At 48.0% G+C, this 272,050-nt stretch overlaps 21 protein-coding genes, 4 long non-coding RNA genes, 3 other non-coding genes and 8 pseudogenes across 84 annotated transcripts; 15 read left to right on the forward strand and 21 right to left on the reverse strand.

Annotated features, from left to right (window-relative positions):
• The first annotated feature begins 2,959 nt into the window (after nt 1–2,959).
• On the forward strand, nt 2,960–17,991 carry ABHD16A (abhydrolase domain containing 16A, phospholipase). 5 transcript variants are annotated; one of them, XM_077904669.1, is made up of 20 exons: nt 2,960–3,166; nt 4,130–4,186; nt 4,937–5,003; nt 5,237–5,323; nt 7,986–8,071; nt 9,886–9,959; nt 10,139–10,300; nt 13,100–13,214; nt 13,299–13,400; nt 14,339–14,402; nt 14,809–14,858; nt 15,231–15,354; nt 16,003–16,107; nt 16,331–16,394; nt 16,656–16,712; nt 16,859–16,921; nt 17,069–17,145; nt 17,240–17,341; nt 17,438–17,484; nt 17,660–17,991. In XM_077904669.1, the coding sequence occupies exons 1-20, from the start codon at nt 3,035–3,037 to the stop codon at nt 17,741–17,743; spliced, it is 1,719 nt and encodes a 572-aa protein (XP_077760795.1). In that variant the 5' UTR covers nt 2,960–3,034; the 3' UTR covers nt 17,744–17,991. The 5 variants fall into 5 exon arrangements, with proteins under 5 accessions (XP_077760795.1, XP_077760796.1, XP_077760797.1 ...); XM_077904670.1 differs by having other exon boundaries at nt 17,243–17,341; XM_077904671.1 differs by having other exon boundaries at nt 2,961–3,166; nt 10,139–10,261.
• A 3,285-nt stretch (nt 17,992–21,276) lies between these two features.
• On the forward strand, nt 21,277–26,099 carry LY6G5C (lymphocyte antigen 6 family member G5C). The gene is made up of 3 exons (XM_077904715.1): nt 21,277–22,275; nt 23,501–23,659; nt 25,563–26,099. The coding sequence occupies exons 1-3, from the start codon at nt 22,149–22,151 to the stop codon at nt 25,727–25,729; spliced, it is 453 nt and encodes a 150-aa protein (XP_077760841.1). The 5' UTR covers nt 21,277–22,148; the 3' UTR covers nt 25,730–26,099.
• Nucleotides 26,100–28,904: 2,805 nt separating this feature from the next.
• LY6G5B (lymphocyte antigen 6 family member G5B) lies at nt 28,905–31,312 on the reverse strand. The gene is made up of 3 exons (XM_077904714.1): nt 30,533–31,312; nt 30,253–30,381; nt 28,905–29,958 (listed from the first exon to the last, which is right to left on the reverse strand). Exons 1-3 carry the CDS (start codon nt 30,654–30,656, stop codon nt 29,558–29,560), a joined length of 654 nt encoding a protein of 217 aa, XP_077760840.1. The 5' UTR covers nt 30,657–31,312; the 3' UTR covers nt 28,905–29,557.
• A 146-nt stretch (nt 31,313–31,458) lies between these two features.
• Nucleotides 31,459–36,508, reverse strand: CSNK2B (casein kinase 2 beta). 3 transcript variants are annotated; one of them, XM_077904707.1, is made up of 8 exons: nt 36,482–36,508; nt 36,275–36,382; nt 34,849–34,931; nt 34,011–34,113; nt 33,339–33,454; nt 32,630–32,705; nt 32,293–32,482; nt 31,459–31,691 (listed from the first exon to the last, which is right to left on the reverse strand). In XM_077904707.1, exons 2-8 carry the CDS (start codon nt 36,321–36,323, stop codon nt 31,601–31,603), a joined length of 708 nt encoding a protein of 235 aa, XP_077760833.1. In that variant the 5' UTR covers nt 36,324–36,382; nt 36,482–36,508; the 3' UTR covers nt 31,459–31,600. The 3 variants fall into 3 exon arrangements, with proteins under 3 accessions (XP_077760833.1, XP_077760834.1, XP_077760835.1); XM_077904708.1 differs by lacking the exons at nt 36,275–36,382; nt 36,482–36,508 and adding an exon at nt 35,525–35,683; XM_077904709.1 differs by lacking the exons at nt 36,275–36,382; nt 36,482–36,508 and adding an exon at nt 35,254–35,400.
• Nucleotides 35,781–39,540, forward strand: GPANK1 (G-patch domain and ankyrin repeats 1). 2 transcript variants are annotated; one of them, XM_077904704.1, is made up of 3 exons: nt 35,781–36,184; nt 37,300–37,924; nt 38,915–39,540. In XM_077904704.1, exons 2-3 carry the CDS (start codon nt 37,314–37,316, stop codon nt 39,357–39,359), a joined length of 1,056 nt encoding a protein of 351 aa, XP_077760830.1. In that variant the 5' UTR covers nt 35,781–36,184; nt 37,300–37,313; the 3' UTR covers nt 39,360–39,540. The 2 variants fall into 2 exon arrangements, with proteins under 2 accessions (XP_077760830.1, XP_077760831.1); XM_077904705.1 differs by lacking the exon at nt 35,781–36,184 and adding an exon at nt 36,194–37,002.
• Nucleotides 39,541–40,942: 1,402 nt separating this feature from the next.
• C7H6orf47 (chromosome 7 C6orf47 homolog) lies at nt 40,943–43,427 on the forward strand. The gene has a single exon (XM_077904706.1). The coding sequence runs from the start codon at nt 41,804–41,806 to the stop codon at nt 42,665–42,667; it is 864 nt and encodes a 287-aa protein (XP_077760832.1). The 5' UTR covers nt 40,943–41,803; the 3' UTR covers nt 42,668–43,427.
• A 124-nt stretch (nt 43,428–43,551) lies between these two features.
• On the reverse strand, nt 43,552–48,461 carry APOM (apolipoprotein M). 4 transcript variants are annotated; one of them, XM_077904713.1, is made up of 6 exons: nt 48,317–48,461; nt 44,892–45,046; nt 44,550–44,623; nt 44,364–44,462; nt 44,094–44,192; nt 43,552–43,698 (listed from the first exon to the last, which is right to left on the reverse strand). In XM_077904713.1, exons 2-6 carry the CDS (start codon nt 44,942–44,944, stop codon nt 43,673–43,675), a joined length of 351 nt encoding a protein of 116 aa, XP_077760839.1. In that variant the 5' UTR covers nt 44,945–45,046; nt 48,317–48,461; the 3' UTR covers nt 43,552–43,672. The 4 variants fall into 4 exon arrangements, with proteins under 4 accessions (XP_077760839.1, XP_077760836.1, XP_077760838.1 ...); XM_077904710.1 differs by lacking the exon at nt 48,317–48,461 and adding an exon at nt 47,096–47,620; XM_077904712.1 differs by lacking the exon at nt 48,317–48,461 and adding an exon at nt 46,890–47,239.
• BAG6 (BAG cochaperone 6) lies at nt 43,909–58,886 on the forward strand. 29 transcript variants are annotated; one of them, XM_077904690.1, is made up of 26 exons: nt 43,909–44,053; nt 48,656–48,782; nt 50,065–50,182; nt 50,311–50,507; nt 50,743–50,796; nt 50,955–51,029; nt 51,575–51,855; nt 52,367–52,496; nt 52,968–53,165; nt 53,355–53,607; nt 53,935–54,012; nt 54,123–54,230; nt 54,351–54,463; nt 54,566–54,653; nt 54,855–55,138; nt 55,555–55,846; nt 56,012–56,181; nt 56,359–56,412; nt 56,529–56,631; nt 56,717–56,841; nt 56,990–57,136; nt 57,237–57,296; nt 57,405–57,560; nt 57,639–57,746; nt 58,270–58,416; nt 58,701–58,886. In XM_077904690.1, exons 2-26 carry the CDS (start codon nt 48,669–48,671, stop codon nt 58,794–58,796), a joined length of 3,549 nt encoding a protein of 1,182 aa, XP_077760816.1. In that variant the 5' UTR covers nt 43,909–44,053; nt 48,656–48,668; the 3' UTR covers nt 58,797–58,886. The 29 variants fall into 29 exon arrangements, with proteins under 29 accessions (XP_077760816.1, XP_077760823.1, XP_077760813.1 ...); XM_077904687.1 differs by lacking the exon at nt 43,909–44,053 and adding an exon at nt 47,748–48,015; XM_077904689.1 differs by lacking the exon at nt 43,909–44,053 and adding an exon at nt 48,032–48,189.
• A 1,270-nt stretch (nt 58,887–60,156) lies between these two features.
• On the reverse strand, nt 60,157–74,944 carry PRRC2A (proline rich coiled-coil 2A). Of its 4 annotated transcripts, none has more exons than XM_077904719.1 (31): nt 74,785–74,944; nt 72,778–72,952; nt 72,105–72,282; nt 71,645–71,744; nt 71,477–71,549; nt 71,024–71,167; nt 70,717–70,868; nt 70,482–70,561; nt 70,191–70,333; nt 69,799–69,889; nt 69,489–69,705; nt 68,584–69,082; nt 67,986–68,176; nt 67,430–67,727; nt 66,781–66,991; nt 64,715–66,577; nt 64,078–64,352; nt 63,743–63,873; nt 63,408–63,537; nt 63,228–63,313; nt 62,834–63,067; nt 62,542–62,682; nt 62,354–62,425; nt 62,069–62,236; nt 61,792–61,874; nt 61,415–61,625; nt 61,221–61,319; nt 60,867–61,079; nt 60,656–60,750; nt 60,466–60,556; nt 60,157–60,347 (listed from the first exon to the last, which is right to left on the reverse strand). In XM_077904719.1, the coding sequence occupies exons 2-31, from the start codon at nt 72,887–72,889 to the stop codon at nt 60,207–60,209; spliced, it is 6,522 nt and encodes a 2,173-aa protein (XP_077760845.1). In that variant the 5' UTR covers nt 72,890–72,952; nt 74,785–74,944; the 3' UTR covers nt 60,157–60,206. The 4 variants fall into 4 exon arrangements, with proteins under 4 accessions (XP_077760845.1, XP_077760844.1, XP_077760843.1 ...); XM_077904718.1 differs by having other exon boundaries at nt 61,221–61,322; XM_077904717.1 differs by having other exon boundaries at nt 62,069–62,248.
• Nucleotides 72,463–72,593, reverse strand: LOC144317936 (small nucleolar RNA SNORA38). The gene has a single exon (XR_013383814.1). It is a non-coding gene; the product is annotated as a small nucleolar RNA SNORA38 (small nucleolar RNA).
• Nucleotides 74,945–79,381: 4,437 nt separating the features above from the next.
• Nucleotides 79,382–81,215, reverse strand: AIF1 (allograft inflammatory factor 1). Its single transcript, XM_077904720.1, has 6 exons — nt 81,058–81,215; nt 80,805–80,866; nt 80,662–80,728; nt 80,251–80,292; nt 79,892–80,054; nt 79,382–79,587 (listed from the first exon to the last, which is right to left on the reverse strand). The coding sequence occupies exons 1-6, from the start codon at nt 81,080–81,082 to the stop codon at nt 79,503–79,505; spliced, it is 444 nt and encodes a 147-aa protein (XP_077760846.1). The 5' UTR covers nt 81,083–81,215; the 3' UTR covers nt 79,382–79,502.
• A 150-nt stretch (nt 81,216–81,365) lies between these two features.
• NCR3 (natural cytotoxicity triggering receptor 3) lies at nt 81,366–98,952 on the forward strand. Of its 6 annotated transcripts, none has more exons than XM_077904723.1 (6): nt 81,366–81,451; nt 90,695–90,790; nt 96,399–96,486; nt 98,139–98,483; nt 98,620–98,727; nt 98,832–98,952. In XM_077904723.1, exons 2-6 carry the CDS (start codon nt 90,773–90,775, stop codon nt 98,876–98,878), a joined length of 606 nt encoding a protein of 201 aa, XP_077760849.1. In that variant the 5' UTR covers nt 81,366–81,451; nt 90,695–90,772; the 3' UTR covers nt 98,879–98,952. The 6 variants fall into 6 exon arrangements, 4 of the variants coding, with proteins under 4 accessions (XP_077760849.1, XP_077760850.1, XP_077760852.1 ...); XM_077904724.1 differs by lacking the exon at nt 81,366–81,451 and adding an exon at nt 84,579–84,729; XM_077904726.1 differs by lacking the exons at nt 81,366–81,451; nt 90,695–90,790 and adding an exon at nt 96,216–96,308.
• Nucleotides 98,953–99,605: 653 nt separating this feature from the next.
• Nucleotides 99,606–101,225, reverse strand: LST1 (leukocyte specific transcript 1). Of its 4 annotated transcripts, none has more exons than XM_077904727.1 (4): nt 100,938–101,090; nt 100,464–100,565; nt 100,278–100,300; nt 99,606–99,819 (listed from the first exon to the last, which is right to left on the reverse strand). In XM_077904727.1, the coding sequence occupies exons 1-4, from the start codon at nt 100,963–100,965 to the stop codon at nt 99,685–99,687; spliced, it is 288 nt and encodes a 95-aa protein (XP_077760853.1). In that variant the 5' UTR covers nt 100,966–101,090; the 3' UTR covers nt 99,606–99,684. The 4 variants fall into 4 exon arrangements, with proteins under 4 accessions (XP_077760853.1, XP_077760855.1, XP_077760856.1 ...); XM_077904729.1 differs by having other exon boundaries at nt 100,956–101,056; XM_077904730.1 differs by lacking the exon at nt 100,278–100,300 and having other exon boundaries at nt 99,606–99,842; nt 100,956–101,225.
• A 1,554-nt stretch (nt 101,226–102,779) lies between these two features.
• Nucleotides 102,780–105,750, reverse strand: LOC144317802 (uncharacterized). Its single transcript, XR_013383755.1, has 3 exons — nt 105,625–105,750; nt 104,833–105,127; nt 102,780–103,231 (listed from the first exon to the last, which is right to left on the reverse strand). It is a non-coding gene; the product is annotated as an uncharacterized LOC144317802 (long non-coding RNA).
• LTB (lymphotoxin beta) lies at nt 104,273–106,409 on the forward strand. Of its 2 annotated transcripts, XM_077904721.1 has the most exons (4): nt 104,293–104,781; nt 105,198–105,249; nt 105,429–105,500; nt 105,883–106,409. In XM_077904721.1, the coding sequence occupies exons 1-4, from the start codon at nt 104,617–104,619 to the stop codon at nt 106,335–106,337; spliced, it is 744 nt and encodes a 247-aa protein (XP_077760847.1). In that variant the 5' UTR covers nt 104,293–104,616; the 3' UTR covers nt 106,338–106,409. The 2 variants fall into 2 exon arrangements, with proteins under 2 accessions (XP_077760848.1, XP_077760847.1); XM_077904722.1 differs by lacking the exons at nt 105,198–105,249; nt 105,883–106,409 and having other exon boundaries at nt 104,273–104,781.
• A 2,285-nt stretch (nt 106,410–108,694) lies between these two features.
• TNF (tumor necrosis factor) lies at nt 108,695–111,440 on the reverse strand. The gene is made up of 4 exons (XM_077902662.1): nt 111,039–111,440; nt 110,448–110,493; nt 110,221–110,268; nt 108,695–109,921 (listed from the first exon to the last, which is right to left on the reverse strand). The coding sequence occupies exons 1-4, from the start codon at nt 111,222–111,224 to the stop codon at nt 109,500–109,502; spliced, it is 702 nt and encodes a 233-aa protein (XP_077758788.1). The 5' UTR covers nt 111,225–111,440; the 3' UTR covers nt 108,695–109,499.
• A 1,290-nt stretch (nt 111,441–112,730) lies between these two features.
• LTA (lymphotoxin alpha) lies at nt 112,731–116,804 on the reverse strand. The gene is made up of 4 exons (XM_077904743.1): nt 114,735–116,804; nt 114,220–114,324; nt 114,029–114,134; nt 112,731–113,785 (listed from the first exon to the last, which is right to left on the reverse strand). Exons 2-4 carry the CDS (start codon nt 114,313–114,315, stop codon nt 113,373–113,375), a joined length of 615 nt encoding a protein of 204 aa, XP_077760869.1. The 5' UTR covers nt 114,316–114,324; nt 114,735–116,804; the 3' UTR covers nt 112,731–113,372.
• Nucleotides 116,805–128,320: 11,516 nt separating this feature from the next.
• NFKBIL1 (NFKB inhibitor like 1) lies at nt 128,321–137,392 on the reverse strand. 3 transcript variants are annotated; one of them, XM_077904735.1, is made up of 4 exons: nt 137,266–137,392; nt 135,920–136,196; nt 129,268–129,489; nt 128,321–129,128 (listed from the first exon to the last, which is right to left on the reverse strand). In XM_077904735.1, exons 2-4 carry the CDS (start codon nt 136,182–136,184, stop codon nt 128,542–128,544), a joined length of 1,074 nt encoding a protein of 357 aa, XP_077760861.1. In that variant the 5' UTR covers nt 136,185–136,196; nt 137,266–137,392; the 3' UTR covers nt 128,321–128,541. The 3 variants fall into 3 exon arrangements, with proteins under 3 accessions (XP_077760861.1, XP_077760860.1, XP_077760862.1); XM_077904734.1 differs by lacking the exon at nt 137,266–137,392 and adding an exon at nt 136,545–136,723; XM_077904736.1 differs by lacking the exon at nt 137,266–137,392 and adding an exon at nt 136,306–136,494.
• On the forward strand, nt 135,980–139,669 carry ATP6V1G2 (ATPase H+ transporting V1 subunit G2). 3 transcript variants are annotated; one of them, XM_077904740.1, is made up of 3 exons: nt 135,980–136,133; nt 137,930–138,030; nt 138,531–139,669. In XM_077904740.1, the coding sequence occupies exons 2-3, from the start codon at nt 137,971–137,973 to the stop codon at nt 138,702–138,704; spliced, it is 234 nt and encodes a 77-aa protein (XP_077760866.1). In that variant the 5' UTR covers nt 135,980–136,133; nt 137,930–137,970; the 3' UTR covers nt 138,705–139,669. The 3 variants fall into 3 exon arrangements, with proteins under 3 accessions (XP_077760866.1, XP_077760868.1, XP_077760867.1); XM_077904742.1 differs by lacking the exon at nt 135,980–136,133 and adding an exon at nt 136,790–137,084; XM_077904741.1 differs by lacking the exon at nt 135,980–136,133 and adding an exon at nt 137,143–137,742.
• On the reverse strand, nt 139,419–142,963 carry LOC144317819 (uncharacterized). The gene is made up of 3 exons (XR_013383763.1): nt 142,307–142,963; nt 140,790–141,981; nt 139,419–140,433 (listed from the first exon to the last, which is right to left on the reverse strand). It is a non-coding gene; the product is annotated as an uncharacterized LOC144317819 (long non-coding RNA).
• On the forward strand, nt 141,308–153,205 carry DDX39B (DExD-box helicase 39B). Of its 2 annotated transcripts, none has more exons than XM_077904732.1 (11): nt 141,308–141,466; nt 142,652–142,995; nt 143,798–143,925; nt 144,222–144,314; nt 147,400–147,583; nt 148,677–148,795; nt 151,093–151,224; nt 151,992–152,101; nt 152,201–152,345; nt 152,483–152,630; nt 152,956–153,205. In XM_077904732.1, exons 2-11 carry the CDS (start codon nt 142,785–142,787, stop codon nt 152,970–152,972), a joined length of 1,287 nt encoding a protein of 428 aa, XP_077760858.1. In that variant the 5' UTR covers nt 141,308–141,466; nt 142,652–142,784; the 3' UTR covers nt 152,973–153,205. The 2 variants fall into 2 exon arrangements, with proteins under 2 accessions (XP_077760858.1, XP_077760859.1); XM_077904733.1 differs by having other exon boundaries at nt 141,319–141,466; nt 142,751–142,995.
• LOC144317927 (small nucleolar RNA SNORD83) lies at nt 142,172–142,246 on the forward strand. The gene has a single exon (XR_013383806.1). It is a non-coding gene; the product is annotated as a small nucleolar RNA SNORD83 (small nucleolar RNA).
• LOC144317928 (small nucleolar RNA SNORD83) lies at nt 147,635–147,711 on the forward strand. Its single transcript, XR_013383807.1, has one exon. It is a non-coding gene; the product is annotated as a small nucleolar RNA SNORD83 (small nucleolar RNA).
• Nucleotides 153,190–154,459, reverse strand: MCCD1 (mitochondrial coiled-coil domain 1). The gene is made up of 2 exons (XM_077904744.1): nt 154,216–154,459; nt 153,190–153,716 (listed from the first exon to the last, which is right to left on the reverse strand). Exons 1-2 carry the CDS (start codon nt 154,378–154,380, stop codon nt 153,531–153,533), a joined length of 351 nt encoding a protein of 116 aa, XP_077760870.1. The 5' UTR covers nt 154,381–154,459; the 3' UTR covers nt 153,190–153,530.
• Nucleotides 154,460–163,676: 9,217 nt separating this feature from the next.
• LOC144317809 (DLA class I histocompatibility antigen, A9/A9 alpha chain-like) lies at nt 163,677–174,374 on the forward strand (annotated as a pseudogene). The gene is made up of 5 exons (XR_013383760.1): nt 163,677–163,790; nt 163,964–164,233; nt 164,505–164,780; nt 171,976–172,209; nt 172,302–174,374. The product of XR_013383760.1 is annotated as a DLA class I histocompatibility antigen, A9/A9 alpha chain-like (transcript).
• A 12,154-nt stretch (nt 174,375–186,528) lies between these two features.
• LOC144317814 (serine/arginine-rich splicing factor 3 pseudogene) lies at nt 186,529–187,950 on the reverse strand (annotated as a pseudogene).
• Nucleotides 187,951–189,060: 1,110 nt separating this feature from the next.
• LOC144317820 (uncharacterized) lies at nt 189,061–198,198 on the reverse strand. Its single transcript, XR_013383764.1, has 3 exons — nt 196,245–198,198; nt 190,600–190,791; nt 189,061–189,244 (listed from the first exon to the last, which is right to left on the reverse strand). It is a non-coding gene; the product is annotated as an uncharacterized LOC144317820 (long non-coding RNA).
• Nucleotides 191,601–192,331, forward strand: LOC144317812 (hsc70-interacting protein pseudogene; annotated as a pseudogene).
• On the forward strand, nt 192,331–192,915 carry LOC144317817 (hsc70-interacting protein pseudogene; annotated as a pseudogene).
• An 842-nt stretch (nt 198,199–199,040) lies between the features above and the next one.
• On the reverse strand, nt 199,041–202,769 carry LOC144317807 (DLA class I histocompatibility antigen, A9/A9 alpha chain-like). The gene is made up of 8 exons (XM_077904738.1): nt 202,612–202,769; nt 202,145–202,414; nt 201,585–201,860; nt 200,659–200,934; nt 200,436–200,540; nt 199,971–200,003; nt 199,789–199,836; nt 199,041–199,661 (listed from the first exon to the last, which is right to left on the reverse strand). Exons 1-8 carry the CDS (start codon nt 202,682–202,684, stop codon nt 199,657–199,659), a joined length of 1,086 nt encoding a protein of 361 aa, XP_077760864.1. The 5' UTR covers nt 202,685–202,769; the 3' UTR covers nt 199,041–199,656.
• Nucleotides 202,770–209,649: 6,880 nt separating this feature from the next.
• Nucleotides 209,650–210,705, reverse strand: LOC144316912 (alpha/beta hydrolase domain-containing protein 17B-like; annotated as a pseudogene).
• A 918-nt stretch (nt 210,706–211,623) lies between these two features.
• LOC144316736 (stress-induced-phosphoprotein 1 pseudogene) lies at nt 211,624–217,500 on the reverse strand (annotated as a pseudogene).
• Nucleotides 217,501–221,209: 3,709 nt separating this feature from the next.
• Nucleotides 221,210–222,745, reverse strand: LOC144316737 (MHC class I polypeptide-related sequence B-like; annotated as a pseudogene).
• Nucleotides 222,746–245,609: 22,864 nt separating this feature from the next.
• LOC144317818 (uncharacterized) lies at nt 245,610–249,098 on the reverse strand. Its single transcript, XR_013383762.1, has 3 exons — nt 248,586–249,098; nt 246,532–248,380; nt 245,610–245,956 (listed from the first exon to the last, which is right to left on the reverse strand). It is a non-coding gene; the product is annotated as an uncharacterized LOC144317818 (long non-coding RNA).
• Nucleotides 249,099–249,108: 10 nt separating this feature from the next.
• On the forward strand, nt 249,109–249,439 carry LOC144317816 (transcription factor BTF3 homolog 4 pseudogene; annotated as a pseudogene).
• A 940-nt stretch (nt 249,440–250,379) lies between these two features.
• On the reverse strand, nt 250,380–253,874 carry LOC144317808 (DLA class I histocompatibility antigen, A9/A9 alpha chain-like). Its single transcript, XM_077904739.1, has 8 exons — nt 253,715–253,874; nt 253,272–253,541; nt 252,726–253,001; nt 251,858–252,133; nt 251,628–251,735; nt 251,163–251,195; nt 250,981–251,028; nt 250,380–250,854 (listed from the first exon to the last, which is right to left on the reverse strand). The coding sequence occupies exons 1-8, from the start codon at nt 253,776–253,778 to the stop codon at nt 250,850–250,852; spliced, it is 1,080 nt and encodes a 359-aa protein (XP_077760865.1). The 5' UTR covers nt 253,779–253,874; the 3' UTR covers nt 250,380–250,849.
• Nucleotides 253,875–272,050: the final 18,176 nt, after the last annotated feature.

Below are 272,050 nucleotides of genomic sequence, written 5' to 3' on the forward strand. Positions count from 1 at the left end.
GTGGCTCAGTGGTTTAGCACCGCCTTCAGCCCAGGGCCTGATCCTGGAGACCCAGGATCGAGTCCCACGTCAGGCTCCCTGCATGGAGCCTGCTTCTCCCTCTGCCTGTGTCTCTGCCTCTGTCTGTCTGTCTGTCTCTGTCTCTCTCTCTCTCTGTGTGTGTCTCTCATGAATAAATAAATAAAATCTTAAAAAAAAAAAAAAAGCTTGCTCAGAAGAGGGCACAGCTATCCACCTATATGCAGTCTGGAAGTATATTCTGTGCTCTCTCCTCCACCCTACAAGAGATGCTAACAAGTGAAGAAGCTGAGTCTTCATGTTGGTCTCCACAGAACCCAGCACAAGACTGCACGCTTTGTCAATACTCCATAAATAATTTAGAATGACTTTTCCTGTGGCTGCCTGGCCCACCAAACCTCTTCTGAGCCCCTGGTGAGTGTGTTGCTACTAAAGGAAAAGGATAAAAGAGGCCTGAAGAACTCACCAAATCCCTTTACTCCAGGCAGGATTCTCAAAGCAGATCTTTATAGAGCTGTGATAGTTTTTAATGTGCTATTTATTTTTAAAGGTTATTTTTTAAAGATTTTATTTATTTATCAATGAGAGACGAGAGAGAGAGAGAGAGAGAGAGAGAGAGAGAGAGAGGCAGAGACACAGGCAGAGGGACTCAAACCTGGGAATCCAGGATCATGCCCTGAGCCAAAGGCAGGTGCTCAACCGCTGAGCCACTAAGGTGTCCTGATTCAGCACTTCTGTACATCACCCAGGGCTCATCATAACAAGTGCCCTCCTTAATTCTCATCACCTTTTTCATCCATGCCCCCCCTACTCTGGTAACCATCAGTTTGTTCTCTGTAATTAAGAGTCTGTTTCTTGATTTCTCTCTCTCTTTTTCCCTTTGCTCATTTGTTTCTTAAATTCCATATATGAGTGAGATCATCTGGTATTTGTCTTTTTCTGGCTGACTTATTTTGCTTAGCATTATACTCTCTAGCTCCATCCATGTCATTGCAAGTGGCAAGATCTCATTCTTTTTAATGGCTGCATAATATTTCATTATGTATATACGTATATATAACATCTTTTAAAAAATATTTTATGTATTTATTCGTGAGAGACACAGAGAGAGAGAGAGAGGCACACACAAGGCAGAGGGAGAAGCAGGTTCCACGCAGGGAGCCTGATGTGGGACTCGATCCTGGGTCTCCAGGATCACGCCCTGGACTGAAGGCAGGTGCTAAACTGCTGAGCCGCCCGGGCTGCCCCCACATCTTTTTTTTTTTTTTTAAGATTTTACCCACAAGCAGGGGTAGCAGCGGGCAGCGGGAGAGGGAGAAGCAGGCTCCCCATGGGGCAGGGAACCGAATGAGATACTCAATCCGCAGACCCTGGGATCATAACATGAGCCAAAGGCAGATGCTTAATGGACTGAGCCACCCAGGTGCCCCATATATCATTTTCTTTCTCCAGTCATCAATCAATGGACACGTGGGCCACTTCCATATCTTGGCTATTGTAAATAATGCTGCTTTAGAGGGGTGCATGTATCTCTTTGAATTCGTGTTTTTTAAAAATTCTAAAAGTTTTTTTAAAAGATTTTATTTATTTATTCATGAGAGACAGACAGAGAGAGAGAGAGGCAGAGTCACAGGCTGAGGGAGAAGCAGGCTCCATGCAGGGAGCCCGACATGGGACTCCATCCCAGGTCTCCAGGATCAGGCCCTGGGCTGACACGACGCTAAACCGCCAAGCCACCTGGGCAGCCCTCTAAATGGTTTTTGATGAAATATTCCATGCATACCAAGGACTGTATCGAATGTAACATAATGAGTAAAAGAAGCAAGAAACAAAGGGCATCATTTGCATGATTCTATTTACATAAAGTACAAAATTAGTCAAATCTAATCTATGAGGTTAGAAACTAAGATAGTGGTTACCCCTTGGCGGGGGAGGTAGTGATTTGGGGAGGGTCTTGTAGATGTGGTATAATGTATTCTTGATCTGGATGCTGATTACATGGATATATTCAAAAGGTGCACTTTTCTGTATATGTGTTTACTGCAATAAGAAGCGAAAGAATTTATATATCATGTAGGTGTAAGGTACAAAGGAAAATAAACCAAACCTGAATATCTATTAAATGTGTTACTGGGATCCTTGATGGCTCAGTGGTTGAGCATCTGCCTTTGGCCCAGGGCATGATCCTGGAGTCCCAGCATTGAGTCCCACGTCGGGCCCTGCATGGAGCCTGCTTCTCCCTCTGCCTGTGTCTCTGCCTCTCTCTCTCTGTGTCTTTCATGAATAAATAAATAAAATCTTTTAAAAAGTATTACCATTTCAAAGATCCTCTATGCTGTGTTACACTATTCTAAATTTGCTCTTCAACTTTCACTTGATCATTAAATTTTCTTTTCAAATGTTATACAGATGCATATGTATCGTGATGGTTGCGTGTAATCAATCTGTGGCTTTATTTTTCCCACTAAACAATACATTTGAGATTTGTCTACGCTTAGGAGCAAGAATTCCTCCTTTTTTTTTCTTTTTTTTTAACCGGTATTTTACACACCCTGATAATACGTAGTCCTCCTATCCATGACTGCGATGTAGCTCTATATTTATTCAAGCCTTTGGTCACCTCTTTCAAAAACTTCTGTAATTTTCTTCATAAAATCGTGCATTTCTTTGGTTAGATGTGTTCCTAGACACCTTTTCTTTGTGTTGCATCTTATCCCTCGTTCCCATTGTCGTTCAAGAGCCTGCCAATATTAAGGGATGGGAAAAAGTGACTTAATCCTGATAATCCCCTACCTCGGCGCGTTCCAAACGCCTCCAACTAATTTCTGACCACGGCTCTACCCGTAGGTCCAACTGCGCGAAATCCGTCTCAAGCAGCGCGGAAAATGTCTCTACAGGGCTCGAGGCGGAGCCGGTACGTGCTGACGTCAAGGGCACGCAATACCTTCGAGGCCGGGGAAGGGCGGGGTCGGAAGGGGGACTTGCTGCTGGGAGAGCAGCGGCGGGAGCGGGGGCCATGGCGAAGCTGCTGAGCTGCGTCCTAGGCCCCCGGCTCTACAAAATCTACCGGGAGAGGGACTCGGAAAGGGCCCCGTCCGGCGTCCCCGAGACTCCAACTTCAGTCACTGCCCCCCCTTCCAGCTCCTGGGTGAGTCGAGTTCTCCCCGGGTCGGAAACATGGTACGGCCCAGTCCCCTTCGCGGCCTCTGCTCCCCGGAAGCGCCCATTATTGGAAATCGGGGGAGCCTGCTTGTCGAGCCAGGTGTCTGCGGAGCGCTCCCTGCGCCTCCTGGGTTAAAGTCACGCCCGCGGATCGCCGGCCTCCTCTGTCGCTCTTCGCCACCGCTTTCCGGTTCCCACTAGCGCTCCTCGCCTTTCCCTCTCGCGGCCCCCACCCCGTCTGTCGTGGTTCGTGCTACTCCCAATTGCCTGAGCCCCGGAAGGGACCCTGCGCCAATTCCAGAGCTGGGTGATTTCTTCTGACTCGGTGCCTTCCCCAGTTCCGTTTTATCTGCCTTCCACACTGTCCGTGAAGTTAGATGGCTTCGACAAGTCACGTACGCGCGGCCTCCCACCCCGCCGCCCAGCCAGCCTTGGAGACCCCAGGGTGGTCACATTAGGGAAAGCTGGGGTGGTGGGCGGCTGTGTCCCTGTAGGCGCTCTGCCTTTTCACGGGTAGTCTCAAGCTGTTTATTGCGCCCCGGGACGGCCCGCCCTCTGCCACATTCTCTTCCTTAATCACCCTGTTATTTCTGATCTTATTTCCCTCTTAAAGTTGTCATTGTGTCTTTCCTTTCTTCTCTCACTCCTCTCCCCGTTTGCACCTGCCCACGGCCCATTTGAAACTGGGTTGTGAAAAAGGAACACAAATCCTTCGGTGAGGCTTTCAATTTTGCTCCCAAGTCCGGCCTCCTATGTTTTCATGGTCTGGGGTAGGAAATCAGGCTTGGAGGAGGGGTTAGTAAGAGGGATTTCTTTGGGAGCCAGGAATGTCGCAGGAGGGACAGCTTCAGAGGCTAGAACCAGAGGACACAACGTCAGGGCTTTCAAAAGGGAAGGCGAAGGACTGGTCAGTGGACATGGTCCTTGACTCCGCCATCTGTTTTGGCAGGATACGTACTATCAACCCCGTGCCTTGGAGAAGCATGCTGACAGCATCCTGGCACTGGTATGTCTGCCCTCGCATCTGGGACTACTGTGTCTTTTCCCACCCAGTTGCCCTCGGAACTTTCTCCTCCCTAGCATGGGAGAAGGCAGCGCCCCTGGGGTGGGGAATGCTCCAGCCTCTGCTGCCAACCTCTCCAACCACATGGACCCACTCTCAAGCACCCATACTTGGCACTCCACCTTGGTGTGTGCACTGCTTTCTCTGGGGCAGCCTGAGCCCTGAGGAGAATGCGTTTCCCCTTGGGACCATCTGCAAGTGCTGAGTCCTGTGGTCCCCAGTGACCTGTCCTCCCTGGCTACAGGCAACTAACCTCCTTGGCTGCAAAGACAGCTGTTTTCTCTGGCAGGGTTCCTATGGTGACGTTTGTGCATCTCTTGGAGACCAGGCCAGGCGCTGTGCTGAGCAGGGCTGATTGGAAAGGTTTGATTGACTTGAGTAGAAAAAGAAACTGGCCTTTAAAAGCGATGAGATTATGTCTGGAGATAAGAGGAAGAAAACAGAACCTGTACCTAATTTCCCCAGCCTCCTTTCTGCTCTGATACATTGCCTTTCAACAGATATTAAGCACCTACTGTGTCATCCACAGAATAGGTACTTGATGTGATTGATCTCCCTCAGGTCCTCCACTTTGCTCAGAGCCTAGGCCTGGAAATGGCAGACTTGTGTGTGGGTGCGTGTGTATACATGTGTGCACATATGTGCATGTGTGTGCATGTGTACTGATTGCTTGTCCCTGTCTCTCTGCTGCAGGCTTCAGTCTTCTGGTCCATCTCTTATTACTCCTCTCCCTTCGCCTTCTTCTACTTATACAGGAAAGGTCAGTGTGGCTTCAAAGGTGGTGGGCAGGTTGTTGGCAGATGAGCCAACCTCTCCAAAGAGGAAAGGGGACCTACGGACATGGCTTGGCTTTCCTCTTCCATCAGGCGTCTTCTTCCTCCAAGGGCATGGATGTCCCAAAGAGAGAATATGGGGCGGAAATTGGGCCTGACCTGGGAAGAGATGCCAAGGGGCAGTGGGGAAATTTCTCACATAATGCCTCTCCCCTCCCAGGTTACTTGAGCTTGTCCAAAGTGGTGCCATTTTCTCACTATGCGGGGACATTGCTACTACTCTTGGCAGGCGTGGCCTGTCTCCGAGGTAGGTCCAGAGGGAGCCTGGCTTGGATCTATATTTCCCGGGGTAAATATTTATTAAGTAATTTTGCAAATATATGGTTTGGGCCCTGAAAGGGAATAATTGGGAATGGTGAAGACGTGATCTTTTCCTTAAAGGGCTTGGTTGTAAGTATGAAAAAAACACTCATTGGCAGAAAACTGCTGTTATCTGAAGAAGATGCATATACCCTACAATAATTCCATACATGTCCATGTAGATGTTTGTCATAATCTGAAACTGGAAACAAGTCCATGGCCACAAATAGGATGGATATGTTAGAGGTCTAGTTGTGCAACACAACACAACACAGCATGCAAGTGAGCGAATTTAAACTACACTCAGCAGCAAGAGCGGGTCTCACAACTGTAAGGTTGAATGCAAGGAGCAGACTTCCAGAAACCGTATGTGGTTTGTTCCCACTCACGTAAAGTTCACAAGGGATGCATATGTCGGTAGCAGAATACAGGCGTGACTATCTTGAAAGTCAGGGGAGTGATAACCTGGGAGAGGGACGGTCGGGGCTGTGTGGGGGGACGTGACCATGTTCGCTTCCTTGACTTGCGTGATGGTCACATGAATGTTTGCTTTGTATCTTTTAAACTGTGTTGCAGGTGTGTATGTTATAGCTCATGATTTAAAAATGAAGAGATGGTTCAAATCATTGCCCCTTGGCGAGTGCACGTGACAAAAACTGGGCGAGGGGATGCCTGTCTAGAGGGTGGGCGGGTGGGTGGGTGGTGGCAGTGGTCAGGGGTGCGGACCTTCTGCCTGCGGTGTTCTGCCTCCTGATCCCCCATGCTCTGGGCTCCCCCCTCAGCGAGGCCTTCCCTGAGTGCCCGGTCTAAAAGTAGCTCCCACTCCTCAGTTTTGCCTTACTTTTTTTTTTGTTTAAGATTTTTACTTATTTATTCATACAGAGAGAGAGAGGCAGAGACACAGGCAGAGGGAGAAGCAGGCTGCACGCAAAGAGCCTGATGTAGGACTCTATCCCAGAACTGAGGGATCATAGCCTGAGCCAAAAGCAGATGCTCAACCACTAAGCCACTCAGGCGTCCCAGTTTTGCCTTACTTTTAAATTTTATTTATTTTTAGTTTGGGTACAGAAATTAAATACAGTATCATAAAGAACTGAAATGCTTGTGTTCTGTGATATTGCTTCAAATACCTTTTATCAATAAAATACTGAAGCATTGCATTCAGAGTTGACATTCCCATTGGAATCTTCCCCAGTCCCGTGTTCCTCTTTTCCCAGAACTAACCAGTGCCACTTGGCGTAGTTTCTTTCCTGGTTCCATATTTGTATACTCTTATGAAAGATATGCCTCATCTTACCAAATCTAAGCTGTTATGAATTGTAAAATGCATTCCGATTTCAGTTTTCAAATGTAAATAAAATAGACATTTTAGAATCTATGAAGTATGGGAAGTATAAATAATATATCACCTTTTCTTTGTGAGTTTTACATTTTTGGCACAAACGGCATCATTCCACACAATTCATTTTGCTCGTTGCTTTGTTCGCAGTACTGTCTGGGGTCTCTACTCCTGATGATAGATACTAGCCTTCTAGTTCATTCTGGTTTTATTTTCTTTATAGCACTTACCCCTCCCTGAAAAGTTCTTGTGTACTTGCTTCTTCTCTTTCTCCAGCCCCACCCCACCCCGGGCCAAAGTACCAGCTCTCAGGGCTGGAGCCTGTGTGTCTCATTTCCTACTGTCTTCGTGTCAGAATGGTGCCTGGCATGTGAGTGATACCTATCAGATCAGTGGAAGCAGAGAAGTCAGGGCTTGAGACTCCTTTGCAGTGAAGAGGGAGCAGATGTGATTTCCGGAAGGGTAGCTCTCCGAGAAGTAAAAGGGAGGTTGGGGGGGTGGGGGGGAGAAGTCTGGGACTCGGAAGGTGGCAAAGATGGACCCAGGAAGCAGAGGAGGATGGAGTCTGGAGGGAGAGGAAGAGTGCTGAGAGGCACCGTAGGAAGAGTGGGGATGGAGGAAGGGGCTCAGTGTCAGTGAGGAAGTGATTCTGGGGCAAGAGGGGGAGCCAGGGAGCCAGATGGCCGGGAGTTAGACCATACAGAAAAGAGCTGGGAAGCGAGCAGCAGAGAATGCTGGCAGGGAAACCCATGTTCACCAGGGTGAATAGTAAGGTTGCATGACGCTTGTAGTAAGACCTGGAAAGTGAACATTCTGGAGGGTGGGAAGTCAATCGCCTATCAAGAAACCAACTGAAGAGGGATGCCTGGGTGCCTCAGTGGTTGGGCACCTGCCTTCCCCTCGGGTCATGATCCCTGGATCTGGGATCCAGTCCCCACATCGGGGTCCCTATGGGAAGCCTGCTTCTCCCTCTCCCTATGTCTCTGCCTCTTTCAGTCTGTCTCTCATGAATAAATAAATAAATCTTAAAAAAAAAAAAAAAAACAACTGAAGAAGCTGGATAGGAGAAGTATGAAGCCAGTTGCTAGATATGGAGGAAGGGGGTCAGCCCGACTCTCCTGTTTCCCCAGATCCTGGGCCATCTGTTCCTTTTCCTCCTGCTTCTCTTTCCAGGGCCTTTTCCTTGCCCATCTCCAACCCTCTTCCTGAAACCCACTCAGCTTGCTCTTCCCACTTTTCCTAACACTGTTTCCTGTCCTCTTTCTACCAGGTATTGGCCGCTGGACCAACCCCCAGTACCGGCAGTTCATCACTATCTTGGAGGCAACACATAGGAACCAGTCTGCAGAAAACAAGGTGAGCGTTTCCAGGAAAGGTGCCAGACAGGTACCCTGGTAGCAGCTTCCTCAGCTGCCTCCCCAGAGCACCGGGCACCAGCTTCTGCCCTGGGGGAGGCAGTGTGTTTTGCCATCCAACACCCTGGCTTTTTGCTTGCATATTGCTATGTCCCTCCTCCTCTGTGTGAGGAAACCATCTACCCAAGGAATCTTCCTCCCCACCACTTCTAACAGAATATTTCACAGTGTTTTAGAAGGGGGTCTTCTCTCCGAGCAGCTCAGTTCTGTAAATGTTGTTTATTTTGGCCGTGTGCATTGCACACCATGCTAGTTTTGTTCAGGGATGGGACAAGATGGACAGGTATGTCCACTCTTGTGCCTGGAAGCACAATGTGGTGCCAAGAGGGAGAAAAGCCAGGGCACAGTGTCCTTGGAGTTGTGCCAGCTCAGCTGGTGCTGGACTGTGATTGTCTTTCAGAAGGGGCTTTAGGCCCAGTTGGGCTCCCGTGCGGAGCCTGCTTCTCCCTCTGCCCGTGTCTCTGCCTCTCTCTCTCTCTCTGTCTCTCTCTGTGTCTCTCATGAATAAATAAAATCCTTAAGAAAAAAAGAAGGGGCTTTAGGGCCCTATATAGCTCTTTCCTGTTAACAAAGGGGTTCCTGGGATCAGAGATCTGTGACCGCCATCATCATGTTACTGGCTGCTCTGGCCGCATTTGCAGAGCTATGCGATGATGCTCTACCACCATCTGAGGCATATTTTTTTTAAGATTTTATTTATTCCTGAGACACACAGAGAGAGGCAGAGACACCCGCAGAGGGAGAAGCAGGCTCCCTGCAGGGAGCCTCATGAGGGACTAAGTCCCCTACCGGGCAGGGCAGGGGTATCCTACCGAAGGCAGCCGCAGCCGCTCAACCACTGAGCCCCCCAGGGACCCCCCCTCTGAGGCATTTTGCATATGCCCTTCCCAGTCTTCACAACAATTGCATGAGGTGGTATTATTGTACCTCTGAGGAAACAGACAAAGGAAGATTAAGTGAGGAACAGAGCAAAGGAAGTGGCTGGGTCTGGATCTGAGTCAGGGTCTGAGCAGAAGCTGCCTGAAATGTGCTTTTCTTCATTTTGTCTTGTTTTGCCATTTACATTTTTGTACAGTGTTTCTATTGTTCTCTCTTAGTCAAGTTATTTTTGAAAATGTCAAAAAATTTCTGTGACGGAAAATAAAAAACAGTTCTCAAGATAGAGTGCCAGGTGCTTCGAGGGTGAGGGAGGGAGTACAGCAGAGAAGACACAGCTCCCGCCACCCTCACAAAGCATGTGGATGGGCTCGGTGGGGTGACTGGAGGCATAGATGGTCTGGCTGCAGAAGTTGAGGGAAGGAAGGTGGCCATAAGGATGGAACAGTGAGAGAGGGCCTCATTCAAGAGGTGGGCCCAATGCGAAGGAGCCACTGTAGGCATGACTTCCCTCCATCCATCTCACTCAGCCCTCCAGGACAGCATTGTATCAGGGACCCAGTAGGGGAGGGGGGCATGAACAGCCAACAGACCCCCACTTCCTCCCTCAGAAGCACCAGTACCTACAGCCATCCCTTTTGGGAGTGGGTCAGTTTTATATTTTGGGAAAGCAAGGAGTGTTCTGGAAGCAGCTGGATAGCTGATAAAGGCATCCTCTCTTGGCTGATTTTTTTCTTCACTCTGAGAAGGGAGTATGGGGGTGTTGACCTCTCCTTGTCTCCCCATGACGTGTGGGGGCCAGTCCCATGGCTGATTAGGGTGGGTAGGTGGCCTGCCCCAACTTTTCAGTTCCTCTTTACCTCTCCTTGCCCACCACAGAGGCAGCTCGCCAACTACAACTTTGACTTTAAGAGCTGGCCGGTCGACTTCCACTGGAAAGAGCCCAGCAGCCGGTGAGGTCCCAGTTCTCTCATTCCATCCCTGCTCTGTCCTGTCCCCATCTTGGGCCCCAGGGGCTGCTCTCCAGCACCATCTCCTTGTTCCTAGACAGCATCCTCCCCCCTCTCCTGCAGACCTCTGCTGTTCAGCTTGCTGCTCCTGACTGTCCTCCCCTGCATCTTTCCATCCTCAGGAAGGAGTCTCGAGGGGGCCCTTCTTACCAAGGTGTGGCCCTGCTCCGCTCAGAGCCCCTGCACCGGGGGACAGCAGACACCCTCCTCAACCGGGTCAAGAAGCTGCCTTGTCAGATCACCAGGTGGGAAGCAACAGGGAAGAGAGGCCAGCTGGGATGGAGGTGATTCGGAGTGAGGATTCCAGGACAGGGTGCTCCCTTGCAAGATAGGGCCTTGTGCTGCGTAGTTTGTATTATTTGTGGTAGTTTTTTTTTCTTTCCAAAGATTTTATTTATTTATTCATGAGAGACATAGAGGCAGAGGGAGGAGTAGGCTCCCTGTAGGGAGCCTGATATGGACACTTGAACCCAGGACCCCAGGATCACGACCTGAGCCAAAGGCAGATGCTCAACCACTGAGCTACCCAGGTGCTCATATTTGTGGTTGTTTTTAATCTAGATTTATAGGTGAAGAAAAGAGGCCCAGAGAGCTCCAGAGTCTCATAGACAGTGAATGAAAGACTGGGATGTTCACACAATTCTATCTGACACAAAAGTTCTTTCATGTTACTACTCTTTTTGTTTTTGTTTTTTTTAATTTATTTATTAAGCAAGCTCTGCACGAAACATAGGCCTTGAGCTCACGGCCCCAAGAGCAGGAGTCACATCTTCTACAAACTGGGCCAGCCAGGTCCCCACAGAAGCTCTGTTAACCAGGCTGGGAGGGAAGAATGAGGTTGGAGGTGTGGTGGAGACACATAGCCTTAGCTGGAGCAGGGTCTGGTGGCAGCTATCCCTGTCTTGGCCCCTCTGCTCCTAGGCTATCCTACCTTAGCGACCTGCAATCTCTGTGTCCATGATTAACCCACTTCATAGGATTGGCGAGATTAAGTGTAGTAACATCTTCACAAAGCCTTCTACCTTGCCTGGGTGCCTGAGAGCATATGGCAAAGCCCAAGTAAATCATAGTTGTGGACACGGATGGTGTTGGAAGTAGCAGCAGTAATCATCCATATCTTTTTTTTTTTATTTTTTTTTTAATCTTTTTTTTTTAATTTTTATTTATTTATGATAGTCACAGAGAGAGAAAGAGAGAGGCAGAGACATAGGCAGAGGGAGAAGCAGGCTCCATGCACCGGAAGCCCGATGTGGGATTCGATCCCGGGTCTCCAGGATCGCGCCCTGGGCCAAAGGCAGGCGCCAAACCACTGCGCCACCCAGGGATCCCCAATCATCCATATCTTACCGTGGTGCAGATGTCGTGGGAATTTTCTGTTGCTGTGGCCTGGGACGCAGTTTCTGGAATACCGAAGAAAGGGGAGGGCTTAGTGGTCGGTGTCTACAGTATGCTGATTGGTCAGAGGGGCAAGCCAGATTTGCAGTTTTGAGAGGATGCTGAATGGGGTAGTACAGTGTTTTTCTGTGAACAAATCCTACTTCAAGATTAACTGGAAATGGTCTTTCAGGAACAGCACCTACCACAGCTTATCTGTCTAGATTAGTGCATTGGTTCAGTAAATATTTATTAAGCCCCTACTCTGCATTAGGCTCTAGCCACCAGCTACATGGCAGATAAAAGGCATATTGCAGTGAACAGAACAGCCAGGTCTCTGCTTGGTGGAGTGTGCAATCTAGTTTGGTGTCTTTCAAACTGTGGATCTTGGGGCACCTGGGTGGCTCAGTTGGTTGAGTGTCCAACTCTTTTTTTTTTTTTAAGATTTTATTTATTTATTCATGATAGAGAGAGAGGCAGAAACACAGGCAGATGGAGAAGCAGGCCCAAAGTCGGACTCGATCCCGGGTCTCCAGGATCACGCCCTGGGCCAAAGGCAGGTGCTGAACCGCTGAGCCACCCAGGGATCCCCAAGTGTCCAACTCTTGACCTCGGCTCAGGTCACGATCTCAGGGTCATGGGATGGGCCCCACCTTGGGGTCTGTGCTCACGAGGAGTCTGCTTCACTATGCCTCTGTCTCTTCCCCAGTTCATGCACACACACACATTCTCTCTCTCTCTCAATCTCTCTGCCCCCCTTCCTCCCCCTCTTGCTCTCTCTCTCCTCCCCTCCACTTTCCCTCTCTCAAATCTCAAAACAGAAAGCAAATTATGGATCTTGACCCACTCATGAATCTTGAAATCAATTGAATAAATTATAGCTGTTGTTTATTTAAGTATTATTTACTTGGGGACTTTTAATAAGTTGCATTTGTTTAAGATTTATTTATTTATTTGAAAGAAAAAGATTTATTTATTTATTTGAGAGAGAGAGTGAATGAGCAGGTGCTCATGCGGGTACACCAGGGAAAGGTCTGGGGGAGGAACAGGGAGGAGAGAGAATCTTTTTTTTTTTTTTTTTAAGATTTTATTTATTCATGAGAGACACAGAAAGAGAAAGGCAGAGACCCAGGCAGAGGGAGAAGGAGAAGCAGGCTCCCTGCGGGGAGCCCCACGTGGAACTCAATCCCCGGACCCCAGGATCACACCTTGAGCCGAAGGCAGATGCTTAACCTCTGAGCCACCCAGGCATCCTGAGGAGAGAGAATCTTAAGCAGACTCCATGCTGAGCCTGCAGCCCCATGCAGGGATCCCAGGACTGGAGCTGAAACCAACAGTTCAGACGCTTAACTGACTGTGCTCCCGAGGTGTCCCTAAGTTGTATTTATACATTAAGAGAATCATAGTTAATAACTTTGCTTTTACTTTTACGTAGAAAATATTATTTCCTGAAATTTTCAGTATTATATGTACAAATGCGTGTACTGGGCCACAGTATAAAATGTGCATCTTAGAAAGGCTGTAGTAAAAAAAAAAAGTTGGGAAAACACCAGTCTGGTCCATACAGCATTTTGTTAAGTCTTCTAAAAAGAAAACAAAAATGTGAAGGTCAAGGGTGCATCAGGCCCCAGAACCTCTGGGTGCAAGGGCTGGGGTGGTCCCTGGGCCCCCCTGAGGTCAAGGGTTTGTTAACCTTGAGTTCCCCACAGCTACTTGGTGGCACACACCTTGGGGCGCCGGATGCTGTATCCCGGCTCAGTGTACCTGCTCCAGAAGGCCCTCATGCCTGTGCTGCTGCAGGGCCAGGCCCGGCTGGTGGAAGAGGTGAGGCGCCCCTGCCCTTGCGCCCCGATGCTCCTCCCCCCACCAGGGATGTGACTTCCCACTCCTCACATCTCCCTCACTTAGTGTAATGGGCGCCGGGCGAAGCTGCTGGCCTGCGATGGCAACGAGATTGACACCATGTTTGTGGACCGGCGGGAGACATCAGAGCCCCAGGGACAGAAGCTGGTGAGTGGGAGCCAGGAATTCACAGGTCGGGGAGAGGGAAGCAGTGGAGGCTCTGGGGATCCCAGTCCTCCAGCAACCCCAAAGAAGGACAGCTGGAGAAAAGCCCATCTCCTGGCCCCACCCTCAAGACCTCTTGGTGTCAGAAAACCCTGCCATAGCAAAATGGAGGAAGCAAGAGGTAACATACAAGGACCAAAAAACAATCTTGTGACAGTCACCACGTAGCATTTATCACATAGAAGGCATATATTTAATCCTCACCACAACCCTGTAGAATAGGTACTATTTTTATGTCAGCCCATTTTACAGATATTAAAACTGAGGCCCAGAATCGTTTTCCCAGATGACACAGTAAATGAGAGCTGGGATTTGAACCTGGGCAGCCTGGTCTCCAAAGCAGCCTGCCTCCAGGAAGCAGCCCTGGAAGGAGCACTGAGCCAGCAGTCTAGGGAGCTGGCTTCTGGTCTTGGCTCTACCCAACTGCTGTGAGAGTCCATGCAAGCCACCCTATCTCTGGGCTTGGGGTACCATAGAATTAGTGTTTATCTGACTGTATAAGTCTGGAGCCCAGAGATGGAAAGCAGTTGGCGTACCACACAGAAGAAACACTCATGGGCAAAGATAGAGCCAAAAACTAGAAAGGAAAAAAGTATCCCTAACCCCATTTCTGAAAGCGAGCCCCCACTGGTCTTCCAAGGAGAAGTGGACACTGTGCTGGGTGGTCGACCAACTTCCCCCTCCTCTGAGGGCTCAGTTTGCTAAGCATTTGCATCCACTTTGCTTCTCTCTGATGAACCTTGTGAAAAGAGAAATTTCCATTCTCCTTAAAGAGAACAGGCCCATTCCTCTACCCTACAAAGCTCCTACCTCTAGCCACATGGGGGATTTTCTGGCCCAGCTTGGCTCCTCCCCAGCCCTCCTCCTGCCTCCCTCCATAGGTGATCTGCTGTGAGGGGAACGCGGGCTTCTATGAGGTGGGCTGCATTTCTACGCCTCTGGAAGGTAGGCCTGGGCTCAGCTCTCTTGTCCTGCCCTTTGGAATGGAAAGCCTCTACCTTCCCACACTGACATAACCTCCCTGGGCCTGATCGCCTTGTCTGTGTGAAGTTTAAACCTCACATTTGGGGGAGAGTGTACTCCCCATTTGCTTTGCTAACCTTACATCCCTCCCCTTGGGCTGTGTCCCTAACATGTTGGCCTTCATTCTGTCCCCACTACACAGTCACGTATCTCTCCCTTCTGCTGCCTCAGAACCTCTGGTGTCCTCGCCTCATTCTGGGAAGGCTTGGGGTTATTCGCCTCTGAGTTTGGGTTGTTTAGAGCTCCAGTGTTCTGTTGCTCTTTCCCCCTGGGCTGGAGTAGGGGAGGTGTGGGTCATGAGGTCCTAGCTCCTCCCCCACTGTTGCAGCTGGATATTCAGTCCTGGGCTGGAACCATCCAGGCTTTGCTGGAAGCACGGTGAGACCCTCTGAAATCCCTTTCTTTTCCTGAATTATGGTGTGTCTCCTCCCTGGTCAGTCACTGGAGTTAGAGAAAGGGGTATATATTTCTGGGGGTCTCCCACTCACCTGTCACCTGGGCGCCAAGGACAGGGACCCAGGTTCCCTCCTCTGGCAGTGGGGAGTTGCAGGCAGGCTGCTTTCTGGAGAGTGCAGCCCCTCCCACCATGCTTTTCTTCTGCACTCCCTGGCTGTTGCAGGGGAGCTAAGAGTCCACACCACAGCAAGCAAGCAACAGGCTTGCAAGAGGGGGGTGGAGGTGGGGGGGGGGGTGTCTGGCCCTCGCCCCCTTTGTGCTGAACCACTCCTGCCTTTGCCCTTCCTCCTGCAGGGGGTGCCATTTCCTCAGAATGAGGCCAATGCCATGGATGTGGTGGTGCAGTTTGCCATCTACCGCCTGGGCTTCCAGCCCCAGGACATCATCATCTATGCCTGGTCCATTGGCGGCTTCACTGGTATTAGCCTACCTCCTAACCACCCCCACAATTTGCGCCACCCCCACCCCACCCCCAGGTGAGGTAGGGAAATGTACTAGGGGCCTGATAGTGGGGTCAAGGCTTAAGGGAAGAGATGATAGAGGTGGGTTATCTATGTGGGTCTAGAAGATGGTATCCTGTTTGTGCATATTTGCATTTCCTTCCACTCTTATGCCCATTATTATTATTATTATTATTTTTTAAGATTTTACTTTGAGAGAGAGAGCAAAGGAGAAGGGGAGAGAGTCCCAGGCAGACTCCCTACTGAGTGCAGAGCCTGACACAGGGCTTGATCTCACCCCCGCCCCTCCCAAGATCATGACCCAAGCTAAAACCAAGAGTCGGATGCCTGACTGAGCCACCCAGGGGCCCCTCCTATGCCCATTATTAAAAGAAGTAAACCAGGGTCCTGGAGGGGGATCAGGGAAGTGAGTCTTTCCCCTGCACATTGTCTCCCATGCACATCCTCTCCAGATAGAGCCCTGGCCAAGTGAAGTGAGAGGTTGAGGGAGACCAGGGGCTCACCTAGTCAGGAGCATGGCGTCAGCCTGCAGGGTCAGTGGGATGAGGGTGGGGCAGTGGACAGGAGGCCAAGGATGTCACCCTTCTTCCCTGTCTTGATCCCAGCCACGTGGGCAGCCATGTCCTACCCAGACATTAGTGCCGTGATCCTGGATGCCTCCTTCGATGACCTGGTGCCCTTGGCCTTGAAGGTCATGCCAGATAGCTGGAGTGAGTGAAGCTCCCAGGCCTGCCTTCCAGGGAAGGGGAGGCGGGGGCTGGAACTGGGAGCTATCTTGACTGGAGATGGATGGGGAGTGGGTCACACCGTTGTTGAGAAGCAGGAGGGCTCCCGTGTCTGGAGCCTTAGTTTTCTCTTTCTGTGGACAGTGGGGACCATTATGTTGGGCAAGGGCTTTGTCTTTGTTATCCCTTCACTTTTATCTCGCTGCAGGGGGCCTGGTGACCAGGACTGTGAGGCAGCATCTCAATCTAAACAACGCAGAACAGCTGTGCAGGTGAGGGCAGGCCTGCCTCTAGCATGAAACACCCTTTCCCGCCTCCCCACTGTACAGGCTCTGCCGGGTGTTCCAGAAGATCCAGTAAGATCAGAGTTTGGGCAGTGCCTATTCTTCAATATTTTCTCTCCCCTGAGTGATGGGCTAGCTCCTGGGCCCCTGCTTAGTAGGGGCTGGGAAGGCAGGGACAAGACAGGCGGGGTGGCCACTTGTCACCTGTCCCCCTCTGAGCACTCCCTCCCACCACGCTGTCCTCTGAAGGTACCAGGGCCCTGTGCTGCTGATCCGAAGAACCAAGGATGAGATCATCACTACCACGTGAGTGCCTAGGAGCCTCTGCCCTCCTGGATCCCAGACAGAGCTAGGAAGTTGCCCCACCCACCTCTGCCCGCCAGAAACCCAGGTATCCAAACCCTTCCTCCCCAACCTCCAGCCCTTCCAGTGCATATTCCTCCCACCCCCAGGGTTCCGGAGGACATCATGTCCAACCGAGGCAACGACCTCCTGCTGAAGCTCCTGCAGTATCGGTGAGCCAGGGTGTGTGTGTACATATGTGTGCTGACACCAGCACCGCCTTGCGGCAGGGGGTGGGGAGTTAGAGGGTTAGGGATGAGGAGTGAAGAGAACTGAAGAGAACGGGGTCCTGACCTCCCGCCCCGGTGCTCCCCCTGTAGGTATCCCTGTGTGATGGCAGAGGAGGGTCTTCGAGTGGTGAGGCAGTGGCTGGAGGCCTCCTCACAGCTGGAGGAAGGTGCGAGTAGGATGCGGTGAGGCCTTTGGGTGGGGCCCTGGCAAGGCCAGGTGGCTGACAAGTGCCTCTTCCCTCCCTGCCCCCACTCCCCCAGCAGCCTCGATTTTCAGCCGTTGGGAGGTGGAGGAGGACTGGTGCCTGTCCGTCCTCCGCTCCTACCAGGCAGAGCGTGGGCCTGACTTTCCCTGGAGTGTGGGTAAGGAGGGCCTGGGGCAGGATAGGGTTTTGGGGAGGGGCCGGGGGGGCCCAATACCCAGATGTGCAGCCCATGTGTGAGCACCCCCCTCTGCAGGGGAAGACATGAACGCAGATGGACGACAGCAGCTGGCCTTGTTTCTGGTGAGCAGGAAGGGGGTGCTGGGATGGCCAGGGGGCACCTGTGGGGCTTGAGGACAGCGTTGGAAGTGGCAGCTCGTAGAGAACATGTGGTGGTTTCACGGGGGCGATTGGTGGCTGCTGCTCACTGCATGTTCTACGCACCCTCCCCCGTCCCCATCCTGCGCTCTTTCTTCAGGCTCAGAAGCATCTGCACAACTTCGAGGCCACACATTGCACCCCGCTCCCGGCCCAGAACTTCCAGATGCCCTGGCACCTCTAGCGACCACACTGGCACTTGTTTTGAAAGAGTGGGATGGAGGGAGATGTGAGGAAGGATCCTCGTATTTGTGATTCTCTGTGTTCGTGTTGCTGTTTATAGTTTGTGGAAAGGTGGGGACTGTCCCCCTTCTCACTGCCCTCTTGCACGTTTCCCCTCAGCCATCTGGCAGTACCTAACCTTCCCCAATACACATCCTGCATTCAATGAATGGATTATTCCTAATAATTAATAAAAAGGTATTTTTTCTACAGGCTGGTTAATTGTTTGACTTCCCAGATGTCCACAGGAGCCTGGAGCTGGGAGTGGGGACAGCTGAAGCCACAGAAGGCCGTGCTTTGGGCAACCCAACCCCAACCAGCCAATGTAACCCTCCTCATCCTCACTGTTCCCCTAGGCCTGCAGCCCCCAAGCCGATCTGTCTGCACGTGGTGGGTCCCCAGGCCTCCCCGTTTGCTGGTGTGTCTAGTAGTATCACCACGTACAGCCTCCCCAGGCTGCAACACAGTCCTTCCTGTGTAACCCTGCTGCCACCCCTTTGCTTACAACTCCATGGGTTTGTCACTTACACAGTGTCTTCTAGTACCTGGTTTCCCCTACTTGAGAATCTTCTACAGATTTCCAGATTCAACCCCACATGGCTTCACCATCAGTGTCCGCAGGGTTCCTTGCTCAGCTCTTGCTATTCCCTGGGGCGTGGGGGGGTGGTGAAGATCAGCCCACTCCCCACGTCTCATGCAAGCAAACCCTGCACACCTCAGTGTCATCAAACCTCTCTTCACACATCGGTTGCAGTCTAACAACAGGCCCTGCCAGGGACCTGGCACCCCCTGCCTGGTGCCCCACCTGCCTGGGCACCAAGGGCTTATGTTCTTTTTTTTTTTTTTTTTGGGCTTATGTTCTTTCAGAGCCACCCTTCACCTTTCTGGACAGCTGTCAGAAGAAAATCCTTAGGTTGAACCTGAGGAAATCGGTTTCCCCTAATTCTGTCCTATTTCCAATCCTTGGATTTCATGGAACAGAATGGGCCCCACTTCCACCCATCTGTATGTTGCCTGGCCACCTTCCCCTTTGAAAACCCCTTTTCTAGATGAAACTCCCCCACATATGTGCCCCTTGGTCTACCAGGGTTTGAACAGGCTTAACATGGGCCACTAATAATGCTCTGATGTCCTAGATGGCCTCTGGCTAACTTGAGTGTCTCCTGGAACCCCAGGGCATGAGGCTTCTCTGCAGTCTCTGGGGCAGAGGCTGTCTGCCCACACCAGCTCAGCAGCTCCTTAGGCAGGGGCATTCCAAGTCTTCACTGGAAGAGTGATCGGAGACTTGTCAGGTGATACGATACCTGGTACTTGGGGTTAAAAGAGGAGGTGGCCACAGCTCCAGAATGCTCTACCTTTAGCAAATACTGGAGAGTTGATACTGGCACTGCATTCCTCTGTCCCTGTCCTTGGTGTGAACAGGGTGCAAAGTGTGGAGCATGAAGCTGTAGGACCAGCTGCATGGTTCTGAACCTCACCCTCCCTGATCCACCAGAACACTTAGTTATTCCCTTGGAAAACAAGTCTGTTCAGTTAACCACCTCCTTGAATGCAAATAGGGGGCACCCGGACCCACCTTCCACACCCTGGAGACAAAGGACTCTCCCTGACCAGGCTACTAGGGACTCTGGACTCTGTTGACCTGCCTCTACCACCACTCCCCCCACCCCCCTTCTTCCTGCACATACTATAAAGAACAGTGGATAGCATGAGGAACCCTTGGATATTGGAAGTTGGTGAGGAGAGGGGAGGTTTAACATTTGAATCCTGGACCCCCCTCCACCCATGGGCCTCAGTCTACCTCCTTAAATTACGCCCCACCTGATAAATCTCACATCGGGTGTTTGTTTTCAGAACACCCATCAGAGTGGGACCAGCTGCCTGTCCACTCCTCACCCTATACAGATTTCGGAAAAGAACAGCTGAGATGCAGACCGCACATCTGCTGGGGCTTTGGACCTTGCCTTACAGGGGAGGGATAAGGAAGGCCCAGACGGCCAGGCGTCCCCGAGGAGCTGGGCACACTGGAAGGGGGGGGGGGGGGGGGCTGGGACAAAGAAGAATTAGCGGGAAACCTGGGAAATGGTGGGCCCCGCGCTGGGCTGTCCCCCATCCCTCCCCGTCTCCCAGGCCCAGGCTCGCCCCGGGAGCTGCGGGAGCGGGCTCTGGACTCGGCGTCAGGGCCGAGGATTTGCTCCGCCCCCGCCCCCGCCCCCGCCCCCGCCCCCGCCGGCTGGCTCGAGGGAGGCCGGGCACCTCTGCCCCGTCCGCCCGCTCAACGGGCCATCCCAACTCCCTCGGGAACCGAGTCCGTCCTTTTTTCATTCATTTGCGTTCGGGCTAAAGATCGCTCCTCCAGCCGCTCCCGCCCCTGCTGTCCCGCCGCGGCCCGACCTCGGCCTTCGGTCCTCAGGCCCCACCTCCCTCGCTCGGCCCCTCGGGCCCCGCCGGCGTCCCCACGCGGCCACAGCAGCGCCCCGCCTCCGCACCCCGGGAAGCCGCCTCCGCAAGGGTCACGAGGCCACCGAGGCCACCGAGGCCACCGACACACGGGGCTCTGCGCGCGGAGCCGGGGGAACAGCACGGAACAGGCCGGAGCGGCGCGGACGGCCCTGAGGCCACGCGCTGCCGGAGGACACGGCTCCGGCCCCCCCCCGGCCGCCGAACACCAGCCGCGTGTTCCTCCGGCTCCGCGCTCGGCCTCGGGTCTCTAACTCCTCAGGGTGACTCCGTGGGCGCGCAGCTCACTTATCCCTAACTCCCGAGAGCTGGGACCTTCAGCGGCGATTGTGTTCCAGAAAGGGGTTCCGAGGACTCTGTGAAACTCCCTCCTGGCTGCCCTGGGCCCCTTCGCTCCAAGAGGAGCCGGCGCGGATTCTCCTCTACCAGTCGTTCAGTCCGCATTTAGGCTGCTGCCAGGCGCTCCTCCCCGTCTTCATTACTCTTGAGTTTCCAGCAATACCATTTTCTCACTTCGTACATCCCAAGGCTCCTGGAAGCGCAGTGGTGTGCTTTCCTTCCGTGTTTCTTCTTTGCCGAGCGTCTTCCTTGGCGCGAGTCTCCGTCCATCTCTTCCCATCGTCCCCATCAGGTCCCCGAGGCCGGTGGGCTCTGGGCTGGTCCGGGACTGTAAGGAGGCAGCGCTCCCTCCCGCAGGGCCGCAGGGCCGCAGCCCGAAGCCCCAGACTGGCAACGGGAGCAGGCGGTTCGCTCCTGTACTCCCAGCTCTTCCCAGAGCTCTGCACCCCTTAACGTGCAAACCCCGAGTCTCCGAGACACTGACCTGGAGCGGCCGGCGGTGAACCGGCAGGTGGAGGAGCCCGGCCGGCTGCGCCCCCGCCTGCGCTCGCTCCCGCCGGGCGGGCTCCGTAGCGCCGCAGCGCCGCCTTCCGAGGGAGCCGCGGAGTTCTGGGCGCCCGTCGGGGGTGCACGCCTGGGTCCGACGCCGGCCGGTGCTTCCCAGGGTTTCTTCCCAGCCACCCGGCGGGGACCGCAGCTTGGCCTGGGGGCCGCCCCCGCATCCTCCCGGGGGCCCCGAGTGCAGTCAAGCTCGGAGGGCGAGCGCTCGGCGCCGGGCCTGTGGGCGCGGAGATGAGAGCCACTGAGCTGCAGTGAGCTTCGGCGGAGCGGAGTGGGGCGGGCAGGAGAGAGGTGCGGGCTCCCCGGCGCCCACAGGCCCCTGGACGGAAGAGGTCGCTGGGCACCGGGGTGGCCTCGCTTTGGGATTTCTGACTGTCCCACGTTCTCCCCATCTTGGAAATGGTACCACCAATCACCTCCTTGTGCAAGCCTATCCCCGACCTTCCCTCTTTCTATTTTCAGTCTAACTCCAAATCTGTCCAGTCTTCCTTCTAAGGATGCCGGAGTCCTTCATTTCTGGGGGGGCCCTGCCTCCCTTCCGCCAGACCAGGCTGCCGTCTTGTGACTGGACCCTGCAATAGCTTCCTAGCCGGTTTCCCCGGCCTCCGCAGTCTTGGACCAACAGAACAATGATCTTGCCACTCCTTTGGTCAGTGCGTTGGACGCCCCAGGAGCTCCCTTTCCCCCGTTATTCTTTGTTGTCTTCCCCACTAGACTGCTCTGCGAGGGCAGGGATCTTGTGCAATGTTGTATCCCAACACCTGATACAGTGATTCGATACACTTCTGTAGGATGAATATGAAAGTTTCCCTCCCATTCCCCTCTTGCCAGAGTTCTGTTCCCAAGCCAGGATGTTAGGCCTTAGAGTGGCCGTGGGTGAGGACACTCTGTCCCTCTGGCTATTTTGGCACTGATTTCCACCCCAAATGGGTGTTACCTGTTTCCTTCCTCTTGACCAATTTCTCTTCCACTAATATAAGCCCCCAACTGAAGGCTGTTAGGCAGTCATGCATTTTACCGCAGGCCTTGAAGGTAGCCGGAGTATGGGCGCGGAGTATGGGTGCCTTCCCAGCACCTCTCAAGCCCTGTACGTGATCCTCTTAATAGTGCTGGTCAGGATGAGCTTGGTGTTTGGTAAGTGGCTGTAAAGACCTCCTGGTCGGCTGGATAGAGAAACCCACAGACACCAGGTGTCTGGGTACATCTGCCCAGGATGGTCAGGTAAACCCAGGCAGGAGGAGAGGTGGGATGGATGGGCTTGGTGGGATAATGCCTAGGGACTGGTGATGGGCTGATGTTCACTCTGAGGGAGATTTCTTGGTATCACTCCAGGGCTGTCTCAATAGCAGTGACCTGGAGATACTGAAGGAACCCCATTCAAATGTGGGGCAGTGCAGAATAGGGAGGGTTCCGGGAACATGCTAAATGACAGAACCAGGATGGGATCCACAGAGTAGAACAAGCCTCAATCGAGCCTGATAATCTCTTGTTCACTTGGCTGAAAAACAGGACTTATGTAGAAACAGGATTCAAAGTGTTTGTTCTCTATCTGCCTCGCACCAAGTGCTCCGCTGGGCCTGGGGATTCAGTAACATGTGGTCTGGGCCTGGAACCAGAGAAGAGGGAGGTGTACAGACATGTGGTTGGGGAGGGCCTTGGTAGACAAAGTTTAATAGGAATCTTTCCAGTGATAAGACCACCAAAGAAAGAATGTGGCGGTAGGTTGCTTGAAGTCTGCTGTTGGCACAAAGCATGGATTCCTCCTGTCCTGTGATGATGCGATCTTGTTTTCACTTCTGAACATTACAGATTAAGAAAGCATATTCAGAAGCAAGTCCATAGGAGTGGGGGGTCCCAGAGGAAGAACCAATCCTCACAGAACTTCCCAAAGCTGGAATGAGCTGCCCCTGCCTAACCTGTGAATGTAAAAGCTTACAGGGTGCTGGGCACACTTTAGTACCTCAAATATATTGAATGAGTGAATGAATTTTTTATTGAGTTCTTTATTAGCCCAGAATGGAGATTTTAACAAGGACTAAAGTCTCTGGTAGAGGATTAAGCCAGATTTTTTTTTTTTAAGATTTATTTATTCACAAGAGACACACAGACACTGAGGCAGAGACACAGGCAGAGGGAGAAGCAGACTCCATGCAGGGAGCCCGATGTGGGACTCGATTCCAGGATCACGCCCTGAGCCAGAGGCAGACATTCAACGCTGAGCCACCCTGGCATCCCAAGCTGGATACTTTTAAAGAATTGGTGGTTTTATGGTTTTCTGAGATGGGAAGATAGAGGGAACAGTGGGGCGATGAGCCTGGAAACTAAGTGGGTTTGGAGTCAGTGTTTCTCTGTGTTCTAGGTAATTTTGATCCTGAATTCCCTCATCCAGTTCAGTTCCCCAAATACCTGCGCTGCTATCGATGCCTCTTGGAGACCAAGGAGTTGGGATGCCTTCTGGGATCTGACATCTGCCTCGCCCCGCCTGGCAGCAGCTGCATGACTCTCCTCATAAAGAACAGTGAGCTGCTTGCCTTTGGCTCAGTCCATTACCAAATTGCATCTCGGCTGCACCTCACCTTGGGGGTCCTGCAACCCCTAGACTCTGTTCCATCATTGTTTCTCTTTCCTTACCTTCAGAGCCACTCACTCTCTGTCTCTGCTTCCAACCTCTTGTTCCTTCAGCCTGCAACCGACTGGCTTCTGCCTTCCTGACAGCACGGAGCCTTGGTGGGGGACCCTTGTGATCACCAGGTCCCCCAGTCTGTCCTCAGGCTGCCTTCTCCCTGCCTGTCAGCCACCGTTGCTACAGACATCTCTGCCTCGTCCACGGCTTTTTCCCAATCTCTTTCACTGGGTCTCGCCTTATTCTCCTTGACCCTTCAGGGTTCATGTTCGCCAGAGTCTGGGCCTTAGCTATCTTGCTGCTCGCTCTCCCCACAGGATTTGCTCTGCTTCCTCCTGAATTTGAATGTTAGGCCAAACTGTCATGTCGAATGGCCTCTGGACAGCTCCATTTCATTTTTTTCTTTTTCTTTTTTAAGATTTATTTATTTATGATAGACAGAGAGAGAGAGGCAGAGACACAGGCAGAGGGAGGAGCAGGCTCCATGCAGGGAGCCTGATGCGGGACTTGATCCCGGGACTCCAGGATTGTGCCCTGGGCCAAAGGCAGGTGCCAAACTGCTGAGCCACCCAGGGATCCCCCCCGCCCCCCCATTTCATTTTCAACTTGCTGAAAATTTACTACATTTCCCTGTTCCTCATGCCTGCTCTTTTTTTTTTTAATGATTTTATTTATTTATTCATGAAAGACACACACACAGAGAGAAAGAGGCAGAGACACATGCAGAAGGAGAAGCAGGCTCCATGCAGGGAGCCCGACATGGGACTCGATCCCAGGTCTCCAGGATCATACCCTGGGCTGAAGGCGGCACTAAACTGCTGAGCCACCTGGGCTGCCCCCCCATGCCTGTTCTTCCACACAATCCCTCCTTTTTTCTTTTGTTCATTTTTTTTTTTTTTTAAGTTGGCTCAACGCTAACTGCAGCTTAACTCCCAACCTCTAGATCAAGAAGTCACATGCTCTAAGACTGAGCCAGCTGGGCACCCCTCCCTTACCCTTTTTAACAACCACAAAACATGTATTATATGCGAGCACTGTTCTAAGCACTTACAGCCCTCTGAGATAGGAATTGTTATTATCCCCATTTTACAGATGAGGAAACGGAAGCACAAAAGGTCAGTTACCTTGGCCAAGTCTCTTAAAAGCTGAGTCACAATGTGTGGTGATCCCAGAGATGGTGCTCTCTTTCACTGCATGAAATTGCCTTCAAATCAAAACTCAAATCTTTTTATTATACTTTAAAAAAAGATTTTATGTATTTATTTTATGTATTTATTTATTAGAGAGAGAGAGAGAGGCAGAGACACAGGAAGAGGGAGAAGCTGGCTCCATGCAGGGAGCCTGACATGGGACTGGATCCCAGGTCTCCAGGATCACGTTCTGGGCTGCAGGCGGCGCCAAACCGCTGAGTCACCCAGGCTGCCCCTTCTCTTACTTTTGATCCATAAAATGATGACAAACACCATTTCTTTGCAATCTGACCACTGATAAATACATCTCCCAACTTAGATGGTCCTGAAGTGCTGGTTCTCCCTCAGCAAAACCCTGCTCAGCCCCCTCCAACCATCCAACCATTGAATGGCTCTTTCCCACCGACCTTCCACGGAATCCATTGCTGGTGACTCCCGGGCATTCCCTGCCCCCTCCCAGTTTCAGGAATCTGCCTTTTGGGGGTCCAGGGAAGGGTGTGGGAGCAGTGATGGTAAGTCCATGTGGAGTGAGGGGAAGGAGGGGTTTGAGGCTGTGCCCGGGAACTGGGACATCAGTTATCACTGGATGCTGCCATCCTTCCCCACAGGCAGCAGCGGTTCTGACATCATGGTGAGTGACTGCCGCCACAAGGAGCAGATGAGTGATTGTTCATATACCCGCTCTTCTCCAGTGTTTGGCTTCTGGATATTTTCTCGATGCTGCCTCCGGGAGTTCTGCAATAACCCTCAGAACAGAGTCTTCTACATTCCTTAGAATTTCTGCAAAGACTTTTGGAATAAAATCCTGCCAGTTGCCATCCATCTTCTTGATTTCCAGTTGGCTGGCACAGCCAGGACAACTTCCAATCCTTTTTACCAGCCCTCCCTGCCTCTCTCAAGTTACTGGCCCCCAGCCCTGTCTCTTAGTTGACACCCCTCAAGCTCCCCGACTCCCACTCTGCCCCTCCCCCAGGCTCCCTCTCCAGAAGTCTGAGTTTTCAAGTCCTCACGGTCTGACAGCTTTTGTCCTCTTCTCCCACCTCTCAGCTGCTTCTTTGCCCGGCTTTGCCCCATCTCCCACCACAAGCCAGTCTCGCCTCAAGTCCCCAGGTGTTCCTCCCAAATAAATTGGTGTACAAACTCTATGGCTTGTCTCTCTTCTGGTAGGGGTGGAGGCTGAGGTCCTGCCTGACTGCCCCACTGTGGCAGCAGGTAAAGGGCTCCTGCTCTGCTGAGCTCTGCTCCTGCCTGGTCTCCACATCTTGGATTCAGTTCTAGGCACAAAACAGTGAAAAGGAACTGGAAGCTCCACACCGCAGTAAAGGCAAAAAGGGCAGTGGGGTGAAACCCAGAGCTGTGTGAGGATTGGAGGGGAGGTCCACAGGAGGAAAACAGGGATGCTGGTGGGAGCGGAGCTGAGAGGCATGGGCCCAGGCAGAGGGTAGGGGAGGCATTCTGTGGAAGTCGCTAAGTCTAGTGGAGCCCAGGCCTGATCCTGGGCTCAGCTTCCCACTTCAACGGTGTGAGAAATTACTGCAGAATTTTGGGCCTTGGGCTCCTCAGCCTGAGACTGTCCTCTAGTTTGACTTGCTAGAGTTGTGTAAACCCAGACTTCTTTCTACACTGAGGTCAGAGGTGATGAGGAAAGGTGCACCCAGGTTTTTGTACCTCCAACTTCTTCCTGACCTTTCAAATTATATTGGCACTTCCTGCCAGAGCACAGGCCATTAAGGAGCCATGAAGCTCTGTTAACATATGTACAGAATGTTGTGTAAGTGTATGCTGTAGGATGCCATTTGTATCAAATGCCAACCAAATTCCTCTAAGCAGCTATTACTCAGGACAACAGCAACCAGGCTGAATTGGGAGAAGTGCCTGGGAAGACAGGATGCACAAGGAAGCTCTGGGTGGTGATAAAGGCCTTTATACTGACGAGGACTGGTAACACAGCTATGTGGTTTACAAAAACTCAAGTTATAGTATGTGGAAGCTTCTGTACGTTTTGCCAAAAAGGTTTAAAGATCGGCCACAGGGTCACCTTGCCTGGCTCAGTTGGCAGAGCACATCACTCTTGATCTTGGGGTCGTGAGTTTGAGCTCCATGTTGGGGATAGAGATTACTTTAAAAAGTAGGGATCCCTGGGTGGCGCAGCGGTTTGGCGCCTGCCTTTGGCCCAGGGCGCGATCCTGGAGACCCGGGATCGAATCCCACGTCGGGCTCCCAGTGCATGGAGCCTGCTTCTCCCTCTGCCTGTGTCTCTGCCTCCCTCTCTCTCTCTCACTGTGTGCCTATCATAAAAAAAAATAGTAGTAGTAATAATAAATATGTACATATACAAATGCCACAATCCATATGTACCTTTTCCCCCAAGGCACGTATCTATTTTGGAGGCTCTAATTTTCACTTGTACACACACTACATGCATTCTTTCAATCCTGAGGTACTATCCCTCCTTGACAGGTGACCAAAGTGAGGCAGAAACCAACTTGCCCAAGTGTCAGAGGAGCTGGGATTAGGCCTCCCAACCACAAAGCTGCATTACTTTTCATAAAAAGCACATCCCCAGCACTGAGTTAGAGATTCAGAATGGCAGGCACCTGGCTGCCCACAGCAGTGTGTTTACCAGCTGTATGGAAAAACTTATGAATATTCATTATTGCTTTCTGTATGCTTGTGCTTTTTTTTTTAAGATTTACTTATTTATTTATTCGTAGAGACAGAGAGAGAGAGAGAGAGAGAGAGAGAGAGAGAGAGAGGGGCAGAGACATATGCAGAGGGAGAAGCAGGCTCCATGCAGGAAGCCTGACGTGGGACTCGATCCCGGGTTTCCAGGATCACGCCCTGAGCTGCAGGCGGTGCTAAACCGCTGCACCACCGGGGCTGCCCGTTTGTGCTTTTTCCAAAAATAAAATATTAAAATGAAAGATCTAACCACTGCAGCTCCATCTGTGTATCACCGAACAACGTCCACCCTAACTCCTTACTGAGGGGTTCTGGGTGCCAGGATCCTAAAAAGAACAGCAGGCAAGAAGCCAGGTCCCTCAGTACCAGGTAACTCAGATACCTGGGCTGTTTGCTCTGCTCCTGAATTTTCCTGATTTAAAAGCATTTTTCCTCCTCTCTTAGATAGAAAAGCCATCTAAGGGGTTTAACTTTCTAGGTTTTGTAGGGCAAATTTGTTTTCGTTTTTGATTGAAGATTTTATTTTGAAGCAATCTCTACACCCAATGTGGGGCTTGAACTTAAAACTCCAAGATCGGCAGCCCTGGTGGATCAGCGGTTTAGCCCCGCCTTCAGCCCAGGGTGTGATCCTGGAGACCCAGGATCGAGTCCCATGGGCTTCCTACCTGGAGCCTGCTTCTCCCTCTGCCTCTCTCTGTGTCTCTCATGAATAAATAAATAAAATCTTTAAAAGAAAACAAAACAGGGATCCCTGGGTGGCGCAGCGGTTTGGCGCCTGCCTTTGGCCCAGGGCACGATCCTGGAGACCCAGGATCGAACCCCACATCGGGCTCCTGGTGCATGGAGCCTGCTTCTCCCTCTGCCTGTGTCTCTGCCTCTCTCTCCCTCTCTCTGTGTGACTATCATAAATAAATAAAAATTAAAAAAAAAAATTAAAAAAAAAAAAAAAAAAAAAGGAAAACAAAACAAAACAAAAAAAAACCCATCCAAAATCAAGAGTCACATGTTCTATTGACTGAACCAGCCAGGCAGCCCTGTGGGGTAAGTCAAAGGCTGAGAGAAGTCATAATCCTCATAGCTGAACAGACCTCTAGCTAAGTGGAAGGTGGGATGGATATAGGCTCTTTGGGAGCAAGCCATGAGGAAGCCACAAAGGCCAAGTGGAGTGGGTCAGGCTGTAGACGGTTTGATCCCCATGCCCAATCAACTTGAACTGGTCTATACTTGCCCATACCTGAGCCTGACCCCATAAACAGTGTGACACAGACTTAGCCCAGTCCATTTATTGTGGAGTTTGTGGAGAACAAGCAGGAGATGTGGAGCAGAGCAGGGGGGACCCTCTCCTCTCCCCTGGCATCTATGGAAGCGGGTTTCAGGACTCAGTGATGCGGAGTGGGACTGAGACCACGGACTGCAACGAGAGGAGAGAAGCAGGTGACCAGGGCAAGGTGACCAGAGAAGCAGGTGGGAGTAGACACAGTGAGGCAGGGACACCACAGTGCCTAGTAAGGAAACGTGCACATTAGTCTACCCTTCTTACTGCAAGTTCAGTCTGGGTCTCAAGGTAGGCGTAGAATGTGATCTACAAACAGATCTGAACAGAGGCAGCAGGGGACCAGATTGGCAGAGGACTGGGAAGATGAGGGGCATGGCTGACTCTGGTGACCAGAAGGGGACCAGGAAGCCACTGTGCCTTCCCCAGGCCAGCCTGGGCAGACTCTGAACTCATTATTTTCTAGGAGGTGCAGCATCCCAGTTTCTAGGAAGAAAATGACACTAAAGCCAGAGACACTGAAAATACAGGGGAATGGAGACCAGAGAAATCACAGAGCAGAGAAAGTAGGTGTTCTAGGACAGCACAGGGAGCTGTGGTGTTAGGGGAGAGATGCTGTAATGGAGTGAAATCCACAAGGCTCAGGCATCAGGGCTTAGTCCAGGGAAGAACCAAAAGTCCCGAACTGTTGAGAAACAAATATATGTGACGCAGGTCAGCAATGGATAAGCTCAGATTCAGGGGCAGGGTGGCCAGGTTACCCAGGCATTCAGGCTCCCCCCCAGCATGGAAGCTGCGGAGGGGAAGCGAGAGGTTCAGGGCCCGGTAGAACCACTGGATCTGGGACTCAGAGAGGGGCAGGCCCCAGGTCCCAGCAGGGGGGTCAAGAGGGGAGCTGTGGAGCTGGGGGCTGGACCAGGAGTTGCAGTAATCATACTGGCAGCACTGGGCCTGGTACCAGTACTCCGGGAAGTAGGTATTGCGTTTTTCTTGGCAGCGGTAGGAATTATACTGTCCACAGCCTCGGATGAAGAAACGAATCTTGGTATCTGGAGAAGAGGGAACAGCTAATAACCCCCACTGTCTCCCACAGTCCCCAAACCTGATATACTCACCCTAGACTCTCCCAATCCCTCACCAAGACCTGACTTCCATCCCAGACTCCTTCAGAAGGGGTCAGAAAAACTGGCTTAGTGGAACCCCCAAAACCCCAGACTCCTCCTTCCGGGATCCTGCTGTCCTATTCCTGTACCACAGGCCCTAAGCAGCCCTCATTTAGGAGAGGAAAGGAGACTGGGCCATGGGCTATCCCACCAGCAGCCCCTTCCTGGGGCTTGACTTACCATAATAGATGGTGATCACCATGCACGGTGACGTGCTGCTGATGGTACACTTCTCTGACCCTGAAATGCACCCTGTAGAAGGGTCTTCTAAGAGGCAGAGGTGGCAGGTCCGGACTTCAGGACCAGGAGCTGCAGCAGCAGAAGACAGGAGGGACGGGAGTGTTGGCTCATTCCAAGTTCTCTGCCTTGCAGGCAACCCGTGAACCAGGGCTACAACCCCACCCCTCTCAGACTCTCAGGACTGTCACCCTTCTCTCCTTGCCCCTGGGCCCCCACTTACCTTTTCCCACTGCGAAGCCCACCATGACCAGCACACCTACAAGCATATGGGCTTTCATGATGGAATTCTGGGGAGAAGGGCAGTCCCTGAGGGGTATTCTGAAACCCCACCTTCCTGTGACCATGCTCCTTGATCCTGAGCTGCAGAGTGGTTTTGATAGACAGTTTGAGCAGGAGCTGCTGCAGGGGCAGAGCTATATTCCTTGACTGGGGGAGGAAGTTATTAACTTGGCTGGAGGACAGTGCGTCCTCACCCACAAGCGTCGGGTTCCTGAACGTGGGAACAGTGGCCCAGACAAAGGACACTTGGGCCTTTATCCAGCTATTGTTGTCCCTCATGTCCTGAAAATATCTATTCACACACCTCAAGGGTCCATGGATCAGCTTCTACCTCTGGTATCACCTGCTGTTCTCCCCATTCAATAAAACCAGTCCCTACAGTGCTGGGAAAACCTGGCCAGGTACCTAGGATCTCCATTCTTCAGAGATGGGCATGTCTTAGCTCCCCCAGCAGGGGGCGAACAGACACCACCCAGCAGCAATTCTGAACCTCATTCTCTCTCCACCCCTTAGAGTTCTGTTTGCCAGAACCAGGGCCCTGTAAAATAAAAACTGGAAGATTTTTGTTGTTGACTATACTCCTTACAGTACAAATATACAGCCATAGGTGGCCAAAAAAGAACAAATAGGTCTCTAGTTTTTGAAATCTGATCTTCCCCTGGGTCTTTTCCTTGTGCCTTGCACATCTCCACATCTGATACTAGAAATTCTGCTCTACTGCTAAGAATATCACCCAAATCCAGTGGGCACAAATCTGAATCTGTGCTGGTTTTCACGTTGAGGGTGGGCTGGGCCATGAGGGTCCCTGGAATGAAGCACAGCAGTACCCTCCCGTCCCCCAACCCCAAGCACCAGCAGACCAGCTCATGGCCTTTTCTTCCACTTTATTTCATATTCCCACCACAATAATGACTCCTTTAATTTAAACTAAAAACCATAGAGGGTTCCTGAAAGGGTGGCAGCAAAGGATCGGAGATGTCAAAGACTGAGGGACAGGTAGGGTGGGGAATCAGCGAATCGTCTTGACTGGGCTCTTGAAGTTGCTGGCGGCTTGGAGCTGCAGCTGGTAGGCCATTGGATGGATCTTGAAACCGTAGAGCCTGGGAAGGGGTAGAGGTCAGAGAGGCAGCAAGGTGAGCCCTACCCTGGCCTTGTCAGCAGCCTGTATTTCCACCTCCCCACCTCAGCTTCTCCATGAGTCTGCTCAGTGATTAAGGACAGTGGCTCCCAAACATCTTCCCTCTAGAATACTAGGAAATGTACCTTCAACAACCATTAAAACTCAAATTCTAGCCTACTTTAAACACACATACATACATGCATGTAATCGCATCTATGTGTGTGCGCATATTCATACTTGTTTCAATATGATACCAAACTGCACTTTTAAACTACTTTCTCCTGGCAAAAGGTTGAGCACCCAAGATGATGACAAGAACAGTTATCATTTGAATGGTGACTTCAAGTGCCAATATGATTCGAAGCACCACACTACTTAAATGTGCCCTGTCAGTCAAGTACTGTCATCACCCCCATTTCATGGATAAGGGAACTGAGGCACAGGCAGGCAAACACCTTCCCCAAGGTTACTCGCTCTGGGAGAAGCAAACCTCAAGAAAGGACCATGCCCTGTCCTCCCTTCTCTCTGGGGAATCCCAAACCTTTCCTTTGACCCTGGGTAACTCTATCCCTGCTCCCCACCTGGGCACAAACTGGTTCGCGGGCCGCTTGGGCCGGTACTCGGGGTGCACCATGAAGAGCATGTGAGGGAAACCGGTGCCGAAGTAGGCGCCATCCGTGTGATGGTGCCTCGATGACTTGGGTGTGTACACGTCCATGCACTTGGGGCAGTAGAGCTTCACCATGGCCTCACCTGGGATGTCCGAAAGGCCTGGGAGACAGCTAGACTCAGCAGGCCAGGCACCCCCGAGCCTGCCCCACCACCCTCCCAGACTCAGGCTCAGACTTGCTGAGCCCCATTTCCTTCCCAGAGGACTGGCCATTTCATGAGGCCTCCTTTCCCTTCTCCAACACTCACCGATGGGAAGCATTGGCTGGTTCTCACAGTACACACGGGGACAGTAGCCAAAGTCTCCCTGCTGGTACTTTTCCAACTGAGGTGAATAAAATGAAAGGGGCCGGTGGGTAGGTATGAAAAGAAGAGGCAATCCCCTCCTCAGTCCAACCCACATTGCTCTGTCCTCCACTCCTGCCTCCTTCCGTCCAGATGCCCATTTTAAGCTGGCCAGATGGGCCCTCCTACTCCCCTGCTTCCTTTTCTCCAGGTAGGCAAGTTACAGACCATCAGAGCCATTTGCTGTTTGTTCCCTGAGGAAGAGGCAGACTGCAAAAAATTCCTGTCCAAGGTCACGTCTCCCTCCCTGAAAATACCTCAGTCAGCACAACCCCAATTAGGATTTAATCCCCAGGCCCAGGTTCTGGGGTTCTTCCCCCTCCTTTTTTTTTTCTTAAAGATTTTATTTATTCACGAGAGACAGAAAGAGAGACAGACACAGGCAAGAGAAGAGGCAGGTTCCCTGCGGGGAGCCCAATGCGGGACTCAATCCCAGGACCCCAGGATCACAACCTGAGCCGAAGGCAGACGCTCAGCCTCTGAGCCACCCAGGCGCCCTCTTCCCCTCTTCTTAGCTATAATCTGTGACAAGTTTGAAAACGTGACTCCTTGCTGCAAGAACCTGTTTCCCTTACTACCTCAGAGGAGTCAAGTGGGAGCAGAGAGGCCTCACCATCTGGGCGATGCCACGGTTGGTGAGGATATAGCGGGCGTGGATCAATCCATAAAGCATCTCGGCTGCCTGCTCAATCAGGTCGCTCTGGTTGGGGTTGTCTTCCAGCTCTTCATCTGAAACATGGCCGCAGCCAATTGCAATCACTTGTCTTACAGCTTTCTTAGGTGCCCCATCCACCTCCAGGGGCTGCTGGCTACTCATCTTTGCGCCACCCATCACCTGGGCATTTGACCCAGAAACCTGGGCCTCTGGCCCTTCCACCCACCCACCCAAGGCAGCTCTGCCTTCTCTCTATACCTCTTCAGCCTTTACTCTCTTCTCTCCCTCCTAACTCTCTCAACACATAAATGAAAAAGATCAACATAGAAGCTGGAACTCTAGACTGAAAGGTGCAAGGCAAGACAGGTAAGCAGGAAATGAGATCCATGAGGAAACTAACATTAAGGGAGAGAGCCAAGTTACAGGATCAGAGTGTAGAATGAGGCTGTCACAAATCCAGGCAAAAGTCAGATGAGAGAGCAAAATAAAGTACAGAACTTAGGACAAAGGCAATCAGAGAACCAAAAGGAAATTTAGAAATTCAAGAAGCAGATCAACAGGAATTTGGGAGAAAAAAGAAAAACCACACACACACACACACACACAAAGATAACCCCGAGGATGCCTCACCAGGCTCCAGGTCCAAGATCATGTCTAGAGCTTGTCGATAGTGAGGCACCTGCTCATTGAGTCCAGTGAGATTGAATTTATCCTGGATGTAGTCTTCATCCACCTGTCAGGATGTGGAAGTCAAGAAGAAACCCATAGCAGAATCCTCAGCTTTGATCTGGGCACATTGCTCTAATTGGTGCCTTGTTTCCAACACAACTGCTTCTGTTTTCCCTAATTCCCCACACCAACTCAGCAGAAATCCTTGAGTCTCTCTCCCCAGTTCACATACACTGCCTTCCCATAAAAACTCTGGCTTTTCTTTCCTAAGGATAAGCAGCTACAACAATCTCTTCCTTAACGAGACACTCCTTTTAAAATCCCTGTTCCTATTCTTGATCCCATCTCTACAGACCAGTTTTGTCCTCTCCTTACCGGCAGCTAGAACTCTAAGAAAAGCAGCGACTAAACAGCTTGGGTCCTGTGGGCAGTTATAATCCATTATATCATTAGCACAAAACTTTGCCTGTTACAAAACATTTTGATAAACGGCATTTTAATCCTAATAGGCTCCCAAATTAAGCACTACTAGTACAAGCCTAGCAATAATAATAAGAATAACAGTAGTAGTAGTAGTAGTAATAAAGTTGACTTTTCCAATATTACACCACTGGACAGTAACAGGCTTGGGATGGGCAAGTCTTGCCACTTCACAAATTAGTGAGGGGAGTTACTGAAGGGACTCTTCCTTGACAGGAAAAAGTTTCTATGACAGCCTGTAAGAGAAGTAGAAGCTAAATATGTGGAAAAACATACAGCCAAACTTTGTGCGGACATAGCTGGGAGATTGAGAACTCACTTCACAAAAGAATTCATTGCCACGGAGCCCACAGAACCAGGATATCCAAGACACCTCCTCTGAGCTGCTCATCTTCACGTCAGCTGGGAAAAAAAAAAAAAAAGAGGGTAAACAAAGGCCAAGCTCCCCCACCCTGTCTCTGGTACCTTCCCTCCTCCCCACACTCTGCTCCCCGACCATGGAAGAATTTGGAGCCCCCTTTTCTTAAAGGATCCTAGACCCTGGCGCACCTGCCTCCAATTCCTCTTATTCACTAGAGGCTCTTTGGAGTCCCACCACTTCTGAAGAACCGACAGGTCTAGGCTCACCCGTCCTACCCACACCCCTAACAATCCCGAAAACCAGCACCCTCTCCTCTTTACGTCAAGTCCCTCCCTCGCAGGGCTCTCGGCTCGAGACCCCTACCCCGCAGGTCTCCGCATGTCCCCGACACCTTTCCCAAGGGTTCCGAAGTTTATCCTTTCCAAGCAAAAGCCAGGACCCTTTCCCCTCACGACCTGGAGGTGGCCCTGGGTCCCTCTCACAGGAGTCCCCACACCCCGCCTCTCAGGCCAACCCTCCCTCCCCCGGTGCCGGACCGGGTCACTTCCTTCCCCACCCCCACACCAACGCGCGGAGACCCCATGTGCCGCGCCTAAGGACGGAAGACTCGATGCGGCAACGACCTCAGACTCACCGGCTGGGCGGGGACCGGGACCGGGACCGGGGTGGGGGAGGGGAGTTGCTGCTTCCAAAGAACCGCGACGGCTACAGCGCAGGCCGCGGACCCGACCGCGGCAGGCGAAGTAGCGAGGGGGGGGGGCGGGGGGCGGTGTGTGTGGAAATTGGGGAGGGTGGGGAGAGGGCAACGCGCAAGCGCCAAGGGTCGGGCGCCGCAGTGAACGCCGGGAAATGGAGTCCCAGGTAAAGAGAAACTGGCGAAGCGAAGAACAGGCGAACTACGAATCCCAGGATGACCCACGAACGACCCTGGCGTCGCGAGGCCCAGGAACAAGACGCTCGGGGGTGGGGAGCAGCGGGATACCACCGGAAGCGGAAGCGCAGTACCCCGTTCTGGGCCAGGGAGTATGGGAAATAGAGTCGTAGGGTCGCGCAACTGAGGGGCCGGGAGGGGGCGGGGAAGGAACGGGGCTGGAGGGCTGGATTCCTGCAACTCCCCTCACACAGCGAGGCTCTGCCCCAGGTGTTTGCCGGCAGCCCAGGGTGCTGACCTCGTCCCCGACTACCCCACCGGGTCCTTGTTGCCTGCGGAGCCTCTCGCCAGAGTCAGGCCCGCCACTGGAGGCCCCACCCGGGCCGGTGCTTCACCCCGGGGTCTAGTCTCCTCAGGCGGGAGGTGAGGCCGGGCTCCTTGCTTGCGGGACGTGGGAAGAGTGGGCTGGGCTGAGGTGAGCGGTGTGAGAATTGGGACGGCCTGTGCGCTAACCTGAAGTGGCGCCAGCCATTCTGCTGCTCGTCCCCTTGCACTTTTCCATCTCCTCTCAGAGCTTGAATGGGGCCTTCTGCTGCGGGCACTAAGTGTGACCTTCGAACCCTGCTCAGAATAATGGTGAGGGGTGGCGTGACGTTATTTCACTTCATGGCTTCGGGGCATTCCACAGGTTTCCTCCCGCCTTCTCAGAGCCCTCCTTAACTCGGTGGTTTCGCAGGTCCAAAAACTGCGCTCGGAGTGGGGGGCCACGTTCCGGGAGGCGAAGGGCATTGTGGGGCGTTATGTAGAAGTAGGACCCCAACCGACAGAGCCTCTGTCCTCGCGCTGCCTGGGCACGTGGCATCCTGGAGGGTCCCACCGTGCGAAGGCTCAGCCTGGCGCTTCGCACACGCCCGCACCCTCAAGTTCTGCTTTGTGGTGGTTGATTTTTTTTTCAGTCACACATGTGTGTCTGGGTCGTGTGGCTATTGGACTGGCAGCACCTTTGCTTAGATAAAATTTTTGTGGTACAGAGACCCTGTGGGGTCTCCACAGAGACTGGAGTTTCTCCCCCAAATCTTCTTCTTGCATCCGGAGAAGGTTAAAAGTCTGTTTTTGTTTGGAAAGACCCTACCCTGACATAGGATCAAGGAAGATTTAAAGGGCTAGGCTGATTGTTTTCTTAACTGCACGTCTTACCTGGTGATCAAGTAGTTTGAGAGAGAAGCTGTTTTTACTTATTGGTGAGGATAGGGATGGGCCTCTGGGCAATTCTCATTAAATCTTTGTTAAGTTAACCTTTACGAGGGATATGGGCTGTTATTGTATGGCTCCCTGTTTTTCCACATGACCTATGGTCCTTAGGCCCTGTAGGGTCCTAGGTTGTGGGGTCACTTAGAGTATAAGACGGGTTTTTGACTTGGAAAAGGCTACTTTTCCTCATCCCAGCAGATCTGTGGAGGTGGTTCTGGTCAGTGCAGAGCCACCAAGGGATTGGCTTGCTTGTCTCATACGCCCTTTAATTAGTCTCATTGTCTCAGTTCTCCCAAAAGCCATGTCCAGGCCCTCCCTCATCACCTTCACCCCGGCCACCAACCCCAGTGACCTCTGGAAAGATGGGCAGCAGCAGTCACAGCCTGAAGAGCTGGAGCCCACCCTGAATGGGGCTGCAGCCCGGGCTTTCTATGAGGCCCTGATTGCAGAAGAGAGCAGCATCCCTGCATCCCAGAGATCTCAGCCTGAACCTGACAGGAAAAGAAAGAGGAAGAAGAGAAGAATGATGGGGGAAGCTGCTGTAGGAGCCTCAGCAGGACATGGACAAAGGAGATCCCTTGAGGCAGAGGACAAGATGACCCATTGGATACTGAGGGCAGCCCAGGAGGGTGACCTAGCAGAACTAAGAAGGCTCTTGGATCCCCACGAGGCAGGGGGAGCGGGGGGCAATATCAATGCTCGGGATGCCTTCTGGTGGACCCCCCTGATGTGTGCTGCTCGAGCAGGCCAGGGGGCTGCTGTGCGCTATCTCCTGGGCCGTGGAGCTGCCTGGGTGGGTGTCTGTGAGCTGGGTGGCAAGGATGCTGCTCAGCTGGCTGAAGAAGCGGGTTTTCCTGAGGTGGCGCGCATGGTCCGAGAGAGCCACGGAGAGACGAGGAATCCAGAGAACCGGTGAGAGGAAGCCTTAACCCATGCCCATCTTTCAGTGTGTTCTGCCCTTCCTAGTCCCTCCATGCCAGAGGCTCCGGAACAGACTCAAAGATTCTCTCCCTGATCCCCAGTGTAGGTTGATATGGCAATGGAATCGAGTAGTAGTAAATGTGAGCTCCCTGTTTTTTTTTTGTGTGTGTTTTTTTAAGATTTTTATTTATTTATTCATGAGAGACACAGAGAGAGAGAGAGAGGCAGAGGGAGAAGCAGGCTCCCTGCAGGGAGCCCGATGTGGAACTCATCCAAGGTCTCCAGGATCACACCCTGGGCCAAAGGCAGGCGCTCAACCGCTGAGCCACCCAGGTGTCCCAGCTCCCTGGGTTTAAATTCTGATTCTACTTACTTGGTCAAGCAACCTAATTTTTATGTGCCTCATTTTCCTTATCTGAGAAATGGGGGGTAACAAGAGCACCTATGTTAAAGAATTGTGAGGATTTAATGGGTCAATATATGTAAAGTGTTAGGATGACGGTTTACCATATATATATATAGTTAATATATATATATAGGGGATTAACTATATACATATATATAGGGGATCCCTGGTGGCGCAGGGCGCGATCCTGGAGACCCGGGATCGGATCCCACATCGGGCTCCCGGTGCATGGAGCCTGCTTATGTCTCTGCCTCTCTCTCTCTCTCTTTCTCTCTGTGACTATCATAAAAAAAAAAAAAATTTTTTTAAACTATATATATATATAAATATACATATATAAATATATATATAAATTGTAGTTATTATGCCTTGCCCAAGATCTTGTGAAGCCTGGTTGCTATTTCTTCTAGCTGTTCCCCTCTGGGTCCCTCATTGCTAAGTGGGTTGGAAGGCAATTTCTTTCTTAGCAGAAAGGCTAGAAGGACTTCCCACCTTGCCACCCCGCTCTGCCTGCCTCCCTCTCCACTCCCTCCACTCTTCCCCTGCCCTCATCTCTTTCTCTTTTTCCCCTACAGGTCCCAATCCCCTTCCTTCCAGTACTGCGAGACCTGCAATGCTCACTTCCAAGACTCTAATCATTGGACATCCACTGCTCACCTGCTGTCACTGCCTCGTGATCTCAGGTCCCCCAACCTGCCCCTTGGGGTGCCCGCCTCCAGCCCAGGCTTTAAGCTGCTGCTGAGGGGAGGCTGGGAGCCTGGAATGGGGCTGGGACCCCGGGGTGAGGGCCGCACCAACCCCATCCCCACTGTCCTCAAGAGGGACCAGGAAGGATTAGGCTACAGATCGGTGCCCCAACCCCGAGTCACACACTTCCTGGCCCGAGATACTCGGGCCATAGCTGGGAGGGAGAGAGCCCCTCGGGTGACCACACTGAGCTGGAGAGAGGAGAGAAGGCAGGAGGAGAAAGACAGGGCCTGGGAGTGGGATCTGAGGACATACATGAACCTTGAGTTCTGACCTTGGTAAGGTCTGATCCTGATCTATTGCTGAAGTCTGAACTTGGACCTAGGCACTTTAGCTTTTACTTCTGGGGGTCTGTCCAGGTTCCAAACACTCAGATTGTAGTCAGTGGGCTCTGCCTTTGGGAGAGAGAAGCTGAGAGCTGAAAAATAAATCAAATTTCTTCTTTTGTGTTTTATTCACTTTTCTGGAAGCTATTGTGGGAAAGGCCAAACAAGTCTGGGGGCCACATGCAAATCCTACCTGAGCCAGAAGGGGTAGCCCTTTCTGGTGGCAGGATAGGGTCACCTACCTGCCCGTCTGGTTCACTTCCAGGTGCTAGCCCCAGCCTGGAATGCCCCCAGCTATTCTTTCAATCCCCTGAACCAGGAATTGCCCAAGCTCTATGCCAGGCTTGCCTGCACCAGTAAGTGTCCCCTGACCACTCCAGTCAATTCAATCACTGTTTTATTTTTTCAAGTACTGACTTTTTTTTTTATTTTTAAAGGATTGTATTTATTCGTGAGAGATGCAGAGAGAGGGAGAAGCAGGCTCCCTGCAGGGAGCCGGATATAGGACTCCATCCTGCGCCCGCCCCCCCCCTCCCCTCCCCCGTCATGCCCTGAGCCAAAGGTAGATGCTCAACCACTGAGCCACCCAGGTGTCCTTTTGATTACTGATTTTTGTTTTAATTTATTTATTTATGGTAGTCACAGAGAGAGAGAGAGAGAGAGAGAGGCAGAGACACAGGCAGAGGGAGAAGCAGGCTCCATGCACCGGGAGCCCGACGTGGGATTCGATCCCGGTCTCCAGGATCGCGCCCTGGGCCAAACGCAGGCGCCAAACCGCTGCACCACCCAGGGATCCCCTGATTACTGATTTTAAACAAGTTCAGATACTATGTGCTAAGAGGTGTGAGACATAGTCCCAAACTTCTAATTGCTCACAGCTGGGGGAGGCAGCTACGTGATCAAATACACAATGCATAGTGAGGGGAAGCTTGGGCAAGCTCTGAGGTGATGAGAGTAGGCAGGGTCTTGCAGGAAGAGGCCAATGGGCTGGGAGGGCCTAGGAATTCTCCAGCCTCAATGGTGTTAGCTGAACTAGAGCCAGAACTCTGGCCTCCCAAATGTAACCTTTAAATCAAGGTTCACTTTATTACCTGAAACTCCAGAGGTAGGAAGCACATTATTTGTCTACACTTGTCTCCTCCGCCCTCCTGCTGCTCATACCAGGTTCCTGGCTGAAGGAGAGCTTAACTGTTGTCCGACTGACCCCGGGAAGTAGAATCGGCCTGGAGGGGTCAGGAAGATCAACACGGGTACCGGAGAAGCAGCTTGCTTTTCCGGAAAAGCCTTTCATGAAGTCATGGCCATGAAAAGCTGGCGTTAGGGGGGGCGGGGGGGAGGCAGGGAAGAACCAAGGGTCAGGGAAACACTGGCGGCCCAGGGACCCTCGGGCAGTGAAAACTCACTGCCAGGTTTCCCCCCTTGCCCGGGCCCGGCCAAATCTCAGCGGGCACCCTGCAGAGTGGCGCGTACAAACGCGCGGGGGCGCGGGGGGGGGGGGGGGGTGGATCCGCAGGGCCCGCCCCGCGAGCTGCAGGCTCCGCCCCCGTCTGTCCCTCCAGCCCTGGTGCAGCTGCTTCCGGGCTCTGCGGCTCCAGGCGGCCTAGGGAGGCCGCGGCCCGGGAGGGGTCGCAGTGCACAGTGCCCGGACGCCTAGGTACCCCGGCAGGCCCGCGCTTGGCCTCGCGACGACGACTTCCCGAGACACCTCTGGCCTGACCTTGTGGAGGCTGCGTCTCAGCTGCCGGTCGGGCCGCTGTGTAGGATTCATAACCCTCTGAATCAAGGGAAGAACGCTGCTGGCTGGAGTTTGCTCAACACCTCTCTCCTAACCCCCAATAGGAGATTGATTGCCTGTTGTTGAGCTCCCTTAGGTCAGCAGTTCAGGACTCTCCAGATTGGGATTACCTGAGACCCAGGGCCACCTGCCTTCCTTCCTTCCCTCTTGGATGGAGTACCGCCTCCCCAGTTTCTGGGGCACCTTGGGGCGTGGCCTTGGTGAGTGAAACTTGGGGTGCTGCCTGCAGGAAAGGAAACCCAGAAACCCAGGGAGAACACCGTGGGGGTAACCCAGGCCTTGTCAGGTCCTGGGATTCTTGTCCTGCATCTTGGGTGTGGGGTGGTAGTGGTGGTGGTGAACGAATTTGGATGTGCCTCTCTTCTTTACCTCAAAATTGAAAAGGAAACAAGCCGCTTTCCACACTTGAGGCTGCACAGCATCCCGAGAAGTGGAGAGCCACTTCTGAGTTCAGAGTAGAACTCACAAAACAGATAACAGTTCTTCTGAGCTGGAACAGACTGGCTTCAGAGGAGACACTCAGGCCCCAAACCTGAAAATCTAAGCGGTGCCAGGAAGCAGCCCCAGAATCTAGGGACTCACTACACATCCCAACCATGTTCCTGCGACGCCTCAGTGGTTGGCTACCTCGCCCCTGGGGCCACCGGAAACCAACGAAGCCTGACCTGCCTACCCCAGAACTCAGACGAATGGATAGCTCCTCTGAGAATTCAGGGAGTGACTGGGATAGTGCCCCAGAAACCATGGGAGATGTGGGGCCTCCCAAGACCAAGGACACAGGGGCACGGAGGAGCTCTGGGGCTGCTCCAGAACCAAGCAGAGAGTACCGAGATGAGCAACTGGGGAGCAACAGAATGGATTCCTTCAAGTGGAACAAGACTGCTTCTAACACTCAAGAGTCTGGGAGACTGGAGACTGGAGGGACCATTCCCAAACTGGGCTGGGATCCTGTGGACTCAAGTGGCACCAGACTTGGAGTGTCCCCTGAAGAGGTACTGAGCCCCCCTGTGCCTGAAGCCCCAGTGGAGAAGCCAGGGCAGCGTCAGAAGCTGCTGGGCTGGCTGCAGGGGGATCCAGGTGGAAGAACAGGGGCTCCCTTGCAGTACCTGGGGAGCCCAGAGGAGAGTCTGCAGATATCAACCAACCTGACTCTGCATCTGTTGGAGCTGCTTGCCTCAGCCCTGCTGGGGCTGTGCTCACGCCCTCTGAGAGCAGCTTTGGACGCGTTGGGCCTGCGTGGACCGCTGGGCCTCTGGCTGCATGGGCTACTATCCTTCCTAGCTGCCCTGCATGGGCTCCATGCTGTGTTGAGCCTACTTACTGCTCACCCTCTGCACTTTGCCTGCCTCTTTGGTCTCCTACAGGCCCTGGTGCTGGCAGTCAGCCTCCGGGAGCCCAGTGGGGAGGAGGAAGCCACTGACTTGGAGGATGAGAAGTTGGAGAGGGAGGGTAAGGAATAGAGGAGACCCAGGAGAGGGGTTATGCCTGCAGGATAGGGTGTGACCTAGTGACCCAACCCTGAGTGGGGTGGGAGAAAGAGTAGGTGTAGGAGAGTGGGGGCCATGACCCAGATGTAAGCATAGGGACCTCAGGAATGGGGAAGAAACCCCAGAGTATGAGGGCATGGCCTTCCTTCACACACAGGAGAGTAGAGCTATTTAGGGCATCTGTTTATGTACAATGGGGATATGGCCCTTGAATTCACCAGCTGTTGTTACTTCTTGCTTTTACATTTCTCCCATTTCGTTTATTCTTTCCACCTTTACTTTTTAAAAGAAAAAAAAAAAAGCATAGTGATGAAAAATAAAGACTAAAGAGTCATCGTTACCTTTCAAAACTACCCAGAGGTGGAGACCAGAAGCAGGACAGAAAGGCTTCTGACTAGGGTAAGAGGGTGGTTGGAGACCCAAGGGATCCCTTGGATCCTAGGATCTAAGCCATGTAGGGAAGAATGGGACTGAGGCAGGTGGGTTAAGGGGTGTGGATAGGGGCCTACAGTGATTAGGAGCCTGCAGGAAGGATCTGGATCTTCCCAGGAGCCAGGGGGAGTGGGTATGGTGCAGGTCATATAGGCAGGAGGACTGATTCAGAGGGGTTGGCAGTTCAGACAGGCAGTATGGGGAAGAACTGGAGCTTGGAGTTCCCACTCTGGGACTAGGTGTTTGCACAGTCAGCAATAAATGTGTCACATCAAATCCTAAATATACCACTACAAAGAGAGTTACCACCACTCAGTGTCATTTCCTGACGCCGTCCAGCAGGGGGTTTAGGTAGTAGAAAGTGCAAGGAAGTACTGAGATAGAGGTGGGGAAGACTGATGTCTGGAGACAAACCCGAAATGAGATGAGGACTGAAAAATCATCTTTATTACTCTTGAAAGGGAGTTGGGAGTCTCCAGCTTCTCCTTCCCCCAGCACAACTGTAGCTCTCACCATATCCATTTGGGGCACAGATGAAGCCACAGGTCAGTTACTGGACAGCTCACAGGCCTCTGGTGGGAGGAGGGAGAAAAGAAGAGAATGGAAAGGAAGGAACTCCAGGGAAAAAAGCAAGGTTGGTGATGGTGGGGTAGAGGAGAATGCATTTCTGCTCTTCCCCACATCAAAGAAGGGGTCTCTGAGGTCTTTTTCCCTGTGTCTGACCCCCCCCCCCCTCCTTTTATCCACCACAAACTCAGGAACCTCTCTTTTGAGTAGCCCAGAGCCCAGCCTGGCTCCCTCAGGTGACATCACAGCCTATGACACAAATGGAGGTGTCAGCACAGCCACTCTAATAATGTCAGCCTTTGGCCTGCCCTCCAGTGACATCACTTGAGTCCCTTTCATCCAGCACCTGCAGAAGACTTGGTGAGTCCTAGTCCTCTTCTGTGGGACTTTACCCCCTTACCTTGATCCCTGGGAGTCCGTAAGAAGGCCTTAAAGTCCAGGCAGGAGGTCAGGGACTGGAACTCCTCCACGCATGTCTCATGAGGGTGTGGTGAGCGATCTGGAAGAGCAGGGCAGGGCCAGGCCCATCAAAGTCCCAGCTTCTCAGCACTGCCCTGGTGAGGGGAAGCACCCAGTCCTTCCTGGGATGATTTCATAAGGCTCAGAGTGAGAGGCTCTTCCGCCCTCCTGTGTTTCTCTCCAACCCTTCCTGTCTGGCATCCCCACTCACTATAGAGGAGGAAGCGCTGGTAACCGTGGCCTGACTCTTTCAGCATGATTCCACCGGGGCATGAGCTAGAGAAGAGCATGGTCCTCATGTCAGGGCGGCCTGTTGGGGGGGGAAGTGTGAGGACAGAGATGCAAAACCAAGCAAGCCCAGGGGACATGGGGAGAGTGAAGGCCGGAGTACACCAACCTTCAGTTCTGAGATCTGTGCTCCCCTCAGTCAAGTGGTAGATCCATTTCCGGGGCACACAGTGTCCATTTTTCCTACAGAAGCGGTGGCAAAGACAAAAGACAGTGACCTCCCAGCCACACAGTACCAGCCTCTATTTATCCCATCTTATTTCTCTCTGAAGTTTCAAACTACCAAGGGATGGTTGGGTAGGCTCATCTCTTTTCAGAGGGAAACTAACAGAATTGTTGAACTTAGTGGGCCAAAAACAGTGGATATCCCAAAGAGCCTAGCTCTTGGTGGGTGGGTGCTCATATTTTGGGCAGAGACTGCACCTCCTGGTGCCCCTGCCTCATCACTCACATGCGGATGGTAGCACGAAGCTGGAGCTGCATGGGGGCAGAGCCTGTAGCCATGCTGAAGACAATGTTGTCTACAGGGTCAAAAGTCACCAACTCCTCCTTGGTGGGAGCTGCCCCTGCGATGAAGTACCACCTGCCCAGGTGTGGCTCTGGGAACTGCAGAGAATGAGGGGATCAGAAGAGGGTGGGTCCCCACCACAGGGCCCATTCAACCTCTTCATCTTTACTCTTAAGACAGCAAGACTTAGAGGAGTGGCGTGGCAGCTGCTTTGTTCTGACTAGGGGTGGGTTATGACATGGAGTCATTAAGCAATTTTTCCTTTTTAGCCCTCTCAATCAACCTGAGTAACCACCCAGCCCCCAATTCTACCGTGTTTCCACATTGATGGCCACAGTACTGTTTTTTTTTTTTTTTTTTTCCACTTGTTCTTGCATTCATTATCACGATACTCACAGCCTTTCTCCCTTTCGTTCCCAGCATGGCTTCTGGTCATCCAAGGCCACCCACTCAAGTCCCTCAGAGCTCCCACCATCAGCTTTCCCCATTCTCAGTCCATACCTCTTTCCCATCCACTCCCTGAGTTGTCAGTTGACTGTACTCAGGGCACTGGTAGATGGAGTTAAGGAGAATACCAAAGAGATAGAGCAGAGCTGCCCATACTTGGTGGAACATCTTCAGGTAGCAGGGAGCTGGTGCTCTTCGTGAAGTGGCTGGTGCCTTAACTGCTCTCCCCCCACCCCCTTGTTACTTAGTCCACTCTGCTTCCAGCCCCCTTGCCTTGACCCTTGACCCTTTCACCTGCTAATGAGTAACTTCAACCTTGTTTTCCAACCCAATCATAGATTACTTACAGTGTTCAGGCCTTCCTCCCCCTCTTCTAAATGCCATCACTCCATAATACACCCTGGCATGTCCAGAGTCTCTTATGAATTAATGGGAGCTGAGCCCTCCAGGTAGAAGCCTGTGGCCCTTCAACCTGTATCCGAGCTGGATATCTGCTCAGTTGTATAGCACTGAAAAGAGGCAGACTGATTCTTTCATTGATTCACTTAGCAGACTGTTGTGAGGCCCAGCTGTGTGCCAGCTAAGCCCCTAGGGACATAAAAATGAATGACAGTCCCTGGCCTTGAGAGCAGTAAAAAGAAAAATAGCTGAGTAAACAAAACAAATCATTGCAGTACACAGCCTGGTAAGTTCTTTAAAACAGGTATGAACCAGGTGCTGGGGCCTAGTGGATGGGAGGCCTTCTTTCTGAAGTAATTGGGGAAACAGTATGTACACCCCTGAGAAAAGTTCACTCAATGTTTATCATTAGAAGAGAATACATGATGTAAGGGTTAGAAGATATTGGTTATTAGGCAGAGTGGGTGCAAACCCTAACTCCACTATGTATTAGATCTTAGATCTTGCAGTTTTATTAATCTCAGTGCCTTTTTTTTTCCATTTTCATTTCATTGATGACCAAATCGTCAATCTCACAGGATTAAACGAGATTATGCACATAAAGCCCTTGGCAAGGGCCTGCCTGTTGTTAAATCCGAAGGAAGTATTTGCTATAATTAATGTTTGTAAAGGCACTTAGTTTCTGGTGGGCTCCAGGTTCTCAAATAGCAAGAAAATAGTTGTCAAGAAGCAGTCATTTGATAGTGCCAAGGGGGTGGGGCAGTTAATGCAATGAAAGATGGGGCTTCCTAATAGATTATGTATAAACCACAGACTGCCAATTTGTTCTGAGTGGTAGGGTTTGTTATGGGATTGTGATTTAGTTAAAAGAAAATTTGGGTAACGGGTATATGAGGGCTCATTATAACATCTGGGAGTAATGTTTGCCATTTCTTTTTTTTTTTTTTTTTTTAATGTTTACCATTTCTTATAGTAAGAAGCAAATATATATAAAATACAGTAGTTTATTGGGGCAGTAAAGTAGACGTGCTTGACCCGGGGGCTGGTAGGCCGGGGTTTGTCGGTTCTGCCTTAGTTTTGCCTAAGTGTACTCACCTATAAAATGGATGTAATGACCATCTCCGGTATTGAAAGGCTTTTAAACAGGACAGTACGCAAAGCCCTGAGTATATTCCTGTTACAAACCAAGTGCTCGCTAAACAATTATTTATTAGGGCTCTTATGAATCAGTACTGGGAATCGAGTAGGAACGACAGGCCCCACAAAGGCCGTGGGCCCGGAAGGGAGGCAGGCAGGCCTACCCGAGGCCGAGGTTGGGGGCTCAGGCGGTGAGCACTGCCCAGTCCGCCGGGGGACCCCGGCCTGCGGAAGCCCTCCGGTGGCCCCTTCAGTGCTCCAGGGCCGGAATCCTGTGTTTCGGCCCAGTCCAACTCCACTCCCTTCCAATTCCCAAACTCGGAGGCGCCCTTTCTGAGGAGACTCCTGTGAAGCAGTGAATCCGTAGTTGCTCCACAACATGGCGTGTCCACCGGCCGCACGCTGCCACCGAGGAACATGGCGCCCGCGTCCAGCCAAACGCCCACCACGCAGCGCCGAGGTCGGCCGCAACCACGCGGCGGCACGCCCCGGCTGCTCGCGAACCACCTCCAACTGCCTAGAGAAAGGAGGACTTCCGGAGGCGCCGAAGACAGAATTTTAGGAGGCCAGCGCAGTGCCGCCTCAAATTCTCGGCCGGCCAAGACTTTAACAGAGATTCACGAGGCATAATCCCCAGTCGCCAAACCGCTAGAGGCACACAACTGTCCCAAGCCTCTTGAAACATAGTCTCTCACCTGGTAATTATTTTCAGGCATTTAAAGTAGCCACCTCAACCACCTACAGCTCAAGCCCGTACACAGACAAGAACAGCGTTAGCGGGGGGTTGGGCGGTGCCTAAAGGTGTACGCATGCGTAGTGCGACGCGCGCAGGCGCAGTACGGCCCCCCGGGCGACGGTGGCGGTGGCTCCTCGGGGTGTTCGGCTCCCTCCCATCCAGGCCGGCCCCGGCCCGTCTGGCCCCAAGGAACTCACTGTTTGGGGCCGCGAACTTCCTCATCGTTCCCAACAAAAGTAAAACTTCGGGACCTGGGGGGAGCCGGAAGTACCGCCTTGCGATCCCCAAATACTATCGGGGAAACGGAAGTGACCATCGGTGGCAAGTTGGGGGAGACCGGAAGTGACGGTACCGTGGGGAAGTCGGGGGCGGAGCCCGGGGTGGTGGTGTGGGTTGCGGTGGGGTTTGTGCGTGTGTGTGGTGTGTGTTGATTGCGCCGCTCTCCTGGAGCATCGAGGGAAGGCGGAAGAGGGGGGCAGTCAGCTAGCCAATCTGGCCCCCCGTGCGTGTCCGTCATTTCGGGTCTGTCGTGATTTAGGCGGGTTCGGTGGGCGTGGCGTGGCGCGCGTGCGCGAAACCACTGTCTCCGCAAAATCTGGCGCGACTCCCCCCTCCCCCCGCTCGCGTGTGCTCCCGGGGGTTTGCCGACCTTTGGGGCCTTTGTCGTATCGCGACTGGTGATGACACGAGTCTCCTGCTTCCTACTTTGCCGGCTTCCCAGCCTGACTGGCCCTCCCTTACTGTGATTGGCATTGCGGAGCCCCTCCCACCTGCCCGTCCTCCAGCTCCCTGTGCCGTCGATCTCCTGCCCTTTGTGTTTCTCTCCTGGTGCCTCGGAATCAGAAGGGGAATGGGGGCGGGTGTGAGTGTGTAGGCTCGTGCGGGAAAAACTCTTCAGATATTAGGGCGGAGACTCAAGCCGGTGAGGCTTCCGGGTATATAAAATCAGCTCTGGGCGACAGGAGGCTTCCCTCCCTCTATTCTTTAGAGATCTATCTGCGATGGAGCCCACTGATAGTACCAGTACCACTTCCAGTATGGAGGAGCCTGACAGCCTGGAGGTGCTGGTGAAGACCTTGGACTCTCAGACTCGGACATTTATTGTGGGGGCCCAGGTGAGACCCCAGTACTTTTGGAAGACACCCATTAACTCTTTCTGTTGTAGGTCTGTTATCCTGAGAGAACCGAATTTCTTTGGTCCTTAAATCTTACTTCATTGGTTCCTTTGTTCACGTTCTAGATAGGACGTTTTCTGGTGTTTGTTGTTGAGGGAGAAGGTATGGATTCTGTCGAATGAGGCAGATTTTGTTCTGCCTTTTCCCACCTTGAAAGAATTCAGTGCAGAGGAAAATACGGAGGGAGAAATACGTATGCCAGCATCATGAGTGAACCCCAGCCCAAGAGGACAGACATGGCTCCTGCCTTTGGGAAGGGAAACAGAACAGAGATCCAAAACTCAAGTCTTAAAAATTGGTCAGGTCTGTTTTATGTCCTTTTTTTTTTTTAATTTTTATTTATGTATGATAGTCACACAGAGAGAGAGAGAGAGAGGCAGAGACATAGGCAGAGGGAGAAGCAGGCTCCATGCACCGGGAGCCCGACGTGGGATTCGATCCCGGGTCTCCAGGATCGCGCCCTGGGCCAAAGGCAGGCGCCAAACCGCTGCGCCACCCAGGGATCCCTGTTTTATGTCTTTAAAGGCTAGAAGTCAGAGCCTATAATGCAGGTAGAACTCTAACACACTGCTGAGCGGAATCACTAGTGTGTGTGGCATAATTTGAATCTTTTGTTTTTAGCGCCACAGACATGGCTGTTATGCCATTAATTCCTGTGATATTTTGAGACAAAATCATGAGGGGTTGTTCCGTATCTTTTAAAACATATAGAAAAAATCATATAGGTCCTTGTGATTAGATGTATGTAAACTGGTGCTTCCCAAGAATCACTACTACAGTTAGGAAAGTGTTTGCTCTTTTCTTTCTGCTCTGTTGAACCTTCCTTTCTTGATTTTCTACTCCCGCTTCCTTATCATTGCATTTGTCTTTGAGATTGCAGAGTTGTAGCATTTTGTGTTTGGGGAGGGGTCATTGGTATCTGTAGACACATTCTTTTGGGAGCGGGGAGAGAAGGATATGTCACTCAGTATTTCTGTTTCTCAGCCACATATTTTTCTCTGGGCACATAATCTGAACTTTGTTAATGTTTATTGTCTTTTTTGACAGGTGTTAAAATGTCTTAGTTTGGGGCTTTGCATAATAATTACCTCACAGTCAAGACAAATGGGTAGCGGTTTTATGGTTGAGTGGTTTTTACCCCTCACTCCCAAAAGTCACTTGTTCCCCTTCCGTACTTCTCTCCTCCAATCGCTGCTAGTTTTTTGTCTCTTTTTCCTTGTAGATGAATGTAAAGGAGTTTAAAGAGCACATTGCTGCCTCTGTTAGTATTCCCTCTGAGAAACAACGGCTCATTTATCAGGGACGAGTTCTGCAGGATGATAAGAAGCTCCAGGAATACAGTAAGAGTTTGGGGGAGGCAGTTCAGAGGTTGTTGAGGCAGCTGTCTAGAGAGATGAATTGAGGCATTGGGCTTACCTGATTATATAATGCTTTGGTGTGTGTGTGTGTGTGTGTGTTTTTCCTGCAGATGTTGGGGGAAAGGTTATTCACCTGGTGGAACGGGCTCCTCCTCAGACTCCGCTCCCTTCTGGGGCATCTTCTGGGATAGGATCTGCCTCAGCCACCCATGGTGGAGGACCCCCGCCTGGTACTCGGGGGCCTGGGGCCTCTGTTCATGACCGGAATGCCAACAGCTATGTCATGGTTGGAACCTTTAACCTTCCTGTAAGCTTGTGTTCCACATAGTACAGTTTTTGTGGGGAGGGGTGGTTTGGTTGTGGTAATAGCAGAGAGCTCATAAGAAAGGTGTCTTGGTCTTTAGATTGGGTTTCCAGGGTCCTGCGGTCTGATACGGCCTCAGTCTTTGAGAAAAAGGGTGGGGCTCCAGAGAATGAGTTGGAGGTGTGGGGGCCTTAGTATTTGGCTTCTCCCAGAGCAACTTCCCTTACCCTTTTCCCAGAGTGACGGCTCTGCTGTGGATGTTCACATCAACATGGAACAGGCCCCGATTCAGGTATCACGGGCCTGGGAGGGTCAGGGAAGGGGATCTGGGAGAAGGAGGCCATGAGATGGGATGGACCTGGTGAGGAGCCCACTCGGCCCTGGTTCAGTGGGTGGTAGAGTGCATGGCTTCATCTCAGACGTACCCTGATTGTACTTCTTTTACCGTAGAGTGAGCCCCGAGTACGGCTGGTGATGGCTCAACACATGATCAGGGATATACAAACCTTACTATCCCGGATGGAGGTCAGTGGGCAAGGCTGGCTAGGGTCTGTCCGTTTCTTCATTCTTTCTTAATGGTTTTGTGTCCACCTGGTGGCGAAGGCATGACTGGCCATATCAGCTGGATTCTTCCTGCCTAATCTGGTCTCTTCTCTTCAGTCTTCACTCTTTGGGGTGAAAAAGTATCTTTGTTGGGCTATCTTGTTCCTGCCAATCCTCTGGGTGCCTGGTATCTGGGAAGTTTATTTCACATTGGTCAGATAACTCTCATGGCATCTTTTCTCAATTATAGTTTCTTAATTAGCATATTTGAGCTGAGATGGCCCAATTCCATTCGTTTGTGTTGTGATTGTAGCTTGTGACATTTTTTACTCTTCTTGTGGAAGCTTAGGGAACCATAATTCTTCTATTTTGTTAGTAACCCTTAAGCATTACAGCTTTTTATTATGTGTCTTGTTAAAAGTTTTGCATGGTTGCTAGGGAGTCAGACCAGTGCAAAGCCCTGCCTTCAGGGAGCCTAGTTAGAGTTCCTTCTCCACTCGTTCTGTGTTGACCTGAGTAATCTGCAGCAGTCTCCTCTTCCTCTGGTATCCCGAATCTCTCCACTTCAGTGTCGAGGGGGACCCCAAGCACAGCATAGTCAGCCGCCCCCCCAGACACCAGCTGTGGCCTCGGAGCCGGTAGCCTTGAGCTCTCAAACATCAGAAGCAGTTGAGAGTGAAGTGCCTCCTCGGGAGCCTATGGAGGCAGAAGAAGTGGAGGAGCGTGCCTCAGCCCAGAGCCCGGAACTCACCCCTTCTGGCCCAGCCCCAGTGGGCCCAGCACCTGCCCCAGAGACAAATGCACCCAAGTGAGAACCAGAGGGACCCTCTGGGAGAGTGGTTGGGAGTCCTAAGTGAAGTGTGAGAACCAGGAAGGGGATGATAGGAGAAGAGAATTGCTGGGCAGTCTTACCTCTGGGGTTAGCATGGCAGGGCAGAGAGAGTTCCGGACCAGCTGAATGAGGTTGGGGCTGGCAGTTGAGCCAGAAGCTCTTCTCTCGGCTGAGGAAATACAGATGCTGTTTCCTGAGCCCAATCAAGGTTCTCTCCCCTGAGTTCACATAGATTATGTTCCTTTCTGAGAGTTAAGTTTCTTGCCATCGTAGGGATGGGATTGTGCGGCAAGAAAGACAGACGCAATTATTTTTCTTCTTGTCTTCCCGTGGGTGCAGGTGAAGGATAGGTGTTCTGCTAGTGCTAGAAGGGATGGGGCCAGAGGTCTGGGAGGCTGCAGGGGGACAGGGCAGGTGTAGTCTGTCAGCTTGGAGGTTGGGGATCTAAGGAAGGCCTCGGCTCACTGCCTCTTGGGGTTGCCCACAGTCATCCTTCCCCTGCGGAGTATGTCGAAGTGCTTCAGGAGCTACAGCGGCTTGAGAGCCGCCTTCAGCCCTTCTTGCAGCGCTACTACGAGGTTCTGGGTACTGCTGCCACCACGGACTACAACAATAACGTGAGTGCCACCCACCCCCTCACCCCCAGTTGTGTCCCACATGGAACAGGCAGAAATACATCTAACCCTTTCTTCCAAAAAAATACTGTCTGCAACAAAACAGTTCTATAGACTTGTGAGTAAATGACGTGTTCTTTTGTATAGGGAAGGTGATGATCTTTGCGTAAATCTACTGTTTCTGTCTCTTGATTCCTTGATTCAATTACTCAGGAAGCTTAGGTAGAGTGAGGGAGATTAGTAGATGATGCTGTACTGATTTTCTGTAAGGCCTGTTGTAATAGGGAACTTTCTGCGTATTCGATATAGAAGTTATTTGCCGAGACCGGTCTACCTGGAACCTTCCAAGGCTATAGCTGAAGGTATAGAGATAGAGAGTATGGGGCTTTTCAAGGGTGTTACCTGCTTTTGTCGTCAAAGTTTATTGCAACCTAATATGTCTTGCTTTCTTGTCCTCGGCCCTGGGGGTTACAGCAGGAGGGCCGAGAAGAGGACCAGCGCTTGATCAACTTAGTGGGGGAGAGCCTGCGGCTGCTGGGTAACACTTTCGTGGCGCTGTCTGACCTGCGCTGCAATCTGGCCTGTGCGCCCCCACGACACCTGCATGTGGTCCGGCCCATGTCTCACTACACTACCCCCATGGTGCTTCAGCAAGCAGCCATTCCCATCCAGGTGGGTCCAGGGAGCCTTGGAGGGATGGCGCATGACCCAGAGTAGCTGTCAGGCTTGAATTGAGAAGGGGTAGAGACCTCGGAAACACAAAGTGGTGGAGAACGGGGAGACTGCAGCAGTATACCTCGGGATGCTCTGGGTTAAGCTCTTGTTTTACTTATTTCTGACTTCTGTATCTGTCTCTTCCAGATCAATGTGGGAACCACTGTGACCATGACGGGGAATGGGACTCGGCCCCCCCCAACTGCCAATGCGGAGGCAGCTCCCCCTGGTCCTGGGCAGGCCTCGTCCCTGGCTCCCACTTCTACCACTGTCGAGTCTTCAACCGAGGGGGCTCCCCCGCCAGGGCCAGCTCCCCCCCCAACCACCAGTCACCCGAGGGTCATCCGAATTTCCCACCAGAGCGTGGAACCCGTGGTCATGATGCACATGAATATCCAAGGTGAATGAGGGTTGGTTGTCGGTAGAGAAGAGCAGCACGATGTGGGAGGTGGGTTGGCACAGAGATGTGAGAGAGCGAGGGTGGGGATGGAGCAGAGGAACCAGGACAGAAGCTTGAGTGCACATGTGCTGGGAAGGGCAGGAGGGACTGCTTGTCCCTGCAGGTTTGTTTGCGTGGCGAAGGGAGTGCTTCCTCCCTTCTAGGTGGAGGGAAAAGCGGGCTTTCTCATGGGGACGGTAGGGGCCAGCAGGATGCTGGTCACAGGAGGATGTGGTTAAGCCTTGGTGCCACCTGCCTCAGGGCCACTCTCTCTGTCTCCCTGCTCAGATTCCGGCACACAGCCTGGTGGAGTTCCGAGTGCTCCCACTGGCCCCCTAGGACCCCCTGGTCATGGCCAGACCCTGGGTAAGAGTGAGGGTATCAGAGCAGGCAAGCTCTGGGTAGAGAAGGGGTAGGGCCGACTGGGTGGGTTGAAGGGGGTCCAGGTTCAAGGTTACATCAGACCCGCCCCCCAGGCTCCACCCTCATCCAGCTGCCCTCCCTGCCCCCTGAGTTCATGCACGCCGTCGCCCACCAGATCACTCATCAGGCCATGGTGGCAGCTGTTGCCTCCGCGGCCGCAGGTAATAACCCGGAAGGGGAAGCTTGGGAGGTGGGGCACGGTCCATGGTGGCGGGTGCTGTCGGCTAGCAGGCCAGGGCCCGGCCCTCAGCCCTCTTCGGTCTCCCCTCTGCCACCCACAGGACAACAGGTGCCAGGCTTCCCTACGGCTCCGACCCGGGTGGTGATTGCCCGGCCCACCCCTCCACAGGCTCGGCCTTCCCATCCTGGGGGGCCCCCCGTCTCGGGTACTCTAGTGAGTAAGGATGGAGGAGCTCTCGTTGGGGGGAGTCTGGGGAAAGAATCCTCGTGGGGAATGGGCAGGGCAGGACTGAAAGCTGTTTCTGTCTCCCTCCAGCAGGGCTCCGGGCTAGGTACCAATGCTTCTCTGGCCCAGATGGTGAGCGGCCTTGTGGGGCAGCTCCTGATGCAGCCTGTTCTGGTGGGTGAGTCCTTGTTCTTGCCCGTCTCAACCTGAAGGGATGTCCACCACCCTGGAGGCCGGTGCTCCTCAGTCTCCTGACGAGCGCTTCCCAGTTTTCTCCACAGATCCTTTTTCCTTGCCTTCCTGTTGACAAGACCAGGATGAGATGCTGTGGTGTCTCGTTTCTCTACAGAGTTCAACTTTTCTCTTTTGGTCTCTCCAGCTCAGGGGACCCCAGGAATGGCTCCACCTCCAGCCCCTGCCACTGCTTCAGCTAGTGCCGGCACTACCAACACCGCTACCACAGCTGGCCCTGCTCCCGGGGGGCCTGCCCAGCCTCCTCCCCCTCAGCCCTCGGCCGCCGACCTGCAGTTCTCTCAGCTCCTGGGGAACTTGCTGGGGCCAGCAGGGCCTGGGGCCGGCGGGCCTGGCATGGCTTCTCCCACCATCACCGTGGCCATGCCCGGCGTCCCCGCCTTTCTACAGGGCATGACTGACTTTCTGCAGGTGAGTTGCTGGCTTGCTCTTTGGCTCCCCCCCACACCTGCTGGTCCAGCCAGGTGCTGGTGCCTTGTTTCTGTGATGTTGCTGCTGGGCTACGGTCCCTGGTGGCCTGTCGATGGGAGGGAGCCCTGGGACCTCATTGATTCCAATTCCCCACCTATCCCCATTTGGGAGAAGCAGCAGCTGAGGCTATGAGGACATAGTACTTGGCATTGCTGTTTTGTAACCTAATGCGTTCAGGGGGAGAGGGGCTGGAGCCCCACCTAAGTCTGCTGCTATGTCACCACATGTGTTCATTCTGCTCCAGGGAGGAAAGACCACAGTGGGGCTCTCCTGTTGGGCTTCTCTCAGCCTGTGCCTTTCTGGTGTCTCGTCCCCGTTTTCACCTTGTCTTCTGTTGTGTGTTCTCTGTTTGCCAGGCAGCACAGACAGCCCCTCCACCCCCGCCGCCGCCGCCGCCCCCGCCCCCAGCACCGGAGCAGCAGACTGTGCCCCCACCAGGGTCCCCTTCTGGTGGCACAGGGAGTCCTGGAGGCCTGGGTCTTGAGAGCCTTTCACCGGAGTTTTTTACATCTGTGGTGCAGGGTGTGCTGAACTCCCTGCTGGGCTCCCTGGGGGCGCGGGCCGGCAGCAGTGAGAGCATCGCTGCTTTCATCCAGCGCCTCAGCGGATCCAGTAACATCTTCGAGCCTGGGGCAGATGGGGCCCTCGGTGAGCCATCGAGGGTGCCTTGGTCTTCTCCAGGGAGGGGAGGGGAGGGGAGGTTGATGACCTTTGTCAAGGAGTGTTGCTGGAGCTGGATGAGGTCGATGGGTTGGTGGTGCACAGGCAGGGCAGGGGGTAAAGGCCACTGCTGACTTCAGCCCCTGTCCCTAGGATTCTTCGGGGCCCTGCTTTCTCTTTTGTGCCAGAACTTTTCCATGGTAGACGTGGTGATGCTTCTTCACGGCCATTTCCAGCCACTGCAGCGGCTCCAGCCCCAGCTGCGGTCCTTTTTCCACCAGCACTACCTGGGTGGCCAAGAGCCCACACCCGGTAACATACGGGTAAATGAAGGCCGGGGGCCGCCGCATGCTCCTCTTCAGCTTCTCTTTCTTGACTCCACTCTGTCACCTAAAGTGCCGATCGCTCCAGCCTGAGCCCTGCACTTACTGGAGGTGGAGGGGAGGGCATGTCTCACAGGCCAGGGTGGGGGATCTGAACTCCTGCTGTTTTGCCCTTAGACGGCGACCCACACATTGATCACGGGGCTGGAAGAATACGTGCGGGAGAGTTTCGTGAGTTCCTCATCTCCCGGGGGGCCGGGGTAGCTGCTGTTCCTCCCACCGCCTCGGAGCGAATGTAGTCTTCCAGGCTCCCTGATTTGGGGGTCTCCGTGTGTCTTGGTTTTCAGTCTTTGGTGCAGGTTCAGCCTGGTGTGGACATCATCCGGACCAACCTGGAGTTTCTCCAGGAGCAGTTCAACAGCATTGCTGCTCATGTGCTGCACTGCACAGGTGAGGGCGGCCAGGCGCACAGGGCTGGGGGTGCGAGGCGCGGGGTGCCAGCTGCCAGCATCCCCACCTCTTATCTTGTCCACAGATAGTGGATTTGGGGCCCGTTTGTTGGAGTTGTGTAACCAGGGCCTGTTTGAGTGCCTGGCCCTCAACCTGCACTGCTTGGGGGGCCAGCAGATGGAACTCGCTGCTGTCATCAATGGCCGGATAGTAAGCACCGCGCAGCCCCCGGGCCTTTGTTCTCTCTGCTGTCCTGCAGTTCTTGTTTTGCCTTCTCCAAATTGCTGTCCTTTACCTTTTGATACTTTTCAAAAGCTGGTTGAAGGTGTTGTGTTCCAAGGCTGCTTTCTGCCCTCAGCGTCGCATGTCTCGTGGGGTGAACCCGTCCCTGGTGAGCTGGCTGACCACTATGATGGGGCTGAGGCTTCAGGTGGTTCTGGAGCACATGCCTGTGGGCCCCGATGCCATCCTCAGATACGTCCGCAGGGTTGGCGACCCACCCCAGGTAAGGGCCTGGATGGGCAGTGTGGTCAGGGGACTTGCAGGGACGGGAGAGGCTTGAGAAGGCCTTTTGTGCTCTTCTGCTTTTTTGTCCAATTTCCTAGCCACTTCCTGAGGAGCCGATGGAAGTTCAGGGATCAGAGAGGACTTCTCCTGAGCCTCAGGTACCAGGGAGAGGTTGAGGGGCCAGATAAGGTGGCGGGGAGGGCTGAGGGTGGAAGGGCTGGAGGCTGGGGATGCTGAAGCCCATGTTTTCCCGCTCCAACTTGCAGCGGGAGAATGCCTCCCCGGCCCCAGGAACAACGGCAGAAGAGGCCATGTCTCGAGGGCCTCCTCCTGCACCTGAGGGCGGCGGCGGCGGCGGCTCCCGTGAAGAGCAGGACGGAGCTGCAGCCGAGACTGAGCCTTGGGCAGCTGCCGTCCCCCCAGTAAGTGTCGGGAGGAGAGCTGGAGCACCAGGGATAGCTGGACGTGGCGCCAGCTCCTCGTCCTCTTTCCCTCCACAGGAGTGGGTCCCGATTATCCAGCAGGACATTCAGAGCCAGCGGAAAGTGAAGCCGCAGCCCCCCTTGAGCGATGCCTACCTCAGTGGTATGCCTGCCAAGAGACGCAAGGTTGGTCTGCCTCTTCCCTGAGGATCTCGATTCATCCAGTTCCCCCCGGGTGGTTAGAATCAGACTAGTTAGAGCTGGAAGGACTTCTTCCTACTTTTGTCCTATCACTTATGGGGTGAGGAAACCTTCCTGGGACTTGATTTGCTCGTGGTGGTTGCGGCACACCCTCACGCTAGCATATGCCAGCAGTGTGGTCGTCCCTCAACAGCCTGACTCCCCTGTGTGGCGAGGGCCTGCTTCCTCACAGGCGGCTTCCTCTCACTGACTAGCCGAGTGCCGATGGCTCCACTTACCCTGTCCTTCTCGTATTGAAGAGTGAGTCCAGGATGCGCAAGTGTCGTGTTTTGGTCAGAGCCAGATAAAATTAGGGAGGTGTTTTTGCCGGCAGAACCACTCGTGAACTAGTTCCCTTCTCTCCACTAGCTTAGAAACTCAGTGGTTGGCTCCTGGAAAGGGTGAGCTGGGTGGTTGGCACTGGATCTGACGTCGATCCTCTTTTCCCTCCCGACCCCCTGTCCCCCAGACGATGCAGGGTGAGGGCCCCCAGCTGCTTCTCTCAGAGGCCGTGAGCCGGGCAGCTAAGGCAGCCGGAGCTCGGCCCCTGACGAGCCCCGAGAGCCTGAGCCGGGACCTGGAGGCACCAGAGGTTCAGGAGAGCTACAGGCAGCAGGTGCCCCCACCTTGAAGCAGAATAGGGATGGTGTAGTGGGAGGGGTCGGGCTAGGGCCTCTCTTTTCTAATTTCTTCAGAGACTAACTGGTCAGTCTGGGGCTACTACGTGATATTTTGAAGTTTTCCCCTAGTGGCATCTGGGAAGGCTCAGTGATGCCGTATTCGGCTTCTGACAGCGTGGCTGGTGGGAAGCGCTAGCTCCTAGGGGATGGCCTCGCGTGCTTGCTGGGATCCTAGGGCCCTGGCCGGTGCCCCTCCAACCTGCTTGTTCTCTCTCTCTAGCTCCGGGCTGATATACAGAAGCGACTGCAGGAAGACCCCAACTACAGCCCCCAGCGCTTCCCTAATGCCCACCGGGCCTTCACTGATGATCCCTAGCTGTTTGCTCTTTGGCCCTCCCTCATCAGGGGACCATTTCCCCCATCTTCCTTCACAGTATTTAAGGAATAAAAGTCAGATTTTCCTGGCTCTTTTGTCTCGGAGTTTTCCTAAGTAATCTAAATACTTGTCTTCTCTAAGTTGTCTAAAATGAGTAATAGTCCCTAGAAACCCAGCTGTGTAAGACCGCTGTCAACCTTGCCGAGTAAGGAGCTGCACGCTACCACATATTCATTGCTCGTGTAGCACAATGCTGACAAGCAGCCCAGCCCAGTGGTTTTCAGAACACACTTTCATGCAAAAGCGTTTTACATGTAAACGAAATGGAGTTCAGAGATGGACAAAAGTGGTTTCAGTGAAAAACGATTTCTAAGCAGCTGCAGACTTCACACACTCTTGGCATGACTTGCAGAGTGACTGGTAGAACTCTGCTGCAGCCACAGCAGCTTTAAAGGCACGTCCTCTCATTTGCAGCTGGAACAAAACCATGAGGAGGCTGCAAATTCTTTGCTGCTCCCTCCTGAGACACACGCCTGCTTGCAGTCCCGTTCCCGTTGGCTAGCTTAGTGCTGGGCTGAGACTGTGTGGCAGAAGCCACACTAAGGCCAGGTCATAGGCTTCACAGTTTCCGCTGGGACCTCTTGGAACACTAACTCGGACGTAGCAGGCCCTGGGACTCTACCACCTTTTTTTTTTTTTTAATATTTTATTTATTCATGAGAGACACAGAGAGAGAGGCAGACACAGGCAAAGGAAGAAGCAGGCTCCATGCCGGGAGCCTGATGCGGGACTCCATCCTGGGACTCCAGGATCACGCCCTGGGCCAAAGGCAGGCACTAAACCACTGAGCCACCCAGGGATCTCCGGGACTCTACCACCTTGCTGGACAAACCAGACACTGGTTGACAACCCAGTGGGATTTTTTCTACCCTTGAGATAAACACAAGAGCCCCAGACACACGACGGTAGACCTGTGGCACCAGCCTAGCCACCAGCTGCAGACTGGTAGCCAGCAGACCTCACTCAATGGCATACGAATCATTCACCAGTGAAGGCCAGCTCTAATTCCCAGCCCGTGAGACTTCAATATACAACAGAACAGATTTGAGACCGCTTGTTAAAACATCATTGGGGGGAGTAAATTCCCTAAAACCTCTCTACAGATCCCTGAGCACTATACTGCCAGAAGAGATCAAAAACCAACCCATCCCCAAAATCATTCCAGAAATTTTTTTTAATCCTTTTATTACTCTTTTTTAACAAACGGCCCCAGGGATAGGGGACCAGGGGAGGGGGGTGGAGGGGAAGCGAGGCCCCAGCCCCACAACCCCTCCCCACCCACCCCATTCCCCCTTATATATTTATAATCTATATACAAGCCCCGGGGGGTGGGGGGCAAGGGGAACTCCCTCAGCGGGATGGGGGCAATCCAGGCTCCTTGTCCCCTCGGGACCCAGGCTCCTCTGCCCGTCGGGAAGGCCCCTCTCGAGAAGGTGGCCCCGTCCGCTCCCAGGGCTTCGGCATCCAGCGCAGGGCATCTGGTGGAGAGGCCTGGGGAACAGGCACATGTGCAAAAATAAGTCCTACTGGGATGCCAGGGATGGAAAGACAGGAATTCAGATGGTAACTCTTGGATTCAGACTTGGGGCCACAGGGGTCTTTCCTTCACCTGCTGGTAGAGGTCGATGCGCTGGGTGCGGAAGACTCCACTGTAGGTAGAAGGCGGGGCCTTGAGACGGGAATTCAGGCCAGAGAAGGACCTAAAGGAGAAGGGTGTCTGAGGCAAGCCTAACCTGCTCCCTGGTCCCCTAAGAAAGCCATATGGATGGGTAATCTGCATCCCCACACCCTCCTCTTGCCTTCCAGATGGGGGAGTACGTGATGATCCAGGTCCTGCAAGGTTGCTGCTCAGTTTCCGATAATCCTGGAAGGGCTTTAGTTCCACTGGGTGCAGCTGAAAGAAAAAAAAATTCATGAGCCTCCTGCCTTTCAACCCAATTGATCCTGAGATACTGAATCCCCACGCCTAGCTCTTGGGAGATCCCTAACACTTCAGTTCCTGTACCTTACCTCTGCTCGCCCCAAGCTAGGGGCAAAAGGTCTCGCAGGTGAAGGCAGCACCCGAGTAGCAGGAGCAGGTGGGGGTCGTACAGCCAGGCTGGGGGGCTGCAGAGCAGGGCCCACAGGTAACAGAGAAAGGGGCGGTGGGGCAGGAGGTGGCGCTGGTGGCAGGGAGCCAAAGTTCACCACAGGCAGCTGTGAGTCCACCATGGGTAGAAGCATCTACAATAAGAAATACAGGTGATGAGGGAGGGGTGTCGAGGGCAGGAAAGAATATCAGAAAACCAAAAATACAATCAGACAAATAAACCAGAGATTGAATAGAGAAACAGAATGAAGGGTGAGTGGCAGGACAAAAGTTACCTGCTGGGCAGGGGCCCCTGAGGGGAGGAAGCCACTTTGGCCACTGGGTTGCAGAGGAGTAGAATAAAAATCCGAAGGGGATGGCAGATCCTGGCGCACCTGCTGGGGACAACAGGGAGCAATGTCAACTGCCCCAAAAGCATCCCCCCGCCACCCCTAACCCCCCAAAAGCCCAGCACCTGCCCATCTCTCACCTGAAGCAAAGGTGGGTCGGGCAAAGGGCTGGGGCAGAAAGCTGGAGAGTACAGGAAGGAAGGTGGAGGGTACAGGATTCCTCCAGCTGGCAACTTCCCCAGCTCTGTTGCTTGCAGTGCAGAGAAATCCAAAAACTGGCCCTTGACAGCTACCCCAGAAAGCAGTGCTGAGGGGGGCGCTGGGCCCGGGGGGAGGTACAGGGGCTGTGATCTGAAGGGAGGCAAAATTTAGGTGCAGAGGAAGGAGTCAGGAAGCCCGAATCACTTACTCCTTTGTTCTGAGCTAAAAGTCTACCAGCTTCTGGTACCCCTGAAACAGGCCTCCCCACTGAAACACAGTTCATTTCCTTCTGAGATCCACAGGCATCCAATCTTACCTGTAAGGGTGAAGAGAGGGTGTCCCAGGACGAAAACCTCCATTGTTGGGATGTAACTGAGAGTCTATGGCTCCTCCCGAGACCTGCGGGAGGGGCAAGGCTGGAATAGCTCCAGTTTTTCTGGTCAAGAAAAGACTGCCCACCCCACCTACTACAGTAAAAGCAAGAAGCAAAACAAAACTATAAATGTTTTACAACTACACAAATTGGAAGATTGGATTTTGAGGGACAGCAGGCAGAAGGGGTTCATGGGATAGGAAGCAGGCAGGTCACTTACCTGGGAAACGGGAGGCCCGGGACTGCTATAGAAGACCTCTGGGTACAAGCGCTGGCCTGAGGAGCTGGGCTCTGGGCCACAGTGCCCAGAGCCCAGGTTCTTGGATTGTGGCTCAGCCGAGGCAGAAGCACTGGGGAGCAGCTCCCAGTCTCGGGATATGGGGATGGCCTGTAAAGAAACCTGGTCAGAAGCAAAGTCAGCTTCCCTGACGTCCATCGAGGTCACACCGAGCCATCATCTCCATAACTGAAGACCTTTCCACCAAGCTCTCATTGTCCCACTCACCTCGGTAACTGATGCTGCTAGCTCCTTCTCTGCTTTTAAACTGTCTCCTACCACTAGGCGCAACTCTGAGTCCTGTGGTAGTGATGCAAAGGAGATCATTCTGTGGTTCAAGATGCATATCCTCCACATCCCACCTCCAATCCTTTCCTCCTCTCCACCCAAGGTGCTCAGATCCTGCCCATGCACACCTTGTCACTGGTGCCAAACTGGACGGGGGGACCAGGTCGATGGGATGGCCGGAGGGAGCCAGTCTCTGGGCCTCGGTCTGTACGTTGCAATCGTTCTGTGCCAATGGGGCCGGGGGGCAGAGGCTGCTCCCGGGGCAGCTCCTGGGTTGGGGAAGTAAAGGAAATTTGGGCAAATGAAGGAATGTCCAGGACACACAAGAACAGGAAGGAGGAGAAAAACATAAGGCCAAATTCAGAGTCTCAAGAATATTCCTCTTTTATCTTTTTTTTTTTTTTTTTTTTTTTTTTTTACCTTTCTGTCCCCATCATGGGGAGCAGGTGGCCGTCTCCTAGGAGGTTCAGAGGGTTCAGAGCCAGGTGGACCCTCACCAGGAACAGCATTCAGGGATGAGGGGCCTCCAGGCCGCTTGGGAGGCCCCTCTGCTGCCCCCTTGAGTCCTCCATCAGGGGAACTTCGCTGGCTGCAGGGACCTGATGACACCTGAGAATCCCCACTCAGGTCCACCCCACTGTCAGACTGACTCATCTGAGAGGAGGGAGAAGGAATCAGTTAAGTCAAGGTGGAAAGCACCCTAATACCTGACTGATGTTTGACAAATAACACAACTACGTGACTGCATAGCCCGGACACCCAGAACAGGTGGAGAAGAATCCCAGCTCTGATACTCCCTCCCATTGTCACTTACTTCTGTTCCAGCCACATCCTCGAAAGGGCTCAGGGGTTCCATCCAGGGTTCCAGGGAGCCAGGCCGGTAACTATTCCGGGTAGTGGCTGGGAAGAGGACCAGACAGAAGTGAGAGACCATCCCGAGGCTGCCCTCTTGGCCCTCTGACAGAGCCCTTCCCCTGCTACCACTCCATCTTACCAGTATGTAAACGGTTCCAGATGTGTGGGGTCAGGGCCTCTGTCCCTGTATCTCTGCACTCTCCCTGAGGGCCTGGGCCCTCAGGCTTGGGGCCCAAGAAACCAGAGCTATGAGAAGGTGGCAAAGATTCCTAAAGGTGAGGAAAGCCAGAAACAAAACATGAATGAGGTGGGGGCCGGGGACTGGAAGAGCCTGGGCCGGAGTGAGGTATGGGGCAGAAAGGGACTAATACTGAGAATCTGGGGTGAGGACACAGAGATGAGAACAGGACAATGGAGAAAAGACAAAAAAGGACTATAGAGCAGTAAAGCACAAGCTCAAGCTTCATCCCTCACCTCCTGCAGCAGCTCTGGTTTTCTGGGAGGCCGCTCCCGTCGTTTTGGGGGGAAGGGATTAACCCCGGCAGAGTCCCGGGGAGTCCCGCTCACCCCCCTCACCATCAGCCCTGGCTCCTCGAAGTGGGGGTCTGGGAAAAAGGCAGTATCTGTCAGCTTCTACTCTGCGCTACCACTGAGCCTAGCCTTTCCTGCTACTTGGCTCCCAATCTTTCCACCCTTGTCCAGTACAGGCACCCAGCGTCAAGGTCCCCTGGCCAGACTCTTCCCCCTCTGCCACCGGATCTTCTTCCCTGGGGATGGAGACATTCCTGCCCTCGGCCCCTCCAGCTTACCTGAACTAACGCTGTTGTTGTTAGCGGCCCTCTCAGGGTCATATCGGGTTGGGGGCCGAGTGGAGGGGCCTTGAGGGGTCTGGGAAGGCCCAGGCTTGGGCCTTGGGTGGCCCACTGGTGCAGCTGCACTCCCCTGGCGGCTGCTGAGTTGGGCCAGAGCCTGTTGGATGCCAGCGGGGTTGCTGTGGATAACTTGGTCCAGGCGGAAGACAGCAGAACTGCTGGAGGGTGGAGGAGGCAGAGGAAGCCCTGGGGGCCGCTCCTCTGGAGGTCGGCTGAAGAAAACGAACAGAACTTTAGCTAGGATATTTCTGGAATTGTTAACTCCTTCCCTACCAGTCAATCTTATAACCCCTTCCTCTTGCCTGTTAAAACCCAGGTGTTCCCAACTACGTCTAATGAAATCCTTGTGCCTGGAGCTATAGGGTGAAAAACAAAGAACAGAAAAGACACGGTTGCTCCTGACTCAATCAACTGCTTTCCAGTTACTTTCCCTAGACACAGGTGTTTGGTGCCCAGCAGCCCCTGTGCCCTCACCCTCACATATCAAACTTCACCGCAATCAACTGAACCTTCCCTTCAGGTTCTCTCCCCTCTTCCACCTTAAAAATAAACTGAACAGCCTGTCCCTACCCACCTCCGGTTCTTGGGAGAGGGCCAGCTCCTCTTATCCCCTCGCCCTGGGCCGGTCCTTCCTCCAGGTCCCCCACCACCTCCTCCACTGCTGCTGCCACCACTGCCAGCTTTGTTGCCTGGGCCCGGGCGCCGGTTCTGCCTCTCCATGCCTGGCCGCTGACTTGAGAAGCTCCGCTTGCTCAAATCCTTGGCTCTCTGGCTCAGATCTCCACGGGACACGGTTGAAATGCCTGGTCCGGTTCCACCTCCGCTGCCCCCAGGAGTTCCCACACCTTTGGGGGTCAGCAGTGCTGGTGGGGGAGCCTCCTTGTCCCCCCGGCGCTCACCGGCAAAGTCGCTGCTCTCTGATGCAGTCTCCCATTCCTCATTAGCTTGATCAGAGTTCTGGTTTGACAGATCAGGAGATTTGGCAGCTGCCCGGCGAGGGGGTGGGGGCACAGACACTGTTGTGTGTGTCTCCTCTGCTCCAGAGCTGGGGGCTGGAAGGGCTAGGGAAGAGGCCTTGCCCTCTGCCCCTCTGGCAGCATTCTCTCGTTCCTGTTTCAGCCTCCGGAACCGAGGCGGTTTGTCCTGCTGCTGAGCCCTCCCATGCCGCCTCCGTCGGGGCCGTTCTCCGTCTTCCACACCCATACCCATGTTGCTGCCTCCACTGCTGCCTCCCCGGGTCACGGGGGACAGACGCCCTGGGATCAGCTTCTCTTTCAAAGGCTCCTTATTTGGTGGCAAAGGAGCTGCTGGAGGCTTCTTGGGAGCCAGGGACTTGGTTGGAGGGCTCCAGCCTGGACAAATGGGTGGAGGGGGCCGCCCTCCCCCTCGCCCCCGGCGTGATGGCACTCCTCTGGGAGTGAAGACGCGCCCACCTCGGGCAGTCGAAAAGCGGGCTGGGGCTGGTGAAGGAGGGGCTCCTGATGGTGGAGGAGCAAGAGAGACTTGGGTGAGCACTCTTTCCTTGGTGGGGGGAGCTTCCTTGTCTGAGGGGGCCAGATCGCTCTCGTGGGTCTCACTGCCCGTTTCTGAACCCCGCTGTCGGCGCCGCTTGGGGATCTCTTCGTACTCTGAACCCTCGCTTCGCGTCTCGCTGGCAGTGCGACCTCGAGGAGGATGGTTCAGTCCCCCTGCTCCACCTCCACGCCCATCATCTCCCCGGAACTCTCGGTAACTGCGGAACTCTCGGCTTCGGGCTCCCCGTCCCCGGCCCCCGTAAGTCCCCCGAAAGCCCCTCCCCCTGGCAAAATACTCGCCTCGGCCCCGGCCCCGACAAGAGGCAGGACCCACTCTTTCATAGGAGTAATCCCTCCGAAGCCTAGGGGCAGGGGAAAGATTCCCACTAGGTGGGGTCTCCTTGGGGACCCCCATCTTCCCCTTTGCCGTCTTGAGGAGCTCTGGCTTTGGAACCTTGGGGCTTTCATCACTCTGCTCCAGGGGCTTGGGAGACAGCTCTTCAGCTTTTGTAGGTGGTAGGGGTTTCTTTATAGGCCCAGCCCGGCGGGGAGGGGCCCCTGGTTCCTCTGGAGGGATCCCACGACGACTGCTGCCTGGGCGAGGGCCCCAGCGGGTCTCAGTGCGGCTCTCTCTGCGAGGTGGGGGGGGGCCTTGGCCTCCAACTCCTCGGGCAGGCTTTCGGCTGGCTTCTGTCCCCATCAGCTGTGGAGTCTCCTCCTTGGGGGTATCCTTTTTGGGTGGTGGAGCCTGTATCTTAGTGGCTTCATCACTGCCTGGGGGCCAGGGGAGTGGACGGGACCCTGGGGGAGTGGGTTCATCCAGAGGGAAGCGAGGGATTGGGGGCCCAGTGGCTCCATTCTCAGGAAAGCCTGGATAACTGGCCAGATAGGGTGGTGGGGGAGGTACTGGAGGGGTCTCACTCCTAAAAAGGGACACGCAAAAAAATGAAAATTAAGTAACTTAGAATGAGAAAAATCAGAACTAGGTAGAGAAAGAGAACACTATTAGTACCCCGACACTCCTCTAATGTTTATTCCTGTCACCTAACCAATAATCCCAAGGTCCTCTTTTCCTAGCCCAAATCCTTTCACTGGCAATGCACCCACTTCCACTGCTCAGACTCACCGCATCCCCTTGTCATCCTCATCGGCAGCCTGGCGCAGTGGGGAGGTAAGCGGGCGGGGGTCAGTGGATGTGGTGGTGAAGACATCTCCTACCCAGGCCAACTTTGGATCCACTGGTGGGGTGCCCCGATCCCGTAAGAGGGGAGGTGCATGACGCTCAAATGGCTCTGAGTTTGAACCCCCACTGTCTGAGCGCTCTCGGGGAACTAAGCCTAAGAAAACAAGACGGACGAGAAAGCTAGCCCTCTTCTATGTGATAGGCCATCCAGCTCAAAAAGCATCTCTCCCCCCATCTACTTCTGTTAGTCACGTCGACGTCTACTCCTCCAGCTCTTACTCCCTGCAAGTCTGGTCCTGACATGCTCCCCTGAAAGTGTTATCTGATACACTCAGCTTCCCTATGAATGAATTGATGATCACTTCTTGGCCTTCTGTCTAAAATCAAGTGTATGAATGAATCAATGAATTGCCCCCCCCCCAATAAATCTGGCCAATGAAAGCCCCCTTTTTCCTTCCTAAGGCCATTCCTGAAACAAAGAGCAATCTCAGCAACATTAAGCACACACCCTCCCTCCTTACCCAGGGGCCCTTCGTCCACAGCAATTTCCTGGGACTGCAGCGTCCCCTACCCACCCCTCAAAGGCCCTTACCAGAGGGATGCACACCAGGAGGGTAGAAGTCCAGAGGGGGCCGGCCCTGGAGGAGCCGGGGATCCACATAAGGAGGTATCATCATCCAGCGGGGATCAAAGTTCATCGGGGGCATGGGTGGGGGCCGGCCCAAAGCACCTGGGTACAGGGCCTTGGGGGGTGGTGGCGGAGCCTGTGGAGCTGGCACAGCCCCCATGGTCACAGGTTGCGGTGGTGATGGTGGTACCGGAGCAGGTGGAGCAGAACCCTGTTGATGCTGCTGCCACTGCTGCTGTTGCTGCTGCTTCAAAAGCTGCTCCTGGGGAAAGACAACAGAGGCCATCAAAACCCTTGCCTCGCCCCTAACAGAAAAAACCAGCCCAGAAACAACGCTAACACACAGACGTAACAAAGATCAGGACTCAAAAAAATAAAAAATAAAAGATCAGGACTAAATAAAAGCCAGGATGACACACTGGAGACAGTAATAGTAGAGGGATTCAAGCTGACACCTTAGAACAGGTACACATGGAGCAGGGAGGGAAATCGCTCTTACCAAGGGAAAAAATGCTCTCACCTGCTGCTGTCGCTGGAACCGTGGTGGCAATGACTTCTGGTATTTGGGGTAGCCCAAGCCCTGGCTGGGGGGCTGTCGGGTGGGACCGACCCCATCACCTTTGGGTTCCACCTTTGGGGCAGGGGTCGTGGCAGGAGAGGGAACCTCTTCTGGTTGTTCAGAACCCTCTTTTGAGGATTGTTGCGGTTCAACTGCATCGACAAAAAGATAATCAGAGTGAACGAGTTTGTGGAGAGACCTGCCACAAAACACCTCCAGGCACTCAACTCTAGAGCACCCTCTCTAAAGATAAGCGCTTACTTCAAGAGCCAATGATGATGGAGTGAACTTCCCAAAAAACCGCCAAAACAGACACTGTCTTCAGTCTCACTCCATGCTAACCTAATGGCAAGTGCTTCAGACCACTACTCATCCAGGAATGCAGATAGTAAAACCTTTCCCACCTTAGATAGATACCCACACGCGCAAAGGGACTCCTTTTCTCTGCCACTGATAATCCAATAAACTGAAACAACTGCCTCCCATCCATACCACCTGCACCCTCAGCCCCAAGAGAAAAGATGTGACACCTGGTAGTACCCTATCCCCATCACCATACCTGGGCTGGCTTCGAAGCTGCCACTGCTGGCGCTACTGGTACTGCCACCACCACTCACCAGGGTGGGAGCTGGAGCCACACCTGGAGTGGGGGTGGACTGGAAAGGGGGGGACTGTGTCGGCTCTTCTGGTTCTTTCTCTGGTGTCGGGGCTGGTGTGGGTGGAGGAGCTGGAGGTGCAGAATTTTCTTTGGGGACTGCAGGTGGCTGAGCTGGGGCAGGAGCAGCAGCAGCAGCAGCAGCAGCAGCAGCAGCAGGTGGGACAGCAGGCTCTGCTTTGAGCCGCTTGTCAGGTGCCCCAAACTTCTCATCAAGTCGCTTGAGCTTTTCAGCGCAGGCTGCCCGGCGCTCCTCCTGCATGCGACGCTCTTCCTCTTCACGCCGGCGCCGGGCCCGCTCCACGGCCAAGGAGATCTCAGATGAAGATTGTTTTCGCCGCTGCCGCCAGGCCTCATCCTCATCTTCAGGTGCTAGGGGCTTGCAAGGAGGGCCCCCCCGATCCTGTCAATGGGCAGACCCGTCAGGGCCAGAGGTATCAGTCATCAAGTTTCTTATCTTTGTCACATACTGATCAACTGTCTCTAGCTGTAGGGGCAGGAACTGGCCTTGGGTTGGTGGCCTTTTTGGGTAGGGACCAACTTGTCCTATTCTTACTTCTTCGCTCCTTTCAGAGACCCAAATACCCAGGCCTCGTTTTTCCTCACTAGCATCCCAGTTTCTTTTAATCCAGAATCCTCTAACACCAAAGAGGCTCCAAACCTTTTCAGAGATGCTCCACTGCTTTACACTTCCTGTAGCCCATTCCTGACCCTCCCTCCAGCTTTCTCAATTACTAGTGCTTCAACTTCTCAGCCGACACTCCTCTCCCACAACTGACCCTTCTCAACCCCTCATTGTAGACACTCACTGGGTAGTCCCCAGGGGGGCCCCAGTTCCCGGCGGGGCCCCGGTGAGGTGGGGGTGGGGGAGGCTTTGGGGCAGGAGGCCCCGGCTCTGTCTCTGGAGGCCGAGAGGTCTCTGCCCAGGCCGTCTTGGGAGGGGGCAGTTCGCTGCCGGGGGAGTTGCCCTTTTTGCCATCTGCTTCAGGGGGCCGTTCCTCACCAGCAGCTGATTGGGACTCCTTGCTGTGAGGAGACCAACAGTGGAATTAAAATCAGTTAGAAACCAGCTCCTTTAAGAGGGTATTACTGCAAGAGAAACTGAGCCCCCTAACTCACTGGCCCTCAGCTCCCTCCTCATCAGAGTCTCGCCCGTCTTCCTCATCGCTGAACTTGAGCTTTTCAGTGTAGTCAACCTCTTCGTGGGCCCCTGTGGGGGGAAAGTGAAAACTGATAACCCAAGCATTCTGTTCTCTAATCTCATAACTTTCGGAACACAGGAAGGGGTCTAATATTACACAGTGCGATGCACTCCCAACACCAAACCCCTCTGAATGAAGCCACAGTGTGGGTCTTCGCGTTCCCATATCTCAGTTCTTTACCAGAACTTGGCTTTCCGCCATGTGTCTGCCCTACCCTTCAGCGTCTCTTTTTCTCCCACACAATCCCCTGTTTACTCATCAGATTTTGCCTTTTGAAACCAAAACGTTTCATCCTTCATATGTACTAACCTGCCCAACCATCATCATTCTCCTGGTCCAACTGGTCAAACTCTTTGAGATTATCCTCTTTGAGAATCGAAGGCCGACCCACAGGCTCTACAAGGCGCATTGGCGGCCCTGAACCCCGAGGACCCCCCACACGGGGGAAACGGCTGTGTGTGAAAAGACAAATGGAGAGAGAGTAAAAGATGGCATGTTATAGAACCACATACAAGACTCAGCCTCTAGGCTAGAAGACCATCTTCCTTCCTAAGAGGCTTCCCTTGTCTCCAACCACAAGCCCAGACCTGGATTACTCACCTGGGCCCATCAGGAGTAGGGTATCTGTAAGGCCCCTGGGGTCCATAGGGCGGAGGAAACGGGAGATATGGGGGATACATCTGCAAAAAGGCCCAACAGTAGCTGCTTAGAGGGACAAATACGCAGCCAGCTCCCTAAACCTGTTATCCTCCCTGTCCCCTTCAAAGGCTAAGTCCTAACTGCTAACTCTCCAGCTTCAAGTGCAACCACTCCAAAATAAGATATGCACACTCACGAAGGGCGGCATCATTCCGCGGTAGGGAGGGAACTGGGGCGGGCCCGAAGGCTGTAGCGCCCCCCGGGGATCATGGCTGTGATGAAGTTTGGAGTCTGGGCCCTCCAGCTCATCAGGGCCACGCCCGCCTCCGTCCCTCCAAGTTGTAGAATCTGTATTTTGAAGAAGACAAAGAAGAACATAGCCAAAAATGATGAGGAACAAGGTGAATAAGCCAACACTTAGCTCTGAGATGGACTAAGGTATTGTTCTGGGCAAAATATAACCACCCACCCCCCAATTCAACTCCCAAATGGCAACCACTCACTTTGGGGGCGGAGGCTTGGTCCGGGCCCAGACAACTGTTCGGCAGACTCCCTTTCCTTGGCAGCCTTGTCCTGGTCGCCAGCCGCCTGCAGGGTCGGAAATTCCTCTCGAGAGAATCGTGACAGTAGGCTTGATGCCCTTCCACCTGTTGGCGTGCAGAACAGCAAACCAAAAAAAAAAATCACATTTACTGAGAAGATACTAAAAAACTGAAGGCTGATCAGTACCAAATCATCAAATTTTTTTCAAACTCATGCACTATTACACTGTGTATTCATTCCCCAAGAAACAAGGTCAGTCCTGGGATACCCTCACCCTCGGCTTACGTGATCCATGAAACTGAACATGAGGACCAAAATTTAGCCAGAGGACTGAAAACACTTTGCTAAAGTGAGTGAACACTCCTGCCTACCACAGTGCACAGAGCAAGCTCCCCAAGCAGCCCTGCACTCACCATCTCCATGTGCTCCATGGGTGACGCTGGCTTGTGCCCAGGACTTTACCCCGCTTGGAACCGAAGGAGTGTTCTGAGGAAGCAGAGAAATAATAAACAGCGATGTGGGTATTGGAACTACAAACCGTTCTAGCCACCAGCCCTTTGATGCCATCCAGTTCCTCATACCTCGGGGGCTGCTGCGGGTCGTTTCTGTTGGTTGGAGGCAGGCGTCTGTGAAGCCGGCAGTGGCTGCGATTCCGGCGGCTGAGCGGTTGAGGCATCGGAACTAAGAGGATAGTAGAACAGAAAGATTATCTGGAACCTGAGATGCCTCCCCTACTTCTCCAATTGGTGGAGGACAGAAAGTAGACCCAAGCCCATGTGTTATTATTCGCAAGCACTTGTGACAAAATACTATAACCTAGTCACCCCACATACAGTGTCATCTGTTTGTTGTTTTCCTTCAACCTGACACAAAGCTAAAAGTGTCATTCCTGAGACCTCTAATGGGAGCCCTCGCATTGCCAAGAAAGGAGCTTCCCTCAGTCTCTGGAGCTTAGGTGGCTGGGCTAGACTAGTCTCCGATCCATCCTGAAGTTCAAAGTTAAAATACTTATCACTCTGGGTCCCCCAGGCCTCTGTCTACCTCTTGGGGTCGGACTGCTCCTGTTTGCTTGCCCATCCTGTTCCGTCTTTCGGCACTAGTGAGACGTTGGGGTCATTGCCTTTGTTCTCAGCTTTCAGGCTTGGAAGGTTGGCTGGGGGTGGCATACGCCGGGCAATGGCAACTTTCCCGAGACTCTGCAGGCCATGGCGAGGGGCAACTGGAGAAAAGATGGGGAGGGTAAAAACACCCCAGGTGGGTGATCTGACAGTTTCCTACCCTAGGCCCCATTTATACCTCAATATCGTTACCAACTTCTCTTAGAAACCACTCCTGCCTCTGTCCTCAGCAATCTCTGAAATTCCAGTGGAAACACTAAGATGCATTACACTTGATACTTCTCTGTTGGATGGTTCATCTTGAGCCTGCAGGGAGCAAGCTGGCCCCAGACTTCTCCAAGTCCACATTTCTTTGCCTCCAATTCTTACATGTCCAAAGACAAGGAACTACAGACATGCCTTTGTAGGAGGGTAACTGGTGTCCATCCAAAGCCCAATGTCCCCTATGGGACCCAAGATAAAGCTGGAAAGTCTTTAGTAATCCTCTAGTCTTCAGATACTTGTACCTCAACCGTTTCCCTTCAAAGAACTTTAAAATGTATGCCCCATTCATGCCCAGCCTTTGGGAATTAGGAACATCTTAGGAGGACCCTCACCAGCAGGTTTCTGGATCTCTAAGGACTTGCCCTTATATGTATCAAACAGGTTGAGCGAGGAATACTTCTTTCCATCCTTCCCCTTGGCAGTCGGCCCCGAGCGATCGGACATTGCGCTGGAAGCTCATTGAGTATGTTGGGTCCTGCAGGCACCTCCCCCAAAACGTGCCGGAGCCTGTGGGCCAGACACAAGGTGTTTCAGTCTCTGCTTCCTTTACTGACTCCAAGAGAAATCCAGATGCTCCTTTTCATTTTCATTACGGGCCCAAATATGTGGCCCTCTGTCTTTTCCTCTAGCCTAATTCAAACTCCCCAGTCCCTTAAAAGCAACTCCCACAGAGCCCAAATGCCATGGTTCCTCTTCCCCCCAGATACCTCTTGCCAAGGAAATCCAAATAAAAAATCCAATATCCTCCTAGTAGTATACACTCTTTTTTGGTGCCAGTCTATAAAAAGTAGCTGCTGCTTCATTATTGCAAGTAATAATCCCTTCTCCCTCCACAAAAAACATTCCAGAGATGTATGATAAAACATGGCAAGTCCCAGTCCCAGAGAAAACCAGAAAGAGGCATAGGAACTCCATCCTGCAAGGAACAGAGCTTTCAATTTCTGACTTATCAGACACCAGCTCCCTAACTGTGCCCTTTCCCAGCAGCCTCACTCCCATCTGGGGAGGTTTGCACGAAGGTATGCCAGGAGTTTAACGATTTTACAAGCTTGCTCAGTCAGACTGGGGGCTAGTGCCAGAAAATTCCTCATGGAATTGGGGCTCTATATACTTCCAAGCTACAGAACCCCAAGTATTTGGAATATTCACTCCATCTTTTCCCACTTGCCCCCATCCCAGCTCTTGGAAAAAAAATCTGGTCTCCAAACGAAATAAACACTGGTGGGCTCTGGCTTACGCTATGCAGATTTGAGAAAAACAATACATTATGGAGCCACCTCAAGCACATTGTAACCATGGGGCCAAAGCCAGAAACTACTTCATTTTCCTACCCTCAGTAAGAATGTCCATCAGCAGTCATTTCTCTCCCCACTATCCCTTCCTCCCTAAGCAGGCCGAACTCTGCATCGTCAGTCGGTTCCTGAGTGACCAGGCATTCATTTATAGGAAGGAATGATGTACAGGAAAGACATGGGAGGTGGTGTTAAATCCAGGCAGGCCCACGATAAAAACTCGGTAAAATCAGGATGAAAACCAAGAACTTTAAAATAGGTAAGATGAAGGAATGGGGGTTGCCGTGTAGGTGCTGAAAGACTCCAATCTTTGGAGATAAATACATGATGGAAAAGGTTAGGAAAATGGTGGAGTAACACTAATAAAAGATGACAACACGAAAGCAGGTGAGAAATCATACACTCAACCAGAAATGGTAAAGAAAAGATACAAAGCAAAGTAAGAAGGCAATGTCAAGAGACCCAAGAAAAAAAGGGGGGTTCAAATAGAGAAGAGAAAGGAAAATAAAAATAGGGAAAATACAAAAGCAGAGAAAGGCTGAAGAACGTAGAAAGCAACGATGTAGGATAAAAGCAGGGTTTTAGGGTGGGAGTGACTCGAGGCGAAGAGGGGCGTCAAGAACGGGGAACCCGAGCACTGGGTGATGGGAGGGTGGCCCAATATGGAGGAAAGGAGACGCTCCGAGGATCGTCGGGCGCGGCCCACCAGAGTGGCGGCGAGGAAGGGGACCCACAGATTGGGGTGAAGAGGCTAACAGTGCAGCTAGGACAGGGGAGCCAGGGGCCCAGGAGAGGGGTCGCCCCATGAACCCGGGAAGGCGGGTGGTTAGGGGCACGCCACGGACTCTGGGTGAGGGGTTGGAGGTGCGGGTACCAAGCTGGGGTATCAGAGGGGGAGGGGCAGGCAGGCCCCGGCAGCAGGAGGACAAAATGGCGGCGGCTAATGGCAGCTTCTCCTCTCCCCCGGCCCGCCGCCGCCGCCGCCGCCGCCACCGCCACCGCTCCCGCGCCGGAAAGGGGGGTTAGCACTCGGCTCCCCAGACTCACCTGGCCGGGTGCGCGGGGGTCGGGGACCGGGGCCTAGGGGCTCCCCGAGGCGGGATGGCGGTGGGGCGGGGGCGGATGGCGGCGGATGGCGCCGGGTTCGGCTCCTCCCGTCTCCCTCGCTCACTCCGCGGCTGGGCTCCGACTAACGGCCCATCCGGGCAACCGCCGCCCCCGGGAGCACCCCCCCCACCTCCCGCCTCCCTCGGCGCATGGCACGCCCCCTGATTTGCATAAAGGGCGGGGCACCATCTTCCCTAGCCTCCTTTACTTCGAGGGCTGTCCTTAGTTTTTTTTTTTTTTTTTTAAAGCAAGGCGTGAGGAGCAGGCACAGGTTATTTGCATAAAAAGGAAGGACTTTCAGGCGCTAGGACGCCGGTTGGCTAAAGAGACAAGCCCCCGGCGTCAGCCGTTAAGAGGCGTAGAGGGGGCGGGAATGCAGTGCCGGTCGTCCCGGCGGTTAGGGCGCAGGATTTGCACGACGAATTGAGGAGGGGAAGGGGCGGGGCATACGTCGTGTGTTCGTGGAAAGATGAGAGCTGAGAGACGTAGGGACGCGGAGAGTGGAGGGAAACGATGCAAGGGTAGTAGAGCTTTCGGCGGAGTAGACGGAGCGAAAGCACCGGGCGGAAGGGATTAGCAGCTGGGGGGCGGAGCTTACGTAACCAAGGAAGAGTCCCAACTCACGCGTCCTTTCGCGAGAAGTGAAAGCACGGAGAGGCGGGACCTTGTAGTTATTAAATCACGTCATGCAAATGAGGTGGCTAGACGGCCAATCCTAGGGCCCAGGGGCGTGGTCGTCGGCCCCCGGCTTGGGAGATCTTCTTTTGCTAGTTCTATTTATTTGCATAATACGTGCAAATCATTTGAACAAAGATAGGATTGGAACGACCTCTTAATCAACAAATCGGTAGCCCATGAATAAGACACATTTAATTTTATAACAGTTTTCCTGAATATATTTGTATATCTGGTACTGCTGGCAGTTCGTATTCTCTTCACAATGGGTTTCATTCTACGAAATGTGCTAGTTCCCTCCTTTGTCTTCTGTTACTGTACCCCAATCAGACCTGCTACCCATTCCGCAGATGGTTCGGCAACTATGTTTCGAAGGCCCCGGAGATACCCGCAATATGTTATGGAAGTAGAGGAACAAAACCAGATCCTGCTTGGAGAGGTTCAGAGATGATTCTAGAAAAACGTGACTCTTACTAAGATATATGAATAACTAGTTAGGATTTACCCAAGTTTGAGGAGACAGTGCACAGCTCAGGCCTAGTGAAGTGGTGATGAGAGGCATGGTTTTAGGGTCCCGTGCCTAGGCTGGTGTGACTAGATTAAGAGACTGCCTGAGAGGAGAAAAATTAACAAGAATCAGATAAAGAATTTTATCTTGAGGCTTATTAAGATAGTTGAGATGACTTCAGTTCTTAAGCATTCAAAATCATTCCCTTTTCCCCTCTCCCTGGTCACCTACCACAGCAAAATTTCTTGCAAGAGTTATCCATAGTCACTGTCACCAATTTCCATCCTGTCATTCATTCTTAAACCAACTCCAGTCAAACCTTCACCCCAATCTTTTACCACTTGTGTGTGGAGGATATCAGTCTCCTGACTTGAAATAGCATTCATGTGGTAATGACTCCCCACATGCATACCTTCACTGCAGACCTCTCTCCCAAACTCCAGACTTGGATACACAGCCATGTACTTGACACCTCCTCTTGGGTACCTAATAGATCATATCAAATTCAGTACGTCCAACACTGAACATTTCATCTCCAGACCTTCAAAACATTTTATTTTTAAAAAAGATTTATTCATGTGAGACAGAGAAAGAGGCAGAGACATAGGTAGAGGGAGAAGCAGGCTCTCCCCAGGGAACCTGATGCAGGACTCGATAGATCCCAGGACCCTGGGATCACAACCTGAGCCAAAGGCAGATGCTCAACCACTGAGCCACCCAGCCATCCTGGCCCTCTGATTTTATTACTCTCCCTACCTCTACCAGGCATATCACATCTTGGAGCCCTTTGATTCTCTTTCCTCCACCAAGTTGACTCTTCCCCCAGAAACCCCCATGCCTCACTCCTTTACCTCCATGAGGTCTTTGTTCAGTGTTGGTCATCTTCTCAGTGAGGCCTACTCTGATTGCTCAAAATTTTAATTTTCCCTGCCCATCCTGTTACCCCTGATCCCCTTTAACCTGCTCTACTTTATCTTCTAATATCATACACATTTTATTTTTTATTTTTTTATCATATACATTTTAAATGATGTTTGTCTGTCCTCCTCCCACACCATTTTCCACAATAGTATGTAAACTTCACAATGGCAAGGATCTTTCTTTTTTGATTTATGATAGTCACACACACACACAGAGACAGAGGCAGAGGCACAGGCAGAGGGAGAAGCAGGCTCCATGTACTGGGAACCCGACGTGGGACTCGATCCCCGGTCTCCAGGATCGCGCCCTGGGCCAAAGGCAGGTGCTAAACCGCTGTGCCACCCAGGGATCCCGGCAAGGGTCTTTGTTTTATTGACCCTCATATCCCAAGCACCTATGCCCAGTAAACGATTTTTAAAGTCTTTTTTATCAAAAGCATATTTTATTGATCGATTGATTGTTGATAAATTGTCACAAACTAAGCAGAGCATGTAGCCGAAAATAGAACCTTAACTAGTAACATGGAAGGCCTCTAGAGGGCCTCTTCCCGTCACTGCCCTCCCTCAAAACTAACTACTATCTTGAATTATAACAACATATATTAGTTTTACCCATTTTTGTACTTTATACAGATGGAATTATATCATAAGGGTCCTCTTGTGTCTATCTTCTTTTGCTCAACATTACACTAAGGAGGTTCATCCACGTTGCTGCATGTCGTTGTAGTTTCTCGTTGCTGTATAATAATGGTCTGATGTATGAATAGAACCTAATGTATTTATGCTGAATGAATGAGTGTTTTAAGCTCCAGGTCCTTTGTATCCTCCTTGGTATCACCAGGGTTGTTGCAAAGATTAAGAGAATTAATACATAGAAGGCATTTAGGATAATACCCAGTATAGAGTGGACTCTCAATAAGTTTAGCTATTGATTTCATTATTTTCAGGTATTTTACCCAACTTGCAGTGATCTTTTCCTCATCTGAAGTCCTATATAGTTACTGTAGCACTTTTTAGGAGGCCAACCTGGCATCACCACTGAGAAGAGCCAACAGTCTGTCCTCAGTATGTGAAACAAGCTGGGCTAATTGGATTATCTCTTTCCAGAATGTCAGGAAATCTGAATAGTATCCAGTGACTGGAGATGGCTAGAGTTAATTCATCTGGACCTGTTGGAGGAAAGGTCCAGGAATAGCTTCACTGAAATTTTAGGAACTCTGAGGTTCCTGCCTTCCCTGAGATTGGCCTTTTAATCCTTTCTGCCATCCAGGGTTTCTTTTTTTTCTTTTCTTTTTTTTTAATTTTTATTTATTTATGATAGTCACAGAGAGAGAGAGGCAGAGACACAGGCAGAGGGAGAAGCAGGCTCCATGCACTGGGAGCCCGACGTGGGATTCGATCCAGGGTCTCCGGGATCGTGCCCTGGGCCAAAGGCAGGCGCCAAACCGCTGCGCCACCCAGGGATCCCATCCAGGGTTTCTGTATCCCCAGTATCTGTTCTCAATATCCTCCAAATACAAGCCCCCTCTCCCTTCATTAGATTCAGTTTCTGCAGCTTGTCCCCTAAAAGGACCTCCATGACTTATTTAACACTTGAATTATCAGGCTTTACTCAATAACATTAGTTCTTTTTTTTTTTTTAATAACATTAGTTCTTTCATCCATCCACCCATCCATCCATTTATTCAAGTTTTAAACATTATTGAGGGCTTATGATATGTCAGTCGGTGGTGTGAGGTCATATCATCCCTATTTTCTGATGAAAGACTCAGAGAGGCTTAGTGATTTGTTAGGTAACAAAGACTAGTGATGGAGAATATTGGTTCAAGATAATCCTTCTTTGGGGTGCCTGGTGGCTCAGTCAATATAGCATATGACTCTTGATCTTGGGGTTGTGAGTTGGAGCCTCACGTTGGGTGTAGAGATTACTTAAAAATAGTAAAATCTTTTTAAAAACAGAGATAAGGGCAGCCCGGGTGGCTCAGCAGTTTAGCGCCACCTTCAGCCCAGGGTATGATCCTAGAAACCCGGGATGGAGTCCCACGTCGGGCTCCCTGCATGGAGCCTGCTTCTCCCTCTGCCTATGTCTCTGTCTCTCAGTCTCTGTGTGTGTGTGTGTGTGTGTGTCTCTTATGAATAAATAAATCTTAAAAAAAAACAAAAACAGAGATGATCCTTGCTCTTCCCCATGGGTCTGGGCAATATTTTTTTTGTCTGTACATGTCCTTTTGTCCCATCTAAATTCCTTGAGATCCAGACTATCATATATCTGGAATCTCCCTTGGAGTACAAAACCATCTACTGTAGTTCACACGTTACAAAATTGTGGATGGATTGCTCATATCGGCAAATCCTTGCTGCTTTTTCGTCAAAGGTGCTTCACTTCTTCCCAAACCCAGGAAAACTATCCCAGCCAAATGGAGACCAAGCTAACTTGATCTGAAGAAGGATAGTTTATTTAATTTAGTGTACCTCCGGCTCACAATTCTGTGTCCTTTTCTATGTGGGAGTCATTAGAAGCCCCATAAATCCCACCACATCTCCCCTACCACAATTCAGGGCAACTCAGAGATATCTTTCTTAGCTGGGGGACCTGCTGGCTTCTCCTGTTCTCTTGCTTTTTCCTCGTACATCAGGATTCTGGTTGAGATAGAAAGAGACAGAGGGATCAGGGGTCAGTCTTCTCGGGATAATAAATCTCAGGCTGCTGTGAAAGTCTGGAAGAGGATAGTGGTCATTATGGTAGGGGGAGGGGGAAGAAGAGCAAGGATGGCAGTGCTGGGGGTGTGTGGAGACCAGAACAACAGATAGGGACAGGAATGTGGAACGGTCCCTCAAAGAAGGAAAGAAATGGACACTGAGTAATGTGTAGGTGAGCCTGGGGATGGGGGAGGGTGGAGGAGAAAACAGGTAAGCATAGTAGAGGTTGAAACTGGACTCTCACATTTTTAGGATGGCAGATTTCTTGCCCAACATCATCTTGAGAAAGTCAGAGTAGCTGAAGGTCTCCCCAGAGCTGCTGGACACCTCCCTGATTAATTTCTTGAGCTCCAGATGGGTCTTGGGGACACCAAGTTTCTCCAGCATTCGCTTCAGGGCCATGATATCTAGAAGTGCAAAAGGAGGGGTGGAAGAAGGGAGTCCCTCTCTCTCTCTCTCTCTCTCTGTCTTTACCCTCACATTTCCATTCTAGTTCCTCTTCTAGGAGCTGGACCCTCTCCCAAACCACCAGGAATGTAGCACTCCAGGGGAGACCTCCCTCTTCCTGGGTCCGCACACTTCCCTGGAACACCCTTTTCTCACCGATATCTCCGTCTCCATTTAGGTCAAACTCCATGTACTTCTCTGGGTGAGGGGAGAAAGCAGATAGGGTAAGTGCTGGCTGGAGGGTCTCAGGCAGGAGCAGGGCAGGGACTTGAGAAAGGGGCTGCTGACCTAGCACTAGGTAGGGGAAGACATGGAAGGGGGAGATAGGGCAGGCAGGGTAAGTGCTGGATGGCTTGAGGGGCCCTATTAAGATACAGGGAACCAGAGAGGGTGCTGAGAGGGGCAGCCCAAGGGAAGAGACTGCAACCAGGAAGGCAGGAGAGGCAGCCTCTCTTTTCCCCACCATACATGTAAACTCTGTCTCTGCTGTCCTTTCTCTGTTCTTGAGGAAATTGTACCCTCCTCACCCCCTACCCCCCATCTCAGCCCCTGCAGTTTTCCCCTCACTCTTGAAGGCTTCCAGTTTGGAGGGCAGATCCTCATCACTGCTATATTTGGGATCATCCAGGAATTGCTGTGGGAGAAAGCAAGAGCCAGGATAGGTCCCCTGGTTCCCTCCCCCCTCTGGCCCCCTTAGATCTTCCTTTTACCTTGTTGATTTCATCCAGTCTGTCTTCCTGCTGGGCCTTCAGGAGCCCGAAGGCTTTTCCTCCTGAGGGGGCACAAAGGTTAATGTTTCCTTACCACCCCCCATTACCCATCCCTCTTCTTAGCCACACACTGGCCCAGGGTAATCACAATTCTGCCCTCCTGGGCTTGCTCACAACCTTCCTGCCCCCGCCCCCCAGGTCTGTCCATCTCCTTGCCCTCATTTTAGGTGCTGCCTCTTCTACTTTTCCCTACCCTGTAAATCCCTGGTTTGGCTCATAGCTCAGCAGATGCTGATGGAGAGGCCGGTAGACAGGTGGATAGAGATCAAGCCAGTGCTCTCCGTCTGCTGGCTTTCCTCTCCCATCAGCCTGCTTTGAGCCCTCCCCCTAAACTTCCCCTTTCTCCTCATTCCCTCCTCCTCCTGTCCTAGGCCTCACTTCCCCCTCAGCTTCTGCTGACAGAGCACCCCAGGAGCAAGCGGCCGGGAGGGGGGCTCTAGGATGGAGATGAGAAAATAGCATTCTCCCTGGTTCCTCTTAAGGAGAGCCCAGTCTGTGCAGGGGAGGAAGAAGCCACTGGAGGTATGGGGGAGGGGTAGTTACTCTCAGGAACAAATAAATGATCTTTGAACAAGTCAGGAGGGCAGGTAAGTCTTAAGGCTTGCATTTTGTTGGATGTCATGAGTCTGGGCACACAGGTTTGGATACACAGCCTAGGAAGGACTGACTGGGATTTTTCTATGCCGTGAAATAGGAGAAAAATCTGAAGTCCACTGGCAGATCTAGGAGGATGGCAAGATGGTATAGGATCAGAAAGGGAGACAAGCTTCATTCCCAGTCTGGGAGCTCCCCAGAGGCACTCGGAAATATGGAAATGTCTAGCACATTAGTTGTATTTGTTTGCTTTAGAGTGTGCAATGTAATCCACTCATCATATATTCCTTGAAATATTTAGTGAAATCTACAGAGCTCAGGAATTAGAGAATTTAAGTAGATTCTTTGGAGGAAATGAAAGTGGTGCTGAGACAGGCAGCATTTGTGGACACAAAAGTGTGTGTGTGTGTGTGTGTGTGTGTGTGTGTGTATAAAGCCAGCCTTAGAGGAGGCAGTGTGTGTGTGTGTATGTGATTCGGTGCCAGTCACCCTGGGTTCAATAGAGTGGGTAAGTAGCCTCTAATAAATGTCTTCCCCACGCATATCATTTTTCCTTTTTTTGTTGCATGGGTAGTACTTCCAGGGGAGGTGAGGATAGCATGTTCCCCTCAAATGTTTGAGACATTTTTGTTCAAACTCCCCACCCAGGAATGCCTGGGTGACTCAGTTCAGTGACTGTCTGACACTTGGTTTCTCAGGCATGTGAGATCCAGTCCTGAGGGGGCTCCCTGCTCAGTGTGGAGTTGGCTTGAGAGTCTCTCTCTCCCTCTTCCTCTGCCCCTCCATTCTCACTCTCTCAAATAAATCATCTTTAAAAATAAAATAAAATAAAAACAAACTCCCCACCCAGAGCTCCACCTACCCTCCCCCAGCATAGATGGAAACACTTTTCCTTTCCCTCTCCCCCCCACCTTACTTCCCCTTCTGCAACTGGGAGTGTTCACTTCTCACTGCCCTCTCCCTGACCCATGCAGGTGGGGGAAGATGCTGGGGTAAACTCTGACTTCTGGACTTCTCTTTACTGTAACTGCTTTGTCCCTTTCAGAGAAAGCTGCAACCCTGCACTCAAGTCTCAATGCCTGGTGAGGAGAATTCATTTCCTTACTCATACATTCATTCATTCAACAAATATTTATCAGATGCGTACTATATGCCACCTCAGTGATCCAAACAAATGTCAATTCTCATCCTCATGGACAATCTAACTGCAGAAGACAGACTATAAACATAAACATATTTAGGCACCTGGCTGGCTCAGTCAGTGGAGCATGTGACTCTTGATCTCGAGGTTGTGAGTTCAAGCCCCAAGTTGGATGTAGAGATTACTTAAAAATGAAAAATTCTTAAAATAATAAACATATTAAAGGTGGCAGGTACCTATACAGAAAAACAAAGTAGGGAAGGGAGGATAGAACGTGCAGTGGTGGACTGCTGGTTTATTCTATTTTAATATTAATATTAATATTATTTTAAAGATTTATTCATGAGAGACCCAGGGAGAGAGAGAGGCAGAGACACAGGCAGAGGGAGAAGCAGGCTCCATACAAGGAGCCCGACATGGGACTCGATCCCAGGTCTCCAGGATCAGGCCCTGGGCTAAAGGTGGTGCTAAACTGCTGAGCTACCCGAGCTGCCCTATTTTTATTATTTTAAATATTTTATTTATTTGAGAAAGAGAGCGAGTGGGAGCATGAGCAGGGGTCGGGGCAGAGGAAGAGGAAGAGGGACAAGCAAACTCCCTGCTGAGCAAGGAGCCTGAGATCATGACCTGAGCCGAAGTTGGATGCTTACCAGACTGAGCACCCAGGTGCCCTGGACTGCAGTTTTAAAGAGGGTGATCAGAGAGACTTCTCTAAGAAAATATTTGAGCAAAAATTTCAAGGAAGGGGTGTCTGGCTGGTTCAGTCAGTGTAGCACATGACTCTTGATCTCGGGGTTGTAAGTTTAAGCCCCATGTTGGGTGTAGAGATTACTTAAAATCTTAAAAAAAACTATTTCAGGGAAGTATGGAAATAAGCCATGTGGCTATATGAGAGAGGAGCATTTCAGGCAGTGGGCACAGCAAGTGCAAAGGTCCTGAGGTGAGAACATGTCTGGCTATCTGGAGTATTTGTGAAGTAGCAGGATGGCCAGTGTAGCTAGAGCCAGGTGTGTGAGGGGAAACAGGCAGGATATGAGGCCAGATTGTATAGGGCGTGATAGGCCTTTGGGAAGGCTCTGGCCTGTATTCGAGGTGAGACTGCCTCCCGGACTCTTCTTTCTATCAAGGATGGTTTGGCAGACTACCATAGTGGGATAGAGCTTAGAGGCTCAGAGAAACTTCCTGAGATAAAGCAATAGCTGCTCTCACACAGGGCAAACGTGAAAAGTAAGAGTATCTAGGAGGGCAAAAGGGTGGAGAACAAAACCCAGCATAAACACAAATGTGGAGAAAGCCTATGAAAAGTAACAGGCAAGACATGGCCCATCCAGACCCAGGGGCCCGCCCCCTGGGTCATAGACAAGGCGGCTCCTAATAGTAAGGGTGAAGGGGATGTAGGACTTCTAGGCCAGCAAATTGCTTCAGGGGTGCATTAGAGGGCAGCTGTGAGGAATCCACTGAGAACATGGAGATAAAAAAAATAGATGGTTTGCTGACAGGCTGCAAAATCTAGATCTGAGCACAGATATGTAGAAGCTCCTTAAAATAGCGGCTCTTGGGATCCCTGGGTGGTGCAGCGGTTTGGCGCCTGCCTTTGGCCCAGGGCGCGATCCTGGAGACCCGGGATCGAATCCCACGTCAGGCTCCCAGTGCATGGAGCCTGCTTCTCCCTCTTCCTGTGTCTTTGTCTCTCTGTTTCTCATGAATAAATAAACAAAATCTTAAAAAAAAACATGGACATAAACAAACAAACAAAAAAAAGACTCCTGGTTGGCTCAGTTGGTAGAGGATGTAACTTGATCTCAGGGTCCTGAGTTTGAGCCCCACGTTGAACATAGAGTTTAAAAAAGAAAAAGAGCAGTTGTTGGGTGGCTTAGTTGGTTAGGCATGGGCCTTCAACTCGGGTCATGATCTCAGGGTCTTGGGATCAAGACCCACTTAGGGCTCTTTGCTCAGCAGGGACTCTGCTTCTCCCTCTCCTTTTGCCCACTTGCTCATGCTCTATCTCTCTCTCTTAAATAATTAAATAAAAATCTTTTTTAAAAAGGAAGAGAAAAAAGAAATGAACAACGATTCTGTTCTTTGAGAAAGAAGATAAAAAGAAGAAAGATATCTTCTATGAGAAAGAAGGTAAAAAAGAGCAACACAAAAATCTTGCCATTTGCAATGACGTGGATGGAATTAGAGGGTATTGTACTAAGAGAAATAAGTCAGAGAAAGATAAATATCATTATTTCACTCATACGTAGCATTTAAGAAACAAAACAGATGAACATAAGGGAAGCAAAAGAAAAATAAAAAAGATAAAAACAGAGACTGAGGCAAACCATGAGAGACTCTTAACTGTAGGAAATGTTGGAGGGGAGGGGAGTGGGGGATGGGGTAATTGAGTGATGGGCATTGAGGAGGGAATGTGATGTAATGAATACTGGGTGTTATATGCACGTGATGAATCACTAAGTTCTACCCCTGACACTAATATTACACTATATGTTAACTAAATTGAATTTAAAATTAAAGAAAAAAAAAAAGAGTGGGGCACCTGGATGGTTCAGCCAGTTAAGTGTCTGGCTTAGGCTCATGGGTTCAGGTCATAATCTCAGGGTTTTGGGATTGAGCCCTGCATCTGGCTTCCTGCTCAGGCAGGAGCCTGCTTCTCCCTCTACCTCTGCCCACCCCCCTCTCTCAGTCTTTGTCAAATAAATAAATAAAATAATAATAATAATAAAGGCAACACAATTTATTGACAGATGACAACTCACCAGAGATACATTGCCAAAAGCTGGTGAAAATTGCAGTCTAAAATTCCATCATAAATTGAAAAGCAACAAAATTTGGTGTAGCTTTTTAGCAGTGAAGGAAGGACACATATCAGAAATGCAAGTAATCAGGGACACCTGGGTGGCTCAGTGGTTGAGTGTCTGCCTTTGGCTCAGGGCGTGATCCTGGAGTCCTGGGATCGGGTCCCATGTCGGGCTCCCTGCATGGAGCCTGCTTCTTTCTCTGCCTGAGTCTCTGCCTCTGTCTGTCTGTCTGTCTGTCTGTCTTTCATAAATAAATAAAATCTTAAAAAAAAAGAAATGCAAATAATCAGAAAACATGGTAGATAACAAGAATGGGAACAGGAAGAAACCAAAAAAAAAAAATACAAAACTATTTCAAAAATGAACACTACATTTCATGGAAAAACATAGACATAATACACATTTGTAATTTTTATTTTTTTATTTCTTAAAGATTTTATTTATTTATGAGAGACACACAGAGACACAGGCAGAGGGAGAAGCAGGCTCCATGCAGGGAACCTGACTTGGGACTCGATCCCGTGTCTCCAGGATCACGCCCTGGGCTGAAGGCAGCGCTAAACCACTGAGCCACCCTGGCTGCCCTACGTTTGTAATTTTTAAAACAATGAATGACTTGTGAACTTTTCTTCCTATTTTTAAAATCTGAGTAGTTACTATCATGAACAAAAGCAACTAAATGCTTTTACTGTATTGATTGAGAGTCCCATGGATTTTTCTCCTAATCTCTTAATGCAATAAATTGTATGAACAGAATTAGGAATTGCATGAACAGTGAATTACTTTCCTAGGATAAAGACTGCTGTTTGGGATGCCTGAGTGCCTCAGTGGTTTAGCGTCTGCCTTCTGCCCAGGGCCTGATCCTGGAGTCCCAGGAACCGAGCCCCACATCGCGCTCCCTGCATAGAGCCTGCTTCTCCCTTTGCCTGTGTCTCTGCCTCTGCTTGGTTAAGTTGTTTTATATTATTTATTCAATTCTGGTTTATGTTTGTTAATCTTTTTATTAAGTTCTTTTTTTGTCTTGCATCTAATTATGAGTGAAATTGTTTTATCATTTTACTTTATCAGATTGCCTTTGCCTGGCTTCCATTAATCTTATGAAATAAATTGAGAAACTTTTCCTGTTTCCTGATCATTAGAATCACTAGAACAATCTTTATATGATTGGAATGATCTGTTTTTCTTTTTATTTTTAAGATTTATTTATTTATTTTGTTTATGATAGACACAGAGAGAGAGGCAGAGACACAGGAGGAGGGAGAAGCAGGCTCCATGCCGGGGGGAGCCCGACGTGGTACTCGATCCAGGGACTTCAGGATCACGCCCTGGGCCAAAGGCAGGCGCAAAAACGGTTAGCCACCCACGGATCCGCCTGATCTGTTTTTTTTGTTTTGTTTTGTTTTGTTTTGTTTTGTTTTTTTAAGATTTTATTTATTTATTCATGAGAGACACACAGAGAGAGAGGCAGAAACGCAGGCAGAGGGAGAATCAGGCTCTACTCAGGGAGCCCGATGTGGGACTGGGTCCTCGGACTCCAGGATCACGCCCTGAGCCAAAGGCAGGAGCTAAACAGCTGAGCCATTCAGGCATCCCTGGAATGATCTGTTTTGAAAATTTCATAACTATCTGGGCTTGGTGATTTTTTTTTAATGGCTTATTTTTTTTCTAAGTTTATTTATTTATTTATTTATTTATGTATTTATTTATTTATTTATTTAACTAGTCTCTACATTCACTGTGGGGCTCAAACTCACAAGTCCTCCTCCCCTTCAGATCAAGAACACACACTCTTCTGACTTAGCTAGCCAGGCACTCCATTGATGATGGCTAAATTTTAAACAATTGATTCAATTTCTTTAATGGTTATAGGTATATCAGGCTTTTAATTTTTTTCTTAAGTCAGTTTGGTCATATGTTTTTCTAGAAAATTATTCATTTCTCAAAATTTACAATGTAAATATTTACTGTTTCTGACATTATATTCCCTTTAAATTATTTATTCGTGTGTGTGTGTGCCCTCTCTCCCTTTCTCCTTTTTTTGTGTAATCAATTTGGTCAGAGATTTTTTTTTTAATTTTTATTTATTTATGATAGTCACACACAGAGAGACAGAGAGGCAGAGACACAGGCAGAGGGAGAAGCAGGCTCCATGCACCGGGAGCCCAACGCGGGACTCGATCCTGGATCCCCAAGATCGCGCCCTGGGCCAAAGGCAGGCGCCAAACCACTGCGCCACCCAGGGATCCCAGAGATTTTTTTAATATTAGTAGTCTTTGTAAATATGTAGAATATTACATATTTTATATATATGTAAAAATGTTTTCTGCTCTATTGTATATTTTTTATGTCCCTAATTTCTAAAAGTATCTTTATTATTTTCTTCAATTTCTTAGGATTATTATGTGCTTTTTTTCTAATTTCTTGAATTATCTGTCCAACTCAAAGATTTTCAAACTGTCTTTTTTTTTTTTTAATGATTTATTTGCTTATTTGAGAGTAAGAGACAGGGCGTGTGCTAGAGCATATGTGCATGGGGAAGGGGCAGAGGAAAGGAGAGAGAATCTCAAGCAGTCTCCCTGCTGAGTGTGGAGCCAGACTTGGGTCTCCATCTCAAGATACCAAGAACATGACCTGAGCGGAAACCAAGACCAGACACCCAACAGACTGAGTCCTCCAGATGCCTCACAAACTTTCTTTCCTAATATACACCTTTATTTTCGTCCATGAGTTGTTGTAGCTCATTCCACAGCTTAGATAGGCAGTATTATCACTGTCTTTCAGTTCAAAATATTTTGAATTCTATTATAATATTTTCTTGAACATTTAAATTACTTAGGGTTTCTAAAGCTTAAAAATACATTAGAAAATACTTTTAAAAAAAGAAAATACTTTTAAAACTTTCTATGCATGTAATAAATATTCTTTGTTATTGCTCTTAAATTGTTATGGCTTTTGGTCAGCAATTGTGTTCTATATGATTTTGATTCTTTTTCTAAATGTCTATGTTGTACCTGAAAAGTGCATATTTTCTAGTTTTTCTAGGATTCTATATATTTCCCTTAGATCAAGCTTGTTTACTATCTGGTTTCATTTTCTTTGTCTTTAGTAATTATTTACCTGTTTGATTTACCAGTTTCTGATGGATGTGAATTAAAGTTTTCCTTTAGGGGCACCTGGGTGGCTCAGCAGTTGAGCATCTGCCTTCAGATCAGGTCGTGATCCCGGGATCCTGGAATTGAGTTCTGCATCAGGACTCCCTGCAGAGAGCCTGTTTCTCCCTCTTCCTGTCCCTGCCTCTCTTTCTGTGTCTCTCATTAATGAATAAATAAAATATTTTAATAAAATAAAGTTTTCTTTTAATAGCGTAGGTTAATTTTCTTTTTTCTTTTCTTTCCTTTTTCTTTCTTTCTTGTTTTTTTTTTTTTTTTTTTTTTTTTTTTGTTTTTTGTTTTTTTTGAATAAAGAACCTGGCACAGAGAATCTGAGGGCATCTGGGAGTGGTCCCAGCCAGCCTGATAGAGTCTGGGAAGGCTTTCCTTGGCTCCCAGAGGAAAAATGCAAGTGCTTTGCCAGCCTTGACTCATTCTCCCACCCAGAAAGAAATGGGGGAGAAAGAGAAATGAGAGATGGGCTGAGGGAAAGAGAGGTGCTGGGAAAATGTAGGGAAAGATGGGGAGGTGGAAAAAGATGTAGAGAGAAATGAGGTAAGAGAGAGGGTTGGAGAGATAGGTGCCTCACAAATAGAAGGTGTTCACCAAATATTTGTTGAATGAAAGAATTAGTGAATAAGCAGATGTACCTGGGGGGACAGAGTAAAGATGTGGAGAGAGACGTGGGTTGTGGATAGAGACATAAGGAAAAAACAAGTGATATGAATAAAGATGTGAGAAGAGAGGCAGCTGGATGGCTCAGTCAGTTGCGTATCTGCCTTCAGCTTAGGTCATGATCCCATGATCCCGGGGTTCTGAGATCAAGTCCCCTATCCAGCTCTCTTCTCAGCAGGAAGGCTGCTTCTCCCTCTCCTCTGCTCACCCGCCCCTCGCTCCCATGCTTGCTCTCTCTTAAATAAATAGATAGATAGATAAATAAATAAATAAATAAATATCTTTTAAAATTTTTGGTGAGAAGAGTCATGTGCAGAGATGTGGGAGATAGGACCAAGAAGGGGAAAGGTGAAGAAAAACATAAAAGAAGAGGTAGATGGAAAGCCTAGCATGTGGAAAGAACTCAATAAAAGCATTGCTGAATAGATAGATGAGCCTCAACACTTGGAACAGAAGGTATGGAATGGATATTGAGAAGAAACCACACTATCCGTCAGAGAAGCAATTGTACTAATTTCATCCTGAGATGACAAGGGCCTTAACTAGCTATGAGAATTAAGAGGTGGGAAGATGCTTGAGTTATTTCAGAGGCAGGGCAGCCCCGGTGGCGCAGCGGTTTAGCGCCGCCTGCAGCCCGGGGTTGATCCTGGAGATCCGGGATCGAGTCCCACGTCGGGCTTCCTACATGGAGCCTGTTTTCTCCTTCTGCCTGTGTCTCTGCCTCTCTCTCGCTCTCTCTGAATAAATAAAACTTTTAAAAAAAGAGAGAGAGAGATTTCAGAGGCAGAATCGACAGGACTTGGAGACTATTTGGATGGGGCAATTGAGGGAGAAGGCAGAAAAATAGAAATCCCAGGTTTTTGCCTTAAGTGATTTAGATGGATTGTATTTCCATTCACTGAGATGAGGAATACCAGGAGGCTGACCCAGTTTGGGTGGACACTGATAATTTTGAAACACCTGTAGAACACTCTGGAGGAGATGTCTAGAGGACAGCTAGGTATTCTGGACTTGGCTCAAGAAAGAGGCCTCAGGGGAAGGTATAGACTGTGATGGAGATATAGATTGGAGACTGGACAGAGAATAAGTGGTGGTTAAAACTGTCTATGACAGGATTGCCTAGGTAAGCCTGGTAGATGCTCAATATTTGTTGAATGAAAGTGGGAGAGAAAGAATACAAAAATCCATCAACAGGGATCCCTGGGTGGCGCAGCGGTTTGGCGCCTGCCTTTGGCCCAGGGCGTGATCCTGGAGACCCGGGATCGAATCCCACGTCGGGCTCCGGGTGCATGGAGCCTGCTTCTCCCTCTGCCTATGTCTCTGCCTCTCTCTCTCTCTCTCTGTGTGACTATCATAAATAAATAAAAATTAAAAAAAAAATCCATCAACAGTGGAATTGTGTGAAAGCACATATACAGGGTATAGGAGTCTGGAGGGACTCAGGCCTAATTGCTTTTATGTTCCTAGGAAAGAGAGGGAAGATTCCAAAGTGAAACAAATTCCATGGTCACATGATCTAAGGTGCAGGCATGTAGAATCAAGGTGATGGCTGGAGTAGACAAGGTAAGCAACTGGGACATTAGTATATTGAAAAATCATTTGTGGGATCCCTGGGTGGCGCAGCGGTTTAGCGCCTGCCTTTGGCCCAGGGCGCGATCCTGGAGACCCAGGATCGAATCCCACGTCGGGCTCCCGGTGCATGGAGCCTGCTTCTCCCTCTGCCTGTGTCTCTGCCTCTCTCTCTCTCACTGTGTGCCTATCATAAATAAATAAAAAATTAAAAAAAAAAATCATTTGTTGGAGTACCTGGGTGGCTCAGTCCATTGAGCATCTGACTCTTGATTTCGACTCAGGTCATGAGTCGTGGAATTGAGCCCCCACTTGGGCTCAACATGGAGTCTTAAGATTCTCTCCCTCTGCCCTTCCCCTCATCTTACACACACTCTCTCTCTAAAAAAAAGAAAAGAAAGGGCAGCCCTGGTGGCTCAGCAGTTTAGCACCTGCCTTCAGCCCAGGGTGTGGTCCTGGAGACCCCGGATCGAATCCCACATCGGGCTCCCTGCGTGGAGCCTGCTTCTCCCTCTGCCTCTCTCTCTGTGTCTCTCATGAATAAATAAATAAAATTTAAAAGAAAAGAAAAGAAAAATCATTTGCAAGACATGTACAAGAATGTTCATAGGTGCCTGGATGGCTCAGTCAGTTAAGCATCTGCCTTCAACTCAGGTCATGATCTCAGGGTCCTGGGATGGAGCCCTGCATGGGGCTCTCTGCTCAGCAGCAAGCCTGCTTCCCTCTCTGCCACTCCCCCTGCTTGTGCTCTCTCCTTCTCTCAAATAAAGAAATAAAATCTTTAAAAAAAAAAGGGAATGTTCATACCACCCATTTGTACATCATCAGGTGAGTGGATAAACTGTAGTACACCCATATTATAGAATACCACTCAGCAAAAAAAAAAAAAAAAAAAAAAAAAGAAAAGAAAAGAAAAAGAGCAAACTACTGATACATGCGAAATAGATGAATCTCACAGACATTATACAAAATGAAAGAAGTCAGATACAGGAGTATATACTATATGATTACACTTACATGAAGTTCAAGAATAGAGGTATAGAGGTATAATATAGGGGTATGAATCTATAGGGGTACAAATCAGTGATTGCTTCTGGGAGAAGAGAGGGATTGACCAAAAAAGAAGCATGGGAGAATTTTCTGGGGTGATGGAAGTGATCTGTTTCTCACTTGCAATGTTGTTTACAGGAGTGCATAGACATTGAACTAGACGCTTAAGGTCTGGGCGCTTAAATTTTTTTTTTAAAGATCTGTGAATTTTACTGCATATATTTATATCTCAGTGTTTAAAACATAATTTACATGGATATTGTCTCCCAGAAAGATGGCAGAGGTTGAAATAGATAGGAAGCTGGGAAGTTAGGTGCCTGCTCTTGATGAATGGGAAGGAGATTAGTCTGTGTCAGCAAGGAGACTGAAGGTGGTGAGGTCTGATGCAGGAGCCTCAGAGAAGCTGTGGTTAGAGGTTAAAAGTAGAACATGGGAGCTGCTAATTCTTTGAAAATGTTTATAAGGACTTGGCTAAAGGAGAAGGCACCCACATCTCAGCACTACTAACACAAGATCACTGTACTGGGATTCCAGAGTTCCTTCTGTGTCTTCATTTCTGTTCCTGCTCTGAACTCTGAGTTGTGTTTATTGGTCCTGACCACCCACAAGGCAGCTCATAGGGAGATGTTTAAAAAGTTAGACCAGATGGGCACCTGGCTGGATCAAAGAGCATGTGACTTGATCTTGGGGTTGTGAGTTCAAGCCCTGTGCTAGGTGTAAAGATTAATTAAAAATAAAATATTTTTTAAAGTAGGTTTAGAAAGAAAGGAGTTAAATTCAAGATGTGTGTGCATCCACTTCACAACTTTATTGGTTGCCTTTCTTCTTGAGTCCCCAGTAAAAGTTTCTTTGAAAAAAGTCCCTCCTTGGGCTAATTAGTGCAACAGTTACCATCCTGCAGGTTAAAGTTCCCTAGAGATCTCAGAGCTATTGAAAAGGACCCCAGGGGCAGCCCAGGTGGCTCAGTGGTTTAGTGCCACCTTCAGCCCAGGACCTGATCCTGGGGCCCTGGGATCGAGTCCCACGTGGGGCACCCTACATGGAGTCTGCGTCTCTCTCTGTCTCTCTCTGTGTCTCTCATGAATAGATAAATAAAATCTTTAAAAAGAAAAGAAAAGAAAAGGGTCCCTGAATCTACACAGTATACTAGGATTTATTCTAGATGGACTTAAAAAAAATCCAAGTACAGGGTTCCTGGGTGGCTCGGTCAGTTATGTGACTGCCTTCAGCTCAGGTCATGATCCCAGGGTCTGGAGATCGAGCCTCATGTCAGGCTCCCTGCTCGGTGGGGAGTCTTTCTTTCTCTCCCCCTGATCTTTCATCCCACTCATGTGCTCTCTCTCAATTAAATAAAATCTTTTTAAAAAACCCAAGTACAATCTTTGGAATCCACATTTTTGGAAATTGGAAATCTTAGGTAGAGACAAGAGGTGGAGAGAGCAGGATACACTTGAGTTCAGACACAGCTGTAACAATGGTCATCCTAGCCCCAAACTGAGGAGGAACTGGGAGCTAACATACACAGAGCATCCCATACAGTGGAGTCTGGACATTGACAAGATATTACTCTCATCGCACAGGTGTGAGTAGTGCAACCAGGACTCCAACTTCGGCTGACTTTACTTCTAAGCCACATTGCCCTAGGACATGGAGCAGTGCCATGTGTGTGTACTGTGAGAGTATGGAAGTTATATCTTTAGGCCAGGTGCCCATCCCAGCCCCACACCCCCATTCTACTGGTGACGATCTCCACTCCCTCCTCAAACTGCAGGCTTCTCATACATAGGTGAGTAGAAGAGACAATGGCCTCTACATTGACTCTTTGGGGGTGGAGATGGGCTGTTGATAGGACGAGAGGGGGCAAGGCAAGGTAACGTACTGGGCGCAAGGAAGCTGGAGTTAAGATCCATCCGAGAAAAACCACCTTTCTGCGTCTCAGAGTGAGAAAAACCACCTCCCCCTGCTCCATGACCACCAGGGGGCAGCCCTTGCCTGACCATGGTAGGTCCATTTCCCACCCTCGGGTTAGAGGCCCAGAAGAGGAATGGCTCTACTCTACAGATGGAGAATGGCTGAGACAGTCCTCCCCAGATGATGAGGCATGTGTGCTTGAGCAGGTGGTTTGAAGAGGTTAAATAATTTATTCAAGATCATATAGCTAGTTTTTTTTTTTTTTTTTTTCATATAGCTAGTTTGTAGAGAAGCTGGTATTTGAACCCAGGTTGATTCCAAGCTAGTATTTTTTTTTTTTTAAGATTTTATTTGAGAGAGAAAGAGAGGGAGAGGAAGAGGGAGAAGCAGACTCCCTGTGGAGCAGAGAGCCCGAGACCAAGACCCTGAGATCATGACCCCAGCCAAAGACAGCCGCTCAACCAACTGAGCCACCAACTGAGCCACCTATGCATTCCCAAGCCAGCATTCTTAACCATGACACTGCTGCTTCTCCAAAAGAAAACTCCAATCACTACAGTGAAGAATAGGAATTGGAGTTTACCGATGTATTGTGAAACAGAGCTAGAAACAGGGACACAAATGATGATGTTTTGGAATATAGGTGAGGTCTGGAACTGATGACCAAGAAATAATTCTTGAGACACTTTTGGTGCAAAATGGTGTTTTTTTTTTAATTTTTTTTATTTAAGATTTTATTTATTCATTCCTGAGAGACACACACAGAGAGAGGCACAGGCACAGGTAGAGGGAGGAGAAGCAGGCTCAAGACAGGGAGCCTGATGTGGCAATCAATCCTGGGACTCCAGGATCACGCCCTGGGCCAAAGGCAGGCGCTAAATGGCTAAGCCACCCAGGGATCCCAAAATGGTGGTTTTATTAAAGCAGGGGGACAGGACCCATGGGCAGGAAGGGCTGCTGCCCCGGCCCATGAGGGGTGGCTGATTATATACCTGGGAGTTGGGAGGGATTTGAGGATAGTGTACTCTCTAAGGAATTTGGAAGCAAGGTTTCCAGGACCTTGAGGGGACCAGCTATTGTTGGGAAAAGGTCACTTATTACCGTCTAATAAAACCTGAGTCATGAGACCCTTCAGATGTGTATGGGTGGGCTATGTGCTTGGGGGATGATTGCCAACATGTATCTTGGGGGATGGAGATAAAGGAACTTTCTAAAGGAATTTTTACCTGTTAAAGTAGACTTGTAGGATCCTGGGGGTCGGGCTAAGATTACCTTTTACCCTTAGCAAAGTATGACCATTGAGGCAGTTGAGTCCATAGAGGAAGGTCCCTCTGCCTGTTTTAAGGACTTGTCAATGTGCTGCCCTGGCCTTGTGCTTTGTCCTCAGCTAGTCCTCTGTTCCCCCATCACAAAGGGAAAAGATGCATTAATATAAAAAGAGCCAAAGAGAACTGCATGGTAAAGGCTGGGCCCATACCTCATCTAGTATTGTGCATATAATCCTCCTCTTCTAGGTGCTGTGCTATCTCATATAGGTGTGTAATACATATACAACAATGTGTGGTGTATTCTTTTTTTTAAAGATTTTATTTATTTATTCATGAGACACACACACACACACACACACACACACACAGAGGCAGAGACACAGGCAGAGGGAGAAGCGGGCTTCCTGCAGGAAGCCCGACATGGGACTCGATCCCAGGACCCCGGGATCATGCCCTGGGCCAAAGGCAGATGCTTAACCAACTGAGCCACCCAGGGGCCCCTGAGGTATATCCTTGTACCAATCCTTGTATAACCTTGGAGTTACGAACTCAAAGGCTTTCCTTTGTGTCTGTAAGAATATTTTTCATGTAATGGGCACTTGGTAGTTTCTCAAGAAATGCTAGCTAAATAGTGAATAAAATAATAGAGTGGGTTTACCAGTGGGTGACAAGTGCTTGCAGAGCACCACAAGTAGAGTAGACCCCAGCAAGGGGTATATTCCTTTAATGGAGATCTGAATATGAATGAATCCAGACCTCTCCATCCTTCGCAATCACCCAGCCAAACCACTCAAGTCAACAGGATCTAAGTAAAACAGGTTGATTGCTATGCAAATGAAGCTTCCAAGCAAAGACCCTAGCAACCGCCTGCCACCATCACCAATCAGCTTGCTTCTCCTAATCCCCTCAATTATAGAATTTCTAGAGCAGCTCTGGGGACGGCCCAGACTAAAGGGAAGGGAACAGATGGGGTGGCCTGGGCACCACTGAACTGAGGCGAGGTGGAAGTATGTTAGCTCTGAGCACAGGAGGGTTTCTGGAAGCTTATTATGGTCTTCTTGAACCTCAGGAGGTAGGGGAACCACATCCTGGTCTCACAGACCCACCCTACTGTGAACAGCGATCTAAGCCCCCCTTTCCCTCAAACACTTAGGCCCTTGACCATGTGTTACTTCCGCCTCTTAGTGACCCAGATACTGTCTTCAGCAGCATCCTCTCTCCTCAGTGAGGCATGCATTTGATGCCTGAGGTCCCAGGCAGTCGAAGTCCTTGATAAGAGATATGTGAGTCCTGTGTATCATAGGAAGCTCCTAACCTCCATCTGGTGACCAAAGGCTTGGCCACAAGCAGTAGGTTGCTCTTTCTCCACCCAGACCTTACTTCTCAGGTCCCCTTTGCCAATTGGAATACCCTCTGACATGACCTGGATGCTGTTGCTCATCTTCATTGTGGTCCATCCAGGTGAGAGAGCTTTCTTCCAGAACCCTGGGAGTGTGTGGGCCTGGGAAAAGGGAGGATGGAAGAGGCTGACATTGAGGCCTGAGGTGGGTGGCTGGGAAAGGAGAATGGGAGTGGGTGGGGTCTTCTGGAAGTCGAAGCAGTGTGGACACCCCCAGTTCACAATTCCCTCCATTTCTCCATGTTGCTACTGGGAGAGTCACACCCCAGTTTCCATCCCAAACATCCTTTCTTCCCAGCCACCATCTTGGTAAGATGAAGTTGAATAACCAGTATAAAGGGCTGGAGGGGAGGAAGAGGTGAATTTTTTTTAAGGGGTCAATTTTAATTCGATGAGCTTAATAAGCCTATTAAGCAAGGCTTATTATCTAGAGTCTAGATGTAATTAGGAGTTTGGAAGACCTAATTAACTCTAAGGGAAGTTTTTTAGTGAAACTGATTTTAATTAACTGAGAGACATTAACTATCAGCCATATCCATGAACTTAGTGTGGACATCAGGCCCACAGCTTTATTATTATTATTATTTTTTAAGATTTTATTTATTTACCCATGAAAGACACACACAGAGAGAAAGGCAGAGACACAGGCAGAGGGAGAAGCAGGCTCCATGCAGGGAGCCTGACGCGGGACTTGATCCTGGGACCCCAGGACTACACCCTGGGCCAAAGACAGATGCTAAACCACTGAGCCACCCAGGGATCCCCACAGCTTTATTATTTTTAAAAGATTTTATGTATTTGAGGGAGAGCAAGCAAGTGGGCAAGCATGAGCAGGGGTAGGGGTAGGGACCGAGGGAGAAGCAGACTCTCTGCTGAGTAGGGACCCTGACACAGGGCTTCATCTCAATTGAGACCCTGGGATCTGACCTGGGCCAAAGGCAGACAGATGCTTAACGGACTGAGCCAACCAGGGGCCCCATCAGACCCATAGCTTTAGCATCAGCTGGGAACCTAGGGCAATTTCTCAGGCCCCCCACCCTAAATCTACTGAGTAAAAAACTCTGGGGGTAGGGCCCAGGAACCTGTGTTAACAGACCCTCCAGGTGATTCCAATAGGCCCTCAAGTTTAAGAACCTCTGAAACAGAAGAATGACAGGTAAAATTCATGAACTAGAGAATCTAATCGGAGATTTTACTAATTGCCTTAATTAATTTGGATGAGTTAAACAGGGATTTCAATCAATTATAGCTGTGTCTTCACCCGAAGACTTTATTAGTTTATGTTCTTTAACAAAAAAGCAAAGTAGCCAGGGTGGTGTACTTATAGAGTATGCCATTGGTATGAAAAGAATACCTGGAGTAATATAGTTAATTATTAGTTAACTAGACAGCCACATTCATTAATGAGCTCCAATTTCAATGTAACAGGTTGAGTTTCAGCAAGATACTACGAGTGAATGTAGTTGGAGAATGATGGGATGGGGTGAGGATGAGAGTTGGTATAGGAAAGGATTTGAGAAACCATTTAATAAGCAGTGTTAAGAAACTAGGCTGGTAGAGAGAAAAGGGTTTTATGAGGTACCAAAGTGCTTGTTCTTCTGGATACTCCGTGGGTGGGGACACAGTCGGGATGTTCTACTGCAAGCTCTATTGTCCTTTCCCACCCTATATTGTAACCGGGGAGGTTTCTCTGGGTCTTCTCTCTGCCTGCCAGGATCCCGTGCTCTCTGGGTGTTCCAGCCCCCTGAGATTCATACCCAGGAGGGCACTGCTGCCTTCTTGCCGTGTTCCTTCAATGCCAGCGAAAGGAAATTGGCCATTGGCTCTGTCACGTGGTACCGGGACAAGGTGGCCCCAGGGAAGGAAGTGAGGAATGGGACCCCCGAGTTCAGGGGCCGCCTGGCCCCTCTTCCCTCTTCCCGTTTCCTCTGTGACCATCAGGCTGAGCTACACATCTGGGACATCCAAGACTGTGATGCTGGAGTCTATGTGTGCAGAGTGGAGGTTCTGGGCCTAGGTGTTGGGACAGGGAATGGGACACTGCTGGTGGTAGAGAAAGGTGAGGTGGGAGGCCCCCCTCTTCCTGGAAGTTGGGAGTGTTTCCCTGAGGCCCTAGCTCTCTGTCCCTCCCTGGGCCTGTGCGTGCTTCTTCCTTAGGGCCCCCTCCTCCCCTTCCTTCTATGGTCCCCATGCAGGATCTCCTTGGCTAGGGGCCAGCACAGTCCTCTTCCTTCGGGCTGGATTCTATGCCTTCAGCTTTATCTGTGTGGCCATGGGCAGCACCATCTATTACCAAGGCAAATGTAAGGAATGGGGCCAGGGCAATGGTGGAAGAGAGCTGGGGGGTGGGGACGGAGACCAGCAAGAGGGCTGCGGTGCCCAGCAACTCCTGTCCTCTCTCCTGCAGGCCACGGTCACCTGGGAACACGCTGCCATTTCTTAGGTGGACTCTGATGAGTGATTCCAGACCCCAGACATCCAACCCTCTTCAAGAGACCCCAATAAATCCTCCTCTGCCCCACCACTAATGCCTTCTTATGAGTCTCCTGTACTTCTTTTTCCATTCTTGATACCCAAATATGCTCCTCCCCGGGGTCCCCCCACTCTTTTTTTTTTTTCCCTAAGGTTTTATTTATTCATGATAGACAGAGAGAGAGAGAGGCAGAGACACAGGCAGAAGGAGAAGCAGGCTCCACGCATGGAGCCCAATGTGGGACTCTATCCTGGAACCCCAGGATCATGCCCTGGGCCAAAGGCAGACGCTCAATGGCTGAGCCACCCAGGCGTCCCAAGGGTCCCCCGACTCTTTACTCTCCCCTCACCAAGCCTGGCCTGGAAAGGTCCAAGGAGCAAGCTTCCCAGCAGCCATACCTGGAGCCCCTTCCCATCACCATCCCAGGGCTCAACACTTCTACCTCTTTGGGGCATGGAGACTGAGTCTCCTGAGGAATGGGGGCATCAGATCTGGTGAGCCCTATGTGTCAACCCCCACTCCATCCAGGCCCATATGTGTACTCTTTCTGGCCTCCAGGAGAGTTTGGGCCCCTCAACACCGTTCTTTGCCCGAGGAATCACTCCTGGACCACCGAATGGGTGGGGAGATAAGTTGCTTAGGTTTTGACGGTGGTGCTGTTTGGTGGGATGGAGTTGAATTGGACTGAGAAGACTGAGACACAGAAGGTGGCGAGATCATGGTGTTTACTGCATGGACCACAGGGTCCTCCTGGGTTCAGGGAGGCGGCTGGGGGAGCTCGGGGGGCTTAGTTTTTGGCGATGCAGGCATATTCAGTGCCGGGGTCCTCCTTGGAGCCTTCCCTGTGGCTGAGGTCGGGTCCCTCACGGCAGGGCACGGGCAGCAGAGATGCGTAGTGGAGCTCTTGCTCTGAGAGCTGGGCCTGGGGCCAGGGACAAGGTGCTGCTGGGAGGTGGTTGGAGGAGCCCCCTGGGCCGGCCCTCCCCGCCTCCCCGCAGGCTGCTGCCCAGCCCAGCCCCCAGCGCCCCCTGCCCCGCCTCAGCCGCCTAAGGCCCCGCTCCCCCCCCCCCCCCCCCCCCCCCCCGCCTCTTCTCCCCGCAGCTCCAGCTCCGTGGCCCTTACTCTCCCTCTCGTTCTCTAGCCCACTCTCTCTCTCTCTCTCTCTCTCTCTCTGGTTCTCTGTCTCTCTGACTCTGTCTCCTCTCTCTTGCCCCCTTTTCCTTTCCCTACACCAGTTCTCTCTTATGTCCCTCTGTCTGCCTCTTCCTCTCCCGCCTCCGCCTCCTTCATGCCCCTGCTTTCCCTCCCCTGTGTCGCCTCGCCTCGCCTCGCGGCCCTCGGCCCGTCCTGCCGCCGTCGCCGCCTCCGGTCCGGACTCACCCAGCTCCTCTCCAGCCTCCTCACTGGAAGAAAAGAAGAAGCTCAGCAGGCCGGCGCCCCCACTCCCGCCCCGGCCCAGAGGGTGTTTCCTCACTTGCACTCTCCGTCTCGGGGCGGGTGGGATGGGATGGGACAGGGACTTCTGTGAAAGGGGGGGGGGCGAATGAGGGTAAAGGTGGGGCTCACCTTTCCGATGAAGCCGACACAGACAGGCGGACAGAATGAGCACAGCCAGGAGCAGGAGCCCCCCCAGCCCCAAGCTCCCGCCATATAGGTAAGGGCATAAACCTGCAGGGAAGGGGAGACCCGTTTGTCCCTCTGGCTTCCCCCATCCTCCTGCTCATCCTCCTGCTCAGCCTTGGGTGTCTCTGCAACCCCCCCAACAGTTTAGAGGCAGAGAAACATGCTGGGATTCTTCAACCTGGATTGGGTTACCTCACCTCTACCAGAGGTGCCCATCTCTCATGGGTTACCTCAGGCCTACGACCTCAGGCCTACGCATGACGACCGCTCACCCCTCGAAGGCTTCCCACTGCCACCCCTGCTGTCCCTGGGTCTCCCCACAGAGGTCCCTTGCCCACCTACTATGTGTAAAAGTACACATACACTGCCTTTTATCCTCTCTCCCCACCACCCTCCCTGGGCAGAGGGTTTCCTTACCCTCTCTCCATTTCTCACAAACTGTCATTAGGTCCAGCACTGAAGACTGACCCGGAGGTCAGGAAATGTAGCCCTGCTCTGCTCAGCTAAGTGGCCTGGGCCACATCACGTGCCTCAAGTTCCTCATGTGTAAGACGTGGGGCCCTTCATTACAACTGTCCCAAGGCTGAGGAGCCCCACTAATGTGCCAACCCTGATCTGGGCACTTTCCATTTGTCACTGCTAATCCCCACAACATAGGTATCAAAAGGTGCCCCTTTTGCCTGATGAGGAACCCAAACTTGAGTCCAGACTCTTAGGAGCAGGTCCAGCCCAGAAATGGCACAAATGGCCTTGAACCCCAGAATCTAGAGCACACCCCCCTTCCTCTGCCCTAGACTGACGAGGTGGTTCCTAGGGGCCTCTCCAGCACTGGGTAGTTCTAGGTTCTGGTGAGGGGCTGATGGAAGAGGAGGAACAGGGTTTCCAGTATATGTGTGGACTAGTGAAAAGTGGGGAGGGTGGTATCCAGTGCTACCTGGCAGCTGGGGCCGCCCCTCAGCCAGAGCCACTGAGGAGAGCAGGGCCCCACTTGGCTGGTGTGGAGAGCCACTTCCCACGGGCAGACCCTGCAAGGGCTGAAGTGTGGCATGGAGGAGCGTGTGGGCCCCATAACTTCCCCTCAGGCACTTCCTGCCCTGCAACCACTGGTTCCTGTTTGAGGGCAAAGAGGGGATTGCTGACTTCATGCCACCAGAGCCAGCTGCACTGACCAGGGTCTGGCAACTAGGACCCTCCTAGGTTCAGGAGGAATTGTGGGGTGTGTGTGTGGACTGTGGAGCAGAAACACAGGTGGAGAGGAGGGCCTGAGATAGACATGAGAGGAAGTGGGAGCAGAAGTAGATTGTATTTAATTCTTTGGGGAGCAGAGACAGAGGCTGGACAGCAGGTGCCTCCAGGGCTCAGGGAACCTCAAAAGCCATACTCTCTTCCCTCATTTTAGCTTCACTGTGGGGTGTGGCTGCCCCCCCCCCATTTTCCCTACCAGGGTGCCTACTCTCTCCCAGCTTATCCAAAGCTGTGGCCTGCGGGTAGAGACTCCAGACTGGCCAGAGCTGTCTGGGTGGAGAGGTGTTGCCACTTCAGACATTCTTGCCCCTCCTCTGGCTTTACCGTCTCCCCCAGTCTGGATACCTCCCTAGCTTTGTCAGGAGAGGAAATTTGGCTTTGAAGGTTGGGGTTATGACATCTTTCCTTTCAGACTCCTAGGACCATAACCAAGCCTATAATCCCCCTCAGCTCCAGCCAGCCTGCTGAGCCTGCTAGTAGTCCATGAGTGTATACCTTCTCTAGGTACCTTTCCTGATTAACTTTCCCTCAATTACTCCTCACACTGCATCCGCTGTGAGCTCATGATCCCAATGTATATGTGTAGACACACCTCCAGGCTCCCACACCAGAATGGGAGCACTGGTAGTTTGGGGGTAACTTGCCTGGTGTTCTGAGGCTGTATCTAGCAGGGCACTTGACTGACTGATTGATGGACAGAGTCAGAGGCAGCCAGACTAGATGCATAGGAGTACCTCAGTACTGCTGAGAGTCTAGGACAGAAAGCTGATGACAAGTTGGGGTTGGAAAAGAAGAGTAGGCAATCTAGGTGGATTTCCTGTAGGAGGCAGCATTCTGATGTTGAGCACAAAAATAAAAGCCGTGATCTGAGAACTTCTGGACAGTAACCTGGATGAAGGCCTGTTAGTGGCACTGAGATAGAGAAGGAGATGGGTGCTGGAGTCCTTAAGGAGGGTGGAGACTAAAAAATAAAATAAAATAAAATAATAAAATAAAATAAAATAAAATAAAATAAAATAAAATAAAAAAAAGGAGGGTGGAGACTGGAGAACTCATGTTGAGGGAGGAGGTAAGGTGCCATCCATGCCTGCGTTCATATGCATGTACATTTCCTCCTTCACATTCAGAAACTTTCTGGCATTTCTTCCCTCTCCCCCCATCCACAGTGTCCTCCGTGTTGGACAGCAGGATAAGATTCAGGGTTTTATTTCCCCACACATTTTATTATTAAGATGTTCAAACAGAACAAAATTGAAATAATTTTACAGTGAACATATCCCTACCACCTATATTCTAAAATTGACAGTTTTCTATATTTGCTTTATCACATACCTATCAATCTATCTCATTTTTATGGATACCTTTCAAAGTTGCAGACATCAGTACACATCTTACCTCTAAACCTTTTACCATGCTTATCAGTGATTCGAATCCAGCTTTTATTTCCTCATTTCTTTTTTGGGGTTCTGAGGAAGTTAAGATTTACATACATTAAAATGTAAAAACTCAGGGTGTGTGTGTGTGTGTGTGTGTGTGTGTGTTTAACTGTCTTGTGGTCAAATCTGTGGAGCCAGACTGCCTGGGTTCAAATCCTGACCCTGCCACTACAGCGTGGCTTTCTATAAGTTCCTTTACCTCTCTGTACCTCAGTTTCTTCGTAGAGTTTTTGTCAGGATTAAAAGAATTACTATATATAAAGTGCATGGATCGGTGGCAAGCACATGCTACGTGCTATTTGTATAACAGCTACATTATTATTACTATTACCTAATTGCAGAGATCTTATTTTTTTTTAATTTTTATTTATTTATGATAGTCACAGAGAGAGAGAGAGAGGCAGAGACACAGGCAGAGGGAGAAGCAGGCTCCATGCACCGGGAGCCCGATGTGGGATTCGATCCCGGGTCTCCAGGATCGCGCCCTGGGCCAAAGGCAGGCACCAAACCGCTGTGCCATCCGGGGATCCCCAGAGATGTTATTAAGAAGGGGACATGATCTGGGACCACCTCCAACTTCCTTGGACCTGGTCTTTCCTCCCTTCAACTCCCACTGCACTGTCTACCATACCATTCATTGCTGCTCTATTTTGCTTCCTCATTCATTCATTTGTCCTTCCTTCATTTATTCATAAACATGGATGGGGCCCACTTTAGACAGTGAAGCTCTTAGGAGTTGGGGCCATGCCCCCATCGCTCTCCTGTCTACACTCTGTGGAGCAAGGGAGGTAATACTCATTTCCATCACTCCTCAGTGAGTCAATAGTCAGTGGGGAGGCTGAGGCCCCTTTCACCTACTATTTCTGTGGATTGGCTTAACTCTGCTTCTCAGCAAGCTCTGGGCGTTAGGGGTAAGTGAGGGGATGGAAGGGGGCATCAATCCAGTGCGAGCATAAGTTCTTCTCAGGGACCCAGATATCCATCCCTCAAGACCTCAGTTTTTGTCCTCCTATTGCAGCGCTTGACCTCAAGGATGTGGATACAGCCCTCCCTCCAGCACCCATCACTGGGGTGTAGAAGAATGCAGACTGCCCTAGAAATGCAGTTGGGTGTTCTCCTCATGCAGCTTTCCTTCCTGCCTTTCTGTAAGCTATCATCTCTCCCCGCTGAGCCAGAAGATCTCTAAGGCCCCCTCCAGCTCTACCCTGCAGGCCTGTCTCTTCACCCCAACTCCTTCCCCAGTTCAGAGAACCTGACATCCAGCTGCCCCACCCCAGCTCTGGGTAAACAGGAAGCTGGGTGAGGGGAGCAGGGGTGTGGGGAAAGTCCCAGCCAGGTGTGTGGGTCTATGGGGAGGGGGTGGCCCCACCCCTTAGGTATGAAAGCCCCCCTGCCCTGGCCCTAGCTCAGTCTCAATGGGGGCACTGTGGCTAGAGGGCTGGGGTAGGAGGCCCCAGGGGAAGGGCTGCCTCCTGCTGGCTGTGGCAGGAGCCACTTCCCTGGTGACCCTGCTGCTGGCTGTGCCTATCACTGTCTTGGCTGTGAGGGCCTTGGTGCCCCAGGAGCCAGGAGGAGGACTGGTGAGTAGATGCAGCCAGCCTTAGAAGGGCTGTATGCTAATGCCCACTTACCTCTCTCGATGCCTGGGGGTCTCTTGTGTCATCCTGCTCAGTTGGCTTGGCTGTGCCTGGTGGGGATGCCTTGTCTGTCTCTTTGCTGGTCCTCCTTCCATGTTCTGTGACGCTATTGTGTCCTGCTAGCTCCAAGCTCCTTCCTGCTTGTGTGGCTATCTCCTCTCCTCTCCCCATCACATCCTCAGCCCTCCATCTCTGACCAAGTCCATATGCCTCACTTGCTGGCGCTCTCAGGGAGATGTGTGCTGGGGATAGGACTGGTGGGAATCCACCTCAGGCCTGGAGCTTGAGTCTGCGATGGGAGGGGTGGGGCTGGCGTCAGCTAAAACTGAACTTTGGGCACTGTGACCCCACCTGCTCAGGTAACCAGGACCGCTGACCCGGGGATGCAGGCCCAGGCCCAGCAGCGATTGGGTAAGAGCAGACCATCTTCCCCTCCCCTGCTCCAGCCTTTCAGGGATGCCCAGGTCCCATGTATCTGCACCCCGATGTACTCTTCCTCTGGAATCCCACCCGGACACCCTGTCCTCTCAGGGGCACCACGCATGGATGACCACCCTGGGCCCCAATAGTGGACTCTTCCCCTCTTCCAGGGTCACAGGAGCTGCCAGAGGAGGAAGCAGAAGCAGATTTCAGTTCCAGGCTCCCCGCCGCCCACCTCATAGGTAAGGACCTCATAGGTGGTCCCAGGGGGCCGGTTCTGCTCGTCACAGTTAGACTCCCTTTGCTCTGCTGTTGCGGGGCTCGGAGTGGGACCTGCATCACCCCCCTGGGCCCTACAGCGCCCACCTTCCTCTCCTCCCGCATCCCAGCCTCTCCCGTCCTGGAGCAGGCAAAACGCGGCTGGGTCTCCGCGCCCCGCCCCGCCCCCGGGGCCCCAGCCCCTGCCCGTCGTCGCCGCGGCGGGGGCGCCCACGCGCTCTCGCGCCGGCCGCTGCCTGCGGGGGCGTAAACGCCCGCGTGCTGTCCCGGGCGCACCCCGACGTCCCCGGCCCGGCCCGCTCCTCCAGGCCGGCCCCGGGCGCCGACAGGCCCGTCTCTCCGCAGGCGCCTGGACCAAGGGGCAGGGCCTCGGCTGGGAGGCGAAGAAAGAGGAGGCGTTTCTGAGGAGCGGGACGCTGTTCTCGGGCGCCGAGGGGCTGGCGCTCCCCCGGGACGGCCTCTACTACCTCTACTGTCACGTCGGCTACCGGGGCCGGGCGCCCCCTGCCGGCCGGGGCCCGCCCGACCCCCCGGTGACGCTGCGCAGCCGCCTGTTCCGCGCGGGGGGCGCCTACGGGCCCGGGTCTCCCGAGCTGCTGCTGGAGGGCGCGGAGACCGTCACCCCGGCCCCCGGCCCGGCCCGGCCGCGCGAGTACGGGCCGCTCTGGTACACGAGCGTGGGCTTCGGCGGCCTGGTACAGCTCCGCAGGGGCGAGCGCGTGTACGTCAACATCAGTCACCCCGATATGGTGGACTACCGCCGGGGGAAGACCTTCTTCGGGGCGGTGATGGTGGGCTGAGGCCGGGGAAGTGTAGGGGCCCGTCTGGAATCTGCTGGCGAGCCCCAAGAGAATAAAGTCCGTAAAGCTCTAGTGCTGCCAAACACAGGTGCCGCGCTGCGCCCGGGTCTTGTCGGGGCGCTACACAGGTGTCCCCACAGGCTCTCTTTTTCTGGTTGCTTGAAACAATTCGTATCCCTTCCTCTGGCCTCTGCCCTCTGAGAAGCCCATCTGCTCGGTTCCCACCCACCTCCTGCCTCTGAATGAACTTGCCCCAGCATTACTAGCCCAGTGGGAAGGGGGAAGAAGGGCATCTCCTCAAACCCCGAAGCATCTCCAAGCACCTTCTTCTCAGAGCCACCTGGTCCTCCCCAGACTCCACAGGGCAGGCTTTTCTCTGGCGTCCCTCTCATCAGAGAGCAGGATGGTGACAGGGGAAGCTTAGCAGCTTCCCCAGAGCAACAGGGCTGGGGGAGAAGGAATGAAGCCCTGAGGGCCTAGCACTTCTTCCCTGCTGCCCAAAGGCCCCTTCAGCCACTACCCAGTCAACTGCCCTCCAAAGAAAAACTTATAGCTCATTGGGTGTGAGGGAGGAGGTGGAAAGATAGGGGCTGGGTAAGCCTGGAGAGGAAAGGGAGGAGGAAACTCTGGGACCACTGGCCCTGTCCAGGGTGAGATGGAAAGTCCTCACCCCTCGTTCACACTTCAGGTCTGCTTTCCATATATCATTGGCAAGTGTGGGGGCCCCAGGGCGAGTAACAGCAGTCCCCTCACCCCATGCACCCCATGACCGACTTTCAGCTCTCGGCTGGAGGAGGCCCTATCTAGGTCACTCCAGTGAGCCATCCCACCCCTGCGTCATACCACACAGTTTTCCCCTTGCTGCCAGAGCTGTCGGGCTTGAATCCAGTGGGGCTCCCACCCTCTGGATCTTCGACTGTCTCCAGAAGAACCAGGAATTCCTTTTTTTATTTTTTAAAGATTTTGTTCATTTATTCATGAGAGAGAGAGAGAGAGAGAGAGAGGGGCAGAGACACAGGTAGAGGGAGAAGCAGGCTCCAGGCAGGGAGCCCAACATGAGTCTCGATCTCGAGTCTCCGGGATCACGCCCTGGGCTGAAGGCGGCGCTAAACCGCTGAGCCACCTGGGCTGCCCAGGAACTAGGAATTCCTGAGGAGAGAGGGCCCTTTTCTCTTTCCAGCCCATCTACCTCATGACCCTCCCCTCATATTCACCAAGAACATCTGTGAGAGCTGCTATGTGAGTCCTTCACCCGTATCCTATTCCTGTTTCTGAATTTTCTTTCGTCTCTTCAATTCCACTCACTGAGAGATGAAAGCAGATAGAAAGTCAGAATTCACTGAGTGGTTACTATGCCAAGTGCTATGCTACGTGCTCAGATGTAGCTTGGGCCTTCTCTTCTTTTGTGGACCCATTTGCGGGATGTGTTTCTGTCTTTGGTGGGTAGATGAGGCAGAGTAACTGGTTCATGTTGTACAGTTAGGGCTGCTGGGGAGCCTAGGATCAGGCGATCTGAATATCTGGAAGTCCTTTGGCTGTGATTCAGATGCCTGAGAATGTGGCCCTTCCCAGACTCTCCTACAGGCAGCAACAGCAGGAAACCTCACCTGAGCATTTCAGGTGCAGGACTTCCCCATTGGAATTCCCAGAGTTGGAAATTCCCACGCCCTGAGGGAGAGGTATTAGGTTCAGGCTTCAGTTTCCTGGGGGAGGGGCCTGTTTGACAGGGCTTTGTTATACGGAGGGTCTCCTGAGCCTCAGTAGTCCTGTGAGTGGGGACCGTGTTCAGGGATCATTTATTTTTTATTTTTTAAAAAATATTTTATTTATTTATTCATGAGAGACATAGAGAGAGACAGAGAGAGGCAGAGACACAGGCAGAGGGAGAAGCAGGCTCCATGCAGGGAGTCCAACACAGAACTCGATCCCAGGTCTCCAGGATCACGCCCTGGGCTGAAGGCAGCACTAAACCGCTGAGCCACCTAGGTGCCTAGGGATCATTTAAAAAATAAAAACAAAAACAAACTCTTCTCTGCATTTTTTATATGGATTCAGGGATTTAAAAAAAATTCTTCATCTATTTGAGAGAGAGAGCGCACACGTGTGAGTGAGCAGAGGGAGAGGCAGAGAGAGAGGAAGAGAAGCGGACTCCCTGCAGAGACATGGGGCTCGATCCCACCAGCCTGAGATCACAACCTGAGCCAAAAATCAGAAGTCAGAGGCTCAACCCACTGGATGAGCCACCTAGGCGCCCCAGGTTCAAGGATCTGAAGGCTTATAGAGAGAGGACTTCAGGGAGTGGCCTCCCACCCCGGAGGAGAGGAAGATTCAGAATTAATTCCAAGAAAGAGACTGTGTTTCTTTTTCAAGCACATTTTATTTCTCGCCACTGACCAGTAGGGCGATTACAGACATAACTCCCCTGGGGAGCAGAGGTTCCACGATGTAGCGACAGTCAGTCACCAAATCAGCATTGTTTAGATAACTCTATCAGATAAATATTTTTGAAAAACATAAGCAAAAGGAGGCACAGAGGCCAGGAGGCCAGGGGGAACAGCCTAGAGTTCAGCTCCGTTTTCACAGAAAACACGTCTGAGCCAAGGCAGCCCCTACGTTCGGTCTTCCAGGACACCCCAACTTCCCAAATAAATACATCCATCAGTAAATAAATAAATAATAAATAAATAATAAATAATCACAAGTGCAAACATAAATAGGAAGAGCTGGCTCCACGTGGGAGTCACTGGGCTTTCCTTCTCAGGAAGAGTCTGGGAACATATGACGAAAGGGAGGTGTGAGATCCACTCATGTCAGATTCTAGTTGAGATCTTCTCAAGGGTTGTTCTGAAGTGTTCTAGCCAGAACTGAAGGTTCCCTGACCCCCACATTCCAAGAATTCCAAGTTGCATTCAGGGATCCAAACCTGAGGTCTCCAGTGAGTGCTGGAAGCCCTGGTTTGAATTCTTGGTGGTGGCCAGTGCTGTGTCATGTCATCGGGGTCTCACATCCCTGGATCTTAGGTTTCTAAGTGTCGTTTAAAGTTCTAAGCTTGAGGCCCAGCCCTGAGCCCTTAATTCTCTTTCTAAGCCTGAAGGGGGTGAGGGGTCAGAGGAAGTGAGTGATCAAAGGGTCGGTTTGGGCAAGAATGGACGTCCTACCCCCTTACAGGGCAATGATTCCAAAGTACACCTGCCCGGACTCGGCAAAGTCCAGATAGTTAGGCAGATTGATCTCAGCGCTGAGTCGATCACCCTTCTCCAGTTGGAAGACCCCTCCCAGGTAGATGGGCTCGTACCAGGGCTTGGCCTCGGTCCCCTCTGGGGTCTCCCTTTGGCAAGGGCTCTTGATGGCAGAGAGTAGGTTGACCTTTGTCTGGTAGGAGACGGCGAAGCGGCTGATGGTGTGGGTGAGGAGCACATGGGTGGAAGGGCACCCTTGGCCCTTGAAGAGGACCTGGGAGTAGATGAGGTACAACCCATCTGACGGCACTATCAGCTGGTTGTCTGTCAGCTCCACGCCGTTGGCCAGGAGGGCATTGGCACGTCGGCTCAGCCACTGGAGCTGCCCCTCAGCTTCGGGGTTTGCTGGAGGGAAGAAGAGAAGGAGAGAGGGGTGAGTCAGTGTGACCCCTGTCAGTTCCACTCTCCACATCCTGGCCCTCGGGTTCTGCCCCCCCCCCCCACATCCGGTTCCTGTCCCCTCTGCCTTCCCACATACCATCTGGCCATGAGATTCTGAGTATCCGCCTCAAGGCCAGTGAGTCCCTCTCATACCACCTCTAAGGTCTGTTTACCCTCAGCCTGGGGTCAGCCCCCAAATCCTATCCCTCAATAGCCGATGTGCTTCCCCATCCCCCACCCAGTTGCATCCGCAGAGCTCTTACCTACAACATGAGCTACTGGCTTGTCACTTGGGGTTCGAGAAGATGATTCTGAGGAGGGAAGAGGAAAGAAAATGGTGAGATCCTTAAGCTTCCTGGAAAAGGTCCCACTACTTTGACCTCCATGCCTCCTCCCCTCAAACAAGTGCCTGAATCTCCCTCCTGCTTCTCTCCCAGGATTCACTCCCACACAAGGTCAGAATGAGGAGAGAGGCTTTGGAGATACTTACTGACTGTCTGGGCAAGAGGGCTGATTAGTTGGAGGCCATTTGGGAGCTGTTGGGGAGAAGAAGGAGGTTTAGCATCAGAGCAAGTCACCCCTATAGGAGAAACAGCTTATGCAGCTCAGACTTTAGTTTTCTCTCCCATCCATCCCTTGTCCATTCATCCATATCACAACACTTTCGCGGAGTGGCTTCCATGAGCCAGACACCTTCATCTTTCCTTATCTCTTTTCTCACATTTTTCCTTATCTCTCTCTCATATTGTCCATATCTTTCTGTCTCACCATCTTTATTCATATCACTTGTTCTGTCCCCATCTCTCTACCCACACCCCACATCTCTCCACACATCTCTCTTTACATATGTCTGTCTGCGTGCTCATTCATTCATCATTCATTCATTCATTCATTCATTCATTCATTCAAGAAGCAATCCATGAGCATCTTCCATGTGCTCCTCGCTCTCCCTCTTCCATCTCTCCCCATATCTCCTTCTGCCTCCCCATCTTTCTCCACATTTTCCTCTCTCAATGGTCCCCACCAGCACCACCACCCTCCCTGGCGGGAGAATGAGCCAAGTCCTCCGTGGGGCACTCACCTCTTCCCTCTGGGGGCCGATCACTCCAAAGTGCAGCAGGCAGAAGAGTGTGGTGGCCCCTGCGACGAGGAGGAAGGAGAAGAGGCTGAGGCAGAAGCACCTTCTGGAGCCCGGGGGGCCCCCCGCCTTCTTGGGGAGCGGCTCCTCGGCCAGCTCCACGTCCCGGATCATGCTTTCAGTGCTCATGGTGTGCTTCTGAGAGGGGCTCAAGTCCAGTGGGGAGACGGTAGAGCCCTGGGGCCTTGTATATTAGAGGGAGAGAATCGCCTGGCTGCTTGTCTGGGGGGGCGTCGTCTGAGAAGTTATTTCCAGGGGCCTCTGGAGTTGCGTGCTCTCTCCCCGCTGGTCCCCTGGTGTCCTCGCTGAGGGAGCTCCTGCTGGCTGGGTGTGCAAACAGCTGCATTTATATACCCGCGGGGCGAGAGGAGGGCGGGGAAAGGCTCTCAATCAAGCAGCGGAAAACTTCCTTGGTGGAGAAACCCATGAGCTCATCTGGAGGAAGCGGTGGGGCCCTACACCTTCGGTCTCGGTTTCTTCTCCATCGTGGGGGCGGGGGTTTGGAAAGTTGGGGACACCCAGGCATCAAGGATACTTCCTACTCGCCCCCCTCGGATTCTGAGGGAGACTTCCTGGGCCAGTCACTGCTGTGTACATTGTGTAGGACCCTGGAGACTGGACCCCAGTTTCCCTCTGCCCCCAATTCCCATTCCCTCCATTTTTTTCCTGAGGTTCAGGTCTGCGGCCTGTTTTCCTCTGATTTCCAGACTGGACTTGGTAGGTATAGAGCCAGAAAGGTGCAAGGGGTGGGGCTTCAGAAAGCTGAGTCCTTGGTGGGGAGAGAGCTTGGAGGGGGAGCTATGCAGGGTCCTGACACGTGTGTTGGGTCCCTGGGGGGGGGGGAAGGGAGCTTGAGAGAAGGGAGCATGAGGCTGGAGATGTGGATGGGATCCCTGATGGGCTGGGGAGGGGCGGTAAATGGCAGGGACCCACCCGGGGCAGCCCCTGTGGGAGCGAAATCAAGCCTGGGAATTCACCCCACGAGGGCAGGCTTCTCCTTTCATTCTGACCGGGAACTGAGCAGTGCTGGTTTCAGTCTTGGCTTCCAAGGGACTCTGAGCCCCGATTTTTGCATGAGCTCTCCTCTGTCAGAGCTCCTGTGTGTGGCCTTGTGTCCCAAAGAACTCCATGCCCCCAGATTTCTGGAGATAGCCCTAGCCGTCAGAGCCCCTCTGTGTGACCGTGACCATGTCTCCTAAAATGTCTCCCATGTTCCCCACCCCCCTAACCTGGGGGTCTCCCATTCCTTAGGGCCCTTGCACAGCCATTCTTCCAGAGGGTCCCTGTGCCCAGCCTTCGGTGTGGTCGCTTCTCCCCAGAGGACTCCTGTAATCCCTTTTCCTCTGAGCCTCCACACTTAGCCGTCTGAGCCCACCGGGCCCTGACCTCCACTCCTGCAGACCTTGGGCTCTTATTTTTCCTTTCTCTTCCCAGCTTATCCTTTAGTTTCCCTGAGCAGTCTGGCTGCCTCACCCCTGTGATCCTGCCACATCCCCCCTCGCCCCCCAAGCTCCTTAGGCCCCTTCATCTCCTTGCAGCTCCACAGTTACTGTCTCTTCTGAGGCCCCTGTCCCCCTTCCATTTCTTTGAGACCAGGAAAATTCTCCCCTCCCAGACAGACAGACATAGACAGCATTTCAGAGAAAAGAGGTTTATTGGGCTTCGTTGAAGGTGCAGATGTCTCCTCATGGGATGTCTAGTCAAGCAGTGGTTGATCTGAAGAGTCCTTTGCTTCCTTCTAGAGCTCCCTGGTGTCTCAGACATGCTTGGTTTCTCTTTCACTGGGTTATCCTTATGCCGATGTTCTCTTGCTCTTCATCTCTTGGGCATATTTCTCTCTCTCTCTCTCTCTCTCTTCTGGTGGACTTCTATTATTTCCTTCCCTCCATTCTCCATAAATAAATAATTTAATTTTTTCCCCTTCATAAATAATCCCCCCTCCCCTGCCTTCTGTTATCCACCCAAGCTCCTCCTGGTGTCTGCCCCCTCCATGTCCATGGCTAGGTCCTCCTTAGACTGGTAGGACAGTTGGAGAACCGGCAGGAATTTCTAGGCAGAACTCGAACTCCTCAGCCTAGCATTGGGGTATGCTGAAGGGAGGTATGGTCCCCTGGAGTGCCTTAGAATTCCTTCTTTGGAAGCTCCAGGTAACTCGAGCAGGGGAGACTTGAGGCTATTGGAAGGGTCAAAAGAGAGGCACGGTGACCCTTGAAGTGGTCAGAATGGAGGCAAAATGGGGAAAAGGTCTTGAAACCAATTTTTTTTTTCTGGATTTTTCTACAGAGCGAAGGCTCCAAAGAAGACACTACTGGGGCTGAGGAGTAGGTGGGAGATGCCATCGGTGTGAGTGGATAGCTGGTCTCCCTGGGTAAGCAGGAACACAGCTCCCTGGTACACAGAGCGCACCCAAGGTCCCTGTGGCCCTGGGCACACAGACTTCTGAGCACTGAGGAGAGGCACATGGAAGGGGTACTGGGAGGAAAAGAGCTGGACCTCATGGGCCAGGTAGAGTGGGGTGGGGGTGGCCTTGGGGAAGCAGCCTTCCCCTGAGAAGACCACCTGGGAGTAGACAAAGTAGAGGCCACTGGTGGGGACCAGGAGGGAATTGTTGCTCAGAGAGAAGCCATGGCGGAGGAAGGCACGATCCGTGTTTGCTCTCCAGCGCAGCGAGTTCTGGATGCTGGGGTCTCCTAGGAGGAGAAAGAGGGAACAGGAGGGGTCAAGAACCTGGGGTGTCAGCAGTCTTAAACCCTGAGGAAGAAGGTACTGGGCTGAGTTCCTGGGGGTGGCTGGGAGGACAGATGGGAGTGGGATACCTCTATGTGGGAGGGTGGGGGAAGTTAGGGGAGAAGTGCACTAGATGCTTGGTCCCTTGAAGGGGGTGTGGGAGGAGAGTTGGGAGCCACATGTCCAGAGCGCCAGGTGCTGTTTACCAATAAGATGAGCAGCAGGTTTGAGGGTGCCTTGTATGAAGTGCTTCTGAGGGTGCTGGTAGGCAGTCCGGGCAGCCGAGGGTGAGATGCCGACACCAGGAAACCCCTAGAGGACAAAAGGGTGGAGGGTGGCTTAAGGCCCAAAGTGTGGCTGGACAACCCCTGCAGCCCCCATTCTCCTGCTGCCTCACCTGGGCCCCAGGCGGCAGTCCCAGCAGCAGCCCCAGGAGGAGGAGGACGGGGGCGCTGCGCACCCTCAGGAGGTAGAGCCTTCCAGGTGGTGTCATGGGGAGAACCTGCAGGGAGAGAGCCGGTGAGTGGTGCGCCGCGCGGTGAGCGTGAGCGGGGCGGGGCTGGGGGGCGGAGGACGGGCCTCCCGCCGGCGGACAGAGCCCGGGAGAGACCGGGCAGCGAGAGAAGGGAACAGGATGCAGTCAGGGAAAGCCCGGCTGAACAAGGGGGGCACAGAAAGAGAAACAGACACGAGAGGGGAACAGAGAGGTATGTGGTAGAAACAGAGAACGTGTGACAGAGACAGAGAAGAAAGTCTGATTGATGAAGCATCAGAGGGAGGGGAACAAACCGACAGTGAACCCACCCAGGCCCAGCCCCAGGCAGGAGGTACTGGGGGGCTGGGGCGCAGGCAGAGGGGCAGAGTGCCCAGCGGGGTCTGCCACCCACGGGGACGACGGGCGGAGAGTCTCACCTGCTAGGCTGGGTGCCTGGGCCGGACGCCTGGGTCCCCTTTATAGAGGAAGCGGCAGTGGCAGCGTGGCAGGCGGGCGGGTTCTAGGCCCCTGGCTGGGCCCGGGGAAGCCCCCAGGGCTTAGAAGATGCTGCCGTTTCAGTCGAAGGCAGGAAAGGCTGAGGCCTAGGACTGAACCACAGGCTGGGGGCTCAGACGACTGAGTTCTGGGAAAGGGAGCAGGTCAGGGGAACCGTGGGCTGGGAGGGCCAGGGAGCGGGGTCAGGCCCAGGAGTTCCAGAGAAGGGACAGTCAATTCGGAGAGGAGGAAGGGAGCAGCTGGGGCGTGGGCTGGAGGCCAGGTTCCTTGAAGAGCCATTATATAGAACACCTCTGCACCATTGATCACAGGCTACTCTCTGTGCCCATTTCCTCCTCGTATACCCCCAGCCTTGTCCCAAATGGTTCAAATCACACTTGTCCCCGTGTGTGTACTTTCCTGGCCGTCTGGCAGGTTTTAGATCAAGAAGTTGCATTATATATCCCTTTGCCTGGGACATTCTGGTTGATGCCTGTTGTCCTGGTGAAAATGTTCATGGATCTCCCTTTTGCTCTCAAAAGTGTCCTGGTTTGGAAGATGAATGTCATGGTTCCCCTACTTAGGGATATTGCCTTGGGCTCACATATGATGAAGTCTCATCTCACTCGTGAAGAATGTCCTTCACCTCACCCCACCTTAGGTGACCTCCATAGATCAGATTTTTTTTTTTTAAGATTTTTATTGATTTATTCATGAGAAACAGAGAAAGAGAGAGAGGCAGAGACACAGGCAGAGGGAGAAGCAGGCTCCCCATGGGGAGCCTGATGCAGGACTCGTCCCCAGGACCCCAGGATCATTATTTGAGCTAAAAGTAGATACTCACCCACTGAGCCACCCAGGTGCCCCAGGTTTTTTTTTTTTTTAAATATTTTATTTATTCATTTATTTAGGTGGGGGAGGTGGGGAGAGTGTGTGAACAGGGTGAGGGGCAGAAGGAGAGGGAGAAACAGAATCCCAACTAAGCAGACTCCCTGCCAAGCGTGGAGCTTGAAGTGGGGCTTGATTCCAAGACCTCAAGATCATGACCGAACTGAAACCAAGAGCTGGATGCTTAACTAGATGAGCCACCCAGGCGCACCCCCCCACTCCAGATCGGATTTATATAACCGCAAACAAACACACACTCTGGGATTAAGGAATGTAGCAACTTCCAAAGTTCTCTACAGGGAGGGAAGGCAGGAGGAGCTTGAGGGTACTGAGCTAGGGTCAACTCTGAAAGACTCGTCTGGAAGCTGCATTTGCAGCACCAGTATAATGTTTAAGATTTCCCCCTTTTGGGATCCCTGAGTGGCGCAGCGGTTTGGCGCCTGCCTTTGGCCCAGGGCGCGATCCTGGAGACCCGGGATCGAATCCCACGTCGGGCTCCCGGTGCATGGAGCCTGCTTCTCCCTCTGCCTCTCTCTCTCTCTCTCTCTCTCTCTCTGTGACTATCATAAAGAAATAAAAATTAAAAAAAAAAAAAAAAGATTTCCCCCTTTTAACTTGGGTACAGTAAGGTACGTATCTGTTAAATTTACAGCCTGATGAGCTTTTCCATCTGTTCATGTAGTCACCACCCAGTTCAACATATTTTTGGGTCTATAAAAGGTTCTCTCATGCTCCCTCCCAGTTGATAACCTCTAAAGATAACCAACCACTTTCTGACCTCTATCACCATAGATTAGTTGTCTCTGCTTTTGAATGTCATATAAATGAAGTCATACAGAATGTACTTGTTGGGTTTGGCTTCTTTCACTCAACATGATGTTTGTGAGATCCATCCATGTGATTTGCATGTTCAGTATGTTGTTTTTGTTGTTGCTTTTCATTATGATGCAGCAATCTATTGTGTGAATATACTCTAACTTATTTGCCCATTTTTCTGTTGAGAGACATTTGGTTTGTTTCTAGTTTTTGGTTACTCTGAAAGATGTCGATATGAACATTCTGATACATGAGCCAGTTTTCACTTAATTTGTATGTAAAAAAAAGCAAGGTTTCTAAATATAATTTAAAAACATTTTTTTTAAATATGATTTTTAAAATATGATTTTTAAAAAAGATTTTATTTATTTATTCATGAGAGACACAGAGAGAGGGGCAGAGACGTAGGCAGAGGGAGAAGCAGGCTCCATGAGGGAGCCCGATGTGGGACTCAATCCCAGGACTGTGGGATCACACCCTGAGCCAAAGGCAGGTGCCCAACTGCTGAGCCACCCAGGCATCCCTCTAAGTATGATTTTATCCATGTTTTAGAAGACTGAGAAAATCACAACTGGCTTTCTCAAGTATCACCATTTTTATTGGTGTTGTTATGCTTTCATCTTGAGGGTTTTATTTATTTTATTTTATTTTTAAAGATTTTATTTACTTATTCATGAGAGACAGAGAGAGGCAGAGACAGGAGAAGCAGGCTCCACACAAGGAGCCCAAATGGGACTCGATCCCAGGACTCTGGGATCACGCATGTCCTGAGCTGAAGGCAGATGCTAAACCTCATCTTTGAGGGTTTTAAATGGCTAAAGCCCCCCCACCCCCACCCCCACCCCCACTATGGCATTGGGCATATTGCTGTTCTCCTCTGGCACAAAGGTTCTGAGTGGTCTTGGTGCCCTGTGGCACACATAAGTAGCATTCAGGGTTTGTATCAGTCATTTCTCCTGCTTTCCTCCCCCTTCTTTTTTTTTTTTTTAAAGATTTTATTTATTTATTCATGATAGACATAGAGAGAGATTGAGGCAGAGACAGGAGAGGGAGAAGCAGGCTCCATACCAGGAGCCCGACGTGGGTCTCAATCCCGAGACTCCAGGATCGCGCCCTGGACTGAAGGCAGGCGCTAAACCGCCGCCGAGCCACCCAGGGATCCCCTTTCCTCCCCCTTCTTGAGGCTCTTTGTCTTTCATGCCTTCCTGGTCCAATAAGAGTATTATTTCTTTTCATTCTCCTTCTACCTCTTTAGCTTTCTCTCTATTTCACAAATGTTTATTGAGCATATTGCACAAGGCATCAAGGTTACAGGTTTGAAAGACGGTCCCCATGACCTCTAGGAGCTCAAAGACCAGTGTGGAAAATAGGAAAGTTACCAGATATTGCAATAAAAAGTGTGATAGTGGGCTTATGGCAGTCCATAGAAAAGCCGTTGAACTTGGCCTGGGGGTGGGTGGGTGTCAGGCATTAACTGTGGAGAGACAGCCTGAGCAGGACATAAGGGAGAGGGAGAGGGAGAATCTTAAGCAGGCTCCACATTCAGTAGAGCCCAACATGGGGCTTGACCTCACGACCCTGAGATCATGACCTGAGCCAAAATCAAGAGTCAGGTGCTTAACCAACTGAGCCACCCAGACACCCCTTCATAAGCACTTTAGTAGCACTTGGTGTTCTACCAAGAAGATCTTGAAAAACTTGATTTGGGTAAACTCAATGGTCTCATTCTTAGGGCTTTCTTCTAGGTCGCCATACATTGCAGGAGAGTTATGAAGCCAAAAGAGGCCTTCTCCCTTGCCATCTAACCTCAAAAAGCCCTCAGTATTTCTCAATCCTTCTTTCTTGATTCCCCATTACAGTCCTGTGGGTTCTCTATCTTAGATGTTCTAAATCTCTGTGCCTGTTACACCTCAACTTTACCTCTTCACTCTCAATTGGTGATGCTGTCATCTATTTCATTGAGCTCTGGCCATCCAAGCTGAATTTCTTCACTTTTTTTTTTCTTTCACTTTATTCACACTTTGGGTACAAATAGAAGGGGTAGAGATGAGGCTTGCGAGGGAAGCTGAGAACACATTCTGAAGGGTTTAAAACCAAGAAAAGTTTTTGTTTCATTCTAACAATGATGGGAAGCCACCAAAATTTTTAAGTGAGAGAGGGTCTCACTTGGTACATCAGAAAAATGAGTCTAGAAGCTGCATGAAGAATGGATTAGTGTACAGGAATTGAGGGGCTGGAGGGAAAAGCAAAATGTGGAGAGCAGTCAGGAAAATTGTGTAATAATCCAGCAAGGAGATAACAAAATGAGGAGGCAGCAGGAGGACAGAAAGGACAAGAGAGTTTCTAGGAAAAATCTACAGGTCTTGGGGGCTGACCAGATGTGATGGAGGAAGAGTGGCCATAGATGTCCCTTTTAATTATCTTGGTCTGGGAGGGGGACTGGCTCAGTCAATTAAACATCAAACTCTTGGTTTCCACTCGGGTTGTGATCTCAGGGTTGTGAGCTGGAGTTCTATGTTGGACTCCATGCTCAATGAGGAGTTTGCTTGAGTTCTCTCACTCCCTCTCTCTCGGCCCCTCCCCTGAGCTCTTGCGTATGCTCTCTCTCTAATAAAGAAATCAATCTTAAAAAAAAAAAATCTTAGTCTGTAACTTGGCTTCTTCTTAATTCTTTTAACCTACTGTCTCTGTCTTTTTTTTTTTTTTATGATAATCACAGAGAGAGAGAGACACACACACACACAGGCAGAGGGAGAAGCAGGCTCCATGCACCGGGAGCCCGACGTGGGATTCGATCCCGGGTCTCCAGGATCGCGCCCTGGGCCAAAGGCAGGCGCCAAACCGCTGCACCACCCAGGGATCCCTAACCTACTGTCTCTTATGTCACTGTTAGTTTCCCTCTTGGTCTCTGCTCCTTTCCTTTCCTCTGTGTGTGTGTCTCTCTCTCTGGGGTTCCTTTTCCTTCCTGTTGTCTCTTTCTGCGTCTCTAATGGTAGGAGCTGATGGACTAAGTGACCTCAGTTATATTAAAATATAAAACAGTGTTGCAATTAATGGTGAGAAACCGAGAAAGGGAGAAACTTAGGTCAGAGAGGAAGACAGGGCATTGAGGAACAAAAAGGGGAAGGCAAGGAGTGATAGGACATGAGAGACAGAGAGGAAGGAAGGGCAAGACTGGGCTGAGGCTCAGTGTCACAGGCGTTTGTGATGTGCTGAAGGACGCTCCTCGAGATGGACCAATCTTGGTTTCAATCTCAGTTTCGGAGGTTGTGTGAAATTTGGTTTCTTTCTTGGGGAGGCCAGCAGTTGGTTTGGGGCTTTCCCTGGGTGGGAGGGGTGATGACTGGAGTCTTGTGCCCCAAACTCAGGGACATACAGTCTTTACAGTTGGCTCTATGGAGAACTAGTGAAATCTCTGAGGCCTTTAAATGAGGTTGAAACTTGAACATTAGCTTCAAACTTGAACTTAGCCTCAAAACCTAAATTGGGATTTAATACTTTGACCCTAACTCAAATTTAACCTCAACCCAAATTGCAACTCAAACTCAACCCTAACCTCAAATCTAAATACATTCCAATAAATAAACCTGAAAATAAACTTATCCTCTAAACTAACCCAACCTTGTTTCCTAGAGCTAATCTTGAAATTAACTCATCCCCACACCTGACCCTATAGTTAAACCTGATTCTTAAAAAAAAAAAAATAAAATAAAATAAACAAATAAATAAATAAATAAACCTGATTCTACAGGTAAGTCCAATCTAAGCCTCAAACCTAAAGTTGGGCTTTCTCTTGTTTTATTCCATTATTCATCCATCCCTCCATTTAAGAATTTCTTTTTGGCCCCATTTTTTTTTTGGCCCCAATTTAAGAAGGTTTTTTGAGTACCTATTATGTGCTGGGCACTGTTCTAGGCAATAGGGATATAGTGGCAAGCAAATCAGACATCCTAGTAAAGCAAAGCATAAAGGAAATACCCTGATGAAGTCAATAAGTAGTGCTATGAGGAAATAATAGAGGACATGTGAGGAGTGGCAGAGAACTACTTTAGACACAGTGGTCAGGAAGTCCTTTCCGAGTAAGTGGCATTTAAGCTAAGACCCAAATGACAGGTAAGAGTGACCAGGTGAAGATTTAGGGGAGAAGCATTCCAGGCAAAGGGAACAGCTACTGCAAAAGCTGGAAGGTAGAAATGAGCAGGGGGTGTTGAAGAACAGAAAGGAAGCTGGTGTGTGGCTGGAGCAGAGAGACAGTGGGAGCGGGGTAGGGGATGGAGTCAGAGAGAGAAGGCAGGAGCCAGATCATGCAGGGACATTCATTTTTTTTTAATTTTTATTTTATTTATTTATGATAGTCATACAGAGAGAGAGAGAGAGAGAGAGAGAGAGGCAGAGACATAGGCAGAGGGAGAAGCAGGCTCCATGCACCGGGAGCCCGATGTGGGATTCAATCCCGGGTCTCCAGGATAGCGCCCTGGGCCAAAGGCAGGTGCCAAACCGCTGCGCCACCCAGGGATCCCCATGCAGGGCCATTCAAAGGTAAATAAATCATGAGAAGCAGGGTGTCAGTGTGTATGTATCCTTGTGTATAAGGGGGAAGAGGGGAAAGAGGACTGGGGAGGAGGTGGAGGATGGAATGGAGTGAGGCAGAGGTGATTGGATTTGTGTTTTTCAAAGATCCTAGGTTTTTTTTTTTTTATCTACGATAGTCACACACACACACACACAGAGAGAGAGGCAGAGACACAGGCTCCATGCACCGGGAACCCGACGTGGGATTCGGTCCCAGGTCTCCAGGATCATGCCCTGGGCCAAAGGCAGGCGCAAAACTGCTGCGCCACCCAGGGATCCCAGATCCTAGGGTTTTAAAAGATCTAGGGTGCCTCATTGGCTCAGTCGGTTAAGCATCTGCCTTCAGCTTAGGTCATGATCCCAGAGTCCTGGGATACAGTCTAGATCTGACTCCCTACTCAGTGGGAAGTTTGCTTCGTCCTCTCCTTCTGTGTCTCCACTGCTCTTGCTCTCTTTCTCTCACTCACACTCTCTCTCAAATAAATAAAATCTTAAAAAAAAAAAAAAGATCCTGTGTCTAGATTGGATTGTAGAAGGAAAAAAATGAAAGCAGGGACACAAGTTAGGAGGCAATGGCAGTGATAGGAAGAGAGAAGATGGTGGCAGACGTGGAAATGGAGAGAAGTAGACAAATGTGGGATATATTTCAGGGGTAGAATTGACAGGACTTGATGTTCAATTTGAGTGGATGTGTGTGGGGATGGAAGATAGGGAGACTGGGACACGGATTCTGATGAAGTGGGTGAACCAAAAGTTTGATTTTGAATATGTTAAGTCTAAATCCATTGGGTAGGGATGCCTGGGTGGCTCAGCAGTTGAGCATCTGCCTTTGGCTTGGGTTGTGATCCTGGAGTCCTGGGGATGGAGTCCCATATCGGGCTCCCTGTATGGAGCCTGCTTCTCTTTCTGCCTGTGTCTCTGCCTCTGTGTGTGTGTCTCTCACGAATAAATAAATGAAATCTTCAAAAAAAAAAAAAAACAACCTTTAAAAAAATCCATTGGGCAGACATCCAAGTAGAGATTTCACTTGCCAGTTGGATAGGAGTCTGGCTTTCAGAGGCAAGGTCAGAGCTAGAGAGACAACATTAGAAGTCATCAGCATGAGGATGGCATTTAAAGCCATGCAACTGGAAGACATATTTTGTCTTGTGCATCCCCCTGAGACCTCCTTCAAGGTATTTATGTTTTGAGACGCCTGGGTGGCTCAGCGGTTGAGCGTCTGCCTTTGGCTCAGGGCATGATCCCCGGGTCCCAGGATGGAGTCCCACATCGAGCTCCCTGCATGGAGCCTGCTTCTCTCTCTGCCTACGTCTCTGCCTTTCTCTGTCCCTGTGTCTTTCATGAATAAATAAATAAAATCTTTTTTAAAAAGGTACTTAATGTTTCTTCCCTCGTAATAAATGCTATGTCCCTTCCATTCTAAATTCCAGAAGCAGCAATCTCCTATCTCCAGAAGCAAAACTCCTCCAGACCTTGTCTTCTCCTGAAGTCTCACTGGGATCTAACCTCTCTGGATTAGACTTCTTACCTGACAGGGACACTTCAGCCAATTTCACAATATTTGATGGAACTCCTCATATATTCAAATTCTCTGTCTCATTTTTGAAAGAGTCTTCCTCTGGCACCACGAAACCTGGATTTACCCTAATGATGCTCCTTTTCTCTTTGGTGAACACTGCTCTTCCTTCCTCCAATCACAAGGTCCTCTGTCCCTACCGGGGCAGAGGAGAGATCACTATTCAGCACCATTAGCAACCTCCTTTTCTCCTCTTGAAGCCCATGCCTTTTGCATTTGCCATTCTCTTACTATCTGTACAGCACAGTCTTCACCATCTTTATCACACCCTTAACAATTTTATACCTAACTCAGCTCTTCTTCATATTTCATCCCTACCAACATCTTTAGAGACATCAAAACCACGCAGAATGAGTCTCACACTGTCCTCTCAGTGCCTTAAAATTTCTCAATTACAACAACTTTATAGCCTCTTTCCCTGCTCCTGTTTAGGCACCCACGAGCAAGGTTGTATTTCAGACCTCAGCATCACCTGGAAGGGCTACATCTTTGAGATCTTGAACTCTGAATTTTCCCTCTCATCATGACCACTCACTTTCATACCCCCTACTCTTCCCCAACAAATTAGTTCCCCATTCTCACCAAGGCTTCCAACTCCTCTTCTTTCCTTGTTTTCCTTGCCCATATGGTTTAATTTGCACTGCATGGTCAAAAATTTCAACTACTTTTACTAGCACTTATTTATGTATTTGGGAGAGAGAGAGAGTGCATGAGCAGGGGAGGGGACAGAGGGAGAAGGAGGGAGAGAATCTTAACCAGGTTTTGCACCTAGGGCAGAGCCCAACGTGGGGCTTGATCTCATGACTCTGAGCCAAAATCAAGAGTCAGGTGCTTAACCAACTGGGCCACCCAGACACCCCTTCATAAGCACTTTAGAAGCACTTGGTGTTCTACCAAGATCTTGAAAAACTTGATTTGGATGAACTCAGTGGTCTTATTCTTGAGGCTTTCTCCAAGGTTGCCACATAGTGCAGGAGAGTCATGTCACCAAAAGAGGCCTTCTGCTAACCCTTGCCATCAGAGAGCTCTCAGTATTTCTCAGTTCAATCCTTCTTTCTTGATTCCCTTTTACATTTCTGCACGCAATGTTCTCTGAGCCTCTTACACCTCAACTTTACCTCTTTCCTCTCGGTTGGTGATGCTGTCATCTCTTTCATTGAGCTTACGGCCATCCAAGCTGACCTCTTCACTTCTTCCCTTTTCCTCTACTTTATATTTCATCTATTTTTAAATTTAAATTTTATTTTTAAAATTTTTTCAGTTATTTGAGAGAGAGCGAGAGAGAGCATGAGCAGGGGGAGGGGCAAAGGGTGAGGGAGAAGGAGAAGCAGACTCTTCTCTGAGCCCGTGCAGGGCTTGATCCCAGGACCCTGGGATCAATGATCTGATCTGAAGGCAGATGCTTAACCAACTGAGCCACCCAGGCACCCCATCTTTCTTTTCTTTTGACTCCAAGACTCTTTCTTCTGTCCAAGGCTGATCCTTTGTACTCTGTAATCCACTTCCTGTGTCTTTACTATATTCTTTCCCCACATTTTCAGTATGTTTCTCTTCATGCATCTTGCTTTCATTTTACAAACATGTTCAGTTTTATTTCTATCTATTTATTTTTAAAGATTTTATTTGCTCATGAGAGACACACACAGAGAGAGGCAGAGACACAGGCAGAGGGAGCAGGCTCCATGCAAGGAGCCTGACATAGGACTTGATCCCCAGAACCTGGGATCAGGCCCTGAGCTGAAGGCAGATGCTTAACCTCTGAGCCACCCAAGAGTCCCCAGTTTTATTTCTTGAAAATAGTTCCCTGGACTCTGTTTTTCTCGCAAATATCCATTCTATCTCTCACCTTCCTTTTCTGTGTGATGTCTTAAGAGAGTAGGCCCCCTTAACTACCCACTTTTTTGGGAACTGGTAAAATTTTCCTCATCTGTAGAATTCGTGGGTTGAACTAGAGATGATTCTTAGTTGTCTTATATATTCACCATTCTATGACTTTGTACCTACCACCTCCCTTTCCTCACCTCCCACTCATTCCTCAACCTCTGTAAAGCGATTTCTGCCCATCTGGTAAGTGGAAACTGTTTTCTCAAAATTTGTAATTGTCTAGTTCCTGAACCCAAAGGATCTTTCAACCTTCCCCTACTAGACCTCTTTGAAGCATTAGATGTAGTTGCCCGGTCTCTGCTTGGCACACCCCTCCCTTGCCCTACTTCTCTAACCGCTTCCCCCACCTCCCTCCCTTAGTGATTCCTCACCGTCTTTAGGGGCTATTCTGGTCACCCTCTCTCAGGGCTCCTGTCCACTCCAGAGACTGTCTCTGCTAGGAAGGGAATGATGCCCAAATCTACCCCTCCAGTTCAAACTTTTCTCTTGAGTTCTGGACCTGCTTGTTGGAAATCTCCACTTGCATATTATGCTAACACCTCAAACTCAGCAAGCCTTCTTTGAACACTTTATTTCTCTAAGCAGGTGCACCTCCCATTATTACTTGTAGTTGTTACTTTTATATTAACTTGTTATACTGCAAGCCCTCTAATGAGGGCAGTGACTTTATATTTCATTTAAACCTTTTGTCTAGTAGAGTGCCCTGCTCCTCTCAGGTGCTTAATAAAAATTTATTGCTTCAGTGTCTAAAACTGAATTCCTTATCTTTCCCCTCAGCTAGGCTAAGGGCAGCATCTTTCTAATCTTCAGGCTCGAAATTCAGAGTCATCTAAAATTCCTCTTCTAAGATTCCTCCCAGTGTCCCATCAGTTGTCTTGGGCTAATGACTTATCTTCTCAGTTTTTTAAGATCTGTTCCCTCCTTTTTCATTTATTTATTTATTTTATTTTATTTATTTATTAATGAGAGAGAGGCAGAGACACAGGCAGAGGGAGAAGCAGGCTCCATGCACCGGGAGCCTGACGTGGGATTCGATCCCGGGTCTCCAGGATCACGCCCTGGGCTGAAGGCAGGTGCCAAACCGCTGAGCCACCCAGGGATCCCATGTTCCCTCCTTTAATACCACTTGGAATTACTGGGACCCAAGTTAAAGTATACAAGTACCAGAGTCTTGGAGTAAGATGAGCTTTGTGCTCATTCCGCTACTTTTTTACCTGTGTGGCCTTAAGCAAGTTCAGCATGTATATGAGCCCCGGTTTCCTTTTTATGATGGAGATGGACCACCCACCTTCTGAACAGTTGTTGGCAGGATTACTCATGTTAGGAAGGGGCTTGACATGGTAGGTGTTCACAGAATGATAGTTTTTTCTTGACTCCTTGTCTGTAACACATATAGCACTCTCCCGTTCTCTCTCCCTCTTCTGCACAGCTGTCACCAGCACCACAGCACACAGCATGAAGTGTGTCCTAAACCCTTTACCTTGGCATTCTATGGTCCCTTCTTCAACACGTGCTCACTCACACCTGTGTTTGGTCTACCACAGGATGTTCATCTTTTCCTCAGTATGCTGTTTTCTGACTCCTGGTCTCTGCTGAAGCCATTTCATTGATCTACGGAGCTTTTCCATTCACTTACACCCAGAGCCCCACCGCCCCAGTGCTTTCAGATGGAATTCACCTCCCCTTTTCTGGATCCACTAGGATTTACTCTAGGGCATTCACTCCGCAACATGCCCTGAATCACAATTAGGTATGGGCCTCACCTCCGCTGTTGGACTGAAAACTTGAAGCAGTTTGGATTACCAATGGGCTACTTGATGCTTGGTTGAACTACACTGAATAGATTCCTTTCCAGATCCTTTTCTCAATTTAACTCAAACTTGCCTAAACCCCAGTCCCTAATTGACCCTCTTTGATCTCTCTAGTCTTGTTCTCTAATCTTGTTTTTCTAACTGAACCCCAATGCATCGTCCTTCACTTAAGATTCCTCGTTCCAGCTGTCGAGAGCAGAAACACTCACACCTCTCCAGTGTTTCACGGTAGGCACTGAGTCATCCCTTGGGGATCCCTGGGCCCCCCTCCCTGCCCCCACCACGGTGGACAGGATGCCTGCTGCCTGGCCCCAGGGGGTCAGAGGAAGCTAGGGCCTCTAGGGCTCAGTATTTTTATCAGACTAGGAAACAAGAGACACAGAAGCGGAAACCCTGTGGTCAGAGAAAGTGAACAGCCCTCATCTCAGGGGAACCCCCAACAGGGCTGGGGGCCAGACACCAGGAAGGGACGTTGAAAAGAGGTAGATTTGGGGGTCAGGTATCAGGGCTTATTTTGCTTTGGTTTTATGTAACTTTTGTAGAAGGGCAAAGATGTGCTTAAAAGCCAGAAAAAAAATCTGGATGGAGGAGCAAATTTGGCTGCCAAAGGTTTCTAATGCTTACCTCTCGACCCCCCAGCTTAGGGATCCTAACTCCAGCAACCCCAACTCCCCCCACTCCCAATGTGGGCTCTTTGCATGCCACTTCCGAAATCTCCGGCCTGTGAGAGGAACCGGACGCCTGGGTTGCTCACAGCTCAAAGACTCTTCTCTGAATCACAGCAGCTTCCTCTCACAGGATCTTTCTCACCAGCCCTTCCTCCTCCTGACCCTGAACAGCTGCCTGGTCTGGGAGGCTTTGGGTCTCCTGGCTGTCTTCTCCCAGGTCCCTTGCCCACTCTGCATACCCCTGCTTCCACGGGCTTCCCCTCCCTATCCTCTATTGCCCTCTGCTTCCACTCCTGGGATCCTCCTGAGTAAACCAGGGCTCCAAGCCTGGAAAGTAAGTTCCTGATTCATAAGATGCTCTGATGTAGAGTCGTGCAGATTGCACAGGCCGGCGCATGCCTGTACTTTCCTTTCTTTTCACGGAGTTCCTTGTTGTGTCCTGGGGGATGGCAGTGGGGTTTGGTACTGTCTACAGGTCTGGGGAGCTGGAGTGGAAATGGAGTGTGAACAGGGAAGGCGATGGCGCCAGACCCTCTCCCTCTGCTCCTCAGGACCTTTCCTTCAACCTCAGGACAAGAGGTCTATCTGGAAGGCTGAGCTGAACTGCCCAGAGATGAATTCCAGGGGTGCGATGGGAGCAGAAGCTGGAGAGGACCCGCGCCCTGGAGGATACAGAGGACTGAGGAGCTCCAGGGGAGATAGCTTTGGGTGTGGATCTCTAGTTGCCCAAGAACAGACAACCCAGGTTACATAATTTGGCTCTTTCCATCTCCTTCCCCTGCTCCTAATTTTAGCAACCAAAATTCCACTCCCCCCCCCCCCCCCCAGGGCTCTTCCTCTGTCCATTCTGCTTCTATTCCATCCTCCCACAACCTCCTCAGGGCCCCCAGCTCCAGCTGCCCCCAATTCAGAGCATTCAGTGACTCAGCAAAGGGAAAGCCCTGTGTTGGGGGAGGGGGTGTTAAATGGGGAGGAGGATGTGGTTCTGCCTGGGGAACTGGGGAGAGGAGGGAAACTGGCTTTGTTCCCTTTTCTGCCTCAGTTCACATCTATTTTTCCAGTCATTGACTGCACAGTGGAGGAGCCCAGTGCAGGGAATGGAGTGAGACTGGTGGGCATACTGGGTCTCCTAAGGGCTGCCTCTGTGGGTGGGCATGCAGGGCCTTCCTGGCTCCAGCTGAGAGCACATCTTAGTGTGTGCGTGTGTGTTGCAGGTGTGTAGGAGCTGCGGGTTTGGGCAGGCGGGGTAGGAAAGAGATGTCATGTATGATGAAAACCACAGCAATGGAAAAAGGCAGAGGAGACACAGGGAGTGAGATGTGGAACCAGGTCTTATTAGGAAATGGAGGTGCCAAGCAGCAGTGGTGGTGGCCCATATCCTCCCCACTCCCACTCAATACAAATTTTGCTCCCACCCCATATCCTTCATCCTGTGGCATTGGCCTCTTCCTCGTCATCCCCATACTTGACTTTCCCCTTCCTATGGCCCTGCCTCTAACACTGTGTTCCCTGCAGTTCTCACTCTTTCCCTAGATCACTTGAGGGCCTCCGCATGGCGATTCAGGGCTTGAGAAAGGGCCGTCACGGCCCCCATCACGCGGCCCAGCTCCCAGGTCTCAATCTGGCTTCGGAATCGCTGCAGAAAGCGGTCAGGGTGCCAGCGGACCTGCTGGACCCTTAAGTACCTCCTCAGAGCCCCCTGCTCCTCCAAGGGGGGGCCCCTGGCCACCAGGGCTGCTGCCATGGCCTCTGGGTCCCCTCCCCCAGGGCACGGCCAGGGCACATCACCAAAGCGCCAGAGGCTGCCTCTCCCTGCTCCTCGTGGGTGCTCTGCGCTGGGCCCAGCCCTGGCTGGCTCTGGCCCTCGGTCCCCACGAGCCTCCTGGGCCCTCTGGGCTCGGCTCTCACGCAGTTCTTCCTCCTTGGCCCGGGCTCGCTCTCGGAAGAGCCGCTGCTCCTCCTCCTGCTGTTGCCAGCTGTGATTGGAACCCTCGGCCCGTGGGGGTCGGCAGGCTCCCTGTGTCTCGTGCTGCTGCTGGTGCTTCTGGGCGTGTTCCTGGGCCAGGCGATCTGACCAGGCTGAGAAGGACTCAGGTTCCTGGGTCTCATGGGAAGCGTCATCTGTTTGGGAGGGCAGGATGAGGGTAGCCAGGAAAATGCTGTGAGAAGGTGATAGGCAGGAGGGGCAGGAGAGGGGCGGTGGTACAGGAAGAGCGGTCAAGGGAAGGAGGGCAGCTATAGATGGGGATGGATTCCTTACCTTCAAACCTCCCAATCACCTCCTGCCACTCCTCCTCCAGCTCTCCCTGCAGCTTCTGCCTCCATTCCCTCTCCTTAGAGGCCTCGTCTTCTTCTTCCTCTTCAGCAGAATCCCAGGGGGGTCCCCAGCCCAGAATTTGCCCAGGGGTCTCCCCATCCTTATTCTTTATTCCCATGGCAGAGGGGCAGCGACTCAGTAGTGGCAGGAAGAAGTCCGTGTAGGCTGTTGGTGGAAGAGCAGTAAGCAGACGTTAGCTGGGACTCCCACTCCTCGGCAGGACTGCCATCTTGAATCCTGCGGGTCACTCACTCCCTTGGTCTTAGAGCCATGGAAAGAGTTGCCCACGTGGTAGCCTCCTGGGTATTAGGAAATCACCATCACTGACAAATATTTACTGATAGTTTACCGCATGTGTGATAAGCATGGTAGTTTAAAATATTCTAGTCTGCGTCCCTACAAACAATTTTAGTGTCCACAAATATAGGAGTCCTACTATGTTAAGTGACATTTTGCAGCCTGCTTCCAGCCACCCTGGGCAATGTCAAAAACCTCTATGTATTTCATATGAAAATGTTGTCACTTTACAACTCTTATTGTGTTTCTCACCCAAAACTGTACTTCAGACTGTAAAATAATTGAATATTTTACTCTGCACAATTATAAACATACGAATAAATAACAGAGACCTTTACATATTGCTGCTCAATAAACTGAGTAAAATAAATGTTTTCAGGGGAATTTCTCTCAGCCAACCTCATACAGGGCATACTGGGAGGGGGGTGAGGAGGTATGAGGGTCCAGACTAGCAACGAGTTCAAGCCATAGAAATGTTCCTAGCAGCAAATCAAGTTCTTTCCAAATGACTACTGATGTAGGGCAGGAGAAAGGGGCTGAGATTTAGGGTCTTGCCCAGGGGCTTGCTGACAGGAGGCTGGGGTAAACAGAAGCAGGACTGATATTCCTGAATTCCTCTCTTCCCGAGCCCTGACCTACTGCATCCATTCTAGCGTAAGCTGAAGGTCAAGCTGTTCACTTTACTGCCAACCCAGTGCTCTACCCCTGGCCAAGCCCACCCACTATGGCTACCAAGCACCTCTTTCACTGCAGGGATAGAGGAAGGTGAGTGAGGCACCCTCCCTTCCTGTGGACCTACTTTCTCTCCCTAGGGCAGGAGGAAATGGGCCACCAGTCCTTAAATCTTTACTTTGTGGTGCTGCAACATACTGGTCACCTGGCAAAAGGATGGACAAGGGAAGGGTCGTCCTGTCACTGCTAGGGAGGTAGGAAGACAGAATGGGCCCACCTTGGCTGGTCAAGGCCTGTTGCCCCTCACTCATCACGCTTGGTACTTGAGTGCTGCCCAGCTCAAACCACATCAGGATGAGAGGAGGGGCTATGTCTCTTTACTACTGACATGACCTATCACAGCGCTCCCAACTTGTCCCACCCAACATATACCTAGTCCTGTCTTTCAACTGCTTATTCCCTGACAGGGTTCACAGCAGGTATGAAGGTGGGTGGGTGTTCAGACTTGCATAGGAGGTTTTTAAATTCATAGGCTCTAAGGAGTAAGGCTTCCAACTATAAAACATGGCAAGTAAAATATGGTACAGAATATTCAATAGCCACTAAAAATGATGTTTGTGTGTGGAAAAAGCTGGCTAAAAACCTATACATAGGATCCAATCACAATTGTGTAAAATAAGGGGCTAATTCCTATGGCTGAAAAAAAAAATAGGCTAGAAGGAAATGTGTAAAAATCCTAGTCTCTGGGTGGTAGGACTATGGGTGGCTGTCCTCCAATCTTACCTGGGTAACATTTTAATGTGAAAGGGATTTAACTAATTTGAAAAATATTTTATTTTTATTTTTTAAAAAGATTTATTTATCCATTCATGAGAGACACACAGAGAGAGAAAGGCAGACATAGGCAGAGGGAGAGAAGCAGGCTCCATGCAGGGACTCGATCCTGGATCCCGGGATCACAACCAGAGCTGAAGGCAGCCGCCCAACCACTGAGCCACCCAGGTGTCCTAAATCTTTTCTTTTTAAAGAACGAAGAATAAATTTAATCTTGGTAACAGTTTATCGTGGTCCCTTTCAGTCCTGTCTTGGTGCATATAAATGCATACCCAGAAAAAAACAAACAAACAAAATGCATACACGGGATGACTTTTTTTTTCAGAGATGTGTAACCAAGCTATATGTTTTTGTTTGGCAACTTGCTTTTTTCACCTGATGTCTCATTTGTATTTTTCCACAGGAGCATAAACAAGTCTACCTCATTCTTTTTTATGACTGTGTAGTGTTCCGCTATATGTATGAAATAAACATCTCACCACCCCTGGTCAAGAGACTTTGTTTCCAAAAATGTTTGGCCTCCTACGTGTCTTTGTAGACTCCTTACAGTATTTCTGTGGGGTAGATTCTCAGAAGTGGAATTTCTGAGTCAAAGAACATGTGCGATTTTACCGATTTGCTCTCAAATTTGTGCCAACATACACTCCTACAAAGAATATGAGTGCATGTGTCATCCTTTACCAAGATTATCACCAACTAACCCTGTAATTTTGCTCATCAGATAGATTAAAAAGATGACTTTATTAATGAAGTTTTCTTTTTTTAATACGTTTTTTGGCTTTTTCCTTTTTTAAAAGATTTTATTTTTAAAGATTTTATTTATTTATTCATGAGAGATACAGAGAGAGGGACAGAGATACAGGCAGAGGGAGAAGGAGCTCCATGCAGGGAGCCCGATGTGAGACTTGATCCCAGAATCATGACCTGAGCTGAAGGTAGATGCTCATCCACTGAGCCACCCTGGTGCCCCCCTTCTTTCCATTTTTTAAAGATTTTAAGTAATCTGTATACCCAATGTGGGACTTGAACTCATGATCCTGAAGATCAAGAGTAACAAAACAGAGCTACGTAGCTGAAACTGCAGTTTTGTGGTTGTGCTGTGGTAGGAAAGGCTGGAAAGGCGAATGGAACATACGCCAGAAAATGGCTCAGTTATCTGCCAAATAGGGCCACAGCTTACTCCTACTGTGCAGGTCAAAGTGAGTAATGGATGGCAGTTGTCTGGTACTGTGCTGGCGCAGAGCAGAAGTGTGGTGAATGTTACATCAAAAGAAAAAGAAAAGCCGTCTGGCTTTGGACTTCATTCTTTTTGCAAAGTCTGTGAGAAAATGACCCACTGTTTCTTAATGTTCACCAATACTCGTGTGTAGAGAATGGTTATTGTCTGACTAAGGTATGTTTATATGGGGGCCTTTGACAGTTAAGACCACTTCCCCTTGAGGTGATGGGTCCCAAAAGGAAGTTACCAAAAGCCATTCACTAGCATCTCATTGGTTGTGATCACAGAGCCCAGTCAATCCAGCATCAACTGCCTCATCCCTCGAACCTAACAGCTAACATAGCTAACGTGGGAATGGGGGAAAACCTCCCCTTCCTTAGGGGATCCTGGGTCATTTCATTTGTTCAAAGAAAATATTTGCATTTTAAGACCTAATAGTCTCTAAAGCAGTTTGAAGCTGACTATGATGAGCCATTTACCAAAGAGCCAGAAGGCCATCTGGTGGCATGGCTGTCAGAGGAACAGGAGGAAGTAAGGCCTGAGAGGATCCCAAGGCTTGGGAGTGACCCAAGTACGGGGAAGACAACAACCTGTTGGCTATTAGATTGCAGTAAGTTCCTGAACCTTCTAGACACTGTTTCGTCTTCTGTAATAGGATAACAGTATTGATCTCATATGCTTCTTAGATGTCAATATAATGAAAGAATATCCTACCATACTATGAGAGATCTTTTTATTACCCCCAAAGCCATAATTGGATAATATAAGAATACAAATAACAATACTTCTCACTTGGTGACTGCCAAACCTGTACCAAGTGCTTGCCTCATTTAATTGTCACAGCTTCCATTTTAGAGAGACAAGTTACAAAATAAAAAACTCCAGGATGCCTGGGTGGCTCAGTGGTTGAGTGTCTGCCTTTGGCTCAGGGTGTGATCCTGGAGTCCCAAGATCAAGTCCCACATCGGGCTCCCTGGATGGAGCCTGCTTCTTCCTCTGCCTGTGTCTCTGCCTCTGTCTCTCTGTGTCTCTCATGAACGAATAAATAAAATCTTAAAAACAAAATAAAAAAAAAACTTAATAATAATGAAAAGAGGCAAATTAGGGTCATGGAAGTTAAGTTGCATGTCCCTGGTACATAGCCTATAAGTGTTAGAGGCTGAATGAACAGGACTGAGATTTGTCACAGGGTTCTCTGCTCTCTTGCCATGTAAAATGTCAGCTGTCAAATTAGATGCTTACATTTTGCAAACCTCCTCTGTTTAAGTTTAAAAAAAAAAATTGAGGGATACCTGGGTGGCTTAGAGGTTGAGCATCTGCCTTCGGCTCACGGCGTGATCCCCAGGTCCTAGGATTGAGTCCCACATCCGGCTCCTTGCAGGGAGCCTGCTTCTCCCTTTGCCTGTGTCTCTGCCTCTCTCTCTGTATCGCTCATGAATAAATAAATAAAATCTTTAAAAAAAATCTGAATATGCCAGCCTATCTCACTATGTTAAGGGGAATTATTATTATTATTATTTTAATATACTTTTTAAAATATTTATTTATTTACTTATTTATTTACTTATTCAGAGAGAGAGAGAGAGAGGCAGAGACACAGGCAGAGGGAGAAACAGGCTCCATGCAGGAAGCCCGATGCGGGACTCGATCCTGAGTCCCCAGAATCACACCCCGGGCCGCAGGCAGTGCTAAACCGCTGCGCCACCGGGGCTGCCCTGTTAAGGGGAATTAAAGAAAAGAGGATTTTTTTTTTTTACTCTATGAGGGAAGTTTTTGGGGTAAGAGGGGTTTCTGTTGGGGAGCTGGAAGATGGCAATAGGAGCAATCATACTGAGGTAAGGTTGTTCATCCCAACCCAGGGATCTTCCTCTAATGTTCTTATTCTAGAAGAAAAGTCTCTACGAGGCTTTATTTTCCTAAAGGCTATTATCTCTACAGAGCTGCTTCCACAGTCAATAGGTCCCCATCTGAAACCCTCAGTGTCAAAGGTCTTTCAGAACTCAGATTTGGTAGAGCTGATCTAAAGTACATACACTGTGTATTAAGTAGCCTAGAGGGCCTGGGCAGCTCCAGTAACCAAACACATGAAAGACACTGCAGAGAAATGTACGGATATCGACAATTAGTAGGATAAAAATGAATCACAGTCTCATTTTAGTTCAGGTTGGGTTTTCTCACCACACGGGTCTGCTGGCAGACTGATGAGAAAAATGTTTGGCTCTTAGTGCTGTTTTTTAGTTGTTTTGAATGTTTTTTTTTTTTTTTTTTTTAATTTATGATAGTCACACACACACACAGAGAGAGAGAGAGGCAGAGACACAGGCAGAGGGAGAAGCAGGCTCCATGCACCGGGAGCCCGATGTGGGATTCGATCCTGGGTCTCCAGGATTGCGCCCTGGGCCAAAGGCAGGCGCCAAACCACTGCGCCACCCAGGGATCCCGTTTTTTAGTTGTTGTAGAACTGAGGGTAAAGGGTATGGATCTGTTGATTACAGGAACAACACTGGCCAGCATCTACTGAGTGCTAATCACATGTCAGGTGCTCTAATTACACGTTGTGTCAGGTGATTCTCTAAACATATGTGATGGCATGGGTGCTGTGAACATGGGCACTATGACTGAATAATCCTATAATGTATACAACAGTCCTCAAGAGTACAGATGGTCTAGCCAGGCTGCCTGGGTTCTAATCCCTGCTCTACCACTTTGTGACTGGGTGACTTTGGCCAATTACTTAACTTCTCTGTGCTGTTTTCTTTTCTTTTCTTTTCTTTTTTTTTTATTTATGATAGTCACAGAGAGAGAGAGAGAGAGAGGCAGAGACACAGGCAGAGGGAGAAGCAGGCTCCATGCACCCGGAGCCCGATGTGGGACTCGATCCCGGGTCTCCAGGATCGTGCCCTGGGTCAAAGGCAGGCGCCAAACCACTGCGCCACCCAGGGATCCCCTCTGTGCTGTTTTCTCATCTGAGAAACCAGGGATAATATTAGTACTTATTGTGACGATTAAATGAGCTGTTTTGTGAGAAGTACCGGCACATACACAGCAAGAGCTGCTGTTAATAGTATACGAGGGCAAACTAAGCCTCAGAAGTTTAGTAAGTCGCTCAAGAATACACAGCTAAGTGTGGCACTGGGATCCGAACCCAGGCAACCTAACTGCAGAACCTACCCTCTCTCTCACTTTTTGCACTGTAGGGGAACACCAGTCAAGTGACAAATTTGCAACTCATCTAGAAAGATGGGAAATTTGAAGTTGCTGTTTTGAGAATGCTGGGCTCTTGGGACAATGGTAGCTCAGTGATGTAAAGTCAGAAACGACTGCCACATGCCAATGGGGTCAACTACCTTCCTAGATAGAAGTAGCCGATTTTTCAACGATTGGCCTTCATCTCCTCCCCGTCAGTTAGGGGCTCGCTCGTGGCCTTGTTCCCCAGCAGGCAAACCCACCGTCCGGGCCCTGGCGCGCAGTGGTGTGCAGCGCCCTGTCCCCAGCCACGACCTTGCTCCCCAGCAGGCGGACTCCCCGTCATGTCCCCGGGTCACGACCTTGTTCCCCAGCAGGCAGACTCACCGTCCGGGCCCTGGCGCGCAGCGGCGTGCAGCGCCGTGTCCCCGTGGCGGTCCTGGTGGGCAGGGTCCGCCCCCAGCCGGAGCAGCAAGCACAGCGCCGGGGCGTCGTGGCGGGCACAGGCCCGGTGCAGGGGTGGGGGCTGCCCGGCGTCGACATCGAGGCCTGGGTGTCGCTGGAGGAGGGCCTGGGCCCGGACCAGCCGCCCCGCGGACAGGTAACGACGGAAGCGACGCTCTCGGCGTTGGCGGCGGGACCCGGAGGCCATGGACGTCTTGGGCTGCGCACGGAGGACGAAAGGCAGTGGTCAGGGTCCCGCCGGCTCTGACATCCCCGCCCCTCCCCGCGCCCCTCCCCATCGGCAGGAATCGGGCCTCTCCCACTCTCACCCCTTTACCACACCGTGGGTCTGAAAAAATCCTGAAGGGGGCTCGGGGCACAGATTTTTTAACGTAAAATTTGAGAAAAGGACAGATAATTGCTTTGAGGCTCACGAGCCCAGGTAATATTTAATAAGACTTTGAAAAAGGCGAATGAAAAATGATGGGGAAAATTGTTATCAACAAAACCCTGAATTTAAAGTCACAGATAATTTCAAATAACGATCTAGAAATGGAACACGATGTACCCGGCAGACAGATGTGGAGGCTTCTCCCGCTGGGGCCTGGGGGGAGGGGTTATTCATCAGACCTGCCCCCCGCCCCCTCAGCACCCCCGGAGCTGCAGGCCCGAGGCCTGGGTTTAAGATGCTCCGTGGAAGGAGGCGGGAAGGGCGGGACGCTCTAGGCGGCCGGAAATGGCGAAAGCCGAGACGCAGGTAAGGCCGGAAGGGAACGCGCTACCGGATGTCCTCTCTCTCCGAGGGGGCGGGCGTGTGTGTGTGTGTGTTTCCTCAGTCTGGCCTCGGGGGGAAACTTGGGAACTTAAGATAAGGGTCCGCCTGAACCCGGAAGACTGGACCATAGACAAGGAAGAGGAGCCGAGCACGGGAGGGGGGGACACAGCGACTTAATGTATCCTCCCCTCCCCCAACCGGGAAGAGAGGAGACGGTTCAGCGATAGACGAAAAGAGAGAAAACGGAGGAGAAAAGATTAAAAATTACAGTGAAAACGCAACACTAAAACTCAAGCCACAGCGAAGCCAAGAACAGGGACAGATAAAAAAAAGGCATGTGTGAAAGACATAAACAACCGTACGAGAAGGCATTGAAATGGATGCATAAATTAGACTTGGGAAATATGTAGAAAAAAAGAGAGAAGGAAACGGGAGGGAGAGCGAAAAAAGGAAGACAAATAGGAAGAATTCAGAGAAAGCCAGCATCCTCTTCTCCCAAGACACACTTTCTTACTTGTCACCCCATCTTCAACCCCTCTATGCCCCCTTCTCACTCTTCTCTGCCCCTGCCCCCATTCCTGGATGTTCGACGGCGAAAACGCGGCACCTGCTGTGCCCGCGGCGGGCAGCGTTGGGCCTGGCCTCTGCTGCCCCCAGGTGGTCCTCCTAGGTACTGCCGGTGCGAGAGGGAGAAGACACCAGCCATCCATGGGAGGATCAATTTGGGGGAGACACCTGGTGCAGGAGGCTGAGCAGAACAGGGGAGCACTAAGACCCAGGGGTAGTGGAGGACTGCAGCAAGGAGCTGGTGGAAGGGGAGGACTTCGGAGGGTGCATGTGTAGTGGTGGTGGGGGGAGCCACCTGGTACCTCTGTAGCATCCAAAACAGCATTAGCCATAACCACAGAAATGGCCAGTCAGTCCCAGGGTATCCAGCAGCTCCTGCAAGCTGAGAAACGGGCGGCTGAGAAGGTGGCAGATGCCAGAAAGAGTGAGTCTCCTCTCCCTTTGGAGTCTGGAAAGAAAATTGGGGTGGGGGGGGACAGCAAACATATGAGTCCCTGGGAAAATCTAAGGCTGGTGGGAGAAAGCTGGGACTGGGATGGCTGATTGGGAGGGAAGAAATGGATGGTGTTAGGGGGTCTATCCCCACCCCCCCTCCTTTCTTCTGCTTCCAGGGAAGGCCCGGCGTCTGAAGCAGGCAAAGGAGGAGGCACAGATGGAGGTGGAGCTGTACCGCAGAGAACGAGAGCAGGAGTTCCAGAGCAAGCAACAGGCGGTGAGTTGTGGGAAAGTTGAGATGGGACCCCAAGGTGCAAGGCGGTGGGTGTATATGATAAGGTGTGTACAGGGTGGCTCTACAAGAAAATAACATGATAAAGGGCTGAAAGGGACCCTTAGCAAGGACCACATTATTGATAAAGATGTGTGATAAGAGAATCTGAGAGTTTTGAAAGAATTGAACAACTTGGGGGAGGATTGCCACTGTCTACATGGAATATGATGTCATTTGGGGTGGAAGGCAGAGTTTTACGGTTATGTGTGGTAAGGTAGAGGGGATTTTACTGTTTTTGGATGCAGTTGCATGTCAAGTCTCAGAGGAAAGGGAATTGTGTTGCTTTCTTTGGTGTCTGGATATTTTGATGGGATGGGGATGGTTTTGGCAAGGGCTTTTCTTCCTGGTTGCTCCAGAATCTTTCCCTCCACATGCCTGGACCCTTCTTTCTCTGTTTTCTGCTTTTGCCTTTCTCTCTTCCATCTCTTTCCCAATCCCCCCAGGCCATGGGCTCCCAGGGGAACCTGTCGGCTGAGGTGGAACAGGCTACCAGACGCCAGGTGCAGGGCATGCAGAGCTCCCAGCAGAGAAACCGTGAACGCGTCTTGGCCCAGCTTCTTGGCATGGTCTGCGACGTCAGGCCCCAGGTCCATCCCAACTACCGGATTGCTGTCTAGGATCCACCGCAGGGCCTGACTCTTCCCTTCCAGGTCCCTTCCTCAAAGAAATCCCCCAATCAAAATTACCTCCCACCATCTTCACTGGTTCTTTCTCATTTTCTCTCCATTCCCGGGAAATTCTAGGGGCAAGATCCAATAATTCTGTGAAATTTAGCAAGATAACTTGCTCAGATCTGAATCTTATTGTTCTTTAACCTTCAATGGGAACTTGTAAACTCCCAAGTCACCCTCACCCGACCCCTCTTTGAAATTTGCAGCATGGAGAAGTAGGGATATGTAAAGCACTTGGGCTTCAGAGCCTGGCAGGCTTTGGTCCTTTTCCTAACCCTGCCACTTGCTGGGACAGGATAAGCTTCTTAACCTGTAGTCCAGTGTCCTCCTCTACAAGATTGGAATGCTAATGATGATGATAACAATAATGATGATACCTACCTCATGGGGTTGCTGCAATGCTTAAGAATCACTCTGTAAAGGGCGGGCGTAGCATGGTCTCTGGCATGTAATAGTTGTGATTCATTAAATGGCAGCCCTATGATATTATTACCACTCCCTGCCCACCTGCCAAAACCTAAACACAGCTATTTCCTCACGTTTGTCAATGGCTCTCTAATTCTACTCGTTCATTGTGAACTAGTAATTCTCTGAAGAATTAGTTTTTCCCACCTCTCTTTTCCCAGAGACTATATGGTCCATGAAAAAGAATGAAGACCTAGTTTAGCCTCTCTATTATGGTTCCAGGAAGATGTTACATTTCTTAGTCTTTCTTTTGTCTCTAAGTTGGTCTTTCTCTTTATTGGATTTCCTCTTTCCCAATTTCCCCAAAGACCCACCAGATGCTCACTTTCCTGAGATCTAAAGTGATGCTGCATTCCCTTGTATGCATGGCTTTCCTTTCTACATCCTCAATACCTTCCCCTATGTAACACTGAAAAAGTGTCAATAAAAAACTATGGACAAATCAATTTGTGTGTGGAAGCAGCTTCCTTTTACTTCATCATTTCTCATTTTCAGACACCCTCTCTCGTGTCTTATTTATGTATTCCCCAAATACCCAAAAGGGTTGTTCTTTAAAACTTGTTGGAAAAACAGAAGGAACTGGTGTGTTATTTTTCCAAAGTGAGAAACATGTGGTTACTCATTGGGAACCTGAGAACTATAGATGGCAACTGTAGTGAAAAGCTACAGTGTCTGAACAAGCGCTCTTTGCCCCTTATCTTTATTTTTCTTTCTTTCTTTCTTTCTTTAATTTTTATCTCTCACACACAGAGAGAGAGAGGCAGAGACACAGGCAGAGGGAGAAGCAGGCTCCATGCACCGGGAGCCCGACGTGGGATTCGATCCCGGTCTCCAGGATCGCGCCCTGGGCCAAACGCAGGCGCCAAACCGCAGCGCCACCCAGGGATCCCCTCTTTATTTTTCTTAATGACATTTATTACTACTTGACATTTGCTTATTTGTTTTCTTCCCTGGAGTGGAAACTCTGTGATGACAGGGCTGTTCACTGAGTCTCCAGATCCTAGGTTAGCACTCGACATAAGGTAGGCAGTGGATAAATACTGTTGAATCGACGGATACTTAGGGTTGGAAAAACCGCCCTTCTACCACACGATTCTTGGGTCACCGTTCTCTTGGACACGGTGTTTTCTCTCAGAAAACAATCCCTGCTTCACCAGACCGAAGACTTGAACCAATGAGGTAATCCACAGTGTAAATATTAACCAGACTCCTTCAGCAGAGAGGCAGGATATAATAGAGAACAAAAGGTATTTGTATCCTGGCTTTGTCAGCTTACTAGCTGTTTGTTACTTTGGACATGCTGCTTCGTTTGCTTGTTACAGGCTGGGACTAATGGTACCTATTCCTTAGTGTTAGATGATTAACTGTGGTCAAGGGCCAAACGTTTGCTGTCATTTTTGTGGACATCACATCTGACTTATCTAGCATATCAAAGACGGGGGTATCGAAGGTTTCATTCAGGATAAAATTCAAGGTGAATAATGGGGCTGGCCTGCTGGAGGCGGGGTTGGCGACATTCTGATTGAAATAATATTTATGGGATACTGTGTAACCCTCGAGTCCTACCATTTATTTTTAACACCTGGAGACGATCCAACCCGTTGGTTGCAGAACACCTTCTTGACTCGAATTTCCTGCCCATCAGTCAATTACACCGGCCAAATTATTTTGGGAAGACACCGCCCACCGTCTCCACCGCTGGGGAAGGGGTAGGGGAGGACCCGCGGGCGCAGCGCCGGCTCACTCCCTCCCCTCAGCTGGGGTCAGACTAGCTCCAGCGAGGACGCGCCGGTCACCTTGACTACCGGGCGGAGGACCCCGTGGGAACTCTCAGCCCCGCCAGCCTGTTGCCGAGCGGGGCGCCCACGGAGGGGTGACCAGAGAGAAGACCTGCCGGCAAGAACCCGAGGGAAGAGGTGAGGGACGCGGAGTGGACGAGGACAGAGAAAAGAGGTAACAGTGGGAGACGATGCTAGTTTCCTTCAAGGCTTTTGTTACTTGCAGTAGCGAAGGAGTTAGAAGTGCCTTAAAAAAAAAAAAAATTCACACAGGCGTTTTCTAAAGGCAACCCCGGAGCGCGCGGAACTCTCGAATCTGAAAGGGTCTTCTTCCGGTCTCCTGCGCCTGCGTGCTGGCAGGCGGGAAGGCGAGGCGCCTGGGAGAGAGAAGGCGAAAACCGGAAGTGAAGGCAGAGTCCCTCTTTCGTCGCTGCTGCCGCCGCCATATGCGCTCGCCTTGCTCAGGTAAGCTTTGGCCTTCGGTATCATCCGCCTCCATCTGCGTTTCTTTGCGGCCATCCTGTTCCCTGGACTCCTGATACCCCTTCCACAGGCTATAGTCTGGTCCTTGGGGCCTAGTTGGGTCATTATTTCTATTGCTTGCATCCCTTTTCAGAGCTCTTAAGAGTTTCTGGGGGGGGGGTAGCGATGCTAGGGGGCCCAATCCAAGATGGTGGCCCCAGCGCCATTGTGTTCCCTTCGCTCACTGCTTCTTCGCTTGGGCTTCTCGTTTATCCGAGGCCCTAGCTATGGTGAGAGGCGGCGTAGATGTCCTCTAGTCCAGGGCATTTGCGGAGGGCGGGGCTCCTTTCACTTTTCCTCTCTTCTGTGGGTCCTCTTAATGGCCCAAGGTGGGAACTGGAGGAGGAGCCGACTACTGAGCCTGGTTGGACCCTTCTGTGAGCTCACCAACCATCACTTGGAACATTTTCCACTTGTTCATGCGTGGTGTCATGTCGGTTATCGGAGAGGAGTCTGATCTGAGGAGTAACAGAAGACCCTTTGCTATAGTTCCTGGTAGAGCTGGAGCGAATGCTGTCTCTCTCTCGTTCTATGGAGAAGAGACGAGTACTTTCCCGTCCCAGCCACGTCTTCTGTATCCCCTCCCCCACGTTACACGGGGACCCCTTAGACACCGGGAGGTTCCTGAGGAGTGGGAGGTGGATGGCAGCCACATGATGTTATTTCGAGGAGTGAGCGCTTTGCGCTAGGATGACCTTAATCTATCACCAGTAACTGATGGCTGCTTTGTTAGGGAGATTACTAGGAAAGCAGAGAGGTCCTGTGAGGATTTTCAGCACTTACCTTGTCATCTCCATTCTTCACTCCGTTGTCCTACTTTGCTTTTCGTTACCCGTTTTTCTTCATTACTGTTGCTTACAGATGAGGAATTCATGGGCTGGTTGTCCCCTTCCTACTTCCTGCTTAATGCTATTCTGATCCTAATTTTGTTGAAAAGCTGTGTCTCAACCACCTCACTTGGGACCACTGTGTTATGTTTGCTGTTGCTTTTATGTTTTGTGTTCCTGTTAGTTTTATCCCCAGGTAAAGGGGTCACAGTTTAGGGAAAGTGGGAAGAGTGTGGGGATGGAAAAGAGGGGCGAAGGCTCTGCTCCTGACTAATAAGTCCTCCATCTATTTTTTTCCTAGCTCTTCTATCACAAACTAGGGTATTTTTTTTTTTTTAACTGTTGCTCCAGCCCCCACTCTCCTCCTCTGTTTTTACTTATTCTGCGTGAACCCATCCAGAGACCCATCTCCTTCTCCCCCTGCCGGCCCAGTTATGGCAGAAAATGATGTGGACAATGAACTCTTGGACTATGAAGAAGATGAAGTAGAGACAGCAGCTGGGGGAGACGGGTCTGAGGCCCCTGCCAAGAAGGATGTCAAGGGTTCCTACGTCTCCATCCACAGCTCTGGCTTTCGTGACTTCCTGCTGAAGCCAGAGTTGCTCCGGGCCATTGTTGACTGTGGCTTTGAACATCCATCAGAAGGTAAATTTTCTGCAGGTCATAGTGTTCATTAGGCTCTCTAAGGATACAAGAAAAAGGTGTGTTAAACAGTCACTTAATGTAATAACGTTCTTATTTAGGCTACTTTAGGAAATAAAGGTCAAAAACTATTTCAGCAGTAGGAAAGATTTATATAGATTGGTTTTTTTGTTCACGATAACATGAAAAGGCTAGTGACCTAAAAGCAACTTAGAGGTTTGTGCTTGTGACCAGCATTTATTCTTGTCTACTTGTTATTAATTTTGTTGTTTAGGTTTCTAAATTTGAATTTCCTGAGAGGACTGGTTGGACCTTTAGTCTCTCCCTGTTGGGCCAGGCCACCTCTGGTCTCTGGAAATCTTCATAGCTGGTCTAAAATGGGTGGCTTCTGGATCAGCTACCAACCCCTTCAGAGTTGCAAGGTTTTGTAGCCTTAAAGCAAGGGAAGCTAAGTAGGAGAAATGGCTTGGGGCAGGCAGTCACATGTCCTGGATTGTTACAGATCAAGGAAAGTCGGGACAGAGTCAGAAGCACCAAAGGTGAACTGTTGGTAGGTGCAAGAGGGTTGTTTGCAGTTTGTGGGGTGGGGGGAGGGCACTGGAGTTGGAGGAGGCTAAAGCTAGAAGGAACTAGGAAGGTCTATCTGGTTTTGAGATAAATCTGAGGGAGCAGAGAGGTAGAAGGGGTCTGGAAATTGATAACCATTTAAGAAGGGGTGGGAAATGGGTTTGACATGGTGAAAAAAGGTTGTGGAGTTATCTGGAGACTGAAGTCTAATTTATCTTTTTTCTCCCCCTGCTTCTAGTCCAGCATGAGTGCATCCCTCAGGCCATTCTGGGAATGGATGTCCTATGCCAGGCCAAGTCAGGGATGGGAAAGACAGCAGTGTTTGTGCTGGCCACACTACAACAGTTGGAGCCAGTTACTGGACAGGTACACTTGGGGAGAGTGCTATGGAAGACATTTTTGGTTAGGAATATTGGAGAAGGGTGTTTTGTCTCAGCTGTGTGATGCTTTTAGAGCCATGAGTGTTTGTGGCTAAGATGAACTCTGTCACCTTTGACTGATGGCCCTGGGGGATATTACATAGTAATCATGGGGTTAATGGTTTAGATCTCAGAATTGAAGTAATTTATGATCTGTCAGATGTGCTTTTGTGACAGTTGGTTCCCCAGAGGGGATAGTAAGTATATACTGTTTATCTCCATGTACTCCCCCCTCCACCCAAGGTGTCTGTGCTGGTGATGTGTCACACCCGGGAGTTGGCATTTCAGATCAGCAAGGAGTATGAGCGCTTCTCTAAATACATGCCCAATGTCAAGGTAAGCCAAGATAAACCTGGGAGAGTGTGGGGAGTTGGAGACATTGAAGACTTGTAGACCAGCAGTCTTCATTTTCTCAGATGATTAATTAACTTTATATGAAGGTCATTTACTTGTAATAGCTGGTCAGTTTCTGCAAACTTTGGTGTGCAGGAGATTTACATTCTATGGTTTACTTGAATACACATTGCAATTTCTGATATGTTCACTATATTCCAATTTTGGAGAAGCTTTAGTTTGTTCTTAACACATCATGTTAATATAGCTAGCAGCGGAAGACTGCATGGAATGGGTTCTGGAGGATGTTTACCACAGTACTACACTTGGGTTTACTACTTTTTTATACTGACTTTGAATGATTTCACTGTGCTTTGGTTGACAGTTTGAGAATTCTAGGATGTGTGCAAGAGAAAGCTGGAAGCTTCAAAATATCTCTTTAAGTGTGTGGTGTGTGAATTTTGAGGATTCTTTAAAATGGCAGAAAATTGAAAGATATTTAGGGGCCACAACAGACGAGGTTTGGGCGGTTTTCCATATATGATCTTGATTTTCATAGTATGGTTCCCAGACCTCTAGTTAGAGCATCATTTGGAAGCCTGATGGAAATGCTGATTATATGGGTACCATCCCAGACCTAACTGAGTATAAACATGCATTTTATTTTATTTTATTTTATTTTATTTATTTTATTTTATTTATTTATTTATTTTTTAAACATGCATTTTAATACAATCTTCAGGTAATTGGAGTTTGAGAAGCGCTGATGTGTATAACCTCCTACCTTCCTGACTAGGATGTGGTGAAAAACAGTACTTTTGTTTGGATTGTTGTGATATTCTCCTGTTACTCATGTGTTGAGTCCTAGCCCTAAACTAAAAATAGTAATTCTTAAAAAAGATTTTATTTAAGCGATCAAACACACACGAACGAGCAAACACACACGAACGGGATGGGGTCGGGTGGGGAGGGAGGTCTAGGGAGAGGGAGAAGCAGACTCCCCCTCTAAGCAGGGAGTCCCACATGGGGCTATATCCCAAAACCCCTAAGATTGGGACCTGAGCTGACACTTAGCGGACTATGCCACCCGGGCACCCCTAAATTGGAAGTAGTCTTAAGAACCAAAGTAGTAATAACAATGTGGGGGTAAACATGCAGTAAATATGCTGAAGTAATAGAAGGTTCATGATGAAAAGATTTGTGTTCTCTTACCTCTAATCGAACTTCATAGAAGGTAATCATTTGTTAACCTTTTTTTTTTCGTTATGGTTCTGTGACACCAAGTATTAGGTACTATTCTCTCGTTTTATAACCTTATGAGTGTTTTTTATTTCTTTTCATGAGAGATTGGTTGCGATTTTTTTTTTATATTTGAAGATTAATTCTTTAACAATAATTTAAGTGTCATATCTCCTTATGTTGTAGCTATCCTTAGCATTTCTTTTATGTCCTTTCATTGAGCAGGCTCGATGGCCTATTGATTCTAAAAAGTGGAAAACCAGAAAATGGTTTCCACTGTTATGACCGTTGAAACATTTATTGTTGGGCTCATTAGTGAGTGAGGATTGTATTTTGACCTCTGTAGGTCCAATTTAGCAGATTATGCTGCTCAAAAGAGATTTTTTTTAAAGTTTATTAGTTTTTTTTAATCTCTACATCCAGGATGGGGCTTAAACTCAAAACCTTGAGATCGAGAGTCACATGCTCTTCCAACTGAGCCAACCGGGCACCCCAAAACAATATTTTTGGTGTTAAGATCAAATTGTCGTGACATTTTCTTACTTTTCTTTAAAATTGTGCTAAAGTGACTTGTCTGAGGTTGGGCTAGTTTTTTTTTTTTTTTTTAACATTTTATTTATTTATTCATAGAGACACAGAGAGAGGCAGAGACAGAGGCAGAGGGAGAAGCAGGCTCCATGCAGGGAGCCTGATGTGGGACTTGATCCCAGGTCTCTGGGATCACGCGCCCTGGGCTGGAGGCGGCGCTAGAGGCGGCGCTAAACCCGGCGCTAAACCCGCTGAGCCACGAGGGCTGCCCAAGGTTGGGCTAGTTTTACATAATATCCTACCTCTGGATTTGTCTGGTTACTCCCTTATGGTATTAACTTGTTTTTTTTTTTTTTTTTTCAGTATTTCCTTTAACTCAAATATGTATTTGAAAGCTCAACTAATTGAAGTTAAACATTTTTGGCAAGAATTGTTCAGAGTTGATACATTGTATATTTCCTGTTCTTCAGCAGACTTGGTTGTCCCATAATTAGTGCTTTTAGTTTTATCATAACAGTCTGATCTTGTAATTGATTTTTCATTCTTTGAAGCTGGAAAGCAGTTTCTGGTGTTATTCGATACTATAATAATAAGGCTCAGATTCTCAACAAATACTTCCGTAACGTTTTTAATACGGAGTAGTATGTGTAGCTTAAATCAATAATTTGATAGGGTTTGTGCAAAAAGGCATTTGAAAATCTGAGTTCAGAAGCACTTGGATGGCTTAGGTGGTTGAGCATCCGACTCTTGATCTTGGCTCAGGTCTTGATTTCTGGGTTGTGAGTTCACACCCTGATTGGGTTCCACACTGGGCATGGAGCCTACTAAAAAAAGAAAAATCAGAGTTTAGGAAAATTTGATGTTCTATGAGGCATTTTGTGGTACTTTGCACTCTGGTGATTTCTTGCTGTCCTCTTTTTTTTTTTTTTCAAGTTTTTTATGTATAATCTACACCCAACGAAGGGCTCAAACTCATGATCAAGAGTCACATGCTCTACTGACTAAGCCAGCCAGGCACCCCTTGCATTCCTCATTCTTGGAAGTCTGGCCATAGCACTGTGGGAAGGAAGATTATTAGATTAAGTCAGAAGAATGCTAGTCCTAACTACCTTGATTAGCCACATAACTTTAGGCAAGACACTTTTGTTTCTTAGCTTCAGTGTTTGGGAAACGTAATAAGAATTTTAGATTTGCTGACCTTTGATGTTCCTTTTAGCTTTGAAATGTTCTAAGAATTCATGTAGATTAAATTTAAAGGGTGGGAACTGGGGAGATTGGACTCTTTCCTTGTGAGACCGTATTTTCTCCTGGGTTAATACAGGTCGCGGTGTTTTTTGGTGGTCTGTCTATCAAGAAGGATGAAGAGGTGCTGAAGAAGAATTGCCCGCATATTGTTGTGGGGACCCCTGGCCGCATCCTCGCCCTGGCTCGAAATAAGAGCCTCAATCTCAAACACATTAAACACTTTATCTTGGATGAATGTGATAAGATGCTTGAACAGCTCGGTGAGTGACAGTGCTGGGGTGAAGCTAGTGATCTGGGAGTTGCTCTTTAGAGCCAAATGATGTTTATTTGATAGAGGAGCACTTTAGTGCCAGGACGACTCTTAATCTATCACCCATGACTGATGGCTCTGGCTCTCCTGTTGGTTTTTGTTAGGCTTTTTAAGCAACCTTGGTGATCAAGAGGAAGGGTGTTTTGTCCTTTCTTTCTGTGATGGAGAGTTCTTTTTTCTTTGAGGGGATTAACTTTGCTGATTTTTTAGACATCAGTCACACCACTGTTCTTTGCCTTTATAGATTCTTATGCTGGGTAGATAAACTGGGGAGATAAACTGAAGGAGGAAGACCATTTACTTTCTGGCATCCCCTGCACATATATCAGAATTTGTAACTGAATAGACTTAAGTGCTAGGATTAATGTGGAGAGTTTATGGGATTTTCTGTAATTCAGTGTTCCACAAGAAAGGAAAATTGTAACTCACATTTAATAAATGAGTGGAAAATTGGAGCTCACATTTAATAAATGAGGGAGTGGGGATGGACTTAGCCCCAGGGATAAGTAGTTCCAAGTGATCTTCGGTTATTTTAGATGGTGAACTATAAGATGGGCTCTGGGTAGAGGTCTTATTTGCCTGGCTGGATAGGACAGTGATCCAGAGGAAGCATGGACTAGACTTTGACAACTAGAATATAATTATGTGTGCAGTATTTGTAGACAGTTGGGGTGTGGGGAGAAAGTAGGGAGAAGGGCCTTGTAAAGCATCTCTCAAGGGTCTTAGGTTTGTGAGCCTCTGCAGTAGACTTCATCTCCATATCATACTTGTGAGATTTGGAGTTTCATTATCTTCTTGCCTGGCTAAAACACATAGTGCTGAAATTTGGTTCTAGGTCTTTATTTGAAATTTTCCATGTGTTACTGCAGTGGATGTGATTTTACGGTGGTTCGTGTAAATAGAGTACCTGAGACAAATCTTTGTGGGAAATGGCTCTTGCTTACCTGTTTCCAGCAGTTTCACCTCACTGGGGAGGCTGTCTCCGGTCTTTGTCTATGACATTTCCTTCTTTCCTTCTAGGATTTTTTTCCTTTTTCTTGTAGACATGCGTCGGGATGTCCAGGAAATTTTTCGCATGACCCCCCATGAGAAGCAGGTCATGATGTTCAGTGCTACCTTGAGCAAAGAGATCCGTCCTGTCTGCCGCAAGTTCATGCAAGACGTAAATACCCTTCTACCTTCTCTTCCTCCACTCCCCGCCCACTGCCTCCTCCCCTTCTGCGCCCTCTTCCTCCAGACTCCCTTGTCCTTCAAATGCCAAGAAGGGGGCACGTGCCCATCTGGGAGTGATGACTCCTTGAAGAGACACACAGAGGCAGAGACAGCTAGTGTTAGGGTCTGCGCGGGTGCCAGGGAAACTCCGGAAGACTTGGTCGGGTTAACTTGAGAGCGGGTAGTGTTCGACCTTTTTTTTTTTTTTTTTTCATCACAGCATTTTTGAACCTCTTCTTCCTTTTTGGGGGAGGGCAGGATTTTCTGCCCTACTACCCACCCATCGTCTCCTACATACCCCTTTACAGCCACGCACCCTCAAGGTGGCATGGAGCAGACAGTTGGAGCCTTCTGCTCCCCAAAACTCAACCCCCCGGTGGCAGGAGAGCAAGAGAGGGACAGACAGATGGCAGGGCATGTCCAAAAGAAGAGCAAACAGCACAAATGAATCCGCTCCCTCCCCACCTCCAGGGGTGGGGGCCTTTGGCACCTCAGTCCCCGATCCCTTACTCCTTCCGTCCATACCTCCTCGCACCCATCCGGAATCTCGGCTGATGTGAGCCGGCAGCGGAGAAGCACCATGGAACGGCGGGGGAAATGCAGACGGCACCCAGCGGTGGATGGCGGCAGCGGAGGCCGCGGGGAAACCTGACCAGGAAGCTGAGGACCAAACCAGCCTCTTTTTCTGTTCCCGGTTTTTTTCCTGAATCCAAGGCGTGCCGTGCTCCCTGTTTTTCCCCATATGTGTTGGGGGGAGGGGTGTCCTGAAACGGGGGGTAGTTTTTTTTCTTTTTTAAAACAATTTTTTAATACTCCAAGGAGAGGGATATGGGAAAAGTAATGTGAGGAGCTCCACTTGGATGTAACCAGGTGGGTGTTAGGGTTTGGCACTAGACGGGCCCTATTGTATAAACAGTGCAGTGTATTCTTTCTTATCCTGTACTGCTCCTTCCCGTGGGATGTCAGTTACCTTTAGTTATACTTGGGGCTAGATTTGAAGGAGGCCATGAAGCTTCATTTTGAAAAGCCTGCTTTTGCAAGCCTGCTTTCTGGGATTGGGCTTCTGGTTCTCTCCTGTGCCACTCATCCTTTCCTGAAACCTTGGGCCCTGGGTGTTCATGTTAATTATGTCCCCAGGTTAGTGAAGAGTGCTAGGAAACTTGGACTCAGGAGTTGAGTCTTGTGTCAGTTTGTTTTTTTTTGCTATCTTCCTCCCCTTAAAGGGTTTTATGTGTGCGTGCGTGTGTGTATGTGTGTGTATATACATATATACATATATATGTGTGTGTATATATATATATATATACATATATATATTACAAGATGGTTGTATATCTGCTGCTCTGAATTTGTTTCTTAACACCATTTATTGGTACTGTCCATGTAACACTAGTTGATTTGACTCCTAGTTCAGAGACCAGTGCCATCTGAACTATTCCCTTGTGGTCTGAGGGCGAGTTGTTACTCATCCTGAGTAACTTTTCATGGTATTTTTGACTATGTTCATTTTAGCATTCTGATCTTGACAGATAATCCACCCTCCTGATGTGGATCTGATTCTCTTAGTTGTTTGGTTTTTTCCTTAATATTTTATGTATTGATTTGAGAGAGAGCAAGCACAAGCAGGTGGAGGAGCAGAGGGAGAGGGAGAAGCAGACCCCCACTGAGGAGGGAGCCTGACTCGGAGCTTGATCCTAGGACCCTGAGATCATGACCTGAGCCGAAGGCAGACGCCTAACCGATTGAGCCACCCAGGTGCCCCCTGATTCTCTTAGTTGGGAGAATACTCAAATGGAGCAATCCCTGTCTTCCCCTCTATTTTTACAACCAATAGTGGTGGAATTCCTGACCTCGAGTCACCATGTCCACCAATTCCCAGGTGTTTGGATTACATTTTCCCTTTGGGGATCCTCTCCCATTGTTTTCTTTCCTCTGCTACCTCCTTTTGAGGTCATGGCATCTTGCCATTGGGTGGTCTCACTGCTCCTTTTCAAACTCCTTGCCAGGTTACCTTCCCGTGATACTTGGGCAATCTTAAAACAACTGCTAGGAAGGAAATTAGAGCTAACGTGGAAGAGACCACATTAAAATGAGGATATTTTTGGGGGTGTGGTGGGGTTTTCAGTCTTCTCTTTTCCCATCCCCCAATGGGGTGTATTGGAGATCAAGTTCCTCCACCCCCCCAGGTTTAACCCCCCCACTCTGCCCTCCTCCCGTTCCCCCCCTACTCCCCCCTCCCTCCCCCAGCCAATGGAGATCTTCGTGGATGATGAGACGAAGCTGACGCTGCATGGGTTGCAGCAGTACTACGTGAAACTGAAGGACAACGAGAAGAACCGGAAGCTCTTTGACCTTCTCGATGTCCTTGAGTTCAATCAGGTCAGTTGTTCAAAGTCCAGTAGGGGGATGAGCACGTCTCCAACTGTAGCAGAAACCTGGTTAAGTACCTTTTTGTTGAGGATATGACATAGGTGATGTGAGCGAGAACAGTGGGGAAATTACCTTCAAATGAAATTCTTTTAAATGAGAATTTAAGTGCCTTTGGTGCTGAGTGTGAACAAGATGGGAGCTGCTGTTCTGTTCTTTGGCTGTCACAGCCAGGTATTGAGTAAAGAAAAATCTCAAAATCCTTGAGAGGATTTCATAAACTTGTAAAAGTTCCAAAATATCTTGGGTTTCTTGGGTTTTTAAAATTTGTTTTTTCTTGTACTGTTTACTGAGAAGAAATGTTCCACTACTTTACCTGCTGTGGTTCGTTTGCACCAAAAACTTTCTAAAATTAAGGTAAATTGCATATGTTTGATGTTTTTGATGAGCAGAAACTACTCTCCACACTTTAAATTTTTTTTTTTCCACACTTTAAATTTTTACAACTTTCATTTTTACCATTAGCTTCATCCTTGTCTCCCTAACATGTCTGGTAGTTTTAGTTACTTTTCTCTGTATCTTCTCTTCAGCATGTCTGCTCAGGAAAAATCAGAACTGAGTGAGAAAGGCTAAGTTGTATTTAGAACAGAAGAGGAATATGTAATGGGGATTGGAGAAGTTTCAGGAAGAGTAAAAGAGTAGTTACTGAAAACTCTTCTCACACTTAATCTCTCACTTATCCCACATGGACCCATGTCCCCCAACTGTCACACACCCAGGTGGTGATCTTTGTGAAGTCTGTGCAGCGTTGCATTGCCCTCGCCCAGCTGCTGGTAGAGCAGAACTTCCCAGCCATTGCCATCCACCGAGGGATGCCCCAGGAGGAGAGGTAAGTCAGAAATGGAAAGATGTTTTGTATCCTTGGGAAGGAAAAGAGACCGTTGAAGCGAAGGGACTCAGTATTTTTCTAATTTCCTTTCTCACGAAGGCTTTCTCGGTATCAGCAGTTTAAAGATTTTCAACGACGAATTCTTGTGGCTACCAACCTATTTGGCCGAGGCATGGACATTGAGCGGGTGAACATTGCCTTCAACTATGACATGCCTGAGGATTCTGACACTTACCTGCATCGGGTAAGCTCCACACCCACACGTGCATTCCAGTGTCCCCTCCCCCTGATTTTGTATCTTCATACCTGATAGCCTCTCCCTTCTTTTTGGATGTCTTCCTACTTTGGGATCTCCCAGGACTATCCTCTGTCTCCTTCCAGGTGGCCCGAGCAGGCCGGTTTGGCACCAAGGGCTTGGCCATCACATTTGTATCAGATGAAAATGATGCCAAGATCCTCAATGATGTGCAGGATCGCTTTGAAGTCAATATTAGTGAGCTGCCAGATGAGATAGACATTTCCTCTTACAGTGAGTATGGATCTTAAGAAACTGGCTCAACTCTTCAGTCTCCTTGTTCCTTAGTGTGTTTGTCTTAAATCCCATCATGTACACAAAGAGCCTCTAGTGTGTAACAGGCACTTAATTATGTCCTTTGGATCTTGATGCCCCTGCTGGGATGTTTAGTTGATCTGTATGTCTCTTTTCTTAACAAGCTAGTTTATTTTTCCCTACCCCCAGTCTATCCTTTGCACCCACAAACTACAGACATCTGCATGTAGTGGGGGGTGGGGGCATGTTTTCTGCCAGCCTTGCCTTTTCCATGTCTTGTAATTGTGCCATGTTTTCTCTCCAGTTGAACAGACGCGGTAGAGGACTTCCCCACCCATTTTGGAATGTGACAGTCTGTCCCTCTTCAGGAGACGACAGTAGACATGGGGTGAAGGAGACACTACTGCCACCTACCCGTGACAACCCCCACCCCCCACCCCATGGCTTCCCCCTTTTGCATCACCACCACTCCTGAATCCCTGTTTCCTGAATTGTCGGAATTTTTTTTTTTTTTTAACAAAACTAAAAAACACATGCGTCTGTGGTGTCTGTAAGTGCTCCATGCCTTTATTGGGTTTGGGGTGAGATTAGGTCATGATTCAGTGTATATTCATTCTTATAAGGACTGTGTGCCCTGCTGTGGGGCTCAGGTCAGTTGGGAGGGATCAGAGGGGGGGAGGGGGATGTGACTAAGACTGCAGAAGCCATTGCTCCTTGCTACTTCAATTTCTGACCTTTGTGAAAGTGTCTTCCCTTTTTTTTTTTTTTTTTTTTTCAGTGGCCTAGGAGGGGCTGGGATGTTTCTGACCCAAAGGCCCCAGTGTGGGTGGTGTGTAGTGTTTCCAGTGTTGGAAGGTAAAATGGGAACTGATGGAAAGTTTAGGCGTCTCCTAGGCTCTCCCGGTGTCTCCTCATCTGTTCCTTCAGCTTCTGGATCTTGAGCACCAGGGCCTGGGCTTCCCAAGCCCCTTCTTGCCCTTCCAGAAGAGCCTGGTACAGCTCCAGCTGCTGCTCCAGCAACTCCTCAGCTTGGGCCAGCTCAGCTGTGGGGCGGGGCCTGGGACCCTGAATGAGGGGGGCAGAGGGGAGGGGCATCAGCCAGGGCAGGAAGCTGAGGCTTGCTGGAAGTCCGGTGTTGTGCCTCTCACATTTCCACCCCCTTTTATTAATAAGGTTCTCTGTACTGTGAAGCGAGGGTAGCTTCTGGTCTTAGGCATAGGCCTGTGGGGGGCAGTTTGCGGCTCAGGGGTTAAACTGGACTCCTTGTGCAAGGAAGGATATGGAGAGGAGAGGACTGGCTGTCCCTCCCCCCACCAAGAAATAATTAACTGTTAGAGGAGGGGAAATTCCTAGTCAAGGACTTCTTGGACTCTGCAGGGAGGGAGGGCTGTGGGGAGAGAGCCCTCGAGGTGTAGGGCGTGTGGGGAAACTGCTGGGGATCTGGGAGTTGGGACTAGTCCAAGGACTCTGGGTTGGGGTTGGTATCTATTTGGAACAGGCCTGTGAATATAAGATTAAAGGGATTCCTCCACCCCTCTGTCTCCCTACTTTTGGTGCCACTTACCCTTGGGGGTGACCTCTTCCCACTGCTTGTGGAGCTGGTCTGCTCTTTTGTGCTCGCCTTGGGGCTCTGGGAGCAGCACCTCCAGGAGCTCTGGGGGGCCAGGGGCCAGGAAGGCAGGAGCAGGCGACGGCAGCAACAGGAGAGCCAGGGCAGAGGGAGTACCATGGCTGGTGTAGCAGGGAGCTGTCTGAACTGCCCAACAGCCACCAGGAACTGGCTCCTTCCCTCCAGGCCTTGGCCTCGCTTCAGTGACTGGCCCTGCCCAGGGCCCTGCCCCTAACTTAACCTCCCTCCCAACCTGGCCCTAGACAAGACTGATGTGAAAAAGTTCCTGCCAGTTGAGGCAGAACTTGCTTTATAACACTCTAAAAACTGTTCTCCTTTCTCAGTTCTGCAAGGTAAAAGTTACATTGCTGGTGTGCTGGAAACTGGCTCAGAAGGGTTTTTGGTGTTTTGTTTTTTTTTCGTATATTTTTTTAGTTAGAGTAATTTGCCAACATAACACTGTAACACCCAGTGCGTCATCTGGTCAAGTGCCCCTCTCAGTGCCCGTAACCCAGTCACCCCATTCCCCCGCCCGCCTCCCCTTCCACTATCCCTTGTTCGTTTCACAGAGTTAGGAGTCTCTCATGTTCTGTACCCCTCACTGATATTTCCCACTTTTTGCCTCCTTTCCCCTATAGTCCCTTTCACTATTTTTTATATTCCCTGAATGAATGAAACCATATGATTGTCCTCCAATTGACTTAACTTCACTCAGCATGATACCCTCCAGTTCCATCCACATTGAGGCAAATGGTGGGTATTTGTCCTTTCTGGTGGCCAAGTAATAATCCGTTGTATATAGAGACCACATCTCTATCCGTTCATCTTTTGATGGACACCGAGGGTCCTTCCACAGTTTGGCTATTGTGGACATTGCTGCTCTAAACATTGGGGTGTAGGTATCCTGCCGTTTCACTGCATCTGTATCTTTGGGGTAAATCCCCAGCAGGGCAACTGCTGGGTCGTAGGGCAGTTCTATTTTTAACTCTGATGAGGAGCCTCCACACAGTTTTCCAGAGTGGCTGCACCAGTTCACATTCCCACCAACGGTGCAAGAGGGTTCCCCTTTCTCCACATCCTCTCCAACATTTGTTATTTCCTGTCTTGTTAATTTTCACTGTTCTCACAGGTGTGAGGTGGTTATCTTGTGGTTTTGATTTGTATTTCCCTGATGGCCAGTGATGCGGGGCATTTTCTCATGTGCTTGTTGGCCATGTGTATGTCTTCTTTGGTGAAATTTCTGTTCATGTCTTTGCCCATTTCATGATTGGATTGTTTCTTTGCTGTTGAGTTTTAATAAGTTCTTTATAGATCTTGGATACTAGCCCTTTATCTAATATGCCATTGCAATCAGAAGGGCTCATTCAGCAAGTATCTCTTAGTCCCTCTCTGGGCCAGATACGCTCAAGGTCTGCAGCTGGTTGGTGGGAAAGCCTGGAGAATTCATTCCCAGGTCTACCTGAAAAGCTCAGATCTATTGACTTGGCTGAAGTAATGATTACCCCTTTATTTCCTGTTTCTCTTTTTGCTGGCCCAGAATGACATTTCTTGTCTGTTGTGCATTGCATGTTGTAGGGATTTGCATTCTTTAGTAATTTTGAGCACTGTTGTGTCATTGTACCCTTGGCTTTTGAAAAGAATGTGACCACTAGTAATCGATTTTGAGCTTTGTTGAACTTGTGAGCCCTCACTATAAATCTGTAGTAAAACAGATGTATGATGTGAGCCTTGTGTACATGTGTTAACCTTTTTGCAGTATATTCTGAAATGTCCTGTGGCTGGAGTGTATAGTTCCGTCCTTATGTGTAGAGGTGGCTCAGAAGGGAGTGGATGGTCCCAGTTTTGATCATCTGGGAGAAAGGTAGGCCCTCAGAAAAATGTATCTCAGGAAACAAAATGGCTGGAGAGTGGACAGTTGCTAACCAGCTCACTGTTTTTGTGACATCATGCTGAATTTGGTGGGAAGATGGCCTCTGCCATAGCATGGAGATCCAGGAACTGGGAAGGGTGACCTTCCTGGAGGTCAGTGGCTCTCAAACTTGGGGCAGGGAGAGTTGAACCACCAAGACCTCACATTCTCCATTAGCTGACATGTTATCATTTTTTAAAGATTTTTATTTATTTATTCACGAGAGATGGAGAGGCAGAGATATAGGCAGAGGGAGAAGCAGGCTCCATGCAGGGAGCTCAATGTGGGACTTGATCCTGGACCCCAGGATCATGCCCTGAGTTAAAGGCAGATGCTCAACCACTGAGCCTTCCAGGCATCCCATGTTCTCACTTTTCAGTGGAAAAAGAACCAAGAACTTTGGTAGGATTTTGGGGGATGAGAAGCTTCATGTTTCTTAGCGATAGGGTTATGTATGATTCATATTTGACTTGTATATGTATGGCTTAAAGTATTAGTTATTGGAACATAAGAAGCCCAAACCAATGTGGGAAACTATCCAGTATAAGGTTAAAGAGACTATAAGCAACTAATATTGAAGCTAAACTAACCACCATCTATAAATTAAAAGCAAGATTTGTAGCCTTTAAGAAAATACAGCAGATGAGACTACTGTAGGACAATCTAAATGATGCACTAATAATAAAGTATCCTTCCTGAAAAGTAGGGATTTCTACCATCTGAGTTTTTCTATTTTAGGTTATGAGCTCTAAAATGGATTAACCTCCAATAATTTACAGTAGATATTCCTGAACTCTAAAATAGAGTCTGAATTTGGATGTTCATCTATGAGAATTGGTATAAGGGAAAGACTATTTGAGTCAGTTCAATTCTATTGAATGAGTTTTGGATCTCATAATCATGGAAATGAAGGAATGAAGGTAAATATCTGTAAGCCAGATTACCTAATTTTGTGTTACTGTGTGTGTGTATATATATATATATATATATATATATATATATATATATATATATTTTTTTTTTTTTACTTCTGGGTATCTCACAGTGTCTCTTTAGAAAAGAATAATCATTTAAGAGAGAATGAGCGTGGGGGTGGGAAGGGACAGAAGGAGAAGCAGACTCCCCGCTGCTGAGCAGGGAACCTGTCATAGTGTATTGATAGTCTTTTTCCCCCCCTTTATATGAAAAGGCTTTATGTTTATTTTTTAAAAATTTTTATGTATTTATGATAGTCACACAGAGAGAGAGAGAGAGGCAGAGACACAGGCAGAGGAGAGGGAGAAGCAGGCTCCATGCACCGGGAGCCTGACGTGGGATCCGGGATCGCACCCTGGGCCAAAGGCAGGCGCCAAACCGCTGGCCACCCAGGGATCCTGGCTTTATGTTTATTTATTTATTATTATTTTTTTAAAGGTGTTCTTTTTTAAGATTTTATTTATTTATGAGAGACACAGAGAGAGAGAGAGGCAGAGACACAGGCAGAGGGAAAAGCAGGCTCCATGTAGGAGCCTGATGTGGGACTCAATCCCAGGGCTCCAGAATCATGCCCTGGGCTGAAGGCAGGCACTAAACCGCTGAGCCACCCAGGGATCTACTGGCTTTTATGTTTAATACAGACATTCAAATGAGAGTTGGGTCTGGCTTCTGGAGGAGGAGCCTGTTTTCAGCCAGAGAGAAGCACAGGATTATGGGAAACATCATCCACAAGGTTGAAGGGCTGCAGAGCTCCCTGAGGCCAATGTGCTGGTACTGCATCCTACCCAGTGAATTGGCAGGACTGAGGTGACTGACCTGAATTACTGTACCCTCTATATGAAACTTGTGGAGGTGGGTCCTTAAGAATATTGAAATCCATTGAATCTGCTGGACAGTTTTTGTTTTTGTCATAGGTGACCTTCACAGTAACCTTTCAAGAGAGCTTTCTCATTTCACTTTTTTTTTTTTTTTTTGGATGTGGTTGTCCAGCAATTGTTCTAGCACTGTTTATTAACAGATTACCTTTTCTCCATTTTATGATGGCCCTTGCTTTCATGTCAAAATAAGTTGACTATATTTATGTGGGTCTGTTTCTGGATTTTCTGTTCTCTTCCATTGATATACTTCTTTTTTCACCAGTACTGTATACACTGTCTTGATTACTATAGCTTTATAGTAAGTCTTGAAGTCAGGTAGTATCAGTTCTCGTAATTCTGTGTTCTTATGGTAGACTGGCTATTCTGGCTCTTTTGCCTCTCCACATAAACTTCAGAGTCACCTTGTTATCCACAAAATAACTTGCTGAGGGGCGCCTGGGTGGCTTGGTTGAATGTCTGCCTTTGGCTCAGGTCTTGGGTTCCTGGGATTGAGTCCTGTGTCAGGCTCCCTGCAGGGAGCTCTGCTTCTCCCTCTGCTATGTCTCTGATTATTCTGTCTCTCATGAATAAATAAGATCTTAAAAAAAGAAAAAAACTTGAGATTTTGAATGGGATCGAGTTGAATTTAAAGACCAAGTTGGGAAGAACTGACATTTTGGCAATATCAAGTCTTCCTACCCATGAATATGGAATATCTTTCATTATTTAGTTCTTTGATTTCTTTTATCAGGGTTTTGTCAACTTCCACTTGTGCATTGCTAGTATACAGATGGTCCCCAATTTACAACGGTTTGACTTGCAATTTTTTTTGGCTGTACACATTCAGTAGAAAGTGTAATTCAGATTTTGAATTTTGATCTTTTCCCAGGCTAGTGATGTAGTATAGTACTCTTGTGATTCTGGGCAGCAGCAGTGAGTCACAGCTCCCAGTCAGACATGTAACTGTGAGGGTAAACAACCAATACACTTACACCAATTCTGTACCCATACAATTATCTTGCTTTTCACTTTCAATACAGTATTCAAGAAGTTGCATATTTTATCCAACACTTTTTAAAAAGTTTTTTTTTTTTTAAGATTTTATTTATTTATGAGAGACACAGAGGGCAGAGATATAGGCAGAGGGAGAAGCAGCTCCCCACAGGGACCTGATGCGGGACTCAATCCCAAGACCCTAGGATCATGCCCTGAGCCAAAGGCAGATGCTCAACTGCTGAGCCACCCAGCAGTCCCTAAAAAGTTTTTATTTATATAAGTAATCTCTACACCCAACATGGGGCTCAAATTCACAACCCCAAGAATAAGAGTCCCGTGTTCTGGTTGAGCCAGCCAAATGCCCCTCAACACTTTATTATAAAATTGGCTTTGTGTGAGATAATTTTGCCCAACTCTAAGCTAACGTAAGTGTTCTGAGTGTGTGTTTAAGGTAGGCTAGACTTAGCTACTGTGTTTGGTAGGTTAGGTGTATTAAATGAATTTTTTAATCAAAACCACAATGAGATATACCTCACACTGGTCAGAATGACTAAAATTAACAAGTCAAGAAACAATAAGTGTTGGTGCTGATGTGGAGAAAGAGAGTACTGTTGGTGGGAGTACAGCCGGTACAGCCACTCTAGAAAACAGTAGGTTCCTCAGAAAGTTGAAAATAGACCTACCTTACAACCCAACAATTGCATAACTAGGTATCTACCCCAAAGATACAAACGTAGTGATCTGAAGGGGCACCTGCACTCCAGTGTTTATAGCAGCAATGTCCACAATAGCTAAACTATGGAAAGAGCCCAGATGTCCAACAGATGAATGGATACAGAAGATGTGGTATGGGATCCCTGGGTGGCTCCGTGCCAGTAGTCCTAGAAGGCTGCCAGCTGTTGACAGCACTGACTGCGGCCTTATGAGAGAAACCTCTTGAATGAGGGTGAGCCTCCAGATGACAACAGCCACAGACCATGTCAGATGGAGCAGAAGAGCTGCCTGCTGAGCCCAGTCAATGCATAGAATGACCACTAATAAAAAGGTAGTTTTATTTTGGGATTGTTACCCAGCCAGCAATAGGTAACAGGAATGCATATTATATAATATCATAATACTACTATTTTTATTGTCTGTCTTTCCTATCAGACTGTAAGCATCAGGAGAGTAGGCATTTTTTCTCTTGATTAAATGATAACCAGGCCTAAAATCATGCCCTGCACAGAGACACTAAATATTTGTGAATAAATGAATACATGCTGTGGCCACTTTCCTTAAAGTGGGTCTGAAACTGAAAGAGCTTCGCGGTGTTTGGTTTTGGAGATTGTCTTAGTCTGCTTGGGTATTCATCAAAATATCACAGATCGAGTGGCTTAAACATACTCTCTGGAGTCTCTCTTATAAGGACTCTAAACCCGTTGATGAGGGCTCTACTCATGATATCATCACCCCCAAAAGCCTCAACTTCTAATACCATCATACTGAAGATTATATTTCAACATGTGTATCTGGGTGGGGCACATTCAGTCTATAGCACCGCCATAGTGTTGGGCCAGTGGTTAGGGTAGAAATGAGATTTGGGACTGGGGATGTAGCATGAGTTTCTAAGTTCAGGGGTTGAGAGTAGCAGAGAACAGGGCCTGAGGGGTCCACTCTCAGGGTGCTTGGGTTACCAGAGAGGAAGCATGCAGACTCCTCGGCAGTGAGTTATGGAGGGTGTAGGGACTGCTGGGAAATGGGTGGTCAGCACCCTGGGTCCTGTTACTGAGGTCCTTGTAGTCCACATCAGTGTCCAGCCCACACTACATGTTCAGCTGAGGGGCTCCTCAGCTTGGTGGGGAGGCTCTGCTTGCCATAGAGGAGGAAGGAACAACTGAAGGCTGACGACTGAAGTGTGCTCAGCCATGGTCATAAGGTACTAACACGGAGTGGGACCTTGAAAACCCAGGGTTGGTGGTCCCTATAGGGCTGGTACCGCATCTGCCCTTCACTCTGGTCCAGGACCCAGAGAGCCCTCTCCATGTAAACAGGTGTTCCTTAGACCAGCCCTTCCCATGCCCCTCTTCTCCCTGACTCCTTCCCTCCTTGGAAGCTCTTCCCCTCTCATGTTCTTATTTACACCCTAGCCTCACTCCCCAGGAGCATCCTCCCTTTTCTAGACCCAATGCACTGTGGGCTTCTGCCCCTCATCCTTCATGCTATGTTCTCAGACTTACTGAACTGAGTCCAGCCCCAGAGGCAGCAGCAGAAAGAAGTGACAGGAACTTAGGAGTCCTAGGTCCTATCTTTGGAGACCGGGCACTCAATTTCTTTGTGCGGTCCATACCAGATCTGGGAACCAGCTGTGATTGCCTGGAGAACTTGCCCCTGAGGGCGGAATCAGTGATCATGCAAAGAAAACATCTATGTTATTGTGGATTTGGGGGAACATTTTGCAACCCAGCCTGACATGGACAGGGGCAACCTTTTGTGTTCAAAGCCCTGATCTGGTGTTGGGAGCAGAGGGGGACCCTGGGAGGTCCTTGCTGTGCAAGAGAAAGGGAGAACTTGGTCTTCCAACCTCATCCCTGTGACCACACGGGGGCGCCGCTGCGCTGCTCCTGAATTCTGACTGAGCAGCCTGGGAGGGTCTGGGCTGTAAGTTGCTCAGGGGAGGCTGACCTGGAGCTTGGGAGCATCATCAATACTGCCACAAAGAAGCTTCTGAACAGCCCTGGACTCCACAGGTATCAAGATCAGGAATGCGGCAAGGATTGAAGGAGAGGAGAGGTAGGAACCTTGAGTCATCCATCAGGTTTCTGCTTCTCCACTGTGACCCCTCTCTCCAGCTCCTTGATGACAGCGCCCAGAAAAGCCGAAAAGAAACATTTTATTTTCCTATTTCTTTTCAGGACTTTTTTATTTTTTAAAAAGTATGTTTCATGCCCAGCATGGAGGTTGAACTCATGACCAAGATCCAAGCCGAGATCAAAGAGTTGAATGCCTGACTGAGCCGCCCAGGAGCCCTTCCAGTACTTCTTTTTTCTTTCTTTTAAAGATTTTATTTATGAGAGACACACAGAGAGAGGCAGAGAGACACAGGCAGAGGGAGAAGCAGGCTCCCTGTGGGGAGCCCACTGTGGAACTTGATCCCAGGACCCCAGGATCAGGACCTGAGCCACAGGCAGACGCTCAACCTCTGAACCACCCAGGTGTCCCTCTAGAGGCTTCCTAAGTGAGATGGAGGAGCATTTGAGTGGCTCAGTTGGTTAAGTGTCTGCTTTTGGCTCAAGTCGTGATCTCGGGGTCCTGGGATGGAGCCCCAAGTTGGGCTCCCTGCTCAGCGGGGAGCCTGCTTCTCCCTCTGCTCTTTACCCTACCTGTGTGTGTGTTCTAGCTCAAATAAATAAATAAAATCTTTAAAAATAATAGAGCCCCTGAAGCATTTTCAGTGATGAAATGACACAACCTGACTCATATCAGCAGGATCGCTGTCTGTCCCAGGTGGCGAGAGTGGCCTTAGGGTAGCAAGTGTTGGAGTGGCAGCAGGGCCCCAATCAGGAGTGAGAGGGGGTGGAGACTCGGGATGAGAGGCCCTAATTGATGAGAGATGGAGAGAAGGGCTGCAGACCCAGGCGGAGGGAGAGAAGCAGAGGTGACCAGTTTTACAGCAGTGGAATCCTCACATTTAAATACGTTGTTATACAGCCTTTTTAAAAATGGAATCTCTATTTCCAGGTCTTAGCAAGATATTTTTTGCATCTAGAATTTACTATATTCTGTGGGGCTGCCTGAAAATCAGTTGCCTCCTTATGCAAATCAGTTTAAAAAATGTCTAGACGAAATATGTGCACTGCTTAGATGTGAATAATGCATAAAAAGAGGCAATGCAGGAGCACTGGCGAAGGGCATTTTGACTGCATGGAACGTTGCAAATTTGAGGTGCTTCAAGTTTGTACATGCTCCTGATCGAAATGTATAGTATCAAACCATGCTTCCATGTATTGAGGATATGAGGGGAACTCACAGAAATTTGGGGCTATGGAATGAAGATTGTTTTGTTTATTTTTAAAGATTTTATTTATTTATTCATGAGAGACACACAGAGGCAGAGACACAGGCTCCCTATTCGGGCCTTGATCCCAAGACTCCAGGGATCATGACCTGAGCCACCGGCAGAAGCTCAACCACTGAGCGGCCCAGGTGCCCACAACTTCAGGTTTAAAGAGAAAATCCCTGTCTCTCCATCTCCGTTCCCAGGAGAGCTCACTATCTGGCATCCAGTTTCCTGGCGGTGATTTTTCTTTCAGAAGAGTACGGAGAAGTAAGGAGTAGTTCAGCTCAAGTCGAGGGTTTCCACAAACGTAAGGGACAAAAAGGGGCTGATCCCTGCCTGGTGTCTGTCCCCGGTTTCCTCAGAAGGACCGCCAGCCAGGCCTCAGGGAGACGGTGAGAGAAAGCGCTCCGTGCAGGTGGAGGGGAATCAGGGCAAAGCCCTGGGTCTCCGGGAAGACCTAGAGCGGTGTCTGGGGACGGGGAAGCCCAGTTCCGTCCCCCGCGCGCCTCCCTCCCCTCTCCCAACCCGCCTCAGGGCCTCCCGCCTGGATACTCGGGACTTGGCCCCAGCGCGCACCCCCATTGGGCGGCGGGGTTCTAGGGGAGCCGATCGGCGTCCCCGGGGTCCGGGCCTGCGGGGCCACCCCTGCCGGCTCTTCGGGGCTCTGGAACCTCAAGGATGCGAGTCGTGATGCGCGCCCCCCACCCCCCGCCCCTGCTGCCTTCGGGGGCCCTGGCCGTGACCCTGACCCGGGCGGGTGAGTGCGGGCGGGAGCGAGGGGACCGGCGGGCGGGGACGCGGGACCCCGGGAAGCCGCCTCTCCGCCGCCCCCGGCCCCTCCCGCCTCCGCCCCGCCCCGGGCATCTCCCCTGGGCCCCGGGCCCCGCGGCGGGAGGGGGTCGGGCGGGGTCTCAGCCGTCGGCTCCGCAGGCTCCCACTCCCTGAGGTATTTCTACACCTCCGTGTCCCGGCCCGGCCGCGGGGACCCCCGCTTCATCGCCGTCGGCTACGTGGACGACACGCAGTTCGTGCGGTTCGACAGCGACGCGGCCACTGGGAGGATGGAGCCGCGGGCGCCGTGGGTGGAGCAGGAGGGGCCGGAGTATTGGGACCGGGAGACGCGGACCGCCAAGGAGACCGCACAGGTGTACCGAGTGAGCCTGGACACCCTGCGCGGCTACTACAACCAGAGCGAGGCCGGTGAGCGGCGCGGGCCCGGGGCCGGGGCACGACCCCCATCCCCCCGACCGGCCGGGTCGCCCCGAGGGTCCGGGTCCGGGCGTCACCCCGAGTCCGAGGCCCCCCACCCTAAACGGGTCCTCAGAGCCAGGAAGAGGCCGTGCGCCCTTTCGAGCGGTTTTCCTTTCGGTTTGAACTTAGAAGTCTTGCGGTCCCGGGACTACTAGGGTGTTCACCGCGGGGCGGGGCCTCGGGGCCTCGGGGCGGAGCTGACCGCGGGGGGGGGGGCCAGGGTCTCACACCTTCCAGTGGATGTTTGGCTGTGACCTGGGGCCCGGCGGGCGCCTCCTCCGCGGGTACAGTCAGGACGCCTACGACGGCGCCGATTACATCGCCCTGAACGAGGACCTGCGCTCCTGGACCGCGGCGGACGCGGCGGCGCAGATCACCCGGCGCAAGAGGGAGGCGGCAGGTGATGCAGGGCACCTGAGGAACTACCTGGAGACGACGTGCGTGGAGTGGCTGCGGAGGTACCTGGAGATGGGGAAGGAGACGCTGCTGCGCGCAGGTACCGGGGCCCCGGGCCTCCCCGATCTCGCCTCAGGCTGAGGCCGTGGGAGAGGATAGGAAGAAATAGAATCCACACCAGTATATGGCCCTCCCATGCGTCATGGATGGAGAGACTAACTCTGCCTAGGTTTTCAGATCCGGTACTAGAGAGTGGCCCTAAGGGTCTGCCTTTCTCCTAGGGACCATTAAGGTCACATTCCCTCCAGGGATGGAGGAGGAGACCATTTCTGAAATAACTGATGAGCAGTTCTTTTTGACTCACTCCCTTTGGGAGCCTTGGGGGATTTTCTCAGGCTTTGTTCTCAGCCCTGTACCTCAAGTGTTTGGAATCAGGCCTCACCTGTTTGAGTCACTTGGCCTCCAGCCAGGCCAGGACTAGAAATTCCTTTTTACCTCTCAAAAACCTGCCTTCTACACTGGGCCATCTCATCCTAATTCTAGAACTTTCCAAACAAGAAGAGATTATGTGTTCAGGCTGGTGTCTGGGTTATTGCTCCTTTCCCCCACCCCAGTTGTCCTACTCATTCTCAGGATGACCACATGAAAGCTGCTTCAGTGGACCAAGACAGATACAGAGTTCCTGAATTTAAATCTTTCTTTCTTTCTTTCTTTCTTTCTTTCTTTCTTTCTTTCTTTCTTTCTTTCTTTCTTTCTTTCTTTCTTCTTTCTTTCTTTCTTCTTTCTTTCTTTTTCTTTCTTTCTTTTCTTTCTTTCTTTCTTTCTTTCTTTCTTTCTTTCTTTCTTTCTTCTTTCTCTCTTTCTCTTTCTTTTCTCTTTTTCTCTTCTTTCTTTCTTTCTTTCTTTCTTTCTTTCTTTCTTCCTTCCTCTCCTTTCCTTTCCTTTCTTCCTTTTTTAAAATAAATTTTATTTTATTTATTTTATTTTTTTAAAGATTTTATCCATTTATTCATGAGAGACACAGAGAGAGAGAGAGAGAGAGAGAGGGAGAGACAGAGAGAGGGAGAGACAGAGAGAGAGATGCTGAGACAGAGACAGAGGGAGAAGCAGGCTCCACACAGGGAGCCCAATGCAGGACTCCATCCCGGGACTCCAGGATCATGCCCTGGGCCAAGAGCAGGTGCTAAACCACTGAGCCAGGGATCCCTAAAATAAATTTTATTTTATTTATTTATTATTTTTTTTAAATTTATGATAGTCATACAGAGAGAGAGAGAGAGAGAGGCAGAGACATAGGCAGAGGGAGAAGCAGGCTCCATGCACCGGGAGCCCGACGTGGGACTTGATCCCGGGTCTCCAGGATCGCGCCCTGGGCCAAAGGCAGGCGCCAAACTGCTGCGCCACCCAGGGATCCCTAAAATAAATTTTAAACTTAAATTCAGTTTAGTTAACATATGCTGTATTATTAGTTTCAGAGATAGAATTTACATGATTCATCAATTGTGTATAACACCCAGCACTCATTACAGTACCTGCTCTCCATAATGCCCATCACCCAGTTATCCTTTCCCCCCACCAACCTCTGCTTTAGCAACTCGTAGTTTGTTTCCCAGAGTTAAGAGACGCTTATGGTTTGTCTCCCTCTCTGATTTCATCTTATTTCATTTTTCCTTCCATTCACCTGTGTTTATGTTTTGTTTCTTAAATTCCACACATGAGTGAAATCATATGATATTTGTCTTTCTCTGATGGACTTATTTCACTTAGCATAATACTCTCTAGTTCATCCACATAATTGCAAATGGCAAGATTTCATTCTTTTTGATGGCTAAGTAATATTCCATTGTATATATGTACCACATTTTCATTATCCATTCGTCTGTTATGGTCATCTGGGCTCTTTAAATAGTTTGGCTGTTGTGGACATTGCTGCTATAAATATTGGGGTGCATGTACCCCTTGGAATCATTATGTCTGTATTCTTTGGATAAATACCTAGTAGTGCAATTGCTGGGTAGTAGGGTAGTTCTAGTTCTACCTTTTTGAGGAACTTCCATACTGTTTTCTGGAGTGGCTGCTCCAACTTGCATTCCCACCAACAGTAGGAGACATCTTTTCTCTGCATCCATGACAACATCTGTTATTTCCTGAGTTGTTAATTTTAGCCATTCTGACTGATGTGAGGTGGTATCTCATTGCGGTTTTGATTTGTATTTCCCTGATGCTGAGTGATGTGGAGCATTTTCTTCATGTGTCTGTTGGCCATTTGTATGTCTTCTTTGGAGAAATGTCTGTTCATGTCTTTGGCCCATTTCTTAACTGGATTTTTGTTTTATGAGTTTGATAAGTTTCTTTAGCTCTTGGATACTAACCCTTTGTCTGATATGTCATTTGCAAATATCTTCTCCCATTCTGTAGGTTGCCTTTTAGTTTTGTTGATTGTTTTCTTTGCTGTGCAAAAGCTTTTTATCTTGGTGAAGTCCCAATTGTTCATTTGGTTTTGTTTGCCTTTGGAGACAGTCTAGCAAGAAGTTGCTGTGGCTGAGGTCAAAGAGTTGCTGTCTGTGTTCTCTAGGATTTTGAGGAGTTCCTGTCTCACATTTAGGTCTTTGATCCATTTTGTTTTTGTGTATAGTGTAAGAGAGTGGTTCAATTTCATTCTTCTGCATGTGGCTATCCAATTTTCCCAATGCCATTTGTTGAAGAGACTGTTTTTTTTAACTTGGGGATTCTTTCTTGCTTTGTCAAAGATGAGTTGACCATAGAATTGAGGGTCCATTTCTGGGTTCTCTGTTCTGTTCCAATGATCTATGTGTCTGTTTTTGTGCCAGTACCATACTTTCTTGATGATTACAGCTTTGTAATATAACTTGAAGTCTGGAATTATGACGACTCCAGCTTTGATTTTCTTTTTCAACATTGCTTTGGCTATTCAGGGTCTTCTCTGGTTCCATACAAATTTTAGGATTATTTACTCTGGCTCTGTGAAAAATGCTGATGGTATTTTGATAGGGATTGCATTAAATGAGTGGATTGTCCTGGGTAGCATAGACATTTTAACTGTATTTGTTCTTCTAATCCATGAGCATGGAACATTTTTCCATCTCTTTATCTCTTCTCAATTTCTTTCATAAGTGTTCTACAGTTTTCAGAGTGCAGATCTTTTACCACTTTGGTTAGATTTATTCCTAGGTATCTTATGGTTTTGGTGCAACTGTAAATGGGATCGATTCTTTGATTTCTCTTTCTTCTACCTCTTTGTTAGTGTATAGAAATGCAATTGACTTCTATGCATCAATTTTATATCATGTGACTTCGCTGAATTCCTGTATCAGATCCAGCTATTTTTTGTAGAGTTTCTTGGGTTTTCTACATAGAGTATCATGTCATCTGTGAAGAGTTAAAGTTTGACTTCCCGGCCAATTTGGATGCCTTTTATTTCTTTTTGTTGTCTCATCGCTGAGGCTAGGATTTCTGGTACTGTGTTGAACAGCAGTGGTGAGAGTGGATATCCCTGTTTTGTTCCTGACCTTAGGGGAAAAGCTCTCAGTTTTTCCCCCTTGAGGATGATAATCATTGTGGGTCTTTCATATGGCTTTTATGATATTGAAATATGTTCCCTTGATACCTACATGGTGGAGAGTTTTTAATCAAGAAAGGATGCTGGGACAGCCTGGGTGGCTCAGCGGTTTAGCGCTGCCTTCGGCCCAGGATGTGATCCTGGAGACCCAGGATCGAGTCCCACGTCAGGCTCCTTGCAGGGAGCCTGCTTCTCCCTCTGCCTGTGTCTCTGCCTCTCTCTCTGTTTGTCTTCCATGAATAAATAATAAAATCTTTTTTTAAAAAAGAAAGGATTCTGTGTTTTGTCAAACGCTTTTTCTCCATATATTGACAGAATCATATGATTCTTTTCCTTTCTTTTATTAATTTGTGGAAGTTGAACCACCTATGCAGTCCAGTGATAAATCCCACTTGGTTGTGGTGAATAATCCTTTTATTTATTTATTTTTTTTAATTAAAATGTTTTAATTATTTATTTATTTATGATAGTCACAGAGAGAGAGAGGCAGAGACACAGGCAGAGGGAGAAGCAGGCTCCCATGCACCGGGAGCCCGATGTGGGATTCGATCCCGGGTCTCTAGGATCGCGCCCTGGGCCAAAGGCAGGCGCCAAACCGCTGCGCCACCCAGGGATCCCTGAATAATCCTTTTAATGTACAGTTGGATCCTATCAGCTAGTATCTTGGTGAGAATTTTTGCATCCATGTTCATCAGGGATATTGACCTGTAATTCTCCTATTTAGTGAGGCCGTTGTTTGGTTATGGGATCAAAGTAATGCTGGCCTCATAGAATGAGTTTGCAAGTTTTCCTTCCATTTCTATTTTTTGAAACAGCTTTAGAAGAATAGATATTAATTCTTCTTTAAATGTTTGGTAGAATTCCCCTGGGAAGTCATCTGGCCCTGGACTCTTGTTTGTTGGGAATTTTTGATTACTTCTTCAATTTCTTTCCTGGTTATGGGTCTGTTCAGGTTTTCTATTTATTCCTGTTTCAGTTTGGTAGTTTATATGTTTCTAGGAATGCATCAATTTCTTCCAGATTGCCTAATTTGTTGGTATGTAGTTGCTCATAATATGTTCTTATAATTGTTTGTATTTCTTTGGTATTTTAAAAAATTTTATTTATTCATGAGAGACACAGAGAGAGAGGCAGAGACACAGGCAGAGGAAGAAGAAGGCTCCATGCAGGGAGCCCAATGCGAAACTCAATCCCAGGACCCCAGGATCACGCCCTGAGCCAAAGGCAGGTGCTTAACCGCGGAGCCACCCTCAGGCATCCCTCCACCTCTAGAAGTGTCTTTGGGTCTAAATGAGTCTAAAATGAGTCTCTTGTAAGCAGCATATTGATGGGTCTTGTTTTGTTTTGTTTTTTTAATCCATTATGATACCCTGTGTCTTTTGATTGGAGCATTTAGTCCATTTACATTCAGAGTAATTTTGAAAGATATGAATTTAGTGCCATTCTATTACCTGTAAAGTCGCTATTCCTATAAATTGTCTCTTTTCCTTTCTGATCTTTGTTACTTTTGGGCTCTCCCTTCACTCAAAGGATCCCCTTTAATATTCCTTGCAGGGCTGATTTAGTATTCACAAATTCCTCTTTTTTTTTTTTTTTTAGATTTTATTTATTTATTCATGAGAGACACACAGAGAGAGGCAGAGGCACAGGCAGAGGGAGGAGAAATAGGCTCCATGCAGGGAGCCCAATGTGGTACTCAATCTCGGGATTCCAGGATCATGCCCTGAGCCAAAGGCAGACACTCGACCACTGAGCCACCCAGGCATCCCAAATTCCTCTAGTTTTTATTTTTCCTGGACACTCTTTATCTCTCCTTCTATTTTGAATTACAGCCTTGGTGGATAAAATATTCTTGGCTGCATATTTTTCCCATTTAGCACATTGAATATATCATGCCAGCCCTTTCTGGCTTGTCCAGTTTCTGTGGACAGGACTGCTGTCAGCCTTATGTGTCTACCCTTGTAGGTTAAGGAACTCTTATCCCTGAGGCATCCCCTGGGTGTGTTTTGGTCTGCTTATAAAAGAAACTAGATCTCGGTGATGGCTGGGTGGTTCAGTGGTTGAGCATCTGCATTTGGCTCAGGGCATGATCTTGGGATCCAGGGATCAAGTTCTGCACTGGGCTCCTTTCAGGGAGCCTGCTTCTCCCTCTGCCTATGTCTCTGCCTCTCTGTGTCTCTCATGAATAAATAAATAAAATCTTACAAAAAATTAAATAAATAAAAGAAACTAGATCCCAAAATAAGAAAGAAACATTATATATATATATATATATATATATATATATATATATATATATATATATATATATACAAAAATAAAATTCAATAAAAGGAAGCAAAATAAAAATATATAATGCATATATGAAAATAAAAATTAAAGAATAAAAAAGAATTGAAAAAATAGGAAAATAACTGAAAAATAATACTGAAAGACTAGAGAATAAAAAAAAACATAAATGGTATATACTGTTTTCCTTGAGAGCTGAAGCTTTGCTGTCTGCTCTGATCAGTAAACCTGGTGCCCGCTGGTTGTGCTGGTCTTCTGTGGGAGAGTCCTGCTGCGCTGATCCTCAGGTGGACTTTGCCCCCGTGGAAGTGTACTTCTCTTGCACAGAGGCCGAGCTCAGTGTAAGTGGCTCTGGATTCCACTAAGTGGCCCTGTTTTGCTCCCTGAAGGCTTTCGGCTCTCATGAGCAGGATGAATAGGGCTGCATCCCGCTCTCTAGTCTTAGAGCTGAAAATTCACACCCGCACTCTTCAGTGAGCCCTCATGAAAAGCAGTTGATCACCTTGTCTCCCAGGTGTTCACCTAGCCTGTGACTGAGCATTTTTTTAAAAAGATTTTATTTATCTATTCATGAGAATACACAGAGAGGAGAGAGAAAGAGGCAGAGACACAGGCAGAGGGAGAAGCAGGCTTCACGCAGGGAGCCGGATGTGGGACTCTATCCCGAGTCTCCAGGATCACACCCTGGGCTGCAGGCGGTGCTAAACTGCTGAGCCACTGGGGCTGCCCAACTGAGCATTTTTATCTCAGGCAGGCAACTGAGTTTTAGGCCGCCAAACCTGACACACTCCAGCTGTGTGGACCCATACAGTTCCTCCCCAGGAAGGAAGAGGGGTATAGCTGTGCTTCTCCCACCTGCTGGGCCCCTGCTCAGAGAGCAGTTTGCCTGACTGTGTAGCGGTTTGTGGTTCATGGCCACACTGAGCAGAAACCCGGCACCAAAACTCGCTGATGGCAGCTGGCTTCCCCAGTGGGTGCCTGGGACCTGCTGCGCTCAGACACTCCCATTCTTCATCCTGAGACTCTGCTGTCCCACCTGGGATTTTGCCTCCATCGCCACCTGAGTCCCTTTAAGCCAGGGACTCCCCACTGTAGGAGACTTCTAGAAGTTCTCATTTTGTGCTCCCGCTGCATACAATGCTTTGCAGTAGCCCCTGTAGGCGGCGCCCTCCCCTCTGACGTATCCTCTGATATTTCGCCCTGGATTTGGGTCCTCGCACCTCCTACCTCCCACAAAGTGGTTGGTTTTCTACTTGTACAATTGCAGCATTTCTTTTCTCAGATTTCCGATCTATTTCTCAGGTTTTCAGAATGATTTGATAAATATCTAGCTGTATTCCGGGGACCAGATGAAGTTAAGGTCTCCTATTCCTCTGCCATCTTAACTCCTCCCTAAGTTCCTGAATTTTCTGACCCTTCTCTTCAGATCCCCCAAAGGCACTCTCACCCACCACCCCTTCTCTGACTGTGAGGTCACCCTGACCTGCCAAATGGGATGGGGAGGACCAGACCCAGGACACAGAGCTTGTGGAGACCAGGCCTGCAGGAGATGGGACCTTCCAGAAGTGGGCGGCTGTGGTGGTGCCCTCTGGACAGGAGCAGAGATACACGTGCCACGTGCAGCATGAGGGGCTGGCGGAGCCTGTCACCCGGAGATGGGGTAAGGAAATCAGGAGCCCTTGTGGGAGAACTTCAGTAGAGTTGAGGGTGAGACCTGAGGGGCAAGGCCCTCACCTCATCCTCTCTTCCCAGAGTCCCCTCCTCGGCTCACCATCCCCATCGTGGGCATCGTTGCTGGTCTGCTTGTCTTTGTGGTCTCTGGTACTATGGTGGCTGGAGCTGTCCTGTGGAGGAAGTAGATCTCAGGTAGGGAGGGGATGCTCTGAGTTTTCTCAGCGTTTCAAGCCCAGGTAGAAGTTTGTCCTATCTCATTTAGGGGAAGTGCTACCCGCACACATGTGCTTGTCCACTCCATTGTGCAGCTCATTGCTACATTCACTGTGTAGTAAAGCACGTGTGAGAGTGAAGGACAAACTCATCCCTCCTGTTGAATGTGGTGATGGAATCTGATCCCCAGTGGTCACAGGTCAGAGAGCAAGGTCCTTGCTGAGGACAGACTCCAGGAGAATGGTTGGTCTCATCCTGCTATCTCTTTTCTTCATGTCCCTGATTCTTCCATAGGTCTGTAGTTAAAGTTTTGGAAACTTCCGTGTGGTCCAGGCTATGAGTTTCACCTAGGATCTCGGGTCATGCCTTCTCCATGGCACCTCATGTGATGTTTTCTTTCCACAGGTGGAAGAAGGATTATGCTGAGGTTGCACATGAGTATGGAGGGGGTGATCCCTGAAACCCCGGGGTGGTACAGACAGGACCCCATGGGGATCTTGGCACCCCCCCCACTAGCTCCTCCTTTGGTCTCATCTCCTTTGGCTCTGACCACATTCTATCTGTTCTGCCCCAGGCAGTGACAGTGCCCAGGGCTCTCTCTCTGCTTCTACTGGTGAGACCTTGGAGGGCCTGAAGGGGGGAGTGGGGAGGGGACTGGGCCGTGATTGGGTAGTGGGGATTCTTTGAGTAGGATATTTTGAGCATGTGCTGAGCTGTTGAGAAAGTCAGCATGTATATGACTGACCCAAATCTGTTCATGATTATTTTATTTCATAGTGTGAACCAGCTGCCTCGTGGGGGACTGAGTGATGCAGGATTTGTTCACTTTCCCACCTTGTGATGTCAACACCCCTGATTTCTCTTTCTGCAAAGGGCATGTCTGAATGTGTCTGAAATATGTTCCTATTAACATAATGTGAGGAGGTGGGCAGACTGGCTCCCTCCCCACGTGACTCCCCTCCCCCGACAGACCTGTGTTCTGCTTTTGTGTTGCTTTTGTGTTGCAGCTGAGGGAGAGCGGGTCATCTCCATCCCTGTCTTTATGTTACACCGAGCTACAACTTCTTACTTCCTTATTGAACATAGGACTGTGGATGTGAAATTGTTTTTTCCAGTTCTTGTCATGAGGAGCTGATCAGTTAGTCAGATCTGATCTGAAAGGAGAAGATTCCTAAAGTTTGAGAGAGGAAATAAATGGGAGCACTGAGACTCTTCCAGAACCTGCAGATTTGGTGTACTGTGTCTGCTCTATGTGAGGACAGGAGACGCTGTGAGGAGCCTAGTATGGAGGAGCCTCATGCCCACTTGGTGCTCAGTGCAGCAAGGGTGTGACATGGTCACTCAGCTGAGGACTCTCTCTGCTGTTTTGTCCTTGTCCCTCCAGTAGAACCTGTCCTTCCAGGACCTGTGATCATAGAGACTTGGGCATCACCCAGACCTTGTCCTGCCTCCGGGACCATGGGCAGCAATGTTGTGTGGCAGGGTCAGCCTAGGATCGGGCCTGGGTTTGGGCTCTCAGCCCCAGCTCTTGGTGTTTATTTGCTGTTTCTGTGTGTCTGTAGAGGATCAGTCCTTTTCTCATGTTCCTGTGGGAGTTCTGGCCTCATTCATCTTCGGGGGTCTCCTGTCTGACAGCAGCAGGAGGTGGTTGGCCGTCAGTATCTCCACAAGGCCCAGGGCAGCCCCTGTGCACAGGCATCTGTGTATCCAGAGGTTATTTTCAGACTCATTCAAGTCTTATCCTCCTTCTAGGGCTCGACTGTTCTTTCCATCGTTTCCCCAGTCTTCTCAGAGGAACAGATACTGGATTGGCAGACAGGAAGCATGCTGTAATTTCTCATTTAAAATCAGTTCTTGTTGTGTTTCCATCCCCTGCTTGCCTGTGCTCTGCCCTAGTGATCCTGTGCTGGCTCCAATCCAAAGTCAAGGTGTTATGAAGCAGAGTCTCCTTGGTTTCTCTTCGGTTGGGAAATAGCAGTTGTGAGTCAAGGGTGGTTGTTTTTTGAAAATGGAATGTATGTGGTGTGCAGGAAAGGTGCTGTGAGAGTGGGGAGGGAGGGAGGAGGGATAGGATGGTGAGAGAAGTATAGAGGCGCTGCTGGCAGCCTGATAGGTCACAGTGCTGGAGCTGCCCCAGAGCAGATGTGGTCTGAGGCTGCATTAGCAAAAATACTGACTCTGGAATAGGGAGATGCTCTACACCGGTCACTCCTTCACTGGTGTGTGTTGTGTGACAGATACATGACACGCCACGTTTTGCATCTGGGAAGTATGGGTGAAGTTCTGTGTTTTTCACGAGGTGCTACTCTGCTGCAGGTCTTCACATCATACTTTTAACAGCAGGAATGTACATTAAGATTCCCATGTGGCTGTGCATCAGCCTTACCTGTAGGGCTTATTAAACAGGCAATTCCTTGATCTTGTGCCTAATATTCTGAGTCTCTGAGTCTGGGGAGAGGCCTGTGCATTTTGTGAGAAGCTGCATGAGTGATCCTAGTGCTTGATCCTAGTGCTCAGCGGGAACCACTGCGATCCGTGATCAGAGCAAGCCTGGGTGGGGAGGGCATTCAAGTTTCTTTTAAATGTGGACTTTTTCCCCTCATAGAGACAAGGCATTTGTTGTCAGTATGAGACATGCTGTTGTAAGATATGTGGCATTGTTTTATCATGGGATATGGTCAGGTGGGAGGATTAGGGAGCGGTTCACAGTTCAGTATGACAAACATCTCTGAATGCTTGTTCTCTGCAACTATTCCTCTGATTGATTTCTTGGAGCAAAGAATGGAATCCAACTTTTCTTGAACTTAGACAAAGGATAGGGGATACATACATACTTATCTATGTCTTCTATGTATATAAAATATTGTTTGGGGGAAAATCATACCACAGGCTTAGGCTACACAGCCAGGAACAGAATCCACAATTGCACAGTAAACCAGGTCTCACACAGGAACCATGGCTTCTGCTGCTGGGCACAGTTGTCACTGCTCACACCACTGACTCAGTTAATCCAGAACACTGGCCCCCTTGGCTGGGACTGCCATAGCTGCTGCTTGTGGGACTGGATGACACACTGCCATCCTGCCACCTATGCCCATGCCTTCTGCATAGTGGCAGCTTCTCTCTGTCCCCAGGTCGTGAGTCAGGGCCAGCGTGTTGTCACCTGTTTGGTGGAGTCTCATGCTGTGTGTAACTAGAAGGATGTTGGGAAAATAGGACTTCCTCCTCTGTGGAGAGAGGCGGTCTCTTCTAAAGACCCTAAATTTGGAATTCTCCTCATGTAGGAAGGCAGTTGGGGTGAGGGATGGAGAGGGATGGAGAAAGCCATTCTTGGAGCACAGATCTGAGGCTGAAACTTGATCTGGTGTGCTTTGTAGGCACTCAGGTTTGACCGAAGGAACAAGTGTCTAATAAATGACACCTGTCTTCTAATTCCCTTGGTACTACATGATTAGATCCAGCTTTTGTCCACTCCAGTGTTCGCTCACAGATACATGCAATGGTGTTGTGGGCTGGTGGCATGATGACTCAGGATGTGTTTGCCCTGCCTTTGGCTCCTTGCAAAGAGGAGAACACCCAGGTCTGTACGACTTCAATGGGTCTGTGTGGGTACCAATGTGTCATGCTGACGTTTATATTTCCTTGTGCCTGGCGACATCCTGGGGGAGAGAATCTCTTAACATCTATCAGCTTTTATGTGACTGCTTGCCAAGGATGAAAAACCAAACAGTGAAAGAACTCAGAGCACCAGCCTGGTTTTCTAGTGTAGCTATAGTGTCCCTCAAAGTCTGAACTGTTCATTCACAACAGTTTGGCTGAGAAAATGAAAAGGGGAGTTTATTCAATGGTTCATGAATTGGGCAGCTGCCCAGCTAGCAAATCGCAAGGAACCTCTTCTAGCTGCAGAAAGGAAAGTATTTTAAAGGCATAGGGGAATGGAGAAAAGGAAACTATTGGTAAAAAAAATGCCTTGTTGTAAGCAAGGTGGCCCTGCTAAGGGGAAAGGAAGTGGTCTTTCAGTGGCATCCCTCCAGTGCTGACCAGGAACTTCTGGTGGCTGATTATAGGTCACATTTCTGGGAGAAGCTGAAGCTGCAGTTAGGCTAAGTATTAAGTTCTTGGTGGTGTTTAGCATAAATGACTTCATTTTGGGCCTGCTAACAGGACCATGAGCATCTGGTTGCAGACAGAAGGACATGATAGGAATGCTTCTGCCTTATCCTTTGCTCTTGTAAGATGAGGTACAGGTTTACTTGCTTGCTCTTACTCTGAATTTCTCCTTGTGGAGTGGTGAAGATTTATTCCTCCACCTGAGGAGACAGAGAATACATAGGGGAGTGGCAGAGGGAGAGGGAGAAGCAGACTTCCCACTGAGCAGGGAGCCCACCTCAGGTCGATCCCAGGACCCCAAGATCATGACATGAGGCAGATTCCTAACTGACTGAGCCCCAGGTGCTCCAGTTCATTTCAGTTCTGACATTGTCGACCTGGAGTGAGCATGGAACCCACAGGTGTAAGGATTCATCCTGCAAGATTGCCCACAGCTCATGAGCAAGTCTCAACTATCAGCTATTCATGTCACCTGCACTTTTCTTCAAGTTGGCTACAGAGTGGGGGTAACTCTAGAACCCTCAAAGTTCTAGAATGACTCCTAGAAACTCAGGAAAATTTTCTGCTTACTCTTATGGTTTATTATAAGGATACATATGAGCAGCCAGATAAGGAGGTACAGGAGTGTGGGAGTGTGAAGGTTCCAGTGCAGGAGCTTCTGTCACTGTGGAGTTGGAATGTGCCACCCTCAGATGTGTTTGTCATTTCAGAAGCTCTGTGAACCCTGTTGTTGAGAAGTTTTCATGGAAGGTTCATGACATAGGCATGATTCATTCACTGGCCATCGACCATCGGTGATGGAGGTCAGCCTCCAGTGCCTCTCCCCAGAGGTCGGTGAGTGAGGCCAATGTCTCTAACTCTGTAATCATGGTTTGGTCCTCCTGGTCACCAGTCCCAACGTGAAGCTATCTAGGACCCTCACCCAAGTCACCTCATTAACATATCAGAGACACTCTTATCACTCAGGATATCCTAATGGCTTGGGGACCAAATATTTTTATTATCCCATAGGCTACCTCTGGTCTTTGACCATAGATCCCTTGTAGTAAAAGGACCGAAATCTAGGATAACAAGAAGAAAATTGTCAAAGAGATAAAAAAGGAGACCAGTGTACCAAATAAGGAATTTAGAAATAATTCCACATATATGTGGATACAGGATTGTTGATAGAGGTAAGACTTGAGGAGAGAGGGGAAAGGATGGAGTTTTCAATAAAAGTGAATCAACTACTGGCCATTCATGAAGGAAAAAAGATAGATGTGAACCTTTTCTTCACACCATACACATGCAAAAACAAATCAATTACAATCTATAAAATTTCAGAAAATATTACAGAAAAATATCACTATGACTCTGATTTAAGAAAGAACTTAGCAGAACAATGGAAGACATTTGCAATAGAGAAAGAATCCTCTATGTTATTAGTTATAACTAATAGTGCTGTTCATCTAAAGACGTCATCAAGAAAGTGAAAAGACAGGCCACGTATTGGGAGGAATCTTTGCCATGCATGTTAGCAACCAAGACTAGCCCACAGAACATGTCAGTGCTGCTCAGATCAGTGAGCATCGGACACACTACTTACTGGAGCTTCCCATTTGCCAAACTGTAGTGGCAGCCAGGAGCATCTGGAGACACAGGAGTCCACTCCCTGAGTGGAGGGTAGAGGATGGTCTCCCAGGGCACAGACGTGGTGAGCAGTGGGAAGGGGGATAAATGGGAAAGTGACAAAGAAATCAAGGTGATATTTTAAGAAATGTCGATAAAAGGCAAATCTACAGACAGTAGTTTAGTGGTTGCGCAGGATTGGGGAGAGGTGACAGGAGAAGTGAGGGGTGACTGCTAATGAGCACAAGGTTTCTTTAGGGCTGATGAAAATAATCTAAAATTGGTTGTAACAGGAAGCCTGGGTGGCTCAGCAGTTGGCCATCTGCCTTTGGCTCAGGTCATGATTCCAGGGTCCCGGGATTGATTCCCACACGCACAGATCCAAATCCATTACATAATCTTTGAACATTATCTCTTTTCACCTCAATATAAGTGAAGGGACTTCTGGATAAAATTCTACATGTGAAAAAAAGACAACGCATAGTCTCACACATGTATGGGTGCGCGCGCACACACACACACACACTCTTTAAGAACTAAAATACTTGGGTATTTGAGTCCCACATCTGCCTTTGGCTCAGGTCGTGATTCCGGGGTCCCGGGATTGAGCTCCCCTGCAGGGAGCCTGCTTCTCCCTCTGCTTATGTCTCTGCCTCTCTCTCCGTGTCTCTCATAAATAAATTAATAAAATCTTAAGAAAAATAAAATTGGTTGTAGCGATAGTCGCACAACTCTGTGAACATCCTAAACTGTTGAATTGTACACTTAAATCAGTGAATGGAGAGTGAATAAGATCTCAGTAAAGCTGTAATAACAAACCCACAATGAGATGATCTGCTAAATCCACTAGAACCTCGCATCATGCTGACTGGCTGTGAAGAGGTGCTGTCAGGGTGGCTGGAGGGGCAGGAAGCACCTGGGACCACATGTCCTCCTGGATGACAGATGCACTGAGGGTTTAGAGCTGTCGGGGAAAGCTGGGGTCTACTGAAGGCTTGCTCTTGCAGGGGGAAGGCTGGGAGGGTAGAGGGCAGGTCACTTCAGGCACTTCCAGCCTGTGCCATAGATGAGGCAACTGTCCTCTGGCCTCTAGGCCTGTGGCCAACAGCCGGCAGGAGTCCCCACAGCAGTTGGCACAGGTAGTGGAAGCTAAGGTGAGCAATTAGGGCGCTGTTTGTGAACATCAGGAATAAATGTTCTTTTTTTTTTTTAAAAGATTTTATTTATTTATTCATGAGAGACACAGAGAGAGAGAGAGAGAGGGGCAGAGACACAGGCAGAGGGAGAAGCAGGCAAAGGGAGAAGCAGGCTCCATGCAGGGAGCCCGACGTGGGACTCGATCCAGGGTCTTTAGGATCACACCCTGGGCCGCAGGCGGCGCTAAACCGCTGTGCCACTGGGGCTGCCCCAGGAATAAATGTTCTGATCGCTGCTGGCTGCTTTTGGTCACGGGGATGCAGCAAAGATGCAGGCAACCGTGTTTGCAACGCCCACCACCCATGGGACAAACCTTGCTCCTGTGGTTGAAGAAACTTCACGGGTATTTGAAACGCCTGGGAACTTCCCCCTCATTTCCTCCTTTTTTCCATTTTGGGAGGCAAGATATAAGGACTACAACATGGAAAAGCAGCTGCAAATACAGGGACTTTACGGCCTTACATGTGCCCAGGGAAAGGCACAGGCTCCTAAATGATCTGAGAGGTTCTCAAGTTGACACCTTAGGTGGATTCCTCCCACAGGACACTACGCAACAGAACGACCAAGAAACAGAAGTGACAAATAGCAACCAACAAAGCTGTGCAAACTCTGGGGAAGGGGAGAGTCTGAATTCCAGAGTTATCACAGAGGATTTAAATATGCAGTTTTCAAAACAAAAAATCACGAGCCTATGAAGAATCAGGAAAGTTTGACTGTTGAAAGGAAAAAAATCAATGAGTAGAACTGTCTGAGAAAGAATAGATGGCAAACCTGCTAGAGAAAGATGTTAAAACAATAGCCTTACAGATGTTCCCGCTGAAGTCAGGTGACAGCAGAGTAGGAGCTCCCACTGCTGATCTCTCCATAGAAACAACAAACACAAAAATCAAGTGTTAAAAATGTAAAAATAAATAAATAAGAGTGTACGAACTTTGATTCTGTAAAAACATCAACAAAAATGATAAATAAATAACACAAATTGAGGGCAGCACCTCTGGGAAAGCTCTGGACTATCACGAGGAGACAGCAGAACCCACAAAGAAATGGACATCTGTGAGTTCTCTGAAAATGAATTCCAAATGGTTATTTTAAAGAAGCTCAGCAAGATTGAAGAGATTAACACAGATACCTTATAGGCCATGTGTATGGGTTTGATATATTTAAAATGCTCAAGGCAAAAGCTATTAACCAAGAATATTTATCCAGCAAAATTGTCTTTTGGAAATGAAGGAGAGATCAAGACCTTCCCAGACAAAACTGAAGGAGTTCATCTCTACTAGACCTGCCTTAGAAGAAATGCCAAATGGATTTCTTGAAATAGAAATGAAACAAGGGCACCTGGGTGGCTCAGTCAGTTGAGCATCTGCCCTCAGCTCAGGTCATGACCCCAGAGTTCTGAGATCGAGTCCTAGGATGGAGCCCCAGGATCAAGCTACTTGCTCAGCAGGGAACATGCTTCTCCCTCTGCTCCTCACCTAATACGTGCTTCTCTTCCTCTCAAATAATAAATAAAATCTTATTAAAAAGAAATAAATGAAAAACACTAAGTATTGACATGAAAACATAGGAAGATATGAATTCAATGATAAAGGTAAATATATACTCAGAAGTCTCTAGCACTGTATGGTGGAGTATAAATCCATATAAATTTATACTCTAGTATAAAACTTAAAAGACAAAAGTGTTAAAATAACTAGAACTTCAATATTTGGTTAATGAATACACACAAAAAATATGTAAATTGTGACATCAACAACATAAAATGTGGGCGGAGGAGTAGATGTGTAGAGTTTTCTGTGCAGTTGAAGTTAAGTTGATATCAGCTTAAAATAGGCTGTGATAACTGCAAGGATGGATATGATAGCCTCCTGGGAACCACAGAGCACCCACCTACAGTAGATACACAAGGGATAAAGAGAAAAGAGCCAAAGCATTCTACTACAAAACATCACCAACTCACAATGAAGGCAGAAAGGAAGACTGGAACAAAGGAACAAAACAAGCAGAAAAACAGTTAACAAAATAGTAGGTTTTTATCTATCAACAGTGATTCTAAGGGTGAATGGATTCAATTCCCCAGTCAAAAGAGAGCTCCTGAGTGGATTAAGAAAAGGCTCTGCTGTTGTTGTTTTTTTTTTTTTTTTTAATTTACTTATGATAGTCACAGAGAGAGAGAGAGAGAGAGGCAGAGACACAGGCAGAGGGAGAAGCAGGCTCCATGCACTGGGAGCCCGATGTGGGATTCGATCCCGGGTCTCCAGGATCGCGCCCTGGGCCAAAGGCAGGCGCTAAACCGCTGCGCCACCCAGGGATCCCCGGCTCTGCTGTTTTTAAAAGGATACTATTGTTAGCTTTAAGGCCACTCAGAGGCTCAGAGTGAAGGGATAGATAAAGTATTGCAGCAAGTGGAGAGCAAAAGGGAGCAGGAGTTACTAGAGTTGGATCAGACAAAAAGTGTAAACAACGAAGGTCATTATATGATGTCAAAGGGGTCAATTCAGCAGGAGGAGATAACAGCTGTAAATATGGATGCAACCACCACTGGAGCACCTACATATATTAAGCAATTATGAACAGATCTGAAGGCGAAAATAGACAGCAATGCAATAATAGAAGGACTTCATTGCCCCACTTTCTTTCAACAATGGATAGGTCATTCAGATATAAAACCATAAGGAAATCTTGGACTTGAACTAGAGATCTAACAGACACATCCAGAATACTACATTCAACAGAGGGGGATACACATTCTTCCCAAGTGCACACAGAATACTATCTGGGATAGCGTAGGTCCCAAACAAGCCTTAACATGATTCAGAACTTGAAATCGTGTAAGTATCTTTTCCAGCCAGGATGGTATGAATCCAGAAATCAGTAACAGTAGCAAAAGTGGAAAATTGATAAATAAGTGGAAATGAAACAAGACCCACCTGAACAATCACGAGTCAAAGATGAAATAAAAAAGGAGATCAGAAAAATACCCCCCGCTTTTATTTTTCGAGTAGGAAAGATCCTTTTTTATTGGGGTGGACACGGAGCACGCACTAGTCTGTGATAAAATGACTTAAGAGAAAGATCCGGAAATGCCAACTTCTCCCTCTGGCACACATTCAGAGCAAAGCCTGGGCACAGAATAGGTCCCAGCCAAGTCTTTAAGGCCCGGACTAGAGAGTAGGAGCAGGGAGAAAGGCTCCCACCCATGCTGCTGGGCCACAGCATGGCCCTGGCTCTAGACCCTTGCAGACATACTCTGGTTTTTCCGGAGGAGACCTGGAGGGGGGTGGGGGAGTGAAAGGGGATTCTGGGTAGTGGAGTTTGTGAATAACAATGTTTTTTAGAAAGCATCTACCAACATCACACTACTGGGTCTGATGTCCCCTTTAACCATTGCTTGGTACATTTTACAGCATAAATAAAAACTCAAGGAAAATAAATACTTCTGCTCCTATGAGGTTGGAAGTGGTATGGATAGTCAGGTGTGGGTGGGCCAGTAGGGGCAGGACAGGGGGCGCTTACACAAGGAGGGCGGGCCTGGAGCAGACAAGACAGGAGGCGCCTGTGGGGGAGTGAGAGTCTTAAGTGTCCTCATGCATGTCCGGCTGTTGGTCCCAGCGACCTTGTGGGGGTGTGGGTGTGGGGGGGTACAGAGTTCTCACCCTCAAGGTCCACTTGCTTCTGGTCTCTCTTCTTGGCGGTGTTCTTTTTGTCCTATTGCTGATGTAGGTAGCGCAAAAGGATGTTTGTCTTTTCTGTCACAATGATCTGTTCAGATGGGTACTCCCAGGTGGGCAGGTAGACTGAAGGACGCCGGTTCGAAGCTTTGCACACAGAGTCAGCACGAAATTGACTAAAATTGCTTTTGTTGTAGACAGGCAGTCCTTTCAAAAAAATCTGCCATCTTCTGTTTCCTTCCTTGCTGCCTCAGCCACCGCCTCAGCCGCTGGCACAGCTGCCACAGCCACCTTCTTAAACGCAGTCGCACAGTCAGAAAAATATCTTGAGATAATAAAAATGGATACAGACATATCAAGTCTTATGAGATGTAGCAAAATCATTTCTTAAGAGGGACGTTTATGACAATAAATGCCTATGTAAGAAAGATCGCAAATAAACAACCTCATGTGACACTTCAAAAAACTAGAAAAAGAAGAACAAACAAGCCCAAAGTTATTAGAAGGATGAAAATAAATATCTGAATGGAAAGAAATGAAATTGTGATAAAAAACACATTAGAAAAGATCAATGAAATGAAGAGTTGACTTTATGATAAGAAAAACAAAATTGACAATTGGTTAGCTACACTAAGAAAAAAATGTATTATTTTCAGTAAATAAAATAAATAAAATACATACATTTATATTTACATAAAATATTTATATTTACATAAATACAATTTAATATAGTTATAATATAAATAATTATTATATGATAATAGTAATCACTCAAATACATACAATTATGAACAAAACAGGGAGACATCACCACTGATCCCACAAAGGTATGTATGAGCATAAGACTCTATTATGACAGTAAATGCCAACAAATTAAATAGAAATATTGGATAAATTCCTAAAAACATAAAAGTTACCGAGACTGAATCATGAAAATTTAGCGAATCTGAACAGATCAATAACTAGTAGAAGATTGAATGGGGAATAGAAAGTCTCCCTACAAAAGAAAGCACCCATGCAACTTCACTGGTGAATTCTATCAAGCATAAGGAAGAACCAATACCAATCTTTCTCAGACTCTTCTAAAATACTAAAGAGGAAGATAGACTTCCAAACTCATTTAATGTGGCCAACTTCATGCTGATAGCAAAGCCAGACAAGGACATTATGAGAAAAGAAAATGACGGGCTAATATCATGGATGAATGAAGATGCAACCATCCTCAACAAAATACCAGCAAAATGAATTCAAAAGCTGTTTAAAAGGAACATATACCATGATCAAGTGAGATTTATGCCTGGGATCCAGCGATGCTTCAAAATACATTTGACAAAAGTCAATATCCTTTCATGATCAAAACTCTCAAGAAACTGGGTATAGAAGAAATGTTTGTCAACATAATAAAGGCCATATATACCAAGCGCCCACTAACATCATCCTCAATGGTGAAAAGCAAAGGCCTTTACTCCAAGATGGGGAACAAGACAAGGATGCTCACTCTCACCATGTCTATTCATCATAGTACTGGAAATCCTAGCCAGAGCACTGAGGCAAGGAAAAGAAATAAAAAGCGTCCAAATTGGAAAGGAAGAGGTGAAACTGTCTCTGTTTGCAGATGACATGAATTTTTTTCTTTCAAGATTTCCTCTCCTAGCAACGTTCAAATACACAAAGCAGTATTGTTAACTAGTCATCATGCTATACAACAGCCTTGTAGCTTCCTTTACAATTGGAAATCTATAACTGTTGGCCCCCTTCACCTGTTTCACTCACCATCCCACTCCTACCTCTGGCGATCACAAATCTGTTCACTGTTTTTATGAGCACAATCTTTTACTCTTTTTTAAAAAATTTTTTTTATTTATTTATGATAGAGAGAGAGAGAGAGAGAGAGAGAGGCAGAGACATAGGCAGAGGGAGAAGCAGGCTCCATGCACTGGGAGCCCGATGTGGGATTCAATCCTGGGTCTCCAGGATCGCGCCCTGGGCCAAAGGCAGGCGCCAAACCGCTGCACCACCCAGGGATCCCCTCTTTTACTCTTTTTGAGGGGGAGTTGTTTGTTGGTTGCTGTTGTTGTTTTAGATTCCACACACAAGTGAGCTCATGTGGTATTTCTCTCTTTCTGACTTATTTTCCTAAGTACAATATCCACAGAGTCCATCCCTATCATCACAAATGGCAAGATTTCATTCTTTAATATAGCTGACTACTGTGGGCAACCACAGACTAGCTGGAGTTAACTAAACCAAACCAGACCCGGACTTGCGTCCCTCATTCACTCAAAAGGCTCAGGAGCCTAAAGGGTGAATAGTTGGTTGATGCTTGAGAAAGGGCTTGAGCAATGGTTTTCAGAGCTGGCTGGTACCTGATCACCCACATAACACATTAGATACAATGTATTCTGGCCTGGCCATAAAGTTGAATAGGGGTCTGTGCTGTTCTTGCTGGTCTGTTAACCATATCTAATGTTCCTTTGAGGTATGTACATCTGGAGCAATAAGCTTATCTATTTACCAAGGTCTTCTGGTGCCAGTGGGTCTGTCTTGCATGCTGATAAAGGGGAACCTTGGAGGGTTTCACAAACATGCTAAGAACAGATACTTCTTTGTCTTTGTTTTGCTTATGCTATATAATGTTGTTGAACCTTGAATAAAGCTGGCACTGCTTGGACATCATCCACTGTGTCCCTCCTGTCACCATCTCTTTACTTTTCTTTTATTTTCCTCATCCCCTTACCCTCGGGACCCTGATCATGTTGCCGCAGAGCGTGCAACAGACTACAATCCCATTGTACATATATATATACACACAATTATATATATTGTGTATATATACAATATTATATATACAATTATCTTTATACACAATATTTTACATAATGTATATATAATATGTATAATGTATATATACACAATATTATATATATATACAATTATCTTTATCCATTCATTCATTCATGAGCACTCAAGTTGTTCCATATCTTAGCTATGACTTAATCTTATAAGGAGAAAACCCTAAAGACTTCAACAAACAAACTTTAGGACTAATAGCAAATTCAGTAATGTTATGGGATATGAAATCAGTATATATATAAAAGTTTGACTATACCCTAACAACAAAATATCTGAAAGAGGAATTCAGAAAGCAATACATTTATAGTTGCATCAAAAATAATACAAGACTTAGGAATAAATTTAATCAGGGAAAAATACGCGCACAAAAAATTTTGATGAAAAACTTTCAGATGAGGCAATAAATGAAATGATATCCCGGGACACCTGGGTGGCTCAGCAGTTGAGTGTCTGCCTTCAGCTCAGGGCATGATCCTGGAGTTCTGGGATCGAGTCCCACATTGGGCTCCCTCCATGGAGCCTACTTCTCCCTCTGCCTATGTCTCTGCCTCTCTTTCTGTGTCTCTCATGAATGAATAAATAAATAAATAAATAAATAAAATCATAAAATAAAGAAATAAGAAAAGATATCCCATATTCTTGGATTGGAAGAATTTTTTTTTTTTTTTTTTTGTAACCAAAACTTTAATCCCAAGGATTTTCACAAACATATTACAAATGACAGCATGAAAAAAATCTTGCACAGTAACTCAAAGTTCAGCTCTACAATGTACCCTTAAACTGGCAGGACACTGGTATCTTGAGTAGTTTCAAATCACCAAATAGAGAATGTTACAAAGAGCTGTGTGTTCACATACAGCAATCACATAAGAAACTTATGACCTAAAAGCAAAGGTAAACTAACTTTCTTGAAACTTCCAATTCTACACCAACTGGACAACGCCTGCCCAGTATGAAAACTAGTTTTTCTTTAAACCTCTAATCTAGTTTAACAGTGCAGCTTAAATTTTTACCTGCTGGCTTGTGCTCATACCAGCTTTTAAAGACTGCTTCTTCAACTCCAGCTGCAGAATATAGCCCAGCTATGTGAGAGACTCTTCTTTCAATTTCTGCCGGCTTTGTTTTCATAATATTAAATGTCAAGCTTTAGCTGGGCAGAGTTAGAGGTTTATTATCAGTCAATGTAAGACTGAACTTCAAAACAAATTCAATTTTGCTTAAGGGAACATTGTAAAGTAACAATTCTTGGTATTACATGCCTCATATGATCCATTCAAATCATAGAGAAATACATCTTTATGTGTCACTGTTCCAAGAGACAAACAAATGTGAACAGCTAAAACATCTTAAAAATGCACCAAGCTTATGAAGTCTCAAACAAAACTTGAATTTTCTGTACATACTCCTGTCAAATGAAGTTATTTACTGTACACCAATCCTCTTGTAATCTGGTCTTCTACTTCCTTTCATTTGACCTAGATCGGCTACGAGACCTAGAGAAGGATCGGGACGGCTTGTGATTTCTCTCCCGGGACGGTGATCTCTCTCTCCTCCTATCTCTAGAAAGGGACCTGCTCCGGCTGCGGGAGAAGCTTCTCCGTCTTGGAGATCTGCGCCGAGGTGGAGGACTCCTTCTCCGATAATCATCTCGAGGGCGACGACCCCAAGAAGGAGGTGGGCCACGATTTCGACTTCTCTTTTCACCATTCGAGAGTTCCACTCTTACTCGGCAGCCACACAGCGTTCTTCCATCTAGCTCTCGGACAGCATCCGCTGCATCTCGGGGATCTTCAAATTCAACAAAAGCAAAGCCGGGAGGGTTTCTAGCAACCCACACACTTCGGAGTGGTCCATAATAGCCAAAAGCTCGTTCCAATTCAGTCTTGTTACCATTGTTTCCAAGATTACCTACATAAACCTTGCAGTCCAATGGACAGGAATCACGATGCATTTCGAGATCTTGGGTTAGAAAGCGGACGCTCAAATCCACACACTCTCGGATGGGGCTTCCCGCTTCCTGCTCCCCTCCCGCCCGGCTCCCGCAGATGCTCTCGCTGACCTGGCGTCCACGAAATGGCGGGGATTGGAAGAATTAATATTGTTAAATTATCCACAGTGTCAAAGTGACATATGGAGTCAATGCAATCTGTATCAGAATTGCAATGATAGCTTTCAAGGAAACAGTAAAAACTATACCCACATTCATATGGGATTAAAAGAGACCCCAAATAGCCAAAACAATGTTGAGAAAGAACAACAAATCCAAGGCCCTACAATTCCTTTTTTTTTTTTAAAAGATATTATTTATTCATTCATGAAAGACACACAGAGAGAGGCAGAGATACATTGAGCCACCCAGGAGTCTCTGAGGCACTCCAATTCCTGATTTCCAACTACATCACAAAGCTGTACTGATCAGAACAGTATGGTACTGGCATAAAAGCAGGCAGAGAGAACAATGGACCAGAACTGAGAGCCCACAAATAAACCTCACATATATGGCGAACTAATCTTTGACAAGGGAACCAACCACATGGTTGGTACCATTCTGGAGACCACATGCAGAAGAACGACACTGCATTTTTGTCTCCTGTCACTCACAAAAATTTACTTGAATGGATTTAAGACTTAAATGTAAGAAGTGAAACCATAAAACTCCTAGGGAAAAAAACATGGAGAACTTTTCTCATCAGTGGTCTTAGCAATGACTTGGGAGTATCACGAAAAGCACAGGACACAAAAGCTAAAATCAAGTGGGACTACATCTATGAAAAAGCTTCTACACAGCAAAGGAAACCATCTAATGAAACATGTAAAGGCAACCTATGGAGTGGGAAAAAATATTTGGCACTCATTATCTGGTAAGAGTTTAATATCCAAAATATATAAGTAGCACAAAGAAATCAAGAGGGAAAAACAAATGATGCAATTTAAAAATAGGCAACAAATCTGAATAGACATTTTTTCAAAGGAGACATACACATTGTCAACAGGTACCCGAAAAGGTGCTCGATATCACTGGTTATTATGAAAAGGCAAATCTAAACCTCAGTGAAACATCATGTCACACCTGTTAGAATGGCTATTATAAGAGGACCAGGGAACAGATGGGGGAGGGTGTGGAGACAAGGAAATCCTTGTCACTATTGGTGGTATGGAAGAGTGTGGAACCTCCCGGAAAAAAATTTTTTTAAAGATTTTATTTATTTATTAATGAGAGAGACACACACACAGAAAGAGAGGCAGAGACACAGGTAGAGGGAGAAGCAGGCTCCATGCAGGGAACCCGACGTGGGATGTGATCACAGGTCTCCAGGATCTGGCCCTGGGCTGAAGGGGGCGCCAAACCCCTGAGCCACCGGGGTTGCCCTGGAAAAAAATTTTATTTATTTATTTATTTATTTTAAAGATTTTATTTATTTATTCATAGACACAGAGAGAGAGGCAGAGACAGAGGGAGAGGGAGAAGCAGGCTCCATGCAGGAAGCCTGATGTGGGACTCGATCCCCGGTCTCCAGGATCACACCCCAGGCTGCAGGCAGCGCCAAACCGCTGCGCCACAGGGGCTGCCCTGGAAAAAAATTTTAAATAGAACTACCACATGATCCAGCAATCAAAACCCAGGGTACTATCAGGAAATGAAATAGGAACCAAAGCAGGCTTTCAATTAAAAAACTTACAAAAGAAAAAAAAAACTTACAAAAGACAACATTGCACTTTGAGAGAATATTCAGTAAAAGAAAATATAATCATTTTAAACATTTACACACCTAATAAAAGGTCCTCAAAACACATGAAGGAAAAACTGACAGACCAAAGGGAGGAATGCACAGTTCTATAATCATAGTTGGAGGCTTCAATACCCTATTCTTTTTTTTTTTTTTAAGATTTTATTTAATTATTCAAGACAGACACAGAAAGAGAGGCAGAGACACAGGTAGAGGGAGAAGCAGGCTCCATGCAGGGAGCCCGACGTGGGACTCGATCCTGGGTCTCCAGGATCATAACCCGGGCTGAAGGTGGCACCAAACCACTGAGCCATAGGGGCTGCCCCCTTCAATACCCTATTCTTAATGATGGTTAGAACCACCAGACAGAAGAGAAATAGAGGACATAGAGGACTTGAACAACACAGTAATCCAACTAGAGGTAATACACATACACACAACACTCTAACCAAAACAACAGACTATATGGTCTCTCAAATCACCTGGATGGATGTTCTCCAGTATTGATCATGTGCTAGGCTACAAATTAAGTTTCATAGATTTGAAAGGTATCATACAAACTATCTTCTCCAACTAAAATGGGTTGAAAGTGGAAATCAATAGAATATGGAAAACTGGGGGCAGCCTGGGTGGTTCAGCAGTTTAGCGCCGCCTTCAGCCCAGGGTGTGATCCTGGAGACCCGGGATTGAGTCCCACGTCAGGATCCCTGTATGGGGCCTGCTTCTCCCTCTGCCTGTGTCTTTGCCTCTCTCTCTCTCTGTGTCTCTCACGAATAAATAAATAAAATCCTTTTTTAAAAAAGATGGAAAACTGGAAATTCCGCAAATTTGTGAAATGTTAACAACACCCCCTTAAATAACCAATGGGTGTAAAGGAAACCAGGAGGAAATTAGGAAATATTTTGAGACAAATACAAATGAAGCACAACATACTGACACTTACAGGATGCAGTGAAAGCAGTACTAAGAGGGAGATTCAGAGCTGCAAATACTTACATATAAAAGAAGGGGCATCTGATGGCTCCATCAGTTAAGCCTCTGACTCTTGGCTTCAGCTCAGTTCATGATCTCATGATCTCAGGGTTGTGAGATGGAGCCTGCACTCAGCACAGAGTCTGCTTGAGAGTCCTTCCCCCTCCACATCCTTCCCCTTCTGCTTCTCCCTCTGCTTGAGTTGACATGCTCTCTCTAAAATAAATGAATAACTAAACATATAGATTTCTTAATAAAATTAAAAAAGAAGATGAAAAGACGAAGGAAGAGGAGAAAGTGAAAGAATTCAGAAATAAACCAACACTTCCGTGGTCAAATGATCTACATACAGCAAAGGAGTCAACAATATACAGTAGGGAAAAAGACAGTATCTTCAACCAATGGTGCTGGAAAGCAACACCTACTTCACGAGAATGAAACTGGACTATTTCTCACACCATACCCCAAAATAAACTCAAAATGGGGGAAAGAACTAAACGTGAGACCTAAAAATGTAAGATTTCTAGAGGAGAACATAGGCAGTTATATCCCTGACATCAGCCATAGAAACAATTTTCTAGGAATGTTTCCTGTGGCTTAGGAAACCAAGAAAAATCAAACAGTTGTAACTACATCAAAATACAAAGCTTTAGCATAGTGAAAGAAAACCTCAATAAAACAAAGGCAACCTACTGAATGGGAGAAGATATTGGCAAAAATATATTCAATAAAGGTGCATACCCAAAATATATGAAGAATGTATATAACTCAACAAGAACAAAACACCCACTCAACAAAATAAACCAATTTAAAGTGGGCAGAGGACACGAAGAGCCTTTTTTTCCAAAGAAGACAAACAAGTACTTGAAAAGATGCTCAACACCACTCATCATCTGGCAAACACAAATCAAACACACAATGAGAGGCAGCGGCCTCCTTCCACACGGTCACGCTGAGCTAGTACTCGCACCTGGAATCAGGCTGCGACCTCAGCCATGCCTGCCCCCTGCCACCACCTCTGGACCATGGACCCCTGCAGTGAGCGAGCTTTGGGCCTTCATGAAAATGTGTAAGCAGGATCTGAGCATTCTGCCTACCAAGGAAATGCGCTTCCTGTGGGAGTGGGTGGAGACCATGGGGGGTAAAATACCACCTGCTACTTATAAAACTAAATCAGAAGACAATATCAAGGAATTAAAAACAGAAGGCAGAGGAAAACATAAAGACAGAGGAACCATCTAGAAAGTGATCTAGAAATTGACAACGACGGTGTGACTGAACCAGATACTGATGCCCCTCAGGAAATGGGAGATGAAAATGTAGAGATAACTGAGGAAATGATGGATCAAGCAAACGATAAAAAAGGGGCTGCCATTGATGCCCTACATGATGGTGACCTACAGAAAGCCATTGACTTGTTCACAGATGCCATCAAACTGAATTCTCGTTTGGCCATTTTGTATGCCGAGAGCCCGTGTCTTTGTCAAATTACAGAAGCCAAATGCTGCCATTCGAGACTGTGACAGGGCTACTGAAATAAATCCCGATTCAGCTAGCTTTGCAAGTGGCGAGGGAAGGGACACCTGGGTGGCTCAACGGTTGAGTGTCTGTCTTTGGCTCAGGCCATGATCCCAGAGTCCCGGGATCGAGTCCCAAATCAGGATCCTTGCATGGAGCCTGCTTCTCTCTCTCTGCCTGTGTCTCTGCCTTTCTTTCTGTGTCTCTCATGAATAAATAAATGAAATCTTAAAAAAAAAAACAACAACAACAAAAACAAAAACAAGTGGCGAGGGGAAAGTACACAGACTTCTGGATCATTGGGAAGAAGCAGCACATGATCTTGCCCTTGCTTGTAAACTGGATTATGATGAAGATGCTAGTGCAATGCTGAAAGAAGCTCAACCGAGGGCCCAGAAAATTGTTGAACATCGGAGGAAGTATGAGCGAAAACATGAAGAGTGAGAGATCAAAGAAAGAATAGAAAAGGGTTAAGAGGCTCGTAAGAACATGAGAGAGCCCAGGGGGAGGAAGAAGCCAGACAACAATCAGGAGCTCAGTGTATGGCTCTTTCCTAGGTGGCTCTCCTGGGCTAATGCCTAGTAATTTTCCTGGAGAAATGCCTGGAAAGGCAGGGGGGAGGATGCCTGGAATGGCAGGAATATTTGGGCTCAACTGAGAGTCTTAGTGACCCAGAGGTTCTTGCAGCCATGCAGGATCCAGAAGTTAGGTGGCCTTCCAGGATAGAGTCCAGAACCCAGCAAATATGTCAAAATATTAGAGCAACCCAAAGGTTATGAATCTCATCAGAAATTGTCAGCCAAATTTGGAGGTCAAGCATAATGTCCTTCTGACAAATAAAGCCCTTGCTGAAGGCAAAGTAACTTCCATCACCTAATGAATGTTGCTATAATACAAACTAGTGTACCTCTGACCTTCTCATGAAGAAAGCTGGGTGCTGTGAAGAGAATCCTTACCCCTCTGCCCCACATGCAACTGAAACATTCTATAGTGGTTTGCCACTAGGGTATTCATTCAGATGATGTTTTCCAACTAGGAATTACAAACTATAAACACTTTTTAAACCCTTAAAAATATTTAAACACATTTAAAAAACCCACAATGAGATATCACCTTACATCCATCAGAATAGCTAAAATCAAAACCACAAGAAAGAACAAGTGCTGGTAAGGATGTGTAGAACAAAGAACTCTCATGCACTGTTGTGAATGCAAACTGGTGCAACCATTGTGGAAAACAGTACGGAGGTTCCTCAGAAGATTGAAAATATGATTACTATATGATCCATTAATTCCACAACTGAGTACTCACCCAAGGAAAATGAAAACACTAATTTGAAAAGATATATGCATCCCTATGTTTATTGCATCACTGTTTACAGTAGCCCAGATATGGAAGCAGCCCAGGTGTCCATACATAGAGGGAAGGGATAAAGAAGTTGTGATATTATGTATGCATTTACAGGTATGAGTATTATGGAGCCATGAATAAGAATGAAATCTTGCCATTTGCAACAACATGGATGGATGTAGAAGGTATAATGTTAAGTGAAATAAGTCCAAGAAGGACAAACACCATATGATGTCTTTCCTATGTGGAATTTAAGAAACAAAACAAAGAAAAAAAGAGACAAAGTAAAACAGAGATTCTTAAATGTGGAGAACAAACCGGATGCTGCCAGAGGGGCGGTCGTTGGGGAGGGATGAAAGGTGAAGGGGACTAAGAGAACAATTATAGTAATGAGATGAGCAATGTATATAGATGTATAGAATTGTTGAATCATTCCATTCTACATCTGACTAATATAACACTCTGAGTTAATTATAATTCAATTAAAATATAATAAGTTTTTAAAAAAAGATCTCAAGTCAACAGCCAAACTCTAAACTTAATGAAGTAGAAAAAGACAAACAAAACACAAAGTTAGTAGAAGAAAGGCAATAATAAGTATTAGAGTAGAGATCAATTAAGCAGGGCATAGAAAAACAATTGGGAAAATCAATGAACCCAAAAGTTGGTTCTTAGAAAGATCTACAGAATTGACCAACAGTTAGCTAGATTGACTAAGACAAAGAGACAAGACTAAAATTGCTAAAAATCAGAAATGTCAGTGGGGATATTACTGCCTATTCTACAGAATTAAAGATGATTAGCAGTGCAATGAACAGGTATGTAGCATCAAACTGGATGACCTAGATGAGATGAACAGATGCTTAGAAACAAAAAAACCTATCAAAACCGCATCACAAAGAAATAGAATAACTGAATAGAACCATAACCAGTAGGATTTTGAATCAATCATCAAATATCTCCTACAAAAGGAAGCCCCGGATCTGATGGATTCACTGTGAATCCTACCATAAAAGAAGACCAATCCTTCTAAAACTTGACCACAGGATGCCTGAGTGGCTCAGCGGTTGAGCATCTGCCTTTTGGTTGAATCGTGATCTCAGGGTCCTGAGATGGAGTCCTGCCTCAGGCTGCCTGGAGGGAGCCTGCTTCTCCCTCTGCCTATGTCTCTGCCTCTCTCTTTTTCTCTCTCTGTGTCTCCATGAATAAGTAAATGAATCTTTAAAAAAATAATGAAACTCTACCACAAAACTGCAGAGAGAACACTTCCAATTTATCGCATGAGGCCAGCATTGTCCTAACACCAAAGCCAGACAGAGACAATACAAGGATACTACAGGCCAGTATCTCTTAGGAATATCCACATAGGTATCACCAGCAAAATACCAGCAAACGGAACTCAGCAGCATCACCACGATACACTGACTATTCTTGGAATGCAAATACATGTCAACGTGTGAGCATCAAGCAATCTAATACAGCGCATTAGGAGAATGAAGGGGAAAACACATGATTATTTCAGTTGATGCAGAAAAGAAGCATTTGACAAAATTCAACACTCTTTTATCATAAAAACATTCAACAAATAGGAATGGAAGGAAACTACCTCAACATAATAAAAGCCAGAGATGAATATGCTCCAGGTGTCTTTATATGAAACGAACAAGGATGGAAGTTTTTCCTTTAAGATCAGGAACAAGGAGGATCCCCGGGTGGCTCAGCAGTTTAGCTCCTGCCTTCAGCCCAGGGGGTGATCCTGGAGTCCTGGGATCGAGTTCCATATCGGGCTCTCTGCAGGGAGCCTGCTTCTCCCTCTACCTGTGTCTCTACCTCTCTCTCTCTCTCTCTGTGTCTCTCATGGATAAATAAATAAAATCTTAAAAAAAAATCAGGGTGCATGTACCCTTTTAATCTGCATTTTTGTATCCTTTGGGTAAATACCTACTAGTGCAATTGCTGAATCATGGGGTAGCTCTATTTTTACCTTTATGAGGAACTTCAATACTGTTTTCTAGAGTGGCTGCACCAGTTTTCATTCTTCCAACAGTGCAGGAGGGTTTCTTTCTCCGCATCCTTGCCAACATATGTTGTTTCCTGTGTTGTGAATGTTCTCCATTCTGACAGGTGTGAGGTGGTATTTCATCATGGTTTTGATTTGTGTTTCCCTGATGGTGAGTGATATTGAGCATCTTTCATGTGTCTGCAAGCCATCTGGATGCCTTTGGGAAAATGTCTATTCGTGTCTTCTGCCCATTTCTTAATTTGATTATTTGGTTTTGAGGTGTTGAGTTTGAGAAGTTCTTCCTAAGTTTTAGATACTAAACCTTTATCAGATATAACAGTACACTTATCCTGACAATCATGATGTAATGTATAGAACTGTTGAATCTGTACATCAGAAGCTAATATAACACTGTATGCTAACTATACTGGACTTGATAGGAAAAGAAAAAGATTAGTGAGTGGATCTCCCTCACTTGTGTCCTAGGAACTTTTCAAACTGGTGTTTGAACTGAGTCAGAGGTGAGTGAGACTGCACACAAACTTTAAGAGTGAGTTCTTCATTTCCTGGAGTTTTGTGGTTTTCCTGAATATGATCCCTTTGGTTTTCAAAGCCAGGCACATGAGGGGCTCGTCTCTCCTGTGGAGGACCCAGGGTTTAGTGTCTGGTGTAGAGCACAGACCCCTTGCTTCTCAGCAAAGTTGTGTATTTTTGTGATGCCACAATATTTTGGATTCTCAGGCCTGGGGTGGATTTTCTAGTTTTTTGGTTTTGGCAAGAATGTCTCTGCCTCTCTTACCTGTGTTGATGCTGCCCTTTTATCCTTTGCTGTGGAGGCTTAGATCTTCTTTAGAGGAGATTGTTCCACAAGTAGTTGAAAATCTATTGGGTCCATGGAAGAAGATGGGTTCAGGATGTTTGTAAGCTGCCATCTTGAACCAATCCCCTGACACCGCCTTGATTACCATTGCTTTGCCAGAAGTCTTCAAATTGGGACTCGGGGGACCCTGCTTCATGTGCTTGCTACTCAATGTGTGATCTGAAGACCAACAGCAGCAGCAGCAACCTTGTAGAAACCCCGAATCTCACACTGTGCTCCAGCCTCTCTAGATCTGCACAGTCCAGGAAATCCCTGTGCTCACTGAAGGCTGGGCCTCTCTGTTCTATGCACCTACTAGATGCAGAACCAGACAGAGCAGTACGCTCTGTGGGGGTACGCTCTGATCAGCTTGCTTAGCCCCGAGCAGTCCAGGGATTGGGCCTGTTCCTTTCTCTTCTATGGCCATCACACCCTTGGTGTCCTCATCTCTGCTGAAGGCTCTGAAACTGATTGATGTGGAGCCACTTCCCAAGTATAATTCTCCAATCTTGATATCTCTGTATCCAACTGACATCAGCTGCATTTCTTATAGCCCAGATTCCACATTCCTAAGTGGATGTCTGTGATGCTGCTTCCCAATGTCCTGATTCCAGTGTCTCCTTCATCTCCATGGAAGGCACTGCACACTTCTCCTTGCAGTCTGAAATACCGGATGCCCTCCTTGATCCCTCCCTCTCACCCCCCAGAAGGAATGCCTTAGGAAATGCTGCAAAATTCACCTGTAAACATATCCAGCACCCACTCATTTCCTATTATCTTCCCTCCCCACATTCCAGATGTTCAGCCCCCATCCCCCTCCTGGGACACTGCCCTGGGTCCTACAGGTTCCCTACTAGTTGCTCCCCTTCACCTCTCAATTCTGCACGCAGCAAACAGGTGCTGGTAAAGAAATTCAATGAATTGATCTGTTCATTCTTATAACTCCACATCTCACTCAGAGAAAACTCAAAACCCTTCTACTGTCCTCAGGCTCCATGACGTGACGTCATGTCATCCCCCTTGCTCTCTGCTCCAGCCCCAGGGGCCTCCTCACCCTCCCTCAAACATGGGACAGGCTCCTGCCCTGGAGCTTGAGCATGGAGGTTCCCTGCCTGGAAAGAACTTCCCCCAGACATCCTCTTACACAATTCATGTCCTCCAATCTCTCCCAGGTCACCTTCTCAGGGAGGCTCCCCCAATCCCTGCAGTAAGGTGGCCACCGTCCCTGTCCTAGAGCAGGTTCTCTCTGGGTCACCTTCCTCAAGGCTCCTACCTACTTCCAATGTCTACACCTCCCTTACTGTGCTTACACACACACACACACACACACACACACACACACACACACACACAGTTCATGTCTGAATTACACGGGTTGGGACTGTGCGTGTGCACCTGTATGAGGACTTTTTTACTGTAAGTACTATCCGCGGTGTTTCCCTTCCTTATGATTTGCTAATTTATTGCAGCTTCGCTCATCGTAAGAACACAATACACACTACCCGTAACACACAGTGTAAGCAACTGCTCATGTTCTCCGTGAGGCTTCCAGTCATGAGCATGCTATTAGTTGGTATGCTTTGGGGGAGACATGAGCTACACTCGGATTTCCTACTACAGAAGGGGGTCACTGCCCCAATCACCCACCAGCCTGGGTCAGGTGTAGTCTCCCCCGACCACTAGAACATACTCTCCAGGAGACCAGCAGGTTTGCCTCACCTGAGTCTCACTGAGCTGCCCAGATGCAAACAGTGTGTCCTGCATGTGACACAGGACAGTTACAGCTGAATGAATGCGCAGGAAGAGGGTCTCCCTCTTCTAGAAGCGCCTGGGGCACAGCTGTTCTGTGGCAGCTCCTGCCCCCCACCAGCCACTGGTCATCAGTGCCCCCTCTCTCTCCTCATGGGGCTGCCCACACCTCCCTCCCTCAGCTCCCACCCCCACACCGTTTCTCCTGCACACACCACGCACAGAGTTCACTCCTCAGGCACCCTGCACTTGGGCTTCCTGGGTCCTCTTCTCCAGCCACAGAGAAATCTACGTTACACTCTGCTTTATAAATCCCACAGGGATCACGGGGCCCAGGGCGGGGAGGGAGGGCAGAGCAGCAGAGGAGGCAGAAACTCCTGGACGCTTATGAGGAGGAGAACCTCTGACTTCTCCCCTCTCTACCTCAGGATGTGAACAATAATCCAGAAAGCAGCTGGGGAGGGAGGGGGAGACTGGATGGATCTGGAAGTTCATCTCTCCAAACCTCGGGGACTCCTGTGTGCAGGGGACGACCTAGGCCTGTGGGGACGGGAGCCCAAAGGACACCTGCTGCTGTAACCAATGGGGTCACCAGGGGACAATGGGACAGGAACTTGGACACAAGAGCAAGAGCAGGCATGAGGCTCTAGAGGAACAACTCAAAAAAAAAAAAAAAGAAAAAAAGGAAGAAACAAAATGGGGGCTATGCTGTGACCCAGACCTGAGTCTAGCAGGCTGACCCAGTCTCAGGAAGCTCTGGCTACAGAAGGTCCTGGTAACAGGTGACGTCCAAGTCCCTGTGATCACAGGTCCTGGTGAGACAAGCTTCTATAGAAGGGGCAAGGACACGGAGAAGAGAGGACCCCGCTGAGGCCTGAACACGACTCACCCAGTATGTACTGAGCACCTACTGGGCACTGGCACCGTCCCCTCTAGGCTCCTGACAGCTTTCAGCCCCCAACTGCAACTGATTCAGCACAGCAAACATGAGGATTCTGGAAGGTTCTCAGGGCTTCCATTTATTTGCTCTCGCAACTTCAGAAATCTTTTATTACCTTAGCAGCCCCACATCCCAAGACTTAGGAAACACAAACCCCTATCTGGATCCTTATTTTTTTAAAAAAGATTTTATATATTTATTCATGAGAGATAAGAGAGAGAGAGAGAATGGCAGAGACACAGGCAAAGGGAGAAGCAGGTTCCATGAAAGGAGCCCGATGTGGGACTCGATCTGGGACTCCAGGATCATGCCCTGGGCTGAAGGCAGGTGTTAAACTGCTGAGCCACCCAGGGATCCCCATGGATCCTTATTTTCAATAGGGTAGTAAGTCATTAGTACTCAACATGAAACAAAGACAGGGATGGAGATGGTCCAGCCCTCCCTCTGCTGGACAGGAAAGCACATCAGAGAAGAGAGCGCACATCAGATTAGGGACAGGTCATGGTGGGCAGGGTGGGCCAATCTCCCCACCTCCTCACATTATGCTCCTAGGGACACAGGCACATCCTGACACTGTTTGCAGAGACAAGCCAGGGTTGTTGATGTCATCACGTGAGATGTGAACACATCTTGCATCGCTCAGTCCCCACAGGGCAGCTGGTCTCACACTGTGAGAAAAAATCAAGTACAAATTGAGGTCGGTCACATAAGTGCTGACATTCTCAACAGCCCCCTCGCGCTCATCTGGTCCCCAGTGCCCCAACCCTCCCCACTTCAGGGTCTCTGGGGTCTCACCTCTAGGAGCTGTCAGAGACACATCAGAGCCCTGGGCACTGTCATCGCCTAGAGGAGAATAAACAGGACGTGGTCAGAGCTCACAGGAGGTGAGACTAAAGGAGAAGCTGTGGGGGTGAGCTCCCCATGGGGTCCTGTCTACACTCCCCCGGGGTCTCAGGGATCACTCCCTGCATACTCACGTGCAGCATGAGAGTAGCCTGGTCCTTTTCCTCCTGTGGGAAGAAAACATCATGTGAGAGGCCGGGCACAGGGCTGGGCCAGGAGATCCTCGAGGAAGCTCCCAGTCCTGGTGCAGAGTGAGTCTGCAGAATTCTGACTGACCGCCCAGGTCAGGGTCAGGAGACAAGCCATGAGGTGAGGGGTCACTGGACCACCTGACTTGCTGGAGGTCTGTCCTCAGCAGGGGCCTTCCGCTCTGTCCTGTGACGGCTGGGAATCAGTCCCCGTCACCAGAATCACCAAGGTGAAACTCTGGCCTTCATTTTCCCAAGTGTTTGCTGCACAGTGAGTGTGAGTACACAGCTCCAGTGTGGGAGAGTAACCGCATATGGACGACACCTCCCGTTAACAAGGCAGGACAGCGTGCTCCCTAGGAAACCCCCCAACAGGACAGGAAAACACAGAGTATTCAGTCGGTTCCCTACCCGAGCGCTGCTTCCTCCAGATCACAGCTCCAATCACCCCAGCGACCACGAGGAGAACCAGAGCAGCAATGCTGACGATGACTATGGTGGACAGAGGGGAAGGCTCTGGAAAGGGGAGGGAGGATGAGGGTCCAGCCTCTGGCTTGAGACCTGACTCTGCTGAAATTCTCCAGAAGAGCTCCACTTGCCCTGAGTAGAAGCTCTACCCCGAGGCCCTCCTTACCCCATCTCCGAGTGACAGGCTCCGCCAGCCCCTCATGCTGCACGTGGCACGTGTATCTCTGCTCCTGTCCAGAGGGCACCACCACAGCTGCCCACTTCTGGAAGGTCCCATCTCCTGCAGGCCTGGTGTCCACAACCTCTGTGTCCTGGGTCTGGTCCTCCCCATCGCACTGCCAGGTCAGGGTGATCTCCGCAGGGTAGAAGCCCAGCGCCCAGCACCTCAGGGTGACCTCATGGTCAGAGACGGGGTGGCGGGTCAGGTAGATTTTTGGAGGATCTAAGGAGAAGGGTCAGAAAATTTACAAATTTGCATTATACCGGGTGGGCCACCTAAGCAGCACTGTTGTGATCATGCTGAGAATGAAGAGGACAAATGGGGGAGAGGGAGTGCAAAATACAGACACCAGCCTGAACTCCAGGATCTGGGATACCTTCCTATCCCTTTGGAAGATCTAGAATCAGGATAAGATAGCCTAAGGTAGGAAGTTCCAGGTCTCTGAGTGGGACAACAGAGACTTCTGGTCCTGACCTAGGTAGAGGAAGTCCAGTGCCTCTTAAAACCTGGAGGCAGACCTCCAATTAAGTGGGGTGTGGGACAGGGAGCAAGGCCTGAGGGAGGAAGTCAGTCAGTGGTGCCCAAGGTGAATGCCAGGGTCAAAGAAATCTGCTATTAAATTATTTCAGAGATATCTCTATCCCTCTCCATAAAGACTGGATCCCTTAAATGTCCAGAGAGAAGGATGGGTTATCTGAGCGAGTCTCTCTTTAGTACAGAACTGAAAACCAAGAAAGTCTTCACTTTCAGGATCCAAGAAGTGGGGCAGGGGAGGAATTCTGGTGTCAATTCCATTTTCCTTTTTGTAGGGATAGCAGGAGGTACAGCCCCAGCGGGAGGGGAGATCCCGGAGTCCCAGCTGCCCCACAGACCTGTGCGCTGCAGGGTCTCTTTCCCTCTCTCCAGGTACTTAAGGAGCGACTGCACGCACTCCCCCTGCAGGTATACCCGGTAGTACTGGGCCGCGCCCGCCGCCTCCCACTTGCGCCGGGTGATCTGCGCCGCCGCGTCCGCCGCGGTCCAGGAGCGCAGGTCCTCGTCCAGGGCCAGGTAATCGGCGCCGTCGTACGCGAACTGCTCATACCCGCGGAGGAGGCGCCCGTCCGGCCCCACGTCGCAGCCCGAAGTCCACTGGAAGGTGTGAGACCCTGGGCAACCCCCCCCCGCCCCCGTCTCAGTCAGTCCCGCCCCGGTAGCCCGGTCCCCGCCGTCAGCCCCGTCCACCTAGACTCCCCTGGCATTGGACCTACGGCCGGCGAGTGGTCAGAGACCTCGGAAACTGTCCGCAAGTCCCTGCAGGCTCGTCCCGCGTAGGGGGCCAGGACGGTCTCCTGGCCCGGGGGTGAATCTCAGACCCGGGAACTCGGGGAGACCCCAGGCTGTCCAAGGGGGTTCATGGACTCGTGAACTGGACCCGGCCCGGGTCACTCACCGGCCTCGCTCTGGTTGTAGTAGCCGAGGGCCGTCTGCAGGTTGGATCGGGAGGTCTGGGCGTGCACCTTGGCGATCTCCGTCTGCTCCTCCCAAAACTCCGGCCCCTCCTGCTCCATCCACCGCGCCCGCGGCTCCACCTTCGGACTCGCCGCGTCGCTGTTGAACCGCAGGAACTGCGTGTCGTCCACGTAGCCCACAGAGATGTAGAGGGGGTCCCCGCGGCCGGGCCGGGACACGGCGGTGTGGAAAAACCTCAGGGAGTGGGAGCCTGCGGAGCCGAGGGCTGAGACCCCGCCCGACCCCCTCCCGCCGCGGGGCCCGGGGCCCAGGGGAGATGCCCGGGGCGGGGCGGAGGCGGGAGGGACCGGGGAGCCCAGGCCGCGGGGGGCCGGGGGCGGCGGAGAGGCGGCTTCCCGGGGTCCCGCGTCCCCGCCCGCCGGTCCCCTCGCTCCCGCCCGCACTCACCCGCCCGGGTCAGGGTCACGGCCAGGGCCGCCGACAGCAGCACGAGGAGGGCTCGCGGCATCACCACCTCCATCTCCGGGCTCCGGGGACACTGGCCGTCGCTGCTGGACTGGGGGGCGGAGGCGGAGGCGGAGGCTTTAGAGCCCGGGACCCGGTGCCGCTGATTGGCTCCTCCAGAAACGCTGCACCCAATGGGAGTGCGCGCTGGGGCTGCGTCACGAGTCTCCAGGCAGGGGGCCCTGAGCCAGGTTGGGAGACGCAGAAGTGAAACCCGGGGAGGTGGGGACTCCCCAGCCTGAGCGTCCCCGCCCCGGACCCGCCCTGGGGCCTGGGGGCCTGAGAGCCTGAGAGCCTCGCCCTCCCCGGGACCACAGAGTGACCTGACACTTTTCATCTTGCGTGCAGCGCTCTTTGTTACACTTTCCCCCTGACTCCTGGACCAGGGTCTTTCTGAAGAAACCAGGTGAAGACACCAGACTGGGCTCAGCCATTTTTCCTGTCTTCCTTCCCGGAGACCCCTTGCTGAGCTTGACTCTCTGCCTTGAACCCCTCACCACTCCCCCTCCACCGACTGACTTGCTTACTTACTTACCTACTTCTTTATGTAGGGGTTTTAATTCCAGAAGTTAACATACAGTGTTAGGTGTACCGCAAGTGATTCCATAGTCCCATACCTGACAGGTCCATCATCATGCCAGCAACTTGAAAAAGAAAGAACCATATACCATATACAAAAATAAATTCGAGATGGAGTAAAGACCTAAATGTGAGTCCTGAAACCATAAACATCCTAGAAGAGAACACAGGCAGTAACCTCTCTAGATCTGTCTCCGGAGGCAAGGGAAACAAAAGCAAAAATACACTATTGGGACTGCACAAAAATAAAAATCTTCTACTCAGCGAAGGAAACAACAGTCCAGACAGTCCCCCTGGACTGTCTGAGAAGGAAACTTACTCTCAGGGAATTTGATGCCAGAGAGAGAGCTGACTGTGGGACAATTGGTGAAGGAACAAGGTGTCTTCTGTACCTGAGGCAGGTGTGCTTGGGGCACTAGCTAGAGATTTTCACAGAGGCCAGTTTTCTTCTTGTTTCTTAACCATAATCTTGACAACCCCTGAGAGATCGGGACTCGCATGTGTCAAAGTAGTGATTTTATCCTTTCTGTATAAATTTGCCTAAACAGCTTTGAAATAACCAAAGCTGTCATTTTCACTTTCCCAAGCCAAGACTTTAAGTTTTTGTGCTTTAAAATGACCTCTGTTCCATAGCTCCGTCTGTGAATTCCAGACATAGCCTCAATACAAAGATGCACGTTGGAAGTACAGTCTGTATGTGATCTGTGTCTGGGTCTTGATTTACCCAGGTGACTAAGTGATAGGTGGAGAGGCTGATGCCATTGAAAGAAGCTGTTTTTTTTATTACATTACTGAGAGGAGGGGCATGGAACACCACAGAGGGCCATATGGGGAAGCACCAAGGAGCGCCAGGGGGCAGAAGGAGTGGAAGAAAGCATGGCCCAGAGCATTTATTGTATTTTCCTTGAGAAAGACAGAGGGGTTGGGGACACATTTTAGAATTAACTAGTCTGAATAATGTCATCAGTTGGCTTTGGGTCACAGGAGTTGTCTCTAGAAACCTGGTACCTGGTCCTGAGTAATTGGAGCAGAGGAATATTATATCCTGGAGTAGTCTTAAAGAGAGGTAGTTCAGAATATGTTTGCAAAGGGAAGGTGTGCTCCTGGTCAAGCATTTAGCTGGCTCTCAGAATTGGCCACTCAGGGGAGGGAGAATGTCTCCCCAGTTATGGAGGCCACAAATGCCAGAGCATCAAGGATACAAAAAAAGAGAAAGTATCATTAATATAGTACATTTCAATCAGAGTGTCCAACCATTAATCACCTCATAGTTGCAAGTATTCAGGGCAGTCCAAATGCCCGTCATCAGCATTCAGTGTTGCCTGTGTGTATGAATGAGCACCTAAGGACGATTTTATTTGGGTATTAGTGGCATCTAGGTTACTTCTTAACCCTGATAACATAAGGAGGCCACAGGTATTCAGTCCACAGAGTGCAGTAAATATTAGATGCAAACAATATCTTGCTAAGACCTAATAGAGATTAAATAAAAAATTGATATAACAATGTATTCAATGTATTCAAATTCCACTACTTTAGAATTCTTTACCACTGCTTCTCTCCCTCCACCTGCATCTGCAGCCCTTCTCTCCATCTCTCTCAGCCCTCATGCCTTCTCATCCCCTTAGTCTCCACCCGCTCTCCTGATTGCACCCTGCTGCCACCCCAACACCTGCCACCCAGGGCCACTCTCTCCACTGGGGTCAGTGATCCTGCTAATGTGAGTCAGAATGTGTCATTTCATCACTGAAAATGCTCCAGGGGCTCCATCTCACTTTTAGGAAGCCTCTAGAATGTAAAGCATGAAGCACAGGTGCTTTGGGCTACTTTGAAGAAAGCTGTACCCCTAGTGTAGAAAGCCATTCTTGGTGCAGAGTAGGCACTAAATTAATTGTTGTTGAATGAATGAATGAAATATGACTATTAGATTTTAATCCCATCACTTAAAAATCACAAAATGGAAAATACATGAAAAATGAGATTTTATTTCATGCAACTAGTGTGCACGACGATTCATACATTCATTCATTCCACTGGGAAAATGTGATGTGCATTGAGGCTATGTGGTGGTTTTCTATTGCTGCATAACAAATTAACCACAAACATAGTGACTTACAACCACACCCATGGTTATGTGCACAGTTCTGTAGGTCAGCAGTCCAGGAGTGATGCTGAGGGGTCTTCTCCTCAGCATGTCACAGACAGTGTTTGCAACTAGAGCTTGAGGTCCCCCTACAAGCTTGTACAGATCTGTTAGCAGAATTCCAGTTCTTGTAGTTGGAGGTTGGCAGTCTCCACTTCCTGGCACGCTGTCAGTGGGATGCTGTTCTTAGCTCCTGTGGCCACCAGCATTGCTTGCCGGGAGCCCCTTCCATCATAAAGCCCCCACTCACAGTGAATCCTGCTCACTCTTCCAGTCCCTTCACTCAGGAAGCACCCTGTGCTATTAAGGGCTCACCTGATTAGGTCAGGACTACTTGGGATAATCCTCCTATTTTATTTATTTATTTATTTATTTATTTATTTATTTATTTATTTATTTATTTTTATTTTTAAAAGATTTTATTTATTTATTCATGAGACACACACACAGACACACACACACACACAGAGGCAGACACACAGGCAGAGGGAGAAGTAGGCTCCATGCAGGGAGCCCGACGTGGGACTGGATCCTGGGTCTCCAGGATCATACCCTGGGCTGAAGGTGGTGCTAAACTGCTGAGCCACCCCAGCTGCCCAATCCTCCTGTTTTAAATGCAGCTGATCTGAACCTTCACTGCATATGCAAAGTCCTTTCACGCTAGCACCTGGATTAGTGTTTGATCCAACAACTGGAAGAATATGAATAACCAGAGGTTAGTTATGGCAGGCCATCTTAGCATCTGCCTAGGACAGCCTGCTTCTTCCTTTTGTTTAATTGGTTTACCGTCAGAAATCAAACTCCAAATAAATAGATTGTTGTGAATGGTAATAATATGCATTCTGTTCCCTTAGACATAGATATTCTTCTTAAATCTTAAAACCAATAGATGATGTTTAATATCATAGTTAATTTAGAGCCAATCAAAATTAAAGTGCAATACTTCATTCTCTTCTTTGGACTCTATAATAGTTATGTACTGGTGCCTAACAAATTATCCACAGCATAGCAGCTCAGAACAACAAATATATATTGTGTCCCACAGTTTCCCAGGGTCAGGAATCCAGGAGAGGCTTACCTGAGTGCTTCTGTCTCAGGGCCTCTCTCTGGGTTGCAGTCAAGTCAGACAGGACTGGGTTGTCAGACAGGACTGCATCATCTGATGGCTTGACTGGGGCTGAGGGATTCCTAGGACATAAGGCTCCCTCACATGGCTGTTGAGGGAAATGAGGAAATGAGGAAGAGGCCTCATTTCCTTCCCAGATGGTCCCAAGGGGCCTCAGTTCCTAGCTGTGTGGACTTTTCCATTAGGTAGCTAATAACTAGGTAGCTTCTTCCCCCAGTGCAAGTAACCAGAGACAGAGACAGAGACAGAAACAGAGAGACAGACAGACAAAAAGAGAGAGAAAAAGCCAGGTAGAAGCTGCAATGTGTTTTATGTTCCTAGGTCCTGGGTCACACACCATCACATCAGCCTTTTCTATCAGTTAGAAGTGAATCATTCAGTGCAAGTCCATGCTCAGGAGGAGGACATTAAGATCCATCTCTGGAAAGGAGGATTGTTGTCAAAGAATTTGTGAACCTGTTAAAACCAAAATCAAAACTAAATATTATTTCAGAATTTTGTAAATCAAATGCTTCTTTCACCCAATTATTTTCCTTGAACGCTTCAAATTTCTCTTTGGAAAGTAACAATGAGAAGTTTATATAAATTTAACATTTATAATATTTAACATCTCTCTCTATGGTTGTTTTCAGTGAATTTAGTAGAAGAGATTTAGGCAGTAACATACTTCAAAAAAGCACTGTCACAATGCACTAAAATTTTTTACACAGCTCTATTTGCTGTCATTTCCATTTGTATTTGCTATTTCATCAGTGGTTATTCCATTGAATGATTTCCAGTTTAATTTATATTGAGCAACAATATGCTTTTCATTCTCTGAATGTATTGAATCCAGTTGAATGGGAGGTTAATGTGACACATCAAATCCTTCACAAGATAGAATTGCCTTGCACACCACATTGAACATTGTATATCAGAAAACAATAGACGGTGCCAGCGAGAAAAAGATCAAATGACCTATTCTAGCCAAAACTCTTGTTATGACTTTCTGTATCCTCTCTAACATGGCTCAGGATAATTGACTGTGGCTCTATTCCAATGTGAACAGTTTGTGCTTTGATCCAATTTGCAATGGATTACCAAGTATCCTTGAAATGAAGTTTGGTATCTCATTTTTAATTTCCTTAAAAACAATGAACCTGGAATATAAAACAACTCCAGTTTGAAAAATGCCAGTTTCAGGGATCCCTGGGTGGCGCAGCGATTTGGCGCCTGCCTTTGGCCCAGGGCGCGATCCTGGAGACCCGGGATCGAATCCCACGTCGGGCTCCCGGTGCATGGAGCCTGCTTCTCCCTCTGCCTGTGTCTCTGCCTCTCTCTCTCTCTCTCTCTCTCTGTGACTATCATAAATAAATAAAAATTTTAAAAAAATGCCAGTTTCAGAAGATCTGAAACAGCAAACACCTGGGCACACACCCCCAATTGGGACAAGAAACATGAAGCCCCATGGGCCACTCCCCAGTGCCGTACCCCAGGTGTAACCTCTGTCCAAGAATTCGTGGCTAACCACTCCTTTGAGTGCTCTAATGATTTTACAATAAGTGTTTCTGTGCCCAAAGCCAATATTATTGCTTTTTGCCTGTTTTACCTCCTTGTACAGTAAACACAACTACATGTCTTCTGTGAATCGTTGTTACATGCAGGTAACTTATCCCGATGTGTTAGTGTAGTTCACTCATTTTTACTGCTGTACTGTCTTACATTTTGGGATTAAATCACAATTTTGCTATTTGCCTATTTATTTTTATGTGGAGGTTATTCCAGTTTTCCCCATAAACTTAGTGCACGAGTCTTCTGGAACACAAATTAGACTGCGGACACTTCTTTTCCTTTCTTTGTTTTATTCAGTCAGGATTCATTCAAGGAAAGGCAACTTAATTTTTACATGTGAGCTTTGTTTTTTTACCATATCAGTAAGTACAAAAGTTATGAATTGCATGTTCTCTTATGTCCTGCATCCAGGAGTGAATCCATGAAATTCTCAGATAGGAATCTAAATCATAGGTCCTATTAAAAATAGCCCAAGTGAAAAATGACCATATAGCCAGCCTGTTTGTGGTCTTGAAGAATATCTAACACTCTCAGGTGGTCTCATAATGCAGAGTACTGAATTCTGTGAGATTTGTCAAAATTTAAAACAGCATTGCTTACAAAATCATTCTTTTTTTTTTTTAAGATTTATTTATTTATTTATTTATTTATTTATTTATTTATTTATTTAGAGAGAATGAGAGAGAGGCAGAGACACAGGCAGAGGGAGAAGCAGGCTCCATGCAGGAGGCCTGACATGTGACTCAATCCCAGGTCCCCAGGATCACACCCCGGGCTGCAGGTGGCGCTAAACCGGTGCGCCACCGGGGCTGCCCTACAAAATCATTCTTGAAGCTCTAAATGCCTTTAGATAACAAAAATGAGAATTTTGAGTAGTTGCCTCACAGGACCAAATCTATAAATCAGAACTAGTTAAAATTCAATGGTATCAGTCTTCTCATTTATAAGGTAACTAGATGGCAAATTAATAGATGGCATAAAAATAAAGACTTACATCTTTTTTTTATAGGAGGAAATGTATGATAACTAGGGAATACAGAAAGTTCAATGTATTTTACAATAAAATAACCATTCAAACCTCCATCCCTGTACAATAAGGTTAAGTTCATCTCTAGTAAATTTGCATGTTTCCATACAGTGTATTTTATCATAAGTACCTGAATTGTTTTAGATATACCATTTTCCATCGAAAGACTATTATATTTGTATACCTGGATAAGATTTATTACATTGAGATGTTTTAAAAATATGTATAAACTTGTTTCTGATATGCAAAAGCATTTGGCAATACTTTTACAGCATTCGATTTTATAGAATTAAAATGTCATACTGTACTCACTTTGATGTTTAAAGAACATTCTTAGAAAAAATATATTAGAAGCCTGACTGCATAATACTATTCTTTCCAGTTTCTGGTTCTGGTAATTAAAACCTTCATTAAGTCTGATAACAAGTCATTTCCTGTACATTTATGAAGGCAACTGACATGATTGGCAAACAAAACCTTCAGATTTTATGTTATTTACCGAAGAGCACAGTTCAGCAAGAACAGAAAACCCAATATGCAAATTTGCAGACTATTTTACAAATTTAGCAGTTCCTGTGACCCAAAGTGTTTCAGCCTTTCAAGGTACCGTCCATAAAGTTCCACATCATTGTGACCTGCCCCTTCAAACCTTGGCAAAGCTCAAAGAATGCGAAGCCATGTGAAAAGTCACTGACTTCACCTTCAGTCTCCTGAATTATTAGCACAGGAGCTGTTATCTTAGAGATTTTGTCAATGTTTGGGAGTGCATCAAAACTGTAGGTCTTAAAAAAAAAACAAAACTGTAGGTCTTCCAAGTGTCAGGAAGAGTGATTCCCATCCCGTGGTCAAAGGAGAATGAAGAGAATGAAGAGTGCTGTAGCACTCTCACACCAAGCAGCAGGATCCACAGATGTTCTGTCCTACTTTGGCCACATATGATCACATTTTCAGGGAAAATACCATATTTTGTGCTAAGAGTAAGCCAAGCAGCTCCTGTATCTGCATAGAGGTTTTTCTTCAACAGGTTCCCAACACTTACACAGTATAGTACAATCGGTCTGTGATCCCAGTCCTATGTAAAAGCTGCTCATCTGACCAAGATCAAGATCATTTCTGTGTGCGAAGAGTTAAGTGTACTTGGCCGCTCTTGCTTGGACAAAGTACAAACATGCAGGCAATTCTGGTGCCTTTACTGGTTCTAGTCATGAAACACTCAATAGCATCTTTTTCTCTAGAAGAATACTACCAGTCTGCTTATTCTGATTGGTGTGAAGTCCACCAGTTTCTTTTTCTTTTCTTTAAAAAATTTTTATTAATTTATTCATGAGGGACACAGACAGAGGCAGAGGCACAGACAGAAGGAGAAGCAGGCTCCATGCAGGGAGCCTGATGTGGGACTTGATCCCCTACCGGGGATCACATCCTGAGCCAAAGGCAGACGCTCAACCACTGAGCCACCCAGGCATCCCTAAGTCTAGCAGTTTCTACATTCATCACACATCATTGTATAAGTTGGATCAGGTGGTAAAAATGCTAATTTGAAGTCATTTTCCCAGGGAAAGGCAGACAGCAGCAGAGGCCACATAGGTCACTGAAGGAGAGCTTACTCATCTTCTGCACCTGAGGGGCTGGAGGAAAGGGTGGGGAGAGAGCCCTTGCCCACGTGCTGTTCTTCCTCCTCAAGGTGCGACCCACACTGCCACTGCTCCTCCACCTCCCCTTCTGTCACCACAGACACCACCCACATGCAGCCAGGTCTTCCTTCTCTTTGTTCACCTCTCTCTGCTCCCCTCCGCCTGCCACCGCGAGACTAGCTCTCCTGGAGGGAGGAAGGCAGTGGGGAACCAAAGGGCCAGCAGAACCGTCTAAGGCAGGAGTTGGTCACTGACTTAAACATTTCTTAAATATTTTACTTGTGATTTCTTTTGGCCCATTTGTTAAGAGTGTGTTTAATTCTAGTTTTCCTTTTGTTTTCGATTTCTAACTGCACCCCCCCCGCCCGCCCATGGTGCTTGGAAAACATAGTTTATGTGATATCCTTTCAATTCTGTTTGAGTCTTCATCTGTGGTCTAACATAGGCTGCATCCTGGACAGTGAGTGTCCCATGTGCGCTGGAGAAGAATGTGTATTCTGTTATGTGTGGGTAGAGTGTTCTGTATATGTGTGTCAGATCTAGCTGGTTTATTACGTTGCTCAAGCCCTCTGTTCCCTAACTTTTCTTCTGCTGGTTGCTCTATCCCACTCAGAATGTGATAATGAATTCTCCAGCTGTTACTGTGGGTCTCTCTACTTCTGCCTTTCATTCTATCAAGTTTTGCTTCACAGATTTTGTTGATCTGTTATTAATGCTAGAAGTTTATAATTTTTATATCTTCTTGCTCTATTGAAACTTGTATTAATATATACTGTTCTTTTTTGTCTCTTCTAAACTTTGATTTATTTATTTATTTTATTTATTTATTTTTTATGACCACACCCGACTGGCTTGTTTTATTGGAGAAGGCCATGTGGAGTTAACAACGTGAGGACAAATGGGACCTGAGGTCGGGGAAGAACAGCACCCCCTCCCCATACATGCCCACTGCCCCAAATAAAAAATAACCAACTATGGGAGAGCAGTTGAGACAGTGACTGAAGTTGGGGAAGGGAACAGGGAACCCAGGGGGTGGTGGAAGAGACCATGCGTGTGCTGGGAGGGCCCAGAGGCAGCGGCGGTGCGAGTAACATGAGTACGAGTCTCTGTGTCTTCCACATAGGTCTATATAAATATATAGAGAGAAGTTGTTCACTTTCCCTTGCTCTCCCCTCTGCTCCGCGCGGCTTGCCGCGGTCCCAGCTCCTCTTTCCACATGAGGGCGAAGGGAAGGGGATGATGAGCAAGTCATCACCGAATTGCAATCAGACCCACATCCATCAGCTTCTGGATCTTCTGGGCTATTACAGGATTCTTTAAGCGTTCGCTGAGTGCCTGAGGGTCCTTCTGCATCTGCTCCAGGATAAGCCGCGTGGCAGGGTCACTCATTATCTGCTGCACCTCAGGGTCAGCCATGGCCCGTCGCTTCACGTCTTCGGGGTTATCGTGGCGGTTGTACTGGGCCATCATACAGCGCTGGTAACCGTCTGCCGCTTCCTTGCAGGTGGAGTCCAGATCTAACGCCTTCTGGTAGACATCCATGGCTTTCGTGTAGTCCTTCATTGCCTCCAGGGCAGCTGCTTTCCGGGTGTACCCCTTGATGAAGGCCGGCTCTAGCTGGATACATTCCTCACAGTCCTGAGCGCCAGCTGAAACTCCAGGAGTTTGGTGTAGCAGGCAGCTCGATTGCTGTACAATTTGGCATCTTTTGGATTCCGTTTGATGGCTTCTGTATAATGCTTCATGGCCTGGGGATAGTCCCCTTTCTGAAAACATTCATTGCCTTTGTTCTTCTCCTCCAAGGCCAGATCTGGGTTATGTAAGCCAGCCGCTCTTGCTCCTTCAGAATTTTCTCTGCCTGTTGGCATTTCTTGAGCACATCTGGGGTCCGGTGCTCTGCCAAAGACTTGTTATAGAAATGGGTGGCAGCCTTGCACTTTTCTTCCTTGGAGTAGGAGTTGCCAATTCGAGCATAAGCTTTGGCAATCTGTCGATAGTCTTCTCGGTTTTCTCGCCCCACTTCGATGGCCTTCTCACAAAGCTCCCGGCATTTACTGTAGTCGCCCTTCTCGAAGTACACGGCTGCTTGATTGGTCAAGTAAGTCATGTTGGTGGGGTCCAGGTCCTTGGCTCTGTCATAGTGCTTCAAGGCTGTGTCAAAGTCTTTCTTCTTGTAGGCTTCATTCCCCAGCTCTTTCTCTTTCAGCGCCTGCTTCTTATTCTCTGGAAGATCTTCTTCCATTGCCTCTGGCTTGGTGTCCTTCCTGGGAGGAGGAGGTGGGGGAGGTGTTCCAACTTCCTCCTCCTCATCCATACTGCCCAGATCCACACCCAGCAGGATGCTCAGAGTAGTCATGATCCGGGGATCTTGCAGTTTCGTGCCCAAGTCAGATGGCTTGTTTCGTAGTTGCTCTATCAGCTCCCGGTAGGTAGGATCAGCGAGCAGTGTCCTTGTCCTGGGATCACTCTCCAATTTCTGGTACAGATTGGGCATGTTGAAAGGGTTCATGAATTTCCGTTCTGCCAACCGAGCCTCCATATTCTGTAAGCCCTCTTTGAGCTGAGGATTATTTGCTTCATGTTTTAAACCCTCTTCGTAGGTTCGCTTGGCTTCTTCAAATCGGTTTAAGAACTCAAGGGCTGCAGCCTTCCTCGAATAGCCCTTGCCCCAGTCGGGCTTTAAGTCCACCGTTTTGCAGCCATCCTCATAAGCCTTCTGGTAGTCCCCTTTCTTGGCGTAAGCTGCAGAGCGATTGCTATAGAGCACATGGTTCTGGGGATCTAACTTAATGGCCTCAGAGTAGCACTGCAGTGCGTCATCAATGTTGCCCGCACTCAGGGCCTTATAGCCCTTCTCTTTCAGCTCATTTACCTGCTCTATAGCCCAGCCTGGAACCCCGTTGAATCGACTCCGTCCGCTCTGCGTTCCCAACCCTAAACTTTGATTTAAAGTCGATTTTGTCAGATATTAGTACAAACAGTCTTGTTCTCATTTGGCTACTATGTGCATGGGATTCCTTTCTCCATCCTTTCCTGTCAAACTATTTGTGATTTTAGATAAAATGAGCCTCCTTTCAACAACATAGAGTTAGATCATCTTTCTGTCACCATTCTGCCACCTTTATCCTTTGATTGGTGCGTTTAATTCATTTACATTCAAAGTAATTTTGCTGAATAAGGAAGGGCATGTTCCCATTATTCTGTTATTTACCTATTGTCTATATTTCTTTTAATTATGTTGTTCCTGGGACACCTGGGTGGCTCAGGCATTGAGCATCTGCCTTTGGCTTGTGTTGTGATCCTGGGGTCCTGGGATCGAGTCCCACACCACAGGGAGCCTGCTTCTCTCCCTCTGCTTATGTCTCTGCCTCTCTCTCTGTGTCTCTCATGAATAAATAAATAAAATCTTTAAAATTTTTTCCAGAATTGTTTTAGTATTTGTTTAGTTTATTTAGTAGAATGGTTTAACTCCCTTCTCATTTCCTTTTGCATGTATATTCCATAGATACTGTTTTTGTGTTTACCATGGGGGTTATATTACACATCCTAAAATTCCAGCACCCTAACTGTGTATTTCTACAAGCTTATTTTCTTTTTTTTTTTTTAATTTTTATTTATTTATGATAGTCACAGAGAGAGAGAGAGAGGCAGAGACACAGGCAGAGGGAGAAGCAGGCTCCATGCACCGGGAGCCCGACGTGGGATTCGATCCCGGGTCTCCAGGATCGCGCCCTGGGCCAAAGGCAGGCGCCAAACCGCTGCGCCACCCAGGGATCCCAACAAGCTTATTTTCAATAACAGACAAAAAGTGTCATTTTCTACAGCTCCATCCCATCCCCTTATAGTGATTGATTTCAGAATATTACATCTTTACACAGTGTCCGAAAACATAGACTAATAATTGTTTTTATGCATTAGTCTGTCAAAATAAGTTGAAAACAAATAGTGGAGTTATAATTCAAAGTTACTAGAATATGGCTTTTAAGCAAGTAGTTGTTTTTTAATATATCGGTCTTTTAAATCATGTAGGAAACAAAAAGTGGAGTTACAAATCAGAATCACACTAATACTGCATTTATAATTGCTCATTTACTTCCCTTCACTAGCCCTGTAAGTCTTCATGTGGCTTCAAGTGACTGTCCAGGGTCCTTCCATCCTATAGGATTCTCTGTAGCTGGTCTTGCTAGGCAAGTACAGTGGTGATGAACTCATTCAGCCTTTTGTTCACTGGAGAAGGTCCTAACTTCTCCCTCACTTTTCAGATCTGTTTTGCAGATATAAGATTCCTGATTGAGTGCTTTTCTTTCAGCACATTGAGTACATCAGTATGTCTTCTGGCCTCTAGGGTTTCTTTCTTTCTTTCTTTCTTTCTTTCTTTCTTTCTTTCTTTCTTTCTTTCTTTCTTTAAGATTTTATTTACTTATTCATGAGAGACAGAGAGAGAGAGAGAGAGGCAGAGAAACGGGCAGAGGGAGAAGCAGGCTCCATGCAGGGAGCCCGATGTGGGACTCGATCCCTGGTCTCCAGGATCATACTCTGGGCTGAAGGCGGCACTAAACCGCTGAGCTACCCAGGCTGCCCGGCTTCTAGGATTTCTGATGACAAATCTGCTAATTTTTTTACAGGAACCCCTGTCTGTGATGAATCACTTTTCCCTTCCTGTTTTCAAGACTCTTTGCCTTTGGCTTTCAACATTTTGATTATAATATGTCTCAGTGTGGATATCACCCTAAGTGGAATTTGTTATTCTTCTTCAGTGTTTATATTCATTTCTCATCAATTTGAGGAACTTTTCAGTCATTATTTCTTCAAATAATCTCTCCTACCTTCTTCTCTCTTTTCTGTCTGGGACTCCCCAAAATGCATAGATTGTTCCCTTTATGGTCTCAGTTCTCTTCTAGGCTGTCCTCATTTTTCTTATTTCTTCATTCTGCTCCATGGATGTGATCATTTCAATTGTCCTGTGTTCAAGGTCAGATATTATTTCTTCTGCTGGCTGAAATCTGCTCTTAAATACCTCCAGTACATTTTTTATTTCAGTTATTGTTTATGTCAGCGCTGGATGTTAGTTTCTTTTTGTCTTATATCTCTTTGTTAATATTTTATTTTATTCATACCTCATTTACTTGAGTTTTTGTGTAATTCTCTGAGCATCTTATAGGCAGTTGATTTAAAGTATTTGTCTAGTAAGTCCACTATCTGATCTTCCACAGGGACATTTGATGTTTGTTTTTACTTTGAGTGAGTCGTATTTTCCTGGCTTTGCGTATTTTGTGTTTTGCTGTTGTTGAAAACTGGTGTTCTCAGTCTCCTAATGTGGTAATTCTGAAAATCAGATTCTCCCCATCAGCAGGTTTATTGTTTGTTTTGATAGTTGATTGCTATAGACTGTGTGCCAGAAATCAGCTTTAGGTGTGCATTTCAGCTCTTCTCATGTTGTTTTTGAGTCCACACTTTCCCTGAGCATGTGTATGTGGCTACTTTCTATATCCCCACCCCTCCTGCCCCTACAGTGGTGTTCACTGAGATTCTGGGTACCAACTGTTATGGCCTGGAGACCACTCTCTTCCCTAAGGCCACAGTCCCTGGTTACTCAATGAGGAGGAAACACCAATGTTAGTGTAGATTTGGGGAAACACTTTATAAGCCAAAACTGACTGGAGAGGCGTGCCCCCTCTATGTAGAGGCCTATCCTGGTGCAGTAGCCCAGGGAGACCCTGAGGGGGTCCTGGCTGAGCAGGCAAAAGGGGAACTCAGGCTTTTGTCCTCAGCCCTGTGGCCACACAGATCTGCAACCAGCCCCCATAAACATGCTGGGTGCTCCAATATGCACTCCACCACTTTCTGTGAGGAGGACACTGGACCCACAAGTCCCTGTTGTTGTGCCCAAGATCGCGAATTCGAGAAACCACCAAGGAGCCGACACCGATGCAAGCGCACGAGGGTTTATTTGCAAGCTTGAGCTTGGGTCCAAGTATACCCGACACGGCTGAGCAGGGACTTGGACCCTGAGACTAAGAGGCGTAGCAGCTTTATAGGGGCCAGTGGCCAATGGGATACGCAGAAAGTTGCACAGTCATGTCGGTCCACACGCAGGTGGCCGATTGAATTACATTTTACCCTAAAGTATCCATTTGAACTGGCCTATCACTGAGCCGATTTCCGATTAGGGTGTGCCCAGCAGCTTGACTAGGGTGGGCAGCGCCCTAAGTAATAAGCGGGTCATGTGGGGGCGATACAGGAGGTGGCGGGTGCAGCACAAAGTGGAGTCAGTCCTGCTCTGCTTGTCCAGGGGTAGGGGATTTTTGTTAAATTTCCTGGGTCCCACATCTGTCACTTGTTCTAGCTGCTGCCTCTGATGCTGGAGCTTGGGATACATCCCTCAGTGATGTCAGTGCCAGAATTTTCAGTCTTGACCACCTCAGGTCCCACTGTCTGCAACCCTTAACACCTGGACAGAAGTTCTACCACCCAACTCAAAGCTCATATCTACCATGATGGCTGACCCAGGGATTTGAGGGGGGCCAGCTGGGAGCTCCCTAGGGCTTTGAGCCCTGCAGCTGAGTCAATGACCTACAACGTGGCTAAAGCCCCTTCCTGAGCCCAAGACATCTCAGAGGCATCTGGTGGTTAGGTGCTGCCTGTCTGCAGTGCCCATCTGGTTGACATATGAGTGCAGGAAGCACTGTGCAGTCTTGGTTGCTTGCTTGGGCAACCAGGACCAACAGGTGGCATTAAACTCACCTAAGAACACATGCAGGTACATGCACATGGGCACACACACATCATAAAGGAACCCCCTCACCAACTACCCATAAAATTACCACTTTCTAGCCTCAAGGCCAACTTCAAGGAATTCTACCCACAACATTTATTCATTCATTCATTCATTCATTCTTTCATTCATTCATTCCCCCAACTATATTCAGTGAATGTCTCTATGCCAATCTGTATGTTAAGTCTGGTAATCATTTAATGACATAGACACAGCACATGTTCTCCTAATGTTTATAATCTCATAGGAAAGACAGACAATAAACAAAACATAATAATACTTGTACATGACACTATGTGATATATATACCTGTGACCTATTGCTAGGTAACAAAATAATCTCTGAATAAAGCAACCACCTTTTAATTCTTTCTCATTGTGTGGGTCAGCTAGGCTCAACTGGCAGCTCTTCTGCTCCATGTGACATGGGCTGGGGCTACAGTCATCTGGAGATCTGAATAGTCCAGAATATTCCAGAGGGCTCCCTCACAGAGCTGCAAGTGGTGCTGGCTCTCAGTGTGTAGTACACTGAGCTTGGTAAATGCTGGTTGCTGCCATCATGGCTTGTTGGTGCTACCTGGTGTTGATCCAGGTCTTGAAGGCTACCAAGATTTTGGGGAAAAGAGAAACCCATAGAGCCCAATTTGTGCAAAATATTGTTTTGCACTTGCTCAGAACTTCTTCAGTTACTCCAAATTCAGCTCTGACTTTCTCTGAAGGAGGATAAACCCTTGCTGTTATCTCTCTCTCACCCCTTTACCAGCCCTTGCTGCCCTCCCCACTGTGATGCCTCAGCATCACTAGCTGGCCCTGCCTCCACCATCTACTGGACAGGAGCAGGAAAGGGTCCCAGGACCAAGGACAACACCCTGGAGCAGAAACTCAATGCCTTCTTGGTCCCAACTGTCCACTGACAGAGAACATGGCCCCTGAGAGACATGTCCCTGTGGCCTGTTCCTCCAGGCCAGACAGTGGTTACAAACACTGCTTCTTCTCTATCTGTCAGGCTCTCATTTGCATAAACACCTGAGCACAGAGACCTCTCAACCACAAGCACTGACCTCACCTGCAGCTTCAGCCTCCTTCCTTCCCTAGCCCTAAGCCAGCAGCTCCTAACTGGAAGGCTCATCAGAGTGCTCAGGTGACCACCAGTCACAGTCTAGAAGAAGTGGACTACAGTGGGGTCTGTATTTGACCTGACTCAGGAGCACCCCATGCTCACAGAGGCCTGTCCTTGCCCTCCACCCTCACCCTGACCCAGGCGGCCAGGCTGCACTTGGCCTTCGGTGCTCCTTCTTGGCCCACCTGCACCTGGAATCACAGCTCCTCCCCAAGTGCAGCTTGGCTGAGGCTGCCAGGGCCTTCTGGCCCCAATCCTAGCAGGGACTAACCAGGCAATGCAAGGAGAACCTGTTGCAGTCTTCTTCTAAATGAGGTAGAGGGGGTTCTTGAGACCCCAAGCCTGAGGCTATCTGTCCATCTTCTGAACCCTGAGACTGCCATTGCCACCACCTCTCTCCCACCTCCCACATGGAACCCTCCCAGACAAGAGCCCTCCCTCTGATTGAATTCCTGATATATTTCACGCACTAAGCTAGCTCAGGATCTGAAGAAATCCTATTAAAATTCGTTTTCTGAAATAATTTGTTTTGGACATCACAATTTAAAGCAGGAATTTGAGAAATTGACACATGACTTTTGTATTCTTTCTCCAGTAAATGCCTCAATGATATATGAGGCAATCATTTCTACCCTAAGGAATCAAAACTGGTGTGCCCTCTGGGAGGGCCACCCCAGAGAACAGGAACATCTGCAGACCTGCATGGTTCTTTGCTCTAGTTGTGACCTGGTCTCAGCCCCTCAGTGTGGGGCAGGGGACTAATCATCCCAGTCTGCCTAAGACCAAAGGCCAGCTTAATATTTCAAGATTTTATTTATTTATTCATGAGAGACACAGAGAGAGACAGAGACACAGGCAGAGGGAGAAGCAGGCTCCCTGCAGGGAGCCCGATGTGGGACTTGATCCTGGGACCCTGGGATCACAACCTGAGCCAAAGGCAGATGCTCAACCACTGAGCCACCCAGGCGCCTAAAGGCCAGCTTATAAGTAGATTAGGTTCCAGAGTGAGAAATCCGATGCCTGCCATGATGGTCACCCAGCAGTGGTAAAATCAACTGAAGGACCCCAGGCCCCACACGCCCCATTCTTTCCCTGTCCCATGCATCACCTTGTTTTTTGCCCAAACACAAAACTCCATCTTTCTGTTTTCACCTCCCCTCAACCAGCCTGATTACACAGAAATTTTTTTTTAATTTAATTTTTATTCAAGTGGGCCTCATGCTCAGCGTGGAGCTCCACATGGGGCGTGAACTCATGAGCCTGAGATCAAGACCTGCGCCAATATCAAGAGTCCGACTCTTAACTGTCTGAGCCACCCAGGCGCCCCTACCTGGTAATCATTCTGACCATCCCTTCCTCCAAATCTACAGGGCAGTGAGCAGCACAAGAAAGGGAACCGGCTCAGGGAGGGCAGAGTGAGGCCACAAGGGTACAGACAGAATGCCCTGCCCTAAGTAGTTTCTTAGACTGTGCCCTGAGGGCCTGGACAGGACACATCAGGGAGGCAGGATAAAAGCAGTGGCCACAGCAGCCCTGAGAATGGCCTGACCCTCTCTACCCAAATGATCAAGGGTTATCTGCTCACACCCCCAGAGTCTCCCTGAGACTCTTGCATATGATCCACAAGAAAACTCCAGGAAGCATGGGGGCATATGATAGGAACAAGGAAAGAGCACAGGTGGGAGTGACCCAGTGGAACAACTCGGGAGACAGGTCCTGGAGGAGCCATTCGAGGGGCTACAAAGTGGACCAAAGGTGACCATCTATGCTCAGGATGCATCTATGCCTTGTGAGTGGAACTTCCCAAGGGGACGTCACAGGCAGGACTCTGGCATGCTCTCCTGGCTGCCACATGGGGCCTTGTGAGTCCTTTTCTTTGATTCCTCATGATGGCCGAAGATATTGGAACAGGTGTGGACAGGAAGGAAATAGAATCATTACTTCTGGTCTGGATTCTTGCCCAGTGTTAAACTTCCCCACTAGGTCTTGGACCCTTTACTGCTTGTGCCTCTCTGGTCCCACGATCACCTGGGCCCTCCCCAGTCAACACATGGTCCCCACACATTACCTCCAGACAGAGTCCTGCTGAGCCTGAGAGTAGAGAGAGGTAGGGACAAACTCAGAGCAGGGAGCCCCAGTCCCTACTGCCCAATCCTCACCCAGAGCAAGGAGAGGCCACACTCACCACTCAAGGGCCCTGGGGACCCAGGGCTAAGGATGTAGATGCAGATGTGGCTCCCAGCCCCTCTCAGCTCTCTGACTTCCAGCTCCTGTTACAGAAGCTTTTCATCCCCTCTGATCTGTGCAGAGGGAGACATAAAGTGCCCCACGTCCTAGGAGAGCCCCTCCCACCCTACCCACTGCCCAGAATTCTTATCTGGGCTTCCACAGCTGCTGGTGGTATCTTGTTCTTGGAGAAAAAAACACGTGCAATGATGACAGTAAGAAAATCAGCAGGAGCAGCAGCAGGCAGGTAGCTGTCCATCCACTCCGGGGCACTGGGGCCTTTCCTGGAAAAGGGCCTTATAGTGACCTGGGCTCCTCAAGGATACAGGCCTGCTCTCCTCTCCCGACCCTGGCTCCTAACTCAACCAGGGTCAGAACCCCCTCCACGGATCACCCCAGGCTCACTTGAGGGCACACAGTGTACAGTGTGGTTCCTTGTGTCTTCCATGTGGCAGGTGAACCTTTGCTCCTCTCCTTGAGACTTTATGGCCCCTCCTGTCCAGTAGGTCCCATTCCCGACACTACTGGTAATCTTTGCTCAGGGGTTCCCATCCTGAAGCCAGGTCAGGGAGGTATTCCTGGGAGAGAAACTGAAAGCCCAGCATGTCAGAGGGATCATGCCTTCCAAGGCCTGGCTGCAGAGCATGTTCACTGTTGGGGGCACTGAGGAAGAAGGCACAGAGCTGGTGAGGCCCATGGCTGAGCCCTGCTCACCTCCACAGAAGACAGAGAGAAAAGGCTGCTTCTCCCACTTTCCACCTCTGGCTGAAGCCCTCACTGACCCCAGACCTGCTCCAAGTCTGTTCTGCACCCTGGGACCCAGGTCCTTAGCCCGGGCAGGAGGCTGGGCCAGGAATGGGATCTCTTGGATGCATGTGTTACTGCTGAGGAGGGGGCATGGAGGGTGGGCTCTTCGGCTGAGGGGACTCTAAAGGAAACTCTTTGTGACAGGGAGACTGAACTTCCTCTCTTGCTGACACCTGCCTTCTCTGGTTGAGTTCTACGTAGGAAAGCCCACTGCTCCCTGGACTATTAACACTGGAAGATTTCATTTCCATCCCAACCTGCTCGGTGTCTCTAGAGACTGTAACAGGACAGGCGGATCTCAATACAATGCGCCAACAGAACATGTGCGCATCCCATAGGACAGGACTGCTGGGGGAGGCTCAGTGAGTCTGGGGAAGAAGAAGGCTCCTTCCCCGGGGGTCATGCCTGACCTGTCCAAGAAGCCCATTCAGGTTGCATCCCAGGACTTCTTGATTTCCATGATCGCGGTCCAGCTGAGGATGGGGGAACAGTCCATCCACGGGTCTTCAGGTCATAAGGAGAGGAAGAGCTCCCCATCATGGCAGAAATGCCCAAAGCTCCTGGTGCTGTCGTCTTCTGAGATCTTGAGCCCCATATCTCCTGCAGGGAATGCAAGCCTGCCTCCAGCCAGCAGTGACTTCTCCCACCCTGTGTCCCTCTGACTTCCCCGCCCCAGTGACAAACTCCAGCCAGAGGGCCCCCCTTCCTCTCCTCTATGTCTTCTCTGTGCTGGCTCAGTAATGGCCCCCTTAGGCTGAAGTCCACAGACCTTTAGCCCTCACCCCCACCCCCAGCCAAATCCAGGAAAGAGACAGGGCTCTGCTCTCTACCCTGAACTTCCCTGGGAAAGTCCTACCATCACTCTTGCTCTGACCCCACTCTCACCTCGCCTGTGCCTACAGGGCCAGGACACCTGTCAGACTCATTCTGAGGCTGTTTCCAGTCTCTCTCAAGTCCTTGGCCTCTGTGTTCTGCGTCTCAGACCCGGGACTGCTTCTGCCCACAGTCCCTGTGGCTCTACCATGTCAAGGTGGAGGAAGGCTTGATCATCCAAGTGTCCCTCAGTGAAAAATCTCCGATACACATCCATCTTGGACTCCACTGTGAGGTTATAAGAAAGACTGCGGGAATCTGGGGAGGGAGTAGATCACAGATGAAGTAACCTGGAAGGAACAACATATCAGATGCTTCTCTGAAAAGCTCTGCTGTCCTGAACTGCCTGAAATATTGAGCATGCAGAAAATGCACCTGTACAAAGGACAGGAAGGAGGCTTTCCATACAAGAAGAGAGGAAAGGGGGCAGGAAGGAGAGGGAAGAAGGAATGGCAAAGAGAAGTGGAGATGGACAGACATGCAGCATGGGAGCCAGGAGAGGAAGGCATGGGGTCCTGTGGGTGGTGTAGGTAAGAGGTCAAGGGGAGATACTGGCCTGCAAGAAGCAGGGGGAGGGCAAGAAGGCCATGGGGAAGGAGAGGCCTTGTGAGCAGGGAGGCAGGGGCAGTGGGGAGCCCAAGGTTGAGTGATCCATGGCCAGAGATGCCACGGTGCTTGGGGATTATGGTGGAGTGGAGAGCCAGGGGCTGCTGCCTGTGGTGAAAGTTCATCAGGGAAGAGATGGGGTCAAGGGTAGAAAGGGCAGTGAAGCAGAAGGGCTGTATGTTGGAGGGTATGGTGACCACAAGGGAGCTCAGGGTGTGTCAGTGCCCCTAGGGGTGAGGAAGGTGTAGGCTTAGGCCCAAGTGGAAGAGTGGCAGGCTGTGATCCCAGGTGGGGATGGGTTGGACCTGCCAGTGTCCCCTGGGAAAGGTAGTTGGTGGGGGTCTCAGAGCAGCAGGGCAGGGACCCCAGGGAGTCTATATTAGAAAGGAGGGGGAGTGGAAGAGAAAATAGAACCAAGACACCAGGATGAACTCCTTGCGGAAGGACTTGCATGTGGGGGTGGTTCTGGGAGGATCGATAGGCCAGACCCCCAAGGAGGGTTAGGGGAAGACATCCAGCACAGAGCAGGCAGGCTGGGAGGAGGCTGGCTATAAGGAAAGGCTGGTGCTGACCACATGGCAAGAACAACCAGTTCGAAGACTGGGTCAAGAAACCAAAGGGGGGATGAGGGCCAAGGATTAATCTGGGAGGTTGGACCTGGAGTAGCTTTCTGGTCCACAGGGGAGAGGGAATGGCAAGAGGATCAGGGGACACTAGTGCTGAGGCTCTGGGAATGGGGGACTGGGTGACCCTGAAAGAACTTAATTACAGGCTGACAAGAGAGGAGCAGGCATGGGCTGAGAGCAGGGAGGAGGCACTGCTGACTGCAAGGGCCCCATCGGAGGAGCTCCTGAGAGAGGAGAGCTTGGTGAGGGCCAGGCAGGGGGGCGCCAGCAGGCAAGGGGCCCTGGGGGAAGGGTACAGAGGGATCAGGGAGGTCTGGAGTCCAGCCCACAGGGACAGTGGAGGCCACAAGAGGGTGAGGGTAGGATGAAGGAGTGGGGACAGAGTGGTGCTAGGTGCTGGCCCAGGATGAAGGAGGGCCAAGGGCAGGTGCCTGCACTGGAAGGGAGGGAGGAGGAGGGGGCACCAAAACTGGAGACAAGTCTGTACATAGGAGCTGTGGAGCCTGCTAGAGGGCTCCCCTTGCTGATGGCAGGAGAGCAGTGGAAGGGAGACTTCTAGACAAAAGGTCATCTCAGGAAGATAGAGTTGGAAAAGTTGGGGGGAGGGAGATCTAGGCCAGAAGCCTCTTTGTGGACAGTGGCCATGAGATGGAGAGTGGTGAGGACCCAGAAAGGGATCAGAGAAAGGAAAGAGAATGGCAGACAGAGGGTGGGGGCATGGGAGACTCTGAGGGGAGGCGAAGAGATTGGAGAAGGGGGCTTGAGCTGCAGTGGCAGGCAACAGGTACCCCTTTCCTGTGCCACTGGGTGGAAGACATGGTTCTCTGACACTCACCGAAACCCACCAGGACCCCTAGGTGCGCCCCGGGGTCCTGCTGGGCCATTGACCAAGGTGAACCCCACCACCAGTGGAGCTCCCCAGCTGAAAGGCAAAAGGTGCATGTGGCCTGGAGTAGTGGCTACGACTCTGCCTGCCTCACGGTGGCCGTGGCCATGGAGGGCTCAGCATAGCAGCTGAAAATCAAGACCAAAAAGTACAATCCAGTAAAAACATCGGCCATACACTTTCACGCTGAGAACAGACAACCAATTAGGAGCAGGACATGAGCTTAGCTGGTGACCACTGAAGTCCCCTAAGTCCAGGGCCAACGGGAGACAAACCAAGAGACCTGGTACCTCCTCACCCCCACCCCAGGCCTGTTGCCAGGGGCGAAAACCCCCAAAAGGTTGGAAACCAGAGATTCCAGATCCCCAGCAGAGTTAGACTCCGGAACAGTGTAGCCAAATGCTGCAGAGGCAGGCTCTGGGCAGGTGACTGTTAGGGCCCTAACCTCAGAGGCCCCGGATCCCCGGGGCCCAGAGCAGCACAGACCTCCTTGCACTCCCATAGAAATGAAATTTAACAATACTCCCAAAAAATAATTAACCACCATAACTGGGATTTATTCCTGGGTTGCAAGGTGGTTCAATATTTGTTAATCAATCAGTGTGAGGGATCCCTGGGTGGCGCCGCGGTTTGGCGCCTGCCTTTGGCCCAGGGCGCGATCCTGGAGACCCCGGATCGAATCCCATGTCGGGCTCTCGGTGCATGGAGCCTGCTTCTCCCTCTGCCTGTGTCTCTGCCTCTCTCTCTCCCTCTGTTACTATCATAAATAAATAAAAATTAAAAAAAAAATCAATCAGTGTGATACATCACATCAATCAGAAAAAGGATAAGTACTATGTAATCACTACAGTGGATGCAGGAAAAGTATTTGGCAAGGTACAACATATATTCATGATAAAAACTCTCAACAAACTAGGTTTAGAAGGATCATACCTTAACATTATTATTTATTAAGGCCAAATATGAAAAATCCACAGCTAACATCATCCTTGATGGGGAAAAACTAAGGGCTTTTCCCCTAAGATCAGGATGTCCACTCTCACCACATTTATTCAAGATAGTACTGGATGCCCTAGCATAGCAATCAGACAAGAAAAAGGAATAACGAGGATTCAAACTGGCCAGGAAGAAGGAAAACTTTCACTATTTGCAGATGGAATGATACTGTATATAGAAAACTTAAAAGACTACAAGAATTAATGAATTCAGTACTGTCACAGGATAAGAAAAATCAATGTACAGAAATTTCTTGCATTTCTATACTCCAATAATGAAGCAGCAGAAGAAAAAATTAAGAAAATAATCACATTTAAAATTACACCGAAAATAATAAAATGCCTAAGAATAAATTTAACCAAACAGGTAAAAAGACCTGTGCTCCAAAAACTATAAAACACTGATGAAAGAAATTGAAGATGACAAAAGAAAAGGAAAGACAATCTATACTCATGGATTGGAAGCAAAAATATTGTTAAAATGTCTAACCTACTCAAAGCAACCTACACTTTTAATGCAATCCCTATCAAAGTACCACAAGCATTTCTCACAGAGATAGATCAATCCTAACAATTTGTATGGAACCACAAGAGCCTAATCAATCCTGAAAAACAAAAGCAAAGACAAATATGTATATGTTATATGCATATATATGTAATGTAATACATATAACATGTATTATATATTATCTATATACATATATATGTAATACATATTATATATGTCATATATATATTACTATGTGTAATATAACAAAAGCAGATTATATTACAAAGCTATAGTAATGCAAATGGTATGGAACTGGCACAAAAATAGCTCAATAGAACAAAACAGAAAATCTGGAAATAAACCCACAATTATATAATCAATTCATCTTTGACAAAGAATTCTTTGGAAAGAATATCCAATGGGAAAAAGTCTCCTCAACAAATGATGTTGGGAAAACTGGATAGCAACCTGCAGAAGAATGAAACAGGATCATCTTATACCATACACAAAAATGAATTCAAAATCGATTAAAGACTTCAACGTGAGGCCTGACGCAGTAATTTCTCTGACATCACACAGCACAGCAACATTTTTCTAGGTATGTCTCCTGCGGAAGGGAAGCAAAAGCAAAAATAAACTATTGGAACTATATCACAATGATAAGTTTTTGCACAGCGATGCAAACAAACAACAAAACCCAAAAGCAACCTATGTAAAGGGAGAAAATATTTGCAAATGATGTATCTGATAAAGGATTAATATCCAAAATATACAAGTAAATTACACAATTCAATGCCCAAAAAACCAATATTCCAATTAAAAAATGGACAGAAAACAAATGGACAGAAGGCAGAACAGACATGTTTCCAAAGAAGACATCCAGATGACCAACAGAGACATAAAAATATATTCAACATCTCTCATCAGGGAAATGCAAATCAAAACCACACTGAGATATCACCTCACACCTATCAGCATGGCTAACATCAACAACACAAGAAACAACAGGTGTTGGCGAGGATGTGGAGCAAAAGGAACCCCCATGCACTAGAGGTGGGAATGCAAACTGCTGCAACCACTGTAGAAAGCAGTATGGAGGTTCCTCAGAAAATTAAAAATAGAATTACAATATGATCCAGTTATTCCACTATTGGGTATTTCCCCAAAGGATATGAAAACATTAATTTGAAAAGATACATACACTTCTGTGTTTATTGCAGCATTACTTATAATAGTCGAATTATGAAAGTGGACCACATGTCCACTGATAGAAATCAGTTAAGCAGAAGTGGTATATTTATACACTGGAATGATACTCAACCATATAAAAGAATGAAATCTTGATGTCTGCAATAGCATGGATGGATCAAGAGAGTATAATGCTAAGTGACATCAGTCAGGGAAAGACAAAGACCAAATGATTTCTCTTATATGTGGAATTTAAGAAACAAAACAAATGAACAAAAGCAAAAAAGAGACAAACCAAAATACAGGCTCAGGGGCATCCCTGGGTGGCGCAGCGGTTTGGCACCTGCCTTTGGCCCAGGGCGCGATCCTGGAGACCCGGGATCGAATCCCATGTCGGGCTCCCGGTGCATGGAGCCTGCTTCTCCCTCTGCCTATGTCTCTGCCTCTCTCTCTCTCTCTCTCTCTATCATAAATAAATAAATTAAAAAAAAACAAAAACAAAAACAAAATACAGGCTCAGAACTACGGAGAACAAATGGAAAGTTACCAGAGGACTGGTGGGTAGGGGGATGGGGGAAGCAGGTGAAGGAGTTAAGTGTACACTTATCTTGAACAGCACAGAGTAATGTATCAAATTGTTGAATCACTATATCGTACACTTAAACTAATATAATACTGTATGTTCACTCTCCTGGAGTTAAAAACAACAAAACAAAATAAAACAAAACAAAGATTAGTGAGCGGGTGTCCTTCATGTATGTCCAAGGCACTTTTCCTACTGCTGTTTAAATGGAGTCCTGAGGTGAGACTGCACACAAACTTTAAGAGTGAGTCCTTCAAACCATCTTTCTTTGGTTTTCCTGAGTATAATCCCTTTGGATTTCAAAGCCAGGCAAGTTAGAGGCTCTTCTCTCCTGTGCAGGACCTGGGATTTAGTGCACAGACCCCTTGCTTCTCAGTGAAGTTTTATATCTTTGAGAACCTACCATATTTTGGATTCTTGAAGTGGGTTTTTTAGTTTTGGTTTTGGTTATGGTTTTGCTTTTGCTTTTGGCATGAGTGTCTCTGCCTCTCTTACCTCTTTTGATGATGCCCTTTTATCCCTTGTTGTGGAGGCTTAAGTCTTCTTCAGAGGAGATTATTCTGTATGTAGTTGTAAATCTGTTGAGTCCATGGAAGGAGATGGGTTCAAGGATATTTGTAAGCTGCCATCTTGAACAAATCCCCAGACACCATCTTGATTACTGTCGTTTTGCTAGAAGTTTTGAAATTGGGACTTGGAGGTCCTACTACTTTGGCTTCTCTTTTTAAAGATTGGCTATTTTAAGTTCCTTGAATTTTCCTGTGAATATAGAATCAGTTTGTCAATTTTTAAAAAGGAGCTAGTTACGTATCCCATTGGGATTGTGTTGAATCTGTAAATGAATGTGGAAAACATTGCCATCTTAACATTGTCTTCTGATTCCTGAATGTTTGGTTTTCCATTTACTTATATGTTTTTAAATTTCTGTCAATAATGTTTTGTAGTGTTCAGAGTATATGTTTTGCACTTCTTTTGTGATTTGTATTTCTAATACTTTTTTTCATTTAAGTGGTGTTATAAATGGAGTTGTTTTCTTAGTTGCATTGTTGGATTAATTATTGAAAGTGTATGAAATATAACTGATTTCATATATTGGCTTCATTTCCTGCAACCTCATTGAACTTGTTTATTCATTCTAATAGCTTTTTAGTTAACTCCCTAGGATTTTCTATATAGAAGACATCTGCGAATAGAAGTAATTTTACTCCTTTTTTTTTTTTTCTGATCAGAATGCATTTTATCTTATTCCTTGCTCTAGAAACTCCAGCACAAATTTTAATGGAAGTGGTGAGAGTGGACATCCTTTTGGTGTTGCTGATCTTAGGAGAAAAACGAGTCTTTCACCATTAAGTAAGATGTTAGCTTACCGGTTTCTATAAATGCCTTTAATCAGGTTGAGGAAATTCCCTTCTGTTAGTAGCTTGTTGAGATTTTTATCATGATTTTGTCAAATGCTTCTTGTCTGTCTGTTGAGATAACCATGCAGCTTTTGTTTTCTAGTATATAAATATGGTGGATTACACTGATTGATATGGATGTTAAACCAGTCTTGAATTTCCAGAATAAATTTCATTAGGCTTACATGTAATTCTTTGTATGTTGCTGGATTTTATTTGTCACATTCTTTTGAAATTTTTGCATCCATATTCATAAAAGATAATGGTCTGTAGTTTTCTTGTCTTGTGATATCTTTGTCTGGTTTTGGTATCTGAATAATCCCAGCCTCATAGAATGAGTTGGGTTCCCTCCTGTCCTTCTTGGAAGGGTTTGTAAAGAATTGATATTATTTCAGCATGTGGTATAATTCACAAGTGAAGCCATTTGGAATTGTTTTTTTGTTTGTTTGGTTTTTTGCTGAAGATTTTTTGACAAATGACTCCATCTTCTACTTCATTATAGGTATATTCAGATAGTCTATTTCTTCTTGAGTCAGCTTTAGTCATTTGTGTTTTTCTATGTTTTTGTCTATTTTATGCAAGTAAGTTAATTTTTTGGCATATAATTGTTCATCATAATCTCGTAATTCTCTTTATTTCTGTGTGGTTCTAATATCCTCTCTTTCATTGCTGATCCCAGTAATTAGGGTCATTTCTCTCTCTTTTGTTTCAAAGAGTCTAGTTGAGGATTTGTCAGTTGGGTTGATCTTTCAAAAGCTCACATTTGACTTAGTTTTATATATTATAATTTTATTCTTTTTCATTTCATCAACTTCCACTCTAATTTTTCCCCCACTCTAATTTTCCCCCCCTTTTGCTTGCTTTTGGTTTAGTTTGCTCTTCTTTCTTTCTTGACTTAATGTGGAAGTTTATGTAACTGACTGGAGATGTTGCTATTTTTTTAAGATTTTACTTATTTATTCATGAAAGATGCAGAGAAAGAAGCAGAGACATAGGAAGAGGGAGGAGAAACAGGCTCCATGCAGAAAGCCCAATGTGGAACTCCATGCAGAAAGCCCCCGATCATGCCCTGAGCTCAACTGCTGAGCCACCCAGGCATCCTGAGATGTTGCTTTTTCATATAGCTATTTACAGCTATGTTTTTGCCTCTCAGCACTGCTTTAGCAGCACCCTCTAGGTTTTGGTATGTCTGTCTTCATTTTTATTAATCTCAAAGTATTTTCTGATTTCCATTTTGATATCTCTTTGACCTTTTGATATGCAGAACTGTGTTGTTTAATTCTGCATATTTTTGTTCACTCATTCTGAGTTTCCAAAATTTCCAGTTATTGATTGACTTCTAGTATCTGGAACTGTGATAAAAGACATACATCAGTTGCGTATATCATCCAGTGCTCATTACATCAAATGCCTTCCTGAATGCCCATCACCCAATTATCCCTTCCCCAGACGCCCCCTCCCCTCCCACAGCCCTCTAGGTTGTTTTCTAGAGTTCATTATCTCTTATGGTTTGCCTCCCTCTCAATTTTCATTTATTTTATTTTTCCTTCCCTTGTGCTATGTTAATCTGTTTTGTTTTTTAACTTCACATATGAGCGATATCATATGGTATTTATATGCCCATTTCTTCCTCTGATTCACCTATTATACTTAGTATAATCATCTCTAGTTCATCAACCTTGTTGCAAATGGCAAAAATCTCATTCTTTTTGATGGCTCAGTAATATTCTATTATATATATCTATGTATAAATACATACACATCTCACATCTTCTTTATCCCTTCATCTGTCAGTGGACATCTGGACTTCATCCATAGTTTGGCTATTGTAAACATTGCTTCTATGAATATTGGGGTGTATGTGCCCCTTCAAAACACTATTTTTGTATCTTTTGGATAATTACCTAGTAATGCAGTTGCTGGGTCATAGGGTAGTTCTATTTCTAACTTTTTGAGGAACCTCTATAGTGTTTTCCACAGTGGCTGCAATAATTTGAATTCCCACCAACAGTCAAAGAGTGTTCCTCTTTCTCCACATCCTAGCCAACATTTATTATCTTCTGACTTGCTCATTTTAGCCATTCTGACTGGTGTAAGGTATAATCTCATCGTGTTTTTTAGAATATTTTATTTATTTATTCATAAGAGACACAGAGAGAGAAGCAGAGGCACAGGCAGAGGGAGAAGCAGACTCCCTGCAGAAAGCCCAATGTGGGGCTCCATCCCCTGGGGCTCCAACCCAGGATCTGGGATCATGCCCTGAGCCAAAGGCAGACGCTCAGCCACTGAGCCACCCAGGCGCCCCTCGTTGTTTTTTTTTTTTTTTAATAAATTAATTTTTTATTGGTGTTCAATTTACCAACATACAGAATAACACCCCGTGCTCATCCCGTCAAATGTCCCCCTCAGTGCCCGTCACCCATTCACCCCCACCCCCTGCCCTCCTCCCCTCCCACCACCCCTAGTTCGTTTCCCAGAGTTAGGAGTCTTTATGTTCTGTCTCCCTTTCTGATATTCCACACATTTCTTCTCCCTTCCCTTATATTCCCTTTCACTATTATTTATTTATTTATTTATTTATTTATTTATTTATTTATTTATGATAGTCACAGAGAGAGAGAGAGAGAGAGAGAGGCAGAGACATAGGCAGAGGGAGAGGCAGGCTCCATGTACCGGGAGCCCGACGTGGGATTCGATTCCGGGTCTCCAGGATCGCGCCCTGGGCCAAAGGCAGGCGCTAAACCGCTGCGCCACCCAGGGATCCCCTTTTCACTATTATTTATATTCCCCAAATGAATGAGAACATACACTATTTGTCCTTCTCCGATTGACTTACTTCATTCACCATAATACCCTCCAGTTCCATCCACGTTGAAGCAAATGGTGGGTATTTGTTGTTTCTAATGGCTGAGGAATATTCCATTGTGTACATAAACCACACCTTCTTTATCCATTCATCTTTCGATGGACACCGAGGCTCCTTCCACAGTTTGGCCCCTCGTTTTTTTGTTTGTTTGTTTGTTTTTAATTCATGAGAGACAGAGAGAGAGAGAGAATGGCAGAGACACAGGCAGAGGGAGAAGCAGGCTCCATGCAGGGAGCCGGACGTGGGACTCGATCCCAGGTCTCCAGGATCAGGCCCTGGGCTGAAGACTGTGCTAAACCACTGAGCCACCGGGGCTGCCCCTCGTTGTGGTTTTGATTTGTGTTTACCTTGATGCTAAGTGATGCAGAGCATTTTTTTTTTCATGTGTCTCTTGGCCATCTGTATGTTTTCTTTGGAAAAAATGTCTGTTCACGTCTTCTGCCCATCTCTTGACTGGAGTTTTTGTTTTTTGGGTGTTGATGTTGATAAGTTTTTTATAGAGTTTGGATACTAGCCCTTTATCTGATATGTCATTTGCAAATGTCTTCACCCATTCTTTAGGTTGTCTTTTACTTTTTCCAACTGTTTGTTTGCTGTGGAAAAGCTTTTTATCTTTTTTAAAAATATATTTTATTTATTTATTCACAGAGACAGAGAGAGAGAGACAGAGACAAAGACAGAGACACAGGCAGAGGGAGAGGGAGAAGCAGGCTCCATGCAGGGAGCCTGATGTGGAACTTGATCCTAGGACTCTAGGATCATGCCCTGGGCCGAAGGCAGGCGCTAAACTGCTGAGCCACTCAGGGATCCCCAAAAGCTTTTTATCTTGATGAACTCCCAAGAATTCAAATTCTTGACTTTATTTCCCTTGCTTTTGGAGACATGCCTAGCCAGAATTGCTGCAGCCAAGGTCAAAGAGTTTGCTGCCTGTGTCCTCCTCTAGGATTTTGATGGATTCCAATCTCACATTTAGTTCCTTCATCCATTTTGAGTCTAGTTTTGTGTGTGGTATAAAAAAGTGATCCAGTTCCCTTCTTCTGCATGTGGCTGTCCAATGTTCCCAACACCATCTGTTGAAGAGACTGTTCTTTTTCCATCAGGTATTCTTTATTGCTTTGTTGAAGTCTAGTTGACCACAGAGTGGAGGGTCCATTTCTGGGTTCTCTATTCTGTTCCATTCATCTGTGTGTCTGGTTATGTTGTTGTTTTAACGTTCTATTTATTTATTCATGAGAGACACAGTGAAAGGCAGAGACATAGGCAGAGGACCCTCACAGGGAGCCTGATGTGGGACTCAATCCCAGGATCCTGGGATCACAACCTGAGCCAAAGACAGACACTCAACCACTGAGCCACCCAGGTGCCCCTATGTGTCTGTTTTTGTGCTGGTAACATACTGTTGTGATGATTACAACTTTGTAATACAGCTTGAAGTCCAGAATTGTGATACCTCTAGATTTAGTTTTCTTTTTCAACATTGCGTTGGATATTTGGGGTCTTTTCTAGTTCCATACACATTTTATTTTATTTTATTTTATTTTTTAAAAGATTTTAATCATTCATGAGAGACACAGAGAGGGAGAGGCAGAAACATAAGCAGAGAGAGAAGCAGGCTCCTGGCAGGAAGCCCAATGTAGGACTCAATCTCAGGACTCCGGGATCACGTCCTGAGTCAAAGGCAGATGCTCAACCACTGAGCCACCCTGGCGTCCCTCCATACAAATTTTGGAGTTGCTTGTTCCAGCTCTATGAAAAAGGCTGATGACTTTTTGATAGGGATTGCAATGGATATGTAGATTTCTTTGTGTATTGTGGACATTTTAACAATATTTATTCTTCCAATTCAGGAGCATGGACTGTTTTTCCATTTCTTTGTGTCTTTCACAAGTATTCTATACCTTTCAGAATACAGATCCTTTACCTACTTGGTTAGGTTTATTTCTAGGTGTATTTTGGTGTTTTGCTTTTTTTTTTTTTTGGTGCAATTGTAAATGGGATCAATTATTTCATTTCTCTTTCTTTGGCATCTTTGTTAATGTATAAAAATGCAACTGACTTCTGTGCACTGAACATATATCATGCAACATTGCTGAATTCCTGATCAGTCTAGCAATTTTTGGGTGCAGTCTTGAGTTTTCTACATAGAGTTGCATGCCTTCTGTGAAGAGTGAGAATTTGACTTCTTTTTTGCTGATTTGGATGGCTTTTATTTCTTTTTGTTGTCTGATTCCAGTACTATATTGAGCAACACTGGTGAGAGTGGATGTCCCTGTCGTGTTCCTGACCTTAGGGGGAAACCTCTCAGTTTTATGCATTGAGGATGATATTCACTGTGGGTTTTTCTTGTATGGCTTTTTTGATATTGAGATATGTTCCTTCTATTCCTTCACTGCAGAGAGTTTTTTTTTTAATCAACAATTTTTTTTTTGTTAAATGCTTTTTCTGCATCTATTGAGAAGATCATATAGTTCTTGTCCTTTCTTTTCTTGATGTGGTGTATCACATTAATTGATTTGCAGATGTTGAACCACTTCTGCAGCTCAGGAATAAATCTCACTTGGTCATGGCGAATAATCCTTTTGATGTACGGTTGGATCCTATTAGCATAATATCTTGATGAGGAATTTTGCACCATGGATCTTGGTCTGTAATCTCCTTTTTGATGGGATCTTTTTCTGGTTAGGGGATCAAGGTAATGCTGGCCTCTAAAATGAGTTTGGAAGTTTCCCCACCACTTCTATGAATAGGTATGAATTCTTCTTTAAATGTTTGGTAGACTTCCACTGGGAGGCAATCTGGCCCTGAACTCTTGTTTCTTGGGAGATCTTTAATTATTAATTCAATTTCTTTGCTGGTTATGGGTCTGTTCAGGTTTTCTATTTCTTCTTGTTTCAGTTTTGGTAGTTTATATGTTTCTAGGAATGTATCTATTTCTTCCAGATTGCCTAATCTGTTGGTAACACTTGCTCATAATATTTTATTTATTTGGGTCCTTTCTCTTTTCTTTTTGGTAAGTCTGGCTAAGGATTTATTGATCTTATCATTTCTTTCAGAGAACCAGCTTCTAGTTTCATTGATCTGTTCTACTGTGTGTTTTTTTTTTAATTTTTGTATCATTGATTTGTGCTCTGATTGTATTATATCTCTTCTCTTACTGGATTTAGGCTTTATTTCCTATTCTTTTTCCAGCTCTCTTAGGTGTAAGGTTGGGTTATTTGGGACTTTTCTTGTTTCTTGAGAAAGGCTGGTATTGCTATGTACTTCCCTCTTAGGACCACCTTTGCTGCATCCTAAAGGTTCTGAGCTTTTGTGTTTTCATTTTCATTTGCTTCCATGTGCTTTTAAAAATTCTTCTTTAGTTTCCTGGTTGACCCATTCATTCTTTAGTAGGATGATTTTTAACCTTCATGTATTTGTGTTCCTTCTAAAGTTTTTCTTGTGATTGATTTCACACTTTAAAGCATGTGGTATGAAAATATGTAGGGAATAATCTCAATATTGGATATCAATTGAGTCCTGATTTGTGACCCAGTATGTCATCTCTTCTGGAGAATGTTCTATGTGCACTCAAGAAGAATGAGTGTTTTGCTACTTTAGGATGAAAGGTTCTGAATATACCTGTGAAGTCCATCTGATCCATTGTGTCATTCAAAGCCCTTATTTTCTTGTTGATCTTCTGCTTAGATGATCTGTCCATTGCTGTGAGTGGGGTACTGAAGTCCCCTGCTATGGTTGTGTTATTATCAATGTGTTTCTTTAACTCTGCTATTAATTGGTTTATATAATTGGCTTCTCTCAAGTTAGGAGCATAAATATTTATAATTGTTAGATCTGCTTATTGGATAAGCCCTTTTATTATGATATAGTGTCCTTCTTCATCTCTTATTACAGTCTTTGGTTTATACAGTTTGTCTGTTATAAGGATTGTTACTCCAGCTTTCTTTTGATGTCCATCAGCATTGATAAATGGTTTCCACCCCCTCACTTTCAATCTGGAGGTGTCTTTGGGTCTAAAATGAGTGTCTTGGGATCCCTGGGTGGCGCAGCAGTTTAGCGCCTGCCTTTGGCCCAGGGCGCGATCCTGGAGACCTGGGATCCAATCCCACGTCGGGCTCCCGGTGCATGGAGCCTGCTTCTCCCTCTGCCTATGTCTCTTCCTCTCTCTCTCTCTCTCTCTTTCTCTCTCTCTGTGACTATCATAAATAAATTTAAAAAATTTTTTTAATAAAAATAAAAAATAAAATGAGTGTCTTGTAGGAGCACATTGATGTGGTTTTGTTATCTAATCTAATACCCTGTGTCTTTGATTGGAACATTTAGTCCATCTACATTCAGAGTAATTATTGAAAGGTATGAATTTCATGTCATTGTATCACTTCTAAAGTCTCTGTTTCCATAGATTGTCTATGTTCCTTTCTGGCCTTTGTTACTTTTGAGCTGTCTCTTCACTCAAAGGATTCCCTCTAGTATCTCTTGCAACAACTGATTTACTGTTCACAAATTCCTTTAGTTTTTGTTTGTCCTGGAAACTCTTTATTTCTCCTCTTTATCATCTGCGTGACAGATAAAGTATTCATAGCTGCATATCATTCCCATTTAGCACCTTGAATACATCATGCCAGTCCTTTCTGGCTTGCCAAGTCTCTGTGGACAGGACTGCTGCCAGCCTTATGTGCTACCCTTTTAGATTAAGGACCTCTTGTCTTGAGCTACTTTCAGGATTTTCTCTTTATCCCTGAAATTTCCAAACTTTCTTATTATACGTCAAGGTGTTGACCTATTTTTATTGATTTTAAGGGGGTTGCTCTATGCCTCCTGGTTAAATGCCTATTTCCTTCCCCAGATTAAGGAAGTGCTCAGCTAAAATTTGTTCAAATAAACATTCGGCCCCTACTTCATTTTCTGGGACCCCTATCATCCGGATATTATTTCACTTTATGGAATCACTGAGATCTCCAAATGTCCCTTCATAAGTCAGTAGTTGACTTTCTTTTTTCTCAGCTTCCTCATTTTCTGTTATTTTGTTTTCTATATCACTGGCTCTTTCTTCCATCTCATTTATCCTCATTGTCAGAGATTTCATTTGCATCTGCATCTCAGTAATAGCATTTCTAATTTCAGCCGGATTAGATTTTAAATCTTTAATTTCTACAGTAAGGGATTCTCTAATGTCTTCTATGCTTTTTTTAATGCCCAGATAATATATTTTTCTTTACATTTTATAAAGTTTTTTTTTCAATTTTTATTTATTTATGATAGTCATCAGAGAGAGAGAGAGAGAGGCAGAGACACAGGCCGAGGGAGAAGCAGGCTCCATGCACTGGGAGCCCGACGTGGGACTTGATCCTGGGTCTCCAGGATCGCGCCCTGGGCCAAAGGCAGGCGCCAAACCGCTGCGCCACCCAGGGATCCCATTTTTCTTTACATTTTAAAATTTAAATTCAATTTGTCAACATATAGTGCTCATCCCATCAAGTGCCTTCCTCATTGCCCGTCACCCAGTTACCCCATCTCCCCATCCACTTTCCCTTCCACAACCCTTTGTTTGTTTCCCAGAGTTAGGAGTCTCTCATGGTTTGTCTCCCTCTCTAATTTTTCCCACTCAGTTCCCCTCCTTTCTCTTATAATCGCTTTCACTATTTCTTAAATACCCCATATGAGTGAAACCATATGATGATTGTCCTTCTCCAATTGACTTATTTCACCTGGAGCATAATACCCTCCAGTTCCATCCACGTTGAAGCAAATGGTAGGTATTCATCCTTTCTGATGGCTAATATTCCATTGTATATATAGACACATTTTCTTTATCCATTCATCTGTCGAAGGACATCATGGCTCCTTCCACCATTTGGCTATTGTGGACATTGCTGCTCTAAACATTGGGGTGCAGGTGTCCTGGTATTTCAATGCATCTGTATCTTTGGGGTAAATCCCCAGTAGTGCAATTGCTGGGTCATAGGGTAGCTCTATTTTTAACTTCTTTATTTTAAAAAATATATTTTATTTATTTATTTATTCATGAGACACGTGTGCGTGCGTGCACACATACACACAACACACACACAAGAGGCAGAGACACAGGCAGAAGGAGAATCATGCAGGGAGCCCAATGTGGGATTCGATCCCCGGACTCCAGGATCATATCCTGAGTCAAAGGTAGGCGCCAAAGCGCTGAGCCACCCAGGTGTCCCTATTTTAACTTCTTGAGGAACCTCCACACTCTTTTCCTGAGTGGCTGCACCAGCTTGCATTCCCACTAACAGTGCAAAGGGTTCCCCTTTCTCCACATCCTCTCCAACATTTGTTGTTTCTTGTTAATTTTCACCATTCTCACTGGTGTGACCTGGGATCTTATTGTGGTTTTGATCTGTATTTCCCTGATGGCAAGTGATGTGGAGCATTTTCTCATGTGCTTGTTGGCCATGTGTAGGTCTTCTTTGGAGAAATTTCTGTTCATGCCTTCTGCCTATTTCATGATGGGATTGTTTGTTTCATGGGTGTTGAGCTTGGTAAGTTCTTTATAGATCTTGGATACTAGCCCTTTATCTGATAGGTCATTTGCAAATTTCTCTCATTCAGTAGGTTGTCTTTTAGTTTTGTTGACTGTTTCTTTTGCTGTGCAGAAGCTTTTTATCTTTTTTTTCTTAAAGATTTTATTTATTTATTCATGAGAGACAGAGAGAGAGAGAGAGAGGCAGAGACACAGGCAGAGGGAGAAGCAGGCTCCTCACAGGGAGCCCGATGTGGGACTTGATCCCGGAACCCCAGGATCACATCCTAAGCCAAAGACAGACGCTCAACTGCTGAGCCACTTAGGTGTCCCAGAAACTTTTTATCTTGATTAAATCCCAGTAGTTCATTTTTGCTTTTTATTCCCTTGACTTCATAGATGTGTGTTGCAAGAATTTGCTGTGGCCAAGTTCAAAAAGGGTTTTGCCTGTGTTCTCCTCTCGGATTTTGATGGATTCTTGTCTCACATTAGGTCTTTCATCCATTTTGAGTTTATCTTTGTGTCTGGTGTAAGAGAATGGTCTAGTTTCAATCTTCTGCACATGGCTGTCCAATTTCCCAACACCATTTATTGAAGAGACTGTCCCTTTTCCAGTGGATACTCTTTCCTGCTTTGCTGAATATTAGTTGACCATAGAATTGAGTGTCCATTTCTGGATTCTTTATTCTGTTCCATTGATCAATGTGTCTGCTTTTGTGCCAATACCATACTGTCCTGATGACCACAGCCTTGTAATACAGCTTGAAATCTGGCATTATGATGCCCCTGGCATTGGTTTTTTTTTTTTCTATATTCCTCTGGCTGTTTGAGGTCTTTTTGATTCCATAACAAATCTTAAGATTATTTGTTCCAACTCTATGAAGAAAGTCCATGGTATTTTGATAGGGATTGTATTGAATATGTACATTGCCCTGGGGAGCATAGACATTTTCACCATATTAATTCTTCCAATCCATGAGCATGGAATGTTTTTCCATCTCTTTACATCTTCCTCAATTTCTTGCATAAGTGTTCTGTGTTTTTAGGGTATAGATCCTCTACCTCTTTGGTTAGGTTTATTCCTAGATATCTTATGCTTTTGGGTGCAATTGTAAATAGGATTGACTCCTTAATTTCTTTTCTTCAGTCTCATTGTTAGTGTACAGAAATGCCACTGATTTCTGTGCATTGATTTTGTATCCTGCCACATTGCTGAATTGCTGTGTGAGTTCTAGTAGTCTTGGGATAGAGTCTTTTGGGTTTTCTATGTACAGTATCATCCGTATATAGATATCCTCTAGACTGCCTAATCTGTTGGCATATGATTGCTAATAATACGTTTTTAAAATCGTTTGTATTTCCTTGGAGTTTGTTGTGATCTCTCCTCTGACAGTGATTTTGTTAGATCTTTTTTCTTTTTAATAAGGATGGCTAGAAGCTATTTTATTAATTCTTTCAAAGAACCAGCTCCTGGTTTTGTTGATCTATTCTGCAGTTCTTCTGGTCTCTATTTCATTGAGCTCTTCTCTAATCTTTATTATCTCTCTTCTTCTGCTGGATTCAGGCTTTATTTGCTGTTCTTTCTCCAATTCTTTTAGGTGCAAGGTTAGCTATGTATTTGAGTTTTCTCCAATTTTTTGAGGTAGGCTTATATTGTGATGTATTTCCCTCTTAGGACCACTTTTGCTGTATTCCAAAGATTTTGAACAGTTATATTTTCATTTTCATTAGTTTCTGTGAATCTTTTTAATTCTTCTCTTTTTTCCTGGTTGACCCATTCATCTTTTAGTAGGATGCTCTTTAACCTCCATGTGTTTGAGTTTCCTCCAAATTTCTTCTTGTGATTGAGTTGTAGTTTCAAACATTGTGATATGAAAATATGCAGGAGACAATCCCAATCTTTCCCTATGGGTTGAGACCTGATTTGTGACCCACTATGTGGTCTATTATGGAGAAAGTTCCATGTGCACTTGAGAAGAATGTGTATTCAGTTGCATTAGGCTGAAATGTTCTGTATATGTCTGTGAAATTCATTTGGTCCAGTGTATCATTCAAGACCCCTGTTTCTTTGGTGATATCCTGCTTAGAATATCTGTCATTTGCAGAGAGTGCCATGTTGAAGTTTCCTACTATTAGTGTATTATTATCTAAGTATCTCCTTACTTTGGTTATGAATCAATTGATATACTTGGCAGCTCCCACATTAGAGGCATAGATATTCATAATTGTTAGGTCTTCTTGTTGGATAGACCCTTTAAGTATGATATAGTGTCCCTCTGCATCTTACTACAGTATGGGATAAAATCTAATTTATTTGATATGAGGACTGCTACCCTAGCTTTCTTTTGAGGACCATTTGAATGGTAAATTGTTCTCCACCCCTTTATTTTCAGGCTGAGGTGTCCTTAGGTGTAAAATGAGTCTCTCGTAGACAGCATACAGATGGGTCTTGCTTTTTTATCCAGTCCATACCCTGCATCTTTTGATGCAATAATTTAGCCCATTCACATAACCATTGACATACAGGAATCTAGTGTCATCGTATTCCCTATTCAGTCCTTGTTTTTGTGGATTCTCTGGGCTCCCTCTTTCTTTTACAGTGTCCCCCTTAATATTTGCTGGTTTGGTGGTCACATATTCTTTCAGTTTCTGCCAATCTTGGAAGCTCTTTATCTCTTCTTCTATTCTTAATGAGAGCCTGCTGGATAAAGTATTCTTGGCTGCATGTTCTCATTTAGGACCCTGAATATATCCTACCAGCCCTTTCTGACCTGCCTGGTCTGTGGAGAGGTCTGCTGTTAATCTGATATTTCTCCCCATATAAATTAAGAATCTCTTGTCTCAAGCTGCTTTAAGGATTTTCTGTTTATCTTTGAAATTTGCAAGTTTCACTATCATTATTATTATCGTCAAGGTGTTGAATGGTTTTTATTAATTTTTGAGAGGGTCCTCTCTATCTCTTGGATCTGAATGCCTGTTTCCTTCTCCAGATTGGGGAAGTTCTCAGCTATGATTTGTTCAAATATACTTGTGGTCCTCTCTCTCTTTCAGCCTCTTCTGGAACCCCAATAAGATGAATATTCTTCCTTTACAAACTATCATTTATTTCCCTAAGCCTTTCATTGTGGGCTCTTAATTGTTTTTCTCTTTTTTCCTCAGCTTCCTTCCTTTCCATCAACTTTCCTTCTATGTCTCTCACTCTCTCTTCCACCTCATTAACCCTAGCAGAGCACTCAGTTTGGATTGCATCTCAGTTAAAACTGTTTTTTATTTCGGCCTGATTAGATCTCAATTCTGCAGTAATGAAGTCTCTAGAGTCCTTTATGCTTTTTTCCAGAGCCACCAGTAACTTTATAATTGTACTTCTGAATTGAATTTCTTTATATTATATATATATATTGAAGTTCAATTTGCCAACATATAGTAGAACACCCAGTGCTCATCCCATCAAGTGCCCCCCTCGGTGCCTGTCACCCAGTCACCCCATCACCCCACCTGCCTCCCCTTCCACTACACCTTGTTCATTTCCCAGAGTTAGGAGTCTCTCATGTTCTGTCACCCTCTCTAATTTTTCCCACTCATTTTCCCTCCTTTCTCATATAATCCCTTTCACTATTTCTCACATTCCCCGTATGAGTAAAACTCATAGTGTCAGACTGTCCTTCTCCGGTTGACTTATTGCACTCAGCATAATACCCTCCAGTTCCATCCATGTTGGACTTATTGCACTCAGCATAATACCCTCCAGTTCCATCCATGTTGAAGCAAATGGTGAGTATTCATCGTTTCTAATGGCTAATATTCCATCATATATATGCCACATCTTCTTTATCCATTCATCTTGAATTTCTGTCATCATATTTAAATCCATATTCTGTAACTCTGTGGCAGAGAGTATTGGTTCTGGTTCTTTCTTTTGTGGTGAATTCTTCCTTCTGGTTATTTTGTCCAGTGCAGGAGTGGCTGTATGAATGAACTAAGTAAAAAATATCAACCACAGCCTAAGAAAAATACACTGTAGATGATTTCAAAGAGGTCAGAGACCAGAAAATAAAAGAAAAAGAAGAACAGAACACAATAAAACAAAAGGACTACTTAAATGAAAAACAAATTTTAAAACAAACTAGTAAAAATTAAAAAAAAAAAAACAAAAACAAAGACAAGAAAGAAGAAAAAAAGAAAGGGGAAAAAAAGGGGGCAGGATGATGGTGGTGAGGAAGTGGTAGTGGATTGGCAATGTAATCTTGAGGGGACCTAGAGGGTGATCCTCTTGGTTCTGAGTGTATTTTGTTCTGTATGTTAGAAGATGCCAGTCCCAAATTTATATAAACCAGCAATACTTATATAAAGACCCAACATTAACCACAAAGATATAAATAAGATAAAAGAGGGGGGCAGAATGGGAAGGAAGAGAGAATATAATCTCTGAGAATGAACCAACATGGTGTTCCATTTGGTTCTGGGTGTATTTGGTCATGTGTTGGAAGGTACTAACTTCCACTATTGTAAAACAAAATGAGACAGAAAAAACAAAAAACAAAAAACAAAAACAAAAACCCTATAGCTCGTATATCTCCCAAAATTAAATTGAATACATTGAAGGGAATCCAGAAGTGAAAAATATATCTAATACATGTAATTGTAGAAATATGACAGTCAAAAAGGAAAAAAACTTAAAAACGAAGAGTTGGTAAAGTATCATAGTTAAGGTGGGAAAAGAGAAAAAATATTGGAAAATTTTAGCCTGATATAAAAATGAGTCGTAATTAAAAAAAAAAAAAAAAAAAAAAAAAAAAAAGACCCTCTAGTTCTACATACTATTTTCCCTCAGTCCTGGAGCTTTCCAGCGCTGCTTGTTCAGTAAACTTGTTCAGTAAACTTGTTCAGTAAACTTTCCAGCCCTGCTTGTTCAGTAAACTCTTCCCCTGTTCTTTCAGCTGGTCTTCTGGGGGAGGGGACTGCTGTGCTGATTCTCAGATGTGTGTGCACCTGGGGGAGCTGCCCCACCTCCTGCCAGGTGCGGGGGCTCAGTGGGAGCTGTTTACCCTGTGAGGCTTTTGTTCCCTAGAGGCCCTGCCTCTCTCAAAAGCAAGGTGAAAGGAAGAGAAAAAAATAGCTTTGGCCAGATCTCCAACTCTGGAGTCAGCTCCCCCAGTAACCACCTGCAGTCTCCCAGTCCACACTAGCCTGGACGCTCCCTGGGCGGGGGCGGGGGGGGGGATGCTCACCTGCACAGCTCGGGGGCACTCAGCGGCAGGAGCATCTTTGCTATCCTGTGCCCTCCCCACCCCCGCTTGTACCGGGGGAGAGCAGGATCGTGGGCTGTGTCCCCCGGCGCCCTAGGATCTGCGGCCTGCGCTGCTGGAATCGTGCGCTCCGGGCTGCGGCTCCCGAAGGCAGCAGGGCTCAGCCCCCTCGGCCCAGAGCCCCCGCCTGACCGACCAGCTTCTCCCCAAGGCCCCGCCGGGCGTGGCTCCAGCCCTTCACCGAGCTCGGCCGCAGTGTGGGTGCGCTCTCCCCGAGTGCCCCTCCTCTGCTAATGACCCTGGGAGACTGGAGGCTCCACTGTACCCCTGTGCTTCTGCCCAGTTTCCCTGCTGAGCGCCTTTCCATCGGGGAAGAATCCAGAGCGGAGTTGAAGTCCGCTTCTCAGGGGCTTGGCTTTCCTGTCCCCCTCCCCAGGCTCCCGCAGGCCTTAGCCCGGCTCCTGGGGGAGCAGGTTGGGGGGCTCCCTCACTTGATTCTTTTTTATTTTGTTTTTTTTTTCCACCTTCTTACCTTGATAGAAGTGAAAACCCTTCTCTCTGTAGCGTTCTGGCTATTTTCTCTTTAAATCTCAGGTCAGATTCATAGGTTTTCAGGATGGTTTGAAAGGTATCCAGGTAAGTTGGTGGGGCCAGGTGAGGTGAGGACCCTACTCCTGTGCCATTACCAATCTCCTGCCCAGCTAATATCTTTATGATCATTTTTTAATTTTTTAAATGATCATTGTTTTAAATTCTAGTTCAGACATCTTACTTATATCCATATTGATAATATCCCTGGCAGTGAGTATTACCTCCTTTTTTTGTGTGTCGTTTGGGGTGAATTTCTCTGTCTAGTCATTTTGTCCATGAAAGAAAGAAGGAAAGAAAGAGTGAAAAAAAGAAAAAAAAAAAAAAAAACCCCAGCCAAAATAGCAATAATAACAGTAACAACAATAAGTTTAGGATGTGTTTCTGGTATATCCTGTATACACTCTGCTGTTATGTTTTGGCTGCTCTTTCCTATTGGTCCTCCCTGCACAGAGTTCCTCCGTGCTTGTAGTGGGGAGTGTTTGGACCATTAAGTTGATATGCTTTGATTTGTTTGTCAAACTAAACCTATAAAAGAGGGCAGCCCTGGTGGCTCAGCGGTTTGGCGCAGGCTTCAGCCCAGGGCGTGATCCTGGAGAGTGGGGTTCATGTCCCATGTCGGGTTCCCTGCTTGGAGCCTGCTTCTCCCACTACCTGTGTCTCTGCCCCTCTCTCTCTGTGTCTCTCATAAATAAATAAATAAAATCTTAAAAAATAAAAACCTATAAAAGAAAAAAGAAAAGAAGTGAAAACAAAAAAGAAAAAACAAACCAAAAAACCCCTGATCCAAGACAAGAAAAAAAGATAAGAAACTAATACACAAACTTGATTCTAAACAATAAGAAAGAAAGAAAGAAAGAAAGAAAGAAAGAAAGAAAAAGAAAAAATTAAGAAAGAAAGAAAAGGGAAAGAAGAAAAGAGGACAAATTAAAAAAGAAGCCTGATCTGAAAAATATGAGAAGGAAACAAATCTACAAATGAACAAAATATTATAAGCCTTATACAAAGAAAAGATAAAAAGAAAAAATACATATAAAATAAAAGATAAGGAACAAAAAGAAAAAATTAAAAAACAAATTTAAAAGCTTTTTTTTTTTTTTTTTTTAATTAAGAAGAGGAGAGGAAAAAGAAAAAGGAAGCAAGCCTGGTCATATTTCCATCGAAGCTGATGTTTTGGAGCTTTCTTCAATCAGTAAACTCCGCAGATGTGGGGCACCTGTGTCGGTGCTCTGGGGAGGCGCTCTGCGGGCTCAAGCGGCCCACTTGTCCCGGGAAGGGAGGGCGCTGCTGCCCGGCAGGGGCGGGGTTCGTGCAGGGACTCCAGCCTCGCCTGGAGGTGCGGTGCTCCTCTCTGGAGTCGGGGTGCCGCGGCGGGGCGGAGGAGAGCGCGGTGGTGGGCAGGATACAATGTGGCTTCACTCACCTCTTGGCCGAGGAGCGAACTCCCACTGCTCAGGAGACCCTCTTAGAAAAGCGAATAACCTGTGTCCTGGGCGGTCCCGGCTTCCCTACCCTCTGTGCCGCAGCCGTGGGCGCGCCCCCAGCCACAGCTCTCTTAGAGTTTCTGTCTGGTCAGTGGTTGGGGTTCAAAATTCCAAGTTTTAAAGGGCCTGGGAACGTGCACGCCTGCCCCCGTCCGCCTGCAGAGAGGCTCGGGGTGTCCCCAGCACCGCCCCAAGCCCAAAAGGCCGCTGCACAGTGGCCGCGCAGAGGCTAGAGTCTACTGCAGCTGCTCAGCGAGAAGACCTGGCTGGAGCCAGGCTACTGGCCGTCTGCCCTCGTCTCGGTCCCCTACCCCCTCTGTCCAGAGAAGTCATCACAGAGGCTTGAATCTGTTGCGGCTCCCAGAGAAGTAAAGGAGGAGGTTTTCCGTCCTCTGCGCACCTCGACCCTGCTCTGCTGAACGCCACGCGACGGCTCCCGGCGGGCCTTTCGTCCTTGGAGAGGCTAAATATGCCCCCCACAGGCCCTCCGGGAGGGGAGCACCTCTTCCGACCGGCCCAGGGATCTCCTCACCAGGACTTACTGTGCACCCCTACCTGCTGGGCTCTTTGCGGCTTTCTCCCTCTGCTCCCCTAAAAGGGCGCCCTCCTGCGTCTGGCAGCGGCTTTCCTTGCCACGTGGCCCAACCAGGGCTCGCAACCTCGCATCTGCCACGTTCCCTCGCTAAGTGTGCACATTGGTTCCTTGATCCCCGGATGTCTTCCCAGTTGTTCAAAACTCTTGAACGTTGATCCAGCTGTATTGGAAGGAGGAGGCAAATTTCAGAGTCCCCCCACGTCTCCATCTTACCTCCGCCCCCCCATCCTGACTATCTGACTAGCATTGTTAAAGTCCCTTTTAGCTCATGAGTGCATCCACTCCAGCTTTCTCATGCTTGTCTGCCTGACGTAACCTATCCAACCCTTTGACTTCAATCAGTTTGTAACTGATTCTCAAGGGTGTCTAGCAGACACTCTAGTAGACGGCGTAGATGGATCTTGTTTTGTAGATGGATCTTGTTTTGTGTTCAGTCTAACAATCTGCACTTTGATGGACGTAATTGACATTGACATCTAATGTTAATATTGACACTGTTGGATTTAGGATGCCATTTTACTTTTTATTTTTCATGCCTTCACTTGTTCTTTTACTGAATACTTCTTATTCAGTGAATAAACTAATATTTTCATCATTGAATCATCAATCACTCTATATTGTACTTATTTTCAAGAAGTGCTTTTGCTTTTGCCATTTTTTCGACACTTTCAATATAGTGATTTTTTCATTATATCATATCCATAATATATATTCAAATAATATATATTTATATACTTCTATCATACCCTAGTCATGTTATATTTTGTCTTATGATTCCAATATTGAAGTTTCCTGAGCTTTTTTTTACTACTGATTCTTTCTAAAGTTGCTCAATCACAGTCTTTTTTTCATTTGAACTTTACATTTTTGTTATGAATTGCTTTATTTTCTTTGTGTAATTATTTGTGTCATTTTTTTGACACATAGGTTCAAAGAGAGATTTCTCTGGAGAAATTTGTTTCTTTCTATAATTTTTGGGTCATCTCCAATACAGGACAATTACATACTAATCTAGTGACATGAAGTTATTTTGCCCCAATGGCCAATGGGCCAATATTGGATTATGAGTCACAGAAGGGTTGGTGTGTGCTTGCAAACTCCTTAAAATAGTTGCTTACTCACTTTTTGCTGACTCAAAGGCAAATTTCCTTAGAATATTCTTGTATTTGAATATAGAATAGATTTGATTTGAACCATTCTTTTCTGAGGATATGAATCTGAGTCTCCCAGATTTTCAGGAGGGAATGTTTGTTTCCCTGTTCCTCACATGAATAAGCTCTGAGCATTATTTCCTCTCTGTGAAGCTCATGAGCCAAAGAAGCCAAGCTAAGATTTTCTAGATATGAAAAGTACCCTGGGATGCCTGGGTGGCTTAGTGGTTGAGTGTCTGCCTTCGGCCCAGGGCATGATCCTGGTGTCCCAGGATCGAGTCCCACATTGGGTTCCCTGCATGGAGTCTGCTTCTCTCTCTATGTCTCTCATGAATAAATAAATAAAATCTTTAAAACTCAGTCCACAGTGTTATTGGAAATGGAATCCCCATCAACTATTTTCCTTTCTGCTATTTATATGGCATGAAAGTAGGTGCCAGAGTGTAAGTCACCTCAACCAGTGGGGATTTGTGTCTCCTGTGAGCCAGTACTGGTCTGTAAACTGTTACTCAGCTTATAAAAAGATACATACAGAAATTGAAAGTGAGCGTAAGCAAAAAAGCTCTACATCATCCTGTGTGAGATTGGTCATTACCAAAACAATAATGAGCATGCGTATCACATCATTGGATCTGTTAAAAATCACTGCGAGGGATCCCTGGGTGGCGCAGCGGTTTAGCGCCTGTCTTTGGCCCAGGGCGCGATCCTGGAGACCTGGGATCGAATCCCACGTCGGGCTCCCGGTGCATGGAGCCTGCTTCTCCCTCTGCCTGTGTCTCTGCCTCTCTCTCTCTCTCTCTCTCTCTCTCTCTGTGACTATCATAAATAAATAAAAATTAAAAAAAAATCACTGCGATTATTACCTGTTCGTGGACTAGAGATGAAATAGGATAATGTCTAACCTGGAATAGTGTTTCAGACTTTTGTGGAGGCCATGAAATCTGATAAAATTGAAGATATTCTCCCCAGAAATATATGCATGTATAAAGAAACCTAAAATGTCAGCATATGTACATCATCTGAAGTGATACAGATCTGGATTTTTAATCTCAGGAAGAGACAAAGGCCAGGAGAAGACACGCTGAGCAATCACTTCATCACCCAATGATTCTCTTCCACTTATCTTTGAGTAGGAACTGGAGTCGACAGAAGCTGGACCTGTAACAACCATCAAGGGATAAGGTGAAAGATGCCATTTAGGAGTCACTCTTTCACCCAAGCTCACACGAGGGCCTGCAGCGTACAGATCAAGTTCTAGTCTGAGATAACTGCTCCAAATGTTGAAATCTGTCATCCTCTCCAATTCCTGACCCTTGATGTCCATTCCCGGAACTTGTACCACTCTTCCCACGTAAAGGAATCCCACACTTAAAAGAATCTTAGGTCTCGACTGAGGCAGCCATCTTGCTCTTGCCGCGTGCTGTTGTTGGAGGACCTTCCCTGCTTCAGATTTACCAACAGCATGAATCAAGAAAAGTTAGCCAAACTTCAGGCTCAGGTCCGGATAGGGGGCAAGGGTACAGCTCGCAGAAAGAAGAAGGTGGTACATAGAACAGCTACAGCTGATGACAAAAAACTTCAGAGTTCTCTAAAAAAACTGGCTGTGAATAATATAGCTGGTATTGAAGAGATTCACAATCTCTTTGAATCAGTTGTTATTGGTTACAGAGGAGAAAGCTGAGACAGAGAATTAGGTACCTGCCCAAGCTAGTATTTAATGTTGGCATGATTCTCCCAGAAGCCTTTCTGATAGCACACATACACATTTTGTATGAAGAAGGGTCAGATGCCTTTCCTATGTGCCTTCATAATGCCCTGTATTTTTATTACAGCATTTATTAAACTGGTGTGAATTCTTAAAAAAAAAAAAAAAAAAAAAGAATCTTAAAGATGGCAGAGACCATCTCCTTCTACAGAGAGGAGAAATCACTCTGTCAAATAGTCTTGAACTTGGACATGACATGAAACTACAACAGTCACATGACCACCTACCACACTTAGGACATGTGACAGACACTGGGACAGTGTACATGCATTGAGCCCAGGTGGTCTGAGGAGTGTCACAGGAGTGTCATGCAGCTGTAAGGTGCAGCAGAGAGAGAGCCTCAGCCTCAGGGTCCAATGTCCTACCTCAGGGGAGACAGTGGTGTGAACAGTCACATTTACACCCAGTAGCAGGGAGCTGCTTGTATGGGGGCCTCCACTGAGGGTCCATTGTGGATTCTGTTCCTGGCTGTGTAGCCTCAAGCCTGTTTAGTGGCATCTCTTGAAATAAAAAAAGGCCCCATATACTCTCTCTTCCCTAAGTCTCTAACTGTATGTATGTATCACAATGAGATAGAAATGCATGTATAGTTTAAGACAATAAAGTTTCAGACATTTTTTAGCTTTATTAAAATGTAACGGAAAAAAAATGTAACGGATGTACACTTTTGTGTAAGTTTAAAGGCACAACCTGTTAATATGATACATTTCTATACTACAAAATGATTTCAACCATAGCATTAGCTAACACGTGCATCATGTCACCTGGCTACCATTTCCTTTAGGATGGTGCATTCAATATCCATTCATTTCTGTCTCAACCTTACAAATTTCACTTTTATTACTTCATCAGCCTCACGTGCCATGAATTAGAAAATATATCTGGATTCTCATTTTGTTTTTTTTTTTTAAGATTTTATTTATTTATTCATGAGAGACAGGCAGAGGGAGAAGCAGGTTCCATGCAGGGAGCCAGATGTGGGACTCCATCCGGGTCCCCAGGATCAGGCCCTGGGCTCAAGGTGGCGCTAAACCACAGAGCAACCAGGGCTGCCCTGGATTCTCATTTTGAATAGAAAAGTAAGGCACTACACTCAGCCCAACATGAAACAAAGACAGGGATGGAGATGGTCCAGCCCTCCCTCTGCTGGACAGGAAAGCACATCAGAGAAGAGAGCGCACATCAGATTAGGGACAGGTCATGGTGGGCAGGGTGGGCCAATCTCCCCACCTCCTCACATTATGCTCCTAGGGACACAGGCACATCCTGACACTGTTTGCAGAGACAAGCCAGGGTTGTTGATGTCATCACGTGAGATGTGAACACATCTTGCATCGCTCAGTCCCCACAGGGCAGCTGGTCTCACACTGAAAAACAATCAAGTACAAACTGAGGTCAGTCACATAAGTGCTGACATTCTCAACAGTCCCCCTCGCACTCATCAGGTCCCCAAGGCCCCAACCCTCCCCACTTCAGGGTCTCTGGGGTCTCACCTCTAGGAGCTGTCAGAGACACATCAGAGCCCTGGGCACTGTCATCACCTAGAGGAGAATAAACAGGACGTGGTCAGAGCTCACAGGAGGTGAGACTAAAGGAGCAGCTGTGGGGGTGAGCTCCCCATGGGGTCCTGTCTACACTCCCCCGGGGTCTCAGGGATCACTCCCTACATACTCACGTGCAGCATGAGAGTAGCCTGGTCCTTTTCCTCCTGTGGGAAGAAAACATCATGTGAGAGGCCGGGCACAGGGCTGGGCCAGGAGATCCTCGAGGAAGCTCCCAGTCCTGGTGCAGAGTGAGTCTGCAGAATTCTGACTGACCGCCCAGGTCAGGGTCAGGAGACAAGCCATGAGGTGAGGGGTCACTGGACCACCTGACTTGCTGGAGGTCTGTCCTCAGCAGGGGCCTTCCGCTCTGTCCTGTGACAGCTGGGAATCAGTCCCCGTCACCAGAATCACCAAGGCGAAACTCTGGCCTTCATTTTCTCAAGTGTTTGCTGCACAGTGAGTGTGAGTACACAGCTCCAGTGTGGGAGAGTAACCGCGTATGGACGGCACCTCCCGTTAACAAGGCAGGACAGCGTGCTCCCTAGGAAACCCCCCAACAGGACAGGAAAACACAGAGTATTCAGTCGGTTCCCTACCCGAGCGCTGCTTCCTCCAGATCACAGCTCCAATCACCCCAGCGACGACCACGAGGAGAACCAGAGCAGCAATGCTGACGATGACAATGGTGGACAGAGGGGAAGGCTCTGGAAAGGGGAGGGAGGGAGGATGAGGGTCCAGCCTCTGGCTTGATTCCTGACTCTGCTGAAATTCTCCAGAAGAGCTCCACTTGCCCTGAGTAGAAGCTCTACCCCGAGGCCCTCCTTACCCCATCTCCGAGTGACAGGCTCCGCCAGCCCCTCATGCTGCACGTGGCACGTGTATCTCTGCTCCTGTCCAGAGGGCACCACCACAGCTGCCCACTTCTGGAAGGTCCCATCTCCTGCAGGCCTTGTGTCCACAACCTCTGTGTCCTGGGTCTGGTCCTCCCCATCCCGCTGCCAGGTCAGGGTGATCTCCGCAGGGTAGAAGCCCAGCGCCCAGCACCTCAGGGTGACCTCATGGTCAGAGATGGGGTGGCGGGTCACACGTGTGCTGGGGGGTTCTGAGAAGGAAGAATTGGAAAACCCACACTTTGGTTAACTGCGTGGTCCACTGAGACTGAATTTGTGTGACCATCCTAGGGTGGACAGGGCAGTTGGTTCACTTGGAAGAAGCACAAAGCCCAGTCACCAACCTAGCCTTTGGGATGTCCTAATCTTTAGAAATTCTAGAATCAGGGAGAGAGTCCAGGGTAGGAGGCTGCAGGTCTAAGGTGGAGAGCACACTAATGGTCCTGACCGTGGTGGAGGCTGAAGGAGTCAGAAAACTCCGAGTTCAAGCTCCAAATATGTTTTCATTGAAGAAGGCCTTGAGGGAAAGTCATGGTTCCCACCCAGCTGCCAGGTCAAAGGGCACCACTGGCGGTTATCTCAGGATGGCCTCCACCTGCCTCCCGGAGACCCTGGATTGCTCCATTGTCCTTCGAGAAAAGCGGCCTCTGGGTGAGTCACCCTAGTAGGACTATCAACACCCAGGCGGATCCCCTCTCCCCACCCGTGGGAGGGGCCGTGTTCTGACCCGGAGTCCATATTCCCTTCCTGGAGGGAAGCCCTCCCTAGTGGAGGCGAGATCGGGGAGGCCCGGGGCCCCGGTACCTGCGCGCAGCAGCGTCTCCTTCCCCATCTCCAGGTACCTCCGCAGCCACTCCACGCACGTCGTCTCCAGGTAGTTCCTCACGCGCTCTGCTTCACCCGCCGCCTCCCTCTTGCGCCGGGTGATCTGCGCCGCCGCGTCCGCCGCGGTCCAGGAGCGCAGGTCCTCGTTCAGGGCGATGTAATCGGCGCCGTCGTAGGCGTCCTGACTGCACCCGCGGAGGAGGCGCCCGCCGGGCCCCAGGTCACAGCCAAACATCCACTGGAAGGTGTGAGACCCTGGCCCCCCCCCCGCGGTCAGCTCCGCCCCGAGGCCCCGAGGCCCCGCCCCGCGGTGAACACCCTAGTAGTCCCGGGACCGCAAGACTTCTAAGTTCAAACCGAAAGGAAAACCGCTCGAAAGGGCGCACGGCCTCTTCCTGGCTCTGAGGACCCGTTTAGGGTGGGGGGCCTCGGACTCGGGGTGACGCCCGGACCCGGACCCTCGGGGCGACCCGGCCGGTCGGGGGGATGGGGGTCGTGCCCCGGCCCCGGGCCCGCGCCGCTCACCGGCCTCGCTCTGGTTGTAGTAGCCGCGCAGGGTGTCCAGGTCCACTCGGAAAGCCCGTGCGTTCTCCTTGATGGTCCGCGTCTGCGGGTCCCAATACTCCGGCCCCTCCTGCTCCACCCACGGCGCCCGCGGCTCCATCCTCCCAGTGGCCGCGTCGCTGTCGAACCGCACGAACTGCGTGTCGTCCACGTAGCCGACGGCGATGAAGCGGGGGTCCCCGCGGCCGGGCCGGGACACGGAGGTGTAGAAATACCTCAGGGAGTGGGAGCCTGCGGAGCCGACGGCTGAGACCCCGCCCGACCCCCTCCCGCCGCGGGGCCCGGGGCCCAGGGGAGATGCCCGGGGCGGGGCGGAGGCGGGAGGGGCCGGGGGCGGCGGAGAGGCGGCTTCCCGGGGTCCCGCGTCCCCGCCCGCCGGTCCCCTCGCTCCCGCCCGCACTCACCCGCCCGGGTCAGGGTCACGGCCAGGGCCCCCGACAGCAGCAGGGCTAGGGTTCCGGGCACCATAGCCCAGACCTTTAGGGTCGGTGGAGCAGCTGCGTCCTGGCGGTTCTGGTGTGGACTTCAGAGCCCGGGACCCGGTGCCGCTGATTGGCTCCTCCAGAAACGCTGCACCCAATGGGAGTGCGCGCTGGGGCTGCGTCATGAGTCTCCAGGCGGGGGGCCCAGAGCCAGGTTGGGAGACGGAGAAGTGAAACCCGGAGAGGTGGGGACTCCCCAGCCTGAGCGTCCCCGCCCCGGACCCGCCCTGGGGCCTGAGAGCCTGAGAGGCAGCCCGGGGTCCTGAGACCTTGCCCCACAGCGCTCTTGTCACTCTGACTCCCTGAGTCCTGGTCAGGGAGCTGTGTGAGGCAGTGAGTCTAGAACATTCTGTTCCCACAGGGCATCTACACCGTCTCACAGATTACTGAGGATCCCAGGAAAATTGTGGCTGTGGGTTAATCTATCAATATTTATCATAGTAGGAACAAAAGAGGTTTAAAAATGTATTGGGGCGCCTGGGTGCCTCAGTCAGGTAAGCCTTAGACCCTTGACTTGCGCTCAACTCAGGATCTCAGGTGGTGAGATCTAGCCGCCAAGGGTTTGGGGCTCAGCAGGGAAAACTGCTCAAGATTCTGTCTCTCCTTCTCCCTCTGCCCCTCCCTGCCACACTCTTTCTCTAAAAAATAAATAAATAAAAATATTGTAAAAATTTTATTAATTCATTAATAAATGATATGATTTAATTAATATGATTAGAATCATATTAATAACCCATGCCATGAAAACAGTAATATTGTTTTTATGAAAAATAACTATTTCCCCAAATACACAGGGTCGTGAGTGGTTTTGTTCATTTTACACAATTTTAAGTTTCTTCTGTCTCATTAGAGTGTCTCTATTAGAAAGTACTAGTTGTTCAGATTTGCTTCTGTATTTATGTGTTGATTTGTGTGAAAACATTTACAGACTTGCAAAAATAGGGGAGAACCATATGTTTCATAACTTTCTCATATAATTATGGAAAGTCATCTTAGATACTATATTAAAACTACAGAAATTGTACTTTCTCAAGTTATCTGCCAAGTGGCACCGAACACAGTATCACTATGTCCTTCTCTGTTATACTAAAATCCACAGGCCCAACTTGTCACTGAATAGATCCTGTACTAATGCATGATTTTTTTTTTTAACCTAATGTGTTGTTTCACTAGGTTATGTGGGTGTTCCAGTGTTGATTAAACAGGAATGAATTACCAGAAAGTCACATTTGTTTTAAAATTACCACATATCCCAACAGAAATGTTTGTCAACACTGAGAAAGTGTCAAGGCTTTTGGTGGATCACAACTTTTCTAAAATTCTGATTATTATTTTGAGAGCTTACATTTTATTGAGGCTTCAAGTATTGTCGGCTATCATATGTGAGTTGATTTTCATGAAATGATAGGTTCATGTTTGTTTTCAGGAAACTGTCTTCCAAATATCCTAGTATAAATATTGCAAGTTTCTGTGTCATTCATTCCTTTAGTTAAAACAGCATTCTGGGGCAGCCCCGGTGGCTCAGCGGTTTAGCGCCACCTTCAGGCCAGGGCTTGATCCTGGAGACGAGGGATCGAGTCCCGCCTCCGGCTCCCTGCATGGAGCCTGCTTCTCCCTCTGCCTGTGTTTCTGCCTCTCTCTCTCTCTCTCTCTCTCTCTGTGTGTGTGTGTGTGTGTTTCTCATGAAAAAATAAATAAAATCTTTTTTAAAAACCCCAGCATTCTGTAAAAGAAGAAGAAAGAGAAGCAGCAGCAGCAGCCAGTTAACCAGTTAAATTCATACAAATTTTATAAAAATATTTTCCTTGGAGCTTACAGATGTAGCGGAAGTGCAGCACATGCACATAAAAGACATGTTTAAAATGTGGATTTGAGGGATGCCTGAGTGGCTCAGTGGTTGAGCGTCTGCCTTTGGCTCAGGGCGTGATCCCGCGGTCCTGGGATTGAGTCCCACATCGGGCTCCCTGTAAGGAGCCTGCTTCTCCCTCTGCCTCTGTCTTTGACTCTCTCTCTGTGTCTCTCATGAATAAATAAATAAAATCTTTTAAAAACATGTGGATTTAAGAATAATTAGTAGAAATTATAACTTTTAATGCTTCAACCAGGATGTTTGAGTGTGATACTAGCTTGTTTTGTTTTTGTTTTCCATTGAGGTTTTATTTGCCAGTATGTATCACATCCCTAGGAAAAGAATCTCAGGATTTTCCCTCGTGTGTGTTTTCATCTTGCTTCTCCCTGGTCTGTGATGCCAACGGGGTTGTCAGTACAATGAAACCAAACTGATGGGAAGGGAGCAGATTCTTTTGCCATTTCTGTAGATCTTTGAGTTGTGTATCTAGTCTGGGGGTGATCCCTCCACACATGTTTGACCTGCCCCTGAGGTCACAACAATTCCCCAGCTCCGTGATCATCAATGATTTCAAATTCGCCGATGAAACCCTGCCTTGTCATCAGCTAGAAACGGTACGATGACTTTGGTGCATGACCTAATAAGACCAACCACTTGCCTCTCTTTTAGGCATTGCTAATGCCTTTGAAAGTGGGGCACTCAGGTGCCTCAGTCCATTAAGTGTCTGCCCTTGGCTTAGGTCATGATCCCAGGGTCCTAAGTTCAAGCCTTGCATCTGGCTTCCTGCTCAGCGGGGAGCCTGCTTCTCCCTCTCCCTCCGTCTGCCACTCCCCCCGCTTGTGCTCTCAATCTCTCTCTCTTTCTCTGTCAAATAAATAAATTCTTTTTTTAAAAAATGCTCTTGAGAGCATCTGCCAGAACATTCATGAACCACTATGACTGCATGAAAAGATGGCAGAAACCAGTGTTTTTGTTTCTTTCTGGAAATAGGTAGTGGTGAAGAAGAAGAGCTATTGCTGTTTGCACCCATAACGTCCATTCTTGCTAAGTTTTACCTCAGTGAGAATGTCAATAAGTGAAAAGGCCAATAATGTCTAAGACTGTTACGAAAATAGTTCTAACCTCATGGACTGTGAAAGGGCCTCAGTGACGTCAGGTGTTCCACAGAGCACACTTGGAGAACTGCTGCTCTGAATAACCCTGTGGGAGTCTCCCAGCTGGTCCTACCCTGGCCTCCTCCTCACTTAGCAGAATCCGTTTCCTTGAGTTGCACATCCCGTCTCTGCAGACTCAGCTCTGAGGATAGCCCTGAGTACATCTAGAAGAGAACTCATCTGGGAATGTGATGCAGGCGAGGGTCCTCAGTGAGGGAAGAGAGGTGGAGGGACAGGGATTTTCCTGTTGTAATTGAGGACAGTTTGTGCCTGAAGGCACCAGACCCATGAATAACCCTCTTTGATTTTGTGACACACCAGCTTTATATGTATTCACATCCCAGACAGAAATCTGACGTCGTTGTAAGAGAAATCATATTGGTCTTTTCGTTTTACATGTGTCTAATGCATCTGACTTGAGGCCCACAGGCAGAGCAGTGCCATCCAATAGAACATTCTGTGCAGAAGGAAGTGTTCTGTGTGTTGTGCAGTATGGTGGCCACAAACTACATGGCACTTAAAATGTGGGTTGTGTGCTGACCGGCTGCATTTTTTAAAATTTTATTTAAATTCAATTAATTAACATATAGTATATTGATGGTTTCAGAGACAGAATTTAGTGATTCATCAGTTGTATATAACACACAGCACTCATTACATCAAGTGCCCTCCTTAATGCCCATCACCCACCCTCTACCCGTCTCTTCTTTAGCAGCCCTCAGTTTGTTTCCTATAGTTCAATGTCTCCTATGGTTTGTCTCCCTCTCTGATTTCATCTTATTTTATGTTTCCCTCTTCTCTTGTGATTATCTCTTTTGTGATATCTTGTGATATATCTTTCATATACTTGTCTTTCTCTGATTGACTTATTTCATTTAGCATGAAATCCTCTAGTTCCATCCAAGTCCTTGCAAATGTCAAGATTTTATTCTTTTTGATGGTAGAGTAATATTCCATTATATATATATGTATACACACACATATACATATCTCACTCTTCTTTATTCATTATCTTTTGGTGGACAACTCAATTCTTCCCATATTTTGGCTACTGTGGACATTGCTACTGTAAACATAGGGGCACATGTGCCCCCTCAAATCACTATGATTGTATCTTTTGGATAAATTGCACTGAGTAGTGCAATTGCTGGGTCATAAGGTAGCTCTATTTTTAACTTTTTGAAGAATCTTCATATTGTTTTCCAGAGTGGCTGCACCAGCTTGCATTCCCACTAACAGTTTAAGAGGGTTCCCCTTTCTCTACTTCCTCACCATTATCTATTGATTCTTGATCAATTTGATTTTAGCCATTCTGACTGGTGTGAAGTGGTATCTTATTGTGGTTCTGGCTTGTATTTCTCTGATGATGAATAACACTGATCATTGCGCATGTGTCTATTGGCCATTAGGATGCTTTCTTTGGAGAAATGTCTGTTCATATCTTCTGCCTATTTCTTGACTAGTTTGTTATTTGGGTGTTGAGTTTGATAAGTTCCTTATAGAGCTTGGATACTAGCCCTTTATCTGATAAGGTATTTGCAAACATCTTCTTCCATTCTGTAGGTTGCCTTTTAGTTTTGTCAACTGTTTTCTTCACTGTGCAGAAGATTTTTATCTTGATGAAGTCTCAATAGTTCATTTTTGCTTTTGTTTCCCTTGCCTTTGGAGACGTGTCTAGCCAGAAGTTGCTGTGGCTGAGGTCAAAGAGGTTGCTTCCTGTGTTGTCTTCTAGATTTTGAGGGATTCCTGTCTCACATAGTTCTTTTATCCATTTTGAATTTATTTTAGTGTATGGTGTAAGAAAATGGTCTAGTTTCATTCTTCTACATGTGGATGTCCAATTTTTTTCAACACCGTTTGCTAAAAGACTGTCTTTTTTCCTTGGATATTTTCCTGCTTTGTTGAAGATGAGTTGACCATAGAGTTTTCAGAGTACAGATCTATTACCTCTTTGGTTAGGTTTATTGCTAGGTATCTTGTGGGTTTTGGTGCAATTGTAAATGGTATCTATTCCTTAATTTCTCTTTCTTCTGTCTCATTGCTAGTGTATGGAAAGGCAACTGATTTCTCTGCACTGATTTTTATATCCTGCCACTTACTGAATTCCTATGAGTTCTAGCAATGTTGAGGTGGAATCCTTTGGGTTTTCAACATAGAGTACCATGTCATCTGCAAAGAGTGAAACCTTGACTTTGACGGGGATCCGTGGGTGGCTCAGTGGTTTGGCGCCTGCCTTCGCCCAGGGCATACTCCTGGAGACCTGGGATCGAGTCCCATGTCAGGCTTCTACATGGAGCCTGCTTCTTCCTCTACCTGTGTCTCTGCCTCCCTTTCTCTCTCTGTGTGTGTCTCTCATGAATAATAAATAAAAATCTTTAAAGAAAAAAGAAAGAAAGCTTTACTTCATCTTTGCTGATTTGGATGCCTTATTTCTTTTTGTTATCTGATTGGTGAGGCTAGAACTTCTAGTACAATGGAGAGAGTGGGCACCCCTGGCATGTTCCTGACCTTAGGAGAAAAGCTCTCAGGTTTTCCCCGTTGAGAATGATAGTCACTGTGGGCTTTTTGTATATGGCTTTTATGATATTGAGGTATGTTCCTATATCCCTACACTGCAAAGAGTTTTAGTCAAGAGAGGAACTGTATTTTGTCACATACTTTTTCTACATCTGTTGAGCGAATCATATGGTTCTTGTCCCTTCTTTTATTATGTAGTATATCACATTGATTGATTTTTGTGGATGTTGAACCACCGTGGCAGCCCAGGAATAAATGCCATTTGGTTTTGGTGAATACTCCTTTTAACATACCATTTGATCCTGTTGGTTATTATCTTGGTGAGAATTTTGGCTCCCGTGTTCAGGGTCTGTAATTCTCCTTTTTTGGGGGGTCTTTGTCTAGTTTTGGGATCAGGGTAATGCTGGCCTCATAGAATGAGTTTGGAAGTTTTCCTTCCATTTCTATTTTTTGAAACAACTTCAAAAGAGTATATATTAATTCTCCTTTAAGCAACTGCCTTTGGCCCAGGGCATGATCCTGGAGTCCCAGGATCAAGTCCCACATCGGGTTACCTGCATGGGGCCCGCTTCTCCTTCTGCCTTGTCTCTGCCTCTCTCTCTCATGAATAAATAAATAAAATCTTTTAAAAAATAAGTAAAAGTTAGGTAGAATTCCACTGGGAGGCCACCTGGTCCTGGAGTCTTATTTGTTGGGAGATTTTGGATTACTGTTTCAATTTCCTTGCTGGTTATGGGTCTATTCAAGGTTTCTATTTCTTCTTGTTTCAGTTTTGGTAGTTTATATGTTTCTAAGAATACATCCATTTCTTCCAGATTGCCTAATTTGTTGGGATATAGTTACTCATAATATGTTCTCCTTTTTTAAAGATTTTATTTATTTATGAATGAGAGACATAGAGAAAGATGCAGAACCATAGGGAGAAGCAGGCTCCCTGCAGGGACCCCAATGTGGGACACTTCAGCCCAGGACCCTGGGATCATGACCTGAGCCAAAGGCAAATGCTCCACCACTGAACCACCCAGGCGCCCTCCTCACAATATGTTCTTATAATTGTTTATTTCTTTGGTGTTGGATCTCTTCTCTTTTATTTATGATTTTATTTATTTCAGTCCTTTCCTTTTTCTTTTTGATAAGTCTGGCTAAGGTTTATCAATCTTACTAATTCTTTCAGAGAACCAGCTCCTAGTTTTGTTGATCTGTTCTGCTATTCTGCTGGTTTCTATTTCATTGATGCCTGGTCTAATCTTTATTATTTCTCTTCTCCAGCTTGGTTTAAGCTTTATTTACTGTTGTTTTTCCAGTTCCTTTAGGTGTAAGGTTAAGTTGTGTATTTGAGACTTTTCTTGTTTCTTTTTTAAAAAAATATTTTATTTATTCATGAGAGACAGAGAGAGAGTGAGAGAGGCAGAGACACAGGCAGAGGGAGAAGCAGGCTCCTAGCAGGGAGCCCGATGTGGGACTTGATCCTGAGACTCCAGGATCACACCCTGATCTGAAGGCAGATGCTCAACCTCTGAGCCACCCAGGCATCCCTTTTCTTATTTCTTGAGAACGGCTTGTATTGCTATATACTTCCCTCTTAGGACCACCTTTGCTGCATCCCAAAGTTTTTGAACTGTCGTGTTTCCATTTTCATTGGTTTCCATGACTTTTTAAAAAATTCTTTAATTTCCTGGTTGCCCCATTCATTCTTTAGTAGGATGCTCTTTAATGTATTTGTGTTCCTTGTATTTGTCTTCCTTCCAGATTATCTCTTGTGACTGAGCTCTAGTTTTAAAGTATCGTGCTCTGAAAATATGTAAGGAATAATTCCAATCTTTCGCTATCAGTTGAGACCTGATTTACGATCTATTCTGGAAAATATTCCACGTGTACTCAAGAAGAATGTGCTTTCTATTGCTTTAGGATGAAAGGCTCTGAATATATCTGTGAGTCCATCTGGTCCAGTGTGTCATTCAAAGCCCTTATTCCCTTGTTGATCTTCTGCTTAGATGATCTGTACCTTGTTGTGAGTGGGGTATTGAAGTCCCTTGCTATTATTTTATTATTATCAGTGAGTTTCTTTAATTTTGTTATTAATTGATTTATATAATTGGCTGCTCCGATTAGGGGCACAAATATTTACAATTGTTAGATCTTCTTGGATAGACCCTTTTTTTATGATATAGTCTCCTTTTTCATCTCTTATATAGTCTTTGCTTTAATGTCTAATTTGTCTGATATAAGGATTGCTACCTTAGCTTTCTTTTGGTGTCCATTAGTATGATATGGTTCTTCACCCCCTTACTTTCAATCTGGAGGTGTCTTTGGGTCTAAAGTGAATCTATTGTAAAACATCTCTTATATATCAATTGGTCTTGTTTATCAAATCGGATACTCTGTGTCTTTCGGTGAGAGTATTTATTTCATTTACATTCATCATAATTATTGAGTTTATGAATTTATTGCCATTGTATTACCTCTAAAGTCACTGTTTCTGTATATTGTCTCTGTTCCTTTCTTGGCTTTGTTACTTTTGGGCTCTCTCTTTGCTCAATGGATCCCCTTTAATACTTCTTGCAGGGCTGGTTTAGTGGTCACAAATTATTTTAGTTTCTCTTTGTTCTGGAAGCTCTTTATCTCTCCTTCTATTCTGAATGACAGTCTTGCTGGATAAAAAATTATTGGCTGCATATTTTTTTTCTCATTTAGCCCCTTGAATATCTCATGCCAGCCCTTTCTGGCTTGCTAGGTTTCTGTGGATAGGTCTGCTGTCAGCCTTATGTATCTACCCTTGTAGGTTAAGGACTTCTTCCATGCTTTCAGGATTTTCTATTTATCATTAGAATGATAGCTATGATCTATAGCTATCATTCAGATAGTATATTTAGAACATTCTTAGTTTTCAAGACCCTCTTCAAAAAAATACTGTGACATATAGATTATGTATATTAAATTTCTCTTCATATGGAAGTCATAGATTTGTCTATGTGGGTCTGAGACATTTCCTTAAAATATAGCATTAATATTTAATTAATGTACATTATAACAGTTAAATTGTACTGACATAACACATGATGTACCACATCAAGATCATAAGTGTTCGGGATCCCTGGGTGGCGCAGCGGTTTAGCGCCTGCCTTTGGCCCAGGGCGCGATCCTGGAGACCCGGGATCAAATCCCACATCGGGCTCTCGGTGCATGGAGCCTGCTTCTCCCTCTGCCTATGTCTCTGCCTCTCTCTCTCTCCCTCTGTGACTATCATAAATAAATAAAAAAATTAAAAAAAAGATCATAAGTGTTCAAAATGCCCATCACTGGAGCTAACTAATGTCTCTATTGCTTTGATTGTCTTGTTGGTATTTGCATTCACTGGGAAAACATAAGCAGGCCCATAAGTCTTCGCTGAACCCAATGAGAAGATATATTGGACATACATCTATCAGTTACCTTGTAGGCCTTGTACATACTTGTAAATGTCATAAAGTGGAAGATGGACATCTGAGATTCCACTACCTTAGACTCTTTTTTACTTGTTTCTCCTGCCCATACTTTTACCCAAATTCAAACAGTTCTGTTTCCTTTCTTCATCCTTGAAACCCTCTGTTCTTCATTTCTACCAAGGTGAAAATACACATGTCCCAGGATTGAGTCCCACATCGGGCTCCCTGCATGGAGCCTGCTTCTCCTTCTGCCTCTATCTCTGCCCCTCTCTGTGTGTCTCTCAGGAATAAATAAATAAAATCTTTGAAAAAAAAGACACAAAAACAACTTTGACAGACAAAAGGGTAACATGCTTCAATGTTCTTCAGCCAAAGACCACCAGGAGCACCTGTGGGCATTCAAGTTGGATCTATTACTTGTTGCAGTGAAAGAGATCACACCTCTTTGGGGGCTATGGCACATGTTAAGATGGAGGTGTTGGAACATATAAAAGATGTAAGGGCAGCCCGGGTGGCTCAGTGGTTTAGTGCCACCTTCAGCCCGGGGCAGGATCCTAGAGACCTGGATCGAGTCCCACGTCAGGCTCCCTGCATGGGGCCTGCTTCTCCCTCTGCCTGTGTCTCTGCCTCTCTCTCAATCTCACTCTCTCTCTCTCTCTCTCTCTGATGAATAAATAAATGAAATCTTTAAAAAAGAAAAAAGATATGAGCCTTTGATTGGTGTTGTTGGAGAGGATCTGAGGAAGCTGGGGCCCACTCCTAACTATGTGTTGTCAGGAGGTGTGGGCAATTCTATGCTTGAACATCTCAAAGAATCTCATCTCTGGGCAGGTCAGACCAGAGTGAGGATAAAGTATCGTGGTAAAGAAGCAGCGATTGCTCACATTGGCTGACACAGGGAGAGGTTTGGTATTTTGTGGGTTATACAGTGCCTTGTTTTTTTGTTTGTAATGACACAAATAGTGTCATGATTTGAATTTCCTTGTCTGATGTTGATGTTTATGTCCTACAGGAGAATAATATGGCCAGGTAGTTGGCATTAGCCAGCTTCTTATCACACTGGCAGCCAACTCTCAGTGTCAGACCAGTTCCTGATGTTGAAGGCTGCTATTTTTTCTCTCTCTTAAATTCCATATTTTAAAATAACTATAACCCATTTCAAAAATAATTAAATAATTTGTGTTTTCTTTTTCTTTGGGTAAATACCCAAGAGTGGAATTATAGGGTTATATGGTGAATCACTATGTTGTATACATGAAAGGAATGTAACATTGTATGCCAAAGCTGCTCAAGAAATAAAAAAAGAAAAAGAAAAAAAGGATTTAAAATATTTTTTTAAATTTTGGAAAAGAAGAAATGAAATATCAAACAAATATATGCTGGGATCCCTGGGTGGCGCAGCCGTTTGGCGCCTGCCTTTGGCCCGGGGCACGATCCTGGAGACCTGGGATTGAATCCCACATTGGGCTCCCTGCATGGAGCCTGCTTCTCCCTCTGCCTATGTCTCTGCCTCTCTCTCTGTGTGTGTGACTATCATGAATAAATAAATAAAATCTTTAAAAAAACAAATATATGCTAATAAGGATACACAAACAAAAATGAGAATGTGGACTAAGAAATAGGAATAAAACTTAGAATCTATAAGCTTGTCAAAGGTGAAAGTAAGGAATGAGAGTGTCCATCAGAGAGTTGGGAAAAGGCAACATCATAGAAGTTGATGAGAGTGAAAACTGGCATAAAATTTGTAAAGGGTGCTTCATAAAATATCTCCATAATTTAAATTTGCTTATATTGTGACACAGACATTTTCTTTGAGGAGTTTATCCTAAGTAGATAATCACACAGATTCTCAAGAATATATTTCAAAGATGTTTCTTGAATTGTGGTTTATAAAAACAAGGAACAGAGCTCATCTAAATGCTATAATAAATATGATAATGATAAATATAAACTTTTTTTTAATTTTTTTTTATTTTATTTATGATAGTCGCACAGAGAGAGAGAGAGAAGCAGAGACATAGGCAGAGGGAGAAGCAGGCTCCATGCACCGGGAGCCTGACGTGGGATTCGATCCCGGGTCTCCAGGATCGCGCCCTGGGCCAAAGGCAGGCGCCAAACCGCTGCGCCACCCAGGGATCCCGATAATGATAAATATAAATAGTGGAACACCTAGTCTGTCTCAAGGATTAGGACCATGTGATTTATACAGAGGGTCAAAGTTAATCATCCAAGCAGACTCATGAAATATCACATAGGGGATCCCTTTGTATAGATATGGAAACAGAGATTCGAAGAGAATGAGAAGGTGGAAGACCCAGGTTTCAACGCAGCAGATTTGCTCTCAGAGATCTTGAAGATTTATCCTTCATTGTTACCTGTCCATCAGGAAGTGGTTACGACCGTGCACTCTGTGTAAGTGAATTGTTACAATGTTCCAGAATGTTCTGCCATAGGAGGCTGCTGGACTCAGAGCCTAGGAGGTCATTGAGGGGCAGTGTGACTCTCCTGCTCAAAGCCCATCCATCAGTGTACATCTCAAAGCTTCCAGTGGCTCAGGATCAACTGGACTCTGGAGGCTACAACACAGAAAAATTGTGAGCCCCTGGTCAATATGACACTGGCACTGTCATGTGGGAGATGAGCATGTAGCAGAATAGACAGAGGTAAATGTAAGTTGTGCCTGAGATGAGTGGTGTGTGATAAAATACCATGATACCATGAAAGCAGATGACCGGGAGACCTAGAAGATCCCCTAACACCAGTATGAATCATACCTGCAGTATATAAATAGAAAACAAAAACACAACTATACACAGTGGTATACATAGAACAGGGAACAGCTCTGGGAAATTGAAAATATGAGCATAGAAATGAATTATTTAGTTGATGCACTGGACAATTAACGTTGTCCTTCCCTGAAGCAGTACAATCAGGAAGGTGAAGGCATCAGCAGAGAAGACCTGTTTGTTTCTTAATAAAGTGATTCCAACAAGTTATAACACTATTTTTAAAAAGAATAGAGAGTAGGAATTGATGCAAACAATATTTCAAGAATATTTCTCAGAGTTGACAGGATATACACACATGTTGAAAGACCTACTCAAATTCTTAACTGAAGTAGATGAGAAGAGACCCACACCAGGGATGTCATGAAAAGTCAGAAGGTGGAAGAGCAGACACCCTGAAAACTCCAAGAGTCAACAACACAGATCACAGGTCTGGGGCCCCAAAGACATGACATGAGGCCCCCAATTCCCAAGGACAACTCTGCCTAGCACAGAGTCTCTCACTTCACCGTGTGAATCAGGGTGAAGGCAGCCTGAAGCTCCACAGATGTTTATAGTTTCTGTTCTACTTTCCATGGTCCTTTCCACAGGACACCACTGCCAGTAGGCAAAGTGGGAATAATGACTGAGAAAAGGAAACATGGGGAGCACATGGGACCCCAGCAACAGGGGGCCAGGACAAGAGAGGCACCCATAAGGAGGTGAAGGGGGTACGGGTGTCAGCGCTGCCTCAGGTGTGTAGGCACCCCGTCCCCATGGGACAAGGCTGAGGGCTGCAGACCAGGCGTCTGCACAGACATAAAGCTAGGGGGAGAGTGGGTGGGCTCAAAGATGTTCTTGAAGATTTCCCCAGTGGGAGCTGGGGAACGATTTAAAAGGAGCACAACAGAACTAAGCAAATTAAGGGATAAAATATTTATTTATGGGGAAAATTTTAAACTGACTCAAAAGGAAACTTAATCATAAGTCTACAAAATGCTCAGTTGTGACTAACATTTCATGGTCATAATAATGTAAACACTGCACACTGAGCTCATCAAAATTATCAAGTTATTATATGAGGAAGATGGGAGTGTGTGAAAGAAGAGCCAATTCAGTGAAGAAGTCCCATAAACCTGAAGACCAGAGAACCAGTCTGAGAAGCAGGCTATTTAAAAGCACAGGAATGACTTGTGCTCATCAGCAGGCCCCCCTGCTTCTCCCATCACCTCTCCCACATCCTGGGCAACCACTAAACTACTGTCTTTCTCTGTAGATTTGCCTTTTATGGACATTTCTTAAAATGTCACCTTGATTTCTTCTTTGTCACTTTCCCATTTATCCCCTTTCCCACTGCTCACCGTGTCTGCACCCTGGGAGACCATCCTCCACCCACCACTTAGGGAGTGGACTCCTGTATCTCCAGATGCTCCTGTGCCTTCTGCCTGCCACTTGAGTTTGGCAAATGGGAAGCTCCAGCCCATTTACTCAGTAAGTAGTGTGTCCAATGCTCACTGATCTGAGCAGTGTTGACATGTTCTGTGTGCTAATCCTTGGTTGCTAGCATGTGTGGCAAAGATTCCTCCCAATACATGGCCTGTCTTTCCATTTTCTTGATGACGTCTTTAGATGAACAGCACTTATTAGTCATAACTAATAACATAGAGGAAATCTTTCTCTATTGCAAATGTCTTCCGAGTTCTGCTAACCAAGTTCTTTCTTTAAAAAAAAAAAAAGATTTTATTTATTTATTCATGAGAGACACAGAGAGAGATATGAAGAGACCCAAGCAGAGGGAGAAGCAAGCTCCATGCAGGAAGCCCAACCTGACTTAATCCCAGGTCTCCAGGATCATGTCCTGGGCTGAAGGTGGCGCTAAACAGCTGAGCCACCTGGGCGTCCCCAAGTTCTCTTTTTATCAGAATCATAAAGATCTTTTTCTGTAATCTTTTCTGAAATTTTATAGATTGTAATCTATTCGTTTTTGCATGTGTATGGTGTGAAAAAAAGGTTCACATCTATTTTGTTGCTTCACAAATGGCCAGTAGTTGGTTCACTTTTACTGAAAAACTCCATCCTTTCTCCTCTCTCCTCAAGTCCTATCTCTATCAACAATCCATATCCACGTATATATGGGATTATTTCTAAATTCCTTAAGTGGTACACTGGCCTCCTTTTTCATCTCTGACAATTTCCTTCTGAATATCTTAGCTTTATAGTTTCTGTTGGATTAAATAAATCCATAAATGTTGTGTTCTGATCTGACTTCGAGAGTGTCTTTGCAACCATTGAAGATTGAGAAGCACCTTTCCAAGTTCAACAAAAATGTTTCATCTTAGCTGGCAACATGCATGTCAGGTAACTAATGTTTTTGGCTGCTCTTGTGTGTCCCTGAATGACGGTATAAGTGCCATGAGTATTGATTTTCAGGTTAAAACAATTTTTAGCAAATAGGTGAATTTGTAAATATGCAACCTGTGAATGCTAAGGCACAACTATAAGTGTGTCGTTTGGCCCAACAGGTGATGTGTCTGATGGATGCCAAGGGGCTGAGCATGAGTGGAGTGGGGTGCTCTTAGGTTCCATGGGAGCATGTGGAGACATTGAATAAATTAAAATCTCAATAAAAAAATCAAACCTCATATATAAAAATCTTGAATGGTTTTAAATTCTTAAAAATCCCAATCTACATTGGCCCCATCGGAGTTCTTAAATTTGTTTATTTCTCCTTGTATCACTCCCTGAGGAGCATTCTGACAGCTTACTGATTGTGTAAACTGTTCACACTAAAAGGACTTCCCAGAATTCGGGTAGGTCTTCAGTTTCACGTTTCGTAGTAGGGAGATAGATGTTGGTCTTTCCAGACCCTAGTTCCAATATTTACCCCTTTTCCATGGAGCATCTGATTCCCGCCTCCTCACGTGTCTGCCGAATTTCCTCCTGCTCTCTGTATCTTCTCAGAGGCCAATCTGCTCAGAGAACCAAAGGAGAGAAAGAAGGAGTAAGTTATAGTGGGAGCACAGACGAAACATGTGGGGGGAAGAAGAGGGACTCGGAGGGGCCCGCGGGGAGGAGTGCACGTGCTGAACCCTCCCACTCGAGCACACACCCTCGGTCCCCTACACACCGCCCCGTGGACCCACCCCTTGGTCTCCACGCACAGGCAGAGATCTCTGCGGGGTCTGTGCGGGGCTGCACGGCGTTGGCCCAGCCGCGGGAGAAGCCGAACTCCCCAGCCATCGCCATCGCCCCCACAGAGGACACCCAGGGGAGAGGGAGTCACAGATGAAAGATGTCACCTGTGGAAACATCTTGGAAGAATCAGACCCTTGTGAGGAGGGACTGCTCACTTTCTTCTTATTTCCTTTCTCACAAAGGCTTTGTCCGTATCCGAGTTTAAGGAACTTCAAGGACAAGTTCACGTGGCTGCCGACCTACCTGGCCGAGGCCCGGACGCTGAGCAGGTGAACCCCGCCGTCACTACCAGGTGCCCGAGGATTCCCACACCTACCTGCATGGGGTACGCTCCAACCACGCGGCACCAGTGACCCCGTCCTCCTGATTTCCTGTGCCTTCATACCTGACATCTTCACCCCTCCTGTTGGGGGTCCCTCTACTCTGGGGTCTCCCCAGGACTACCCTCTGTCTCCTTCCAGGTGACCCGAGCAGGCCGGTTTGGCACCAAGGGCTTGGCCGTCATATTTGTGTCAGAAGAAGATGATGCGGGGATCCCTGGGTGGCTCAGCGATTTAGCCTCACCTTTGGCCCAGGGCACGATCCTGGGGTCCCGGGACTGAGTCCCACATCGGGCTCCCAGCGTGGAGCCTGCTTCTCCCTCTGCCTGTGTCTCTGCCTCTCTCTCTCTCTGTCTCTCATCTCATCTAAAAAAAATTTTTTTTAATTTTTAAAAAAAGAAGAAGAAAATGATGCCAAGATCGTCACTGAGGTGCAGGGAGGTGCTGAGGGTAGAGCAGTGAGCTGCCCAATGACACAGACACTTCCTCCTACAGTGAGGATGGGCCTCAGGCAACTGGCCCCTCAACTCTTCAGTCGATTTGTTCCTTAGTGTGTTTGTTCTGAACCATATGGTGCCTATACCGGGCACCCGAGGCATGAGGGGCCTCACAAGTTGCTGCCCCCGATCTTGGGATGTTTATTCCTATGTGGGGTCCCTCTTCTCTCTCATCCAATTATTCCTCTTTCTACACCCCGTGTCTCCCCTCTGACCCCACATCCCACACAAACACCCGTGTGTATAGGGTCTGAGTGTCTGCCAATCCACGCGGCCTCTTCACGCCTCATTGTCCCTGTGTCACGTTTCCTCTGTGGATGTGCGGCCACGGGAGAGGGCTCACCCGTCCTTCTGGGATGTGACACTCTGTTCAAGAGACAGGCTGAGGGACACACTGCTGCCACCTGCCCTGGGACCCCCACCCCCACCCCATGGCTTTCCCCCTGCGTGCGTCACCACCACTCCTGAAACCTCATTTCCTGATTTCTCAGAATTTTTCAAACAATATTAAAATGAACCATGCATGCATCTGTGGTACCTGTGAGTTTGGGATGAGGTTGGTTAGGGCATGATTTGGGGTTGATTCCTATAAGGGCTTCGGGCTCATGTACCAGGCTGTGGAACCCAGGTCAGAGGGCAGTTGTGTGGTTTCCTTTTCTTCTAAAAACTTTTTTTTTTAATGATAGCCACAGAGAGAGAGAGAGAGAGGCAGAGACATAGGCAGAGGGAGAAGCAGGCTCCATGCAGGGAGCCCGACATGGGATTCGATCCCGGGTCTCCAGGATCGCGCCCTGGGCCAAAGGCAGGCACCAAACCGCTGCGCCACCCAGGGATCCCAGTTTCCTTTTCTTCTAGACTCTTTGCCTTGGGGATCTTGGTCAGGCTGGCACCATGGACAAGACAAGAAGTGTTCTCTCCTTTTCAAGTTTGGAAGATTTTGGGAAGGATTGGTGTTGATTCTTCCTCGGTGTTTGGTAGAGTTCACCGCTAAAAGCATCTGACCAAGGGCATCTCTGTGGTTTGATTAGGGGTTTAATATTCTTACTAGTTATGGGTCTTGTCACGGCTGTTTCTTCATAATTACATCTTCGCAGGTTGCCTGTTCCTAGGGATTTGTTCATTTCATGTAGGTTTTCCAATTTTTTTCATGTATTCATGTTATTTCCTTAAGGCCTTTCCACACTCATTAACTGTAGGTTTTTAATTGTTAACCTATTGTACTTCACAAAATGTGTAGCTCTTAAGTTATGTAATTAAGAGAGGTTTTTCAAAGAATGGAAGGATTACCCAAATATCCATGACCATAAATAAAAATTGGTATGTTTTATAAATTAATCTTTCCAATTAGTTTATTTAATTTTTTTATTTGGACATAGTTAACAGAAAGGTTAGTTAGTTTCAAGTGTAAAAGAGAACAACTCCACCTCTCTGCTTCCCACAGTGTAAGTAACACCACAGAATGATGAGCCAGTACCACTGATGGCATTCCCTGTCTCTCCCTGCCTTTATTCCCAGGACTTCTTCATTCTAGAACCTCTGCCTCGTGCTCTCCTTCACCCATTGCGCCTGTCCTCCCACCTGCTTGCCTCTGGCAATCACCTTGTTCTTGATATGTATAGATAGGAGTCTACTTTTTTACTTTTTACTCATTTGATTTGTTCTTTAGATTCCACATATGAGTTAATCATAGGGTGTCTGTCTTTCTCAAGTCTGACTTGTTTCACTTGGCACACAAACCACATGTAGGTCCATCCCTGTTGTCACAGATGGCAAGATCTTATCCTGATTTATGGCTGCAGAATATTCTATTGTGTGCATCCGTGCGAGTGTGTATATAACCAATCCTCCTTGTCCTCCTGTCTCTGGGTGGACACAGGGGGCACCCGTGTGGATTTGAAAAGCATCACATTCTCATCATTAGCCGGGATGAGCGCCCCCTGGTGTCCAGAGCCCTGTCCAGGTTCTAGGAGCTGAGAGAAACCCTGGAGAGGGCCTGGGAGGAGAGACGGCAGCTGGCTCGCGTCCTGGGTCCTGAGGCCGCACCTGGGGAGGACGGTAAGGGACCTGCCACCACCCTCTGCTCTCAGATGGATTCTGACTGAGAAGCCTGGGTGGGGTCTGCACTGAAAGTCAGGTGGAGATGTCAGAGCAGAAACCTGGGCATCAGTGTAGAGATGAAGAAGCTTCTGGGCAGCCCTGGGCTCCACAGGGGTCAGGCTCTGGGCTGTGGCAGGGGCTGCAGAAGAGGAGAGCTCAGGGGATTCTGAGGATTCTGTATCTCTCTGCAGCTCCTCTCTCCGGGCCCTCGATGGTCAAACCAGGGAAATTCACTGAGTAGAGACTCTTTTTTGGACTCCTTCTTTCTAGATTTTTCAAAACTCAGTTAAACCAAAATCATTTCTTACATGACTCAGCAGCTCACTGTCTACATCCTACTCCATGGTGTGGACGTGAGGACTGGGTTACAGGCCTGAGATCCCAGCTCCCCGGGGCCCCCTGCCCCCTGCGAAGGTCCAAGAGGGGTCCCTTTGCTGGC

The sequence above is a fragment of the Canis aureus genome, chromosome 7, assembly GCF_053574225.1.
Source record: "Canis aureus isolate CA01 chromosome 7, VMU_Caureus_v.1.0, whole genome shotgun sequence".
Classification (NCBI taxonomy): Eukaryota; Metazoa; Chordata; class Mammalia; order Carnivora; family Canidae; genus Canis; species Canis aureus.

Coding starts and splice junctions, on each gene's coding strand:
- ABHD16A (XM_077904669.1), top strand. CDS start 3,035: ATGGCGAAGCTGCTGAGCTGCGTCCTAGGCCCCCGGCTCTACAAAATC. Junction 10,301..13,099: donor AGAGGCCAGCTGGGATGGAG/GTGATTCGGAGT, acceptor AGTTCCCCACAG/CTACTTGGTGGCACACACCT. Junction 13,215..13,298: donor AGGCCCGGCTGGTGGAAGAG/GTGAGGCGCCCC, acceptor TCCCTCACTTAG/TGTAATGGGCGCCGGGCGAA.
- LY6G5C (XM_077904715.1), top strand. CDS start 22,149: ATGCATTTTACCGCAGGCCTTGAAGGTAGCCGGAGTATGGGCGCGGAG. Junction 22,276..23,500: donor CAGGATGAGCTTGGTGTTTG/GTAAGTGGCTGT, acceptor TCTGTGTTCTAG/GTAATTTTGATCCTGAATTC. Junction 23,660..25,562: donor GACTCTCCTCATAAAGAACA/GTGAGCTGCTTG, acceptor CCTTCCCCACAG/GCAGCAGCGGTTCTGACATC.
- LY6G5B (XM_077904714.1), bottom strand. CDS start 30,656: ATGGTCACAGGAAGGTGGGGTTTCAGAATACCCCTCAGGGACTGCCCT. Junction 30,382..30,532: donor GGGCTTCGCAGTGGGAAAAG/GTAAGTGGGGGC, acceptor CTGCTGCTGCAG/CTCCTGGTCCTGAAGTCCGG. Junction 29,959..30,252: donor GGTGATCACCATCTATTATG/GTAAGTCAAGCC, acceptor CCTCTTCTCCAG/ATACCAAGATTCGTTTCTTC.
- CSNK2B (XM_077904707.1), bottom strand. CDS start 36,323: ATGGAAAAGTGCAAGGGGACGAGCAGCAGAATGGCTGGCGCCACTTCA. Junction 33,455..34,010: donor GATCTTGGACCTGGAGCCTG/GTGAGGCATCCT, acceptor GCCATGTTTCAG/ATGAAGAGCTGGAAGACAAC. Junction 31,692..32,292: donor GCGAACCAGTTTGTGCCCAG/GTGGGGAGCAGG, acceptor ACCCCTTCCCAG/GCTCTACGGTTTCAAGATCC.
- GPANK1 (XM_077904704.1), top strand. CDS start 37,314: ATGTCCAGGCCCTCCCTCATCACCTTCACCCCGGCCACCAACCCCAGT. Junction 37,925..38,914: donor ACGAGGAATCCAGAGAACCG/GTGAGAGGAAGC, acceptor TTTCCCCTACAG/GTCCCAATCCCCTTCCTTCC.
- C7H6orf47 (XM_077904706.1), top strand. CDS start 41,804: ATGTTCCTGCGACGCCTCAGTGGTTGGCTACCTCGCCCCTGGGGCCAC.
- APOM (XM_077904710.1), bottom strand. CDS start 47,350: ATGTTCCTCGGTGGCAGCGTGCGGCCGGTGGACACGCCATGTTGTGGA. Junction 44,193..44,363: donor CCAGCGCTTCCTCCTCTATA/GTGAGTGGGGAT, acceptor CTGCTCTTCCAG/ATCGCTCACCACACCCTCAT. Junction 43,699..44,093: donor ACGGACTCCCAGGGATCAAG/GTAAGGGGGTAA, acceptor TCCTCCCACCAG/AGGCCTGTGAGCTGTCCAGT.
- BAG6 (XM_077904690.1), top strand. CDS start 48,669: ATGGAGCCCACTGATAGTACCAGTACCACTTCCAGTATGGAGGAGCCT. Junction 55,139..55,554: donor GCATGACTGACTTTCTGCAG/GTGAGTTGCTGG, acceptor TCTGTTTGCCAG/GCAGCACAGACAGCCCCTCC. Junction 58,417..58,700: donor AGGAGAGCTACAGGCAGCAG/GTGCCCCCACCT, acceptor CTCTCTCTCTAG/CTCCGGGCTGATATACAGAA.
- PRRC2A (XM_077904716.1), bottom strand. CDS start 72,889: ATGTCCGATCGCTCGGGGCCGACTGCCAAGGGGAAGGATGGAAAGAAG. Junction 62,249..62,353: donor TAGCAGCATCAGTTACCGAG/GTGAGTGGGACA, acceptor GCTTCTGACCAG/GTTTCTTTACAGGCCATCCC. Junction 61,323..61,414: donor CCGACCCACCTTTGCTTCAG/GTGAGAGATGGG, acceptor TGTTGTCCCCAG/CAGGTGCGCCAGGATCTGCC.
- AIF1 (XM_077904720.1), bottom strand. CDS start 81,082: ATGAGCCAAACCAGGGATTTACAGG. Junction 80,293..80,661: donor CAAACTGGAAGCCTTCAAGA/GTGAGGGGAAAA, acceptor CCCCTCACCCAG/AGAAGTACATGGAGTTTGAC. Junction 80,055..80,250: donor AAATGGAGACGGAGATATCG/GTGAGAAAAGGG, acceptor TTGCACTTCTAG/ATATCATGGCCCTGAAGCGA.
- NCR3 (XM_077904723.1), top strand. Junction 98,484..98,619: donor ACTGCTGGTGGTAGAGAAAG/GTGAGGTGGGAG, acceptor GTCCCCATGCAG/GATCTCCTTGGCTAGGGGCC. Junction 98,728..98,831: donor CATCTATTACCAAGGCAAAT/GTAAGGAATGGG, acceptor TCTCTCCTGCAG/GCCACGGTCACCTGGGAACA.
- LST1 (XM_077904728.1), bottom strand. CDS start 100,965: ATGACAGTTTGTGAGAAATGGAGAGAGG. Junction 100,566..100,937: donor TTGTGAGAAATGGAGAGAGG/GTAAGGAAACCC, acceptor CCTTCCCTGCAG/GTTTATGCCCTTACCTATAT. Junction 99,843..100,463: donor GTGTCGGCTTCATCGGAAAG/GTGAGCCCCACC, acceptor ACCACCTCCCAG/CAGCACCTTGTCCCTGGCCC.
- LTB (XM_077904721.1), top strand. CDS start 104,617: ATGGGGGCACTGTGGCTAGAGGGCTGGGGTAGGAGGCCCCAGGGGAAG. Junction 104,782..105,197: donor AGGAGCCAGGAGGAGGACTG/GTGAGTAGATGC, acceptor CCACCTGCTCAG/GTAACCAGGACCGCTGACCC. Junction 105,501..105,882: donor CCCCGCCGCCCACCTCATAG/GTAAGGACCTCA, acceptor GTCTCTCCGCAG/GCGCCTGGACCAAGGGGCAG.
- TNF (XM_077902662.1), bottom strand. CDS start 111,224: ATGAGCACTGAAAGCATGATCCGGGACGTGGAGCTGGCCGAGGAGCCG. Junction 110,494..111,038: donor TCGGCCCCCAGAGGGAAGAG/GTGAGTGCCCCA, acceptor TCTCCCCAACAG/CTCCCAAATGGCCTCCAACT. Junction 110,269..110,447: donor CCCTCTTGCCCAGACAGTCA/GTAAGTATCTCC, acceptor TTCCCTCCTCAG/AATCATCTTCTCGAACCCCA.
- LTA (XM_077904743.1), bottom strand. CDS start 114,315: ATGACACCACCTGGAAGGCTCTACCTCCTGAGGGTGCGCAGCGCCCCC. Junction 114,135..114,219: donor GACTGCCGCCTGGGGCCCAG/GTGAGGCAGCAG, acceptor TTTGTCCTCTAG/GGGTTTCCTGGTGTCGGCAT. Junction 113,786..114,028: donor ACCTGCTGCTCATCTTATTG/GTAAACAGCACC, acceptor TTCTCCTCCTAG/GAGACCCCAGCATCCAGAAC.
- NFKBIL1 (XM_077904734.1), bottom strand. CDS start 136,601: ATGAATAACCCCTCCCCCCAGGCCCCAGCGGGAGAAGCCTCCACATCT. Junction 136,197..136,544: donor CCTCCACATCTGTCTGCCGG/GTACATCGTGTT, acceptor CTCCGTGCGCAG/CCCAAGACGTCCATGGCCTC. Junction 129,129..129,267: donor GGTGATTGGGAGGTTTGAAG/GTAAGGAATCCA, acceptor CCTCCCAAACAG/ATGACGCTTCCCATGAGACC.
- ATP6V1G2 (XM_077904741.1), top strand. CDS start 137,661: ATGGCCAGTCAGTCCCAGGGTATCCAGCAGCTCCTGCAAGCTGAGAAA. Junction 137,743..137,929: donor GGTGGCAGATGCCAGAAAGA/GTGAGTCTCCTC, acceptor TTCTGCTTCCAG/GGAAGGCCCGGCGTCTGAAG. Junction 138,031..138,530: donor TCCAGAGCAAGCAACAGGCG/GTGAGTTGTGGG, acceptor CAATCCCCCCAG/GCCATGGGCTCCCAGGGGAA.
- DDX39B (XM_077904732.1), top strand. CDS start 142,785: ATGGCAGAAAATGATGTGGACAATGAACTCTTGGACTATGAAGAAGAT. Junction 143,926..144,221: donor TGGAGCCAGTTACTGGACAG/GTACACTTGGGG, acceptor CCTCCACCCAAG/GTGTCTGTGCTGGTGATGTG. Junction 144,315..147,399: donor AATACATGCCCAATGTCAAG/GTAAGCCAAGAT, acceptor GGGTTAATACAG/GTCGCGGTGTTTTTTGGTGG.
- MCCD1 (XM_077904744.1), bottom strand. CDS start 154,380: ATGGTACTCCCTCTGCCCTGGCTCTCCTGTTGCTGCCGTCGCCTGCTC. Junction 153,717..154,215: donor GGAAGAGGTCACCCCCAAGG/GTAAGTGGCACC, acceptor CCCCTCATTCAG/GGTCCCAGGCCCCGCCCCAC.
- LOC144317807 (XM_077904738.1), bottom strand. CDS start 202,684: ATGGAGGTGGTGATGCCGCGAGCCCTCCTCGTGCTGCTGTCGGCGGCC. Junction 202,415..202,611: donor CGTGACCCTGACCCGGGCGG/GTGAGTGCGGGC, acceptor TCGGCTCCGCAG/GCTCCCACTCCCTGAGGTTT. Junction 199,837..199,970: donor AGGCTACTCTCATGCTGCAC/GTGAGTATGCAG, acceptor ATTCTCCTCTAG/GCGATGACAGTGCCCAGGGC.
- LOC144317808 (XM_077904739.1), bottom strand. CDS start 253,778: ATGGTGCCCGGAACCCTAGCCCTGCTGCTGTCGGGGGCCCTGGCCGTG. Junction 251,196..251,627: donor CTGGAGGAAGCAGCGCTCGG/GTAGGGAACCGA, acceptor TTCTTCCCACAG/GAGGAAAAGGACCAGGCTAC. Junction 251,029..251,162: donor AGGCTACTCTCATGCTGCAC/GTGAGTATGTAG, acceptor ATTCTCCTCTAG/GTGATGACAGTGCCCAGGGC.